Source organism: Acanthochromis polyacanthus, chromosome 4 (genome assembly GCF_021347895.1).
Source record: "Acanthochromis polyacanthus isolate Apoly-LR-REF ecotype Palm Island chromosome 4, KAUST_Apoly_ChrSc, whole genome shotgun sequence".
Taxonomy (NCBI): Eukaryota; Metazoa; Chordata; class Actinopteri; family Pomacentridae; genus Acanthochromis; species Acanthochromis polyacanthus.
In genome coordinates, this window is record NC_067116.1 from 19,363,322 (window position 1) to 19,640,366 (window position 277,045).

At 40.7% G+C, this 277,045-nt stretch overlaps 5 protein-coding genes and 1 long non-coding RNA gene across 10 annotated transcripts; 5 read left to right on the forward strand and 1 right to left on the reverse strand.

The window, feature by feature from the left end:
- Window positions 1-8,107: 8,107 nt before the first annotated feature.
- On the forward strand, window positions 8,108-10,229 carry foxd3 (forkhead box D3). Its single transcript, XM_022206634.2, has one exon. It carries the CDS (start codon window positions 8,541-8,543, stop codon window positions 9,732-9,734), a length of 1,194 nt encoding a protein of 397 aa, XP_022062326.1. The 5' UTR covers window positions 8,108-8,540; the 3' UTR covers window positions 9,735-10,229.
- Window positions 10,230-16,450: 6,221 nt separating this feature from the next.
- On the forward strand, window positions 16,451-34,765 carry alg6 (ALG6 alpha-1,3-glucosyltransferase). The gene is made up of 14 exons (XM_022206611.2): window positions 16,451-16,654; window positions 16,925-17,009; window positions 17,968-18,057; window positions 18,693-18,781; window positions 18,948-19,030; window positions 19,757-19,821; window positions 20,121-20,306; window positions 21,530-21,665; window positions 25,486-25,571; window positions 26,927-27,011; window positions 27,236-27,306; window positions 28,474-28,542; window positions 30,484-30,676; window positions 33,786-34,765. Exons 1-14 carry the CDS (start codon window positions 16,573-16,575, stop codon window positions 33,981-33,983), a joined length of 1,518 nt encoding a protein of 505 aa, XP_022062303.2. The 5' UTR covers window positions 16,451-16,572; the 3' UTR covers window positions 33,984-34,765.
- On the reverse strand, window positions 22,693-64,059 carry LOC110959669 (uncharacterized). Of its 2 annotated transcripts, none has more exons than XR_002596243.2 (5): window positions 63,952-64,059; window positions 44,721-44,789; window positions 42,145-42,229; window positions 36,943-37,117; window positions 22,693-22,822 (listed from the first exon to the last, which is right to left on the reverse strand). It is a non-coding gene; the product is annotated as an uncharacterized LOC110959669 (long non-coding RNA). The 2 variants fall into 2 exon arrangements; XR_007941307.1 differs by lacking the exon at window positions 63,952-64,059 and adding an exon at window positions 47,471-47,533.
- efcab7 (EF-hand calcium binding domain 7) lies at window positions 47,698-58,950 on the forward strand. 4 transcript variants are annotated; one of them, XM_051946814.1, is made up of 14 exons: window positions 48,191-48,294; window positions 48,401-48,462; window positions 49,055-49,266; window positions 49,575-49,661; window positions 49,981-50,191; window positions 51,907-52,046; window positions 54,582-54,723; window positions 55,405-55,514; window positions 55,789-55,952; window positions 56,196-56,329; window positions 56,560-56,708; window positions 56,860-57,069; window positions 57,769-57,876; window positions 58,068-58,950. In XM_051946814.1, exons 3-14 carry the CDS (start codon window positions 49,189-49,191, stop codon window positions 58,146-58,148), a joined length of 1,614 nt encoding a protein of 537 aa, XP_051802774.1. In that variant the 5' UTR covers window positions 48,191-48,294; window positions 48,401-48,462; window positions 49,055-49,188; the 3' UTR covers window positions 58,149-58,950. The 4 variants fall into 4 exon arrangements, with proteins under 4 accessions (XP_051802772.1, XP_022062302.2, XP_051802773.1 ...); XM_051946812.1 differs by lacking the exons at window positions 48,191-48,294; window positions 48,401-48,462 and adding an exon at window positions 47,698-48,147; XM_022206610.2 differs by lacking the exons at window positions 48,191-48,294; window positions 48,401-48,462 and adding an exon at window positions 47,721-48,147 and having other exon boundaries at window positions 51,925-52,046.
- pgm1 (phosphoglucomutase 1) lies at window positions 64,036-74,847 on the forward strand. The gene is made up of 11 exons (XM_051946815.1): window positions 64,036-64,385; window positions 66,676-66,838; window positions 67,016-67,159; window positions 67,433-67,558; window positions 67,804-67,994; window positions 68,592-68,746; window positions 68,863-68,978; window positions 69,070-69,205; window positions 69,577-69,760; window positions 70,206-70,340; window positions 73,625-74,847. Exons 1-11 carry the CDS (start codon window positions 64,140-64,142, stop codon window positions 73,712-73,714), a joined length of 1,686 nt encoding a protein of 561 aa, XP_051802775.1. The 5' UTR covers window positions 64,036-64,139; the 3' UTR covers window positions 73,715-74,847.
- A 10,842-nt stretch (window positions 74,848-85,689) lies between these two features.
- Window positions 85,690-239,609, forward strand: ror1 (receptor tyrosine kinase-like orphan receptor 1). The gene is made up of 12 exons (XM_051947599.1): window positions 85,690-86,059; window positions 183,173-183,235; window positions 192,434-192,724; window positions 192,904-192,937; window positions 222,817-222,944; window positions 225,444-225,761; window positions 227,047-227,292; window positions 227,405-227,619; window positions 232,613-232,792; window positions 233,486-233,713; window positions 234,410-234,774; window positions 235,969-239,609. The coding sequence occupies exons 1-12, from the start codon at window positions 85,951-85,953 to the stop codon at window positions 236,669-236,671; spliced, it is 2,880 nt and encodes a 959-aa protein (XP_051803559.1). The 5' UTR covers window positions 85,690-85,950; the 3' UTR covers window positions 236,672-239,609.
- The last annotated feature ends 37,436 nt before the right edge of the window (window positions 239,610-277,045 follow it).

Sequence of the window (277,045 nt, forward strand, 5' to 3'; positions counted from 1 at the left end):
GAGGATTCTTGAGGGATTGTAAAATATTGATGCTTGTGTGGCTGACTTTGGACTCTGTGAGGGTGGTAACTTTGTTTGGGTGTTCACACTGTTTAGCTGTTCACTTTATCATTCAGAGATGTTTGATCCTACAGTTAACAGCAAAAATAATACACACAAAAACAGTCAGAGTTAAAAAATTGACTATTCTAAATGCACCCGGTTGCTAAAGGCGGTTTAGAGCCTGTTACTGCTGGTAACCAAGAACATTTACTGAAGAACTATAATACTGAGGAGCATGAATATTTACATTTAATGCTGCTTTATATTTCTACTTCTTTACACTCCAGGGGGACATATTCTACTTTTTGCTAGACTACATTTACTGACTGATTTTCAAATTCAGATTTTCACTGCATAACACAGGAGGAGGTTATAAATTATGATGCATTATTATAAATTAAAATTGCCAACACAATTGAAAATCTTGGCTGAAATGACAAGTTGACTAAATAATTAGTCGACCAACAGAAAAAGTAAAAATTTTAAAGTCGTTTTTGATGCAAAATGTCAAACGTTGATGAGGATTTGCTGTTTTTCTTTGTTGTAAATGACGGAATGATATAACAGCAACCTTTTTTCTGCCCTCAGCACTTCTAATTTAAAACCTTTTCCTGATTATACTTAAGACTTTCCATGGAAAACATCTACTTGTAAATTCATACTTTACAGTGTCATTCAGAGTGGAGGGTGACTAAGTGCATGTACATAAGTATAATGTTTATGCTCTTTACTTAAATATGTCTGTGTTATGAAGGCAAATACTGTGGTTATTTTGCAGACTCTCATTCTCAAATATATAATATAAATCAGCTGATAAATCATGATATACTATTATTATTATTGTAGCACTATATAAAGTAATTAAAGTCAGCTACAGCATTAAAGTGTTGCACAACTTAGCAAATAATAATCCAATAATTTAATATATATAAATCTATATATATACATATATGAAATAGTACAGGTACATATAGATTCATCTGCAAAATGATAACTTCTATTATAGGTAATATAAGCATATAGCTACTGCTTTTGTGCTTTCACTTCAGTAAAGGATCTTGAATGTGTTTTGTAACAGTGTATTTTAACACTGTTATTTTTACTTATGAAAAGCTTCCAGATACTTCTTCCACTATTTTTTAATGGGGCCGGGTGTTAGAGAAATGTCCAAGCTGAGGCATGAAAAATGTATGAAAATGACACCAGTTCAAAACAAGTACTGACGTGTACATTTTAAAACGATAACCAACAAGCCAATGAATTTCTGACAGCTTTGAGGTTAAACTTGTATCTGCAACAACAGATCCAAAATAATATGTTCGTTTGGGGAAATAACTGAAAGGAAATATTAGGAAATGGCACTAACAGGAGGTCAAAACAAGCTGCTGGCTAAAGCTAATTGTGTTTATTCAAATGAGGTCATTTTTATGTCAGTGTGTAAGAGAATTGAAGCAGATCATTCAAAATATAGAGGTCATCCAAAGCAGTCTACTGATGTCTTAAAAATGACTGTTTTTCAGCCAACACGAATTACCAAGCTTTTATTTTCTTTGTTTGGAAAAAGAAAAGAAAAGGAGAAGTGCTCCATTGTCTGGACACTGGGGCCAAACTGAAATGAAGTCAGATAGCAATGTGCAGTAAATTGTAACACCTGATTTGACTCATTGGGTCCATTCAGTCCACTTAACCTCTGAGTAATTGACAATTTAAAGGTGCAGCTCTTAATTTGAAGAGACAGTAGCACGACTTTGATTAGGATGTGTGATGAGCACTCCCCCACTGGAATAACAGACAAGGACACTTTTTATAAAGCAAATAAGGCAAAGAGGGAGAACCATGTACTTTAGAGAAGAACTATTGTGTTTGAAGATGGATTCAATAATTGGCCTCAAGGTAAAAAAAAAAAAAAAAAAGCACATTATAGAGTGATGCTAATTCAATCATGTAGACTTTTTAAAAAAAAACAAAAAAAAACAAAAAAAAACAAAACATAAACACACATTTCAGTCCATCCTAAAACCCAAACATAATTCCTCTCCTAGTCTAAAGCTTCTGTCTCTTCTTCCTCTTCCACCATAATTGGGTTCGAGAAGAGGTAAAGTGTCCCAGTGAAGAACTTGACAGATTATGTGGAGGAATATTATTATGGGCAGGCCAGGCGGGATGTGGGAGGTAATTTACTGTGATGTTACATATATGTATGCATCAATGGGCAAGAGGATATTGAGTTCAGGGGTCGCGCTGAATGAGAGTTCCCTTTTATGTAAATTACAAAGAAAAGATGCTCCACGTGCAAACATTAACAGTGGCGCAGGGTTTGCACTTGGACACCTCTTTGCTGAACCATGTTACGCATTATTTTACATTTTTTAAACTTGCTTTTTAGACTCAAATGTGCGTTTTTTCCAGTTGGATACAGCGCGTCACCGTTTGCGCCAAATCATCCAAAACAAGTCACATTTATGAAAACACGCACTGATGTCTTAAAATTATGTTTGTATTAATTTGTCTGCTTTATTTCAGGCCTACAAATGGGGCATTTAAGCAGAGAGGTGTGCTGAACGCTCCTGGATGCGATTTTCTGACAGTTTCCCGGATTTTTTCTTTGACATTTGCCACGTTCGGTTTATTTTACTCCTGTTATCACAGCCGTTTCACAACCTTGGCTGTTTTAGCACGTTGTTTACTGTGGTTTCACGCACCCCATGATTTGGTGCAAACCCGGGCCGCGTGTGTTTTGACGCCCGCCGCAGGGCCACTTTGCGCCGTTTACGGCCTGTTCGCTGCGCTCCAATGTGCAACTTTTCAGCCTCGATCTGAATGACAAAACGCTTACAAACTGGGTGACATTGCACTTCTTTAACAAGTCTACATTGGCATGGTAATCCGGCTGCATTTAGCTGGAGGTGTCACTTTCCCACCACCAGCCTCCCCCCGGGGCTCCTCGCTGACGGACAGCCGGGGGAGAGCAGCGGTGGGCGGGCAGAGGGGCCGAGTGGAGGCGCTCTGTGTGTTCCCGACACGGGACCGAGCAGATCAGACGTATGATGACATATCATATTGTGACGCACATTTTGCAAATATATAAAGAGACAACGAAAGAAAACCGTTTTCAAATGATGGGTTTGACTTTTTAAAAAACTCAAATGACACAATTTATGGGTGAGCTTAACTCGAAAATAGCAACCTATAATACTAATAATAAAATAGAGTTTTCAAATCCTTGAACCAATGTAGACCCATATCTTAAGTTTCTTTAATTAAATTAACCTCTTCTTGTAAATGACTGACAAGATATAAACGACATCTTTCAGCCTGAATCTTTGTAATCACATAAATATGTTGCAATAACCCTAAAACTACATTTTAAAATCATTTGCATCTAAAGATTGTATTCCTCCTACTTAACAGATACATTTGATTATTATTATTTTTACTCTTCTACACGCTGCGTTTCAAAAATCATTCGAACTAGGAAAATCCAGATGATTTCTTTCTTTCTGTTTTTAAAAATTAAAATTGAGGGATCAGTGTTTCATCTATCAAATATTTCTAAAACAATGGAGCCAAAACCTATATGGGGAAAACTCAGCATTTACACTGATACATATATGAAAGATGTGTATTATTGGGCCATAAAAATCCACATTTATACCCGTGTTCCCTCCACCATTAACCCGAATGATGTCCATTTATTCCGCAAACCTAAACACATCAACAGCAAATACATACATAAAATAGATAAATTATTTTCTCAATTTAAATGTGTATGTATATATGCATCTAGCAAAATATGGGGATTATTGACTAAGAAGAGGAAGCAAACCTGTGATTTCCAAATCAGTATGAAGACATGTGCTATGTTCCTTTAAACGTGCTATTATTAAATCTAATAACTAATTACACAACACCAGGAACTATCCTCGTCCAAAAATATGACCGAGCTGGAAACGAAAAGCGAGTAAAGACACGAAGTGTTTCATGCATCAGCTGCTGCAGCTGTGCAGTCTGACCTGTTGAAATGTGTCTTTATACAGACACGTCAAATGGATGGGACGTCCAACACGCACGCACGCACGCACGCACGCACGCACGCACGCACGCACGCACGCACGCACGCACATTGGTGTGGATTAGTGTCTTCTATTTTGGGCCCTTTGTGCTTTGATGTGACGGAGAGATGTGGCTGCGGCTGATCCAGCAGGAGGGAGCCTTAAAAATGAGCTCCATCATATTGTTTGACAGAAACTCGCAGGTTGATAGAGTGGATTCTTTGGCTGGAAAATGGTGATTTCCACAAAAGAACGAGGAACAAGGCAACTCAAACAGCGGAGAGCTCACATGCCATGTCTGCAGAATCCACACTGTCCACCGTGAGAAATCCAGTTTGTGCGTAAAGAGCATAGATCTGTTTTTGTTGTTGTTTATGTTGTGCATGACAGTGTCGTGCAGCTTTTCCCTGATAAATCCAGATTCCTCTCGTTTTTATTAAATCTGACAAGGTGAAGATTTGGCCACTGGTGTAAAAATAATTAACATAATGGTCGTAATTACAGGCGCGCTAACAGTGCATTAATTTATCATATCGTTGTAATAGCTGCTGCCCCCGACTGCTCCCTCACCTAATTAATGAAACGAGTTGCCTTTCAAAAAATCTGCTTTTACAAACAGAATGGGAGTAAAGTGCCACTGAGATGTTTCCGTTTTTTTCTCTTATTATTTATATGATGTCAAATAGAATGGACAAAGGGCTTCTGGCACATATTTACGCGTCTTTTGAAGAACTCAGAAGGTTAAATGAGGGAGAGAAAGAGGAGCCACTGTTGATTCGCTGGTATGTTAAAAAAAAATCTGTAAGGTGTTGCTCCCTCCTCCAAAAACGGATGCAATTAAATATGCTTGTGCTTTTCTAAATTGCTCCCCGTTGTTTAGGCCTCATTACGCGCATTCTTCCCTTTTCCACTGAGACCCAGTGACCTTTTACGCACACAGGTGCAAAGTGCATTCAAAAATAAATGAATAAATAAATCATAAAACCCTTAAATTGTGTTCAGATCTTTGCACAAATCAGATATAGTTACAATTTTGCATATTCAGTCTTAATTTTCTACAGATCTGTGGGAAAAAAAACCGCCCACTTTCGTCAGTTTTACGTTTTTCTTAAATTATTTATTGCTGAAATAATATCAGAGGGAAGAAAACGTATCGAAATAGTTGACTTAAAGTGAAAACAGGTGAAATCCCACCAATATTTCCGCCTTTTATCCCGCCCAAATTGCAGTTTTTGAAAAATTTTATTTACAGATTAGCTATATTCAGCCTCTGTCACCTTCATAGAGGAGTCCCAGTGTGAGTCCCTGCTGAAGTGTCTTTTTGGAGCAAATACTGACCCTGACCTCTGACCCCACAGAGAGAGAGAGAGAGAGAGAGAGAGAGAGAGAGAGGGGGGGGGGGGGGGGGGGGTGCAACCTACACATGGGATACAAGGGGGAAAAAAGAATGGAGCTCTCCAAAACCAGCAGAGCATCACATTATTATGATCACAATTATTTGTTGGGTGACCTTGCTGGTAGTTTGCGGTGATCACATGTTCTGGCTGCTCCCTCTCCATCACCTGAGCTGCTGCTGCTGCCGCCTCTCTTCCAGTGTGTGTCCCCTAATGGTTTCATGCAGAAGCGAGATAGCTTATCATACTAAAAGGTTTTGTCGCGCTAAGCCGTGCATGTGTGCTTAAAACGTACATTTCATTAACAAACTGCGGAGGTATAAAAGCGGATTTATGAGGCTTCAAAAGATCACAGGAAGGACGGGTTTGAAACCCCCTCTCGGTGCTGTTGCAGTCAGGTTATATCAGCAGTTACGCCGCCTTTCACACAACACTGCAACTCTGGGATTTTTTTTCTTAAATGGAGTCTGGTTGCACCTGTCTCTACACACACGCGCACACAAGGGGGAGAGAGAGAGGCCTGGTTAAGTAAGGCAGCTGACCAATTGATTTCTTAGAAAATCCCTAAAAGCAAGAAAAGTGGTTAAAAAAAAAACAACAAAAGACAAAGCAACCAAGTGTCATAAAGCTGGCTCAGTTTGCTTTAAAAAATAGTATAGTTTTGACAAGACGCCAAAAATAGTTTGCTCGGGTAAGAAACTGCATAATAAAGCTTTTTTCTCTGGAGAAAAAAAAAAAGAAGCATTTATTGATAAAAGAAGTCTCTAATATAAAAAGTAGTTCAATGGACTCTTGTTCCAAAGCGCATGTGTGCCAAATCCACAAGGATAAAAAAAGTTCACTTCAAATAAGAAAAAAAAGAAAAGTGTGGGAGAGTACATTTTTTTTGATTCAATGCATGATGGGGAATAAAAACGAAAAGGCAAAGAAAACGTGCATTTCTTCGGCGCACGTGCACGCCGCGGATGAGCAGGATAAAAGTTGATGCAGACTCTGGTTTCATCTGCTAAGTAGTCCGTATTGACGAGCCTCCAGATCACACAGGTCACCGAGAGATTAACACCAGGCGAGTGTAATCGGAAGGCATGTCTCCGTCCTTTGACCCAAACGCGCATTATTAATGATAGCGTTTGATTAATCCCTCTTTTAACCCGGCAGCAGAGGTGTCGGAGAAGCAGCGCCTCTGCGCACCGCTGAAGCCAATTAAAGGATCAAATTCAGCCCCCAAAAAGAGAAAATATAAACAGAATGCTGAAATTAGAAAAAACTGTGCTTTTTTTGTTGCGATGCAATCCGATTTTGTCTGTGAATTAAGTAATTAGGGCTAATTATCTAATTAATGTGATTATAATTATAATATCACAATAATATTAGAAATAGGAATGACAACCTTAAATTAGACTGCCTTCTGCCGCACAGTTTTATAAGTAGTTTTAAAAAAAATAGGAGTTTAGGAGACAAACTGTCCTTTAGCTGTATTACATCTTCATTTTTAATGTTTTCATTTATTTAAATAAAGCGCTGACACAAATAACTGACTGTTGCTGATTATGGATGTTCTCATTAAGCTCCTTCAATAAAATCAATTGCACCTTTAAACCGTTTGTGGCACACAGAAAAATAAATCGGTTCAACTATTTTCCTTCAATATAAAAACACAGTAATATCAGTAGCTTTTTTAAAAAAAATAAGAAATTAAACACAAAAGCCTCTTCTTTCAGCAGTCTTCCCAAATTTTCCTCACACGACGCAGGAAACCTCCTGCCCTGGATCCGACATCCTCTCCAGCCTCCACCGCTCACCTTCATGCTTGTGAATAAATGCTCTCTTTGCATTCACCCGCTGCCTGCATTTCCTACTTTTTTCAAATGCAAAAACTGCCATGATTGGGGTCCTTAGCACCTCTTCCAAACTGTTAAGGAAATTCTTTTTTTTCGCTCCATTCATCGCCGCGGCCGCTGCTGCTCAATATTCTTCCCACCTTCGGCTAATCCTGCGGGAATAAATAGACTTGAATTCATGCTTTGCATTCGCAGCTTGGATTTACACGACGGGCTGTAAAGCTGGGAATATCAAGGCATGCATATCAGATACCAAATAAACAAACGCAAGAAAAAAAAGTTGGATCTTTACGCACCGATACATGCACGGACACCGGTTTGAAATAAAACTACACGGAAATAAAACAAAACAAATCCCACACATGCACAGATTCACAGTTCAAAACAGAACTTAGAGGAAGATTCCGTTAACTTAGCTGTCGTCGTTTTCATTCTGCAGCTGTCAGCAGAGTTCGCATTAGCAAAGTTAAAGGTTTGGATTGTTTTTACGCAGCCACATTATTGCGCATCAGATCTTTCAATCACGGAGGCCAATTTTCTCTCCCCCTCCTCCTCCTCCTCCTCCCTCTGCCACCGTTAAATGGTCTATGACGGACGAACACAGAAATCAGCGGAAAGCAGCACTGCTGATGTCCCATTGTTGACAAATCCATGAAACAACTCCAGTTTGCATGGTTTAACAGAGAGCAAGAGGAGGGTGGAGAGGGAGGAGAGGGGGCGTCTGTCGTCACCAAACCACGTGTCCAGCGCTGATAGTATATCTTATACTGAGAAAAGTAATCTATCAGACAGTCCTGTTAAAAGCTCCGGCCTTTAAAAGCAGCATGTGTCATCTCGACTTGGTTCTCCAAATATCACTCGCCTAGGAAATATACGCGCCGAGAAGGGACGTCGGAGCGCAAAAAGTCGCGCTTATCTCCGAACAACTTCGAGGCAAGACGCGCCGCTTTTCCAGGCCTGCTCACTTACCGAGCGGGGAAATATTTGCAGAAGTTGAAGTTCCTCGTCGGTTGGACTGGCTGGCTGCCGGTTCGATCACATTTAGATTTTGGGAGACATCTGATCTCTTGACAAGCACGTCCAGACGCCCAGCAGACCCTTGCCGTGTGCGCTCTGACCGCGCCGCTCTCTCCTCCGCCACAAACACCCGGCTGCTCGGTGGTTTTTGGCTCCGCTAGACTTTTTCTAAAAAAGTGTGAGGAAGCCGTGAGATGACCCTGTCTGGAGGCAGCGAACGAGCCAGCGACATGTCCGGCCAAACTGTGCTCACAGCGGAGGACGTGGATATCGACGTGGTGGGTGAGGGAGACGAGGAGGGCATGGAGAGGGACAGCGACTGCGACAGCCCGGGGGTGGGCATCCTGCACGACCTCCGAGGAGAAACGGGCGACGATGAGGTGGAAGACGAGATCGAGGTGGAGAAGGAGGAGATGAGGTCCGGCGGAGGGAGCCCGTGCTGTGAGAGCTCCGGGGAGGGAGAGACGGGCACCGGGAAGGGAGAGGGTCACGACCAGAGCGCAGCGTCGGGAGGCTCGATCCAGAAGCCCAAAAGCAGCCTGGTAAAGCCGCCTTACTCCTACATCGCCCTCATCACCATGGCCATCCTCCAGAGCCCGCAGAAAAAGCTCACCCTCAGCGGGATCTGTGAGTTCATCAGCAGCCGGTTCCCCTATTACCGGGAGAAGTTCCCGGCGTGGCAAAACTCCATCCGCCACAACTTGTCGCTCAACGACTGCTTCGTAAAAATCCCCCGGGAGCCTGGCAACCCCGGCAAGGGCAACTACTGGACCCTGGACCCCGCGTCGGAGGACATGTTCGACAACGGCAGCTTCCTGAGGAGGAGGAAAAGGTTCAAGAGGGTTCAGCCGGACATGCTCAGGGACCAGACTGCGCTCATGATGCAAAGTTTCGGGGCGTACAGCCTCGGGGGTCCCTACGGGAGACACTATGGGATCCACCCGGCTGCGTATTCCCATCCGGCGGCTTTGCAGTACCCGTACATCCCCCCTGTAGGTCCCATGCTGCCCCCGGGCGTCCCGCTGCTGCCTTCGGCAGAGCTGAACAGAAAAGCGTTCAACTCTCAGCTCAGTCCGAGCCTCCAACTGCAGCTCAACAGTCTGAGCACGGCGTCCATGATCAAATCCGAGCCTTCAAACAGACCGTCTTTCAGTATAGAGAACATCATCGGGGTCTCCAGCGCCTCCTCGTCCTCACCGGGCGCCGCTCAGGCTTTTCTGCGGCCTCCGGTGACCGTTCAGTCGGCCCTGCTGAGCGCACAGTCCCTGTCTCTGACCCGGACCTCAGCCGCCATCGCTCCCATCCTCAGCGTTCCTTCAAATATTATTTCTGGACACGTTTTACCCTCAGCGACAGTGTCAGCGGTGTCCAAATGGCCTTCACAGTGACTCCAAGCCCAGAGAAAACACTGTTATTTTTCTATAGAGACATTATTACCGGGAAGTGTGACGAGCACAAATCAATAGGCAGCACTGGACTGTAAAGCCACGTAAAGACTGTTGAAACAGAGACAAAAAAGAGAGAAAAAGAAGATATTTCTGTACAGGTAACATTTGTAAATATTTGTAAAAAGAGAATGATTTTACCTGTTTGACTTTTATCTGTCTTTCTTTCTTTGTTTTTCATTTGTTCCTGTTTGAAATCTGTGAGAATTATTTTACATTTTCTTTTTTGTATTGGAAGCTCAACTGGACACAATTTCAGCTTCCTTTTCATACAAGACACGAAAAGCTCTGAAAAATAGACTGTTTATAATAAAAATAAACAATAACAGCAACAAATATATGTAATTCTATGTAGCTATATTGTGTTGTAAGCTGAATTTATTTGTAAATAAATCTAAGAAATAATTAAAATCACTTTTTCATTATGAACTTTTTAAATGGTTTGATACTGTATTTAATGGAAGTCTTATAAATGTGATTTCTTACGCTGGACAGAAAAAACAAAGAAGGGGACATTTTATTATGACAATTTGGACATAAGAATCTCTGTATAAAATCAAAGGTGTCTTATTGTGATAATATGATCTCTTTTCAGGTTTAAAAATCTAATTATTGCCATTCAATTGTATGCAACGTTAGAAAAAATAGACTATTATTTTTAAACTCCCTCTTTATGTTTCATTTAATTTATTATAACACGAGTTTTGATAATTTTAATTCAGGAGGTGCAACACAGGGAAATGTGTTTAGAATTTCACGGCAACAACAAACCATAACACATTTCTATTTTACCTGTATTGCAGTTTAAAATCTATTTAAAATTACCTTTGAATTAGATATCATCTATTGCCGAAGACTGGCAATAGAAATCAATATATTTGAACTTTTAAAAACACTTTGGTAAAATGGATGCGTCTATTATACGAAAGGTGGCACAAGTTAAACCCTGGAATTCAGTGCAAATACAGAATATTTACACAGTTTTCAGCGAGACATGAAGGGACTGACGTTATATATGACATTTTTAAGACAAAAATGTGCAAAATAAATGAGCAAAAAGGGATAAATCAGGCGTAATTGTATTTTTAACCACAATTTTTATTTCATGATAACGATCAATGACAGGAGGTGACAGCGTGGACACCTTTTAATTCGCCCTTCTGTCACTGCTGGATCGTTTTACAGAATATTCTGCAGCTTGCTTACTATAAAGGTAACAGTTTCGCAGTTGTGTCTGGCTAATCACTTTTACACAAACAGCAAATGGCGTGTGTGTGTGAGAGAGGAGTGTGTGAGTGTGTGTGTGTGTGGACGCTATATTTATCTGATCCCCATGGGAAAGAGAAAGGAGGCTCTCTCTCCGCCTCAATTCACTTCCAGACACCGAAGAAGGTGCTGATGATGCAAAAGGCTTCTCCAATGTCACCGTGGCATTTCTACTGACTGAATTCATTATTATTATGGAGCTATTATTACCGCACTATTCATATTATTATTCAGATCAGCCGCAGTGTGTAACCGATATTGGTGTATATTGTGACATTAGCTTCTATTGCCAAATTATTATTACCGTTTTTGATTATTTTTCTATTTGAAGCATGCAGGGGAAATTATTATTATTTTTTAAAAAAGGTGATAGAAATGTACAAAGTGCATAATTTTCAATAGATTGTTGATAATTTCTGTCGCTGTATTTTCTTATAATTTAAAAAAAGAAACAGGGGTAATATTAAAAATGCATCACAAGCTGTAAGAAAATACAGAGAGGTCAGCTATGGGATGTTGCAGCTCTGTGAGAGTGTCTTTGGGGCTGCACGGATTCCTAAAGAAAGCACAAACAAGCGGTTGGTTAACACGCTTGCAGCTTCGGTTATTTTCACCTCTGATTTATAGATTTCTAGGACAGGTTCACATCCGGACCCACAAAGGGACCGTGAGGCTCTCATGCATGTCGGACAGGATCACAGTCTTCAGTGTCCTCGGTGTGTGATGTTCCAGCGGTGATGCTGCAGCCCGGAGACACCTCACAGGAGCCCGCGGCCGCTAGGGGGCGTTCACTGACACGTCGGGATTCTCATTAGCGAGAGTAGAAATCAAAGAAAGATTCAGTGCAATGCTGGAGGCTTAACCTTTGCCAAACAGCCCCTGAATCCTCTTAATTTTTTTAACACACTTTTCAGGTTGTGTATGATCCCAGAGTTAATCTGAATGCATATGTAGATTTTTTTGGTTAAAAAGGCAGAAGTAATTGAATGTCAAATTTACTTTATTTTTTGAGAGCCAAAAGGAATCAGCAATCACAGTGTACCCACAGCTTTATGCATTTGCAGCATGGTCAGATATGCTCAATATTTATGAGGGAAACTAACATTTCAGATTTTTATTTGGGTTCTAATTAAGGTTTCAGCTGCAGAAGGTGAGAAAATAGAAAGCCAAGATCCCCCCTGACATTAACTGGACAAAAACACTGAATTATTGTAAATTCCAGGCGTGATAAACTAAAACATGAACATACATATCTGATTTAGTGGAAGATCTAAAATCATATCATCACCGCAATTTGTTTAAATACACCAAAGCAGCCTGCATTGCGTGTTTTTAACTCATCTTTCTTTCTAGTATCGAAACCCAGCGCAGTTCGTAGCTGCTGTTGTGTGTGATTATGTCTCTAATAGAATTTCCTGACCGGAAGGAGACGCTCATTGAAGGGACCAACGGCCGCGCGCGCCCACACACAGACAGACGCACGCGATAACGAGCAGTGCAGCTGCACGTGCTTGTGCACAGGTGGACCAGAGTGTGAGTGCTGGTTCCCACAGCTCCTCCATGCATCCCATAATAGTCCCAACAACAGTCTGTGACACTAGAAATAAAGTTCACACTGTGTCTGACTTTGAAATAAAGCTTCAGTATGCAAACTGACCTACGTTAAATTAACATAACTGTCACTGCTGTGTGCCTATTTATGTGTAGGGTAGCTACTACCGTTCAAAAGATTGGGGTCACTTAGGAATGTCGCTATTTTTTGAAAGAAAAGCTTTTTTCAGTTAAGATTAAATTAATCAGGAATACAGTGTAGACATTGTTAATGTGGTAAATGACTATTCTAGCTGGAAATGTCTGATCTTTATTGGAATATCTCCATAGGAGTACAGAGGAACATTTCCAGCAACCATCACTCATGTGTTCTAATGCTGCATTGTGCTAGCTAATGGTGTTGAAAGGCTAATTGATGATTGGAAAACCCTTGTGCAATTATGCTAGCACACGAATAAAAGTGTGAGTGACCCCTAACTTTTCAACGGTAGATATAGTAGTTAACTAGTAGTTACATTGTTCCTTTGAATATGGAAATGTAAACCTTCAATTTACCCATATTTTTATTTTAATCAGCTGTATTTCCACTGCATGAAGCTGTGTTTATGTTGGATGGCCACAGTTGACCTCTTTTGGAAACCCAACTTGACAATTTGAGGGAGATCAATTTCATAATCATTTCCATTTCTTTTCTGTCCCTCCTTTATTCTAGCTTTATAATATTGTCTTTGTCATTTTGACTTCCGTGTATCAAACACAAATGGTGTGCTGTTCTCTGAGAATATTGTGAAATTTTTTTTAAAAAGCTAAAGAAAAAGGGTGTCAAGCATCACATTATCGCCCCCTGAATGCACAACAAAGAGTTCCTAAGTTAACAAAAGGCAAACATGTCACTGTCCAACCAGAAAAAGGGATGCTAACTTGATTAAGATGGAATATTAATAAGAGAAATGTAATCAATTAACCTTTTTTTTTAATTGGACCGGTATAGCCCCCAAAAGAAATGCACTGAACGGAGAGGAGGTGGAATTTTGCTTCACATTTTACAGGTTTACTTACTGCATTAAGTTTGGACACAGTCACACTCTGCATGGAGCTAAAATGGATGAAAAATAGAAGCGCATTTCAGCTGTTCTCACATAAACAACTCCACTGAATTAATGTAATCCATCAGGGCTCATAACGATTGCAACTCCAAGTGTTTAAACTCAAGCCCCTAATTGGTTTATGTGTCCAACTTAAAACACATTTAAATCAAAGCAGATGAAGAGTTTACATTCTGCAGTGTTTATGTGCAGCTGCTTAGAGTGCATGATAAATAGTAGCTGTCTGGACAGTGAAGTAGGAGTTGTAGCTTAAAAAATGTGAATAAAACGCATGCACAGACTGGGACCTTATATCAAATAACCAGTATAAAGATAGCTGGTTGGGATTGGTTTGTAAATCAACACATATAATAATGCATGAAGGACATCTCAGTTTGCCCACACGCTAAACACAAGCATCAATTTTACTACTGCAGGGTTTTAACTTCAAATTTAAATTAGTGACATTAGCTTGCAACTTTAATCCTTATCTCTATTAGAAAGCACTTTGGGTCAATGTTCTATATAAATAACAGTGATTTGACTCCACTGACCGGATAAAAATTCTCCTGGTTTGACCATCTGCAGTGAGGATTATCAGTGAATCTCATTAATTAATTTACGTTTTGGTCACCAAAAACCATCTAATGACTTTTGTATCACAAGAGTGGTTCAGTTGTCATGGAAAGGAAAATCTGTTAAGCCAAGACTTTGTCTAATCCTATTTCCAAAGTCAAGAATAACCTTCAAATTTTAAATACATTTAGTTTATATCTTCTCATTTTTTAAGTGTATTTCAGAGTTTTGTAAATCTATATGAGAAGGAATTGCTTGATGATGTAAAGTCAAACGTCTAGCCTCCACATTTTGCATATGAAGATAGATACACTTGCGGTAATATAGCAGTTGAGTCTCTGTTGGCTTGTCCAGTTTAAGATTTTACACATTTCGGTATAATATTTTCAAAAATAAGGAGTGAATTGTGATATTTGAACCAGAGAGCATGGTGAGTGCCGTTGAAGCACAATGGATCAGAACCGCATTCTACTTTGACACCAGATGCCTCCAAAATAGATTACCGTTTGGCTTTTCAGAGCCTCGGGCAGACCTGCGTGCATATGAACATTTACAATTAACTGAGATGCAATTAAGAATCGTCTTCTTCGTCTTCACAATTAATAACTCATACAAACTGCAGATTTTCAAAGTCATTCAAGGAGGAGAAAGCATATGTATTTAACAAAAGAGTTTGGAATTATAGATCTTGTTTCTCCTTATGTTAAGCATCAAACATGGCAGAAAACAGAAGAAAAGATGGAGTTGCCGTAGCAAACTTGACTGTAGCTATGATAGACTACAGTGACATTGGCAAGCAAGGCCCAGGCCTTCATAATAACTAGGTCATCCTCCACCACAAGCTATAGCCTTCTCCTGGGCGGAGATTACAGACAGTAAATGTAGGTACAGCAGTTACTGAATATTTAAAAAGGCATAGAGATGAAGCAATAAATGACAAAGTAAAGCTGGCGTGGCCGGGCATTAATAACTAATGGGTAGCAGTGAGTTATAGGCTGCTGCTGTTGTAATGAAAGTGTCATTGCAAATCAGCAGTTGTCCGAGGTTATTATTATTTATGCATAATTGATGCCAGAACCACAAGGAACACGTCTCACCCAACAAATCCCAACACCTTGGGAACAAAGATGATGGTGTCAACAGAAGAAAAGGTCACAGAGGAGAAAATGCCCCTAGGCTGAGATTTACATTGTGAGGGGAAGACAAGGGCGGACTTTTACAACCATACCCACATCTGTATACAGAAGGTTACAGCAAACTAGTTACACACGAGACTGCTGCCTGGACACTGATTAGTACATGCAGTGCTAGTAATGGCAAGTTGCTATAAGACGTACAGCTAAAATGACTGCAAACATTTCTGATTACTGGAACTGGCGGGAAGTTTCACTCTGTCATCAAACTCATGTGTCTGATTTGATCAGCTTTATCTGTCATTCATTTGGGCATCTCAGAAATGTTTCTCAGTTATATTTGCCCCTCTAACTGTTCAAGAGATGTTTATAACATACATAGATCTACAAGTAGAAATATAATGCTGTAGAAATTATAAGTCAAGTTTTTAATTGACTGATTCATAATCCTGACATGATAACAGAAGAAACAAAAAATTGGGAAAATTTACTAGTAACAATAAAGGAGGATAACTGTCTTGACAATGATTCTGTTTTGTTCCAGTCTGTATCAAGCCTGCAGCCAATTTTGCTATATAAAGTATATTTAGCAATGTTCATGTCAGCAGACAAAGTCAAAAAAAAAAAAATTTAAAAAAAAATTCTTACCACTAAATTCAATATTAAGTGTAAGAAAATGGGAAATGCGACAATACTGAAGCAATAGGGCTTTAATAATAGAAAATATCCATCAGTTCATCATAAATCTTAGCCCAATCAACGATGCGTTCATAGTAACAGGGAATTATGGAGAACCTCATCGTTCCACTTGATAATAGTTGCCACTCTAGATAGATAACAAATCAGATTACGGTGATAAACAGACATCTCTGACGTGATTCTTAAACTATCTCCTGGTCTATCCGCCACACAACAGCTTGATAACGTTTTTCTCGCTTTATCAATCGGACGATTGTTTGATTAACGCAAGAAGTTCCTTTTCTTCTCAGCCGTCGCAAACGCCTCATTCCTTCTCTGCGGCAACGTCAGACTCCAGTAACCAATGAGCAGTTGAAACGAAGCCTTGTGAATGACGTATACAGGAAATGTAAACAGATTTCAAAAGTGTTTGAATGAACCCATTTTTTCGGTTATTTTTCTGCCAAGATACATTTTTTACCGGTTAGAGTTATGCAGACGTGGAGTCTCGTATCGATTTGCGTTTTACTTGGCGTTGTAGTGAGATGGGGAGTGTCGTTAAATTCGTATTCAGGTAGGAAGTGTGGAGAGCTCAACGTTTACATGCTACACTGACCGTCTGCTGTGCTGCTGATTTTAGTGGAGTTCATTAGATTTACTATAAACTGGTGACAGAAAGTTGTTTTACACGTATCAGGGTGTTACGCTTTGCCGTTGGCATCCACTCACAGGTTTGAGAAGTTCTCTACGCGGCTCTCTTGCTGTGCTTGGGCTTCTTGGTGTCATTCTCTGATGTAGCTAGCTTCACATTCTTCAGACTGACAGCTGAATGTTTTTCCTCCAGGGGCGGGGAAACCTCCCATGTTTGGCGACTATGAAGCCCAAAGGCACTGGCAAGAAGTGACCTACAACCTCCCTCTTCAGGAATGGTCAGTCTGGAACGGTTCTTATTGTAGATCCCTGATCTGAGAAAACCACATAACTGAAAAGAATAGTAGTGCCTAATTCTACCCTCAAGTTCTCTGGCCCACATATTTAATCCTCATCAGTACACGTGACAAAGCCTACTTCATCCGTACACGATATAATCAATAATATATCAATAAAAGCAAAATGAGCAATAGAAGCTGTAGCATTTTGTGTGTACAAATGGGTAACAGATTAAAGGAAAAACCTGATCCGTACAGTGAGGGAATCTGGTGGCTCTGTTTTGTTTAGCAGTAATGCTTTGGATCCACTTACCACTTTTAGGGAAGCTTCACTGTAAAATAATACAAAGTAGTTCTGAGTGACCATTTGGGATGAATTGAAATATTATAAGAATAGCACTAAAGTCAAGTGCAATATCCAAATAGAAGGAGCTGCAATTTTTTTTCAATAAAGCTGAAATATGTCACATTATTACGTTGCGTTTTTATTCTCTAGACACAAGAAGCATACTTGTTTGGTTGAGACTGCAGCAAAAGTTACATCTCCATTATGATATATATATATATATATATATATATATATATATATATATATTAGTTGAAAAAAAAATACAAAAAAACACCAGTCCCTCTAAAATTGCTAATGATATTACAATATCTATCAAAATAATCCCAGTTTAGCATTAGTTATCACCTTCATTCTAGAATGAAACATTTCTAGCCTCATGAGGATGACAAGGTGACGATGCTGGGGTCACTGAATAGTTTGACAAAAAAAAAAAAATGCTACGGCCTTTTCAACCACCAGATATCAAACTAATTGATCACTAATGGGAGATTTTGGATTTTGATTCTTCACCATGATCAAAACACCAAGTGATAGCGTATCTTTTGTATGAATTTATCAGACACCACCACTGTTTTATAGTAAATATATGTAATATTTGTACTTCTCTAGGTACTTCAACACCACTGACAATGACTTGAACTACTGGGGTCTTGACTACCCTCCTCTCACTGCCTACCACAGCTGGATCTGTGCTTATGTGTGAGTTGTTTGATTATTTAGAGAAGATATTTTACATGGTGTGTCAGTATTTATGGGAAAGAGAAAGAGAGAGAACAAGAGCATAACCCAAAAGAAATGTTGTGGTTAGTTGTAGGGACCAATATGGTTTCTAATGAATGATACTGATCCCTTTTATTAGTAAGCAAGGAGACCGATAACTGATATTCTAAACCGATAAAGTGGTCTTGGGGTCAAAATTTAACACGCTCCTTCACAAAACTTTGTTCAAAATGCTTGTTAGTTGTTGTTTGTTTTCCATATATTTCATTGGAAGAGAACTTTAAAACACTTATCCTTCAGTGTTGATTGGCTATTTATCGTGATGTGCCAATGTTTTTAAAAAAGGATTTTATCAGGAGTTGGTTTTGAAAAATCAACAATACTAATAATTGGAAAAATACTGAAAATTGAATTTGATAAATGGCCAGGCCACTTGCGATTCAACCCCTAGATAGATCAGTATAAAAAGAGAGAGACGAGCAATAATAAGTCACTTTTAAAAATCAAGAGATTTTCCATGTTGTCATGTCAGTGTAAATATTGCATTACTATGCTGGTGTTTGATGTGAAAAAATGTATGTAAAAAATTGTAAATCACACGTGGTTCTCTGCAGAGCAAAGATAATAAACCCGGACTGGGTAGAGCTCCACAAGTCCAGAGGTTATGAAAGTCTGACGCACAAACTCTTCATGAGAACTACAGGTACAGTAACTGAGAGGAAAGTGAAAAACATCTACTTCAACCTTAAAATAACTAATTCACCTTTATAAAAATTACAGCAAGTCATTACTGCTGCTCCTTCTACTGCTGTGTATCATTAATTATAATACAAGTCACATGATTTGTTTCTTTTTTTTTCCTGTTTCAGTCTTGGTGGCAGATTTGTTGATATACATCCCTGCAGTGGTTTTCTACTGCTTATATCTAACTGATGGTTCCTCGAAGAAAAAGGTTAGAGACACGCTGAGCAGGACATCTAATAGTTTTCCACTAAAGACCCAGATCAGCTCTTTTTCTCTCAGTCTGAGAACCCACCCTTATTAAAACAGATTACAGCACTGGTCCACCAAATTGGAGAATTATGGAGTCATTATTGCAATATAATACGATAATATGATGTTATTACATTTCCAAGAAGTTATTACCTTTCAATGGGTCTACATACATTTACAGTGGAATCAATTTAGAGGGATCATTTCTAATGTTTTGACTGTGTCTTACATCATCAAGTAGTAAAACAAGATTTGCCTTTGAGAGGAAGAACCAGAACAGGGTATCCCAGCATGCAACGCCCTTTGTCATCTCATGAGTGATGAATTTTTAAAAATCTTTTTCTTCTCATCTCCTTTGATTATTTCAGTAATGTTTTTTTTTTTTTTTAAAATTTAATAAGCTATGCAAATATTTTGTGTTCTGGTATAGTTCTATATACAAACCATAACAGACCCTTTTCATAGCACTGGTTTTGACAGATCAAAGCAGGAAAAGCTTAGGTATAAATACAATTTTTAATAATAATGGCTATATTCCATTTACGTGGTCCAGTTTCAGGGTTTAATATTACACGCACTGGCACTTACTGAAACATAGATGACATTCGTACTCCATATTTGCTATTCATGCTGTGACAAGTTCAAATTTCTGCTGTGGCAAAGTTTTTTCCTTTTTCCCCTCCAGGTGTCCACTCTGTTGTGCTTTCTACTTTACCCAGGACTAATTCTCATTGACTATGGCCATTTCCAGTATCCTTTACATGAAGGTACATTTCATCTTTTATGGTATTGTATTTATGCATTATCTAATACTTGCCTACAAAGTTGCAGGCTGATTTTAGAGGGTTTTCAAAACTGTTGTTTTTCAGACACTATTGAACTCAACAATGAAAGAAGTGAAGCTGTATACACTAAGCACGTGAACTGAACTGACCCTGATCAGCTGATGTTTGCTAGATTGCTTGTCCTATATCAGCAGCATGGCGCTGTTTATGTACACAAAAACAAACCTGACCTCTCTAGTGCGGTATTAACCTTAACAGTATCAGGTACAATGGAGTGAGCCTGGGATTTGCGCTGTGGGGGGTTCTGGCTCTGGGTCTGGGCTGGGATGTCTCAGGCTCCATGGCCTTCTCGCTGGCACTCAACTACAAACAGATGGAGCTGTACCACGCTCTGCCCTTCTTCTGTTACCTGCTGGGAAAGTGCATCAAAGCCGGCCCGATGGGTCGAGGGTGAGTTTGATTGCTTTTGTTTTTTTTGCATTGTCTCTCTCTTCCTACCATGTGTTTGATTGTTTGCCATGAAACGTAGCCCAGACATTCCTGTCGCTCTCTGGATGGATTGTTATAACTTTGGTGGTTTCTCTTTAATCTGGTCTCATGATTCGGCCAAAGGTTATAAGAGTTCACTTCATCTGTACTTAGCGTTTAGATCTAATGATTAAATATTGGAAGGGAATATGCAAAACTGAGATGGTGTAAATAATGAACGTTACTTACAAAACATCAGTGAGGATATTAGCCCGCTCAAAGCACAGCCTCACAGAGCTACTAGCACAGCTGCAGACCCTCGTCCTTAAATCCTTAGGAGCATGCAGTTATGTAGATGGACAGTGCTCTGCTTCAGTTCCTAGATCTCTGAAACAATCAGCAAACCGACAGCATAAAAGTCCATGATTTAGCCACAGATGAAACAGTGTGTCCAAAGAACGAATAATCCAGGAGATGTCAAAACACAAGAGGAGAGCAATTGAAGGGATTTCTTTCAGTCACTAGAGTTTAATACTAAATGTACCAAACCAAGCACCAGCTAAGAAACTCCAAAAATGACTGGATTTATATTAGTGTGTGTGTGTGAAATCATGATTATTTAACAGTTACACTGTTTTGTCACTGTACATAGAACTGAATGCGCCCACACTAGACAGCAGTGTGTATGAGAGTCGTGTCCTCAGGAGAGTCACAGTGTGACTGAGGTAATCAGATTGGATGCTGTTACTAGTGTGTCCAGTGTCTGTTTATCTAGTAACAATGTACCAAGGGCATTTAGTAGCAAATGGAGAGCTGGATTAGAAGGCCCGGGGGGAAGATATGTCCAGATGACACTCTCGCCATGCCCAAACTCCTCAGCTATGCCTGTGTGTGCAACTTAACCAGCAGCTTCACAGTTACAGCTGACAAGATAGCCTGACCTACACTGAAGACTTTCAGCTGATGCATGGCTTTCACTGCATTCCTCAGCACAGGGGTCAAATCCCAAATTTAGGACTTGCAGACAGTATGTGCTAATTGTTTGAGGAATCTGAGTAGACACAGACATACCCAAGCTACATGAGAATGTCAATGTTTTTATTTTGGGAAGGCGTGCAAAATAGTTCTGTGAGAAACTGCTAATTTATTCTATTCTTTATGGTGTGTCTTTGCCTCAGATATTATGCTTGTCTCTCCCGATGTAGGCTTTTCCTGCTAGTGAGAATTGCTGCAACAGTGTTGGCGACTTTTGCCCTCTGCTGGTTGCCCTTCCTGTCTGACCCCAGCCAGGCCTTGCAGGTGGTCAGGAGGATCTTTCCCGTGGCTCGTGGTCTGTTTGAGGTACTGTGCAGCTTGTTAAATCAAAACTCAGCCTTAAAACCACATCTGAGAAGCTTAATCTCCCCCTGAGACCAACTCTTCATCTACACAGGTCACATGCACATGTCCTGTTTTCAGTGAAGTCTTTGTTGCCCTTGCAGCGCTGCAGATGGCTTCACCCTTAAGAATGTGTAGCTTAAGGAAATTAGAGAAATTTATGAATAAATGTGACTGTCATCAGAGTAATCTGTTATAGTGGCACCCAAACAAACAACCACTATCACAGAAATGAAAATAATTTTGACACTAAAACTAAGTGATCTTTGAATGGCTTCTTAGAGAAATAATATTCATATTATTCTATTTTTGTTATGATACCAGCTAAAAAAGAGTTGCTGTTACATGTCTGGTAACCCCAAAGCAAGTTGGGCATCAGCATCATCAGATCTTCTTGACATTGCTTTGTAGCTGCCCTTTTGGCATGGAAGACTATGAGACACTGAAAAAATAAATTGAACAAACAACTGATCCTGAAAATCTGCTTTCTACTTATCTATCAAAATTAGGGAATATTAGAGGAAGGAGCAAAAATGGTAAGGGTGATGTGCTTTTCTTTTGGCATTCTGAGAGGGCTGGGGAAAGTGTTGAATTTTACTGAAGTTAAAGTACAAAAGCATCACCTTTTAAAGCTAAAGTTCTCATTGTGCAGAAATGTCATGTATGTGTCAAGGTAACACCCATATGAATTATAAGAGAGACCTTTATTAATACCATGGTGGGGAAATTTGCAGTGTTAGAGTAGCAAAGAGAATCCAAGTGACATGGGCAAAAACTAAAAATAAATTAAGTTACATGAAGGACCCAAGGTTTCCCAGCAGAGCACTGACCTCACCTGTCAGTGGTTTTAACTGTCTAAGTGGAGATGGGATGTATTTCCACCAGTCTATCATGTTTATCAAAAATATATTAATTTGAGATAATATAAAATAATATTACAGCTTGTTCCTGGATTAAAGTGAAGGTTCAAACAAGATATTAGTAATATTGGGTGATCAGTGCTTCTATAAACGTCATACAGAGCCTGTGTGGACTCCTCGTCCCCTCCACACTGTTCCATACCCTCAGCATGGTGAATACCCTTCCACCCTCCAGTGCTTAGCCGGTTGGAAACGGATACCCTGCAGGATCAAAGAAAACAGTGGAATAAAATGGTCAAAGGTCAGGAGATCGGTTTCACTCTATCTCTGGGAGGTGTCGGGGTTCAGGATGTACAGGAGGAGGATATAGATAAATCTCACTAATTTATGGCTGAGTTGTTTTCAGCACTTCAGTGTTCAGCCGTGTTCTAGACTCATAGACTGATGAGTGGGGCCAACCCTACACCTACAGGCGTATCAGAGCACATCCGACAACTGCTGCGGACTGCATCTTTGGAAAACAGACACATCAGTGTATGTTTGACTGTTGTACAAGAACACACACACACACACACACACATACATATTTGTGTTCTGTGGTCAGTCAGTTATAGCATGATCATTGGAATATGATATTAATTAAAAAAAGAAAGTGATGATAGCGAACAAGAGTACTTGAAACACTTACGCCGTCGCAGTGTTGAAAGCTGTCATGGAAGAAGCAGAGATAAAGTAACTGTGTGTTTTCGTGCTCGCATGTGTGACTGACAGCTCCGAGGCCAAGCTTTGCAGCTCTCGTTTCTGAAACCCCCATAACCCCCCTCTCGTCCCGGTCCCCGAGGTGGCACCCACCACAAGGATGTGAGAAGTAATTGAAAATTCTGCCAGGGGAGCAGGCGGCAGCGTCCACCGCGGCAGTATTTGTTCAACGAAATGATTCAAACATAATACACAGGGTGTGAGAGACACTATACTCCCGTGAGACGACAGCATGAGAGGCCAGCGGGCCGAGTCGTCCTGAACTAATTGTGAAATTGTGCACGTAAGCAGACACTTCGGACAAGGAGACAGGGGTGAGAAGGGGTGGTGGGGAAGACGAGGCCCGGTGACTGGTGGTCCTGGCGGCTACTGGGAGGGAGCAGTTGTAAGTTTACCCACTGAGCTGCATTCTGGCGTCTCACGTTCCTGCCTGCTCACAAAAATGGCACCAAATGCTTCTCACTGTGAAATTCCATGCTAGCTTATAGGTGAAGGAGCCGCGCTGCTCCCACCCCCTTACATTTGCCGATGGGGACCTCTCTCCCCTCCCCAGTGTGTTCATGTGTTGCCTTCAGGCGGCGTCCAGGAACATTCCCGTAGTGGTTATTTGGAGCAAGGGAAGCAGAGAGGAAAGCGAGGGATGGGGCTGAGATAAGACAACGCTGGACGGCCTGGTGCTGCTGACTAGGCTGCCGTTAAGATCCACACAGCTGTGCACTGAGCAGCTGTAGCATAGAGAAAGAGAGTCGGCCAGAAATAGATTTTCTAGATAGGGTCACACTAAAACCATCCAGAGTGGAATCATAAAGCTGATCTAGACGTGCCGTCTGTGGTTGTGTGATATCATGATGCATGCTGGTGGCTTTGGCTTCAAAGACAGTGATCCCTACGCCACTGCTTCAGCACTCAAATCAGCTGAATCACTAACAAAGCCCTCCACAACTGATCTCAGCTTACTTTTCAGTTGGTGTTAAGTTTGAAACATCTTATATACACTACAGTTCAAGGGTTTGGGGTCACACAGACAATTTTATGTTTTCCATGAAAACTCACTTTTATTTATATGCTAGCATAATTGCACAAGGGTTATCTATTCACCTGTTAGCCTTTCAACACCATCAGCTAACACAATGTAGCATTAGAACACAGGAGTGTTGGTTGCTGGAAATGTTCCTCTGTACCCCTTTGGAGATATTCTATTAAAAATCAGCAGTTTCCAGCTAGAATAGTCATTTACCACATTAACAATGTCTAGACTGTGTTTATGATTCATTTAATGTTATCCTTAAAAAACACTTTTCTTTCAAAACATAAGGACATTTCTAAGTGACCCCAAACTTTTGAACTGTACCGTATATCATATATACATTTCATGTAATCTACAAACATTAAAAACTAGTTTTTGCAGGTTATTTTCTTAACTATATAGAACTGACAGACATAAAAAAGCTGCTTTATTGAACAGTAAATTTAAATGATCACCATTTTCATAATTGATTATGATTACTTATTTTTGTCATTTTAGTCAAGCAAAAATACCAAACATTCTGTGTATTTAGCTTCTCAAATTTAAAACTTTACATCTACATTTTTCACTGCAATTTACAAGTAATTTGAAGATGGGAAATTGTCATTTTTCCCTTAACAATTTCTAACATTTTTATAAACAGCTAATCGGGAAAGAAGAGATAGATTATTTAACTAACTAATGTTAGTCACAGTCCCAGCTTTCAGAAAATGTAATTTAAATAAAATGTTTTTGTGCAACAGCCCAATAAATCTAATTATAAAGATAAATTTTTCAGCATATTGACATTATGTATTGTTGTGAGTCGGTTTACCGGTGCTCTGTGGTTGGTCTGTATCTGCTGGTTATGCAGAAACGTCTCTGGTTTGACACTTAACCTTTTGTCTCCAAGTTTACCAATAAGTCTCATGCTTTTTCTGACATGAGAGTAAATTTATGATGGAGGGTTACGTTGAAATGTCAATCTGGAATCCCTTGAAGGAATTTTTATTGCACTTTCAGAAAATAAGCACTTACAGCAATGCCACCTATTTACTTTCTCTTCAAACTGGGATTCAAGGCATATGTTGAATTAGAGTTTTGTGTTTTATTCTGATGTCATTTCTCATTTAAACAAGTGGTGTGTGTTGCTCTGTAGGATAAGGTGGCCAACACATGGTGCAGCCTCAACACCCTGATAAAGATCAGATCCATAATGTCGGGTGACTCTCAGCTCTACCTCAGGTAATCCCTCTGTCTGTTTAACAAGTTTCCTTTTATTCCCCTCTACCTTTCATTCATTTGCTGTGTCATCCTATCTTTTTTGCACTCCGTCCCTCTGGACTCTTTTTACACTTTTCATTTCCTGGGAAAGCCGAGCTTGCCCTTGGGCATAAAGATTGTGATCCAGTTAGTTAAAATCAGATCATCCCCGAAGGAAACATCTCATGAGGAACTTCTGAACATGAAATGCGTTGTTTTTAGAAAAAGTGGTGACAAGACAATTGCCTGAGGAATACTAAAGGCTGTGGTACACGCAGAGATGAAAGCAGCCTAAATCACTTTGACAGCAATATTTCCTTTTCCAAAATGTTGTGGATCATGTGCTTTATAAGATAATGTAATACTACAAAGTGGGTGAGAGAGAGACAAATTTCAGATTCTCCACAGAGATCCCCATGGATTAAAAGTTATTTTGACCAGAAGCTGAGGTCCTGGGCACACGCAGTCAGAAAACCTTGATGCAACAGTTGTATCATGGTGGAGCCCGCTTAAATAACCCAGCACGCTAAATTTAGGAGTCCTGTGTTCGCAGCATGGACACGTTTCTGCCAGACTGCTAAGTCCGGGGATCAAGTTGGACTTCTTTTACTGTAGTGCATTTCAAACAAATGAAAAACACTCTTGTCTTTTTGGCGCAGGGAGTGGATTGCTAAATGCTCTGGTGTGGGTGTACTGTGTACATAAAATGAATCAGCTGTGAAAAGTGATCCATGTCCTTCCGGACCGCAAAACCCTGCCCTGCACATAACACAGGCATGGCACGCTCGCTTTCATACACACTAAGTACCCACTTACTGGCCCTTCATTACTACTATCTATCTTTCTGCCTCTTTATCCGGCTATCTGTCTTTATCTACTTGCATTCACTGCTCTCTGTCATTTCTATGATTTGTAGCACAGAGACATTGTTGTCCTCACACCTCCAACCGACTCGCTGCCCGACCTCTCGGTACATTTAGACACATTCACTCTAACACATAGTCGGTCTCTTCCGGAGCCTCCAACACCAGCAGGTGACAATTGAAAGGTTAAACTAATGCCTGGTAACCCTAAGAAGGGTCTATTATTTAGTCAGTACCCATACAGCTGACGTCTTAATTGCAGATCAGTGGGTGTCTAAAAAGAGCGACACAGTTGAATCCAGATTTAGTATATTGATTGTCTCCACTTGACATCAAAATCAATTAGTTCCACTGCAATCATGTGCAAATGGAATTAATGTATACTGCCTCCAATGTACAGCTGGTGTTGTCCACTATGTTTTCTACTGTTAATATTTTTCCTGCATTGATATAATCTCCCATTTTGTTTTTTAGTTTAGCCTGCACTCTCCTGGCAGTTCTACCTTCCTGTTTCCGACTGCTGACAAAACCTACTTTCTGGCACTTCAAACTGGCTCTGGTGAGTGTTTTTGGAATCTGATATGAAAAATACTGAGCCAAATGTACTGGCACTCCTGCCAGACCTGAGATTCAACCAGACATGATTGCTTAAAAATATAATATAAAAAAACTGAGAACATAATGTGTAGTGATGTGACCACGTATGATGTTTCCATTCATGCACTAACTCCCTTCCTTCCCCTTTTTAAAAGAGAAAGCTCATAACCTCAATATCATTTTTAGGTCAATTCATCTCTGGCATTTTTCCTCTTCTCTTATCAAGTCCACGAGAAGTCCATTCTGTTGGCTGCCTTGTAAGTACAGAGAAGATAATTGTAACTTCTTGAGGTTTGTCTCGCTGGATGACAAATGTAAATGGTGCTTTCGCTGTCTTGTAGTGATATGTGAAATATTCATGAGTATAGATTTAATTTCTACTCACAGAGGAGCCATTCGCCTCATCCGCACTACAAATCTGAGGGTATGTCTCGCAGATTATTAATGATTTGAACACATATGCACTTTGTAAAACTGACGTCATCCTCCCGCTGCACTCCCAGAGGTGCAAAAGTGTCTAAGTGTGGACTTGCTAACAGAGAGGTTTTTCACCTCTGTCATCACACTCACAGACACAAAGACAGCTTCCATTGTCCTGGTATGTTCTGCGGTTGGGTGACATTTAACTGTGTAAATACAACACTCGTACAAGCGCACATGAAAATGCATGTGTGTGGCTCATTATCGCTTACCCCCATATGTATAAAGCTGTAGGTAAGGAGTGAAGCCTGGGATAGATTTGACAGCGAGGGATTTGGTTCCTAGATCTGGGCTCATCTATTAATCTAGATTAGGGTAGATTGTTGCTTTATTAACTATTGAGTTATATCTCCCACCTGTCCCCCTGAATCAATCAGTAATGCATGTCCAGGGATTAGGAAAGAATGGCAGGCGGCAGCTCGGGGTGTTGTTTGCGCAGGATCAATTATTGGGCTGTAACAGGATCGCCAAAGAGCACTGACTGTAATTATGGGCTCAGGGACCGATGGAAAGTGCCCCCCTCGGAGCAGAGTGTACGACCAGCACCAGTGCAGAAAACCAGGTTCAATTAACAATAAGGCCTTCTATGCACAGATGCACGCAGACGCATACATATTAGAACAAGTTATGAGTCATAAACTTACAACTTGTCCTTGGCAAAACATTTGCAGGATTTCATTACTGAAATTGACAAGTATAATTTGTAAGATTAACAGTTTCATACATGTATGTGTACACTAATATAAAATGCTGACTGCCTTGTGAGCAACTGTCAATAATGGATTTATGTGGATGTCCCATCAGATGAGTAGCTTTAATATTTTACACGCATGATATCAGTTCACATCCATCTCTGACCAAATATAGCTTGACTTCCTCTCTTAATGTAAAATCACTGCAGAGTGTGTTTAACAGTGATTAAATACAACTTTGTTCTTTTCTAGGCCCGTCTGCCTCCTGCTGAACGACCTCCCCTTGATAGCCATTTGGTTCCTGCAGGCCTCCACATTTAGGTAAGAAGGAAAGACTAGATACAGCCATTAACCAAACATGATAGGTAGAGAAATAAAAGCTGCATATCTGTTTTTACTGTTGTTTTTGCCAGAGGCCCCATTCACTTTTCAGTGCTGAATCAAATTTTTGTGCGTTTGGGATTCATTCACATGAAAACTTTTTGTACTGTTGCCATGCAAGGAAGCAATGCACAGTCATTCTGGGTCCTAACTGTTCATAAAAGGAATTAGTGGTGATGCTTTTAGACCTAACTGTAGTTCAAGCATTATTTCAGTTGTAAAGCGAGGAATGTTCTTTAAGAATAGAGCTGGTAGTTTAAAAGTGAAGGGAAAACAAACAAAAACTGTCCCTAGTGTATCCAAGGTACTCTGATTTTAAATATAAAGATCTTTAATGATAACATGCACTCTTTGGACCGCTTACTATAACTAAGGAGTGCCAAAAATGTTCAAGTTGACGTCATTCTCAGGTCAGTTTTAGCATTTTGTTTCAATTAAAAAAAATCTCTTTCTGCCTTAAAATAGCTTGAATGTAACTCCACACTGTTCGATGTTTCCTTCGAATGTGCGGATCAACAAAGTCCCCGCCTCTCTCTACATCCAACCATGATGCATTCATAGACAATCAAATGCATCGTTTGTCATTTCAGAACACAGCTTTTACCACTGTTGGCTTACATGTTCGTGTATGAGCAGTCACTTATGGCAGTTAATGCTAACAAAATAACTACATAATGGCTTTATAGCTGACAGTACTGAGTCAGTTTGCTCACTGTATGGCTTTTCTCTACGGGTCCCTTGTGGCCACAGTCTTCTGCGTAAGTTGTGAAGTCTCACTTTAAGATAATGATAGATGTGTGGGATGTCCTGGTGGCTAAGCTGGCAAATACATAAAGCATTCCACTGTCACATGTCGCCTCACTTTATTTCGCATTTTATTCCTCTCGCTACAGTCGACTGTTAAATGAGAGCTAAATGATATGCGCTGTGTTTTGAGCTGACTACCATGAATGGAAAAGACAAGTAGTGCTGCAAATGCTCCATCTAACTTTCACCAGCTGTTGTTAAATTCTTCCGGCAGCACTAATTGTTGTGCGTGTGGTTTAGTATAAGGATATCTGGGGATTACGAGGCATAGTCCGCATGCCTGCTGTCTAAGTGTGTTGTGTAGGGACAGGAGGTCATTCTGTAGCTGCTTCCCAGTACAGTCTGCCGTGGACTTTCACATTATCTGCATCCTCGGCAGGCTCTGTCATTTTAAAAAAATACATCTTTTGTTAGCATAATTGGCTGAATGAATGCTCAAGCACGGCCATTTTAAGAGGACTGAATGCAGCCAGTCTGTTTAAATCGAGGAAGTATGTATTTCGAAAATGTTGAACATTCATCTGCTGAATGGGTCTTTTTTTGTGGGAGTAAAAATCTGAATGAGCAGTTTGTTGGGAGTGGATAGGTTTTTATAAGCTGGGGTGACGCGCGATTTACTATGAGTCAACTGTTGTTCTTGCCCCTCTGCTAAACTAAGACGAGCTCTGCATGAATGTCACAGCCATCTCTCCCCAGGGGACAAAATGCTGTTACAGGCCTGCAGGATAAAAGCAGTGTGGTTTACCATTGCCCTTCTCTACAAACACGACACTGAACTTAATGATCTGCTGTTAGACATGTATCAGCATGTATTATGTGCGTACTGTCCATCACAGGTGGGATTTCTTGACACTATATGGCCTCAATATGCACAAACATGTCTATTAATAACAGTGTGTGTTAAACCTCTAGCTGGATATTGTATGAAAAAGTATGCAGAATACTACATCTTTATTTGATTATAACTCAGTTTGGAGCTATTCTACATCACTCCAGACAAAAGATCTCAGCTAAACAGGCCTGAATTCTTAACTGTAAATGCCCCATTGTTTTTGCCCTTGTCCGTCTGTGCAGCATGCTGCCTCTGTTTCTGAAGGACGGCCTGCTGGTGCCCTACGTTGTGACCTCCTTGGCCTTCCTCTTCTTTAGCCTCTATCTATTGTCTGCACTGGATCACTGCTCAGAGGACGAGCTGAGAATGGGAGCCTACAACAAGCTGCTTGTCTTTCTACCCAAACTGGACCTGGCCTGTATAGTGAGATGGAAGGTCGGTGTGCCGGTAATAACTAACAGTGTAGTATGAACTGATTTACTGATTTGCAGGTTTAAAAAGCAAAATCCATGCATGCAGTGTTGAAACCAGAATTAGTTTGGTTGTTAAGTCGCTTCACTATTACACACTTTTGACTACAAACTAAATTTAAAATGTCCCAGTGACCTGTTGCTGTATATACAGTAAAGAAATATAAAAATATATTAATTATATACAAAAATACTCAGCTCTGCCACAACGTTGAAACCATATGACCAATACTATGTACCTCTCTTTTCAGTATTTCCACTTTTTCATGCTAATTGATACTTTGATTCTACTATATATATTTCACAGGACTGAACAGTTTTTTATCCTAGTCACTACTTGCTTTGATGCATGATTTGCGTAAAATATGATGCATTGTCATAAATTTAAACATAAAAAGCAATATAAAGAATTAATCCCATATATTTTTTTTATTCTAAAGTGGCAATGAGTTTGTAAATATGACTGTGATTTCACAGTTGGTGCTGTTCCAGAAAAATGTATCTACATGCAGGTGACGTCTATCATTATGCTTGTAGTTGGGTGCCAATAAAAGTTAGTGATAGCAGGTCATAACCATTACCTTCGACCTTTACCACAAATAGTAATTGCAATACTGTACATAGAGCTGATAAAAATAGTTTAAAAACCCTCTGTGCATCTTGTTTTGGTTAAGTTTAAAGTATGGTTTATCTTATGATTAGCTAAGAAATATGCTTCGGGGATAAAAAATAAACCAAACAAAAGGTATTTTTGCGTGATTGAATAAAGTTCATGTCTGCTCTTGTACATGGGGGTTGAGGGAGGAGGATGTACAGCTGATGCACTTGTAATAAGAAGGGTGCTGATTTCACGATCCCAGGTGGCCTGTATTTTGAAAGTGGCACTAGACCTAAATTGCAAGCGTGTGAGAAGATATACCCAACTGTATAAATAAATATCATGTGCTGCTGTAAGCTGTGTAAGCTGTCCGGGGATGAACGCCGCTGCCAGCCAAAGAATTATTTATCACTTATTTAAGTTTCCACAGCGTCTGAAGTGGCTTCACCGCCAGCCCCTTAGCGACAGGGGCACCGGTAGGGTGTCAGAGATTAAGAGAAGGTGTCTTTTTATAGCGCATGTCATTAACACAGGTTTGCCTAGATATATTTATTTACACAAGCAGCATAAATAGCGAGCCCCGATGATGGCGATAAGGTTTCATGGGTTTTGGGTGGAGGGGCGGGTGTGGGCATGAGGTGTTTCCTCCATCTTACTCACACTTTTCTGTCTGGGTCATAAAGCCCGAATAGACACATGAGTGATCTTCGTCTCCTCATCACGTCTGTTTATAAGTCTGCAACTAGATAAAACGTGTTTACACAGGCCTCACAATTAAAATCAGCTGTAATATAATGATAAAAGCCTTGGTCTTTTCTTTATAGCACCATTCAAATAAGCAATTTGATGTCCATCATTCAGTGATAAGTGATAAATACTCAAAGTGATTCGATTTTAAATTACAGTGTTCATTAGTTTGATATTATGGTTACAATAAAATTAAGCAAAAAGCCAACAGTTTGTTCACAGCCTGAGGTGCCCAGCCTTGTCACTGTTTCACTAGAAGACGTTTGTGATACAAAATATGAATTTAAAATCATTTTGGCAAAGGGTTGTTGACATAAAGAGCTGTCGTTGTCTTTTGTTGAGAGCAGTGAGCGGTTTTTCAGTCATGCGCTATCAGGGCACTTTTTGAACTTGAATAATAGGAAGGCATCCAACTATATAGACCTCTTTGCTTTATCTTGGAAAAAAAGATAATACAGAATGTTTTGAAAAATAATCTTAACCAAGGGTCCACTGACTTTTTCCAGAGGTTTCAGTCACACATCAAAGTTTGTATGAACCCTCATGGAGATGTAATCTTTCACCAGAGGGAGGACGATTAAGATCTTTCTCCTACTTGTGAGAGACCCTCCAGTGAAAATCAAGTGTTAAACCTTGTTAGCATGTCCATGGTGAATTTAATATGGTAGTAGAAAACATCATGAGTGAAATATGTGGTCAACATGATGGCTTAGCATTTCTACTTTGAAACTACAGTGGAGGGGCTGCACAGTGGCTTGGTGGTTAGTACTTTCACCTTGTCCTGGTTCATGTCCCGGCATTCCCAGAATCTTCCTGCATGGAGTTGCATGGAGTATATGTTCTCTCTCCTTTTGCATGCGTGGGTTTTCTCCGGGTTCTCCGGCTTCCTCCCACAATCCAAAAGCATGCTGAGGTTAACTGGTAACTCTAAATTGTCCGTAGGTGTGAATGCGAGTGTGATTGTTTTTCTATATGTGTAGCCCTGTGATGGACTGGTGACCTGTCCAGGGTGTCTCCTGCCTTCGTCCTAAGTCAGCTGGCATAGACTGAAGCCCCTGCGACCTTAATGAAGATTAAGCAGTGTATAGATGATTGATGGATGGATGGATGGATGGATGGAACTACAGTGGACTGATAATAAAATCTCAGATTTATACTTCCATGGTTTCAAACATAAAGCTGTGGAATCAGTTCTGTCAACTTGCAGGGTGTCACTTTCTGTATCATTGTTCTTTTTGAGAATCGGGTTTCTGGCTGAATTATTTAAATATTACAACTTACATTGTGTAGCATTGGGCAGTTTTACAGTGTCTAAGCAGAATTGTAGGTGAGCTGGTCTGCTGAGCTGCAGTGAGTGTGCCACTTTAAGGATGATCGTCATGAAAAAACTTCTAAATATGTCCTTTTGATACACTGAGATAGGTTATTAGGGTTTAATAAATAAAAATCAAAGGTCATTTGATGACAACTAAGCAGTCTAACAAACATTGGCCAACAAAGACTATGAGATGTAGCTGAAAGTTCTGGCTACTAAGCAGACCTTGAGTTGAGCTAATTTCATTTCACCAACATGAGATTCTTCATCTGTTTTTTACGTAGCTCTAAAGCAGCACCTGACCTTGGCTATTTTTCCACAACTCAGTCCCTTATATTAAGAATTCTGCATTTTACGTGATGGCTTGTCTCTTTTAGAATTAACTGACAACCTCACTGTCTTTATCTATTCCAGTTCTACGTCAGTGTTGCAGTCATGGCTGTCTTGAGCATCGTCAGCGTCGCTCTGGTCCCTCCACCACATCTACCTGACTTGTTCCCCGTCTTGGTGTCTACCACTGCCTTCCTTCACTTCTTTGGAACATTTGTGTATTTCAACGTTGTTCAGTTCAGCGAGCCACCCAGCAGAAAGAGCCAGAAGAAGAGCAACTAATTGATGCCAAAGGTGGAGGATTTGAGCTAAGTTTATTCTGCTCAAGTCAGTGTTACACACTGGGATATATGTGTTCTGAATGTGCATGAGGCCTTTCACCCATGCTATTATATACCAAATGCAAAATAGCAGAAATGCTTATGAAGGTATGTTGTTGGTTAGAAAATGACTGTACCTCGCAGTGCCCTTTTAGAGGAATTCTGATATCAAATGAAAGGAAACGGTTCGTGTATTTTTTACAGTTTAACTACTCTTGTGCAGTTCCAAGATGAATCTTCTCTGTTATCAAAGTTCAGTCATTCAGTCTGTTTTCACTAAATGTGCCTCAAATCATTCATAATGAACTCGTCTTTTTGTATTGTATTTGCTTGGACCATTGATACTTAAACAGCACTATTGCGGGCTAATCGTCCAGGTACACATAGATGAGGATAAGAATTTGAATAGAATTTGGATAGCTCTGTATCTGCATGCTCAAACTACAGGAGGTGGCCACAATAATAAGAACACCCTGTGTAATGTTGAGTTACTGTAGGGACCAGATGAATTGAATTAATTTGGTAGTAACTGTTAAAAGTCATGTCGGTGTTGGGTTTAATCATATTCTGAGGTGTTTGTCTTATTTTGTCCACCCCCTGCGTATCCTCAGGGGATTCTGACTAAACACACAGCTGATGTACTTAACTCAGGCCTAGCAGTGTTGATCAATATGTATTCATGTTCACTGTTTTTGTTCTACTGTACATTTCTACCCATCATTAAAGTTATTTTGTACAAACTTATTTTTTTGTGAAAGTAAATCAAATTTCTGAGTGTCCTAAAGTGAACATCCGTTTTATTGCCACATTGTTCAATGATCTGATTCAAAGCAGCTTCATATAAACTGTCTACATTAACCAAGCAGTTTGCTAAATCACCCCTAAAGGTCTGGCAGAGACAGAGCCAATAATTGGACAGAAATTATATCTTTCCAAGCTTTTACTCAACATCATTAAATATTCATTACAAGTCCTTGATACTACAAGGGTCCAGCACAAAAGACCTGTACATTTAAAACAAAGCCAGTGACGTGAGAGGCCTTAAAAATAGATGATGGAAGGTGACATATCTGAACATAATGCTATAAAGTTGAAATACCACAGAAAAAGGTACAAGCAATTTCTTTCTCCAATCTCTCTGCGAGTTAATGACAGGCATAAAAAAATCCATTACAACTATAAATGTTATCAGGTCAGCGAGGGTTTCCTGTGCATCTGAGGCTCAGGGCCGGCAGCCAGTAATGGGCTGAAGGGAAAAATAGGAGCCCAAGATCTGAGTTAACTCTTAATGCAGTGGACATGAACACAAGGGGCCAATTAGAGGTTGTGTGAAAGGCGTTGGCTTGCTCTTCTATTATACATGTTTATTACACATCACGACAGTTCATCTGAAAAGATGTGAAGGAACGTAACAATTCACTTTTCCAATGGGATAAGAAATATAATACAAGTAAACAAATCAGCACATTGAAAACTATCATTTCTGGTATAATTTATAAGTAGGAAGATTATCTAAATAATCAAAGACTGCAGATCAGCCACTGAACTGAACTTGTGTGAAAGGATTGTTTTGCAGGCACAAGACTTTCAATCTAATAAAAATTCTTTGGTTTGAGCCCCTCAGATGTGAGAATCTTCTGCTTCTTTGTGATTTATTTTATTGACATACCAATATTGTTTGTTTTTTTGTCTCTTAGTGAGACAAAACATGTGATTTGAGGACTGGATTGCCTTAAGTTATCATAGACATTTACAGTATTTTAAGAAAAGATCAACTGATTCATACAAAAAAAGGTCAAAACATTAACTCATCATGCAAATTAGTGTTGGATGCAGTTTTAAAATGAAATATATCATACATCCCCTCAAAAACTATACATAAAACCAGACAAACAAAACACTGCATTGTGTGGATTCATATTCCCAATCACAGACGGTAATAATGTAATACAATCCTCAATGCAGCAACAAACAGTCTTGCGTGCCTGTGTTTACACCGCTCTGTTGTACAGAGACAGATCTGGTTTTATAGCTGTCAAGTCGTGTATAAATATCACATTTAATAAGTTTAGTCTGTGGAAGAGCGTCAACTTCACGTGCTCTTAACAATTAAAAAAGTCAAAGAAGTGCACAACAGATTGTATTATTCAGTTTTAAGCCACAGTAAAAATAAAGCCTCTGCCACCACCTAGCTGCTGCATCGCTATCCAGGATGCTTTATCTCATGTTATGCTGAGTCTGATTTTAGGGCTACTGAAAGACATAGAATGTGTAAATATTGTATCCTCTAAGCTAAAAGTTTGTGCTATTGGGAGAATTTGTCTTTCGGTTACCAAAACTCTTGTATATATCAGAAGAGCGCACAGTTTTAGACAACAACCTTCCATGAAAACAAGTTGTAGAGGTTTGAGATTATTTATATTGGTCAGGAGTGGTAGGGGAGCATTCAAAGCACCACGGTTCCTTCTATCAGTCTCCAAAGTGGTCTGTATCAAAACATTAGTTTTGTTTATGGGTGTGCTGGCTTTGTCCTTCACATGGCCTCTAAGGGTGATAAAGTGAGAGTTACACGATCCACCTTCGGCAGAAATAGGAAATGTTGCTGTGAACACCAGCTGTTGCTTAGGTCGACTCGGGCAGTGAGAGGCCTCGGCCTTCCCAGGCGCTGCCAAATAAAGAGACTACTGTGTTGTGTAAGACAGTTTGCCCCCCCACATTTACTTTTCAAAAGGTGTTAAACTGCACAGGTGGGGAGGATTGCATAGTTTTCGTCATAAAGGGGATGAGGGTTGCCATCTGAAAGAACATTATTTGCACAGCGTTGCAGCATTGTGGTTAATGTAGAATCAACATTTGTCAGCTGCCAGACAGAGGCTCCAGCACAGAGACGGGGTCTGACATGTCAGAGGATTCGCTCTTACCGTTTCAGACGCTTCCTCCACAAATGAATGACGTCTTCCAGGACAGCTCGGCCTCACAACTGACAGCACAGATTCCACATTCATCTCCTGCCTTATCTCCGCGGGATCATACGCACAAGAGGTGAAGAGCAATTCCATTAGCTGTCAACAGCCGAGATGCCTCGCTAACAAAAACCTGGGGAATATGGGAGAGGAAAACATGATTGTAACCCCTCTGGCATACAGTGATATTACACACACTGCAGTCACTGTCAAGATTGAATGTTCACGAAGAAGAGAGTTAACAGGAGGCAGATTTTGCATAAACCAATGCCATCTGTTAACAGACTACAATGTACATAGAGCAGTGGGTTTCTGTCACTTTTATGCATTCCAACCAATGATAAAATCTTAGGTCAAACATATATAGATCAGTTAAAAATGAGACACTCGCTTTGCAATAATCGAGGCAACACAAGTGGCAGAAAAATGTGCAAAAAAACACACAAAGACAAGTAATCTCAAGAAATACACGCCGTCCTTTGAAAATTGTACCCTTTAATGATGCCAGTTACGCTTTAAATCCAACAGTCCACTGTATTATTTCATGAAAATTACTTATTTGCTTGCAATACTAATATTTCTAAGACACATGCATGTATATTTTTTGCTGCCTAAGATGAAATACGATGACATTTACTAAATCAGAAATTACATCTAAAAAGACTGCATACTCTGCAATGTAAGGTGTCGATCGAAGGCCACCGGCTTCAGTTGGACCAAAACTATCTAATATACAACTCTCCGCTTTAATTGCAACCATGTGTCCAAACAGAAAGCATAAAACTCCCGGTGGGTAGGTGGCATCTGTCCATGAGGCTTCCTACGATTGATGTGCCAGAGCCTAGCAGCTGCCTGGGCCGGCAGCCCACGACCTGCGACACCGTCCCATCACTTTTATGACATCTTAAGGAATCTTTTTAATACAGCCCATTACTGCTGACATACAAATCTTCCCCAACGTGGCCCCATCTATGTCCTGATCAATTTTTACACTGCTGAGCTGTACCCTTTCCCCTCATTTTGTCATCTCAAAATTCATATTATATAGGATTTCCTTATGGGAGAAAGTGCAATAAAAATATGTTACCACTCTGAAGATGTGCACAAGTCAGTACCTGGCTGTTTCTAAAAATCTTCAGAGAAAATAAAATTTGTTTCTGTAGTAAGCAGAACTGTTTAAATGTTATTTATTTTTATGTTCCTAAGAAAATATATTGTGAAGTGCAGCATTGATTTAGAACATAACCATGTCTCGATACGGGTTGGAGGGGCTGAATTTATGAATCCTTTGCACAACTCCTTTAATTGAATTTTCCAAATCTCTCACCACACACAAATAATCAATACACACTGCTGAGGGAAACTTGCCTCAGAATTATTAGGGCCTTTCTTTTTCAATTTTGTAGTCATCAGCACATACAGGCGCTGCGGGTATTTGTAATGCTGCGACTATACCCAGAGGATTTATGCTCGCCCCAAGCCTGATTGCTCACTGAAAGTGACTTCTTTAGAATGCTTACTGAAACTTTTGTTAACCTTAAAGGACAGTCGTAAGCGCTTCTTAATGCTGCACTCTCACTCTGAGGAAAGTAGTTTTAACTATCACAGTGTACGGTGGAAAAGGGGGATGGCGAGACGGGGAAGAAAGGGTGAGAGAAGGAAGCTGGAAATAAGAAGACAAAGAAGGAGGAAGAGCCTTTAAGGCTTAAATGTCCATGTGGATTCAGTCATCAGATTTGCCAAGAGGGAGATGCTTGAGGCTCGTCTTTGTACCTCAAAAAGTGCGATCATCTAAAAAGATCCATTTGTTTCTTTTATCATACTTCTGCATACAGACAATGTATAGTCCAGAAGATTCCAGAAGATTTCATCTAAAGTGAATATGCTTTTGAGGAATATGCTTTTTTGGTTACAGCATAACCTTGCTATAAAAGATAACGTCATAAACAATGATCAGCCACGGCATTAAAACCACTGGCTTAATATTGCACAGGTGCCCCTTGTGTCAGGAAAATAACTCTAACTCATCAGAGGATGCTCGAGGGAACTTTGGCAGTGTCCTGTGGTGTCAAGCTAAGTGATACTGGCAGCTAATCCTTTGGGTCCTGTGGGTTGTGGTGTGAGGTAGACTGGGCTGGTTTTGGGGCATTGCGTGGTTTCGGGGCATTGCGTGGATGGTCGATCATATCTGGGAATTTGGAGGTTGGGTCAGCAGCTTGAACTCTTGGTCGTGTTCCTCGAGCCGTTTCTGTGATATGGTGGGGTGTGCTTAGTCTGCAACAATGTTCAGGCGGGTGGTATGCATCAAAGTAGCATCTACACTATTTAAGAAAAGTGCATAGTAACAAGATGATCAACATCATTCACCCAACCTGTTTTTAATGCTGTGGCTATTGTTGTACTATCCTCCCACATCCCAAAGGAAACAGGGCCAGATAATAAAAGATAATAGATAATAAGATAATAAAAGTTAAACTTATGGTCTTCTTTTAGGGAGGCATGCAGGAGGCAGAACTAAGGTGCAATTCTTACACCAGGAAGATTAGTATGGGCATTTTCTGGTTTGAATGTGTCTCTATGCTTTAAACACTTTGACCTAAACTAATGGCGTATTAGTGTTGCTCAGGTACTGGGGTACGTGGCTGGTCATCTGAATTCAAGTTGCAAGATGTCCCATAGCAGTTCTGTAAAGACTTTTGTAAATCCTGCTCACACACACACAAGCTTTGCTGTTAGGTTAAATAAATGAACTAATGATCCCTCTCTTTAAGTTGGAAGTCCTCCATCACCGATTTTCCAGTGAATGTAAGACAATCCAATTTAAAATTTGACTCTGGATCCATTGAGTATTGAGTCTATGAGTGGAAAATAGTCCATTACAATGATCTGCGAATCAATCTTTATCTTGAACCTCAAGACAACCTCTGTTGCAGCAGGAAAATCAGTCAAATCCATATTCCCAGTGTATATATTAGTTCTTCACTGCAGTGTATATGCCCATAAATACTGTTTAAATGCACGTACTGTTAATGAGAATGTATCTCCACTGGTGAGGTTAAGACAGAAAAACAAGAACTATCAACCTGCATTCTCCTAGAGCATTCAGCCTTTTCGAAAGGGTTTCTTTCACTTTGCACCCTTGCATTCAGTACTTGGAACAGAGGCGTAAAGGCCATATCAGGAAATCTGAACAAACATTTGACACTGGAGCAGAAACATGCTTGTAGATACCATCAACATCATCTGTCTGATTTCAGGCTCCCAGCAGATATAGGCCAAAGCTCTCCAGTAGCTTTCAATAACAGTTTGTTTACTTAAAATGTGTGTCTCAGTGCACACAGAGAGTCAATTCTCTCCCACAGCTATCTGCCTTGGCATTATGAAGTCTGTTGTTGTAAGCAGGTTTATGCAAAACTGATAAATTTCACAGAGCTGCCATGTGACAAGAATGTGACATTCCTGGGGTGTGGATTCACAATGTATCGTGTATGTTTGGCTCCCTCACTGGAACTAATTAAAATGATTTCTAACAACCTTATCGGAAAACAAGCTTGCTTCCTGACAATACCCCCTATTCATTTTCCACAAGTCCCCATTGTATGACTGAATCACAAGAACTGCTCTGCTGAAGGCAAAATATATGCCTAAAATAATTAAATTAATCCTCTCCTTTGGAAATCTACTCATTGACTTGTTTGTGCAACCATAACAAAATGTTGTTTTTCCTCCAAAGGTCGCAGAGCACACATTTGTTTGAACAACACAAACAAGCATTCATTTTGTTGACGCTAAATAACAAAGAAGATGCAGGATGAAGCAAATCAAACAGTGAAGGAGTATGCGGATGTTGTCGGTTATCAGACAGCCTCGTGACTGCATTTGTTTTCCCTTTTCTCCCAAAGTCAGCCAAACAATTGGGGCATTTTTTTTTTCTTCTTTTGGTTCTTTAAAGACATAATGATACATTGATGTGACAGAACAGACTAAATGAAGCCAGCTGGTGAAGCCTGTCAATAAAAAATGGTGTCACCAAAAACATTCTAGATTCTAAACAGTGAATTAGTTCCTTGGTTAGCAGTCTCAAAAAAGTACAAACCTGCGCAAAATTTTAAGTGAGAATCAATTATTGAATTTCAAAAGTAATGAAACACATAGCAGTCCAAAACCAATATACCGGTAGCCTATAAGAATATACAGTAGGTGCTGTTTCTATATTCATCTTTAAATACGTGGCAGATTTAACCTTTGGGACATCCTGAGATATTATTCAACCTCCAAGTAATTTAACTCTACTTAATGTCAGAAAACTCCAGGAATGTGAAGTGGCTGATGGCATAAAAGAATAATAGCATGCGAATGTTAAAAAAACAATTTCTTATTTCCTCTAATACTTTGTGGCAGAGTTTTAACTGCTGCTTCATCGTCTGCATTTGTTTGCCTAAAAGCAAGACAAAAAATTCAAGGCTGAATTCCTGAAACTTAGTGGAGATTCAGTGGTGGACCAAAAAAGAAAGAAAAAAACGACTAAATGTTTATACAGATCCGAATCACGAAAAATGCGAGAAAGGAATTAGTGGAAGACGTCGCTCTCTCAATGGTCTTCTAGTAAATTTTATTTTATCTTGACTGTGATTCTTGATGTCTCTTTTTCCTTTAAAAGATGACTGTACTCTGGATGCTCAAAAGACAAAAATGTAATTAAAATTATTTCTACAAGTCCGTGCAAATATAGAGTAAGTTTCACCTTGATTTAAAAAAAAAATAATGTTTTGTCATTTTTTTAGACATAACATTTCACTCTGGTTCAACATCAACTCCGTACTCTATACTATATAATTTTTTCTACATACCCAACAATCTGTGCAATATCATCAGTACTTCTGTCTATTTCTTATTTCATTTTCTTTTTTCATCAACATACCCACATTTTGCACTTTCCCCTTTGCTGCTGCAGCACTGCAAATTTCTCCACAACAAAAATAATAAAAATGATTATCTTATCTCTGCAACAAACAGCTTATACATCGCAACCAGTGTCATGTATTTCACCTTTAGTTAGTTCATTAAAAAATGGAACAAATAACTTTCACTCAACCTCGGTTTTGAACCGACTTTCTGACACAGACATATTTACCGGTGAAAGACACTTAGTGTACTTACTCAGCTCTGTGGATCTCTGAAGCTGGGTCTTCAAATCTGCACATCCAGAGAAGAAACGTCCTTGTTCGCTGCTGCCCTCTGCTGACTAATTAAAATACAGAGGAAAAAAAGCAGAAACGCAAGTCAAATAGCAGGTAAGGGAGAAAGGTAGCACTGGGAATGAATGCACTGAGAAATAACACACAGCCCTGCAAGCAGCCATTCTGAAAGGAAAAGTCATGTCAGAAGTGAAAATTCAGTTTGTAATAAAAACCATCATCTCTCAATCTGAAGACATGATGGAGACAGAGACATTTCCGCCTATTCTAAAGATTTAGGACCAAAGAAAAAGGCCTCCTCCCGAATATTTCCTCCAGCTCTTTCCTGTTCCTGATGAATCCATCGTTCCAGTTTAGATCACAGAGTCCAGTCTGGTCAAAGCACAAGAGTCTCCACTGGCTGACATATTAAAACCTAAAAAATGCTAAACATCTAAGCAAAACTGCTAATATTGTCTTGTTTTACATATTTCCTAATATACTGTATACTGATTTGTGAAGATCAACATATGGTTTGTTACAACAAAAGATACAATACAAGAATTATACATCACATACACAGCAAAAAAAAAAAAAAGAATTTGTACGACTTTTTGTCTATGACTAAAGGACTGATTGTATAAAAAATTCATTACTAGTTTGAATGCTTACTTTGCATTTATTTATTCATCTCCCTTTTTTGCTGTACCTTTCTACTTTATTGGTTTAGACATGCATCTGCTTCCCTCCAGGACTGTAGGTTTCCACTCCCCCCCCCAAAATAAAATGACATTTGGCGTAAAATTTAAAAGTTAAATAACCGGTGTGAACCAAATGACCTTATTATGACATAATCAAGTGACTGTTATGAATGTACTGTAAACCCAGCTCATGTGACACATTAGTGGCGGCACTATAAAATTAAAAACTAATGCTTGTCTTGATGGATGTCCCAGATACCAAATGTCTGTCTTGGCTAAGGAAATGGTTCTTGTCTTAAGTGACTCTTATACAACTATTTTTAGTGCTATGTAAATCACTGATAATTTGGCCAGTGATGGATCTCCGTCATTCCGTGTCTCCTGTCATTAAATTCTGATATGTCATTATGACCATCAGGAGTGTGGCAACTGAAATATAGCAACTCATAAAAGGGAGTTCTCAGTAACTCTCAGCTTCGTACAGACTTTGGCCCTTAATATGTTGACAGTTGGCAGTGAAAAAAAAAAATTTGCAGCCTACAATTTAAAAGATTGATGCAAAATAATCTTCTAAAATATGGGAAATGCAAAAGCTGTCACTTGGGTGCTCACTTTACCAACTGTGGAAATTCTTGTTAATATGCTGTGACTTCACTCTCGTCTGCTGAGTAAAGACCACATCCTCAAAAACACAATCTAGACGACAGAAGCATAAGCAGTATACGCTATATGTGTGTGATTGTTGCTTTGTGAACTGACAAGAGGACTGCATACAGACCACTAAAGGATTACATTGCACATAGTAGGGTTTGAATTTACAGTCCCCAGTCAAAATAGTCTCCAAAAATTCAGAACAACCCAGGTGCTATTTCAAAATGTAGTTGCAGAAAATGCATAGATGCCATTCTAAGGATGGCCAGAGAATGGCGCTCATGAATTTAGGTAATCCATCTGATACTGAGCAGTGTACAATTATCCATCGTCTTAAAAAGTTCTTCAGAGAAAAACTAAGGGAAAAGACCTCATTTTTAGTCATGGTCATTTATGCAGAACAAAGTCCTTGAGGACAAATGCACTTTCTCAGGAACGCTCTGGCTCACAGTCACACGTGTACAGTTCCTAGTAGTGGGGGGATTTTCAAGAGTTCAGTCATTTCATGCCCAGATTATGATGTCCTGCCCACAAGAACACGTTGTTGACTTTTAGCAAATTTCAATCACTGTCTCTGTGTAAACGGGACTTTTTCCTCTTGCTTAAGGAGGCATAGTTGGGTTCCTTGGCTGCACAGTGACTTCGTGGTTAACACTGTCACCTTGCAGCTAGAAGCCCGAGATCTTTCTGCATGGAGTTTGCATGTTCTCCCTGTGGCTGTGTAGATTTTATCCAGCTTCGTCCCACAGTCCAAAAACATGCTGAGGTTAATTGATAGTTCTAAATTGTCCATAGGTGTGAACGTGATCTCTGTGTTAGCCCTCTGATAGACTGGGGACCTTTCCAGGGTGTTCCCTGCCCTCGTCCCAAGACAGCTGGGACAGACTCCAGCTCCAAGCCCAGCCCAAAGTTGTGGTTGATCAGTGTAAATTGTGGTGTGGTGCCTAATTAATAAAACCAAACTGAGCTGAACTGGAGAACTGTTCATGCTTCATACAAGGCCAGACAATCAAATATATCTGTGCAAAATCAGGGATGTTTTTTTTTTTTTAGCTTGTCTGGACAGAAAATAAAAGGACGTAGGGTAATATGTTGATGAAAAAAATCCTGATTCTACATGTAAGTAATGCTTCAGGGGTTTTGGATACCTTACTGGCATGGTACAGGTAATATCTTCAGAATTCTGCAATGAGATTTGTCAACACACCTGCTTCAGAACTAGTAGTTCCAGTCAAAAATGGTTTCCTGCAGGGGCTGGCATTGTAGATGATAGATGCTATTCAGGAAAGAAAGAAAAATAATTTTAAAAAGCAGATTAAATGAGGAAATAACAAACAAGACAAATTACTTCTAAAGTTTAAGCATACAAGTTAAACTCAGTCATTTACACACACGCACTATGCTGGCTATGAATGATCACAAAATTGGTGCAAAATCATTAAACTTGCTTTAAAAACAAACTAACAACAACATCAACAACAACAGCTTGCTCGCAGGAGTCAATGCATTGCTTTATTCATTATTTTAAATGCATGTGTATTAATCGTATTCCAGTACAATAAATGATTTCATCCATCCATCCATCCTCTATACACCGCTTTATCCTCACTAGGGTCGCGGGGGGTGCTGGAGCTTATCCCAGCTGACTCGGGCGAAGGCAGGGGACACCCTGGACAGGTCACCAGTCTGTCACAGGGCTACATATACAGACAAACAATCGCACTCATATTCACACCTACGGACAATTTAGAGTAACCAATTAACCTCAGCATATTTTTGGACTGTGGGAGGAAGCCGGAGTACCCGGAGAAAACCCACGCATGCACAGGGAGAACATGTAAACTCCATGCAGAAAGATCCCAGGCTCAGGCCGGGATTTGAACCGGGGATCTTCTTGCTGCAAGGCAAAAGTGCTAACTATTACCCCACTGTGCAGCCCTAAATGATTTCATGAATCCTAAAATTCAAATTCTGAAGTTCAGCACAGGAAAACTACGCATGAACCTACAGTAATATGCATCAAACACGCAGCAAAATGCCTTTTCTCCTGCTCCACATTGTGTCCCTTGTGAATAATCATGGTAACAATTCAGAGACACAAACTACTGCTGACGCTGCGACCTCAACTATATTTTTACTTTACAACAAAACAGCAAAATATGGCAATTTTAGAGCAAGTATAACAGTGTTATTGAAGTCTGACACAACTATATAGCAAACATACACTGCTCAAAAAAATTAAAGGAACGCTTTGAAAATACATCATATTTCAATACGGGGAAAAACAAACAGGATATTTACATTGATAAGGACTGGATAATGTGTTAGGAATGAAAAGTGCCACATTGTTTGATGGGAATGAAAATTATCAAACCCCCAGGAGGGCTAAATTCAAGACACCCCAAAATCAAAGTGAAAAACTGATGTGGCAGGCTGGTCCATCTTGCTGAAATTCCTTGGCAGCAACTCAAAATGGTATTCAGTAGTTTGTATGGCCTCTATGTGCTTGTATGCATGACTGACGATGCCGGGACAAGCTCTGAATGAGACGACAGATGGTGTCCTGGGGTATCTCCTCCCAGATCTGGACCAGGGCATCACTGAGCTCCTGGTCAGTCTGAGGAGCAACCTGATGGTTCTAAAAAGTGTTCTATTGGATCCAGGTCAGGTGAGCATGGGGGCCAGCTAATGGTATCAGTTCCTTCATCCTCCACGAACTGCATGAGTTGTCTTACCACATAAGACTGGGCATTGTCGTGCACCAGAAGGAATCCAGGACCACTGCACCAATGTAGGGTCTGACAATGGGTCAAAGGATTTCATCCGATACCTAATGGCAGTCAGAATGCCGTTGTCCAGCCTGTAGAGGTCTGTGCGTCCCTCCATGGATATGCCTCCCCACACCATCACTGACCCACCACCAAACCGGTCATGCTGAACAATGTTACAGGCAGCATAACGTTCTCCGCGGCTTCTCCAGACCCTTTCATGCCTGTCACATGCGCTCAGGGTGAACCTGCTCTCATCTGTGAAAAGCACAGGGCACCAGTGGTGGACTTGCAAATTCCTGTGTTCTATGGCAAATGCCAGCCGAGCTCCACGGTGCCAGTCAGCGAGCACAGCGGGCACTAGAGGACGCTGGGCCCTCAGACCACTCTCATTAAATCTCTTTCTGATTGTTTGATCAGAGACATTCACACCAGTGGTCTGCTGGAGGTCATTTTGTAGAGCTTTTGCAGTGCTCGTCCTGGTCCTCCTTGCACAAAGGAGCAGATACCTGTCCTGCTGATCGGCCGAGGACCTTCGACAGCCCTGTCCAGCTCTCCCAGACTAACTGCCTGTCTCCTGGAATCTCCTCCATGTGCTTGAGAATGTGCTGGGAGACACAGCAAACCTTCTGGCAATGGCACGCATTGATGTGCCATCCTGGAGGAGTTGGACTGTGTGGAACTTCTGTAGGGTCCAGGTATCACCTCATGCTACCAGAAGTGACACTTACCCTAGCCAAATGCAAAACTAGTGAAAAACAGTCACACAATATTAAGAAGGAAAAAAATGTCAGTGGCCTTCACCTGTAAACTCATTCCTGTTTTGGGGGTTGTCTCATTGTTACCCCTCTAGTGCATCTGTTGTTAATTTTATGAACACCAAAGCAGCTGAAACTGACTAAAAAGCCCCTCAGTTACTTACTTGACCAGATCAGTATCCCACATGTTTCACTGATTTGATGCAATACTTAGATTAAAAAGTGTTCCTTTAATTTTTTTGAGCAGTGCATAATGCTAACAGTTAATGGAGATTAGTATGTTGTGTTGGGTTATACTGCTCCATCCTGCAGAATACGTATTATTTGCTCGTATTTTTTTAGTAAGTTAGATTCAGGTCCTATTAAACACGATATATTTTAATAGAGGAATAAATATTATATCTTTAAAAGAACAAATGAACAATACTCACGACATTCTTGAGTTTGAAGTTGACAGAAAAGTTTGCTACCAGTTTCATAAACTCGCGCTTTTGTTACAGTCAAAACAGTTCGTGTCAAACATGACTTGTCAAATACAAGTTCCGGATATGCCTTTATTGAAAATATGACTCAGACAACGCACCAAACCCTTTTTAATCCGTATTTACATTTTCAATTACGGTACTTATTTTTTAAACACAGAGATGTACTTTATAGCTTCACTTTAGTTTTAATAGTAACGGGAACCTTTTGATGTTTGTTTCTTCCGTGTCGTTTTTAATGCACAGCACTGAAATGTTGTTTACCTAGCAACAGGGAGGAGATAGCAGTGGTGTGTGACAAATGTTTCACATGCGAATCTGATTGTATAAACTGGACTTAACATGTTTCCAGACAATCGTTACGGTGTGGCAGTGGATTTAAACTAGGAGAATTTAGCTCATCGCTCGCTGCCATATTAGTCTGCCGTCTGTTTCTCTTGTTCTTTAGCTGGAGAGACGTAGCTAACGGTAACCAGGTGGATCTCTTCCTCCAGAGATGTCTTTTCAGGAGTCACCTCGTCCTTCCGACGAGAAGGAGGCTTTCTACATGCAATGTCGAGCTGCGTACCTCGCTGTGTTTAGATCTAGTTTGACAAATATCACTTCAAAACAGCAGTTATGTCGTGGTAAGCTATACTGACAATGTTAAATAGCTTGCTAATATGTTAGCTAGCTAGCTGCCTTTGTCAAGTTAAAACAAAGATAGAGTTTGAATGGGATTTATTTTCACCCTTTTGTAACATACAGCTCACATACTAGGTGTTGGGATAATGGTGAGTTGAAACAAATATTTTCATGCAGAGTATCAAGTGTTCAGCTCCAGGCCCACTGTCAGTCATGGCTAATGTACAGGGATATGGGACATTTTCTGATTTACAGGTGAAAGCCCTGTAGCTGTACAAGGTTTAAGTTAACTGGAAGCAATATATCAAAGAGAAAAGGTATGAATTCACAGACTCAGCTGGTCATAAGTACAAAAATAAGTATTTATATTAAAATTGAATGTTTAGTGACCTAGTTGTTTGTATGTGTACATACTGCTTTCATGTTCAAAAGTAAGTAAAAGCAGAAAATATATTTTTTAGAATGCATTCCTGTAACATGGAACTTTAACATTAACTAAAGCCATATTAAAAAAAAGTCAAGCTGAATCTTGAGGATGGAATATAAAATCATGCACGTCATCAACTATAATCTTAATGGATGTTACTGTGCACCCATTATAAACATGGAGTATTTCAATAAAATACACAACTTTCTTCTAAAGTTGATATTGGAACTTTTTATTCATGGTAAAGTTGGGGAATCCTATAATAAAACTCTACATAAAACCTTGAACTCTAGGGATTAAGGGGTTTGCTGTTTGAGTTTAGTAGTATAGATTTTACAGTTTGCTATAAAGCATCTCTTTGTAGTGTATTCTTAGTTCTTTAATAATTCACGTTTCATTTACAGTTCTTGTCCCACTGTTGTTAGTTGCCATCTTACTTCACTACTATTATATGCCCCCCCCCCCCAATTTATCCCATTCAGTTCTCCAGCAGGCTGGAAGAAATCCATCTCATGCCACTCTCAATAAATACTGGACTACTAGAACATATAAACTGAACTTTGACGACTTCTGTGAGATTCTCAAGTGCGAGAAGAAAAATGAGGAAACTGAGCTGATGAGAGCTTTTAAAAAGATGGATGTGAACGGTGATGGCTACATCACACACAGTGAACTGGAGAAGGCCCTAACCACTGTGAGTAGCCAAAAACATCTAGTATTAAAAAGATTTGGAATACTATTTGCTTTTTGTTTTGAAGTTAATTAGACTTTTTTGTATTCCAATTTATTTTTAAAATACATGTTATGTTTGAGTAAACTGATCACTTTAGTAGCATTTTCAGCCAACATATTTTTTAAGCATTGGCTAATTTACATTATTACAGATGTGGATTGCCTACAGATTAAGTAACTAAAAGAAGTCCGTTGTCCATGTTCGGACAAGGTAGTCCTTTTTGTCCTGATATTTTCTTTAAACTAATGGTAATATGCTTAATCTTTCAGAGAGGAGAGAAAATGACAACTGAAGAAGTGAATGCTATTTTCTCATTAGCTGACATTAACAAGGATGGCAAATTGGACTACGCAGAAGTAAGTTTAGATATTCATAAAGTCACATGTCCTTATTCTGCTGCTGTCACATTTGTTGTGTACACAGGTAGTCTAGTCTGCTGTCCCCTGCACTGAATAGAATTACTTTTGGAAAGATCTTTTCTCGTGTCTGATTTGTTTAGAACATGAATGAAAAACATCTGTTTCACAGTTTGCTCCATATCTGTCTTTATTCAGTGTCATATTCTTGTTCTTAACAGTCTCTGCATCCAAAATAGAAGCATTCATGCTCTTCTTTGCGGCCCTAAAACATTGCTCATGTATCATCCTCTTACTACCGATCTCCTGTTGCCTTCAGTTCTGCAGATTGCTTGTGTCTACAGTAGAGCAGTGTCAAACGGCTGCTTTGGAAAGGCTTGAGGCTGATGCCAAGCTGAAGAGACAGAACTTTGGCAGTCAATCATACAGCCCTCCGAAGAGCTCCGTGTCATCATCATCATCATCAGGGGCAACAGCAGCTCAAGTGGAGGCAACTCACCGGACAGAATCAGACACAACACTCAAGAAAGGTAAGTGATGTGGTCTTCTAGAATGATCTAACAGAAGGGAGACCATCTGAATTTTGTATCTGTTTAATGTAACTACAGGTCCAGCACATATAATCTAGATTCCATATTTGGATGCACATCCACACACTGTTTTCCCCAATATGGCTCACCGATTAGTTTTGATGAATAAATAATAGCTCTGTTATTGATCGATTTTTCACTCCCTCTGTGACAAATCACCTCATTAAGACAGTCCATACATCATAATAGCCACACAATTAGGGCAGCTTGTTTGGAGGGAGGAGACTGTAAAGTGTTTTGATTTGGGTAATCATTTCTGCCATTAAGAGATTGACAAAAGCTCTGTCTCCTCTGAAGAAAATATCGTCTTCGAGTTAGCGTTCCATATGATATGTTTTTGTTGCTATAGCTTGGAGCCACTCAGATTTCTGTTTGTAAAACAGATGTGATGCATATGTATCTCTTCAGCCTGTTATCTTTTATAAAATTGGATGTAAAACTCTACTTTTTCACTTTAGAGCCACAGTGTTGAAGAAAGGCAGAGAAGCACTGAGATCCAGGGTGAGCGAGCCAGGGACAGGCCCACAGTGGGAAGATAGATGGGGTTGATTTAAGTGGTCAGTCCATGTTCATGTTATTGATTTGGAGGATTCCACCACTTCTCACTGGGGAGATGATAAGGGATTAGAGAGGAGGCCCAGTCGACCACCACTGCAAAAACAAATGAGCTCCCAGATAGTAGTCGGGATTATCACATTATTGTGCCTCTCCCATGTATTGATTTATACCCGTTACATTTTAACAAGGCTCTGACACGACATGCTACGTGATCGCACATGTTGAATGGGTTATTCTTGGAGCTCAAAAACAGTTTTGACTGCTCATTTGGTCTTACATTTGTCAGTACAAACCAGTGCTGCTTTCAGAAATGCATTTCAACCGTATTGTACATGGGCAGCTTTTGCTGATTTTGCACGAATGGTAGATGGCATTGATTATGTATTTAGAGTTTGTGTCAGTGTGCTTCATTGATAAACCAGCACCAGAAAACCACTAGTGCTGAAACACTCCTCCAGTGTTCAAGATATATATTTTGTTAGGTCACATTTCAGTGCATCTTTGTCCATATTCACGCAAGAGTTGCAATTTGATTCTCTGGATTAAAAAGTTGGCATCAGTACAAAATAGATCCATGACAAATACCATGTCAGTGGGTCTTTTTATTTCTATGCTACAGTAAATTGCCTATAAGCCTATCACATTACTTTGCATCTTGATTTCCCAGGCTTAGAAACAATCAGACTCCTCATTAGTGAATTGATATTTTCTGGCCTCAATTAGTGTTTCAAGGAAAAAGTTGTGCGAGATAATGGATTTGAACGGCCGCTTTTATGTCATTTGTGATTTACGCTGCTTCCGTAATTAATTAAAGGGAGCTTGAACTTGGGATCACAAGTTTCTCAGAGCCCAAATGCAAGGTAGCCATCTTCACTTGAACTTGGGAATGGACTTATGAGAAGACAGATTGCTGTGTCAATTATGCTGTGCTCCTCATCTCTCTTTTGAAAGCGTGTTTACTGTTTGGAAGGAGGATAGACCTGTACTTCATCAGTTAGTTGTAAAGCAAGCTTTTTCATAAATTGTGTTATAGGTACTTTGGTTTTTTGGGGGTTGACATTACTATCTGTCAAACGGAATTTTCCCGTTTGTGACAGTGGGTGTGTGTCTCTTAGACAGCCGATCATCCTCCCGTCCTCCTTCCGCTCGCAGCAGACGCTCGTCGCTGTCGAACTCAACCGCAGTGACATCTAGCAGCACGAAGGCCAGCAAAATCCCAGAGCCTCCAGGTTTACAGGTAACCCCCATCAGTCATTTTTACTTTACAGCTGATGATTAACTTCAATATTAATTAATCTGTCAGTTGTATTTCCAATGAGTCATTCAGTATTTTAAATTGTCTAAAACGTGCCCATCAAAGGTTGGTGACATCTTTAAATAGCTTCTCTTTTTTTGGAAACAGAACAATTGAACAACTAAAATAATTACTTAATTATCAAAATCATTTCAAAATCAATTAATTTTCTATCAGTTGATTAATTGAATAATTGTTCCCCGACTCCAAACTCAAATCTCCCAGACTGCTGTGTGAACATGGGCCTTTTTTAGGAACCCATGAAAAACAGTTTGTCAACCACTTTCAAATGCTAATTTAACCTCAGCGCAGTCTTAAAATCCTAATAATTCATGTCTGGTAATGTTTTTGATGACTTTTGTTATTCAATGAGATGCTTTAAATTAATGATCCATTCCATGATTTACAGTGCATGCTTATTATCCTCTGCTCTACAAGGATCATGCTGTATCGTAAAGATCTTAAAGTGCTGTTTGTACCATCGCTGCATCATTTACCAAAGTGGAAAGCTTGTGTGAGGGCACTCTGTTATATGAAGAACCTCGCAGCCCTACAGTTCACCCAGTGTGACTGTCACACTGTGTTTTTGATGGGCGAATTTAGCCCGGGGTGGATAGATATACACAGTATTGATCCCATGCTCTTTGTTTTCACTCTTTTTGGGCTTAACCTCAGCTGGTTTGCTTTACAGCAAGGGAAAAAAAAAGTAAATAAATAAATATATAAAAATAACAGCCCTTTGCTCCATCTCTCAGGTGCTAGCACCGTGTTGAGATTGGAAAGGGCCAGACATCACCGACATAAAAAAAAAGAAAAAGAATGTGTGTCGAGAGATTACTTCTGAGGGAAGTTCTGCTCGCTATATTGGCTCCTATATTGCCACAGGCTGATAATTGGGAGGTGGTGGGTGGAGGGTAGAATGTGTTTTTGTAACGGTGTGAGTGTGTATGTGTATAGGCATCCGTGCATGTATGTCTGGTGGGATACAACTATGTCGTCATGAATAGAAGCCTATGCAATGATGTTTATTCTTATGTATTCTTAGCATTTGTCTTTATGGTTAGGTTAAAACTGTAAATAAAATAGAATAGCTGTAGCGGAAATGTGTTGGTGTGTGACTGTGTGTGTGTGTGTGTGTGTGTGTGTGTGTGTGTGTGTGTGTGTGTGTGTGTGTGTGTGTGTGTGGTTGTGTTTGCAGCTGGTTTGGTGTCCTGTGACCCTCGGTGAAGCCGTAAATCAGACCTGTGGCCGGAGCAGATGACAGCGCCTGTATTAGTCTGCAGGCTGACCCTCTCTCTATGGGGGCATTAATTCTGATGTCTTTAAGCAGTGGATGGGCGCCCATGGCATTTTCCCTCATTTAATATTGTCTGGACAAACCACTGAAGTGTTATGGTTTGATCTTTTATGCCTCGCACAGCCCAAGACAAATACTTTGAGAAAATGGCTTTTCTCTAAAGGAGTGACATGCTCCGTCTTTATGGTTCTTTCTTTGTTTAACTTGGTGATTTATTTGTCCACTAAAAGGATATATAGCCTATTCCAGACGCGCTTGGCCCTCAATGCCCTCTTACTGTGTGTCCACACCAACCGTGTTTTCGTTTAATGTGTCTCCAATGAGCGGAATGAAAACTTCCTTGTGTTGATGTTCCTGTTCAATTTCAAATTACTACCTCATTTCAGTTGGGCTGCCAGACAAAGGAACAACAAGATTTCAAAATGAGAGAAATATTAGGATTCATAAATATTGCCAAAGTAGCCTCTTGATATTTTTGAATGACCACTGGCCCAAGATTGAAAAGGCTGTATTTATCAAAGTTAAATGGAGTCCAATTTGCCATATCAGGTCCTAGAGTGAGATTTACTGCAGCCTTCAGCAGGAACACAGTGTGACAATTCTGCCCTCCGCTGGATCAGCATGTGTATAACGTGTTCTCATGCTCATTCGCAGCGTGTTAATTAAGAGAGCTGCTCCACTGTTATGACTGGCAGCTTAATTCATTTTATCATGGCAAAGCACAGTTCCCCCGTCACAAGACAAATCCCACTTTTAATAGAAATTGCAAATTAGTTTTGGTTTCTGTTGAATGAATAAATGCATTTTGTTGTCAAACAGCAAAATTATTGGCTGTGATGGTTTTAGTGTCCAAACAAAGGCCACACACAACAAAACATACTGTTGAGGACATTCATTTCTTCATTGGACAGTAGCCAGACATGTGGGGGGAGAGAGCATGAGTAATCTGCAGCAAATGATCTGGCCAGCTGGGATTCAAACTGGGACTCACTACTCAAGGCATTTGTTCCCAAGGTGCACGCGCTCTATCCACTTTGCTTTCGAGTCGCTACTGAGGTAAACTGTACTATAAGTATTTTAAAGTCAAAGTCAGCTCCACCGTTGTTGTCGGCTACATTTTATGAGCTTGTATGAATGTAAGGGGTCTGTTAGTTAAGCAGTGATATTTTCCATTCTTCTAGGAGTGGCATCACAGTTACATGAAAGGGTGCTTCTTTTTAGAGGATGATGGAAGTATCAGCTCTCTGCAGTACCAGCTCCATGTACCTGAGACAACCAGCGTCTACCTGACCATCCAACCACTCAGCCTGAGTCACAGAACCGGTTGGTACTTGCTCTGTTACGCATTGATCAGCCACGACATTAAAACCACTGACAGGTGAGGTGAATGACATTGATCAAGTCACGGCAATGCAACGTTCCACTGGGATGGGTTCTGGAATTCATGTGGTTGACATGCACCACCAACCCAGTCATCGTTGCAGACCAATACTTTGGCAGCACAAGGGAGGCTTACAGAATATTAGGCAAATGTTTTCAGTGTTGTAGCTGATTATTTAATATCTCGCTTGACTGCTGGCTGCACTAAAGCTTCACCACTCTTTTAGTTGTATGGCTGTGTAGGCTTTTAGTGACAGTGGAACAATGGGTATTTTACTAAGAGTTTGTAGAACACGAATCAGGAGATAAAAGACCACAAAGAGGTCTGATTTAGTTTTGTTTTACCTTTTTATATTTTTTACATCATGTGAAATCAAGTCTGATTGTGTGTCAGCTCAATGGAAGATAACTTAAAATATATACATACATAAAAGTACAGCAAGCAGTAGCAGTGAGTGGACTGATGTATGCTGTAGGCAGCCTTTCAGTTCTGATTAAGTCTCGTTTTTGCAGTCAGGAAAAAGATAACACAAGCTTGCAAATGTTTAGCTAGTTAGATGTGAAATATATGGTAGTATGTAGTAGTAAAATGTCAGAATCTTGCGATTTTGCTCTATTTTTCAGACAAGACTCTATCATGGATGACAGTGGACACGGCTCTTTTTGTCATGTCAGCTGGTGAATCCAAAGAAGACTCAACCTTAGTGTGTTTTACTGAGTCAAAAGACAAAGAAGTAGGTTTGTGTGTGTGTGAAGAGATTTACATTTACGAATACATTAATGTATATTCTAAATAAGTTCCTATGGTACTTAATTCAGGACTTAAATATGTTGATATAAAAGTCTGAATGCCACCTGAAAATGTTCGTATGCTTGCAATCTTCCATGAGACCATGAATGTAAAAGTTGAAACCATTTCCAATACAGTGAAGCTGACCCTTGATTGTACTGTATTCCAGAATATACGTTGTTCTTTTCATTTACTTTGCCACTCCTTTGTCCCTACAGAAGTATGTGTGGAAAGGAGAACTGAATGCCGGGACATACAACCTGCTTCCCTTCACCAGTGGCTGCAGATTAAAGAAACGGAGCAAAAAGAGCCTCTCCAATAAACTTGTGGAACTGGTCTACAAGACTGACACTGGAGAACTAGACCTCACTCGGGAGCTTAGGTGAGTGTGCCTCAGTCCATCATGACAAGAACAAAAACACAGAGCAGAGTGTGATTTACCAGCTTTAGGTTCAGGCCTGGATAGAAATCTGCCCTGCTTTCAGCTCCTGTTACCACAAGAGCATCAAGGGAAAAGGAATTTGGAATGGATTGATACATGGGTGGAAACGGGACGGATGAGGAACTGAAGCCGCCCTGCATGAGGTCGCTGTGACATTTCTGTGTTGCTTTGTTTCTGCCACAGGGAGGTGCTGTCTGACATCTTTGAGGTGATAGATCTGGATGGTAATGGCTTGCTCAGCCTGGAGGAGTACAACTTCTTTGAGCTAAGGACCAGTGGAGAGAAGTGCGATAAAGATGCCTGGGCAGTTTGTAAAGGTAATCTCCACATGAAAATTGTTTTCACAGAAAGAATATGAAATGTAAAATGAAATGGAAGGACTGGCGACCTGTCCAGGGTGTCCCCTGCCTTTGCCCGAGTCAGCTGAGATAGGCTCCAGCACCCCCCACGACCCTAGTGAGGATAAAGCGGTGTATAGAGGATGGATGGATGGAAATGGAAGGAATGGGTCCATAATGGCTGTCATTGCTTTTTTTTCTGTGGGCAGAAAACTTTGATATGAGAAAGAACCAGCTGACTCGACAGGGGTTCATGGAGCTGAACCTGATGGAGGCCACAGAGAAAGATGGAGATCCGGCAGATTTGTGGGTCACCCTGGAAGCTATGGGATACAACCGCATGCTGGAGCTTGTAGAGGTCGGTTTGTACATCTGATTTTCCACTCAACACGGAATAATATAGCTTGTACTTGACTATTGACTTGAACATACGGCACATACACACCAAGAGAAACACCGTGAGACTCAATCCTAACTCACTCAATAAATCCTCATTCCCACTTTGTCAGGCTTGTCCATTCCAGATTGACGTGCACTGTGAAGGCACTCAGCCGTCCATTCAGCCAATCAGTATGGACTCAGGGCCCAAGCTTCTCAACCAGGCCCTCCAGAAGTCCATCACAGCAAGGACAGGAGCCAAAGCGCTGAGGGGACATGACAATGTCTTCATCTACACCTACAGAGGAGAGCACAGGATCTCCTCCCTCATAGCCAACAAGGTAGACAACAGACTCAACACGGTTGCTGTGATTATCTGATTGTGCATGTAGAAATTCGAAATATGACACAAGCACTTACAGAATCATAATATGAAGCCGCATACTCAGTTTAGCTGTATTGCAAAGAAGACGTAAGTAATAATTCAGGTTAAGTATGATTGTTAATTTACCTATTTTTGTACTCGCACTGCATGATATTACCACAAACAAGTTAAAAAAAACTGAAAGAAAAAACAATTGTCATCATTTGCTAAATATTTAGTGCCATTTTTTTTAGAGCACAGAGCATCAAACTGTTTGTTACTTGTATTGTATATGTCTGTATACCTGATAAGCATATCATTTCCCAAGTGTTTGTTGATCTGTTGTAATACAGTTAACAGCCTATAGTTGCTGGGGACATTCAGTCTATTTGCAATTGATATGCAGTGGTGGTATCCATTCTCATAGCAACAAGAGCTGCTATGAAAGAATGACCTGGTGGTACAAAGAACTACTGAACAAGAGAAACGGTGTACCTGGTTAGCATGAGAGTGTCTGGGTTGATTTGTTTTATTGCATGTTTTCTGGGGGTAAAACTGCAGATTACCTTTTATGTTTTAAAAAAGACACTTTTTATGATATGGGGCTCTGTGTATCATTTTAAATTCTGTATATTCACTGATTGGAAGTAAAGAAAATGAAGTATTTGCTTTGCAGAATAACCAGAAAGTGACTGTCCATGTAAACAATGAGCAGAGCAGGAACTGCTGCAGCAGCAGAGGCATGACTGTGTTTGCTGTAGAAGTACCAGCCCGGACTAAGATGGTAAGAAGTCTTCATAAGAATGATGCTCAATTATTAATATTGTTATTAATACTACAAGTATAATATAGGTTTTTTTCTACATTTCAATTTAGTGTTAAATTGCTCCCATTGAATAAGAAGTATTAAGATCCTCAATAATTACATGTTGTCTTGGATGCTAAAACAAAACACATATGTGTGTCTTCCATTAGGTATGCCAGCATGTGCTACCCATTATTGAGAAACAGGACTGGACCTACAACTGTGTGGAGACCATACTGCCCAGCATGTAGAGCCATCCTTCCAGAATAAACTCCTGTTGTATTCTAGTTGTAATAGAAGTAGATGGACTGAAATGTATTCATCTGGACTTAAAGGTCATACTTGTTCTCTATCTACTGGCATTATATTATGGATGTAAACTAGAGCACTTGTTATACATCAGTTGTAATGATTGTAACATATATTTTCACTGTAGCTTACAAGTTTGAAATGGACCATTGCATAATCAGTTCAACTTGTCAAACTGTTATTGGTCTGTAGTTGTCAGAACTGAGACCTTCTGCTTGATGGGAGCAGCTTCATTAAACCTGTCTGCACAAACTGGAGAGGCTTGTACAACCACACAAGGAATGGTTATAGTGGAGATGGTTGCTGTTTCTTTGTTATTGTTGAAACAATTTATTTTCCTTCTATTATTACCGTTTCTTTCAGTTTACTCTTCCTTGACTGTGCCTTTGTCACTTTAATAGATTTTAGATGAATGTAAAAATTGCAAATATTTCTGTATCAATAACTAACAACTCAAAGTTTGTTTTTTTTTTATATTCCTGTCACAACATGTAAGGATAAAACTAACTTTTTATGTTTTCTTGTGCTTTTCATATTTCTCAGCTGTGGAAAGAATTTATTTTTAATACTCACTTTATGTAACAATAGTTGTAAATCCAAAAACTTTAACCAACGTTGCTGTCCGACTTTAGTCAGTGGATAGCAAAATAATGTAGACTCTGGAATGTATCTCTGAATTCATGCCACACATCAACATGTTGTTACAACAGAGAATGCATAAAATAAAGGAAGATGTCTTTAAAAGTGCTGTCTCCTTCTGCCCTTTAGTCCCTGTGATCATGCAGGTTTTCATGCAGGTGCTTGAATTACCTTCCATGGAAAGTCACCACAGGGGTTCTATCTGTTGGTAGAAGGAAAACCGGATTTCTAGCTATACAGCGGCTGCACAGTGGAGTAGTGGTTAGCACTTTCGCCTTGCAGCAAGAAGATCCCTGGTTCGAATCCCGGGGTGGGCCTGGGATCTTTCTGCATGGAGTTTGCATGTTCTCCCTGTGCATGCGTGGGTTTTCTCCGGGCACTCCGGCTTCCTCCCACAGTCCAAAAACATGCTGAGGTTAATTGGATACCCTGAAATTACCCGTAGGTGTGAGTGTGATTGTTTGTCTGTATATGTAGCCCTGTGACAGACTGGCGACCTGTCCAGGGTGTCCCCTGCCTTCGCCCGAGTCGGCTGGGATAGGCTTCAGCACCCCCCGCGACCCTAGTGAGGATAAAGCGGTGTATAGAGAATGGATGGATGGATGGATGGATAGCTATACAGCAAATGAATCAGATAACAAAAACAATGGTGAATCGTGGACGTTATTTTCAACAAGGACGTCTCAGAATCAAACATTTTTAGACATTTATGCGGCACATAACAAATAGTAGTTCAACTTTCCTGTTTGTTGTGTGATGAAGCCAAAAGCTGCTTTTCACGGAGATTACACTTGATTCTTATTGAAATAAAACAATTTTCTGTTCAAAGGTTTGGCATCGCTGATAAATGTTTTTATTTTTGAAAGAAAAGGGTTTTTTTTTCAATGAGGATAACATTAAATTAATCATAAATCCAGTCTAGACATTGTTAATGTGGTAAATGACTATTCTAGCTGGAAACGACTGATTTTTAATGGAATATCTCCATAGGGGTACAGAGGAACATTTCCAGCAACCATCACTCCTGTGTTCTAATGCTACATTGTGTTAGCTAATGGTGTTGAAAGGCTAATTGATGATTAGAAAACCCTTGTGGAATTATGTTAACACATGAATAAAAGTGTGAGTTTTCATGGAAAACATGAAATTGTCTGGGTGACCCCAAACATTTGAACACTGGTGTAAATACTAAAAGAAGGTTTTTAAAAAGTAGCCTAATTTAAACGAAAGGAACTTTGGCCTGTAAACACACTACATCAATGCTGACTGGGTTTGATTTTCACAGTGACATGAAAGGCCTAATGTACTTCAAGCCTGTGCTAGCCCTGCATGAAATCTATGTGTCACTGCTGGTCTCCGGATTCTGTCTGTGGATGTGGGGCTTTTAGATTGGCAGTGAAATGCATTCCTTTGCATTGCGCTCAGGTCTAAACTTTATTTGCCCTTGGCCTTTCTACTTGAGTACAGTTTTGACCTACTATTTATAACTCTCAGGCCACTGTTTGCCCTTTGACTTTCTCTGGTGAAACAGTAGAGCCAGCTAAACTAAATGTCACATGGCATGCGAGTTGTACTTAATGTCCTGAGCCCATGTCTGCTCTTCTTTTCCCCACACAGAGGTTTAGTATCACTCGACTGCTCGGGACAGCTGGGCTTTAGTGCTGTGAGCCAACAGCTCACTTGTGAGACTTATTCTTTTGTGTTGTAGTTCACCTTACTTTTAATTATATGATTTTCAAAAAATAAAAAAGTTAAATTTTAATATAGGAACAGGTAAAGAAATTGCTGCTCTGACAAATGCTATAAACTAAAGGAACTGAGAATAGGTTGACTCTGCTCTGAGTATGTTTTTGTAGAGATATAACTTTCTGCATATACATACAACATATACATATGCATATTGTTGTTGAAGAAGGATTTCCACACCCATACACATGCCCTGATGTTGTGAGGACACTTAACTTTGTTCTGCTTAAGATGATCAAACACACTGTGATGCAACAAGCAAACAGCAGTGGCCTAGAGTGACCTGTTTCCCAATTTTCTCCCTGCTAAACCTAATGACTGTTGCAGTATTGCACCGTGTTTCACTTAGGGGATTTTAGGGGCAACTTCACTGAATTTAAACCTTTCTCATTTAATAGAGAATTCTAAATGTTGTTGCCTCTGTTCACATTGAAATGTTTGGACAACAAGCCTTGCAGTCACTGTGCCCATTACTTGACCTTATATTTATGAAGGTCTTCTGATATGTGAATCAAATGTTAAGCTTCATCTACACTTCATTAGGAAACTGGTGCTTCTGTATTTCTGTACACAAGTTAAGGAGAAAATATTGCATACTGCAGGATGTTGTTTAGCTGCACTTAAGTGGGATGGCTGTATGCTTACAAAACTTAAAGCTGGGTCAGTACTTTACACTGTCATTTTTCTTTCTTTTTTTAAATAAGTAATCTTACAAAAAAACTTTTTTCTTATTTTACTATTTATTCTGTATTTATGAAATACACAAAAATATCAATAAAATCTCAAAATGTCTTATGCAAAACAACATGAAAAATCTATAATTGTTTTCCAAAGAAAATTGGTTTTGTTTTACATAACAAGACCATCCATTAAAGGTCCATTAAAAAAATGTAGGAATTAAACAAATATTGTTTGTTAAATTCAAGCATAACACTGTCTGTAAAGCTCTAAATTTAGATACAATTAGTGATAACTAATAGGAAAATGAGGGCAGTTTTGAAATTTAACTTAGATTTGTTTGTTCAGTAAGAGATAATTGTATTAATTGTATAATTATAATTGTATAATTACGGTCATTCTGTATTTTATGAGATAGTTATTTTCTGTTATTATACAGTATTTTGGCACCCTAGTTGCCAGCAGTTAGTTAGTTAGTTTGTTTGCTTTTACAGCATAACAAGCTTTACTACTGGTTGTGTGGGATAACCAAAGGTGGCCACCATGGGCCATCTCTTAGCTTTGCTCCTGTATCTGATGAATGGTAGCAATATCAAAATTAACACTGTTACTCCACCAAGGAATGTGGTGGAGTTATGTGACCATCAGTGTATGTTTGTCTGTTTGTCTGTGTGCGGGTCATTCCTACTATTCGGTGCCATTTGAGTCCCCATGACAGAGTATTGCATATTTTTGGTAAAAATGTCCTAATACTAATTTTCAAAAGCCTGGCTTATATGGTTAACAGTTCTCTACCATAATATACAATGATATGTATGCAGGAATATTTCAATTTTAAACAATTACCCTTATTTTTGGATAAGTAGGTCAAATTCCCATGTCCCAAATCATGTTTGCTCAATTAAAAATACATACAAAAGTAATAGTAATAAAATAAACCCAACACTTTTCATTACTGTTGCACAGCTTCGTTTATAATCTACCTCCCCAAATGTTATTTTTTTGCTATTTATACATTTTTACTGCTTTTTACTGCTGTTCAAATTGTGTTGTGCCTTACAATAGAGCACATTTTTTGTACATATACTTCTTTGTTAATATTTCTCAAAATAGATATTTCAAGGGTAAATTAAGGGACATTTTAGCTCTTACTAAATGTAATTATTATAGCAAGAGTGGTTTGGAAACATAGTGTAACAGATGTGAGAATGTCCCGTAACAGGGTGGACATTTGCCGTCTGTCATATGCAAAGAATTTGGTAAAAATATTAGATTATTGATATCCTGAGCTGGACCAATATAGTTTTCTTATAGTTTGATAAGTAATCCTTCAGTTAAAAGACCAAAAAAATTGGAAATTTTAACATTTTTTTAATAGATTAAACAAGGCCGAAATGGCACCAAATAGTGGGAATGACCCGTGCAGCATTACTCAAAAACAGACAAACAGATTAGGATGAAATTTTCAGGGAAGGTCAGAAATGAGACAAGGACCACTTGATTAGATTTTGGCAGTGATGCAGCTTATAATTTGGATCCACGGATTCCTTAAAGATTTCTAAATCATTGTAAGATGGTGGCAAGGCATCACTGTAACTATGACAAGTGAACACTATGTCAGCTGCCTGCTGACGATCACATGATTGTGATCCTACTACAAATCCATCACTGCATCACTTATCGGGACATATCTGTCGGAAATTATACAACAACTAAGCAGCCTTGTTGGAGTACTTCACTCTCTGAGTGCTTTTCTTGTTCTAACTTAAAGGCATCAGAGGAGATTTAATTTCCTACGACTTTGAACGTAGCATGCGCATGCGCACATACAACCTCTCTCTCACCCCCCCTCTAACCTCCCCCCTTACGAAGAAACACCCCCCTCCAGAAACTTGCGTAGGACTCGTGAAGTTGTCTTTTACGGCTGGGTCCCCCTGGATCTTTATCTGCCATTATGTAAATAAAGATGAGCAAAACAAGTCGCCAGCTAACTACGAAGCTATACCAAAGCAACACATACAGAAAACACGTAAGTCCAAGGCGTACGTAATCTATGTAACTAGGCCTGGGCCGGAAGATTTTTGATTGACAGGAAAGGGAGCAAACCAAACGCCTCGGTCCGAGCGCGTTGATTGGCTGATGTTTTTCAGGTCCTGCCATGTGAACAGTGTTTTTTTTTTGTTTGTTTGTTTTTTTAGAAACCATACATACAAGTCCACTAAAGGTCAGTATATTCATTTTATGTGAATCAGACAAATTTAAAAAAAAAAAACATCCTCCATAATGCCTTTAAGATGAAGACATGATTAAAGAATTGTGTGAGGGTTGAAAATCCTGTGCATTGAAAACACAACACTGAATCTTCCATATTTCTGTTCAATAACACTGAACAACCTACACAAGACATGACTAAAAGTTTAAATTTACTATAAAGTTATAAAAGACTTTTCAGAAAATCCATTCCTGACTTGTGTTTATGTCATTTCTAGTAGGAAAGTTTGAAAAAAAAGGTGACTGGGGGTTGTTGGGTTACAGGAGGCTGCTGTAACCTCAGTGTTTGAAAATCCTGCCTATGGCCCTGTACAATATATCACCACAGAGCAATATCATTAATTCATTCATTTATATGCTGTTTTGATACTAAGAGTGGACCTAAGGTGTTTAGATATTGCACTTACCCACCTATGCAGCTGCTGAATGTGAAGGCATCCTCCGTGCTCCCTACTTGCCCTTTAAACCAGGAAGGCGGGTCTATGAGGGGGGAGTTGTCCCGTGTGTACGTGCGGCTGCTCCGCCGCTGCAGTCGCCTCCTCATCGGACCAGACTGCGGATCACACGGGGTGACCAGAGGTGCCCACTGGGGGTCAAAAATGGTGAAAATCACAACAGTGAAGACCAAGCCGTACACGGACCAGAAGCCCGGGACGAGCGGTCTGAGGAAGAGGGTGACGGTGTTCCAGCAGAACCAGCACTATGCGGAGAACTTCATCCAGAGCATTATCTCTGTCATCGAGCCCGCCGAGCGCCAGGCGGCCACTCTGGTGGTGGGAGGAGACGGCAGGTTTTTCATGAAAGACGCCATTCAGCTTATCGTTCAGATCGCTGCTGCCAACGGGGTCAGTAGGAGAAGGAAATGTTGTGCACCTTTCCCTTCCTCCCTCTCTGAATGTGCAGCTAGCTGAGAAACACACTGCTGCTCTGTAGCACTCAGCTAGCTAGTTCAGGTCAAGCTAGCTGTCAAGTTTGTCAACTTTATTCCTCAGTAACTACTTTGTTGTGTTGTGTATGATAGTTTGTAGGTTAACAACTTTCATTAGCTACCAAGAGAAGTCGAGTGACTTTTCTAGCTTATGCTAACTTTACCATTTTTAACGACAGCATTCAGAATATAAACTCAATCCTCAACAAGCTAATGCTCTCACTCATTCTGAAATGTGGCTATCCTTGTTAAAATTTTGTTCTGGCTCTAAACGTTACAGGTTAATGCTAGTGATGTGAAGCTACAAGTGAATGACTAAGTTAATGTTAGCTAACTGACTCTACATGACTATTCAATCTTCCTTCATTCCTGTCATACGACATTGTTGGAACAAACATGGCATTCTTGCCTGAACATGTACTTAGATTTGGCCTGGATTTCATTAAGATTGTGTTCATGGAAAACCACTTGAAGGTCCAGAGCAGTCAGTGAAGCCCTGACAGGTGCCATCAACATCCGTCTGGGTTTCCCTGCTCTGTCTCCGATGGCCTGCATGACCGCAGTGATCTTTTGGTTAAAGTGCACGAAGGAGGCCACTGGCATATCCAACGACTACCACCTTTGACATTTACACACCGACACGACGCCTTGGCTTTATTGCAAAAGCCTGATGAATAATTATTTTATGACTTTCACAAACAGTCTCAGGTTTCGGTGTTTCACGGTGCTATTAATGACAAAGAATAGGTTTTAGTGTTGCAAAGGGACGCATTAATTGCATCACTGTGTTGTTTCATAATGAGCTGGGCTGAATGTCACTGGCTCCCTCCACTGTGATGCTGCTCAAACGCTTTTAGGCGAGCAGGGGGCGTGACAGCAACGTGCAGCTGGTCACGTTTTCCAGCATATGTCTGCACAATGGATGGGAACTACACAAGTACAGAATGCATGAGTAGGACATCCTGTGCATTTGCCCTTTTTTGGAATTCCAGTCATTTAAGCAACCAATGCTACCTTGTTAATCATGACACGGACAATTGCAAGCATAAGACAGCCTCATCACATTTTGACAGGAGGTACTGGTTGCTGTCTCTTTTGAGATGGCTCCTCTGTCTGTTTTAGCTGCTGCAAGGCACCATTGCTAAATTCCTCAGTAATGCCAGTATGTTTCAGTTGCACAAAGATGTCTGATTTAGGGTGCAATTTTTGGTCTATGTTAGGAAATAGGTCGGTGGAGAAATGCTACAATTGACTAAGTCATGGAGACAGAGGCGCTGCTGTTCACATGTTTACACAAAGTAAACCATTGCCCCAGTAGCACGATTTCAAAACTAAAAAAGGAGTCAAAGTACACATGCTATTTATGTATAGCTTCTTCTGCAGAAACCTGCTTCAAGAAGAAGCAGCAAGAAGCTATACATAATTGAAGAAAACAACAATTTCTATCTGCCTAGTACATTTATGAAGATAAATGTACTAGGCAGATAGAAATTGTTGATAATGAAACTGATAATGAAATTATGTCTAAAGGTAACTATGACACTGTGTTAGTGGTTCAGTCACAGCTTGCACTCTGATCTACATGTTATTGATTCTTAGTAGGGTTACACTGATATGGTTTAACAGGGTTGATACTGATGTGATTATTACTAATCAGGAAGACCGATAAGCGATATTAGGAGCAGATATGCATTTGCAGTAAAAATGTAACCTTGTTAAAATGTATTTTTATGTGTTTTGAAAGGATTTGTTTCAAACATAGCGTTCAGACATTTATTCTTCAGTATTAATAAGCTTTTCCTCTTGATGTGTAACCAATCATATAGTGCTGTGGGCGGGACATTGTTCAAATCTACAAAATAGTGGCTACAGCCAAAGCAGTACATTTTTAAATTAATTTATTTTATCAGGAATTGGTTAAGAAAAAAATAATCCAATAATACACATAATGGCAAAAGATAGCTAATTGACTCAATGGAGTCATTCAAACCAGTGAATCGGAAGAAAAATCTTGGTTCTGGTTTTGCAAAGCAAAGCCCTTCCTTTGCATTACAGTCTCCATACATTTAGCAAGCAACTTCCTGCCCCTAAAATGTTCAAATTAATTTCATTACCCCATTGTATTATCCCCCTCTCTGTCCTTATGTCTGTGATTTTATGCTCGAGTACATTAATCTGTACATGTGCACATGTGGTCCTTGTTGCAGATTAATCATCTGGTGATTGGTCAGAATGGCATCATGTCCACCCCAGCAGTCTCCTGTGTGATCCGCAAGATCAAGGCAGTGGGTGGAATCATCCTCACAGCCAGCCACAACCCAGGTGGCCCCAATGGAGATTTTGGCATAAAGTACAACATTTCCAGTGGAGGTGAGAGGACGAGGTTCCTCTGATCACTGTAGTCCAAAGAGTGATCAGAAATGTGCACAGAGCCTTTTCAAAAAACACTGTTACACTATTGAGGATGTCTTCTGTTTCTGATAAAGTATTCGATTCAGTGTATCTGTTTGCACAGAACTCCTAAACACCCTTTGCGTTTTTTCCCAGGACCTGCTCCAGAGGGCATTACAAATAAAATCTTCGAGATCAGCAAAGGCCTGCAGGAGTATCACATCTGCCCAGAGCTCAAAGTGGATCTGTCCAAGATCGGCAAGCAGACCTTTGAAGTGGACACCTTCAAGCCCTTCACAGGTATGCAGCATGGAGGGCAGAATTCAGGAATGAATTGGTTCAGAGTTAAATATTAATGTTGACCACATTAAATGTAGTGTCCAACTTGGAGTTTCTGTGCTGCTTTTAAACATGAACTGATTAGATTGGATAATAAATGAATCTGGTTGCTGTCTTGGGAAATATTTAAACTAGTATGACCAGTGTGTCATGACAATTAATTTTGTACCTGTAGTCTTTGTCTTGACATCAACCACCATGTTAATTGTGCTCTTTTTTTTTTTTTTATCCCAGTGGAAATTGTGGACTCCGTTGAGGCCTATGCTGAGATGCTAAGGGGAATCTTTGACTTTGCTGCACTGAAAGAGCTTCTCTCTGGAGCCAATCACATTAATGTCCGACTGGATGCTATGCATGGAGGTATGGAACCGCACGTCCCGACTTTAAACCTTGTGATAGAGAAATATGTTGCAAAGACCATATTTGGACCTAAAGTTCAAAAACTGGAAATCAGGCTTTTGAGTCAGGATAAATTGGCAACAGAAGGCACAAATAAAAAAACACAAATTTTTAGCACATCACAGTGTAACAGAGTAGAAGAGTGTTTCTGTAATTGTCCCTGGCAACATGTATCGCCCCTCTAATGGAACTTGCCCTCCCTCTAGTGGTTGGTCCCTATGTGAAGAAGATAGTGTGTGAAGAACTGGGTTCTCCTGCCAACTCAGCAGTCAACTGCGTCCCCCAGGAGGACTTTGGTGGTCACCACCCAGACCCCAACTTGACCTATGCTGCCGACCTGGTCAACACCATGAAAGGTGGAGAGTATGACTTCGGAGCCGCCTTTGATGGTGATGGTGTAAGTGGTGTAACTTTTGTAAGAGGATGATTTTTACAGCTATTAAATCGGACAGCTTATTGGGGAAGAGGTGAGAGCGGAGTTGTGAAGTCTGTAAGCTAGATTTGAATCGATGATGTCAGCTCACATAAAATAAATTTAATAAACTCCGGTCTGTTAACTGTTTAATTTAGAGTTTTCTCTCTAATAGGCCAGAGCCAGTAATCAAAATACTGGGACTGGTTCCCAGGGTGAGACAGAATTGATCTCATTTTGACTTTGGCCCGGCATGTAATGAGGACAGTGAATGTTTTTAGTTAGCAGTTTTCCTTTAGCTCTGACACTTATCTCATGTTTCGTGAAAGGAGTAGATTAAATGTATGACAATATTGATAAAATAATTTAAAAAAAAATACCATATCATTAAGACATACTTACACGATTTGTCATACTTCTGCTGCCTTTTGAACAAGTAATGAGATGCAAGAAATGTTTTTACATAAAAGTTTTTCTTCTAAATTTTGAAAATCTGTAGAAAAACAAATCAAATGTAAATCTGTCTGTAGAGACTTTGTAAGTTTTTTCACTTTTCAAAAAAAATTTTAACCAACTTTTCAGGACCGCAACATGGTGCTGGGTAAACATGGTTTCTTTGTGAACCCCTCTGACTCCGTGGCTGTCATTGCTGCTAACATTACCAGCATCCCTTACTTCAAGAAGACTGGTGTCAAAGGACTGGCTCGCAGTATGCCCACCAGTGGAGCCTTGGACAAGTAAAAATGACACAACAATACAGCTAATATAAAGTTTTCCTTCTTGGGTAAATTGAAACATTGCTCCCACTAGTCGCAGATCAATTGTTTCTTACGTGGCTTATTATGCGTTTCAGTGTGGCTAAAGCTCTGCAGATGCAGCTGTACGAGACTCCGACTGGTTGGAAGTTCTTTGGGAATCTGATGGATGCTGGAAAACTCTCACTGTGTGGAGAGGAGAGCTTCGGCACCGGTGAGAACAAGTCATCAGATTTATGTCGCTCAGACTGCAGGCAGAGAAATCAGTCACTCATCACTTCTCCCCTCTTTTGCTACCCTACCAGGCTCAGATCATATCCGTGAGAAGGACGGCTTGTGGGCAGTGTTGGCGTGGTTGTCTATCTTAGCCACCAGGAAACGGAGCGTGGAGGAGATCATGAAGGATCACTGGCAGAAGTTTGGCAGGAACTTTTTCACCAGGTCAGAAATGATTCCCGTACAACAGTTCATGTAACATTAGCAAAGTCTTAATAGAGAAATGTTTCAGGTTGCCAGTGGTAAGAAATTTATGTCGATCATTGTTGGTCCCAACACTTAACTTGGTGGAAGCTTTTTAAGAAACACCACCTGGGTAGATGCAGGAATGTAGGGTGCTCAAATGGAGCTGTGGCGCCTTCCAGTGGCAACTAAAAGAAGTGCAGCACTTAAAGCAATTTACACATTCACACTCTTCATAGCTGTTTTTCCTGCATGACAGTTAAATCAATAATGTTATCACCAAAAATGAACAGCTGTCTAAAGCCAGTTACAGATTATAGTTTTACATTGACTTTGTCCTACTTTACATTCAGGTACGACTATGAGGAGGTTGACTCAGACGCTGCCAACAAGATGATCAAGGATCTGGAGACGGCAATGCTCGAGCCTTCCTTTGTAGGAAAGAAGTTCTCTTCAGGAGATAAGACCTATGAAGTGGCTATCGCTGACAACTTCGCCTACACAGACCCTGTCGATGGAAGTGTATCCAAAAACCAGGTAAGAAGCCTGAGAGACAAAGTTTCTCCTGTGATCTCTCAGTTTTCTTCTTATCATCAGATGCAGTCCATTGCTTAGACCATATCACACAACAATCTTATGTGCTCACACTTAGTTCAAGTGGTGTTTGATCTGTCCATTTTCACTGCAAGTCCTACTAAGAGTCTGTCTCCAATTAAACACTCCAAAGAATTTCCTCCTTACAGTCAAACCTTAATATGTTGATGTGATCCCACACTGTTTTAAAGTGATATATTAACAGTAATGACACAATTCAAATATTGGCTGAATACCTGATGAAGTCATATCCCAAACTATCAGCATGCAACAGTGTGAGTTATTGTACTTCATATATTATACCTCCACATGTTTTTTTCCTCTTGCTGTACAATTTCATTTATCATCATCCCGTCTGTCTTTCTCTGTTTGTCTCTCGCTCTCTCAGGGCCTCCGGATCATTTTCTCTGACGGATCTAGGATAATTTTCCGTCTCAGCGGCACAGGCAGCGCAGGAGCAACCATCAGGCTCTACATTGACAGCTATGAGAAGGACCCCCTGAAAATTGACCAGGATCCACAGGTCAGGACAGTGACAAGTATTTCCATCTGGTTTGATCCAGTGAGAAAGAGATGAGACAATGAAGTCCCCATACAGGAAAATAAACATCCATGGGACTAATATATGGGATTAATACAGTTTGTCACACCGTCACCCGCCTTAGTTACAGCTGTCAAAGGCTTGCTTACATGGGCGCCAAAGTCACTCTGGCTGGAATGATCTCTAATATGCAGGATGGCCAGCTTGCATGGGGTGGAGCCCCCCCACCTAAAAAAAAAAACAAGTTCCAGAGATTTTATTCAACACAGGAGATGATGGCGATGTTTGGCCAAGTTGTAAGTTATGGCAGCTTATCAAGAGCAGTATGAAGAGAGGGAAAGTTAGCTCAAGGGGAAAATAAAAGAGTGTGAGCTCCAACTAGACACTTCATAAAGTCGTTTTGACTGGTGTGGACAGGGAGGTGATGTAGTACAAGAAAGCAAGACAAGAGAGAAAAAAGTGAATAAAAGTTCCTCTCAAGCCCTTTATCCTCCTCGGTGCTTGGACGCTTTGAATGAACAGATAAGCAGAAACATATTGCTTCAAAATCTTAGCTCGACAGATAAATGGCCACTGGGTTAATGGTTCACTTGGCTGACTTTGGGTAGGTTTGATTTATGCACCCAGAGTGTTATGTCTTCATATGAACAGATTTAGAGTAGAAAAAAGAGCACTTCATAAAAACCACTTTTTTTTTACCTAACACTTGTTTTATGAATCTGTTCTGTTTATTCCTGATTAATCACATGTTGCTATGCAAAATATAACCATCATACGATATATATTCTTGTAGCCTTAGATGACAGTTTTAAGAAGTTAATTTTATTTCAGCTGATCTCTGGTTGGACCGTAATAGTTCATCTTTTATGCTCATACATCTGAAACACAGATTAGCCGCCAGTGAAAGGCAAATGCATGGTAAACATCTACAAAATACTGCGTCATTTAGATTAACAATTTTCCTCATCCTGGAATGTAGAGTGATTCAGACCTACAGTTGCAGATTTACTCTACTCTGTTTGACTTGACTACACAGTATAAAGCAGATAAAATAAAATATTGAAAATAAAAATATTTTCAAGAAAAAAGTTATAAAACCAAGCAAAAATTGACATTAAAATACTAAGAAAAAGGAATGCTCTTCCAAAGCAAGTGATAGTCAAAAGCCTTAAAAATAATTGATTCATGTAAACAACACTTCTGAGGAATAATGTGACATTTTTAGGAGATAAACATATTTCATTTTTAGGAGTTGTAGCATGATAAGATACGTCTCTCATATTCATCTGTCACATACACACGTGGACAAAATTGTTGGTATCCCTCAGTTAAAGAAGGAAAAACCCACAATTCTCACTGAAATCACTTGAAACTCACAAAAGTAACAATAAATAAAAATTTATTGAAAATTAAATAATCAAAAACAGCCATTACTTTTGAATTGTTGATTAACATAATTATTTTTTAAAAAAAACTAATGAAACAGGCCTGGACAAAAATGATGGTACCTCTATAAAAGATTGAAAACTATTTGACCAGAGTGACATGATTAACTCAGGTGTGTCATTTAATTGACATCACAGGTGTTTCCAAACTCATAATCAGTCAGTCTGCCTATTTAAAGGGAGACAAGTAGTCACCCTGCTGTTTGGTGAAAAGGTGTGTACCACACTGAACATGGACAACAGAAAGCGAAGGAGAGAATTGTCCCAGGACATCCAAAAGAAAATTATAGACAAACATCTTAAAGGTAAAGGCTATAAGACCATCTCTAAACAGCTTGAAGTTCCTGTGACAACAGTGGCTCATATTATTCAGAAGTTCAAGACCCACGGGACAGTAGCCAACCTCTCTGGACATGGCCGCAAGAGGAAAATTGATGACAAATTGAAGAGACGGATCGTTGGAATTGTATCCAAAGAGCCCAGAGCAACCTCCAAAGAAATTAAAGGTGAACTCCAAGGCCAAGGTACATCAGTGTCAGATCGCACCATTCGTCGTTGTTTGAGCCAAAGTGGACTTCATGGGAGACGACCAAGGAGGACACCACTGCTGAAAAAAACTCATAAAAAAGCCAGACTGGAATTTGCAAAAATGCATGTTGACAAGCCACAAAGCTTCTGGGAGAATGTCCTTTGGACAGATGAGACCAAACTGGAGCTTTTTGGTAAGGCACATCAACTCTATGTTCATAGACTCAAAAAGCAAGCATACGAAGAAAAGAACACTGTCCCTACGGTGAAACATGGAGGAGGCTCAGTAATGTTTTGGGGCTGCTTTGCTGCATCTGGCACAGGGTGTCTTGAAAGTGTGCAAGGTACGATGAAATCTGAAGACTATCAAGGCATTCTGGAGAGAAATGTGCTGCCTAGTGTCAGAAAGCTTGGTCTCAGTCGCAGGTCATGGGTCTTCCAACAGGACAACGATCCAAAACACACAGCCAAAAACACCCAAGAATGGCTGAGAGAAAAGCGTTGGACTATTCTAAAGTGGCCTTCTATGAGCCCAGATCTGAATCCCATTGAACATATGTGGAAGGAGCTGAAACATGCCATTTGGAGAAGACACCCATCAAACCTGAGACAACTGGAGCTGTTTGCTCATGAGGAGTGGGCCAAAATACCTGTTGACAGCTGCAGAACGCTCATTGACAAATACAGAAATCGTTTAATTGCAGTGATTGCCTCAAAAGGTTGTGCAACAAAATATTAAGTTATGGTTACCATCATTTTTGTCCAGCCCTATTTCATTAGTTTGTTTTTTTAAATAATTATATTAATCAACAATTCAAAAGTGATGGCTGATTTTGATTATTTAATTTTCAATAAATTTTTATTTATTGTTACTTTTGTGAGTTTCAAGTGATTTCAGTGAGAATTGTGGGTTTTTCCTTCTTTAACTGAGGGGTACCAACAATTTTGTCCACGTGTGTATGATACTAAAGCCGGGAGATGGTTGTCATAACTTAGCATAAGCACAGAACATAGATTGAAACTGCTGGCTTTCTTTTTATACACATTAACCAAATGAGATAACTTCATAATCAGTGACTTTTTTAGGGGTGTTGTTTGACTTTCATAGTTTTCACTATTTATACCAAGCTCAGCTTGTTTAATTCCACCTGTTTTCAGGAAACACTGCAATTCTTGTTGCTCTATATTAGCTTGTCACTTCTACTACTTGCATGAGAAGCTACATATATTGCAAGATTTGTGTAAATGGCACAGAAAGTCAGAAGTTCTCTTGTTCTTTGTGTCATTGTGCAGGTGATGCTGGCGCCCCTGGTCGACATTGCCCTCAAAGTCTCTCAGCTCCACGAGAGCACTGGACGCACCGGCCCGACTGTGATCACATGATTCCTCTGCCACACTGCCTCCACTCACACTCAGCAACGGGATACCTCCGCTCTCTCGGGGATGAAGCTGCCCCTGAATGCTGTTTTGGCTTCGGTTCCTGGCCCTCTTGAAAACAGAGCAGGGTGAAGAACTGAAACTCAGCGTGCAGGTTGAACACAAGAAAATACATGAGGAGCTACTGATTTAGCTGAAAGTTATCCACTGCCATCTTGTAGTTCCAGACTGCTGTACATTGAGCTGACGTGTTGTTCTCTTTGTTCTTGAAATACTGGGAAAATCTGCAGGAGCGATCAATAATTTAGCTTGACACCTTTTAAGTAGCTTGCATGACAAAGACACTGAGTGTGTTCCTATATCCAAACTGCCATACATGTAGTATATCAGAAAAATGATTTAGTATGTGTCAGTACACGGTATGCTAAATGTTATATACAAAAAATACAAGGAGGTCTTACTACATGTGGTTGCATTTTGCTGTATTCATTCCAGCATACTTTTCTAGCTATTCTGGCCCACAAGCCTCTGAACAGTGGAAAATATGTCACATATGTCAGTACATATAGGTGTGTAAACAAGCTGGAGCTGCCGAGAGCGCACCACCAGATTTTGTACTACAGATTTTAATGGATATAAGAGCAAAGTGATCAGTGCTTAAGGTGCAATATTCTGACTATGAGTAGTATGTCCCAATTGTATGTGTACTGCATCCATCTGTGTGTATTTTATGAGGACAGCTGCATTATGTAGACAAAAAATAAGTATGTGATTTTGGAGCACAGTCAGTGTCACATGTTCTGTAGCACATGCTCGTACTGTGATTTAAGGAAAACAAACTTTATCGACTCAAAAGTGGACTTAAGACTTAAATTGAGTGTGCCTCATGTAATTTCTGGAACCACGTTCAACTATGTTATTGTCCAACTGTCTCCCTGCTCTATCATTAAATGGAGAAACTGCCAAACTGGTCATAAATCAGCAATCTGGGGCAACCTCACCTCTTTCCCCACTACTGACCTGGTGCCTTTCCTCCCTCTTTGCTCTAAAACCACCAAAACAGCCTCTCAACTTGAGCCACAGTGAAATTCTTGAGAACTAACACATCCACCATTAATAAAAGAACCTTACATAAATGATTGTGGTCATGTTTGAAGTGTTTTCCTTTAATTTTCTGGGTACATGATAAATGCTTTTTATTCATAAGCATATGTCTGTCATATACTCACAAGTATTAATGGATGTTGTACGTTTCCTTCAAGAAACCAGCTGGTGTTGGGAGCAGCAATAATTCCCTGAACAGACCAGGATTAAGAAAACTGAGCATTCACAGGAGAAACCTGACGCAAGTGTGTGTGTGTGTGTGTGTGTGTGTGTGGTGGTACTGTTCAGTCGGGAAATTATTGTAGATAAATGCAGAGATCCTGTCCAGCAGTGAGGGAGCCAAATCGTAGGACGGGCCTCCAGGAGGATAAAGTGCTACGAAAAAAGTCAATGCCTCTCCAAAGACATTCCTGTAGCAAGCAGACGAGTAAAACTGATGAATTCTCTCTCCCTCACAAGTCTTTTGTAATGAGAGAGTCACTGTAATCCTGATTAACAAGTGAGAGTTAGAAAGTGTCAGGAGGTCGGAGAATCCTTCACGCTATGTCAAAAGGAAAAACAGATGAGCTGAAACACATTTTTGCACATAGTGTAGGTTTTTTACAAGGGGGGTTAGTGAATATTCTTCAAAGCAGCTTAAGACTATTTCAGACTACGGGTACTGGACTGGTGTCAACGTTTTTATACCACAAGTCAAATATTTGGATGTAAAATGGCAGCAATTTAGTTAATTGGAATGAGGGTGGAAAATCAGGTGCGCACAAAACAGCACAGGGAAATACACAGAATGTCTCTGAACATGAGAGGGAAAATTGGCCTCTATCACAGATGGCACATTTTACACCAGTTTCTGTCGTGTATGCCGGTATCACTTAATCTAACCAACACCATCAGCCCTACTTGTTTGCATTAATCTCTCCTAAATACTTACCAAACAGTTAAAGTTCCTCAGCTGGAACTAATAGGCCAATCCAGTTGTATTTTCTTGCACATATCTTAAGAGTTTGATGTATGATGACATTATGTTACAGGTGACTATTACTGCTAATTTGCATTTCCTGCTATTTTCCTGACACGAGCTTTGAGACGCACATTTCACATGGCATTGTTAACTTCTAAGAGCTACATCTGAATGAATGTTTCCAATCTTTAATCTTTGTTTACTTTCAGATTGCTGATAGGGCTTTGAAAGCCAATTGCAAAGCCTTCAAAGGTGCATTCTGCCCTGAGCAGTTCCTCTCGCTTCCCCAAGGAGTCACAATAATAGGGTAGAAATTTTTTCACGTTGCATTGTTCAGACCCTGTCAGTCTGACATAGTGCAATGCATAATGTGTTCCTCTTGTTTGGCTCCTAATGGCTTACAGGCTGTATTTGGATTGGCTGTCATTACATCAGGTAATCACAATACGGCTTACATTAAGCTGGCCTGGTCCACAGCTATTAGATGTCCAAATGGCTTTCTCTGGGGCTGGCGTGGAGCCGTGTGTTTTTAGAGTGGCCTGTTCATTGCTCTCATGCAAGAGGAGGGCAACGCGGCACACAAAGACATCATTCTCAAAGTCCTCAAATAAGGACTAAGGAAAGCAATGAGGTTTTTCTCCTCCGGTTCTTGTGGTTCTGCCTGTGTGAGACTTTTCCTCTGCTCATGCCCAAGTGATAAAGTGTTACGAGTTAGGGAAAAGGAATGTATTTTTTGTTTAAATAACTGACTGTATCCCAGCCTGGTTGTCACAGAGCTAATTATTAAATTACCATTTAACATTGTCACTCAAGTACTTTAGTGGCCATCATTTGTTTTGGTAGTTTTATCATGGGATGGTCATGAGAACCGTGTCAAATGTTTATAGAATTACATGGTTGAAGTAATAGTGCAACATGAGTTACTGGGCTCTTGCTCTGCTCCCATTCTGTGGCCTGCAATAAAACACAAATTTAATTGTAGTATCTACTAAAACAATAAGAGTTATAAATGATGCGGTTTTGCCTCATGGAGCTTATTTTCAATAGGACCCACTTGAAAGTCGAATTAGCCAGAACATCAAACCCACTGACAGGTAAAGTGTTTAACATTCATCATGTCAATGCAATGCATTGTTTTGGTGGAAAAATTTGGGTCATGTGAATGTTACCTTACTATGCCACATCTGACCCACTTAAACAGTGTTGCATACTGAGCACATCCCCCTTATGGAAACTGCAGTCCCAGAGAGCAAAAACCAGATCCATGTCCTAATGAGTCAGAGCTGTTTTGTGTGGGGGACCTACACGATAAAAGGTAGGTGTTTTCATTGTTCCATCTCCAAACAAAGATGCAGTCGATTTTAAAAGTGGTCAGGTTGTCATAGTAACCGCACACAGCAGCAAAGTCAAGTTAACAAAGTAAAGACTTGGCTGATCCTCAAGCATGAAGTTTGAACAAAACCCAAGAAATTCTAAACTTACCGGAGGATATCTGGCCAGCTGAGAAAAGCTGACTTGTAAATAAGACAACTTTGCATTTACCAGAAGTCCTATTTCTCCTCTTTCCTGCCACCATTCTAACAGACCAGTTCAAGATGAAAGTGATTGTGGTCCACTCAACTCAGCACTCCTGGTTAGAGCATAGCCTGGCTATACAAAGATGCATTTGGAAGTGTAAGGTATTTAAAATTGCCGTCTCTCACATCTTCTCTAATTCTAGGACAGTAATGTGCTTTATGTCGACAGCAACCCAGCCTCTGCCTAACACTAACTGGACACCTTCATAGTACCATTGAAAAGTCTATAGTTTCTACAGCAACCAGCCACAACATTGTAACTTCTGACAGATGGAGAAAATAACACTGATCATTTTGTTATAATGCAATGTTCTGTTAAGAAACTTTGGGTCCTGACATTCATCTAGATACTTTGACATGCACCACCCACTTAAGCATTGTTACAGTCCAAGCTCAGCACCATAAGACAAGAGTATTCCCTGATGGCAGCAACCTCTCTGGTAAGACAACACACTTGACCAGACTTGCAAAACCCCTTAGGAATGGTGTGAGGAACACATCCAAGAGCCCAAGGCATTGACTTGACCTCCAAACTCTACCATATCCCAAACCGAGCAAGTTTTCAAGGAATGGCACAGGCAACACTGGAACAATTCTGATTCATGAAGGATCCACCCCATAACCCTCAAGAATCAAAGGATCTGCTGCCAATGCACTGGTGGAGAAGCAGAAAGTGGACCTAGACAATGTTAGGCAGGTATTTCTATTGTTGTTACTGATAATTGTATGTATCCCAGCACAATATATGCCAGACTTGCCTGTGATTTATTTTGTCCACCTTAAACGAGACTGTACATTCTTAAAACCTATGGTCCCACTTTTTTGTCTTCCCATGAAAAGTTCCATTTGATGTCCCATGGAGCGACTTTTGTGTACTATTTGTAATCCTGATCGATCCATCCATCCATCCTATATCTACACTGCTTTATCCTCATTAGGGCTGCGGGGGGGCTGGAGTCTATCCCAGCTGACTTAGGGCGAAGGCAGGGGACACCCTCGACAGTCTATCACAGAGCTACATGTAGAGACAAGCAATCACACTCACAGTCACACCTACGGACTACTTACAAACATCAGCAAACCTCTGCATGTTTTTGGACTATGGAGGAAGCCAGAGAACAGTGAGAAAACCCACACATGCAAACCCCATGTAGAAAGATCCTAGTCCCAGTATGGGACACGAACGGGGGATCTTCGAGTTGCAAGGCGAGCTGATAGATGCTAAGCTGAAAGCAAAGTAAGAGGAATCTAAACTACTTTATTTTGTCAAAGCATGATATCACCTCTTACATGTCTGCTAGAAGTGAACAAGCTTCGACAGGGTGTGTGAGGCTAACAAAGTCTCAGACAATCCCCAAAAACCTGGCACCAATAGATGCAGAGGAACAGCATGAGTCATCACCGTCTTTACACTCTCAGTTTTCCCATTATGGAGCCGAAGTGTGCAGGATGATGTGTGAGGCTATAAAAGCTGCTCAGCAACAGGATGAGATGAGTTGGAACATTTCTGACCACACAGCTGAAGCGAGCAGTGTGGAATGGAGACTGAATTGTGTCTTCGTCTGGCTTTCAGGCAGCAAGAACACAAATACTCTTGGAGACACCACACTTAAATGGCCCATTGTCCTGAGGAGTGTTTGTTTGATGGAGAGACTATCCGGACCATTTCTTGAATTTAAGATGAAAGAAAATGTGGATGTTGCAGCCTTTACACTGCACCACAAATAAACATGTTAAACTGATTGTTTGCTGTAGGCAGATAAAAGCACAATGTGTGTTTTCCCCTTTTAGCCTGATTTGTCCAACAAAAAAGCCACATGATTTATCCCCACCCCATATGCCCTGCACTAAAAGTACAAACCAAAGAAGGAGAATGTAGTCAAACCGAGTAATGTATTGTGTTACATGTATTCAGTGTTAGGGAAGCCATGATTGTCCTGCTGACTAAAATTTCACATAATTTAAGACCCTGCAGAGAAGAACTGGACAATGTAAAGTGGCCTTGGCACCAGTGCCCATTTTCTTGAGTTTCTGGGGATTTTTTTTTTTAAATAAATTGCAGGGAATTGAATGTTTTTGAGGTTCTCAGTGTTTCTTCCCTAATTATATGTGCTCCCTGTTTGTAGGGAAGATTTCCTTTTCTTTTAATGTAGGGAGATCAGCTTAGATAGGTTCAGTCCAGCGTTTGTTGTATATTAGCTCTTATTGTACCATGTTCAACACCAAGGTGCTCTCTGGTTTTGGCTGAGATGGCATTTGGGCAGGACAGGAGTGGGTGAGGGGGGGATACACAAGATGCAGTGAGACTGATGTGGTCTGTCAGCCATTTAGGGATGTCAAACTGTGACAGAAACTTATTGAATAATCTGCTGATTGAACAATGTGCAAAGTGCTAACACATTTTCAAGAGAAAATCAGATAAAAGCACAAATTATTAGTGTCAGTGATAAAGAGAGAAAGTTTAGGAGAAACAAAACACAGAGAAGATGTAGTAGATATATTTTTTAAAAGGCTATCATGACCCTCATCCTTTCAGTCTCCTTTATTGACTGAGACATCATTGCCAACTTTGCAACATGGAGCCTCCCTGTCCATGTGCTGTGGCCACAGCAGAAAGCCTCAGGGATCTGCTCTTCAAAGAGACCTTCAGAACCCTAATCCACTGCAACATGAAAGTTAGATGACTTTCACTATGCATGGTTGCAATTTTAATAATCTTATCCTACTTTAGGCAAAATGAAGTCGATAGACATCAAGGAGGAAAAATAGGCCAATGTCAGAAATAATCTCACTACTTGATCGGCCCAGCGGTGAGGTCTTCCCCCTATGAATCCCCTTCCACTCTGCAGAGGCTCCTTATTACAGACAAAACCACCTAAACACAGCGCTGGTTAAATTCATCCGGCTGCTTGAACTGAAAATCTAAAAGGGTGCTTCAGAGGGAAACACAGCATACATATGATGGACATCACCTCACACGTTCCTCCACACTGTAATCAGTCATGCCCAATTTCTCCTGGTTTGACAGTTATTTAGAGTTATTCTGTTTGAATTTGCTCTCCATGTGATATCACTGGAGAACAAAAGCCCTTTGTTGTCTTAATTGAAATGTTATGTGAAATCGAGCACATGTGCACACATCTGGGGACTACATACGCACGCTTTCTTTCTGTGGTCCCCAAAAAGCTCAGCGTCACCAGAGGTACCCTCAGAAAAAAAGGTTCTGCAGAAGGGTTTCCAGTTCTTCAAAGCTCCATCACCATTTGAAAAAAATCTCTTTATCTAAGGTATGATTCTTTATGTGTGTAATTCTTCAAAGGGCTTTTTTGAGTCATTTGGTGGTAGATAATAGCATGAAATTAAAACTACAACTGACCGTTTTCATTATCAGTTAATCTGCAAATTATTTCCTCAATTAATTGATAAATCATATGAAAACACTGAGAACTGCACATCAAAGTTCCCTATCACTGGATAGGCTCTGACATCTTGAAATATGTAATTCTGTCTGACTGGGAACGTAAAAAAAATAATAATATCACAACAGAAGACCTGAAACTACTGCAAATTCTAACATTTATGATGCATACATAAAACTTCTTACAGCTGATGTGTCTATGTCAAAAGCATTCAGTGTTTCCTAATATTAGTTGAATCCACAAGTAATTTTAAGGTTTTTAGGGGTCAATGTCATTCCTCACAGTGACTGATTTTATTCATGTGCTACTTTTTGTGTCTCTGAAACAAACGTTTTTAACGCCTTGCTCGCCTCTAATGAAAAGAAGTAAAAAGAAATCGTAATTCATCTGTCCATCTGTTTGTTTGTCAACCTGCACCGAATGAGCTGGTTGATAAATGCCTAAACAACCATTTGTTTTTGAAAAATTACTTTCCAGAACGGGCCTGGGATTTTTCTGCATGGAGTTAGCATGTTCTCCCTGTGCATGAGTGGGTTTTCTCCTGGTACTCCGGCTTCCTCCCACAGTCCAAAAATATGCTGAGGTTAATTGGTTATTCTAAATTGTCCCTAGGTGTGAATGTGAGTGTGATTGTTTGTATATGTATGTAGCCCTGCCACAGATTGGCGACCTGTCCAGGGTGTCCCCTGCCTTCGCCTGAGTCAGCTGGGATAGACTCCAGCACCCCCTGCGACCCTAGTGAGGATAAAGCGGTGTATAGAGGATGGATGGATGGACTTTGCAGAACAGAGTGAATGCACAAAAAGCTCTAAAAATGGTTCCTGAACGAATTAATTTTTGCTAACATTCTTTAAAGCACTCTTTATGGTACTAAAAGGAACCATTTTTATGGTTCTTTGAGACACCTTTTAGTGCTCTTTAAAGAACTGTTTACAGAAACGAATCTTTAAAGAACAACAACAAACACTTTGGCATCACTGAAAAGAGTCTTGGTTCCAGTTAGCACCTTTGCTGATCTTAGTGTACACATTCAAACCAGTTAAAATCAAAATGTTGCTCACTGGAGTTTTAAGAAGTTTGAGGTAAGTCTGTACATATTGCAACATTGGGCAAATTTCACTTACAATTAAATATAATGAATTACATCCTTAAAATTCTACTTTTTCATGACATCTAGCAAGAACGACTTGTTATGCTCAACGTGTTAAAGTGAGACTGAATGGTCACTCATTAGCAAATGAACTGCAGTCTCTATTTACATGTTGAATTGACCACGGACCTGGTTTTGATCAGAGCTTTTGGCAGCTCTAACAGTCTGCTGTTTTGTATCCCTCAACCCTCATAATCACCATTTTCCTAATTTCTCCAGCCTCTAAAATAATGATGGACCAGACACTGCAAAGACGTGTTGACATACAGTCTACAGTGTCACAGGAACTCAACGTGGAAGACCAGTCACCAGAAATGTGCACACCCTCACGCTATCTCAAGGTTCACAGGAAGCTGAGGCTGTGTTATCTCTAAACTCTGGTTAGCAGCATCTCCCCAGGGACGGCGTTTAGTGTATAAGGAGAAAAGGAAGGGAAAAGGACACCATGAGGTTTGCATGGACCATGTCCTGGCCTCCTGGGCCTGACAAAGAGCAGGAATATCAGAGGTGAAGTTCTGACGCTTGTAAGCAACTCACTTCACCCTCTCCTGGGTCTGCTATCGAGAATAATTCACTTTGGAGCATTATTCATGCATGCTAGTCCTTTACTCTGTAACAGCTAAATCAAAACATACTCCAGAGAGGACGATGTTTCTCTCTAATGAGCAGAGGTAGGTCACAGTATGGGAGAACCGGAGATGCTAAATTGTTACCATTCTTTTCCAGCAACCCCTCAAAAATGGCGGTATTAGTCTTTCAGAGTGCTCCGTGTGCGCAGACACACATGCAGAGACAGAGTACGTGTCAAAATCCAGAAGTGCGTGGAGGGAAAATGAAGCAAGGCGTGGAGTTACAGAGGAGAAGTAACAATACTGTAAAGCTCTGGAATTAATAACTGCGGTAAGGTGTGTGTAGCTGTTTAACATGTCTGCAGGCGTGATCGTTCCAGGCACAAGAGACCTTTGTCTTTTCTCTTTCCAGTTCCTCTTTCCTCTTTCCATCACTCCCTGTCTTTGAGTTAAACATTTGGATATGGTTTTAATACTGCAGGTGATTCATCGAGCTACTATAAAAACCTATCCCATGCAGCACCAGATGGATCTTTATCGGATAATCCAGAAGAATCAATTCAACTCTGCTAACTTTTTATTTATTCATGTCATTTTTTTCTTTATTTTAGTCAAATGAAAATATGTGCTGTTTACATCACCTCAAATGTACAGTAAAAACAGTGCAGTTTTTTTCTGTCACAAACTGAGGATACTCACACATGCAGCTACTGCAGAAACACTGAGCTTATGTAGGAAAATTCTCAGAAATATCCTGAGTGCTGTAAAGTACATACATAAAGCCATGCTGAATACACTATTCACACTCCTTTGATTTATTAGTGGTATGTTTTTTCGTGTATTTTTTGTTTTTTATTAGAGAATACTTTCCTTCTTGTAAACACTGGACCTTGTAAATCATATGTACCAGAGACCCTCTGAACAAAATGTCTGCTTAGTGCCCCTCAGCCAGCAAGGACTGAGAAGCTTTCTTTAGGTTCTGTAATTTATTTTTGGTTATAAGTGAGCTATTTAAGCATATATTCTGTAATTTTGCTTCAGTGTCAAATCCGTGTAAGCACTTATAAACACTGAGTGAAAATGAGGAGGAAGAAACACTGGTGGAAAGTAACTAAGTACATTTGCTGAAGGACTGTACTTCAGTATGGATACCACAGTAGGTACTATAACAAGTGTTTCAAATACAACACACTGCTGAAGATTGAAGCCTTTTTATTTTTTTGCAACATGTTTGTCTTCTGACGTCTCACTTGAAGCAGCGTGTAGTCAGGGTTACACTTCTGATGTCTATGAGTTGCTGACAGCTCCACCAAACAGTGATTTCACTTCTCATGTGGTTTCATTTCAACAAATGCTCGAATGATCCAGTATCTCACAAAAAATCAAAGACCGAAGAAAAAAATACTGATTTGTGAATTAGAACTTTTTTTTTTTTGCCTTCCTCCTCAGTCAATCACATGATGAGCCCTTGGATTTATCTGCTGCCTTCGTATATAAAACTGGATATGCAGTAATTCAAACCTGCAGCAGCTACAACAGTAACAACCTGCTGACACAGTGATGATTCACTATAAATAATCAATACTAATGATGCCATGTATAGTAATATATCAGTCAGAGGGACTGAAGCAGACTTTTTACTTTAAAACGTGAACTACTTTTTACTGCTAATACTTAAGTACTTTTACTTGACTTGTGTTCGTCATGCAGTATTTTGACTTGAAAAGGATCTGAATGTGTTTTCCACCACTGATTTTAAAAGGAAAATAACTCGTGGTTTGACTCATGGTGTTTTTCAAAACGTATTTCTACATATGCACTTATGCCATACCCCTAAATTCCACAGTGATTTTTGTCTTTGAGTAATGTTAATTGTAAGTTGGTTAATTGTCGTTACGCACAGATCTTAATGGCAGTAGACATTTTGATTATGAGAGAAGGAAGCACAGTAGCAATTAATGATGTCTCAGTTCCTTTAAATGTTCTGCTAAGACATCACAGTGAGTATACCAGGGGTGGAGCCAAGGGTAGGCCACTTACACCACAGGCCAAAGTCTGGCCATCCAATACAACCAAAGTTGAAGCCCATTAGAAGACTACACATGTAATAATAGATGAGGAGTTACATGCAGCAACTACCATTTTCCTTGCAGAACTTTTTTGCGGAACCATTTTTCTATGACCAGTGTTCCCATACAGATGCATTTTAACAACACAACCCCCATTTAACCACATACAACCAAGTCGAATCTAACCAACCTGAAGCTGTTTACACTGATTTTGTATCCATCCATCCATCATCCATCCATCCATCTGATAAAACGCAGTGTTTAAAAACAAACAAATAATCTGTTTGTACATGTTTTTATTGGTTAAAGTGTGTGTGATTTAGGTTTTGCTGTTGATTTATTTAAAGCTTTTGAACAAACTCCAAAAGACTGTAGAATGAAACGAACTTTGAATAACTGCTAAGCAATGCAGGCCGACCCAGAACTTTCAGCCAAAATCAAGAAAATGCAGAATAAATGGGTGGACAAAGTGTGATGTCTCAAAAAGGTTGGCGCCCCGAGAAGAACAAGGGCACTTTTACCATGAGAATTTTATATGCACTAATCATATTTATTTGAATTGAAATGATCTTATGAGCTTTAATAACAGTTTTAAAAAAGCACTTCTTAAGCAATTGATTCAGATTTTTAATGAATTCATGGTTGCATAAATTAGTCACCCCTATAAAAGCCATCAAGCTTCTTAAGTAGTTCCTCTCAGGGATCAATAAAGTATTTCTGATACTGATTCTTCAGTACAATACACCTACATTTCCCCTACTGTGACATCTTAACATGTTTGCCCTGAAATTAGGTCAGTTGATCCATAGATTAAACTGAAATGTGGCTTGAAGAATGATTTATATTGACCCTTAAAGAAACAATTGACACCATCTCAGTACAAGAATCATGCATTAGTTGCTCCAGAACTTTAAACAAACAAGCTTTAATATGGCCCTAAGTTGTCACAAGGTGTGCTCTTGAAGTTTGGCAAAACAAATATAGCCAAATTGTATCACAAATTGCAAAACCAGTCAGAATCCTGACCACTCATTGAAGTTCAGCCTGTAGTGAACACACGGTGGCGACACTGGGCTAATCAGAGCCATGTGGCTGCTGTGGGCACAAGTCTCCAATGAAGTTAGCTGGAAGGATTGCGCTCAGTTGGAGAGAGAGACAGAGAGGGGCCAAAGTGAGCTGGGCTCTAGCGAGGAGGAAAGAGACAGAAAGCGAGGAGAGACGCTTTCTTCAACACATTTTTTTGAACCGACAGAGTTTTTGGTGCGCCCCGGAAAACAGCGCGCAAATTCATCAAACATTTGCAGGTTTTTTTTTGGAGGGGCTTTGACTTCAATCTAGTGTGTAGTGGATGTGAAAAGCGGGCAGAGGTTTTTCTGAACACAGAGCCGGAGGAATGTATCCAACTCGGGCAGCGGCGGGCCAGCAGCGTCTCTGGAGATGTCCAGCCTGCGCTCTCTGGGTCGCCCTGCTGCTCCAAAGCGTCCTGGACCTGAGCGCGTCTGGTGAGTCTCCAAAGCTTCTCCTTCCTCACTGAAGCCCTTCCCGTGGTTCCTCTTTGCTCCTCTGTTTGCTTCTCTCTCTCCTGGTTCATATCCGTATGCGTGAATTGAACTGTGCAATGTGTCAGCCTTGGTGTACAATCAATGTGTGGACTCGCAGCGTGCCCTCGATGTGCGCAGCGGCAGCTTTGTTTGACTTTTTAGACACTTCGCATCATGTTTAAACTGAGTAGCAGCGTGTTATATTTGTTTTTACTCCTGACATCATCTCTCTGCTACATTTGCTCAAACTGCTGTCCCATTCGTACCACTGAGCCTCCATTCAGCGTCTCCTCTCATGCAAATGATCTTTGGTTTTTAGATTATCGTCCTATTGTCAGTGTGAAGCCTCGGCACGGGGAAATACTTGACTCCGTTGGCAGACAATAGGTTGGCTCTTAACTGATCAGCTGGATACCCATTGTGGCCCCCAGAGATCCCCTCAAAATGTAGATCCATTTAAAGATAAGGGACGCAGCCTGTAAAGGTTTATTTAAAAGGCAAACAATCAAGTGCATTTAGCATTTAGGTCTGACTGATTCCAGTAGGGCGGAGGCTGGTTAAGACAAGAAGATGAGAATGAATGGCTGTGACCTCAAGGAATGCACAAGTAATTGCATTTTTAGAAAACAAAGATATCATTTGTTTATACTAGAGAGTTTATTTTTTGTTTCCACCCTCTTAACTGTGTGTGTGGTATTCACATCTTCCAGAAGCGTTGGACTGATGGTATGTGTAACTGCGTTTTGGTTGACTAATTCAAGTATGATTGAGCACAGTTTGAATTCTTTCTGATTTGTTTATGAAGCAGCTCGTGGAAAGCGTTTTCATTTTTTTTTCCTGAGTGTATAGTAACCATAAAACAATCCTCCCCCTGCCCAGATGGGTGGTGATGAATTATCTCCGGAAGTTTTTTCGGGGTCTGTTTGGATTATCTCTGTCCTCCTTAAATGCTTTTGGCTGTTATTTACAGCGGAGGTATACTGCATGTGCTGCAGTGAGCGTAAAGCTTTCTGCTGCAGACCTCCTTTTTCACGTCTCTTTCTCTGTCTTCTCTGTATCTTTGGGCCTCTCTTTCTTGCTCTGAGACAGGCAGGAATGTTAATCCACATTACTTAACTGGATGAGCCGGGTAGGACTTCTTCAAATGTTGAGTTTAATGGTCGAATATGGAGTGGAGGAGAGCCAAGCCGATGCTTATGCGGCTACTTCATATCTAGAAATAGTCAAGTGGAAATGTCTGCATCTTTTTCCGTGTTAGTCGCGCGGTTTAGAGAGGTAAAATCTACCCAGAAAATTACATTTCTAATGCGAACACTGTTATTCATGAAGCAAAACTGATTCGCTTTGCACTCCCTCACTCCCACTGGTGGAAACTATAAAACTGCTGATGAATAGCTCCAATCTCTGTCTCCCAGAGATGATTTGCAGCTGCTGTGTGTAATGATTTTGATACAGACTCTCTCTATATGGAGCTTTACTGTTAAATGAATCATTATGGACAAGAAAATGACACCTCATTAAGATGCCTTGACCTCATATCCACTGACTATGTAGCGGTTCCAGGGTAATGTGTGTAGATGATAGCAGTGGGAGTCTTGTCTCCACTCTGGCCCGCTGTAACGGGAACAGTCAGAGAGGAACAACAGTGGTTCATCAGTAGTGAAGAAGACGGAGTAACGGCCTGTGATCAGCGGCTGAAGCAACTGAGCAAACGCGACAAAGAAGGAGCTAAAAAGCAGGCTTGTCTTGTCTGTCTCTTTATTTGCTGCTGTCTGGTTTGCTGGCCAGTCTGCGAGCTTCCACTCAGAGGTCAGAGGTCACTGCTCTGCCACCTTAGTGCAAATGCCAGCATTTCCAGAAACAATCAGGGTTTCCCCTGGCCACAGCAAGGGAATGCTGTTTACATGGCAGACATGGGAAATAATGCGTAAATTAGCAAGGAAAACATGAATGGTGTATGTATTTTAGGGAACTACATGTGCTCCCAGAAAACCTTTTAAACCTAGTGAAGTAGTTTTTCTACATTTCCGTGTCTCCATAAATGTGATTAATGCTAGTGATCAGGTCAGGACAGGACACAGGATAATGGGTTGCGTTCATGATTGCTGTAAAGCCAGAGTTTTCCAACTTTTTTTCCAGCCTTTAGATTCTTCTTTCTCTTTGCCAAAAACCGTTTAGGCATCACTATCAGCCTTCTAGGTGCTAATCAAAGCAAGGATGGAATTATGTGGAACAGATCGTGAGATGTTTTCATCTAAGCATTGCATCACTTCTCAACTGTCTCCTCGGGAGGCTTATTTCAAGCAGAAAGACCCACATGAAGCTTGGCATGGCCTCATATTTTATTCCCAGCCTGAGTGTGGCTGCACCAACTGGGTCAAACTGATGCTGAACCTGGTTTTTGCAACATGGAAATCAGCAGAGAAAAATCAGCTCCTTTTAATTTCTAACGTCACATATGTGCAGCACATTTTCAAACTGCTCGCTCCGTCTATCTAGCTCGCTCCTTTAGCTACGTAATAATCTGTGACACATGCATAAAAATAAAATGACGACAATGTTTTCCTTCTACATAAACTGTGCAAATGTTTCTGAACGTGGGACATTCACCTCTGGACATAAAAGGTCCTGTGCAGGGCAGCAACTCTGGGAAATCTGTCTAGAGTTGCATTTAGCCTTTTAATAACACTCAGGAAGGCTATAAATCATGTTGGGTGGAACTGCCTCGGCACGGTTTTCAGCAGGACGCACTGTTGACAATAAAGGCACTTCACCCCTGGAAAAAGCTCTTGGTCTTGTAGGCTTGCGTGTGCAGCAGCTTGTCCTGCTCTCCCTGCTACTGAGATGCCTATCAGGACTGGTTTATATCTTCTGGTATTTTCTTAGACTCATATTTAGGGAGCAGTTTATAAGAAGTGAAAGATGTCAAAATGTGTAGTTGCGTTTCCTTTGCACATTCCTGTTAAATTCATGCAGAACAGCCACTGCTTCTGGTGTTTCTTAGTTTGCTCGCTGCTTTTCGTCATCGCAGTGCCGCCGCAGTTTCTCCTTGATTCGTAGCTGTATTCACATTACCAACAATTTAGCCAGATGCTCTGGGAAATGTAGGTCTCCGTCACGGTCTGAGTGGTACATCTCTTTCAGATCGATGGCTCTGCTGTGTTTAAATCTCGACTCCTGCTCTGCCCACTTCACACTACACTAACTCAGGCATCAAGTTCTGTGCATCCCTAAAAGCTTTTGGCAGACGCAGAAGAATGTGGCAGGAACTGTATGTGTGAAACAGATGTATGGTCTTTTTCTAAGAAGAGAGCGTTGATTTATTTTTTTTTAACATTTTTTTGAGACACTTTGACTCCATTTTGAGTCTGTGAAGGAAAATCATGGACGTTAATGTAATCAGCACGTAGCCATAAATCACAAGGCCAGACTCTGTTTTATGTCACTGATTTAAAATATTGGTGTGTAAACTGCGTCGTGCACTGGCAATTACCCACTTCCTCGCTCCTTATTAAGCACATGTGTTTGCCAAGGCTCCGTGTGCAGCGGTGTTGCCACGGGGCAAACAGTTTGGAGAATATTGCGTGCTAATTGTCTAACTGATGTACAGCCAGAGGGGCAATTTGCTCTAAATGATATAAAAAGTGTCAAGATATCATATGACTGCTTGAAGAGTTTCTTTCCCCCTGACTTGACTACTTTTTTTCATCACTCTTTTAATGTGGGTGTTGTTTCCTAAGTAAGACTCCTTCATTCATTACTACAGAATTCACACATTAGAGGATTCGGAAGAAGTTTCCTAACGTTGTGTGATTGATTTGCTGGCTGGAATGTCCTGATAATATGTCGTCAGTGCCTGGTTGACTGAGGAATTTTCAAACAAGCGCCAGATTTTCCTTCTTTGGAGATGTACTCTCTGCCAAGTGAGGCAAAAACCTTTTCTGCGAGTGGTGAGAAGTGTAAATTTCCCGCATTTGCGTAATACTGGCAGGAGAACGCTCTTATTTCCACAAATCGGGCTCTGCGGAGCGCGCTTGTTTTTTAGTGGTCAGAGTTCCTTGGAGAGGCAGCGTTTAATCAAAGGCTAAGCCCAGTTCACTCAGATCCTCGCTGGAGACGTTTGATAAAGTTTCTACCACTACAAACTGTAGCCAAGCGTGAAAACCTTTTTCCTGCAATTTGGTGTCTGCACAGGAGGTCAGCCTGTTAGAGAGAGAAAAAAACCTCTGCAGGGTTCAGGGAAATGCAGCGCTGGATTAAGAAAAGGGAACAAAAAACATTGGTTCAGGTTTTAGTGCTGCAGCTGAGAAGCCAGTGTGTGGATGACAGTGTGGCACCTCAATGATTTTACCAGAGGGAGAGTCTGGGCTCTGAGCGGGGAAGTCGGCTGCTGCAGAACCGTACGGCTGCATTAACGGGCTAAAAATTGTTTGTCCGTTCCATCGATTGACCTGTGCTGCACATGTCCAACCACAAATTAAAAGGCTTTCTATACCTCCTATTCAATACTTTCTGTGTTGATGTGTTTCGACGGCTGCCTGGAAGACAAATTACGCCTGCCACATAAAAAATGTTCTCTGCTGTACTTTATACACACGACACAATGAGTCCTTTGCTGCAGTTGTAAGGCAAGCTGTAAGTGCGAGAGTGTGCTGATGACAAAGTGACACTTTAATGAGTCTAATGGAATAAGCCACACATACTGCATATCAATTTCCCATACGGACTTGGCACGGTTTAAAGTTAAGGGCTGTGGGGAATAGCACCGGCTTAAGGAGCTCTGAAATTCATTGAGACCACTCTTCGTTGGAGTTTTATCAAATTACTGCTTTGCTAGCGTCCTCCACAGCTAGCTCTGCTTCAGCTTAATATGTGGAGATCATGCTACATTTCATTTAATAGGGGGTAGGATGAAACATGGCTTTTTAAATTCCCCTATATGTGTCAGAGTAAATCTTTTAAACCCTGTTTGCATAGCATTAAGGACTTCAGAAAGTCCCACTGCAAGCAGACGGGCAGATCTCTGTTCAGCCACAATTAGGTCTTTGTACAAGGCCACACTCCCTCCAAGGTATTAAATAACTTTATTGGGTTCTCTGCCAAAAATATTAGTATTTTTTTTTTAAAAAAGAAGAAGATATTTTCACTTTATCGGCATGAATTCCTAAAAGATATGCCAGTGCCAAATTTATAACTATATAAAAATGACAATATGCTTGTACTTTTTGTTAAATTTATTTGGTAGAGGGCGGCAACCAATGATGGTTTTCATTATTAGCAAATCTGCTGGTTATATTCTCGATTCCTGACGAAACGATTAGTCCATAAAATGTACAAACACCCATCCCAACCCAAGATAAATTCTTCAAATGTCGTGTTTTGTCTGATCAACAGTCCAAACCCCAAAGACATAAGATACTTTTTTCACCACTTTGATCCAAAACAGAGAGAAGCAGAAAAATCTTCAGACATAAGGGGCTGGAAACAAGAAATTTGCTGCATTTTTGCAATAAATTGACTGAAAAAGTCAACAGACTACTTCATGCTAGACCTCGCCAGTTACTCAGAGGAGGTACAGTGCAATTTTCACTCACACACTGAATAAAATTATCTGCACACTATGTGAGTCTGAAAGCATAAAGACAGAATATGCTTATTTCTTTCTAAATTGGAACCCAACTCTAAAAAGTCAGAACTGTCTGAATGGTCAGAAGCTCTACTTCTACTCTGTGTGGATACAAATGATCTACGTTTCTTGACGAAACTTGCACACATCATGGCATATTTTCAGTGGATTTACTTTCTGCTCATTGGAGATCAGAACGTAGTCAACCCTTCTGTCACCCCACCAGCACCAGCATGACATCAAAACTCCTTGGCACTCGTCTTATCTGGCTGGCAAACAAACACTGAGACAAATGTTGGCTCTGTCTCACAGCTTTCTTTTTTTGCCCTCTCTTTCTCACTTTCTTGGCTCTATTCTATCTCTCTCTCTCTCTCACACACACACACTCTGCCTCGTTCCCTGTGTGTCTCTGCAGTTCATTTTGGCCGCTGAGTGGCTCCTCCACTTGGCCCTTCTTGCCTGGCTGACTGACATGCTGCTCTTGGCTGAGCCGGGTGTGTTTACTCAACAATAACTAAGAGCGGGGTGGCTCCACAACCGCTCCTGCGCTCTTCGGGGACACAAAGATAACGAGTCATGCAGGCCTCTGGCAGATGTTTGTCAGTCTTCAGCATCTTTAGCTCGAGCAAGAGGCTTTTTGTGCTGTCAGCTGATGCAGAAACACTCCATCCCTTTTAGTTTATTCATTCCAATCATGGGGCAGCTATGAGGAGGATTGTGAGACAAATTTTGGCCTTTTTTCAGTATCTTTTAGGCTCCATGTCTGCTCTTTAGCAAATGTGGTGCTGCGGTTACGCTGCGAAAGCATTGGACCATCAGCTCCACAGAGACATTTATACAAACTTATCACTCTGCAGTTATTAATAGAACATTATCACGTGTATTTTTTTCACAGTTGTGTGCGTCCAGAATTATTCTTGGCACTTCCATCACTCAAATCTTTATTTTCCTTTCTTCCCCGTCTTTCTTTTTTTCGCCCCCTCCAACACACAAACACAAGTGTAATACTGTGTAATGTGGAAAGCATACAAACTTCAGTCTTCTGGTGGAATTGTTAAACCAGAGACGTTGGGGCTCCAGGAAATTGAATTTTACGGGGCATCTAATGATTTGTGTCCACCGTGAATAAACTCTTTGCTTTCTTTCTGAATGTGTCTGTCTGAGCCCAGGATTAGTTTGTTGTATTGTGTTGTCAGATCTCTCATATATCCATCCAGGAAAATTGTTATATTTGTCTAGCACGCAGAGAGAGAAGTGTGTTTGGCTGTCTTTGGTCTTTTATTGCTTTGTAATTACAATTAGTAGCTACGGAAATCGTAATCCTGTTGTAGTCTGAAGTTGAGGAATTTTTGCCTTTTGAAGATTAGTTCCTCTAAATAGGTTTTATTTTAAAGCTGCCAGTTTAACAAGTCTGCTCACCAAATAGATTTAGAGATCTGCTAAAATAATAACACAAAGATTGGGAATGTCTAAGCCCTCTTTCTCTTTCTTTGCTTTCAGTGGGGGATTCAAAGATGTTTCATGAGCACTTTTTGAACTCACAAACGAAGTGATATGGCCATTTTTTTTTTCACGAGACAACATAATCTGGAAAGATTATATTGTCTCATCAAAAAGGCTGTTTGATTCTTTGGCGATCCAGCTCTGGAATTTGTTTCTTTCATTGTTTCAGCTGCCAATTTGAGCTCTGGTTCCCAGACAGTGAGAGTATATTTGAGGATGTCTGCTCTCAGTTTTGCAACAGGTCCTTAATTTATTGCTGCCTTCACAGACAAAAGATGAAACTCAACCACTGTTCTCATTGTCCTTTTCCCATCAGAGCAGTTGGTTTGCTGTGGGTATTGACTTTGTTGTGCAATATGTTTTTCTGCTCTATTGAAAAAGTCTGGCAGGCTTGTATTGTATGTGTGTTTCAACAATGAAATTTGCTACTAAAATGCCCTCTAGGTCAACAGAACAAGCCAGGATTGTCAATACTCTCAACTGAAATACGCACTTGTAATTGGTGTTGATCAAATATGGTATCTTAATTTTATTAAATCAGGCTCTAATCTATTTCACAGTTTACTTTAACCTGAATTTCTGGGTGTAGTCAACAAGGAAATCGACAGAAATCGTACCTACTCTTCAACCAATCAATTAGTCATGAGTGGTAAAGTTGCACATTATTGGTAGATTAACCAAGCCCTCCACAGTGCACCAAGTTTACTCTACCAGCTGGTCTTATTAGCTTAATTAAAATATGAATAAATATAAAAAACAAATATTTGTAGCCTTTAAAATCATTTTAATGTATTTATCCTACAGTCAAATGATAACTACGAGAACGGTGTGCATCTGACCGTACTCACATGATTTCTGAAAAAAGAATTATTTCAACTGGTGATTCCAGCACAAGAACTACTGAGCACTCTAACGCAGACACACAGGCTCCTCTATTGAGATGATTGGCAAAGTTGGTTGTTGAGCTGTGATATCCAAATTACTGTCTGCAAACTTTACAGTTGATTGTTTGACTATCTGAACAAAATGAACCTCACCGATGGCTTCTTTGGCAAGTTGTCAATTACTTTGGATGCGACAAACTTTCAATAAACAAGTTAGACTTAGCAATCTCCATTAGGTTTGACCAGTTCAGAGTTCTAAAAACATTAGAATGTTCACCGTTAATCTGTTCCTCCGCTCTCTAGAATAGTGGATTATTTCTGGAAGGCTCCTAACGTAGTGTTTTTCTCCTTGTGAAAACAACACCAGTAATTGTTCAGTCAACGAGAATTTTTTTTTTAATATAAGCATATCGACCAACCAGTGACCAGTCGCCCTGGAGACCAGAGCCTTGCTTATTTATGACTTAAATACAGGTCCATGGAAACAGGAATGCAAATTGAACACAAGTGCGGGACACTTGTTGTTTTTAAGAAGGTCCCTTTCGAGGTGTAAAAACCATATATGGACAGGGCAGCCAGGAATGGAGGGGAAATTACTCATGCTTTTTTAAGTTGCCACTTTAGCGTAGACGTGTTCTTAAACAGTGTCTTTAAATTGATCAGCATTAGCGCACACATGGCTTTAGGGTGAGTTTGTTTAACCAAAGCCTTTGCAGCATTGTTCTCTATGCAAGCACCCTATTACCCAGCAGCTAGTGTTTACCCAGCCACTTGATCCACACAAAAGACTGGAGAGGGGCTGCCTCTCACTGCTGGAGCAGTCCTGTTGTCTGGAAGGGGGGGAACTCAAACTTTCACATTGGCCTGAAAAGTGCTGCCTTTAATCCTGCTGACAGAACTAGCGTGTGCAGAAATGACATTGCTCTGAAGGACTGCGGAAAACAAGGTCTATTTGAATGTCCAGCATGCCTGTAAATTGTGACAATAAAGTTCAGGGGCAAAATTTTTGACGGGAACATGCAACCATAAATTTAGCAGTGACTTAGCATGAATGGAAAAAGACACAGAAGACCATAAGAAATTTGACTTAAATGGAAATTCCCTTTCTATCCATTCTAATCCTGTGTTGACCACACTGACCGAGGAATCTGGAGTTAAAGGTCTCACTGGATGTAATTCTGAAGCACTGTTAGTTAAATGCCCATCTGGCAAACCACTGCTGGCAAGGCACCCGGCTAATTCAGCACCAACCGGGAAATCGCTATCCCTGTGTGGCATTAGATGTGGTGAAGTCGCCTCTCATCAATCGGATTTAGTGATGGAGCACGATGTGGTCAGGCATTATTAGAACTTGCTTGTTCCGTCTGAATTTTTCAAAATTCGAGCTTAAGATATCATCCACTAAGTGCTTTGTTGAAGCAACCATTGCTGGTACGATGAGTCTCTGCAGAATTTGACAAGCTCAACACTGAAAGTGTTGGCAAACCTTCAAAGCTTTCTTCCTAGTCTTGGGGAAAAACTGTTACCATACTTACACTTTCTCTTAAAACCATTCCGACTTGATGGCCTCACCATAAGGCAGCTTCTTTCAAGACAAAGTTATTGATTTCTTTGTAGCCTAACTATCCAGCTCGTGCGCCTGCTTTTATCGGAAACAAGCGAGTGAAAAGACTCGCAGGGTGCAAGGATGCAGTCAGTCTTTCTGCGCTACTGACTGTCCAGATGCGTTAACCAGAGGCTTGGAGAATCAATAAGGGAGTGCTGTGTTTGATGTCTGAGTGGCTGTGGGTTTCTGTGGTGAAATCTGCTGGAATGGTAATGGAAGGGTATGGAATAGCCATAGAGCAGGAATCTGTCTTTGTGTTACTGTGACAGAATTTATGCAATCTTCCCCACTTTCTCTCTCTTATTCACTCAGAGTTTAACTCCTGTAGAGGAGCTATGCATTAAACCGAGTGGAGAGGAATCTCATCAGCCGGGACGTTCCCCACCAGGAATTCATACATTTATCCTGTGGGAATACCGAATGCTTCTCCTGCGCTCCCCGAAATCTGTCCAGCTTTGAGGCGAATAAAAAATGATGGGGAGTGTTGAGGGGAAAATTGAGTTTACCCATTGAAGCAGCCCTCCTGTTTTTCATATTTCTACTTTGAACAGTTAATTTATTTCCCCGTAGATGTTTATCAAAGCTGACACTGACTTGGAACCGGCCCGAATTTTGTTTTACGTGCTGGTATGGTCGCGTCCTGCATGCCAACAGTCCTCTCACACCCAACTCATGTTTTCCTGTCTCTCTGTATATCTGTCTCTGCCTCCCCCGTCCCTCCCCTCCTTCTCTCAGAAAGCATTGATTTCAGCAGGGCAGGAAATGAAACTACAATCCCCTGCGACTCCCAGCAGGAGCAGGGGGGACCTGGGGAAGGGAAAGAGGAAGAGGCTCGTGGAGTTAAAGAAGTCCACTACTAGTTTTTGAGAAAGGGATGAAAAGATTGATAGTCTGAGGGGTTGAGTGAGGATTGGGATGGACCTGGCTCGGTGCACAGAAAGCTGAGAATGTTATTGAGACGAGAAAATGTTTTCATACAGGCATTTGAGTGACGGCGGGCTTAAATTAACTCTCGGCCAGTCATATCAGACTGAAAGATCTGACTCATTGAAAACAACACATGCTAGAAAACTAAACAGAAATAAACAGCCTGTAAGCAATAACGTGAAAGAGGGCTCTCACCGGCCCCTCCATTTTTGACAACTCCTGACCTTCATCCCTCTATCAGAAGTCAATGATCTTCTCTTCAGAGGGGCCTGAATAAGAGGCTTAAGCCCGCGTGATCCCGCTGCCTGTTTGTTTAACCTCTGCGTGGCTGCCTCAACAGCGCTAAGCTTCGTCCACAAGAGCTCATTACCTCTCATCCCTCCATCCTTTACCATTCCAGCCATTGTAGCAACTCAGAAATGGGTTTAAGAGCCTCTGATTAGCGTCATTTTCAAACCCTGCACACTATGGATTATCTGTTTAAAGCGTGCATGCTCTTAAATTTAAGTAAAACTCATGACATGTTAACACTTTTTCCTGCAAAATTGCAGCATTTACAGGATTAAATTTGGAATTGTTGAGCAGGGCACGCAGGCAGCATTATTTCCTAACAGAGGAACACGGATTTCCAGCATTTCAATGTCCCACAGCAATCTTTAATGGAACATAAAACCTGTCATATCATTACAGCCGTAATTGGAGCAAAGGAGGGATGGCACAGCTTCAGCATCTTTCCAGACGTTTAGCCACAATCCCAGTGCACTTAAATAGAATATTTATTGAGCTTTTCATTGAGTTGTACAACTGTTTATACTATTGCATGCATTGTGTAATGATGTTTTGCAACAAGGCTGCGGCCTGTAGATCTACGCAGCCGGCTGTAGGGCAAAAAAAACAAAAAACAAAAAGAGGAGAAACATCCATGGTATGGGCGTTGTGGCTTATTATTTCTGACATGCTCGGCTGGCATACTGATTCGAAATGGGCCGGTGCTGATAATTTGGAGCGAGACGGATTGCCATCGCTGTGATTCATGGCTGTTTGAGTGGGAGTTTCAACAATTGTACAGTCGGTATGAGCATTCTCACGCTGGTACCGCTCTGCAGCTTGGACTACTGTCAGCTCACGGCAGGGCCTTGTGGTCGAGTTTGGCAGAGCAGGAGTTTGTCTGAACTTTCCTTCCTTCTCTCCCACTTTTTCACCTTCTTTCTCTGCATCTCTTCTTCTTCCACCTCATCCTTGGAAACCATTCCAAAGCAGAGAGTTTGCTATGAAAACTGTTTATATTCCAGTTATATCCTGGAGCGTGTTCTGTTCTGACTCAGTGTTGTTGTTATTTCTTGAGTTGTCTGAGACCTGAACCAGACAGCAGTGACCCTCTGTCCCCCCGCTGCCCTCGCTCTGCTCCCTCGGCTCTGTTAGTTCATTTACTCTTTAATTTAAACCTGATTTCCATTTGCCAGTAGCTTAACCTCGACTCATGACGGCACCGAGCAGGAGCGGACATTGTCCTTTTGTCCTAATATTTATTTCTGTGTGTATACCAGCGCACACACTTGCCTCTCCAAACATTTATAGCTCACTAACGTTCACACATTCCCAGTGAATAGCAGCTACAAACAACTGACTCTCCTCTATTCAGCTCGATGTCATGCTGGCAGTGTTCCTTTGATGGTCAAGTGACTGCTGTGTGATCAGAGGAGCCGACCATAAAAAATGAGTTTTGACAGACCAAAGATTTAGAAGCTCAGGCTGCTTAATACAGCACTATTATTAAATTTGTGAGGAAAAAATAGACATTTAGCAACATAAAACCCCCCAAAAACATTTGATAATGAAATGGAACTGGAAGAAACGGGCTCTTTTGATTTCTGTTTCATAGTTTTAGCAGACCAGATAAGATGGAAACATTTTTCGGTGCATCCCTGTGAGATAAGCAGAGCTGGGTGATATATTTAGAAGCTGCCCGTGTTTGCTGTGTACACTTGTGAGACTATTTAGGAAGGAGCAATTTTCCTGCCCACTGCCCTCCATGTTTAATTGGCACAAATAACCCATTGCTAATGAGTGTACTGTAAGCTTGTAGATGTGTTTAGGAAGTCCCAGCGCTTCGGTTCTTGCTGAATGAGTTGCATCACTCTACACACATCATGTCCAGGAAACGTGCAGTGAAGACCCCTTACTCTTAATGTGACAACTATGCATTTTGAGGCTTTTCTGACTCGAGTGTAATAAAAACAGAAGTTAAGAGTTTCCCAGACAATAGCAGAAAAGTGTTTCACTGCCGGTTACAAAGCAGATAGCTGCCTGCGTGTTTGCCCTCGGCCTGAGCTTCCACAGTAATGTAGCCACACTGTGATTGGTGGTATGCATTTGCAAATGTGCACACCCCATGTCCCAGTGTTGGTGGTCTTGGAAAGCCACCAAGATCACCCGGCTGCTCTGTAATGTGAAAGCAATTAGCAGGCAGCGGTTTTACACAGCGGCGATATGTGTGGAATAACAAAGGGGAATGTAGGTCAGCAGCGAGCCATAGGTACACGGTGTGGCCATCACGTTCCTTGTAGATACCTCGAAGTATTTAAAGTTGTGTAGTTACAACAGATGCACATTTGAACTTATTTTAGCATGAATTTGAGGTTTTCCTCAGTGGGCCATAACAATTACCAATAAAGTCCTGAAAGAGAGAAAATAGATCATACATTAAAATACTAAATGGGAAGCATACCTCAACATGCACGCAATGAAAGGGTGTGTTTTAACCTTTTCAACTTTCAAGATAAAGGATTTTTGGATTCTTGTAAAGATTCATAGTGAAATTCCTGACGTAAATGGGTTTGTTGTGACTTTAAACCCAGATTTATTCAGCTCCCTGCAGACCTCTTTGATGTCTTCACCCTCCGTTTACTTCATCTGACATTCATTTTAATGAGACGGACTTACCCTCGATAGAGATCTGCCTCGGACTTTATGTAGGGATACAGTAACTCAGTGCCACACACATATTCACTTTGGGATAGACTTGTGTTTCTACTGAGTGGATTTTTAGTTTTGTGTGTGTGTTTACTGTGTGTGAGCAGGGTGCGTGCCCTCTGTCACATCTGGCAGCTTGTGGTTTTTTTTCATGAACTGCTAAATGAGGGGAAAAATACTCCCAGCTGCCCTCAGGAAAACTCACCTGGTGTTGCCGTTCTTGTTTTCTCTCTCACACTTTCTGTTGTGCACATTGTTCTCTACAACTCAGGCAGATATTCACACACACACACACACACACACACACACACACACACACACACACACACACACACACACACACACACACACACACACACACACACACACACACACACACACACACACACACACTCATGGAAACACTTTAAGCAGCCCGCCGTGTTTTTCTCCTTTTCTTTTACAGCCCATATCAGGACATGCCTGCCTTTCTTAACCCCAGCTTTAAATACGCAGAGCATGAGAAACCTGCCCCGAAACCTCAATGTGCTCTTAAGTAAGATCTCCTGCTCTTACGTCCTAACATAACCTCAGAAGACAGATTAAGACAAGACAAGAAGGACAGTTTGGCAGGGTTATACGCATAGCAGGGAGCGACCACAGTCTCTTCACATGGAAAAGTAATTTTCACCTTGGCCACTGTGGGAAGAGGAGGCCAAGAGCAGCATCCACCCCTCCCACACCTCACCTCAAACCCCCAGCCGGCATATTTCGGCTATCTGAAGGGAGCAGAGCTGGGAGATATCAGCCCTGAGAGCTGAAAAGCAGCTTTTGTCTCCAGCGACCCTCCAAGACCTCTGTCTACCCGCTCTATCAGCAAATCATAAACTATACAGCACAACTAGAAACACAGGAGAGCACGACGAGAAAGGGGGGGGGGGAGACGCGGAGGGGAAAAATCTCCAAGATGAAAGGCTTGAAATGAAAAGTAAACAAAGCAGAATTGTTGCCAGCTATAGATCAAATTCTGACAGTGAAATAAATTTGCGCACTTTTTATGCTGAACGTTATGAGTGACCTTGGCTGATGAGATGAATCAGGAATAACTGGAACAAGAGTTGAATTTAACATCTTAGTCACGCTGTATCTAAATCAAGTCTGTCTGCAAGTTTTATGTACTGAGAGGAGACCTCAGAAGTTACTTGCATGTATTCTCACAAACAGAGATATGCTTACACTTTTTTTTGTCTTCAATTTGGACTATTTAGCATCAAGATTAAGAAATGAAAGTCTATTTGCAGCTTTCAGTCTCTCAGCCTGATTACTACAAGTTGCCACGCCATCCTTCTTCCATCTACCTAAAACAATATATCGACCCTTTTCGTGCTTTAATTTCATATTCTTTTATTACTTCTCTGTTCAGTGTCATGTTTTTCCTCCTGGCACTGGATTATCTGTTTGCCACAGCTTCTTTGTCGTTTCCTTTCACATCCACTCCTCCTCTTTTTCTTGCCCAGGCAGGAAAAAAAAAGCTCCTTTAGCCTGGGAGTAAATGTAGGCACCATGTCTATCAAAGCAAGGCTCACAACTGAGATTTAGAAGGCTTACCGCCTTTCACTCTTAACCCGTCATTTCAGGATTTCCAGGTTTCAGAGTAGTTGGACGCTGGATAAACAAGGAAACACTGCAGCAGCAGACGTTACAGCTGCGAGGAGAGCAAGACGAGATTTAGACGACACTAATCCTAATGACTGTGTTTACATGTACACTAATATCTTACTTCCAGTATGTAGCTGTTTTATTCACGTTTCCTAGGCAACTATCGCATACAGGTCGCCAAACAGGCATCTAACTGGGCCAAAACAGGACATGACAGTGATTCTGATTCTGATGACTGATTGAGACTAAAGGTCATATTGTGTTCTACTGGTAATATTCCTTTTACTGAAGTGCACAAATATTTATATGATGCATAGATACTCAAGACCTGCTCTTTTATAATTGCATATAAAACATATGGATTATTATCATTATTGTTTAGATCTAAATGCCAAAGCTGAGTTTACCCTCTTTACTCTTTTTATTTTAGCTGAACCATTGCATAATAATGCAATTTCTTCTATTCTGGTCCACCTTTAGTCTGAAACAAGATGTTTTTTTTAGCTGTATTATTAAGAAAAAAATAACTCAAGGAACCTTTTTTCACCATCTAGTAAATGCATGGCTGCAAGGTGATAAATCTGATTTACTTTATTTAGATAAGAATTGACTTGGATAAATTGTTTAAGTTGCAAACTTGTTTTGTTGGCTTGAGTTGACATGATAATGTTGGTAATTGAATCAGCTTAACATTGTGGGTAATTTAAAGTTAGACATCCGCATTAGTTGAATTCAAGCTAAATTCAAGTTGCGATACCTTAATGAAATTGACTTCTTAACTATTTGTTTCTCATTGAGGTCAGGTTTGAAATCCACTTCCCTTGAAGCAGCTTGATTTTTAAATTTTCTTTTAAAATGTTGTGTTCATAATGATTGTAAATAAATACATAATGAATATACAATATATAAATTTTAGAACTTACATTTTTTAAGTAATCAGCTTAAAATGTGTATTAATGCTACTAATCACTAAGTAAATGTTAACTAATAATGCCTTTTACTGCAGATTAAAAACCAATTCCCTCAACTTGATGTCATTTGTCGATTGAACATAATTTCAGCAGAAGTTGTCACAACTCAAAAAGACTGATATAAACTGTTAATTGAGTTTTTCTTGAGCCCAAACATTATTTTTTTAGAGTGTTCTGTAAATGTTGCTAACATTTGACCCTCACCCCTGTGTTGGTATGTCGTGATTGTACCCTTTACCCAAAGGCCACAAATCTGCTCATTTTTGTCTCCAAATGATATGTTTTGCCTTTAGCCTGCTTGTTAGGACTTTAAACAGAATAATCTACAAGTGGCATAGCTCAGAAGTCATCAGGGTGGTGTACTGTAGTGAGCAGGAAAGCCTCTGTTTTACCACAGGGCCCGAGTTCAGGAACCTGTGCTGGTGAACACCCGCGCCCTTCAAGAGTCCTTAAACAAGACAGTGAACGCCCACCGGGGATTGGAGAGCTCTTCATTAACTGACCCTGCACTCTGATGTGTCTGTACAGTGGAGAAAATGAAAAGAAAACGTCCCAACTGGGATCTGTAAAGTAGCCCATGCAAGTCGGTACACTTCCTCAAAATCGGACTCGGCCTAGTCCCATAAGTGCCAGCGGACCACCAAGATTCCAGTCAGACCTGCCCCTGGACTGGTCTCAATAAAACAGAGCAGTGCAGAGGCGGTCTCTCTGCAGGGGAATTTCTGAGACAGGACAGTTCCCCACTGGTCTGCTCGGTGCTAAAGGCAGTTGCATTACAAGCTACATTATTCACTTCAAAGTCCTACGTTATTATTAGCATCTTTTATCTTCCGCACATTAGTATAATTTCAGTTACGTACATAGTTCATAATTGATTCTCCACATTTATTCATGTGTAAGCATCACTTTGACTTAAGTTTGATCTATTTTAGTAAATTCTGTTAAATCTAATTAACTTGTTACCTCAGTTTGAGTAAAGCCTTGCAAGGGTCAAAAGGCCAAGAAAAGAGACAATTGTTGTTATTTTACTCTAAGTTACACTAATTTTACACTAATCGTCTAAAATGCCTGCACTGTTCTGACCCGTTGTCCGTCTTTCTGTCACATGGCCACTGCTGTTACACGAGCCCATTCACTGTATTTACACCTAAAAATGTCCTCATGGCATGTGACTTGGACGATATAGTTTGAGCAGTTATTTACAGCTCCCCAGCTCCCACTAACTCTCGTCTACCCGGCTGCTGGTTTGTCTGTGTTTTCGTGAATTTGCTGCTGAGAAGTTTACAGGACATTAAAAGCTGCTGGAGCATCAGTCAGGCAATGATGCATTTAAGCAGCATAAAACAGACTGGCTGCATCTTTGGGCTTCTGTTTTGAAAACTGTTTGGAATATCTCTGGGAGATGGAGTGTATAACACACTGTTGAAGGCTAGTGACCCCTCCGGCTCATTTAGAGTGTGTATGTATATATGTGTATATATATACAGTGCCTTGTGAAAGTATTCGGCCCCCTTGAACTTTTCAACCTTTCGCCACATTTCAGGCTTCAAACATAAAGATATAAAATTTTAATTTTTTGTCAAGAATCAACAACAATTGGGACACAGTCGTGAAGTGGAACGAAATTTATTGGATATTTTAAACTTTTTATAACAAATAAAAAACTGAAAAGTGGGGTGTGCAATATTATTCGGCCCCTTTACTTTCAGTGCAGCAAACTCACTCCAGAAGTTCAGTGAGGATCTCTGAATGATCCAATGTTGTCCTAAATGACTGATGATGATAAATAGAATCCACCTGTGTGTAATCAAGTCTCCGTATAAATGCACCTGCTCTGTGATAGTCTCAGGGTTCTGTTTAAAGTGCAGAGAGCATCATGAAGACCAAGGAACACACCAGGCAGGTCCCAGATACTGTTGTGGAGAAGTTTAAAGCCGGATTTGGATACAAAAAGATTTCCCAAGCTTTAAACATCTCAAGGAGCACTGTGCAAGCAATCATATTGAAATGGAAGGAGTATCAGACCACTGCAAATCTACCAAGACCCGGCCGTCCCTCTAAACTTTCACCTCGAACAAGGAGAAGACTGATCAGAGATGCAGCCAAGAGGCCCATGATCACTCTGGATGAACTGCAGAGATCTACAGCTGAGGTGGGAGAGCCTGTCCATAGGACAACAATCAGTCGTAAACTGCACAAATCTGGCCTTTATGGAAGAGTGGCAAGAAGAAAGCCATTTCTCAAAGATATCCATAAAAAGTCTGGTTTGAAGTTTGCCACAAGCCACCTGGGAGACACACCAAACATGTGGAAGAAGGTGCTCTGGTCAGATGAAACCAAAATCAAACTTTTTGGCCACAATGCAAAACGATATGTTTGGCGTAAAAGCAACACAGCTCATCACCCTGAACACACCATCCCCACTGTCAAACACGGTGGTGGCAGCCTCATGGTTTGGGCCTGCTTTTCTTCAGCAGGGACAGGGAAAATGGTTAAAATTGATGGGAAGATGAATGGAGCCAAATACAGGACCATTCTGGAAGAAAACCTGTTGGAGTCTGCAAAAGACCTGAGACTGGGACGGAGATTTATCTTCTAACAGGACAATGATCTAAAACATAAAGCCAAATCTACAATGGAATGGTTCACAAATAAACGTATCCAGGTGTTAGAATGGCCAAGTCAAAGTCCAGACCTGAATCCAATGGAGAATCTGTGGGCAGAGCTGAAGACTGCTGTTCACAAACGCTCTCCATCCAACCTCACTGAGCTCGAGCTGTTTTGCAAGGAAGAATGGGCAAGAATTTCAGTCTCTCGATGTGCAAAACTGATAGAGACATACCCCAAGCGACTTGCAGCTGTAATTGCAGCAAAAGGTGGCGCTACAAAGTATTAATGCAAGGGGGCCGAATAATATTGCACACCCCACTTTTCAGGTTTTTATTTGTTAAAAAAGTTTAAAATATCCAATAAATTTCGTTCCACTTCACGATTGTGTCCCACTTGTTGTTGATTCTTGACAAAAAATTAAAATTTTATATCTTTATGTTTGAAGCCTGAAATGTGGCGAAAGGTTGAAAAGTTCAAGGGGGCCGAATACTTTCACAAGGCACTGTATATATATATATATATATATATATATATATATATCCATCCATTCATTCTCTATACACCGCCGCTTTATCCTCAATAGGGTCACGGGGGTGCTGGAGCCTATCCCAGTTGACTCGGGCGAAGGCAGGGGACACCCTGGACAGGTCACCAGTCTGTCACAGGGTTACATATACAGACGAACAATCACACTCACATTCACACCTACAGGCAATTTAGAGTAATCAATTAACCTCAGCATATTTTTGGACTGTGGGAGGAAGCTGGAGTACCTGGAGAAAACCCACGCATGCACAGGGAGAACATGCAAACTCCATATATATATATATATATATATATATATATACAGTACTATATGTGTGTGTGTCTTGGAAAAAATCTAATGCACATTTCCACTAGTTAAATAGTTGTATTGGACTTGTAAACTGTGCAGATTTGGCTTGATTGCAGTATTCCAGAATAAAAAGATAAAAATCGAAGCCTGCAGAGGGGTCAAGTGCGAAAAAGGGAAAGCAGGCTTACATGAAAGGGAAAGGTAGTGGTTATTGATAAGAATTTAGACGTTATTATTGTAACATCTGGATGCGTTTATAATTGATATTCTAGTGGTGACTGTAAGTTCCAGTGAACAGCAGCAGACGAGGGAAGGGGGCTCATGAGAGGTACTTAATTGAAGAGCTGAGGAGAATGAGTGAGAGGAAAAGAATGAATGAGTGAAGGAGGGAGACTGAGTAAACAAGAGAGTGAAAGAGAGAGGGGGCAGATCTTTTATGAGGCATGGAAAGCGGGGTGAAAGGACGAGACAGGGGGAGACGGTGCCTGTGGTGGGTCTGAATAGCGGGACCCCATGTCCTCTTTAATGCTAACTGAATAACTCCTGACCCGACACAGGCTTTTAATTGGGCTAACCAGCAGTTGGATGTGTTGTGAGAAAATGCACAAGTGTCATCATCACTGTATTATTTCAATGTGTACATCATCTGTCTATGTGTAGAAGTTTTTGGAATGTTAGATTTTAAGATTTTTATCCTTCATACTGTAAAATCAGGGATCTTGGATTTATTCTATAGTGTGACAGCAAGCCCAAATGTGCAACCAGAATCAAAAAGTACGATCACAAGGGCATTAGAACATACTTCCGTTTGGTTTATACAAGCTAAAGTGTTGAATGTGTCTGATTCAGGCTTTAGTAAACTGAACATATTTGGATGTAATTATAGGCTTTGGGAAAATTCTGACTATTTTTTAATTTTTTTGCAGTTTCATAGACTAAAGTACTAATGGATGAAATAATCAGCTGATTAACAAATAATGAAAATAATTGTTAATTGTAGCCCTGCATGAGTTGCTGGCATTTGGTAAAACTGTGTTCATATGAAGTGAAAGAGAATGCATCCATATTGGACTAACTAGTCAGCTGTTTAGCCACTGGCTCCAGATAGCTACATTTAGCTTTTTAAGCATACTCAATATACTTTGGAAATGCTTGTTAAAACTGCTAAAATATCAGTTTTGGGCTGAAGTAATGGCTGAAGTTAGATACTTGTGAGCCATTCTGAAGTCTAAGGATCAGAAAAACTAACCACTTTAAAGCAGTCCTGTCCTCACAGATTACAATCCTATATATTTAAATGGCATTCTTAAATGTATTTTCTGTGAACGTACTTTATTTAATTCATTTCACTACTTTTCTGTTGCCAATTCTCTGCCAACAAGTCATGCATTTATTAGATGGGAGAGTAGTCATGGTATCCCAGGAGATGGAGAAGAAGCTGTTGTGAGATGGTTGTATTTTAACTCAAATGGGGCTATTTTCCTATATGAAGTGCCTTTGTTGGCTAAACCTCACCAAGCTTCGAACATGTAGTTACTGTTGTCAAAGTGTCACTCAAAATATGATATTTTCCTGACGCTAACCGCATAGTTTTGGTGCCCAAACCAAACCAAACTAAGCCAATACAAGCTAGACCAGTGAGTGAAAACCAAAAGTAAACAAGTAAAAATGAAACTGAAGTCTAAGAATAATGGTTCCATGAAGCTCGGTCTCATGGGACATTAAACCTCTTACTGCTGACTTGTGCCACCATTGGCTCCCCTCCACCTCTTTTACGTTGCCGTCTTATCTTTTGGAGAGACAACGCATTTCTTTCAAAACTAAATATGTTTTTTCAAAGTGTAAACGAGAATGCAGTTTGTTTTTGTGACATGGGGTTGTTCACTGCACTACCATATTGTTTTTTAAGCTGTGTGTTAGGTACACATCCAATGCAATTCTACAGTTTCACTGAACAGACACTTCTATCCAAAGCAATGTACATCTGAGAGTAGATACAACACAGGCAAGTATCTAGTCAAGAGAAAACCTCGATAAGAGCTATGAAGCAAGTACAATACTGACATATCCAACATAATATCAACTGAAATCCAGCATTTTCTGTGGTTTTGACCCTATTTTTATCTTCCAAACTCCTTATAACAACACCGGTGTCTTTTCAATACCTTGATGTTCCTTTTATTCCAAAACAAATGTGTTTTCACTGCAGAGGTTGACTGCACATCTTCTGTTTGAGTTTGCTCCTGCTGCGGACACCACTGGGAGGAAACCATACAGACCCATGACCCAAAACAATGAGCCTAAACCTGCTTTAGGTTGCAAGAATTCACAAAGACGTGTTGACCCCCAGTGGGATTGGTGCTAATAATAATTGTGACACGATTTTATTCAAATCAGCGTCGTATCAATACTGCTTATGAGAGATTTAACAAATCTCTGCTCACTGGCTGACTGGGTGGTGGACTTTTAAGACTCACAGCTCAGGCTATGAGGCCCTCCCATGTTTGGAAAAAGAAGGAGCCCATAGGATACCCTGTACATGAATGACGGGGCAGAAGGGGGTGCTGGGAAGGTGGACAGGAGATGGCTGAAAGAGGCAGCTCAAGCAGAAAGAGAGGGAGAGGGGTTAAGTGGAGGCAGGTGTTCCATGACAAACCTTACAACCCCCCACCTCTCCTTTACTCCGCTCCACTCCACCAGCACTGGTCCACTGAGAGTTCAGAAAACCAGCCCGAGAAGACAATTGTTAGTCACTTCTCTCTTTCTCCTCTACCTTTTCTGCGGGCCCTTATCCAGATCAGATCTAATCTATCCAACCAAATTGCACTCCTTTCCTTTCATCCCAGGTTTTTCTCCCCTGTGTGCGTTCCCCATTGCTGCAGGACCACCTGGCTTTGTGGTTTAAAATCGTATAAAACTCCTGTTGCTTTAAGCAGATGAACAGCCTTCCACACCGCCTGACCCAGCTGGCAAATTAATTTAGATTGGATTGACTTAAAAAATCGTGTTCTCTCATCATGTTCCAGAGGTTATTAAAACCTAGTTCAAGACAGAACAGTACACAAATCCAGTTCTGCCTGCTGGAAAAACAGGGCGCGCATGATTGATGTCATTTTGTAATTTTGTTAAGTAAAATTCAATCAGTCCATGATTATACATTTTGCCCTTTTAAATGTAATGCATTGAGCATCTCTTCCAGGGGATTTTGTTTTTTGGCATATCACTATCACGTTTTCTTTGCTCGGTTACGCCGTTTCTGAGTAGCGATTCCTGATTAAGATGCCCTTTTCTGGTCCTCCTAAAGCAGCACAACTCATCATCGTTCACACAGAATATCTCAGACTTCGGGGAGGGGATTTTGAGGAAATATTGTTGCATGATGTGTGCTGATTTCAAAACTCTAACTCTTGGCCTGAGGGACTGTGAGTAAGTTTACATCAGGTAATAGCTGGAAATCTCACGACATATTCTGAAGTTTATGTAGAAAATTTTCTCAGCATAAGATTGAATACACTCCAGCGGTGGTTTATGACATGGAAATGTTGGATTGCACTAAAGTATAGACATGTGTAGTACTACTGTTTTATTACTTGCCTGCTGTAAGAACTGCAGTATTATTACTGGAAAGTGTCTCTCCACAGATGAGTCAAGTGGGATTCTTAATAGCAGACACCATCGCTTTCATTTGACCCCTTTACTTTAAGCCTGACTCACAGAGCCTCTATTGTGTCAGTGAGGTGTGGGCACACTTTGTGTAACTGGAACTCTTGGTAGTTGTTATGACTGACAAGTGTGTGTCTTCTGGTCTGCCAAACATAAAGTGTGTGTGTCTGTGCAGACGGAGAGGATGAGGTCTTTGAAATACTGTTGGTTCTGTTCCCACAGCGACTGCTTCTTGTTGTGGTGTCCTTGAGCAGCTTCAGACGGCTTCAGTAAAACATCTGGAAGAAAAAAAAATGCAGCTGTTTTTTTGGTCTGAATGTCTGAATCACCACTTGTCATCGCGCACACACACGTTCATGCGCACACACATCACACTTTCCTTGCTTGGATGAATGAATCTGAGGATCCTTTTGTGTGTCACTGCCTCCTCTCTGGCTCTGTTAGATGGTTCTTTGTTCAAGTGTTTTTCTGTCGGTTAGAATTCCATTTTTTTCAATTTGTACAAGAATATAAACAGTGAAATGCATGTTAAACTCAATGAGCAGCCACTCAGTGATCCAGAGGCTCCAGTCCCCTCCAGAAGAGAGTAGTACTGGCAGACACAGAGAGATAAGAGGCAGACTCAGAATAGAAACAACCACAACAATTCACTGCACTGGTACTGATTAAAGACTTAAAAAAGAATGCAGCATTTCCCCCAGTCAACAAGCACCATCCACTACTTTAACAGCATTTGATTCACATGACAGATCAGCTGTTCCCGATTCTTTCGTTGTCTTTGCCGTTGAACGCCATGAAACATGGCTGCAGACATGAAAGAATAATCACAACTTCTCAGATTGAAAACAATTCCTAAGGAAGTCGTACCATTTCTCTCTCATACATGGCCAAAGTTTTGTTTGTTTCTTCTTCTTGTTTGAGGTTTTCTAGCGGTTATGAGACAATTGGGTTTGTTTCTGTCTTCTTCTACTCTGTTTATTCCAGCCATGTGTAACGTAGCATACTCCACCACCTCATGACAAAACTACACAGCCTAGTTTTCCACTCTGGAGCAGTTAATGGAAGCAAGCCTATTTCTTGCGGCAATTATATGAAAACATAGCTTTTGATGAACCCAGCATCTTGTGAATACTCTGAAAACATTTTCTGTTGTGTATCAGAGAGGTGCAGCTTCCCAGGATGCTGTGTGTTTTGGCTGAACTTTCTTTGTCTCCCTCCCTCACATACAGACATACAGACATGCTACTTAAACACAAATCAGACAGTGATAACAAGGTCGCCACTTTATGGCTGCCGCACTGCCTTAACTGGTGTCCATTAGTGATAAAGAGCCAGACCTTATCAACACGTTATCACCCACAGGAAGAGAGGCAACATGCCACACAGCAGTAGTTGTAACAGAGAGGGAGGGGTAAAAACCCTGCAGTCATTCAGTCATCTGCTGTATTCCATCATCATTGCACTCTGTGGGACCTCTAGTGCCCTAAAGCTTATTGCAGTCGCTTTCCTCAATGACTTGGTTCAATTTAAAAGCCATCAATTCTGAAGTGTTTTTGGCAAAGTGAGCAACAGCACATTGTGTTCTTATTTCTGTTCCCAGTGGCTGTTGTGTAGCTCTTCATCAAATCTAATTAAGACCTCCGTTATCGACGAAAGTCCCGGCTTAAGACAAAGAACCGATTCCATTTGAATTCCCTTTGGCCCCTATATATGGCCAGGTGCCAGGGTGTATTAGACTGTTTAACTACAGAAATATATCTAAATATTATACAATAGAGTTGGTTTAATATGTTTTTTCTCCACTTGTAGTATTGGCTTAATTCCAATGCTCCAAAATGATCAGTGAATGCGTCTGGTTTTCATATACACACAATACTAATATTTTTCCTAATCTAATTGTTGTAGTTGTAATGATTTCATTGAAAACAACAATTGTGCCTTCAGTATTGTCGCTTTGTATTATTAAACAGTCACAATGACAATAAGAGTGGCAGATGGAGATAAAGAGGCCAGCAGTGACACTTCACCCACCAAACATACATCGGGACATATTTGTTATTGTAACCCTGATAAGGTTTTCTGAGAAATTGTCGCTTTAAAGTCTGACATTTTCTTCCATTCGTGGCTGAATTTCTAGATGTGTGTGTGTGTTATCACTGATGTAGTTTCTCCAAGTCATGCATGTGTGTAAATGCTCACATGGTGTTTTATTTCTGTACATTTGTGTAAATTTGACCCCACGCTCTTGCGGGCCGGTCGGTAAGCTTCATAAGAATAATGTTACATGAAACTTGGGAATAAAGGAAAGTAAGACGGAGAGGGAAAGTCATGAGAATGAAGGCTAGCACCCGAGGTGATTGTGATACGGAGTTTGCAGGGAGAGAAAGCTGAGCAGGAGGACAGGAGGTTATTGGACTGCTCCGGTCACCTCCGCAAATGACTTTTCCATGACTCCAGGTATGTGATCCTGGCTGAGCCCGGGGATATCCTCTGTTTATGCTCAGGCAAAGACCCACAGATTTGGCAGCCTGGTATTCACCTGATTAAAATGACCTTCTTATGTAAACTAAGCTGGCAGCTTGAGAGCAGTGATCACACACGGGACCTTTGGGGACCTGTACATTGTATGAACAATTCTGCCTGTGTAATTAACACACACACACACACACTCTGAAGGGAATGTGTGTTCATACTACAAGCAAGTCCTATCACTATGGAAGAGTTAGTAGTTCTAATAAAACTATCATCTGTCTTTGTAGTATGCAAACACTGCAAGGCACTGTGGTATTTTTATGAGCGACCTGTCTGCATTATAGATGTTTGTGTGTTTTTCTATAGCGTGTGTGTGTACACAGTTGTTAAGGCCAGGTGAAAAGGATTAAACAGTAAGGCCCAAGGCAGCATATACTCCTTTTTTGGGTGGATGCTCCATCAATCATCTGTCTCCTTGTCATCTCTGCTTGTTCTCAGGTTGCCTTTTGCCTTCACTACTCTCCAACATTCCCATTTTGCTACAGTATGTCTGTCTTTTCCGTGGTATCTCATGTCACTACAATTGTTATTTTCCCTCTTATTCCCCGCAGTCTCTTTTTTTATGCCTCTTTTATGTGTTGGGGTCAAGTAGCGTGGATGCAGTGATTTCAACCTCAATTAGAATGTAAAACTAAAACCCACCTTTTCCGTGCTTTCCAATGCAACATGTGCTTTTCAGGTTTGCATATGTGCATGCAGAACCTGACTGCATCCTGTGGTTGGTATATCATCGCTGACAGCTGTCATATTGTTATAATGCAGCATCTTCCTTCAGAGCAGCTGGTTCTTATACCTTATCCCCCTTGCTGCTGTAAATCTTTGCTCGTCTGAACTCCGCTAGCTGTTAGAATCTGCTGGTAGCAGGACATTTGTTCCACACTTACTGTCACCCCATAGTGTATGACTATTAATCCAAAAAATACTTCTGGGTTAATAGGCTAAATTGACTTAATTAAGGATCTTTGAATTTTTCCTAATACAATGAACTTATTATGGCGTTCTGGTAATCTCTGTGTTAAATGGAACAGTGTAAAACAGTTAGCAATTAAAATATAAGTCAAGAGAGGTTACTTAATGGTTACAGTAGCTCAATCATGCAGAAATTCGCTGGAAAGTATCACTAAATAATGCATGTGGAAAACCAGATGGCCCCGATAAACAGTTTTCCTGCTCTCAACTCTGTCTTTGACTTACAAAGACCTTAAGCATTACACAGTTTGGCTAAATCAGACAGTGCTTTTGCCAAGGGGGGAAAAAAGAGAGCATTTGAAATTTAGATTGGAGCCAAAAGGCAGAAAGGTCTAAATGTAAGATGAAAACTAAATCTTTGACTTCACAAGGATACCTTCTGGCTCTCACAGGAGTTTTTTTTGTTTAAGGTGTGGTTATGTTTGAGGTCGCAGAAAATAGGTCAGGAAGACGGAATCATGAAACTTCTTGAATTGATTGTGTCTTAAAAATCTGTAGATGCATTTCACTGCGTTCGATTTGTGGGCATTAGAGGCAATGGTGAGCTGAAACTTCACAAAGGAATGACCATGTTGCCTAAACTTTGATTTCAGGTTCAATATAAACACAGAAATTGGAGTAATAGGATTAGCACATGTCTGTAACAATATGCTGACCTTCGTTGAAGGGGCACACCAGTGTGGAGCACAGCCACCCCCATCTCTGACTGTATCAGTTGTCTCACCCTCGTACAAAACCTCACAACAGGTAGTCGACAGTGCAAAACTGACTCCAGATCAAAGTCACTGTGAGAGCACCCCCAACCCCGAGTGTGAATTGAATTGAATTGCAGCTCTGTAGGCATGACCCTGTCCAAATGTTAGTACAGGACATTTGGCAGTAAGGATCTATCCACCACTTTGACCTGTGGCCTGCCAGGGTTTCAAACTTCATACGGAATCAGTTTTCCTTTATTTCTTGTATTGAAACCATAGCCGACATCGGTTACGTTCTGGGGGGAAAAAACTGATATAAAACCTGTTGCCAGTATATTGAACAGTTGGTTTCTTTGGTTGGGCGCAGGGCTGCAGAGGACACGGGGAGGAGTGGGAATGTCAAGACAAAGACTACCAGTAGAGAAGGAATGCCGGTGTCCTGCTGAGCTAATCCTAGCTGGAAGAAAGGAGAAAATGTGGAAAGCGAGGGAGAGAGGGAGGAGACGAAAAGATGGCAAAGGAAGGTCCCAGGGTTTGGGCAGAAATGGAAAGGGTTGCTTGAGAAAAAAACTCCTCTTCCCATTCACTAGTTTCTCTCTAACTTTCACCTGCTTTCTCTCTATGGCTCTAGGGTGTTCTCTTTTTCGCTGGTGGTCCAACTGGTCTCTGTTCGGTTATCGAGGCATTTGGAGTTAATGAGACAGCTGTACCATTTGAGAGGTGAAGTCCTTTAGATCAGCTCTGCTCAGTCTGCACGGCCCAGCGCTCGCTTGTCTTTTTAGTCCCGAGGGGAGTGAGTAATGCCACTTTCACCCTCAAGGGCCATTTATATTGAAACAAATGCCCACCTCAGCCTGCTTTGTTTGGGAGTAGACGGATGATTTTAGATTAGATCGGGCTCTTTTTAGCAAATTAAACCAATAAGGATCCTTGTGCATATTTTAGTAGAGTGTGCGGGGAATTTTAAATTCTATCCAGGTCTCAGAGGCATCTGTTGCTTGAACATTTGCCCCGATGAGAAGCATCTTTCTTTCCCTAGAATATTTTTGCACAAGGGCATGTAAAGATTTTGCAGACATTTAGACTGCTGTATTAGTGAGTGTGCACAGACAGTTATGTTTTCAATCCAAGCATGAGAAAAGACAGGGAGAGTCTGAGCCTTTTGATTTAAAGCAGAAAGCCTATGAATGAATGTTGGAGAGAGCTGCAGCTTCAGGCTGACCCCACCAGATAGGAACCAGACCACTGGGAGCTTAGGTAACATGGACTTAGACTTAAAATGACTTTAAAACCAATAGCACGCAAACAGTGAAGAGGATGTGGACTTTGAAGGTTGTGTCTCTCAAACAAATATGAGCACCAGGTCAGAGATAAAAGGTGACAACGTCATGATACATCTACCCACTTCACTGCTTGGGAGAAGCCAGCGTGTTGCCTCAGTGGCTGAATCCAAACCATTTCCTGGACTCCTGGTTGTGTCCTGTCTGGTCCAAGCTTGAAGTAATTACAAGCGGCTCGAGGGAAATCACCTCCCTTTACTATGTGCTCTGGCTCATTTTTCACAACACCAGGAACTCCTTTAAAGTGTTGACAGAGACATTAAACACGAAGGCCTCCATCACTGACGAGCTGTTTTGGGATGAAGGCGAGTTCATATCAGCTGAAACCAATCAGGAGGATTCTTTAACGAGGAAAATATTCAATTTAGGGGAGAGTGACATGTGAGAATATAGCTGTTGTCATCAGAAGTAGAGGCGGAGGCTTTGGAAAAACATCTAGCTGTTGGTTTTGGCCCGTGCTTATCGATATCATCAACAATAATGGCATTAGCTTTTTATTATAAGGCATCAGCTTTTATTTTGGCTGAATTTTTTATGTACTTGTAGTTGCAAAATATGCGCACACGGCTTAGTATGCGGGATTTTCTATTGGAAAAATGTTTTTCGGACTTTCCCCAACTATCCCCTGATTTATCTCTCACTTTGGACTGCAAGTGGAGATGTTTTAAGGGATAATCTGAGAGGAGAAAGTCGAGAGATGTGATTCATGAACAGTTCGGTGTTTGTTGTGGTGACTGGCCCAGATGGATTTCCACAGCGGATGGAAGCTGAAGACAGTATTTTTATGATCCCACCACTTTTCACTCCTCACAGCCCATCGCGCACAAAACAGAGGTCAGTGTTTCCTTTATCGCTGTTGCCTCTGCTTTTCTTCCTTCTCATTTCTGCCTGTCGTTTTTGATTTCTGCCTTTCTTGCAGCTCCTCTCTCTGCTCTTTGGCTCAGGAAATTTGTCTTGCTCAAATCCAGAAGGTAAGATGATTTAAAGCCCCTCTCCCCACTTTCAGCCAAAAGCATGCTTAATGTCTTCTTCTTGATTACCTGTAGGCCGAAGAGATGGATAGTGTGCATTATTCATTTTTTGTAGGATCTGAAAAGTAAGTGCAGTCTGCCGTGAGCAACAACTCGCTGTCTGTCTGGTTTGCTGCTTTAGTGTGAAGAGTCCAGGGTAAAGCTCTAGATCTTATGTTTCCAGGAATCAATGAATTCCTTGACGAAGCCGAAATCTCAACAGAAGGAAATATCAGTGGGAAGAAAAGAAGGGAGTGGAGGGGGGCTGTTTGGGGTTGGGAATGGCTGGTGAGACATGGATTTCATTAGAGGTCCCTGTGTGAGCGGGCCTCGTCCAGGAGAGAGGGCATTGTTCTGCTCTCTGCCCCCAGCTCAGAGCTCCTGCCATGGGCAAAGCTTGTTAGAGAGACAGCCTCCTGTAGAGGCGACTGGACAAGGGTTATCAAAGGACAAAGGAGCCTTTTGGTGTGCTGACAGGCGGACAGGTCAGACGCTGTGGTGTGTGTGTCAGTCAGAGAGGGGGTTTGTGTAGTGTGTGATGATGTGTGGGTCCGTGCTTTGGCACAAGAATCCTCCTCTTGTGTGTTTTTAAAAGTTTGTTCACAGCGGTTGGGTCAGTGTGAATAGAAGACTGTTGATGGGTAGCGGGCTGACTGGCCCCCAGCAGATACATGTGCTGCGAGTTTGTCGTGACGGAGCACTGATCAGAGCCGAGGCGATAAAGGTGGCAGGAGAAAATGTTGAAGCAGCCCATTGTCTGCTCCGCTAGCGGCTGGAATAACCATACAAATCTGCTCTAATAAAAAAGTTCAATCCAATCTGTTGCAATGTTTACTGTAGGATTTGATTCTGTACACAGTTGTCGGACTATTTTCCTGTTTGAGAGAAAACAGAAGAGCAGCTGTAGCCTTTCAGAGTCAGAGTTGTGTTGAGTAACAAAAGATGATTATAATGAATAAAATGTTCCCTCTTGTTGGATCAGTGCACCAAATACGATACTCCAAAGGAGACCTACATTTTGTTGTGTCTATCCTGAGTGGGGTGTTAAAAATGGCTTCAACTCACAAGTTGGATTAAATCAAATAAACCATTTTTATTCTTGAGTAGTACAAGTTGGTTTGCATCAGATGTGAGGCTTGATCGAAAAGTTCACAGACTGTCTTTGAAAGTAAAAAACTGCACCTGATTAAAATTTGGCCGCCATTACTGTCAAAGTGTTCCCCATGTGAAGCAATATTGTGCTCCAAGGCTTTCTGGAATGCCTGTAAGCAGAAAATAAGTAAGAAGTCCTGTGATGTAAGCACCATCTGTGATGAGCGCTGACGTGTCAAACTGGCTAGCCTATAACTTGAATTTAATTTCGGGGAAAAGAGAGAAGTCTCGGTGCTCGAAAACCCCCATAATCACATCATTATGACCCGGTGCACAGCACATTGGAGTATCTACATGCCATCAAATCACAGTCCAGGATATTTGTTCTCCCTCAGACACCTCAGGATGTTGCAGTAGAGGCCTAAAGGATTTATTCCTGTTGCTGAACCACATGAATGTTGAACAAAACAACGAGCAAACTCTTGGTGCTCCTGATCTGATGTCTCTTCTCCAGTTTTGGAAACTGCAGCTCTTCCACTGTGAATACTGCTGTTTCTTCTCTCGGTTGTAGCCGCAGACTCACCTCTCATCAACACTGATGATCCTCAACATGAAGTTAGGCTCATTCAGGCTGCTCACTTGCCCAGAATGTGATGTTTTCTTCTCTGCTTCATGAACAAATGGAAATTGCTGTAGTTTACATGTGTTTTACATGCGTTACTGTCTTGGACTTCATGCACGTGCCCCATGAACAGTCTCAGAACTTCTGAAGATTTCTAATTTTCTGAAGCTTGTCTTTTATTTTTCTCTGTTGCTTGTGTTCAGATAGCTTCTACCACAAGACACATTTGGTTTGCAAAAATTAACTTCCATTTGCATTGAAGCGACAAACTATAAACTATTATCACACTTTTTACAAATATGGCAAGTCCGTATGCAAGCACTTACCTCTTTATACGTTCATATACGTTCTCTTGTTTGGAGTCCCGTGTCCTCTTTATTTCGCCAATAAAGTCAAATATTGACTCTTTGGTAACTCAGTTTTGTTGTCTACAAATCTTTAGCTTCCAAATGCTGCACTATGTTCACCAGCTAGTCATTAACTTACTAGTTTGGTGTTAGTCAGGTGGTATACGGTGGGATATACGGTGGCCTAAAACAGCTGCTTATGCCAATTAGGAGATTAAAAATAACATGAAATTGAGCCAAGTATTAAATACTTTTCCTCATCATACGGAATGAGCAGAACAATTTCACTTTTTAACATAGCCTTCCAGTGCCATCGATCAGTTTGATTATTAGGGCTAAGCATGCAGATTTCACTTCATATTTTTAGCATGAACACCTTGATTCACAGCTTATCTTCTCTGAGATGGAATTTGAGTCTCAGTGGAAACCTTATCAACTGAGGAAACACTGAAGTAGCGTGTCTTTATCATCATCATTCATCTCTCTGCCATCCACAGGGTGTTTGGAGGAACTTGGCTTGTAATATAAAGGCTTCAGTCTTGTTCGATTAGTGATTAAAAGCAGCAGGGAGCGTTTCACCCTCATGGTCTTCTCTTTCTATCTCCTCCTCTTCTGCCAGCACACAGTCCTTCACCTTCTCCCAAAATCTTCTCTTAGCTTCACATTTCCTGTATTTTGTCTAAATTCCATTCATGTGTGGTTGAGACTCAGCAGGTTTACCGTCATCCAACGACTTTCACATGTGCAAATGTCCTTCTCTCTTCTTGCCATCCTCCCCGTCCCACTGCTGTTTGGTTCTCAGTCCAGTGTCCTGACCCTGCAGAGCTCAGCCACATTCCAGGAAGTGAACTGACTTTTAGTAATCTCATTTGTTTTTAATTATGAGTGCATTATTCTTGTAATTGATTTGTGGGTTACATAAACAATGACATGTTCTGTCTTGTTTGTGTGTGGCTCATTTTGCATTGCTGCTGTAGAGCATGTGCTGGAGAATGGAACGAGGATTCATGCAAAGTCGTACATTTTTATGCAGTTTAAGATGTTTTTAGGAAAGATAAGTCAACATGGTTTCTGGAGAAGACGGTTCAAATTATTGCCAGACTCTTTATCTTTGGTATATCTTTGATGTATGTATTTCCGTGTTTTCTTCTCATGTGTTTTGCATTTATAGCCCCTCGCCGCCCCTTTGTTTCACTGTTTTTGGAAGTTACACAATGGAGTTGTGTAGGATTTTTAGTAGCTGTAACAGTCTCGCCACAGCTTGACGATTCCTAGACAGATTTTTTGCATTATCGAGCCAAGAATTTTACAGTTTTTGAAGACATTCTGAGGTCGTCTCTCATAAAACTTTAAATGTTCCTATTTTGAACACATGTATGTTATTTGTCAGAAAGGTTGGCATGCGTACTAAATGTCTGAACTAAAGAGTGTGTGACAGTAATGGGATTATATATGATAATCACGGGTCAAAGCCATGATGTGGCGAACACACTATATGTGCCTTAATCCACAAAGTCTTCATTTGCCCCGGTGCTGTTTTATTAAACCCTCTGTGTCTCCAGCGGTGGCAGCCTTCAGTGCTGCATGTTGGGGCACTTTGATGGATTTGGTATGTTATTGGGGGAGACATGGGGTGTTACACCTCTACCCCTCCCACCTCTGCGTGTGTGTGTGTTTGGCTGAGCGCTCATGTATGTGTATGAAAGGGAATGAGTTCTGTCTATTACATGTTCAGTGCTGAGAAAAGGAGCCATTGCTTCAAGTCTATCTAAAAAGATCCAAGCTCTGAGGAATTTTGATGTGATGTTACAATGCGCTGGCTTTCGTACCGCTAGTTTAGTTTTTAAATATATATCTTGTCTCATACGGTCACTTTGATCCTTCACAAGCTACTTTAATGTGTCACAGCATAATTTAACAGCACAATGTTTGTCAGTGGTTTTCTTCCATAACAGACACATTATCATTATTTACGTTCTAAATTATGCATGCAGGAGTTAATGAATGGTCGTCTTGGAAAAAAGGTATCCAGACTTCTGTGGCCATCTGGTACTGCACCGATTGCTGTATAGCAAACTGTGTTTTATATTCAGCTATTAGCAGCTTTAACCTTCCTGAAGACTTGAAATGAGCTCAAACTATAATTTGTTTTACTGCAAAATTTTCTTAATCAATATTGCTTTTTCGTGTTTTGGCTGATGCCCTGTTGGTGGTACTGAGATGTTTACAGGCCTCATGGTCGCTGCTTGACTCCTTAAACGGTTTTATTTTTCCAATAGTAGAATTAAAAAAAAAATCAAAGCCAGCCACGGGTGTATTTGGAGGTTGCGGGTTTGGTTAAGAGTGCTCAGTGCTGTATGTTTGCAGATGTTTAGTTCGAGGGTGAACGCCTGTCATGATGTGTGCTGAACTTGAAGCAGAGGTTAAAGTCCTTCCTATAGTGTGTGTACTGTATGTTGTTTTTCCAGCCCTGTTATAAATAACGCACACATCAGGAACATCAGTGACCTGTGGAGTACAGGGAAGTTTTCTTTTCTTGTACCAGAAATAAATATGGGGGACACAATGGTTGAGTGCTTGGATATCACAAGTCTTTAGTTCGCTTCCCGTAGGCCACACCGACCGCTGCATGTCATTCCCTGCTCTTCTTCCTGCCGTATTTCCTGTCTTTCTCCACTGCCACTATCAAGTAAAGGCTTAAAATGCCCCCCCAAAAAATAATTCAGGAAAGAAATATAAACTTCTGATGACAGTTTGATGTCTGGGACATCATAAGATTTTCCCCGTGGGCTAAAAGGTACAGAGAGAAGCTTTTTTTCCTGAGAGTTTATGAAACGAAAAGGACCACCCATAGTGTAAACTACACTCGGTCTATCTGAGTCACTCTTATGAAGCCATGTGAAGGATTTTCTCTTTTGGCACGAATATACACACACACCTTCAGCATGGCATTAATTTAGACAAGCATACATGCTCTGATAAGGAACGTAGTGTCTTGTGTGTACACACAGACACATGCAGTATGTCTCTTCACACATACACGATATGCGAAACCCAAATACAACATCGTAAACTCAAACATACAATCCCATATAAACACTTTGTTCCATATTCGTCAGTCCGCTGACTGCTGGTTTCTAGTGACTGCTTGGCTCACCTACTGTTGGCAGGATAAGTGCACACTGTTGCAGCATGACCCTACATGCAGCCTTTGTGGTTTCATTGTGTATTTCAGCTACAAAGCATTCAACCATCACAACATGTGACCAGAACCTCAGAATAGTAAAAACCTGTTTTGCTATAAAGTGAGAAGAGATTCTCTAATGATGTCACTTCAAAAAAAGAAAGGAAAAAAAACTGTTTCCTTAACTTTACAGAGCAGTGCTGTACTGATGCCAAGTGTGTGTTTTAATTAGAATCAATAAAGATTGACTTTTGCTCACTTGGTCTTTACTGGAGCATTTTCAATCATTTATTCATCTGCCACTTATTATTATTTTTTTCAATTATTTGATTGTTTAATTTTTCTTTAAAATTCCAGAAAAAAAAAGGTGTTGAATATATTTTATTTTCAGCTGATGACCTCAGATGGCTTGTTTTGTTCAGTCCCAGTCAAAAATATACTCCCACTTCGCTATCATGTATGAAAAAAAGCAACAAGTCTTCATACTTTACAATCTCAAACCACAGAGTGATTTGCATTTTTTTACTTGACAAATGATGGAAATGATTGATCAGTTATTGTTGATATTGGAACTGCATGTGCCTTTGCCACAGATAACTGCATGTAGGATGGACTTAAACTTAAATAATATCAGTTATCTAAGAACCATAACATTCATAAAGATTTACAACTTTTGATTTTCATTCCATAGTGGCTTCTAGCTGTTCACCATTTGCCCTTTAATGTCTTGTGGAAGAATGGAAATAAGACGTTGTTGCATTATTATCTTTCTTCCACCCACAAACATTCATTTGACCCCGAATAAAAATGCCAAATGAACCGCAGTCAGATTCCAGTGGAAATAAAGTCAAGGAAAGGGAGAAGTAGTGAAAGACAACATCCTCTTCTGTCCATTCAGTTTATTGTACCCCATTAATAAACTACAGTGCCTTATACTCTACACTCTCCTAGTCATCCATCATTCTTCTTTCTTGTTTTCCCTCTTTTTTTGCTCCGCTTTGTTCTTTCTGTCTCCTCCTGTTTCCATGGCTATAGTCACTGGAGATTTGTAATTTTAGCAGTCAAGTGTAGCTGTCATATCATCACGCTGATGGGCAAACAAACACATCGCAGCAACATGTGGAGTGCACATGAAGGCATAAAACCTTATTATCTTTCTTCTTGCCTTCAAATCTCCCTCTTTCGGTCTCCCCGTCAACCAATTGCCCTCTTCTTCATCTTTGTTCCGTGGCCCTTTGAGGGTGTTTTTCAAAACAGGCGTTATTGACATTGAAGGCCTAATCAAATGCAGGCATCTCTGGCTAAACTTAAACCATGAGGGGAGGGAAGGATGGGGAGGAAAAGACGCAGGCTTGGCTTCGGCATTAAAGGGAATAAAAGATTGTCAGCACAAGCCGGTCAAGTGTATTCCAACTACATGGCTGTTTCCAATTGAGGAGGCGTCATATTCGTGTTTCAGAAGGAAGTTATTCTCTCCATCATGCTGAACATTTGCTGAGACCTGTGGGAGAGAAATGGCAAACTATCGCAGTAGAAAAACAGCGACCAAAGATTTATTTTCACTTTACAGAATATTTTGTTAATTTACAGGTGTATCACACATGGCTAAATGGTTTCTAATGCTTTTCTTTTTCTGATTGAAAGAAATAATTGACCCTGACTTTACTGTATGACTTCAGTCCCTGGCCTACATTTCCCCCCATTCTTTTCTAAATGCTTTTACCATTTTGGGAGCTTCTTTAAAGTGGTGCAATTAGTCAGTGTTAAACTGTATTCAGCATGTTACACAGGCCTCATTTATCCTCATCCAGTGTACAATGAATTTCTTCTTATTTTTTTTAGGTTGGCTCCAGCATTCCATACAAGTTGCTGTTTGATCCTGTGCTCAAGTGGTGATTTGATTTCACAGTGTTGCACAAGAATTTACAGAAATGTCTTGAGACTGAGCTTAGCATTCAGTCTCAGTGGAAACATGCTAAAAATGGCAATAAAGCAGAAAAATATACATGTTGAAAGAACGCAAGCCATCGACAGAAAAAGCTGTCCACGTGGAAGTATGTCGAAGAGCCGTTTGACCCTTTGATGCACAAAATGGGTCAAAAGTGACCAAAATCCAGTGGAATATGGGTATCTCCTGACCCACACTGTGCATTAAAGGGTTAAAGATGGCTCAAGTCAGCTTTGTTTCTGAATTTGGAAGAACATGTGGGCATGTTGATTGTGTTACTGTCAGCTGTGTATGTACACACGTGGACAAAATTGTTGGTACCCCTCAGTTAAAGAAGGAAAAACCCACAATTCTCACTGAAATCACTTGAAACTCACAAAAGTAACAATAAATAAAAATTTATTGAAAATTAAATAATCAAAATCAGCCATCACTTTTGAATTGTTGATTAACATAATTATTTTAAAAAACAAACTAATGAAATAGGGCTGGACAAAAATGATGGTACCCATAACTTCATATTTTGTTGCACAACCTTTTGAGGCAATCACTGCAATTAAACAATTTCTGTATTTGTCAATGAGCGTTCTGCAGCTGTCAACAGGTATTTTGGCCCACTCCTCATGAGCAAACAGCTCCAGTTGTCTCAGGTTTGATGGGTGTCTTCTCCAAATGGCATGTTTCAGCTCCTTCCACATATGTTCAATGGGATTCAGATCTGGGCTCATAGAAGGCCACTTTAGAATAGTCCAACGCTTTTCTCTCAGCCATTCTTGGGTGTTTTTGGCTGTGTGTTTTGGATCGTTGTCCTGTTGGAAGACCCATGACCTGCGACTGAGACCAAGCTTTCTGACACTAGGCAGCACATTTCTCTCCAGAATGCCTTGATAGTCTTCAGATTTCATCGTACCTTGCACACTTTCAAGACACCCTGTGCCAGATGCAGCAAAGCAGCCCCAAAACATTACTGAGCCTCCTCCATGTTTCACCGTAGGGACAGTGTTCTTTTCTTCGTATGCTTGGTTTTTGAGTCTATGAACATAGAGTTGATGTGCCTTACCAAAAAGCTCCAGTTTGGTCTCATCTGTCCAAAGGACATTCTCCCAGAAGCTTTGTGGCTTGTCAACATGCATTTTTGCAAATTCCAGTCTCGCTTTTTATGAGTTTTTTTCAGCAGTGGTGTCCTCCTTGGTCGTCTCCCATGAAGTCCACTTTGGCTCAAACAACGACGAATGGTGCGATCTGACACTGATGTACCTTGGCCTTGGAGTTCACCTTTAATTTCTTTGGAGGTTACTCTGGGCTCTTTGGATACAATTCCAACGATCCGTCTCTTCAATTTGTCATCAATTTTCCTCTTGCGGCCACGTCCTGGGAGGTTGGCTACTGTCCCGTGGGTCTTGAACTTCTGAATAATATGAGCCACTGTTGTCACAGGAACTTCAAGCTGTTTCGAGATGGTCTTATAGCCTTTACCTTTAAGATGTTTGTCTATAATTTTTTTTCGGATGTCCTGGGACAATTCTCTCCTTCGCTTTCTGTTGTCCATGTTCAGTGTGGTACACACCTTTTCACCAAACAGCAGGGTGACTACTTGTCTCCCTTTAAATAGGCAGACTGACTGATTATGAGTTTGGAAACACCTGTGATGTCAATTAAATGACACACCTGAGTTAATCATGTCACTCTGGTCAAATAGTTTTCAATCTTTTATAGAGGTACCATCATTTTTGTCCAGGCCTGTTTCATTAGTTTGTTTTTTTAAATAATTATGTTAATCAACAATTCAAAAGTAATGGCTGTTTTTGATTATTTAATTTTCAATAAATTTTTATTTATTGTTACTTTTGTGAGTTTCAAGTGATTTCAGTGAGAATTGTGGGTTTTTCCTTCTTTAACTGAGGGGTACCAACAATTTTGTCCACGTGTGTATGGCTGACACGTGTTGCTGATTGGTATCTAGCTTTTTAAGCCCTTTGACGCCCAAGTAGTTTCTGGCCTTTTTTTTTTTTTTTTTTTTTTTTTTGCTTCCGTTACAGTTTTACCCACAGTGGGCTAATTTCAAATTTTTTCTCCTAAAATATGAAGTCCTGCACCTCCACAGAAACATCCCAACCATGGCTAGTGTCGTGAGAAATTTAAACATTGTCTTTTGTGCAATATGACACAGTTACAATATCCAGTAGCCAGCCAGCCACCCAACCAGCCAGGTCACCAGTCTGTTACAGGAGTCACAGTACCATAAGTCTTAAGTAAGAAAATTTGCTTCTTTTTCAAAATGTCAACAGGTGTTATGGTACTTTAAAAATGGTGACTCTGCAAACTATTGATATATAACTTCTTACTTTGTCTGATTTGTTTCCATTCTTGTCTCCTATCTCCTTTATGGATGTAAACACTGCCTCCAGTTCAACCCAGTTCAGCTGAAAAGTCCCTGAATTTTTGTCACAAGATTGTTGGTCATTGTTGAGTCATTAGTATCTTCCCAGTTGCACAAAAGACTGGAGAATTTTCACTTTGTTACAGAATCTAATTTGTGCAAGTGGTCAGTGTAAACTTGGCATGTATAATAAAATGATTTTGATGAAATATCCTGATTTAAAGCTTTGGTTACGGGTCCTGACAGACCTGTGCTTCACAGATGTGTAGTTGAAAGACCATCCAAAAGCTGAAAACCCAACTTCTTGGTCTGTTTTTGCTGGCTCTGATAAATGGTGTCCTTCTGTTTTTAAAGATGAAATGCCTTTTAAACCCGCCAGCGGGTTTCGCTGTTCAGAAGATAAAATTTTATTAGTAAGCCTGTTTACATTAAAACCAAACAAAGTTAGGTTGAACTCTCTGCCTACTTTCTTCCTCATGAATGGCTAGTTTCAGCTAGAAAACTTATGGGCAACCTTTGATTTATGTGTTGGGTGAGACGGAGAGAGGCAGGCCTCAGCCAAAACATACACGAAGTAAGCATTTTCACAAACACTGCATCATGTAAAGCGTGTCGACTCTTCCACGGTTCTTCCTACTGTTCTGGCCTCAAAGTACAAACTATGTTACATTTACGGCATAGCTTGAGTCACAAAGTGCGATAGTGGCCGTCTGGTCTGAGAGCTGACACGGTGAGGAAGCCCAGTCCTGAGACGTTTCTTTGAGGGCAGTAGACGCACCAAACTTTAGATTCAATCTAAGCTCTCGCTGTTTGGTTTCGCATCGTCTCAGTTTATTGACATTGCTGTGCATGCCTTTCACAGTGTAATGTGCCACACACACACACACACACACACACACACACACACACACACACACACACACACACACACACACACACACACACACACACACACACACACACACACACACACACACACACACACACTGCTGTTTTTGTTGGACTGTGGAGTCTGAGACCTGCAGTGTGTCACTGCGACCGTGGGGAGAGAGACCAGGTGCATTGTGTCCTCTATGTTTCTGTGGGAGAGAGAGAGAGATATACCCTTGACCTTGTGTTTGTGTATATCTGTATGTGTGTGTGTGTGATTTCCCTTATTCCCAGTCCTGTCTCGGTCAGAGAGCACACTGAGGTCTGCCATACAGACCGGTCATTCTTTAACTCACTTATTGGTCAGAGCTGGAGAAAATAAGACCAACATTAATTCACCATCTCGGCATTCTGTTTTATTTCACTCATAGTTTCGTCACTGAGGCCTGTGCAGGGCGAAGTGTACTGCAGGGCATTAGCAAGAGTGTGTTTTTATTGTGTTGATGATGATGGAGATGAGACAGGACTGCAGCACTGATCAAATAAGACGTCAGAATTAAACACGGAGCATCCAGTCTGCTCAACTTAAACAAAGCCTCAACCTTTGCAGGGGAAAGCTGCCTCACTCACATAAACCACACATGACCACATTTACAAGCCACTTCAAAATGGTCCACATTCTCCGTGAATTAGACGTTGTGCTGTTTTACTACTGCTTACAAGCAGTTGTTTTTAAACAATCCGTTTCTTCCTCTTTTCGGTTAAAGAATGGCCCCCAGCATTGAGATTATTGCCGTGAGGGCATGTACTGCAAGTGAAAGTATGTTTTAGAAACCACACGTACACAAATTCCACATGAATACGTTCACAAGCTGTGATTTAAAAAAACACAAGCCCTGTCCAAAAATGCACTTTCGTTTTTCAGACTTCGGCGAGGAGAGTAATGAGCGTCAGCGTGTTGTGTCGCTCTGCAGTGAGTTAAATGACAGGGTGGCAGCGCAGGATGACAGCAGGCCGCTAGATAAATGGGTTGTTAATGAGAGGAGAGCAGGACTAATGCTGGGGAGCAAACCTCTAATGCCAGACTCGCATGAGAGAACAGAACTTGGAGAGCGCTCGACTGCTTATGGGAACTACAGCACAACACAGGAGCGAGGCGCACTTCCATAAAGGAGGTGGAACATCATGGATCTGCTCTAAATGAACTTATAAATTTGGGCTGAACATACAAAATGTTGCTTTTACTGCTGTCCTCCTGATGTAAACTGATAGGGTTAATGTTAATAAAACCATTAATTGACTTCCTCTGTTGAATGTTGGGGGGAACACTGGTAATTATGGTAAAATGTTAAACTAATAGATAGAAACATGGCTGTCAGTTACTCACATTAAAAGATTGTTTTTTGCATGACAAGTTTTCGAAATTGTATATTTAAGTATGCAAACAAAGTAGTATCCATCTAAAAATGCCCTCGTTTGCACTAATATCCAGAAGAGAAATGTTAATATTAGATATAGTCCGCTTCGACATTCTGTTAAAATGTTGCTACATTAGAATGATTTTAAATATCTCTTTTTACGAGTCCATAAATCAGAAAATACTCTCAAAATCCAGAAAAATACCATATTCGTAATGTTTTCATGAATAAATTTCATATAAATCAGGCTACGAATGATATATGAAAAAATACAGAGAGGAATAAAAGTGCTGCTGAAGTGGCGTTTCCTGACACCACACGTGTGTACAGCTGCACACGTGGAACGTTCCACTAGCAGGTGGCCAGAGGAGGACTGTGTGCTGAGTATAGGAAAATAAATTAAATATATATGCAAAAAAAATCCACATATTTCAGTTAGAAACAACTATTTTGACCAAGCCTTATCTCTATAAGGTCTTTGCTTTTAATTGCTTGAATTAAGACGATTATATGTTTTAATTGCTATTTTGTTTCTGAAAATGTTTGTTCAAATGTGAGGTGAGATATCTCTTTTATTATCTCTTTTATTATGTGCTAATAAACACCTCAGTGTATATTTAGGATGTCCAAGAAGACACAATATGAAGGTAAATTAGCCCAAAGCTGCAAAATTGATCTGTGTATATAAAAAAGCTTTTAATATCTCAACATAAATATAAATTCACAAATGAAGAGATGCATATAATCAGATGTAAGTATATTTTTAGCTGTTCAGACAGCTTATGCAGCTTGTGTAAAAAATAAAATAAAATAAATAAATAAAATTCCAGCGTACAGTAATACGGCAGCAAAATGTCCCTAATATGTGTTGGGTTTCGCTGTACTGTAATTTAAAGCTCATGTATTTTCAGTGTAGCCATTTTTAAACCTCATGTGCTTTACAACAATTCAGATGGAATTACTTCCTTTCTTCCTGTTGTTTGCAGGAATGGTGGGTGTGACGCAGTTAAAGTGTACCGATGTGTTCATATTGCACTTTTATACCGAGGAAGAGACATTGGTTCAGTGAGTTTCTCCCCAGATTCTTGTTCAGGAGACCCGAACACTGTGTTCAAAGATTGCACTTCATTCATTGCTGAGAAAGTTTCTCATCGGTGCTTGCTTTAAAAAATGTCTGACATGTTTCTGTGGGCTTCTGTTTTTTTGATCCATACAATATGTACATTAGCTTAGTTCTCTGGTAGACCTGGATCAGAACATGCGCTTCTGATTTTCTTTTGGCCATGCACTCATGAATGGGATGAAATAGAATAATCAATCTTCTAGATTTTCCAAATGCCGTTGGACTGAAGGGATCAATTTGTAATTATCAAAGGAGTCTCTGATGCTCAGAAAAATGCATTCATCCTTCTGCAACTGCTTCTTTTTCCAACGATGGTGTAGGGAAAAATGCTTTTAGGGCCAGTGTGCATCACGTGATAAATGCATAAGTTGTAGGTTTGGCCACTGTACCAGAGTTTCTGCACAGCCGGCTGTGTTTCCGGGGTTTGAGTTTGCATTTTATCATCAAGCAAAGCAGGGATAATAAATATTTTGGCCACATTTGGTAATCTTAAAAAGTTAAGTGCCTTAACAGTCTCTGTCTTTATAAGCTCTCTTTTCCCCTCCCTATAGATGAGGGATTGTATTAAATGTTGTTGTCTGGAATTATGGGTTAGGGAGCTGCACTTGGCCACAGGCCTACCTGTTTTGGGTCCCTGTTCTCACATGACGCATACAGAAAAATGCTTTCATGGTTCTGGGTTGGAGGCAAGAGACTAAGTGTCTCGTCTTGGTCTCAGACTAAAAAAAATGAACAGGCCCCATATTAAAGGATAAAAACTGTGTTTTAACATGGTGAGAAGCTGGCTGGGACTCAACACTACGAACCACATTTTGATAGAAGTGCTCTTTCTTGAATTCAGCAGTTCAGTTGACAGTGCTATATTAAAAGCTCTATTGTTGGAATAGATTGACTCGTGTTGTATTATTTCAGAGTAGAACTTATTAATAAGTTTAAATTTCAAATCAGATTTCAGAATAATCAAACTTAAGAGGTCTAACCACCAAATAGCTCAACAAGAAAAGCATTCAGAGAGTGCAGTGCATTGTCATCATTGTATCATTTCTGACAAATGAAATCTTGAAAAAATTGTCGAATCATGTGACCTAAATATGTAGCTGTCGGTGGGAATTGGCGGGACTCAGAAAATGTCTCCGTAATTTAAACAATTGTTCCTTGTATCATTTTGGATGGATAGGCCCCAATAAGTCTTCATTGGTTGATTTTTAGTAGGATCGCAATCATGTGATCGTCAGACAGCTGATGTAGCATTCACTTGTTGTCATAGTTACAGCCATGCCTTTATCTTGCAATGATACAGAAATCTTAAACCGATCCATGGATCCAGACTATAATAGCCAAAATCTAATCAGTTGGCCCTTGTGTCATTTCTGATCTTCCCTGAAAATTTCATCCAAATCCATTAGTCCGTTTTGGGGGTAATGTTCCTCACGGACAGACAAACCAACGCTGATTGTCACATAGCTCCACCACATTCCTTTTTCTAATCACTATTTGTCAGCACTTTTCTTAATATTCCTTTTGCAACTCAGTTACAAAAGTAGACAAATATGTTCCTATTATTCTGACTTACCTGTGCTCCTACGTGTCTCTTATTGAGTGTAACCACAGAGGCCCTTGGTTGCCTTCATAGCACACTACTTCACCCTTTGTCTCACTTTTCCAACTCCCCAATAAACAGCATGAAAAAGACCTTTTGGCGACGGTTTCTGGACCCAGTTCTTGCTGTATAATATGAAATCGTTAAATGTAGAGCTGTGATATGTTTTGTGTTTTTCATCTTTGCAGTGGAAAATAATACAGTCCCAAGATGCAGCTTCGACGGTCTTAATAGCTTCCATATCTGCTTTTTATGGGGGTTGCTCAGTGTGGCACAGAAGAACACAGATGTTGAACAGAGAACAGTGGAAGTCTGTGGGAGGACGGGACGCTCGTCTGTATGTTTTCATGGTGTTTGTGGTGGTGGCGCTGACAGGAGTGTCATCTGCCCTCCCGCCCTTTTGAGAGGCCTCCTGACTGTTGGTCACAAACGTGTTCGTTGTCCAACAGAAGCCCCATTAAAAAAGTGTGCGACCGCTATCTGTCAGCAAAAATGTCTATTAAAGCAAATGCAAATTGTTAGTCTGTGGCAGAAATCTTCCGTATAGGAAAATACAGGTTTGGGCTGCAGAAATGAGAGTTCTGTGTCCGATCGATCATTTCCTGGAAGGAATTCATGGAAAGACAGAGTGGAGCAATTGAAAAATTCAAAACTAAAACATGGGTGGACTGAGGTTCACTTTTGAAAAAAGCCAAGAGAAAGCCCATTCATATTACAACCCATTACTTAAGTACATGTTAAGATCCTAGAATAAGCAGGAAAATAAATGTAATCCTGTTTGATACTGTTTTTTAAATGTCAGATCAAGCACTACATAGATCAACAGTGGCATTTTACCTGCCTTCCGACGCCTCCAGTGATAGATTAAAGGAGCAGGACAAACCTGCATTGACAGACAGCTAAAGTGGGGGCAGAGCAAATGGAGGATATTTGTCCTCTCATTTTGCGGCCTGGACCTTGTATTTGCATGTCATTACTAACCCTGCTCTCCACAAAGTGTTCATTCATGCTTGCCGTCCCTCTCGGCTCTGCACTGTTACTTCCCTACACCACTGCCTTCCTTTAAGCCCCGGCTCCTAAAACCGCCAGGCCCAGAGGCAATTAGCTTTTTAACTTATCCGCTTGTTTTCCATAGGAATAGATTATGAGAATTTCCTGCCATAAAGCTACGGCGGCACATTATTAAATTGGATTTTAGAAAATTTAGAAGGATATTTCTAATGTGCAAAAGGCAGAACAGACGGACTCTGGACAGGGTTCATATTTAACACTTGTGTGCAATTTTGACAGACAATAGATTAAGTTGTCTTGGTTTTTTTTTTTTGCTCTAAATGCTTTGCCATCAGTCCCGAGAAGGCCTCTGAACCATGCACCCATCCGTACATCTTTTTGTCAACTCTGCTTCAATTTCTTCCTCTAACTTTGTGTCCTTCGTTGACTCCCATCCGTCCTTCTCTCAGCTGATGGTGTATGTAACAGCTGTCCTTAATGAGGCTAAATCTGGCAACAGGCTGCCCTTTTCAGCAACTGCCTGCTGGCAGTGAGAGTAAAAGTATCTAGTTAGCATGTCAGATTTTAAGTGCTGAAAACAAGATGGCATAGAAATAGCAAAGTCAATGACACTTGAGCCTCTTCATACAAATACAACTAGGCTCAACACACACACATGCATATCAAATGGTGGGTAGCACTTGTTGATGGAGTTTGTTTGTGGGTTAGCGAAAAGAGTGTGTGTTGTGTGCGCGCGCGCTCAGGCCTGCATTCTGACTTGCTCTATGTGTGACCCACATTCCTCAGTGGCTGACTCATTCACACGCATTGCCATTTAGCAGCGTTAGGGTTAGCGCAGATGCAATACTTCAGCGCTTAATGATTCACACAAGTCATGGCAGTATCTGAAGAGCTGTATAAGTATATTAAAATGCCGAGATTGGCGTCTGTCCAGTGCTGCATGTGCGGAGGGTGCACCCACGGGACGCCAGTGGCTCAGCACATGGGTTACAGACGCTGCAAGAAAGAAGGAAATAGGGGAATTAGTGTCCTGGTTGTTTAGCATGACGCCGATGAGTTATGTGTGCTGAGTGATGAGATGGAAAGTGAACTTGACCAGTCTTAGGTGAAATGTTAATTATTTTAAATATTTATAATGTATTATATTAAATGTTTGTTTTCTGTCAAAAGTAGACTTAGAATTGAAATCCAGTCCTTATTGAAACTGAAACAGCTTACAAAGTAAATCCTAAACTCCCATTCAGGTCAGTGAATAAACCCCTAACTTTAACCTCTGTGTGTCAGAGTTGAATATTTATTTTTATTTACACTGTTGCTTCCTGTAGAATATGCAGATCTATAAAATCTTTGAATCTTTTTCCATCCATCCCACCCCACTTGCTGCAGCTCAGCACACCAGCTCATCTACAACTCTGCTCCAACACTGTTCAACTACTCTACACTATAAGTTGTAATTTGTAGTAAATAGTAGTAATTCAGCCATTCACGTTCAAACTGGAAACTGATTCTGAAGAGGGAGATTCGTCATACAAGCTGACATGATTGGTTCCTATGGTTTGTTATGTATAAAACCCCTCAAAGTTAGAAACCTTATTTTAGAAGCTGACTTTGGTGCGCCACAGTTTCAAGGTGGAAATGCTCAGCTACAGCATTTAACTACTTACTTGACTCATCATTTTTGCTCCAGCATATGAAAACCATTTTTTAACCAGTAATATTAATACTGAGCCCAATTCTGAGAGCTGAGTTTGATAGCTTTATGAAATGCCTTTTTAAGCCTTTGTTGAAATATTCTTATATTAAAAAAACTAAAAGAAAACAAGAAAAGATTAGCAAAGAGCTCAATCTTTTCAGATAAATTCCATTGTCTAGTTTGGATTTAGTTATCAGAACCCATTTACTGTGGTTACTGTAAAGTAAGATGTTTGATTCTGAATGCCTTTGCCAAATTTTGTACACCACCATAAATTTTAAGCAGAATTACACAACTTTGCCACCCACTGTGATGCCTTCACAAGACCTCACAAGAAATGAAAAGAGGGACAGAGAGATCCAAAACCAAGTGAAATACAGTCAGACTGTATTCAGCACAGAATTAAGTGGAATAAATGATTCATTCAGTTTTTCACTCTTGCAGCTAATTCCCTTCTCCTTCCTTTTCTGTCATTAGAGCCTCAGTGGTTCCAGCAGGCTGATGCCGCTGCTCGACCTGCAAGGTCATGGAGCAGCAGCGCTCAGGGGATAATGAGCTTCCAGTCACCCAACACTGAGTCAGAACAGCAATCAATTAGAGTCCTCATCAAACCAACCTGTGCTGCTGCTGCTGCTGGCCAATTGGAGAGCTTCTTGCATGTACAGCTGCACACGTGGAACGTTCCACTAGCAGGTGGCCAGAGGAGGACTGTGTGCTGAACTTGTCTCGGTCAAGGCCAGCTGGGACTGGTGGGAGTGGTTGTGTGGGTGTATCAGGGCTCAGTGTTAAGTGGGAAGAGTGGGTGCATGAACACGGAGCCTCACCTTTCTTGGGTCATTTCCATGTGAGCTCCTTCTGAAACTCACTGAAGATGTTTTTAGCTGCTGTGTGAAATATACTGGGTTCCACAATTCTACAGTTTCTTTAAGCTTTTATCCAAAGCGACGTACATCTGTGAATAGATACAACACAAGCAAGGATCTAGCCATGTTAAAGCGCTATTGTTGTCCTACATGAGCTCGCTGAGTCGGGGCTGCAGGGCAACATTTTTTTGTTGTCTTTAGAGGACTCCGGTATTTTCGTACTTTGGGAATAATTCCAAACTAATCTTGTGGTTTGTCAGATAACATGACTTGTTGGAATGCATCAACCTATAAGCCTGTGTTTATATTCGGCTTATAAACGAATTGACCTAAAGGGTTTTGCTAACATAATGGAGCAACGTAGCAAGTAGTTTGCAAATTATTTTTTAAAAAATTATGGATTTTCTGTTCTGATTTTGGGTACATCTGTTATCTTGTTCTTTTTTGAATATGACAATTCAAAGATACCAACTGTTGGCTGACTGGTTGGGTGAACCTTGTAGTAGCTTTCGCCAGTTACAGACATTTATTTAAAATTGTGAAATGACTTAATGTAGGAAATTATCCTGTAATTTAAGCCTATTTGGTGTGTAATTGGAGCTGCCTCTAGAAGCAGCTAGTTTAGTGTTGGCAGAGTTGAAGATATGCAAATAACCATCTGAAATGTTTGTTAAAGTGCCTTTAATCACTCGCAATTATACAACGTGACAGCCTAATGCGCTCAGAAATGCCTAAGGTCTGATACTGCAATTTAATTTTTGCTATATTGCCTTTTTTATTGGTTAGCTAGAATAATATGACCATACTTATTTATTACTTTGCTGGAAAGTCAATTGTGACTGTTTAAAACATGGCTTTATTGAAGGTGCAGCTCAACACTTTTTCCAGGTTCATATCTTTGAAACCTGAGCTCGTACAGGCGGAGACGGTGAATCGTAAATGTTTATTAAAGATGTGGGATCGTGTAATATTGGTGTGATGTAATACATTGTAAAACCGAAGACGTCAGCGCTCAGTCGAGCCAAAAAAATCCCAGTGGAAAGAAGCCCAGGTAGATTATTCAGCCATAGTCAAAGAGAGGTGTCTGGAAAAATAGACAGCAATTGTGGAATAAATAGAACACAGGAGAGATAAATGAAGTGAAACCTGCAAAATCCACCCAGCACACCCACACCCACATATTGCAGAACCTCCAGGCCTGTGCTGTCATCCAAGAGCTTTCCATGACAGTCAGGCGGGTTTGAGTCGAGCATGCTACACCTCCCTTGGCATCTTTTCCTCTGCTTATCTTGATATGATGTCAAATCACCATTCGTCAACATGAACTTAAGACAGCGCCGGGCTGAACGCAGCCCACACATCATCCGCGGGGTGGAGGGGACAGGATGGATTATGGGTAATCAGAGCGGGCCTCAAGACAGGAGACGGAGGATGCACGGGAAAGGAATGCAGGAGGGAGGGATGAAAAGAAAAAAAGCAGGAGAAAGGGCTGTCAGGGATAATGGAGTAGCGGCATTTATCAGCCTCTGGATCTGCATGAGGGAAGGAGGGAGGCAGAGGGAGAGAGATGGATACAGGGAGGCAAGAGAGGGAGGGTAAGATGGGTGAGTGAGCAAGGCAACACAGAGGTCAGGGTTCGCTGCAGTGAGCCAAAGAAAACTGTGCGGGATCTCCTGGAGATGTTCCCGTGAAGGTGCTGTCAATGTTAACAGCTTCAGCAAAAGATTCGTAACATTATTAATTAACCTCTTAATTCTTGTATTTAATTGATCATTTGGTTTGTTTCGTTTGGCCTTTTAAAGCTTAAAAAAATGTCTTTTCTGCAATCGACAGTCTGAAATTGAAAGATTTTTCAGCGGTGAAAGTAAAATTGCTACTCGAAAGAGGCTGAAACTATTGGATCCACAGTATTTTTTTTCTAAAACGGGGACTTGACTTATAAATTGAGTAATTATCAGATATATTTGCCCCCAAAAAATGTCTTTGAGCATGAAATCAATCATTCATTTCTGCTTCTTTTTAAATCATTAGACTAAATTAGGCATCAACTATTTATGTCATGTCTTGTTTTCATTATTGATTTGTCAGTCATGCTCTGGTGATGATGTCTGAATGTGGTGAAAAATGTACACCCCTATTCCTTCGAGCACGTGGTGTTCAACCCCACGTTGTTTTGTCTAGCTTACAGGACTAAATATTTCTAATTAGACAAGTGAGCCAAAAGCTGCCAATTTTCACATCTGAGATGCTGCAATTAGCAAATGTTTGGCATTTTAGCCCGTTCAAGGTTCAGTTGCCAGTGATAGTTTAAAAACGGCTTTTAATTTGATAATTATAATCTGGCATCTGGGCAGTTGTGTTGTAATGGGCGTCAGCTGTGCAGAAAGAGCAGATGGTGAATTTCCATTTAAGATAAAAAAGAATGAAATCTGCCTGGAAGCATTAAATCTAAGTGGCCATAAAGGAAACACTAATATGGCTTCTGGCACTGTGAGACAAAAGGAATGAGTATTGATGAGGACAATGAAGGTTTGGGAGCAGAGGGATGAGATGATGACAGATGTGGTGGTTGGAGAAAAGAGAGACAGCCACACTGAAAGACAGCGTAGGAATGTGGACGGATGAATACGGGAGAGGAGAAGGGAGTGAGGGATGCTGAGTGTGCCGGGGTGTGTTTTCCCAGACCTTTCACTGTCCCCTCTGTTTGACCCCGTTTTATGGCTCTTTTACAGCCCTTTGCATACTGTAGCCGTCCAGATTCTCTTCTCCAGGGCTCTGCTCACCTCGTCAACCCCAGCTCCAAGCCTCAGGCGGGGTCAGCTGGCCTCTAACACCGTGCCCCCTCCCACCTTCCCGATTCCTCTCTTAATTCACTCCAGATCAAATATGAGCCCCTTTTGCTTTTCCTCCATCATTTTAAGCAAGCATCTGCGACACACTTTTTCACACAGTCATTCATCTCGTCTCGCGTCATTAAAGGAGAGAGCAGGTGTTTCTCATATTTTGCGTTTTGGATAAATGAACTGTTCGGTTTGTACTTTTGCAATTAGAGGCATTTTATTGTTAACCTCTTTTGTTCGGTTGGATTTACATCCTCATCCATTATTCAAGACGTTTTGGCTTACAGAGCTGCAGTGTTGGAAAGGAGCTAAGCAGATTTATTCAAGTACTAGACTTTAGTAGAAAGGAGGGGTTCTTGTACTTTACTGTATTTAAGAGGGGCATATTTAACTTCTTCTCCAGTAGACATTTATGTGTTGACTATACTTTGAAGATGTGAAATGTATGTTCATCTTGTATAAATGCAATGCACTGTTACAAATTATAGTCCCCAAGGTGTGTAAAGCAGTCAAAATTGGACAAGCTACAGTGTTAAAATGCTGACAGCACATTCGCATATTCAACAATTGATGTAACGTATATTATATAATGATTGAATAACACTGAAATGGGCTATTTTGCAGACATTAGTATATGCATGAGCTAATAGTGCTTGTAATTGATCTGAAATTTAGCTCTTCTAATGTCTTTATCCTGTATTGTGTGATGCTGCTCCTTTTATTGGAGTAAGTGATCTTTGCTCTTTTTTCTACACTTACAGTTAATCTAACCCTATTGGCATTTTTCTAGTGTTCCTCTTTTCTACATATATAGTGATAAAAGTAGAGATATTTTAGTGCATTTAGGAGCCGTGTGTCAGTAGCCAATGTGAAACACGTCTCTTTCTTCCCTCCAGTTGACTGTTCTGTAGTTTTTCCAGCCTTAAACTCTGCATTCACTCACTCACTGAAGATGATTTATGGTCTTCTTCCTTCACTTAAAACTCCTCAGCTCACGGCTGGACCGAACGGCCCCGGATCTGGAACAGTTGATGAACATACCTCGTAGAGTTTTCTTTCAAACGTCCTAGGATTCATACATTGATAAATGTGAGCGCTCAAAGTCTAATGTGATCCAGCACAGACCAATGCACCGTCCAGCCCTGTATGCTTGTGTATGTGGGTCTCTGTGTCAGAATCCACTCATATTTATCCCTACCATTTTTCAGACTGAACACAGAATTCCCTTAGCACAGCTTTTAAGTTATAGCCTGCTCAGTTTTGGCCTCACCGAGTCTGCTAAGGTCACTGATCCAGCCACTCTCACAGCGGAGGATTACTAAACCAAAGTGAGCTGACCAGTGCCTGAAACTTAATCATTTCAAAGTTTAATGCAAGGTCCAGATAGAGGGTGGAGAAGGAGGGTGTTCTAAGAAATCTTTGTACGCTGCGTAGTAAAATGCAAACGTTGCTGCAAATCCCCCCACAAGTCTGTAACTGCTCCCAAACAACACCCAAAACCAGGCTGCTCTGCTCTCACATTTAATAAGGTGAAAAGTGGTAGGGAGGAAAAACTTTTTTTTTCTCTCTCTAAAATTAGTTTCAGGAAAAATGGAGAGCGTATAGTAAATTATACTAACAAGGGGACGCCATCCTCTTATCCTGCCTTAAATCACTGCAGGCTGTGTGAGTACATCCTCAGTCCTGCTCTGCGAGTTGTGTGCAGAATTTCACCTCTGCAAACAGGAACTCTGGGAATGAACCAACAAATAAATACACCTCAGCAGGGAGATAACTCATAGCAAAGCAGGGAGAGGAGGGAGAGGCACAAGGGCCCTCTTAGCCACACTGTGTGAGTAAGTGTGTGCAGAGAACTGCATAATTGAAACATGAAGTAAATAAAATGTGGCCCGCTACAGTGTACATTTATGTACATACATACATGTGCATTAATACTTGTAGGAATGCTACCCACACACAGTACAGAAATTAAATTTAGGATGTTAGGAAAAGCAGATGGGAAGCAAATGAACAAGCTAAAAGAAGAGGATAAGATGCACAAGACTTGATGGTAGTGTTCACAGTTTATGTCCACTTATTTCATTAGTGGTGAGTAATTTGACTTCTTAGAAGTAAAAATTCAGTTCAGGCTCCTTGCCTCGTCATGTTAATACTGTTATTTTCTGTATTAAGCTTTGACTTTGCTTCTCTTTCGGCCGCACTCAAACCCTAATCCGCTCTGTCTCATGCTCCCACTCTACCTCTGTCTTTATCTCCACTCCTTCCCTCTGCCTTAATCTTCTCTAACCGGTGAACTGCTGCTGACCTCCAGGCTCATGTCAGTGATTAATGTTACCCTCCTGTACAACTCCTCATCCCATTCAGAAAAAAAGCTCATTCTTAATGGAGATGGGGATCATAGTCTGATATTTTGCTCCACTCCTGCTGAGCGAGATGTGAAGGATGAAAGGTGAGATTAGCTTTTTTTTTTTAAACAGCTTTCATTGCTGTCTTTTCAAATTTTGAATATACACCTATCAAGCGAACTCGATGCTTTTTCCCCAGATGCAGCAATGTGGTTACTTAATTATTTGTTAGAATTTTGTGATTTTTCCTCATGAGAATGAAGACAACAACTTCTTTTGACAAGTACAAACCATACTTGCATCAGTTTCATATCAAGTTGGTCTAAGCATACTTATTTCATCTTAGGGAGCCCTTCACTTGCTCTGATCTGGTAGAATTCACTGTTTTTTTTTTCTCTGTTCATACTTGAAGTTAGAGAATACCCAACCACCTGTTGGCTCAACTTCACACATGGAGACACATGCTGCCAACAGGTAGACATGCTCACATGCACATAAATACAGACAAACAGATGGAATATCAGTGTGTTTACCATGATCCTGTTACCTCAAAACCTGAGAAGGTTAAAGTGGGATCCATTTCTTCAGCGTCTGTCTCCAAAAAGAAAAAATATACTTTCAGTTCTGTTCAATTTATGTGTGAGCTACTTTGGAAAAAAGTCTTCTCGGTTTCCACTACCAATGTTATTTAGCACCATCTATTCCCTTTTATGATACTTGTGTGTAATAAATGAAGTGTGAAGGCAAGCACACTCTCTTGGTCATGGTGTCTGTTTCAGAAACACAGCGCTTATATTGAGCGAGACATTTCTATAGAGCAGATGTGGCACTGGTCTCACCAGTAATCCCAACCTTTAGCATTGGTCTTCTCAAATTTACATGGTTCTTGACTATGTCAATTTATTTGACTAGATCTGTGAACTAACCAATACTGCTAAGTCTTTTTGGGTCACCATTTTTTACATCAAGGTCCGGAAACCACGACGGATCAGGTGTTGGAAGGCCTTTTTGCTGTATGTGTCCCTGTGGTTCTTTTCACCCAACCACACATATAGCTAATACAGCTGATGGTAGCATTCAGCAACAGTCTTATCTCAATATTATTCTTAAGATCCTAATAATATTATTTTTCCTTCTTACATAAATATATTACAACTTTCCAAAAGTGTCCAAAAGGTAACCATCAACTACACTATCTGCTCATGTTTCTTGAGCCAATCCTGAGGAAGTCGAGGGAAACCTTTTGACTCTGATGCATTGTTCTTGCTCAGACAAGATCCTCAGTTCTCACTGGAGGGACGAGCTGCCTCAGGCCCCAAACGGTAGACACCAAAAAGCAGGAAGTCTTTGACATTTTGTCCCCCTGACCCCAGCTAACCTGCTCCGATCTTTCCCCCTGTCCAGGTGGTTGCATTTCCCTTCCCCCTGAGACTCCAGGTCACATCACATGAAGAGGAGGCTGCTGAGTTTGCAGTTTGCTGAGTTTGTGAATAAAGACTGTGTGTTGTGAAGGATTGACATTTCCTGAGGGAAAGGGCAGAGATAGACACAATAGACTGGAGCAGATCTTAAGGAGATTTGAGAAGGAAAGCGATCGAGATAAAGACAAATTGAGCTCTTGGTTGTGGTACCAGGACTCAGCAACTGGTTGAAATTCTAATGGCTGGAATATTTTGTCAAGTGAAAGTAATTACATAAATAGCATCTTGAAAATGATTTACCTTTGCTGAGCTCAGCTTGTTAGAGTGCATACTCAATATAAAATTATTCCAAGAAATTAACATCATAGTATCATCATTTTAGTTCATGTTCTTGGCACAAGGACAAAACGTTTCCAGTGCATGTTGGAGCCCCAGGTTTCCCCTTGTCCCTCATCCTGTCGGAGTGAGCAATGTGTTAGATTTGGAAACCTCCAAGTCATGTCTTGCTTTTTGCAGATGACGTAGTTCTGTGGTGGTTTCATCAGGCCGTAACCGTAAGTGTGCACTGGGACGGTTTGCAGCCGAGTGTGAAGAAGCCAGGATCAGAGTCAGCACCTCCAGGTCTGAGGCCATAGCTTTCTGCTGGAAACCAGTAGATTGCTCCCCATGGGTTGGAGGTGATTTGCTGCCCCAAGCTGAAGAGTTCAAGTAACTGAGGATCTTGTTCCTGAGTGATGGGAAAATGAAGCGTGAGATGGACAGACAGATTGGTGCTGTGTCAGCAGTTGTATCGGACTGTTGTGGTGAAGAGGGAGCTGGGCCACAAGGCTAAGCTCTCAATTTACCAGTCCATGTATGCTTCAGTCCACATCTATGGTCACAAACTCAGGGTAATTACCAAAAGAATGAGGCTGTGGATACAAGTGGCCATAACAAATTTCCTCTGTAGATTGGCTTAGCTTAACCTTTGAGAGTGAGGAACTCTGGCACTTGGATCTTTGAGTACAGTACAGTTGCTGCTCCTTCACTTCCAAAGGAGCCAATTAGGATAGTTTGGGCATCTGATTAGAATTTCTCCTGGGTGCTTCTGTTGAAGGTTTTCCAGACATGTTCAACTTAGATGAGACCCTAAGCTACAGCTATGGCCATAAGTTTGGACACAAGTACCATGATGCTTGTGCATCTTAGAAAATACCACAAAATTGTCACTTACAATACAGTACACAACTCCTGAGAACTAAATTAAGTTTCATATTTAAAAAAACATCAAAAGAGTTTGGTGTCATTTTGTTATTCTTACCAAATTCGGTTGTGAAAGCACTGCATTTTTTTGTTATTTTCCTCTAATACACACGTGGACAAAATTGTTGGTACCCCTCAGTTAAAGAAGGAAAAACCCACAATTCTCACTGAAATCACTTGAAACTCACAAAAGTAACAATAAATAAAAATTTATTGAAAATTAAATAATCAAAAACAGCCATTACTTTTGAATTGTTGATTAACATAATTATTTAAAAAAACAAACTAATGAAACAGGCCTGGACAAAAATGATGGTACCTCTATAAAAGATTGAAAACTATTTGACCAGAGTGACATGATTAACTCAGGTGTGTCATTTAATTGACATCACAGGTGTTTCCAAACTCATAATCAGTCAGTCTGCCTATTTAAAGGGAGACAAGTAGTCACCCTGCTGTTTGGTGAAAAGGTGTGTACCACACTGAACATGGACAACAGAAAGCCAAGGAGAGAATTGTCCCAGGACATCCGAAAAAAAATTATAGACAAACATCTTAAAGGTAAAGGCTATAAGACCATCTCTAAACAGCTTGAAGTTCCTGTGACAACAGTGGCTCATATTATTCAGAAGTTCAAGACCCACGGGACAGTAGCCAACCTCCCTGGACGTGGCCGCAAGAGGAAAATTGATGACAAATTGAAGAGACGGATCGTTGGAATTGTATCCAAAGAGCCCAGAGCAACCTCCAAAGAAATTAAAGGTGAACTCCAAGGCCAAGGTACATCAGTGTCAGATCGCACCATTCGTCGTCGTTTGAGCCAAAGTGGACTTCATGGGAGACGACCAAGGAGGACACCACTGCTGAAAAAAACTCATAAAAAAGCCAGACTGGAATTTGCAAAAATGCATGTTGACAAGCCACAAAGCTTCTGGGAGAATGTCCTTTGGACAGATGAGACCAAACTGGAGCTTTTTGGTAAGGCACATCAACTCTATGTTCATAGACTCAAAAACCAAGCATACGAAGAAAAGAACACTGTCCCTACGGTGAAACATGGAGGAGGCTCAGTAATGTTTTGGGGCTGCTTTGCTGCATCTGGCACAGGGTGTCTTGAAAGTGTGCAAGGTACGATGAAATCTGAAGACTATCAAGGCATTCTGGAGAGAAATGTGCTGCCTAGTGTCAGAAAGCTTGGTCTCAGTCGCAGGTCATGGGTCTTCCAACAGGACAACGATCCAAAACACACAGCCAAAAACACCCAAGAATGGCTGAGAGAAAAGCGTTGGACTATTCTAAAGTGGCCTTCTATGAGCCCAGATCTGAATCCCATTGAACATATGTGGAAGGAGCTGAAACATGCCATTTGGAGAAGACACCCATCAAACCTGAGACAACTGGAGCTGTTTGCTCATGAGGAGTGGGCCAAAATACCTGTTGACAGCTGCAGAACGCTCATTGACAAATACAGAAATCGTTTAATTGCAGTGATTGCCTCAAAAGGTTGTGCAACAAAATATTAAGTTATGGGTACCATCATTTTTGTCCAGCCCTATTTCATTAGTTTGTTTTTTTAAATAATTATGTTAATCAACAATTCAAAAGTGATGGCTGATTTTGATTATTTAATTTTCAATAAATTTTTATTTATTGTTACTTTTGTGAGTTTCAAGTGATTTCAGTGAGAATTGTGGGTTTTTCCTTCTTTAACTGAGGGGTACCAACAATTTTGTCCACGTGTGTATTATGTTTTGGGAACAAAGTTGTTCCAATTGTTGGAATTTATTGATAATATTATATCCTTTGTTGATTTGTTGACTAATTAAACTGGTGCTGTCAAAAATATTAGTTATTATGTTCTGTCATAGACATCAAAACAGACATAGTAAGTCATGCTGTATCCAAACTTATGGCCATGGCTGTAGATCCAGAAGTTGCTGGATAGATTACATATCTCATCTGGCCTGGAAACACCTTGGGTTCCCCAAGGAAGAACTGCAAATGCTGCTGTAGAATACCCTGCTTAGCCTGCTGCTGCCACTGACCAACTTTGGATAACCAGAAGAAGCAGGAGGGGTTTAGTATCATCATCATCACATTAATCATGCTTCCATTCAAATGGCTAGTGATGCATTGTTTTTGTTTCCATAGCACTTACTCACATTTTGTTTTCTTTAATGCATCAACTTTTTTACACTGCAAATTTTCTGTGTTTCTACACCAAAAAGTTACAATTAACAGTCTTAGACCTTTTTCTTTCTATATTGCCACACCAATCAAGTCATGATATCCTCAGGTGTTCTAACTCCAAAAACCACTTAATCAGCTTATAGTCACAAGTGATTTAAATTGAGTATTTGTACAGCTGCACAACTTGAAGGTGACCCAGAAGGTTTTACAGTGCAAAGTGAGTGTAAATGGGTTTTACAGTGTAATGACGGAGAGAGAGCAGGACTCTGAAGATGAACAAGACTAATTTGCTCTCAGTGGGGTAGAGATGGCTTGTCAAATCATGCATGCGTACACACACGCACAGTGTATCGACATGCAGAAGGTACATGGTGACAAATGAATGTTACTGAAAGCATGTGGACTCACACACATGCAGCCTGACTCAGACATGTAACCTCCACCTCCGTCCCTCACTCCCTCCGTCTTTCTGTGTCTGTCACCACCAAAGGATTATACAGCGGGATACCTTACACCGCTGTTGCAAGAGGAGGAAAAAAAAAGAAAGTTGCCTGGAAAAGCTTTACTCTAAGCGAAAATACAACAATTTATCTTCCTCCGTCTTTCTGCTCCCTGGTTGAGCTCTCACTCTTCCCTTTCCACCTTCTGTTTGTTTCCCTACACTCTTTTCCTGTCCCAGATTGCCTCTGGGGCAACGTAGCTGGAACGCCACAGTGGAAACCCCTGTCCTTTTGGACATCTCTATTCAGATACATGGACATTTGAGAATTCTGAAGGTTGGATTATTGAAATTTAATTGTGCTAATAATGGTGGTGATGATACAAGAGGGGTTTGTACTGACAAGAACCACTTTAGCAGATTTCGGTAACAGTGTTTTCATGTAACAAGGAACAAGTTTTAAAAGCCCAAAAGAAAAAAAAATCCTGCTGACTTTAATTAACATTTATTAGAATAAAGTCACAGTACTTTTTCAGGAGGTTTGCAAAATAGGAAGTTGCTGTTGGACAGTAGTAGGTAAAGTAACTCCTAACTTTACTTCATCACTTGTTAAATAATGAATTGAAATATTTTTTCCTAGGTGAGCTTTCAAGTCTTGATATTCATGGACTGTTTAGGAAGACTTGACTCTTAAGGGAAGGGAAAACAATACAAAATGTAGCATGGAAAATACCACAGATCACTGGTGTCCTATAATGCAAAAGGAAGATATGAAATTACCAGATGCTCAGGCTTCCCAATGAAGATGATTCTTTGAAGCATCATTCAACTTTCCCCGATGTGACTCAGATTCTTTAAGTCGAGCATTTGTTTACCCACAAGGCTACATGCGTTGTGCTCATGTTTGGCTGATGAGAGAAGCTGAAACCTGAGGTGGAGTGATATTCTTGCAGGGTTTTTCCTGCATAGCAAAATTTTTGGCACCTCTCAAAGTGGTTTTAGCCAACCCCGAAGGAAAATAACCAGCAGTGAAATGATGAGAAAGAAGAAAAAAAATGGCAATTCAGCTTTTTATCCAGTATTGTTAGTTGGGGACTCATGTATTCAAGTATAGTAGACATTTTTGCTGGTCAAATATTAAAAAACAATAGGAACAGGATAGATTACTTTCAAATAGGGCAACACAGACTTATTGCCTGTACTGTACATGGACCAATTATGCCCTTAAAAGGAAAGAAAAAGAACGAATATTCAAGTTGCTAAAGCGCAGAGCCAAAATCCAATGAATCTGACAATAATCTGAGCCAGGTACAGACCTTCCAGTTATTATAAAAAAGTACTCTATACCTACTTACTCCATAAGCCCAAAGTGACTGTTCTGCTAAGCTCAGAGGACATTTTTACCTTCTAACTACCTAAAAACATCTGTAAGTTCTAAACCTCTCAAACAGCATGGAGGATAACTGGCATGTGTTCCTGGCCCAGGGCGTCTGAGGAGCTTCCAGTTTCGTTATGTTTGCTTATGAGTGCTGTGACATTATCTTCACCTCCCACTCTCTGAATGATGCTTTTTTTTAAATCCTCAGGGGAAAACCTGTATATTGCCCGTGTAATCTGTGAAATCTGTCTCAGAGCAGTAAATCAAAGGTGTGTTAGTGAGAAATCATATCCAACCCTGAGGTGCCATCTTAGAGGCACAACAGACAAGTCGCTGCGCATATCTCTTTGTCTTTCACACAAATATAAACACACACAGCTGTCTTACACATCTTCCTCATGACTGTCTGTTTTCTTCCTTACGTGTGTATAATTTTTATCATGAAAATATCCTGAAATTATACAGAATATCCACCATAAGTCCCATTTGAATGCTTTTCTTTGTTTTCTGTGTTTGTACATTTAATGCTTTTGGATTTGACCTGGTAGTCGGACAAACTAAGCGACTGCACCTCTCTGATCCACCTGTCTCCAGACCTGGCATCTCACCTCAACACACACACTCACACACAGGAATGCCAGGTATGCCGTGTCCATGCAGGACAGAGAGGAAGAGCTCTGTGTCTGTGATTGAAGCTGTCCTGCTGCTCAGGGTTGTGGTATGATGAGCAGATAACAGCACCACCAGATGAAAGCTTTGAAATGTCTTTATCTCTTCTGCTTGTTCTTAGCCTACACGTCTTTGTTCCTGCTTTCCACTCCAGCAGTGTGATGAAAATTGTTGTGTCCTGACTTTGATGCGAGTCTCACGATGTTGTTTTATTGCATTGTGTTTTTTTTTATTGTGTATCAGGAAGAGTAATACTTGGCTTGGCCCCTTTTGTTGCATTTTATTCTTCAGTTGCTCACCAAATGTTACTTTTTCAAGTATCTTGAATGACTCAAAGCACAAAACAGTTTGTCTTCGTGTAATATGATGGTATTTGGTTTGTAACTAAATAAGGATCTGCATCATCCTTTTTCAAGTAGCTTAAGCGACACGAGGTCTTTAAAGGAAACATTTGACCTCTGCTTTAAAGCCATGACCCACACTGAAGCAGCCTGACATAAGAGAGAAGTCCTGCCACGGCTGTTGGCTCTGGACTTAAAAGGAAACTCACGCATACATTGTTTAGGTATTTTCGTTCATACACCCATTCGACCGAAGGTATTCTTCACCGAATAGGATACTGGGATATCTCAGTTTTTGAGAAATGTTATGACAAAAATTTACTTGTCAGAGAGCAGGCAGTTTTTTTTTCTGTTCTTGTCAGTTTTCATCTGTCTTTTATTTCTGTGTGTTCACCTTGTCATAGATCCTTGGGCTGTTGCTGTCTTGGTTTTCCTCAAGCCTCACAACTTGGCCAGGAAGAGAGATCCAGTGATGATTCACCTTTAATTAATTGAACATCATTTCTGGACTTAAATTCTCTGAGGGACTGTTTTTCTGCCTCCTTGCAACCAGATGCTTGTTGACCATAGCCAGCTGCAGAGAAAAGACCTCATTTCCTCATCTGCTTTGTCCAGCCAAATGAAGCTATAAGTGGCCCATGTGTGAACCCATGACATGCTTTGCATAGACTCTGACATTATGCGTCCATTTGTGCTTCTTCTTTTCTGTAGTTTCAGGTGCTGGAGACTGAAAGGTGTGGTGATGTGGTAGTTTATTATCAATCAGGACATGTTAGTGGGTTGGACTTTTGTACAGTCGAAGTGACTCAGTTAAAGTTTCAGTGTCAGCGATGGTATTTCATTCACAGTGCATCTTTTTTTTAATGTTCAAGAAAATAGTGTCTTAAAATACATGGCACTGACAATGCATACTCATATCTTGCTTGACATATCTGACCCTGCGTATTGCGACGAAAGGCCTGGACTCTGTTGGTGTGCTTTCTTATCTGGTCCCTTAAAATCTCTCCAGACTGACCTCCCAGGTATTCAGACTGTGTGCTGTTGGACTAGACAAGCCTCTGCAGCAACAGGGGCTGAAGCACATGTGATAATCTTCATAGATATCTTTGTTCACAATGACTCTGCAGACATTTATTATAGCCAGCTGGAATTATGCAACCCTGGTTATTTTTTTTTAAATGTGGAAGCTGACCGGAGGAAACGTCGTAATGGTCAGAATCAGGAGTGGAAGAAATGGAAGTTAGTGTGCAAGGTAAGGTTCTGTCAAAAGGTGAAAACATCCTTAAGATGTTAAGAATGTAATTGTTACAAGTGGACAAAATGACATCAGTCTACAACAGATTAGGTCTTGTCTGGTATTATTCACATTCAGCAGAGAGAAAGAACTCAGAAGGAAGTAGTAGGTGTCCATACCCACTGCAATTTCAATATTTCCCATTCACTGACTGTGTAAGCAACCATGCAATGCAATCTGGCCGTGGTACAATGCATTTTGAGAGATTGGACATCTTGTTGGTCGGCCCTTACTTGCATAATGGTTACCTAATGCAAATAAGATTGTGTGTAACTTTAAGACTTATCATTGTCGAACACAGACCCAACAGCTGCCCGTTTTTTTTTTTTTCTCATTTCAAATGTTTTCAGAAACACCTTTTTATAAACAATTTTTGTAATATGATAGCGTTTCCAAACAAGCTGCCTATGAGGTGCAGCCACTGTTTGCATGGTTGTATGAGGGGGTGACCGTTATTGATTTCCTGTTGGAGATCACATCTCAATCATCTACTGTGCCACCTAGTTGCAATGGTCGCAAAGTGTCCAAGGCAGGGAGGCGGCACAATCTGCCATGTCCAGAAATGCCCCTATAGACACGTACCAAAAGATGTGTCTGTATAGCATGATGTTGATTTTGTTAACAGGTACCCTAAGGTGTTTTTTTTTTATCAAGCAAAATAGACCAGTTAATTGTATGTCCATATGTAGGTCTTGTTTGTCTTTATCCTATAAAAGTATTTCCCCTTGAAATGAGCTAATGATAGAGCAGATTTACCGAGCGCTGCCTCTCTCTCTCTCTCCGTGTCGCTCTGTCACTCTGTCTTCACTCTACTCTCCTCCCTCTGTCTTTGTGTTTACCCCTCTCTCACCCACTCACATCTGCCCAGTTTCTCTAGATATGTAATTTGCCGCAGATCTCCTCACTCAAGCCAAGTGCTTCACCTGAACCGAGACTTGCTATAAACTCCCCTGTGCTTCCACCAGGGCATTTTTCATTCATGCTTCAGTAAAATGAAGAATAGACGTGTGAGGGAATGATGATAAGAGGGTACCCTGTAGAGTGGCGAGCCAAAGCAAATAACATGAATCATGTGAGTTTGAATTTGGCCCTCGAGCCTTGTTGCATGATAACTTTAGTCCTCCACCTGTTACTCTGTAGTCTGCTTAGTCCTTGTCAGGCAAAACTGTGAGTAAGTCTGAGATCCATGTGTATTATATAGCCCAAAAAGTGAACCTTCTTTCTCCTATTAGGATCTTCTCCGTTGGTATACACATGTAAAAGAAATGACATGCTTTTGAGTGTAAATTATGCATGTCTTAAAGCAGAAGGAGATGAAGCATTCAGGACTTCTCCTCCAGCAAAGTATGTGATTCTTGGATCAAAGCAACGTCTCTTCTCATTTCGCAGAGAAAGTCCAGGAGTAGTCCATGGATGGATCGCATGAACATTCATGTAGACTTAATAGATATATATCTCCTGTCAGAACTTGGCAAAGAGATGCGGATGAGTATAACACACCATCTCCAAACATACTATGCTTTATATCGGGTGGTGTTTATGTGTGTGTGTTAACTGATCTCAAATCTGGGAGTAATTTTACAGAGCTGCAGCAAACGGGAGCAGTGCCGAAAAAAGATGAACGCAGCATGGCACAAAATTACCACCTCACACACACATGCAGTACATATTCATACACAGCTCTGAGCCGCTTTCCATTTGCAAGACATCAGTATGCAACCATGCAGTCGATTGGTTCTTCTATCAGTGAAGCTGAGGAGCTCTCTGGGAATAAATTCACTAACGCACACCACTCGCTCTGTCCATGCCCATCTGTCCGAGGTTGACCTATTAGGATTGACCTTTCGACTGGCTGGACGCATGGATGCAGTCGGCTGTTTTATTAGAAGGTATCAATGTCACAATCTCACGCAAACAGCCTCACAAGCAGCTATCATATGTCCGGTTTCATGAAGACTTTGGACCTGGCTCTGTGCTTTCTCTTTCAGTCTGCTCCGGCTTGCCTTTATTATGAAGGGCTGTTACCCTACTGCATTCAATAGGCCCTTTGTCGTGTGTGTGTGTGTGTGTGTGTGTGTGTGTGTGTGTGTGTGTGTGTGTGTGTGTGTGTGTGTGTGTGTGTGTGTGTGTGTGTGTGTGTGTGTGTGTGTGTGTGTGTGTGTGTGTGTGTGTGTGTGTGTGTGTGTGTGTGTGTGTGTGTGTGTGTGTGTGTGTGTGCGTGTGCGTGCGCATTAGTGTGTTTTAATAGAATGAAACATTGTCATTTACACTGCAGTATTCTTGTGACACTCAAAATACAAAATCTCTTAACCAGCTGTCTGAACACATGATATAAATGTGATTTTAACAGTTGTGTAGGCGAAAATTGCTGTCGTTATTTTGTATGTTGCGCAAATTAAAGACAGGGTGGAACTGTCCAAAGTTTGATTAGGTTTTTCACACGGACATCAGAGACTGTTTATGAAACTAGTCCCATAGGAGGTGGAGGGGTAAAGTCCTCATCCAAAACTCAGGGCTTGTTAGTTTTCCGTCGTTGCACAAATTATTTTCACTTAGTTCGCCAATTATTGTCATGTTTTTTTGCCTGATGATTAGTTTTTGTTAAATAAAATCCTACAGAATATATATATATATATATATATATATATATATATATATATATATATATATAATGCCCTAGTGCCAAAGATAACTTCCTTAAATGTCTTGTATTTAATTATTGGTCTTGAACCCAAAGGTTCAGACATATGGATTCTGTAAAGCATTTTGAGATAATTTGAATAGTAACTGGCGCTATATAAATAAAATGTATTGAACTGAAAGGTGCTGACATGCAAAATATCCTCGCATTTGGCACCCACAAATGTTTGGCATTTTTGCTTTACAAGTAAATGAAATGATCTGCTGATTGATTTTCCCTTAGTCAATCAGTGAATCATTAAGTCAGTAAATCAGTTGTCCAAGTCCTTGTATGTTCCAGCCATGAGTGAATCAGTAGAACTTCAAATCATGTGTCAGTGCAGGCGTTAATTCAATGAAAGTTGCACAGCAGAGACAACTTTCCAAACTTTTTCCAAATAAATTTCTTCAGGCTTCTGTAGTTGTAGACCCATAGCACATGCGCAGGAGTCTTTCCACAAACATGAGTGGCAAAAAAATACTACAGTGTTATGAGTCTGGGACAACTTATGTCACATGACCTGACGTTTTGACTGAGGTCACTGTTCTCAAATCCCCTCAGTGTGTCTGGGGTTAGTTTAGATACTTCAGCTTAATTGTCTGTGTCTGTGTTTGTGGGTTATTCGGTTTGTCACTGCTCAAAAGACTCTCACTGGTGGGGAAAAAATGACGAAGGACGTCCAGTATTATGAGGGTAATAAACGGCTGTTTACACCCGATTAAGAAAAAAAGGAATGTGGCATTCCAGATTTGATGAAAACTATGGTATCGACATTGTGGCATTGGCAGTTTTAGTTGTGTAAAGTGTCCTCCATTAATTTTCCATTTGTTTCATATGAACTGGAGACACATCTGTGTTCTAATTGTTCTGAGAGGGTGAGACTGTAGGCTGAGGCAGTTGGAATCTGATGATCCATTAGCTGGACATCAGCTTAACTTAATTAGATTGGAGCTGATGTCACAAAACCTGCATTCAGCATCAGTTTCCAGTCCTGCTGTCACCAGTCTGTGTCCATGTACTGCTAAAGAAGGCCGATTGTTTTCTTTCATTATGAATTACCCTCTACCTCCCAGATGTGAAACACCATCTTGTTTTGGTACATTCTTCCTGTGTCTACAAGAAACAGAAACCCCTGATAGACAATTAATAATAAGCTGCTTCGCCAAGAAAAAGATGGGAAAAGGATGAACAGACAGCTAATGCAGGGTTGTGTAATTCATCTTGCGTTTGCACTGTGCATGGTTATGTGTGTGTGCAATTGAAGGCAGCAGCAGGCGGAGTGAAAATGACAGAGGCTTTATTTGAAGGCAGCTGGATACCGAGCTATTAGCAAAGAGAAGGCTGTAAAACAGGCAGGAATTTTGCTGCTGGGTCCTATGGAGTTTTCATCAGGGTGGGAGGCGTAATGACAGTGACAGGGTTCCCCTAAAGGAAAACATGGAGGCAGGAGGGAGCACAACAATGGCTCAATGTGTACAGAATGAGCAGAGATTAGATGTAATGAATGGAAATTATCATATTAGTGCAAGGTCACAGGATTGAACTTGTGCAGAAGTAGATGTTCCACTGAGAGTGAATGGATCCTGATAAGATATCTGTGATCTAAACTCTTTAACAAGATAAGAACAGATTGAAAACAGAAGTGGAGGCCAGAGACTTGCCCTATCGTTTGTAAAGACGGCGAGATGGACACAAGATAGAGAAGATAAAAGAGGAACCCGGTGATACCTGCTTAAGTACACTTATCAAAGTAGCAGCAGGGAGGGGTTCTGAGCAGCCCAACAAGGCAGTAAATAACTGTCTGATTGACCCTCATTTGACAGGCTTCTTGTTCACCAAAAGGACACTGGAGATGTCTAGACATTGGTTGGATGAGTGGAACAGTAACAGCCTTATTTAAAGACCGACAAGATGTTTGAAATTTTATTGCTCGCGTTTGGTTTCATCATACACAAATCAAATAAAGCAGTTCATGAGGTGACCAACATTTTTGGTGTCTTGTGTCATCCTGGTTCTATTTCCCTGTAGCTCTCAGAGAGGCGGGGGGGGAGCCCGAGCCCGAGCAAGAGTAACACATGGAGGTAATAGAGTTCCACAGTTAACTCATGTAGAAGACGTAATTATCTTGTTAATCATGTCTGACCTGACTGAATGCACAGTAAGAAAAACTGTGGTTCTTGGACCGGAGCCTGGTGACAGTATACAGCTGCCAACTCATAAAAACTTCAATTTGAAGTTGATTGTAATTCTGATTGTTAAGGGAAAATGTGCATTGATCTGCCCGAAAAGGTTTTGTTTGAACCAAGGAACAGAGATAATGCAATAAAAATACACAGATAAACACACACGTGTGCAGCGTGCATTCCCTGAAAAGCAGACAGACGGTAGAACTTAGCCAAATTAGCCACATGCCAACCAGAACAACTGCCTGAGGGGTAGAAGGTTCAGAGGGAGAGAGAGCGTGCAGAGGGCGGAGGTAAAGTGAACTTTCCAGCTGTTACCGTATCAAGTTTGACATCAGTGTCTTGTCCTTCACTCACCAAAGAGCCCTCACATTGACACACACCACCAACAGACAAACACTGATTTGTTAGCTGTAAATTGTCCTTAGGCTTCTTTTTTAAAGTAGCTCTTATCGCGTGCGCACAAAAAAAGGTTATCGCGTGCGCACAAAAAAAGGTTGTCGCGCACGTGTAGCCGTGTAAAAGCACAGCTCTGTGAATTTCTGCCAGTCATTTTCTTTTTATCGTGCACACTCCACATCCATCCAGTAACGTTCTTCCTACTTTGATCTCTATTTAGGATCATGAAGTTATGCTCTAGTCAGGGGAAAGAACTTCTGAGTCAACACTTATTTAAACTGAAAATCAACTCGACATACTAGAGACACACACACACACACACACACACACACACACACACACACACACACACACACACACACACACACACACTTCTAAATACTGCTACACATCAAATACTGCCGCCAAGCCCCACTGAGCTCACACATCCCCTCGTTAAGTACCACACAGCTCGCCAGACCCCACTCACCAATACACACACGCAGCTACAGGCATCAGCACACAATGCCTAAAGTGTGTCCTGTTTGAATTAATGGCAGATTATGCAGAGTATTCATAAAATGAGTCAGATTTTCACGTGCACCATTCAATTTGTTGTTCTTGACACCAGCTTGTGTGTCGACGTGTTGTCACCAAACACCCTTTTGGCAGAAGTGTTAAAAACGACACATAGTTTTTACGCAGTGCTGCTTTTGGATGGTTTCAGCTCAGGAATGGACCTGCCCCACCTGTGATCACATCATAGCCGGGGTGCCTGGGGCCTCGCTCCTGCCCGGTTTACTCACCCGCTTCCCAGGTCTGCCACAGCAGCTTGTAAAAGTCACGGCGAGTGTGAAAATTAAAGAGATTCATGCTGCTTTTATGAGCTTTTCGTTAACGTTTTCCTCCCTCTTTTGAGTCCCCCTCCCACCCCCCTCACTCTCTCCTTAGCTTTCTCCATCTCCCGCTGTGATGCTGAAAGTATTTTGTGACACATAGTTTGGTTTGATTAGTCATTACAATTCTCTCGTTGCTTTTTCTTTGTTTCTCTCTTTTACTTTCTCCCATCTCCCATCCTGTAACTCCTCCCCTGGTCCCTCTCTCAGATAGGGTTTATAGTTTAGAGACCTCTCTGTTGCAATTCTCTGATCCCATTTTCAACGGGCCATTAAACCAAGATGATTCACTGTGCAGTGCTCAACCGGAGCTAAAACTGACCTTGTGACAAGCTCCCCCAAATGACGTGAAAAGCCACCATCAAAGAGCTACACCAAGTTTGATTTGACCCCAGAGAATGTGCAAGATATAGATATCTGGCGTGCTGATCAGCCAAAGAAATAGAGTCATAAATATGGATATACAATCACCCTCAGATGGCACGAACTGTCAGCCACCATTCATAAATCACCGTAGGAATGACCAGCCGTTCTCAGTTATTCCTGCTTATTATTTGCAGTTATTCCAGGGCACGGCTTTTCTAAAGTCCTCCAGGGATAATGACAATGTTAGTAACATGCGTAAACCCTGCAATCGGATCCGGCTCCATGCTGCCTGGCATTGCCAGGCTGTACGGCAGAGCAGACATTTGGAGAGTAATGCCAAATCTGTCAGACTGCAGCTTGAAAGACAGTCCTTTTCCATAAGTTAGGCACCTCAGACTGTGATCATGCTTCTGCTTTTTATAGCAGTTTTACTAGAGTGACACTTTTTCAATCATTGCTACCACTCAGCAGGAGCTAAAGTGTAAAGTAGCCTCTAGTGGAACTGCATATAAAGTAATATGTATGGTGTTTTATGTGCGTTACAGTTGAACTCCAGTAGATGCCACACGAGTCTGGTTTCACTTAATGCTTTGTTTATGCTAATTTCACACTTTGTACAACGTTATGAAATAAATTCTCCACTGGGCCTAAGAAATAAAACAATATTGATATGTGCCTGTGACAGACACTTTGTCAGTGGGAAGGGGAAAATAGTTTCATCGAATTTTTGATAGTTCATGCAGAGTTGCACGAACAACTCTAGGCGTGCTCCTTCCTGGCTTGTATACCACCTATCATATCCTTTCATAATGCAGTATGCTACACATCATTGCTCTCCTGTGGTCTCTGTGCAGGTCTCCCAAGGTGCACTAGTCTGTGACTTTTTGGGCCTCTTCTTCTTCGTCCGCACCTGCAGATCTTTACTGGTGGAGGCCTTAGCTTAGTGACTGGTGGTCCCATTTGAACTGCACTGTGTGATCTAAATACAGCTTCAGCCCTGTCCCCCACCATCTCCACCTAAGGGGCACAGCTCTGGAAGCCTCTGTTCAGAGGGCTCAGGGGTCACATGGAGGCTGGTGTGGCACCCCGCTCAGTGACAGGCCAGTCACTGGGAACCTTAACCACCGCCTGATGCAGCAGCCTGAAAAGACTGTTGGTTACAATGTCGTCTTAATGAGCTGTTTCAGCCACTATTTCATACTTGTTCCATTGTTTGATTACAGAATCATAAAATATAAATAAGGACAGCTTGTTTGGGAATAACCTGTATTAAAATGCAGTACATGTGAGCACATAGAGCAGGAGAGAAGTAAACAGATGTAAACAGTGGCTGAAGTTGAAGCATAACAGGCAACTTGAGGATAAACACACCTTTAATTATTGGTTTCAAATTGATCATAAAGCTTCCACCACCTTTTTAATTTTCCACAGAAATTGAATTTTGTGGTAACATAAGCCACTTTAGTCGCACATGTGCTACACTAAAGATTTTCCTTTTGTTATGGTGACACTGGCATCGAAAATTAAAATAATCTAGTGTATCAAGATTAAAGTGTTTACTCTTGCAGCCAAAGACAGAACATTTGCTGTATTTTGTTCACGGCTGAGACATGTTGGAGTTAGCAAAAGCAGCTCTAGAGAGTAAGTGAACATGACAGAGTGCGAGACAGCTGACCTCTCGGGATGGCTCACCTTCTAGCAGCAGGCAGTGAGGTGGCAGGATTATATAGAATTTGAGCTAGACCACTATTGGTTTGTCATCTGGTACGTAGCTGCTCAGTCTTTCACACAATTTAGTTTATAACAACTGTAAAACACACTAAAAATTGCTTTAAGCTGAAGCGGTGTAATTTGTTTAATTTTTTTTTTTTTACCGATATTGCTTAGCCCTGTTATTGACATAGTATCACTCAGTTTGCTAAGCGCCGTCAGCTATCATCATCAAGCTTGTTCCATGCCACATGTGCCAGGAAAGTGACCTTTTCATTTACATGATTTGTCCTGAACTTACATTCTCTTTTCCAGCAGCATCCTGCTTCAGCCTCACTGTACATTGCTGGGATGCTGTGGCATGCTTTGGGTAAAGGAAGTACGGTGGCTGCTGTTCTTCAGTGCTATCAGACCTTATGGTCAAGTTACTACTGAAACTGTGGTACAGAAATGACGGGAACCATTTGGATTGGTAGTGGAAGCCAGACTGTTGTCAGCCTGTAAAAGTTTAGTAGACCTCTCTTTATGGGACTTTACTGAGGACTGGGACTGTCCTCACTGCGAGCGGCAGTCAGAGCTCGTTGTTGTCACACCTCTCTACATGAGGGAAAATCAGAAAGTTACTATGCTCCAAATCTTGGAACAGTTTTATGATGTTTATGGACACTTATTGTAAAGACTGCAGTGTACGATGTTATAACTCAAAATGACATACACTCCCACACGTACAGACAAATATGTATGAATTTTAATATGTCTGCCAGCAACACCCGAAAATATCCAGGGCACACTCAGGAGGTAGCGGGAGGGTAAAGGTCCTCTGAGCAACATTAACAGACCACAATATGCTCTGCAGCTCCAGACTCTGCAAGTGTGTGGACTATTTTTATGGCCTAACTACCTGTGTTTGCCTGCCACAAATCTATATTACCCAAGATCATATAGGGAGTCGAAGCATTTTTTAGGACCTTGTAACATCTGGCACTGGCAAAGATACATAAATAGTGAGATCAGTGCTTAGCTTTTAAATGGCCCAGGTCTTCTAATGTTACTGGATGAAGAGTTATGGGCGGGCGAACAATTGGGTGTAGATTACAGCAGCACCCTCATTATGTGTAACTATGGTTTCTACTGCCCACATTGCTGTACATGCAGAGGGAGGCACGGCTGGAGCTTCTCTCTGAAGTCTTTAACTCGGTCTTGTGCCTGTTATGACTTTGCTACTGCCGAATATTTGTTCTTCAGACGTGTTCCAACCCCTGCTTTTAATGATGTTTTTTCAGCAGTTCGTTTATCATAGGCAAACACGCAAACTTCTTTTGGATCAAATTTCGCTGTTTCTTGACATTACATAGCCCAAATGATTTACAAGAGAAAATAACAAACATTATTGGCAGTCTCAAGTTCAGTTCCTGAAGAAAAGATTCTTGTAGCAAAATGGTGTATAATTTGTAATGTAATGGACACCAGTAAGGCAGTTGCATGGACAAAAGAAATCTTATGAAAATTTCGCACACAGTGTAGCACAAAATGAACCAAGAAGCTCTGTTTTGGTCTTTTTCTGCACAGGATAAGTGGGCACAGATAATAGAGGGATGGATGTTTTGGTTACAGAGCTTCATGAAGCATTTAGCTACTTAATGTCACCGAGAAAACAGACTGAAGTATTAAGTAGATGGTTAATGGAGGATTCATTTAGCACAAATACCTGATGTGGAACAGTGACTATCACTGTAATATAAAAACAATCGGGCTCTGCGGTCAGGCACGGCGTATTGAATAAATACTTTGGAGTACAGAGGGTCACCAGGGCAGAGGACAAGCTTCACTACCTTCTAATAACCCTGGCTCAACTCCACCACAGGTTTGCTTTATTGGTCACGCCATCATTTTGTACTTGATAGCTCTTAATGGTGCGAGTCCAACACTGTTAGTCTTATGGCTGATGTTCTCAGCGCTGGTCAGTGGCCCAGTTTGGCCCCTGGGTGGGTATGATGGGGATTTTTTGGGGTTTTTGAGATTCCAAGGTGGCTAGCATTCCAGGAACAGCAAGTTTTCTATGGAGTTTACAGACGGAAGACTAAAAGAAAACATGAGGCTTAAGAACATCAGAGCAAACGCAACGCCTATTCAGAGGCCTTCATGAAAATCCCTTATCATATGAAATAGGCATGTCAGATTTTCCATTTGGGGTCAGCAAGAGTATTTAGGTTTGGCTGCCTTGTACTTTTATTGGCAGGGAAGCTCCTACTCCTATTTCAGCTGGGCATTAACTGCAAAGACTGGGTCATTTTATCCATGTGAAATACTTGAAAGATGATGGGCAATGGAAGTCATATCCCCAGTTTGTCACACAATGTCATGATTCTCGTTAATCCATGTTGCTAATAAATTTCACATAGTTTGCGGTTAGCTCCCATTAAACCTTCTTTCAGCAGTGGAACTATTTAACAATGCTCCTGCTAGTGGTAAATTAAGAATGAAAACAGGCTCTCCTTGTAAGCATAATGTTGGCTTGTATCAGTCGACATAAACATTCAGTTTAAATTGAAACAAAAGCTGAAGTATAAACTGAATCGCTGGAGAATTGTCTTTCAAGACATTGGATTAGCGTTGTGCTGCACAGCCAGAAGAACAACATAGAAGTGGATTTGGCAGCACAGATAGCCATCAAAGATAATGAAAAGTAATAAAGGGTGTGTGTGCAATGGAAAGCTCAGGCTGAATGTTTGAGATATTTTATGTCTGCCTGTGTGAAGAAGATGAAATTCATTTTGTGAGCCTCAGCTGTTGTGTTTAGTCTTTCACTACCCTGAAGAATTCATAGCCATGGCTCCTGTCTTTATGTTGGACCGCCATCACAAATGACCACTTTGCATCTCTAGAATTTCAACTAAGATGATGATTTTCATAAGTGCAGAGTGAAATGTCAAATGTAATGATGGAATATTAATCAAAAAGAGAGGACTTTTTCCGGAGTGGATTACTTCGTTGCAAAGGGAGGAAGCATATCAGACACACAAATAAAATGTGAAATAAGGCATGAAAGGTGTTTGGAGGAAACCTGTAAGACAATCTAGTTATAAATTCATTCTAGCAGCGGTGCTGCTGGCCTTTAACTGCAGTATTTCAGACTCATTTTACACTCCAGCACTGCATGGTTTTGCTCACTCGTTGTATTTTTAGAAAATATACATTACACGTGGAGCATTTTCACCGTGGCCTTCAGCAGCTGTTTGCTGTTTGCTGTTTGCACACCCACAAAAAAACTGTACAATAGTTTGCTTTTGGGAGTTACCTCAACTATGCTTGTGGACCCCAAAACCGATCAACAGGTTCTAAAGTCTTGTTGTCTATAAAGAAACTGCACATTTTTTAAAGCTTTTTTCAACTTTCTGATGACCTTTTAGCCAATCGTGTAAAATGTGCGATTCCCTCAAGAAAATCAACAAAATCAAAGATTAAATTGGGGCATTTTATTGATATTTATTCTACCTATTTCATTTAACATTTTTCCTAAATTAAACCATTTGCAGTTGTTCACTCTTCTTCATGCAACTGAGAAGCCATGACCGATTCAACTGTGACCAATAGTCATGTGACCAAAGTTCAGGGACTTTTCGGCTGAACTTCAGGCTGTGTTTACACAGCGCAGATAGGAATCAAGTATGGAATGAAAATAAAAAAATACAAATATCTGAACTATGTAGGGCCGCCATCTTGTTTCGAGTACTGATAGCACCTGTTGCCACTTTGCCAAATGTTGCTACATGTTGATTCTAGATGTTTCTGCATTTATTTTTTTTGCAAAATAAATAAAGAAATATTTTTTCATAAACTTTTTAGTATTTATTTATGGCATAATACCTGTGTCATACAGTACAAAACACATTTTTGAGTTCTGCCTGCTTTTAGCCATGGTTGTGGTGTTTCCACAAGGTGGAGTACTTTAAATTGCACTTAAAAATGTGCACACAGAGAGTAAAGAAGTGACAGAAGCAAAAAAAAACAAACAAAAAAACCCAGAGACTACTTGAGGTTCTGAGGGTGAACTAAACTGTCAGGTTTAAAAACACATCAGAGCTAATTTGGACACGTCTTCCCTTGTGCAGCCGCAAAGATGTCAGATTTACCACTCCAGCTGAAGACAATACAAAATAAATATTATGCTTCTTCTGGAGTGTTTCACCTCAAATTAATTCACTTAAAAAAGAAATAAACAGAACAATACTTCATCATTTTGTGTAATGAAGGAAAACACTGAAAAAGAGGAAAAATTGGCCTTAAGAACAAATTCTAGTCAAGTATGTTGAAAGCTGTGGCATTAGTATGAAACAAAATGTCCCACAAACACAACAATATCACAAGTGTTGAAATAAAGTAAAAGTCTGAAAAATGAACTTGATGATGATGTTACTGCTTCGCTTTGCTTATTATTGTTTTTGCAGTGTTTTCTTTGGGATAAGTGCGAGTAGAGCGAGCCAAGCGGGAATATAAAGGAATTCTATGTCGCAGAGGGAAAGAGATCTCCTGGGGTGGACTGGATTTATAGTTTGTTGTGTTTAACCACTGCACAGGGATTATTACCAGATTTAATGCAGATGAGTTTATTATTTAAAGAAGTGTGTAATGGAGAGTTGGTTTTATGTTACATACTCACCTGCATATTGCACTACAAAGAGTATGGATCATACATTGGACAGTGGCACAGTGTGATAAATCGGGGTAAGATGCAGCATGTGGAGACGTTCAGTGGTCAAGGTGATGTTGGTATGGTCTATAGGGCCTATAGGGACACTTTAAAGCTCCTGATCAAAGATCGTCTCAGTCCAGGGAGCACAGATGGATCCATAAACAAAGCTGATCTCATGTCCTATTTCCCCCAATTTCTCATCGTCTTTCCCTCATTGTCTCAGTGCACAATCCTTTCCTTGTTTGGTCTGTTTTGTTGTCTGTTCTCGCTGTCCGCCTGCTTTGGTTGTCTTCTCACTCCACTCCAACTGTTGGAAAGCTTCAAAGACGGAGAGGGCATCAAAGGCTTTGGCCCCGAGTGGCCTCCTCCCTCCTCTCATCCCAGTGCTTCCCTTCTTCTTCTGTCTTTTCGTCTCTGCTGTTCCAGCTTTGTTGTTTCTCTCCTCATGTGTAAGTGATTAGAGTACAGGGCCAAAGGAAAACACAAGCTTTGTTTTCCAGGCATCGGGCACGCTCAGAATTCCAGTGGACTTAAAGCAGCGAGGATCCCTCAGATCGTAACTGGTTAAACGTTACTCTGGAGAGGTTTCTTGCTGTCTGCTAACACCACCCAGGTCGCTCCCCATCCTCTGTTGGCCTTCCCTCTTGTCTACACTTTTCTGTTTTCTCTCTCCTTTTATCTCCTCCACTCTAATTTTTTCCTCCTTCAGTTTTTTTTTCCAGTCATCGTCGTCCTAATTTTCCTCTCTACTCTCTGCAAGACAGAGAAGATGACACAAAGCTCTATTCATAGCCAGAGTGACTGCTCATTTTCTCATTTCAGCCCAGCTGTCTTGTCTCACTGTCACTCTGGTTCTAATGAAAGGTCAGAGAGTCATGGATGGTACAGTTGCTTCTATTGTGCTTTTATAGGCAACGGCTATGTCTTCTGTTATGTCATCTGCTCTGAAAGCAAAAACAGATTATCGAGGGTCTTAATATTTAACGGCTTGTCCTTGCTGTGACCTTGACAGAGAGTGGGTTCTCAGTGCAGCAGGGCATCATAAATGTTGTAGGGCCTCGTGGAGTCCACCAGCTAAATGGAGGAGAGTTTAATGCTCTTATGAAACACATGCTTAATATTAGTGCAGTGACAGAACTGAGAATCAATATGCTTTGATCTTCAAATCCTATCAGAAACATGTGTCTATGCACATGGGTGCAGAAAAACTGACAAATGGAGAAATCGAGAATACAGTTCAATCAGGAAGAGACTTTTGATCAATTATAGATTCATATTCAAGACAGATTCAATCATAGATCAATTATGAGACTTATTAACTATTTTCTTTAAAAGAACCAAACGAACTCATAAATACACCTTTTTGATAAAGCATAGAGTCTTATTAGAAATGAATTTGACTGTTGTGGTTAAGAAATTTACTGTGCAGGATGGAATGACGACAATATTTCAAATCGTACCTTTATTTAGTTTTCTCTTATAAGCATAGTATCATACCAATATATCTGTACAGAGCAAATATTTGTTGATTTGTTTGCCAGGCTGATTTATGCGTCAGCCTCCTTTAGATGCTCTATTGCCGAAATCTGACCCATGTCCTGAACATAGTTGGTATTCAAAATGTATTGATTTCTGTGTGTTTTGCAGCAATTCTGTGCCATGGTGGACGTGACAAAATTAGTGCTGGTGCTAACTTTGTTAACAGGACTTTTTCAGTCTTTACACATAAATGTAGTTCTCTTTCACTATATGGAGTAACTAAAGCATCGGAATCAGTCCACATGTATGATTCTGGGACTGGTAATAGCTTTCTTCAGGCCTCTGATTGGCCAACATGGCTTTAGGGTCAGAGTTATATCATCATCCATTGGTCTGGCAAGTTCTGTGTTTTTGCCTTTTTGTCCTGTTTTTGCCTTTCCATTTTAATGGGGATTTAGTTTTTTTTGAGAACAAGGGAAGAATAACATTTAAAAAATACCTTTGTACATGTGGACTAGGCCTAAGATTCTACTGGCAACTGCATGAAGTACAAACATCAGCTCTAAACACAAAGTAAGATTGGTTTGGTCTTAACCCAAGTGGACAAATTTCAGTCTTGGCACTAAATAGAAAGGTATCAGACCACCAAGGTTAAAGAGGACATCAGGACACATTTTATAGCAATTCATTTGGTATGTGGAATATGCACCACTGTAAAACTGAAACATGTAATGTTCATACAGAATTCCATGGCAATTCACAGGCAATAAGTCACTGATAATAATCTGGGCCGGAGCAGTGGACCAACCGAACAAACAGCAAATGAACGCTTCCATTGTTTTACTGTGGTTAAAAATGCACATTATATTTCAATTTTTTATGTTAATAACCCCAAAGATTGTTGAATTTATGGCCATTAGAGCAGTGTGGCATTCTCAAGTTTAAGTTCAAACACTGAAAAAATCCAAAACTCTGGAGGTTTTCATCAAGCATCATTGATATGTTTTGGAAAAGACCACCACATGCACCGACACCCCCCACTTCCACACTCCAGGCATGCTAAACCAATAGGAGAATGCCCTCCAGAATAGTAATTTCTACCAAAAACAATCAAAGTGAAGTGTAGATCATAGAGTCGCTCTGGCATGCTTGTGTGTTGACTGGAAAGTAATGAAAGAATGTAAGAGGGCTTGAGCTCAAATCACGTTCCCGTCAAACAAAGGAGGAGCATTTGGAGGAAACTCTGAGCCTGCAAGTGATTTAAATCAGGGGGCTGCAGCACAGGGTGGTGTGGTTTAGCGTGCATATGTTGCCTAATCTCAGTTATGTATGTGTATGCAGTGTGACTGGGGGAATAAAGGATCTGTTTTCCGAAAGAAATTTGTCCGACTGAGCTGGTGTGTTTGTGTCTCTGCATGTGCTTGTTTCACAGTCATTTCACTGGATTATATGGTTTCTTAGACCTGGTTGGGTGGTTGTGTGTGAATACAGTCATGCAAAAACAAACACATGCATACACATGCTGCCCTGCAACGACCTGTGTAAAACTGCAGCTGGAGCAGTTGGCTGGTGATGTGTGACGAGTAAACAGTTTACAGATTTCAGTTTAATTCTGTTCAGCGTCATCGTCCACATGTGGAAATAATACCAGTTTATTCCAAACATCTTATTTTGTAGATGGGACTTCATGCGCTGTGATGTGTACAAGATGGGAAATTGATTGACTTCGCTCATTATCTTTTCAGGTTTCACTTGAAATATATCAAATTTTACAGTACAAGGCGGTACTGTTTCCCAGTGTTTTTGTTAGAGCTCAGAAAATAGAGAATATGAGGGCTGTGTTTGCTGACTTTGTCTGAAGGTTAATTTTTCAGTCTACAGAAATGTTAATTTCCATGTGTTTTTGTGAAGGCAATTACAGTGAAACACTGAATCTAAGCCTATTTTCCATAGTATATTATAGAACAGATTAATCCCACTGACTGTATATGAAAATGGCTGAACAGTCCGTGATGTCACCCATAGGCTTCCTTAAGGGTGGTTTTGAACTCTTTCTTACTTTCAGCTAAATTCAAAATGAGCAAAGAGATGGGGAGTGGAGCTGAGGTGGGCAATGGACAGTCCTGTGTCGGCACCCACCTGTCATTCAAAGTGGGAATTCCCTTAATTATGCACAACTCTATACCTTAATACAGTTCAAATGGATGAGCTAGTTGTCATGAATGGGGAGTATATCTCTATAGACCAAAACTGCTTTTTGCACTTGGCTGTAAACCTGTTTGTTTCTGCTGTGAAGTTCGGCATTTTAACATGAGGGTCTGTAGAGATCAACTTGCTTCTGGAAACGGCCTCAACTGGTCATTTGAAGAACTGCAGTTTTTGGTACTTCTGCATTAGCTGTGTTTTTTTTTTTGCCCCAGATGTTGCTTCATCATTAGTCCACACATATACCAGAACATGAGCGTAACTGTAACAGACAAGTGTAAAAGTTACATTTTGCAGTCTTTTGTTTGATAAGTCAAATCCTCATTTTGTTATTGTGTGTGTCTTCTTTAGACTGAGAAAGGTTAGTTTGATTTAGCTTCACCGATACCAACAAGTCCTCAAATTCATACGACCGCATCGGTCGTATGCACCGTGCACCGGAATACGACCCGTGAGAGCGTATTTACGTTAGTGCCCCTACGGGGAAAAGGAACGCATTACGGGATTTAATTCACGAAACGGCTTTTACGTCACAAAACGGCTTTTTCCTTACTTTCCCAACACGGGTTTAGGGTTATGGTTAAGGTTAGGGTTAGGGATAGGGATAGTGTTGGATAAAAGTGTGTTCATGGTGACGTTTCACCTGCGACTCCAGAGTGTCGATATTTAGTCAACCGCTAGAGGTCGCATACGTCAAAACTTAACACTGGGTCGTAATACGGGCGTGTTCAGACGACCTATGTGGTCGTTTTTTGTTTGAGGACAGGCTGACCGATACACCTGATGTAAGATCAGGGTGCACTGAGTAGCTAAATGAAGACTATTTGTATTGTTTCTTGTCTCAGAGCTCTGTTTCCTACTTAACTTTCTGCCTGTGAAAAGTTCCGTTCGATTCTGTTAAACCACACTTACTGTTACAAAACAGTCAATAACCATCTTTATCTTTAATGATAATTCAGCTTAGTTACAAACTGCCTTTCAAGATTTATAGCTACCAAAATACTTTAATTTACTTCTAAAATGTATCTAATTGGATCTGCTCAGTAGTAGTGTGCAACGTTATTGCAGTGATGAGGTTTTTGTTTGAATCTGTATAGGTGATTTGATTGTAATCTGTCAACTTTAATTAATCACCTCAATTAAAACTTTATTAGCTCACTGTCAGGCATAGCCGCGGGGTTGTATGACACGTCATCTATTTCACATTGCTGTTCCTGGTAAACCCAAAGTAAACATGCTGAGCAGTGTACATACACACAGATGCACAGGCTGAACTTTATGGAGGGCTGTTGTGTTGGGTAGTTTCTGTCTAACAAAAAGGCTGAGTGGGGCTGTAAATGCCATTCTCACTGGTCTGTTGTTTCTCTGCTATTCTGCATGTGCTTCAGCTCATCAAGAGGGAGGCAGTGAATCACATGGAGAGCCTTGACCCTCACATTCTGAAAAGTCCATTTGTGACCAGACAGAAACAAGCCCTGGATATTTCATATGAATTCTTGGCTATATATATTTATGTAGCCATGAACGATAAAACACTATGGATACCAACCAGGGACAGGACTTTATAGTTTCACAGAAACACCCGCAACAAATATGCCAAGTTCAGTTGCATGAAAAAACCCAAATCATGTGTCCATCCTGGTCCATAAACATCGTATCATACCTTAATATTGCAGCCCTTTCACTCTGCGTCGACTGTGCAGGTCTTCTGATCCGTCTAAGCTTCTCATCACCTGCATAATCTAAAGGCCACCATCTCCACCTATAGCAACACATCCTGCTCCAAGGGTTGATGGACTTGGCGTTCAGTGTGTACAGGCTGATTTTGGGGTCTATGTCTACGTATGCGCAGTCCAGGTCAGCCACAATACCAGTTACACCACTCAGCCTTGTTGAAAACACAAGTAATATTTTTATTTAATCAATGACTTACGGTATTGGGATTCAGCATGTTTCTAAAGTTTCACCATTGAGGCATCAAGGTCAGCACACTTAAATATTCTGTGTTTTGTGAGGCGCTCTTAAACGTAACTTCTCAAATTCTTCCAAGAAACGATTCTTTGTAATGTTATTGGTGGGTTTTAAATTCCTTTGTCTAAACTGTCTCTGGGGACAACTGAAGAAAGTGGACTCACTCATAGCAGTGACAGCATGAAGAGCAGAACGCCTTCATACTTTTCAACATGTTGCCAGCTACTTGGAACCACCCAGTAATAACTTACTTTCCCATTGTGAAAGACTTGTGAGGGTCTTGTGTATATCAAAATGTTTTTAAGCACTTCATCAATATATCAAGGCCATTCCATACAAAGTGATGACAGGTGCACATTAAGAAGTAGTTGTTAGGTCCAGATGGGCTGCACGTTTTTGTGAAGCAAAGCAGCGACTTTCTCATTGCTTCTAAAGCACGCATCACCCATTGGAAACAACTTTAATTTCACATTGTGGTGTATTTTAATTCAAGGATAAGGAAACATAGCTCATCCCTCCAACACTTCAATCATGGGTTGCCTTAATCAATGCAACATTAGAGAAATATTTATGTGAACCAAGCACATGCTTCTGCAAGTTTTCTGTCTTCTGCTCTCGCTGCACCTGGCTGTCACATGGTGTGAGGAAAATGAACATACGGTATCGTCTCTCCCAGCATGAAAACACTTTGAGGCAAATTCGTTTTTTTTTTTTCTTTTTTCTCAGGATCAGGAACTGACCTGGTGTGTTAGAGTCTGGTGATTGTCAGCAGGGGCTGCTCAGTTCAAAGGCTTCATCCTATATAATGATAGACAGACAGACAGAGCTAACAGAGCCCATCCAGCAGATGTGGAGTATGACACACTCCAGCGTCTGTGCTTTCTGTCTGCAGCCTGCAGCTATACAACACACACGCCGACAATCCTGCTACATGTATATACACACACCGACATGAAACTGCAGAATTAATAGTGCATCTCTCCGCTTCATCATAGGGAGCTTAAAGCTTCATTGCTCATCTTCCTCTGTCTCCATTTCTAAGTGTTTTCTCCTTCACCTGCTCCAACTCGCCATCAGAGTGCCTAATATAGAAGACCTTGGCTCGGTTTATCCCCCTAAATAGTTTCCTCCACCTTACACATCAGTTTCACGCCTCTCATAAAACGGCTAAGAAGCCAGTGAAATCATTCTGACATTGCAGGACTGTGTGCGTCACTCCAACTGTATCATCAAAGACTTGGATAGAGCTGGAGAAATTCCTTCATCTTTGTCCTAAACTGATGATAAACTGTTTTGTACTTTTAAAAACTATGCAGCTGCTTTGATCCAAACTATTCTTGTGTCCACATTTGTCACTGTGGATCTCAAATGAATGGCCTTTCAGTAGCCTAGCAGCCCATTTCTCAACCTCTGTTTCTCTCTGGCTTTTGGAAAGGAGGGAAGGTTGTTTATTTTAGCATGAACCAGACCTGAGCCCATCATGGCTTCAGTGCTTTGAAAAGGACCCATGTGTATAGAAGAGAGACACTGTGTACAGTGTGCTGAACGCTGGTAGGACGGAATTGGAAAATGGAGATTCCCGCAAAGGTATTGAAGCAAAACTTGCATGGGTATGTTTCTACTGAATAAAGAAAAGTGAAAAACACAAAAAAGAACAGACAGATGATACTGCAGTTTGATGATCCACCAAATGAAGCGCCACGATAACATCAGGGCCCAGCGACATTGCTGTAAACATGTTCCATATGCTCTCATTGTCTCCACATTTGTCTCCTCCTTTCCCCCTTTCCGCCTGTCTCACTCCATCTTTTTTGATTTCCTTTCTTACTCCTTTTCTTTCTCCCCCTCCACCTCTCTCCTGCTCGCTTGTTGTTTTATTGAGGAATGCTCCGCCTTGGAGAGCATTTGATCTTGCTGCTGCTTTGACCTAAAGATGGAGGGAGTGATGGCGGACGGGTTTAAGGCTGCATGTGTCCCCAATTACACCGCCGAGATGGCAGCGTAATTCACCGCTTCACTCAGCGACTGGTGGACGGGAAAGAGACGCCTAATCAAGGCCAGAATACCCGAACCCGCTGCCAATTCTAACACATAGACACTGCACATGCATGGACTGTCCCAGATGCACATGGGCCTGCACATGACAAGAGCCTTTACACAGCTCACCACATTTGAGGGCTTATATTGCACACATTTCCTCACTCCACCCTTTGTCCTTCCCTCCACAGTAGGATCATAAAAATCCGTGGTAAATAGCTCACATGACTTGGATGCCGGTGAAATACAAACTGGACATTCTTATCAGCAGGGAACCATCCTGGCTTTTGAAATAACTTCTCTCCTTTTTCTAAATAAATAATCACGAATGAATAATAAACAATCTTTCAGTATTTTTTCAGTGTGCCAGAGTCTTAAGTCTGCTTTCTGTGGTGATATTCCCACTGTGGGGCCCTGGTAATACAGTTTTTACCTAACTTAGCCATGACTAGTTTGCCAGAGCTGAAGAGGAGAGACGCTGCAGCGAGTAGGTGGAAGCAAGCAGTATTGTGATGTCAGTGGCAGAAATGTCAGAAAAGTTTCTGATGGCCCAGATAAAAATGAAACATGACATGAAAGGAACAATTACAGTCAAGAAAAGGAAGTGATGGACAGGAAGGCGCACTTTTCAATGAAATGTATCAGTTGAAAGATGGAGTTAAAGCTCACAAACCTTAGTTAAACAATAAAAATCTTTTTCTTTTTTTTACCTTGTTAACATGTCTGTATGTTTCTTTATATGTATGAGAATATGTTATGAACAAATATGCATTTAACACCACAAGTGAGTGTTTCCTCCTTGAAACTGCAGCGTAATAATCACCGTCTCAAAAACACGACTTCAGACTATTTGAGGTTTCACACACAAATACCCTGAGGAATTAATCCTGTCAGCTTGAGGATGGGGCTTTTTTTAATCGTTATGTGTGTTGATGTTTCTTGTTTGGACGTACAAGACTGAATTAGTCCAAAAATACACCTTGCTGTCTTGTAGCATAGAGGAGTTTTAGCAAAGGGAGAGTCATGGATGGAGATACATCTGTCCATTTAGAGTAAGCAATAGTGTAGAGTTCCATTAAGGCCAATTTTAAGTCGGAAATTAATATTTTCACGTTAAAAAAAATCTGTATTTGTAACTTTGATATACAGAGATGGATTTCGAGGAGCTCAGTTTATGACCAGAGAGGAACTTGAAGTCACCACTTGGATCATCTCTTGTAAACTGTGCACTCACTTCCCTGGCTGCTTTTCATTAAATGGCACATTTCTTCAGAGTTCTTAGCAAAGAATCATGGGGTACGATGATTCATCCTAATTATAAGCTGGCAGGGTTCAATTAGCTGCTCCACACTGCACTTTCCCATCCACACTGCAGAAGTCAGACAACAGTTAATGCTGTTTTTAATCAAAGCCACAAGTCCAGGTTCAAACGACCGTTCTGGTCAGACAGAATGAGCTCCACTTTCACTCAGACGATCTTCATCCGTCAGAGGATGCGATTGCCAGCCGTGATCTGCTTTCACGATTAGTATGAATCCGTTCAGTACCACTCTGCCACTGCTGAGAGCATGGCATGCACAATTCCACCACCCTATTCATCAGAAAGTATCACTGAATGTAGAATATGTCTTGCATGTCAAATGCCAGCCTATCCAGAATGTAAGAAGACAAGACAAGTAATGAGTGTGCTGTAAACTTGTAAATCGAGGAAGTGAAAACTAAGCAAAACGGGAAAGTGTCAGGTTCAAAGGTTTGGCAAACGGATGGGGAGTAAGGAGCAGGAATAAGGTGCATAGTAAGCCGTGGGATCCTACACTCAGAGGGATCTAACAGATTTCATCTCTGCAACCTGGGAGATCTGAGCAGGAAATGTGGTAATACAATAGACATCTTTGTGCCTGTAGTGCTCCTTTAACACCTCTTTCCTCTCTGCGCCGCCATCTGCCTATCCTCCTTCCCATCGTCTGGGCTGGAGGTGGATCAGCTATGAGGGTGTGTGTTTGAGAGAACAGGGTTTATAGGAGGTGAGGTGAGACTGTGTTTGGAGAAGCGACCTGGGATGCTTTACAAGGTGTGCTTAGTCAGCCAACGCGCCAGGCCTTTGGTGAAACGAGATGGAAATTACAACAAGCTCTGTGCTGGCAGCGGGAGAGTAACCGATCGTCTTTGTCTGCTGTGGCAGATTTTGTCTCTCTCTGGGATTCTGGCTGTCTCCTCTGAATTTGGCCCACTTAAATAAAATCCAGGCTTTGCAAATCCCTCGGCCGTCCCTGCTCCCTCTGCTTTTTTAAGGTTTTCTGCGTTCAATTCCTCTTTGGGTGGAAGTGTTTTTCTAATCAGCACACAGTTGCAGCCAATAGAAAGCTGCATCAAGGTTCCACCCAGTATCGCTGTTTGTTTTGAATTGCTCCTTTTAGGCCTTGTACATCAGGAATTATGATGCTCATAAATTGTTCTTAATTCAAATTCCAACTTAATAGAAAAGCTTCATTTTGTTCTTAGAGAAATTAACTACTAAAATATCTTCATACATCTCAACCAGTTAGCATTAATTCTACACTGTATCCACTTTTATGCTTTTTAAGGGTCTTGTAAGTGAAACTGCAAAACGAAGAACCCCCCACTTATTCCCTCACATCTGAGTATTTTGTCTGTTATTCCCCTCTCAGCTGGCCTGTTGTCTTTTTCCATGCTGCGTTTGCCATCGGTCATCCCTCAGTTCTTTCATCACTCCCTACAAAACCTGTCTGTCTTTTCCTCCTTTAGCTGCTTTTCAGGATTTTTCTCTTGTTTTTCTTCTCCTTCTCACGCATCGATGATTCCCAACATACAGTTGAGAAATCTTCCACGCTATGTTTCCATTCCGTGAGTTTCCCCACATTGTCACGTTTACCTTATATCATCCCCACAGTTTTCATCACTAATCTTTCCCCTGTGCTTTTTCCTACTTTCTCTCCATTTTCACATTTTGTTGTCCCCTTCTTTTTCCAAACGAGCAGATCTAGAGCAGGTGTCTCCCCATGCGTCCTTCTCCGCCCTCTGTCTGACATTAGGGATGAGCCGAAGGGGAACTACAAACCGTCATACCGACATACTGTCTGCATCCATCTGGTTCTTAGCTTAATAGACCAGAAGAGTGCATTTCATCAAACAAGAGTCCCTCTTGACAAATCCTTCCTATTAAAGTAGCCTTATGGAGTCCTGAAGTCTTCCTATATCTATTAAAAATCACCTTTTGTGTTTTTTTTTCCCACTGAACACATGTTGATTTAGCTATCTTAGTTTTGTGTCTTTTACGAAGTTACATTTTGATATCAGAAAAGTGCATATTGGATTTAAAAAGGGAGATGGAGTCCAACATTTCCTGTATAGAAGTGAAAACATATTGAGGATTATTCACAAATTTTTGCAGCCTTTTAAGACATTAATGCAAAATGTCGGAGCAGGAAATGCACATTTACAAAAATACCTTCAGCGTCCCTTTTATCGCCAAAGACTGTGGCAAGATCATGCCTGAAATTTCAACATCTAGGACAAACAGCACTGTCTTAGAGACTGTACACAACTTTCTGTTTCCCGAAATTACCTTTTGCTTAACAGTTTTACAACCGGTCTGATATAATTGCATGAGCAGAACTAAATTGTAACAACGCGCAACTCGGCATCAAGCTTTATTTAGCAGCATTTTATACAAATTAGATGAATTGCAGCTGCGCAAATTTCCGTCTCTAGAGGCAGGTCAATGTAAGAGTAAAGATGTACAGTTAATCATGCATTAAATTTATGAAAGCCAGTGGTGTAATTATATTACGTAGGTTGGACGGTTGAGGCTTTTGTTTTCCATTCACAGATGTATATGAAATCTGTTTTTGTGGTCTGGTATGTGGAGATGTAGTTTGGTTTTCTGGCTCTAGATATTTGTTCTGCAGTAGCGGAAAGTGTTTTGGACTCTGGGTTTGTGTCTCTGGCTTGTTTTCACTTCTCTCAGATCTCTCTCATCTCTTCCCACCATTCATCTCTCCCATCATTTTAATTTTTTCCGCTCTTCCCTCCTCCTGCCCTCCTCATTAGCCGGCTACCTTATCGTCTAAACCTGTGGAAGAATGCTGGTGCTTATTTTCGTAACCTGCGACAAGGAGAGGGTTCCTGTAGCGCATCTGTGTGATTGACAGGAAAGCGTGCTGGAAGCACTCAGAGGTTCTCTGCTTGCCTCAGACTCTCGCTGTCAGCGTCCAAGACTCGGTCTCCGATACAGGGCTGGAAAACCCAAGAATAAGAATAACACAGGACATTTTTACTGGAATGAATATTTCTTGCATGCTGGACGTTTTTCTCTCACTTTCATCTCTCTCCGTCTTCATCTTCGCAGTCAGACTTCCTGTGTTCTGCTTGTTCTTTTCATATCTCTGTTTCAGTTTCTCCCTCTGTCCCTGTCGTACTCTGCTCTGGCCTGGAGTCAGATTTCTTGTGGCTGAGTCTGTCCTAAAGCGTCAGCCACTGGAAGCTGACTCAGTCCTCAGTTGATGGAGACATGATGTCTCACACCCAGTTTCCCAGAAGCATCCCAGAATTATTCAGCACAGTTTATCTGTGCAGCCAGAAACCAGCAAACAGTGGCCAGCGTAACTCATTGGGTCAGTCAGTTCAGTTCAGCACAGTAACAGTGAAGAGAAAATTCAAAAACCGCAGTTAAATGAACAAACTTCTAGATGGAAAACTTTGGATACAGAACTTCAGAGTTTTTTCACAAATTTTAGCACTGCAGTGTAATATTGTTGGACTTACGATGGCTGGTTTAAAACTCACACACACAATTAAAATCAATGCTGCATAAGCACAAATGTCTTATTTGTCAAAATCTGGCCTCTTTATTACCCATAATGCAACACTCTCGCAGACAGTTTGGACAGAGATTCAGAATGCAAAGTCTTGAGTCACTCACTGAGCTCACTTTTTTTTTTTTTTACCTCATAGCCAATTTTTGTTCTTCAAAACTTGTACACATCCCTGAAAACAATTTATCAGAATTTCTGCAGCTCCCTGTCGAGCCACAAAAGGTTTTATGTACACAACCTTTTCCACAAATGGTGTAGACTTGTAAACAGAAGATTGTATGGGAGATTAGTGGAGTTCCGCTTTGAAAAACAGATAATATGATGTCTATTTAGTGTTAAGTATATATTAAATATACAAACTGAGAAACACACACGTGTATTGAATTTCCTGTTTTGATGTGAAGGTATTTTTCTGTGCAGTATGTTTGAATTAATTTGTGCTTCAGAGTGAAACAGCAGCGACCGTGTCCTGATAGAAGACAGACCGGCAGCAACATTCTGGCTAATACTGCTAATGTTTTCCAAATGACACCACTACTGTGTGACGTTCAATTTAAATCAAACACTCTTAGCTTTAAATGGTCACGCTCTGCAGTTTATTATTTGTAGTGTCTGGCCGTCTCTCTTTGATTTAAACTGTCCTGCCAACACTATTCGGTTACTATACATCCGAGAGACAAGAAGAAACTCAGTCTGGTGAGTGAGGAAATGCCAACAGACATAAAGAATAGTTTTGGAAAGGCTCCCAGCTCCACTGTAGTCACATGATGTCTAAATCGGAGTCACATTCGAAATCCAGCAGCATTATCCTGGCGTTCCCAGATTCCATCTGCTGGAGCCTCTCCTTAAGAATTTGTCATCCTCAAGGAATCTGGGAATGCCGGCAATGAGCTCATGGAGTGTGTACGTTTCCCTGGCTGCACCTGAGCCTTCACACACAGGTCTGTGCAACACATACACAAGCAGGCATGTACCATGGCATGTTTCTTATTCACACTGTTGGCACACATGATACACTAGTTACAGAAAAGTCATGTACAAAATGCCAAGCAAGACGACTATATTCATGTCCAACAATGACAGCCTGACTGGCTTTGGCTTTAAATCTTTCATTCCACTCCTGACCCATAAGACACCCCTCAACGTGGACATAAAACATTAATCTGCAGCGTTTTCTAATCATTAACAGCAGGACTCTCTCTGCACATTGCACTGAGTTGCACATAGTGACACACTAACATGCAGGTGTGATGACTCCATTCACATTCCACAGACAGACGAACAGACAGACGGCTACTCCTGCAGATTACGTCAAGGTCTCAGGGCTCAGTCTATCTGCTTGGAAGCGATCATGTTTTCCGGAAAGCTGAGTGCACACACGCACACGCTTGTGCCGGACCTGTCAGGTGAAAACAGATGAGCCGCACAGTAGGTGGTAACATGCTTGTGCACATTCCTCACTCGTCTGCTTACACCGCTGGTAACCGGAGCCGAGGGGAACCTCACCCAAAATGGACTAACCAGGCCTTATAGATCAGCGTGGTTTCCACTGCAGAGCCTCATGGGGACAGCAGGGGCTTCATCAGCCTGTTTAACCCGGCAGGCAAATAGAGTCCTCTGCGCCAAACAGGGGGAATGCAAAGCTTCTGCAGAGCCATCAACACAGCAGGACGTTACTCAAGAGCAAAGTTTCTGTCACGACCAAACAGACAAATGTGTTAGATGGACTGCAGATTAATATAGAGATTCAAAGTACAGTTAACTTTTCCGTGTGCTGAAGAAGGAGACAAACCCAACAGACTTTTCCGATCCCAGGCTGCAGCTCTTTCTGTGTCAAGTTTACATGATGTGTGTTTGCAGGGTTTCCTCAGTGTTTTCAGCTTTCCAACCATATTTCAAGAACTGGTAGTAGCCTGGTGGTTTGGAAACTCCATGCATGGAGCAGGGTGATCTTGCTGAAATGAATTATAATATACGTATAATGTTATTCTGCACACTATCAAAAAAAAATGCCAACTGCATGCAAAATGAGCATATAAAATCATGTTGATGACAGAAAATTTTACACATTTAAAACAAGGACATCCACTGCTCCATGACTATATCATGATTCAAACCAAATCATGTAAAATAAACAGATACATTTAAACTAAAACAATTTGCTCTTATTGTACACCTTTCCCTATTTTCTGATAAATTGCAGATAACTAGTAAAATCACAGAAAAAAACATAAAATTCCACATTAACTGTGAAAAGCAGGCCCAAACTGTAACTAGTATCCACATCAAAAGTCTGTATTTTTTTAAATAGTAATTTATTCTTTGACTGTACAGTTGCTCTACGTTTTGCTCTCAAAAACCTTATTTCATAAATGTTTCTGTGAAAGACAAATTATATATAAAGATTGGAAAATGGTAAATCTATTTTTAACTGCTTTACAAATGTATTGAGTTTTGTCAAGTGACACAGTTTTACTGCTGAATATATAATTATTTTAGATATATTTGCCATTATTTTCACCTTTTTTAAGTTTATTTTTTAAATATAGGATTATTTCACCATTTTTTTTTCAGGAACAAGTGCTGCCGGATTTTTACAGGTTTTTTGCGGGGGTTTTGTTAATGCGGCAAGTTATAAAAAGCAACAAGAACAGCAGACTGAATCACTGATTCTGGTTGTGATTGGTGTCAGATTGTGTATTTTCAAGTTACCCTGGTAGCCTAACAAGCAACCATGCTACAGCTTCCTCAGCTTTCTGATGTCCATCTACAATATTACTAAGAAATGATAATACTAAAATTGTATCTGGATCTCGAGCCGTCTGCATGTCATAGTTATAATTTTGTAGAGGTGACTCAATTGTTGAGTGGTAATGGTGCATATCACATGGACTGAAATGTCCTCGGATTGACTCCCAGTTGGATGAACCTTTTCCTGCATGCCAGTTCCTCTCTCTACAAATATCCCTTTCTGTCTTTACTGTCCACTGTCTAATAATGATATTCATGTGATAATTTTATGGTTCTGTGGCCTTTACTGTGCAACAGAAGCCACAATGGGCATAGTTTATGTTGCGTGATTTGTCAAAATGCTGCTTGAAATGTAAACCATAACAAGAAAATTTCCATTGATCCTCAGAGAGGTCAGAGTTCAGGATCTCCGGCAGGTTGTGAGGATTCAGTGTCCTTCTTAATGATGTCACATTGCCTCCCTTTCAGCTATACTTACTGCACCGAGGACTGAGGAATGCTGCATAGTGACAGTGGTCAGCATGGGTCTTGCGCCCTTTAGAGGATTCTTCTCAGCACTTGATCTTCAGCTTCTTTGTGGCAAGCTCAGGTTTCCTCTGAAGTCGCTTGGCAAGACTTGAACAAGCCTCTGAGGTGGTTGGGAGTCCAGATTTGATGTTTTGTTTACATTCAAATGAGTGTTGATCACTGTTTGGTGTGAAAAGCTACGGCCTGGAGACAAAATGAACACATCAATCCAAATTTTTTGAACGGGGGAGATATGAGTCTTGTTATTTTCATCAAAACATTCGGTGAAGAAATGTTTCACTATAGTATAAAATCAATCACTTAGGACAACTTCATATTGATTTGCGGTCACAATTCATTTTAAGAGGACAAATGGATCCAAAATATGTCATGTTTCTTAAAGTTAAAGATACAGTTTTCCAACGTTTTGACTGGACAAGTCTCACTGTCTTCTCTGGCTTTACTTTCTGCTTCAAAATGCTGAAATATGTGAATAATCTAAGTCAGAGTTTTGAGTTCTGTGCAATTGTCTCCTTCATAATTAGTCTTTATGTATTGTTGTCAGGTCAGGTAGTAAGTTGCAGGGCACATTTCCAAAGCATGTAGCATGTGTTCACTTATTTTCCCTGCTCGGTTTTGTGTGATTCTTGGGGAAGCAATTGTGTTTTTTGTTTTACATGTTAGAGCCAATGTCTCTTGTAACCTGAGCTCTTTCTTTCTCTTGTTTTCTGTTGTTCTGATCCAAAAAAGGTCGTGTCATGCAGCCTCCTGTCATCTACCGTACTCACTCCACTCTCTCACCGTCTCACCCATAGCCCTCCAGCCCCCCCTCCTCTCTCTCTCTCTCTCTCTCTCTCTCTCTCTCTCCCTCTCTTCCTCTCTCACCCATTTGTGGGCTTATAAGGTTACAAAGCAGGAGTGTGTGTGAGTTAGTATGTGTTCTTTGGTCCACGATGTCCTGAACTGGGCCTGCTCTTATTCCTCTGTACGCATCGGTTGATCCTGGGAACAAACACCTGCACACAAGCATGCAGGTGCACACACACAGGTTCGCACAAGTGTTGTTTTTCTAGGTCTACTGCCTTTTCACCCTCGTCTTCCTTCAAATTCAACTCAGGTTTATTGCAGTTATGGTAATAATTAAGGCATTATTTCCATTTGTAGTAACAATATCGTGTATTTATTGAGTTGAGAAGACAAAAGAAGACAATAAAATGATTCTACCAGCTGTCAAATATTATGTGCATCCCCCGTTGAGGTCCTGGTCCAGGTTTTTTTCGACTGTACAGTGTGTAGCTCTGCCTGTAGATGGGCAGTGAAGATGATTTTCAGTTGCATTGCACGTATGCTCTTCTTCCATTGCTCACATCTCAGTAAAGATCGTCTTAGAAAATGTGGCTTGTTTACATCATTTGAGATCATCCAACTGTTTGCATGTCTTTGACTGCTGGAATTTATTATAGTGACGTTGCCATGCAAGGGCTCTGGTGAATATAAACTTATGTAATATAAACTTAGCAGTCAAAAGGATGGCCAAAACTACAAAAATAAACGATAATTTGAGATAAAACCAGGATTTATCTGTAACCTGCTTATTTTCTGTCTCTTCATTCTTTCTGATTAGCATCTTTAAAGATGTGCATGTCTGACCATCTTAACATTTTCTTCCATCTGACACCGTGATGTTTTATAAGGTCTCCAGCCAACATAAACCTGCACTCTGCTCGGTGGGACAGAAGCCCACTTCTTAAGCAGTTTTTACGAGTGCCTTCACTGAGAGTTTATTTAGAAGTTTCTCTTTTTTATTTTCTCCCTTGCTGTCATCTCTTTTTTTGCACTCACATTTTCCAAGTCGTCCTCCCTCCATTTATCTCTAATTCCTCTGTAGTCCTCCCCAACTTTTCCTCTTTTCCTCACTCTTTACCACTCTTATTTTCTCTTCCTCGTGGCATAAAAAACTATTTATTTTCTCAGATCCCCATCCTTTCGCCATGACTGTAAATTTCCACTCGTTTTCCAATCCGAGCATAATTGCACTAATAATTCATTAAGGCAGCTTGAGCCCTATATGGTTCTTAAACTGGTTTTATATGCAGGCAACACAGGGACATTATCTTCTTGATTCACTCGTGTCGTTGTCTGCACAGTTGAGGGGAGTAGATGTTAGGATAAAAGTTTTAACTACTTCCTTTAGGTAAGTATACAGGAGGGAGATGAGGCGGAATGGTTGCCTGTTGGGGAATTCAGAGCATTTTCTCAGTAGAAGCATCTCCTTTTATCAGATGAAGAAAGAAAGTAAGTGAGCACTCAGAAGAACAATGATAGAAATGTGTTGGATGGAAAAGACAAATTGGAGAAACAAATGATTATCATTCCTCAATTTTCCACATTTACGCATGTGTGTCTTTTATCTCTTTAAGGCAGAAATATGACAACTGCGCTGTGAAAATGGTGGGTTTGCTGTTCTTCCAGATAACCTCCGAGTTAGGTCAGTTTTCCAGCTAATGGGGATGGAAGAGGACCTTGGGAGAGACACTAATAGCAGAGTGGGAGCGCTCATACATCAGTCTCACTCACCACACCAACCACCCTGGCTCCAAACACAGCCCCCCAGACCATATAGCAGCATATTAGCTGATACGCACAACCGCTCAAATTGAACATTTCTGATCTGGTTCAGCATCACCCCCTGAGATTCCCTCTGTCTCGCTTTTTTCTTTGCCTTTTCTTTCCTTTTCCTCATTCCCAAGCCTTCAAGTTTGAAGCCGTGCACTAATTCCCATATGCTGCTGTCACAGTAAAGTCACACCAAATTCTGAGGGCTTTATAGGGGTTAAGCTCGTGTCCCTGCGTGATTTTTATCATCGTAAGCCAAATACAGCTGGATGGGGATCAGAGGCAGCTCTCATGGAACTTTCTGTGTGGAGATTTGCTGTCTGGACTTCTCACAGGCAACTTAATTTTAACCGTTTACTGTAAATTTTGCTGCTAGCCAGGGCACTGAGCTGCGAATGAAAGAAAAGGTTCCAAATCTTTCAGTCTTATTATAAACGATTCCATGCCAGCCAAGAAGGTAAAGTGATACTATAATCAAGGTTGTGAGGCTTCCAGATTTCTGATGGGTGTTCACTGCCATGCCAAAATGGCCTCTGAAGTTTCAGCGTATCGCCGCTGACATGGTATGGAAATATGTTCACAGTATTTTCCAGGTTATACTGCTCGCCTTTGAAGGTATTTAAAGGGATTTTACAGTAAAATTCTGATTTAACAGTTAAGGGAATCGTCATTGTAATAAAAATTAATGGGCAGAGATGGTATCAAATAGATCTTGAAAGCTGGTTTTTAAAGGTATAAGAAATCATTTGAAGTATATTACTGCCATAATTTCTGTGGAGGTGAAGAGCATAGGCGATAGATGGCCCTGAATGCTTGGTGAACTCACAAACCCACATTAAATTAATGCGAATTTATAGAGGTTTTTTTGTTTGTTTCTGTCAGTTTCTGAGATATCTTCTGCTCCTGTCACATTTTTACTCCCTGTGTGCTTGTTTTTTTACTGCAATATTAAGTCCTGCACCCCTGAGAAACGGCACAACTTTAAATGTAGACAGAACTTAAAAATATGTGGTTTTTGCAGTGTAACAAAGTTATTTTGCTATGAATTAAAAAAAAAAAAAATCTCTTATTTATTTTAGAAAAATTGAAAACATATGGAATCAACATGCATACCGCTTTTTTCAAATACCTTCAGGTGTTATCAGTACTGGGGTAAAATAGTGACCGAATATCGCCAACTGACTCATTCACTTGAAAATTACAGTCTTACTAATTTCTGATCTGTCATCTAAATAGTTAAAACCTTTGGAAACTTAAACTTATGGGGAAAGCTAAAGGGAAACAGTCTGGTCAGTTTTTCACTGTGGAAAGACTTCGTCTGACTAGGAGTTTTCCAAAACTAAGGAATACATATCATTCCTTCCTTCATTTTTCAAGGTTTAAGCTCAGCATTTGTATCTTTCCTTTATTCATAACAACACACAAGGACTCCTGTAATACAGAAATCCAGTTAATATCAGAATCGGGATCATGATCTACTCTTCAACCAGACCCAAAACTGCAACAACTACTGATCCAAACAGATACCAGTTCTGTGAATGTACCTATTTTTAGGCTCTCATTAACAAATTTTGCTTAATACAGTCACTTCCCTCTGCTGCTGAGAAACATTAGAAAGCTAATCTCAAAATTACCGTGCAATTCATCCCAGATATTTCAGATGATTGTCTCAATGAAAGAGAACAGATGTGACCTAAATAGAGGAGAGACGCAGTGGACGAGTGGGGGAGGAAAAGAACAAAATGAGTGGGCAACAGTTGTCTTATCTGCAAATGTAATGTCAGTAAAATCACTGCGTGCCATTATTTGTTCTTCAGCAATGTTACAAACTTGAACTTTTCCTGAAATTAACATTATTTTCTCATAAATACGTGATTGCACCTTATCCATATTGTTTGTATAAACTTCATTGTGGTACAGCTTCCATTCTTTCCTCTACTTACTATTCCCATGTCCAGCCTCCTCTATTGAACTCTCACCTGGCTGCACTTGGTTGGCGTTGTGTTAGAGAAGCAAGTGAGCTGCAACGTCGCCTCTCCTCTGTCCATTGTGAAGCTCAGAGCTCCGGGTTTCTTAGAGTCTATCAGCGTAGAACACAAAGTAAATTTAGACTCACCTTGGGGCCCAGACTCGCTATAATACACTATCATGTTAGGAGCTTCCTAGAACAAACCAGCATGTCCTTTTGTGAGGGGTAGAAGCATGTGAAACTGCAGAACAACTCACTTTATTAAGAGGACAAAATAATGAACACACACTTGCAGTATCTTTATTCTATATCCTCCCTCTGGGTTTGCTACATATCTGTTACCATAACTCATAAAACTGCCAGCCTGTAGTTGTGAGCCTGTTGCCAAGCCTCCAGACCCCCTCACCAACAGGTGCAGAGGCCCAAAGCGCTGCTCATTAACACAGTTCATTTCACAAGCACCGCCATGTAGTCGTTACCATCCTGACGCCGCACGTGTGAAGCAACACATTATCACCCAATTAGTATGACCCTGTGTCAGGCTCCTGGTCCTGTTTGACTGCACACTTTCTCTCTCCTCGCGCTGCCTGACTGTCACCCTGCACACCACACACACACACACACACACACACACACACACACACACACACACACACACACACACACAACAAAAAGGTTCCCAAGTTGTCAGTTCGAGAATATTTGTCCAGTTTGTGAAGCTATATTCATTTTAGTGTGCGAAACAAGTAGAAACACACGATGCGTACAATGAGGTTTGCAGGCTAATCTCCGTGTACAGCTGTGTCAGTGCACATGCTCGCATTTTTGCATGTATTTGTGATTGCAGAGTTCTTGCCCTTTGTTGGCAGGCAGCCATTTGCTCATTCATCACGTTAAACTATCCCAGCCTGCAACAAAACACACATACACACACAGTGTTGTAGCTTCTTGTAGCTGTGGGACAATGTGTGTGACTTGCGTGTTGGTCAGCTCACTGGTACCTTGAGAATCAGTGAAGATAAAACTGTTCCTGAGGTTCCTTGTCAGTCCTGCATGTTTGTTTGTTTTTTTATTTTTTTTTGGGAATCCCCTACATCCTGCAGCAGTGCACACACTGAAGCCCATTTTTTGTCTGCTCTCTCCTGTAATGAAAAGCAGAAGGCAGCTCTGTCGTCAGCTGGTAATAACAGAGTATTAGGTCCACATGGCCCGTTGATAGGCTCCCTGTTATACATTCAAACCTTTGATCTGCACTGCTGATTGTACAGGTCTGTCTCCACTATTGTTTGGCATCTGAGAATGTGCATATGTGTTTGTATGCACTATTCTACATGTCTGCAACATTAGCTGTTTACCTTGTTGTTTGACTTTATTGTGAAGGTGTAACCTTTCTGATGTTGTCGGTTCATATAGAGGGGCATCCCATTGGTCCAGAAGTTCTGTGTTGCTGTTTTAAGTGACCCCCTGTTCACATTTAACTAATCAGCTTTGACTGGATGGCTATTTTCTTGTGTTGTCACTCCAACACCACTACTTGACAAAGTATCTCATTTCCCAAAGGATGTTTCCCCACACTGTTTTTCTCATTAAAGTCCCCCAAAACAGTGGAACTAATGAAAGTTCACTTCACCTGCTGACCTTCACCTGTTTTTATGCCCAGCAGTCAGAGCCATGCTAATAGTCTCCTCCATTTCCTCTGTTCACAGGGTCTGAGTTTCCCCAAGACCCCAGCGTGCTCGCGGCCACTTCATGGAACAGCTCTAGTGACGGTAAATGCACACACGTAAACACAAACGCACCAAAAGCTGGTATCAGCACCACATCCTTTACAAACCTCCATCCAGCAAAACTGCTCTGAACATCTGTTACAGGCAACGTAATGAGGATGTGTTCAGAGTGCAAATTAACACATGCAGTGCTGAACTGTAACTCCACAGGAGTTGTTGAAGTTACATTCAATGAACTGTTAAGAATTTCCCATCCTCTGAGCAGTCACCTTCAGCATCCCAGACAACACCCATTCTCCCAGCGTAGGCCACTACCGAGGATAGCTGATGGAACGAATTACACATTGATCTGCTCGGCATGTGGGAATATAGCCACAGGTGCATTGCGTTTCTTTAATTTCCACTGACCTACTTTCACTTCTTTCAATAAGCAAAAGTTACAAGAGGAGCCTCGGGATGTGCTGCAGCTTTTTGCTACGTCTTTTCTTACTCTTTGCATTATTTTCGTCAAAGTGTCTGTGTGTCGACTTCTGGGGTGACACCCAGATTCCATCATCTTGTTCAGTTTTTCTTACTTAGCTAGATATCCCCATTCTATTTTTAGAAGCATACGGAAGTATGAATTGTGGAGTGGTTGTTTTCAGATGTGATGCAGGGGCAAATCACAGGACAGAGATTGTTGGAGAGCTCTGATTGCAGAAATTTCCCAGGATAGAAACTGTAAGACACTCTTCCATTCAAGGTGTCCTGTCTTCTGTTTCAGGTCAAAATTTCCTTCATTACCCATAGGACCTTCTGAAAGAGCCAGTAGAACTTCTTACTATTATTTTATCGAACTTTATCCAGCTGTTTGTTATGCAGGAAGTGATTTTTGCAAACGTTTCTGTGAGTGCTGGTAGTTCATTAGTGAAATTCAGCCACATTTTACTTATATACAGCCAAACAGCACCCTTAAGGTAAAGATTTACACAGATCAGCCACAATATTGAGAGCATTGACGGGTGAGGTAAATTAAATTGATCCTCTCATTACAATGCAATATTCTGTTGGGAAACCTTGGATTCTGGCATTCTGATGGATGTTACTTTGACATATTGTTTATGACCAAGCACACACCTCGCCACCGCAAAGACACACTCTAATGGCAGCAGCCTCCCCCAAAAGGACACTGCCAAACTGCCTAGGAACTGCTCAAGGAACACAATCAAGAGGCCTCCAAATTTCCCAAAACCCAATTTGATCGAGCACCCATTAGATGATCCCACGACGAGCCTGATCAACAAACGCCACTTTGCAGCCTACAGAACTCAAAGGATCCATTGCCAATGTCCTGGTGCCAGACACTACAGGACACCAGCAGAGCTCTAACGTCCATGCCCCAACATTACCAGCACACAGGTGACCTACACAATATTAGGCAGGTGGTTCTAAAGTTGTGGCTGATTGGTGTACTCGATTTTGACCAACACTTACATATAGACACATACTTTCTCACTTTTAAAATCTATCTTAACTTCAGTCATTCAGCCCGATGTCATGCACATGGTTGCCAGTTTGTGTTTCAGACTGGGTTGGCCATTTGTTTATTTATTCCCAACCTGTCAGCAGCAGCGTCCTCACTGCCAGTGTTATTTTCAGTCAACCCAGAAACGACAGGAAGCTCTTTATTGCACAATCATTAAGTTGTTTATTGCTATCCCTGCATGTCTGCTTACAAAAACCTGTACAGCGGCAACCATCTCATCCACTATTTCACCATTTTGTCTGGGTGGGATTCCTCTGCTCCGCTTTTATTAATGTTATGTCTCCAGTAATGAGAACTCTCAGCAGAAATACTGTTAGTGCTCAGATTGACACCCACCATTACCCACAACTCTGTCCAGACACAGGGCTTTTCAAATGAAATAGACTGCAGTTATTTCCGTCTCCCACCAGAGTTGGCTGAAACGTCTTGTGAAGTGTTGCAGTGTGTGTTGGTTGGCGAGCGTCTTTGTTAGTGCTGGAGTTTTATCTCGCAAAACTAATTATGAAGTTAATAAATCAAGACTGTGTCAAAATGTTTCTAAGTAGAACTACACTATAGCTCTTGTGCATGCTCTGGGTGCTGCACTGTGTACTCATGGCTGAAATATGCGTTGTTTTTCCCCCCTTCAAGATTATTAATGATATACCGATATATAGATTTTTGGAATCGGCGAAAAAATATCCTGAGTAATGGATGATTAAAAGTGAGATTGTTTTGTCCCTGGAATCATCCATCACAGATAGGAAGCCAGGCTACACTAGATTGTCTTCCATGGTCACTTTGATTTTGCAGTAAGACCGTAATTAATTATCAGGATATTATATTGTTGATATTAGGATGATGGCAAATTAAAGGCCTTTGTATTATGTTTAGACCTATTTAGAACTTTTCTTGTTTGAGTTAACTGTATCCTTCATCTCCTATAAAACCAAACCCTTTCAGATTCCTAGCATGACTTTCTAACAATATGCTTGGCCCACACTGCTAGTTATAAAGCCTACAAAGGTCCCTGCTGGAGTTTGACCATCCGATAGCTTCTACATTTGACAGCAGAAAAAAAGCTATCAACAAATCCAGTTAACATTCCTTCCATCCGGTCTAAAATTCCCTGAAAATTGACTGTGTGGGATGCAATATGGAAATGAAAATGCCTTAAAGCCTGCTTAGTCCCTCCACAAAGATTTGGTCAGTTTATTTCTACCCTTCCTTGATCCATAGGAATTTTTGCAAGTTTATTACAATAATTTATTTTGTGGTTCGAATGGTCACGTCTCCTGGAGCTACCCAGGCTTAGATCAGCAGATGCTGACAGAGGAAGCAGTTGAAACTGCTGTTCTCCTGTCAGCACTGCAGGAACAACACAGTCAGATCCATAAAGTTTGCTGGATATTTTCTAAACACTGTTGCACAGAGTTATCAGTCAAATCTTGCCCCCTCTTGTCAATTTCCCCTCGGGTTGAAGAACCAACATCCGCCTAAACCCCCACGAAGATACCCTGCCTTGGACGATCCTCAAAATAAGCCTTTATTGAACTTGACCTTGATTTTTGCTCTCTCATTTTGTCTGGTTTGCTTAATTCATCTCTTGCAAAGCCAACTCTCCCACAACATCCTTCCCACAGCAGATTGTGTGTACACAAAAACAGACATTGTTAAACACACAGGACAGGATGAAGACAGTAGTCTCTGGACATGATTGAGCAGTTTAGTGAAGATAATGATTATGGTGACCAATCAAGGATGTTTAAAAAAATCATGAATACAATGAGGAGGAGATCCAAACAAATCATCGAGACAGCTTTGTTTTTCCACAACATAAAATATGAAAGCCTATAAACTTAGAGCATCTGTGTGTGTGTGTGTGTGCGTGTGTGTGTGTGCGTGTGTGTGTGTGTGTGTGTCATTTTGAGCTCAGCCCCTGAATAACATCTGTTTCTTATCTGATGGATGGATGGTGATTGCACCACTTGTTTTGTCTGCAGGCAGGGAATGGTTTCGTTTGACCAAACAGACAGCATTCAGGTAGCGTGGCTCTATCAGTATGCATCAGTAGCAGGAAGTTATCACACTGAAAGAGCCTCATTATTGGGCTGAAATCAGGGGTGATGATAGTTTACTAAACTCATTTTCCCTCGGGCTTTCTTTCATTCTTCCTCTCTGTTTCTTTGTTTTACACAGTTTTTTTCCCTCCTTTCCTTACTTCCTTTCCTCACTCTCGGTTGGAGAGTGACCCAGCTTTAATAAAATTCACCTTTAGTCATAACTGGAAGTGCTACAGTCCAGAGTCCTCAGTGTTTCTGCTGTGTATGTTTAGTTAGCTGTGCATCCACTCAGGTTTCCACGTCTTGCTGAGAGAAGCCCGCCTATATGTATGCGTGCACGTATGTTGCTGGTGAAATGAAAAGGTATTGTGTAACGCGTCTAGTTTTGAGCATGTATAGTTTGTGTGTGTTGCGGTTGTGTGGGTGTGCGTGTGTTTACATTTGTATGCCTGCATGTGAGCGTTTGATTGTACAAAACTACTGCGAGAAAATGCAGGCTGATGACAGGGCACCATTGAGTCGCCTGCCACATTAAAGGGACAGTCCGCAGCAAGGGTTTGAGTTTCAACATGCTCCGAGTGCCAAATACCACAACACTCACCACGAGACAATTACATACAGAGTGGCTTTGTTACACAGACATTGGCAGGACATCTTTCTCCTCTTTCTCTCTCTCCTCTTCACCTCTCTTCTGTCGTCTTTGCCTCGTGTCTCTTTCTTTCCCCCGTCATTCTGCTCCCCACTGCTTTATTGTCAGTTATTATAACAGCTAATGAAGTGTGCAGACACACAGCTCCAAAAACCATTTTCTTTTCCATCAACTCAACTAATGAGACGGCGATAAAGTGACTCACTGTGTTTGACCTTCCTGCCTTTGGCAAAACACTTGTGTCTTATACGAGTGAGTTTGTTTTTTGTTTTTGGATACTATAGTCGGATTCAACGGGCACATAAAGGCGGTGAAGTGTTGTATCAGCATGTAGGCAGGATTTGGTCCGCTAAATTCATAATAGTGTGGAGGCACAGATTTCCAGCAGACCCACATGATGTGTTGATAGTTTGGGAGTCAAATCAGAATGAAATATACACCCACACACAGACACACTCACCCTGCACGGACAAAGTGCCGTGTACCCTCATGAAGATAAATGTGTCATCAGATGGAATTAACCTTTATTTGCACCCTTCTGTGATTGGTGTCAGCACGGCGTATTGGGTAAGGTATGTTTGTGTGTGTGGTTTTCATTGGTCTGGGTCTATGGGGACTGTTGCAACCATTTTTCTGTTACAGCTTGCCTCAACAGAGTCACACATGTAAAACCTGCTTAAAATTGTGTACTTCAAAGGTGTATTCCACTTTTACATGGGAATTTTAAAAAAGGAAATTCCACCTTTGCTTTTTAAAAGCAAATCTGTCCACATAAAAATGCAAACAACAACAACAAAACAATGAAGTGCTGTCAAAAAGCCAAACCAGTAGGCAGCGATATACCCATAACCATGAAGCCAGAAGCTTGAAAAAGTTTCTCCGCTGACTGTGACACCTCAGTTCTTCAAAACAGTGAAAGATGAACTATACAGTTTTTGTGAAAATCTGTATAAAGTACTGTTTGAACGGTTTGTCCTTGCACAAAATTGCCCCATGTAAATATAGTAGGTTATGATGCGCAATTTGACTCCCACACCAAATGTGTTTCTTCCTGTCGACATATCAACACTGCAAATTGAGGAAGGAGTTTTCCAAATGATGCATTTTCAGTGAGCCAAAACTGCATTTGCATGTGGACGAAAAGGCAAAACAGTGTCTACACATGTGTACACGGCCTACGTTTGGTGATTTTTACCTTTCAGTGAAATCTTTAGGAGTAATTAAGGTAGGTGTGCAGTGGTTTGCCCGAGATCTTCAACGTGTGGATAGGAGGAGAGAAATTAAACCATCAAACATCCTAGAAACATAGCTGAGCTTGTGGTGTGTTATCAAAGTTCTTGTTTGCTTTTCCTTTAAAGAAAAAGAGGACTAAAACAATTAGAGTGTAACCAAAATGAAGGCACCATCTACCTAAACAGTTGACATCCGTAACCACAGCAGACTAGTGGAGTGGTCAGATAACGGATACAAATACAAAGAGCGGCAAAAAAGTTCAGAGACTGTGCCTATGTACAATCAACAACAATACTTAATTCATATTCGGACACAATTCCCATGGAAACAGTCTTGTTGTGCAGTGAAACAGTGCTCCTACTGCTCTTCCAACACCTGCAACACTCCCTGGAAATCTTGCTGTGTAAGCATGTCAGGCACCATCTGTGATGGACGCTGACCTTTTGACTTGAATTTCATTTTGGGGAAGAAGAAAAAGTCACACGGAGTTACAACGTAATGGAGCACTCATATGCCCATTGGAGTACAGTTCAGGTCAGGACATCACAGTAGAACTTTGATATCCGACCCTTGAGGATGAATTTTCAATGGTCAGCCACATGATTGTTGAAGAAAACAACAAGGAAGCTCATCGTATGCTACTGACCTGATGTACTTTGCCAGTATTTTTAATCTGTAGGCTCCTCCACTTTGAAACTGGCATTTTTTCTGTCGGTAGAAGCTGCACACTCATCTGTTGTCACCAGTGATGATCCAACACGAAGGCTGGCTGATTAGCAAAGCAGCAAAATAATAATGGAGAGAAACAAACCTGCACCTAACCACGCATGCAAGTTGGAAGGATGTTTAAGCTGTTCTAATGAATGCTTCCTAAACTGATGATAACCTACGGAAAAAAACAATCTTTCCAAAATACAATTTTTTTAAGCTCAGGGTATTTTTCTGGGTTCTGGACAATCAGTGTTTTTTTCATTGAACAGTATTGATTGACCAATTCATACTTGATGTCATTTTTACTTTTTTCTGGAGATGTTAGATTTCTAATTCAGTACAGCGAACTAAAGTTGAATGAAAAGTACTTTTACTTGTTGTGCATGAAACCTTATAGAGGACAAATGTAATTACTTTCCCCATTTTGGTGTTCTAATGGTTTTCTCATGACTTTTAAAGTCATTATAAAAGACCAAAAACATTCCATCTGATCAATGACGTGATCATGTTTGACTGATTTAATTGGAAAGAATCAAAAAACAAGTGTTGCAGAAGAGGTTGGTAAACAACTTTTGAAAACAAGTGACCTGCAGAAACTGCTGCACTCAGCATTTTGTTTCATCCCATCTCTCTAATGTCAAAGTTATCTAAAGTGTGTCTGTGTTGCTGCTAGGAGAGAAGAACATCAGGTTCATAATTTTCTGCAAGTCCTGTGGAATCGTCTCCCACGCACTCACCTAAGTGAGACGTAGGTTTCATATCTTGTAGTGAACTGCACACATGGAGGGAAGGAGTAAATATAGGAAACAGGAAAAGAGGAAGATGGGAATGAATGTTTTTTCTGTAGCAATAAATAAATCACATTGTTAGTTGTAGTTATAGCCAAAAAAAAACATGGTTCCAGATGACTTTAACATTGTGTTGCTGGAGGTTTTGGTCTGGCTGCAGTGCTGCACTGTGGAGAGACAGGATTGTACAAATAAGAGAGACAGCTGTGTACAGTATGTAGAGAAAGGAGGACAGATAAAAAGTGGGTGAGAAGGAAGAGAGGAGAGGGGAGAGCGGTGGTGGTGCTGTGGTCGATGGTGGGACTCTCACCATATTGTCACACACTTGTTAGTACCACATTGCTGTGTTAAGCCTGAGGCTTCATGGAGGACCGTGTGAGTGTGTGTTCTACAGTCTGCCAACAACTCAGCCGCTCACAAGGAGACAGTCTTTCACAAACATGGAGGCTGTTATTTCACACACTTTAACTTTAAGATAATATGTTGGTTACTTGGATGCAGATGAGCTACATAAAACCACAAAGGTTGCTATGGTGACAGAGTAAAGGGACTGGCAGCCTCCAGCTCATTCAACTATATCTGAAACCCTCTCTTTACTGAACTTTGTTTTGTTTAGAAGACTGTATCTGTCAGTTTCTGTCACTTTATAAAACTGAAAATCTGATTTTCAGACCTGCTCTGTGCAGTGATTGGTCAGGTTTGTGATGCGAGTGAATATTTACAAATTTTCAAGCAAAAAAGAAACATTTTTGTCTAGTTTCAGCTTTTCTAATATGAGGGTTTCCAGCTTTTTTTTTTTTTTTTTTTGTCAAATGTGATAATAAACTGACTTTCAGTTTTGGATTGTTGCTTGAACAAAAAAGACAAACCAAAGGAGTCAGTGTGGGCTTAGAGAAGCAAAAATTGTTGTTGTTTTGCATTATGTTTAACATTAGATGAACTAAAGGACAAAGTAAGAAAATATTCTGCAGATTAGTCAATAATAAAAGTAAAGGTTAGCTGCAGAAATACCAGAGTTGTACGTACGTAAGAATTAAAAGGTTTCCCTGCTGTTTTACAGTAATTGTCTGCATTGCCCTTAACTGTTCTGTAGTTACACTACAAGAAGCAGCAGTGACTAAACTCATATATGAGGGGAGAACAAGACAGAACAGTGTTGAAGGTCGCTGCTAAGAAGCAAAGCCTGGCTGCTTTTAAATGCTTTTGGTAGTTCCATGTCAGACTCTCGAACTCTGCTGCAACTTTCCTCTGCAATCCTTGCAAATAATTTGCATGGGACACATTAGCAGAGATTTAAATGTGTGTGTGTGTGTGCCAGCACAAGGAAGTGTGTGCCTCTATTTTTACTCATCAACTTCTCCATTCACACTTATTCAAGTTTCATCTGACTTGTATTTGAGATTCCCCTCTATGTGCTTTTCCTCCTTTGTTTGTTTTGGCCGGTTTGTGTAACCAGGAGCATTTCTGCATACCTAAGATGGGTTTTGGGGTTGAGGGAACTTTCCAGAGGTTTTTCATGACATTAACACCAATGTTTTTCCTCCACATTAAACTCTTAGGTGGCCCTCCAGATTGCTTTTTTTTCTGACCACCTTGAGGCAGAATATGGTCCTGGATAATAATGAAAAAATGTTTTTCTTTGTCTTTTCCAATATTTGAACTTTTCAATACAGCACGGTGACATATTTGGATGTTAGCATTATCCCTCATAAGTAGCTTCACAGTTTAGAAGTCAGTCTTACTTGCTACTTACACTTTCTATGCCAGTTTTGTCTGTTGTGAGACACACAGGAAAGACTGTGAATCTGTCTTATAAGGTTGTGTATTCATTTCTCCTTAAAAGACAACACAGGTGATGCTGCCGCACAAGTTCATACACAAGCCTGGAAAATCCCTCTGGCATCATACAGTGACGATGAAATGTTAAATTAGGTGTCACGACAGTGGCAACCACAAAATAACTTGCAAAACCAGGCTCTAAATATGTGTGTCTGAAAACACTGAGTTGTTCTACCACATTTTTTCATACAGCAGCACGTTTTGTTTAATATCTGGCTCTGATATAGTGCAGTAAGTGTTGTTTGATTTATGTCTTTGTTCTTGGCTTTGTGGAGTATAATGTCTTTCCTCTTTTTTTTGTCTTTTTCTCTTGTTTCTCACTCCCGGTTTCCTTCTCAACTTGGCCTCCTTCTAAATTCTAAAATTTCCTTTTCCGTATTTTCTTTTCTCTCTCTTTCGTGTCCTCTTCTCCTCTGTCTTTTCTTCTTTCATCTTACCCTGACTGCCGTCCAGGACCCTTCTTCATCCGTCTTGAAGCTCCCATGAACAACATCACCACGTCTCTGGGACAGACAGCCGAGCTTTTCTGTCGCGTGGCCGGCAACCCGCCTCCGACTGTGCGCTGGCTGAAGAACGACGCCCCCGTAGTGCAGGAGCCTCGGCGGATCTCCTACCGGTCAACGCCGTACGGATCACGCCTCCGCATCCGCAACCTGGACACTACTGACACGGGCTACTTCCAGTGTGTGGCCACCAACACCCAGGGGACCGTTTCCACGACAGGAGTGCTGTTCGTCAAATTTGGTAAGAAGCCTAAGACGACTCAATTCCTTCCTCTTTGTCTTTTCCTCCTCGAGATCCGCCTCCTCCCAGCAACATTCATCTCAGCTGATTCTTCTTGTAGCTGGCAGCTCGCACTGAGAAAAATCTGGTAGCAATATTGTTTATCCTGTAGTAAAAAATCCCCCTGTCTTCTTTTCCAGATCCACTCCCTACACCTCTGCCAGGAAGGCCGACGTAAGTTGCTTTTCCTCAATCCATTTTTCTCTGTCAGCTTGTTCATACTGTACTTACAGGGGGGGCGACTTCAGAGGCGTGATTTGTGATTGAATCTCTTATACAGACTGCAAATGATGGCGGCGGCGTCACGTTTCATGGATGATTGTAGCTTGAAAATTGCTGAAAGATCTGTGAGGTCTACACAGCGCGGATGTACATGTGCACGGGTTACTAGTTTAAAATGAAGAAATGAAATAGATTTGATTATGCCATCTGCTCTGATTTTCATTGGTGGGCATGTTCTAATTGTGTCCATAATAGAAACACATCATAGTAGAGAAAATAAATACCGTAACATCACAAATAAACTGGAGAAATATGCAGCTCAGTAAGTGGATTTGACAGCATTATTACAATATGCTGACATTCTGTTTGTAATTAGATGATACAGTCAGGAAACTGGAAAAGGATTCGTTGTTTCAAATAAAGCATATTTACTGAGTCATAACTCACATTATAACAAGGTCTGGTCTGTAATTTTTAATGTTACTGCTGCAGGTCTCCGTGTGGCTACATCAATATTTATGATGCGTCTTTAAATCCCAAATCTCTGATGTTCTCCTGTGTAGCTCCTACATACATGTCCATGTGGACTACTGGGCAGGAACCAGACTTTACACTAGTCACATATCAGGGCCTAAAGCAGACATCGATGCACACACATACTGTCTGTATAGCACCCTGATCTGCATAGTGTTTGGGAAATCGAGTTAATTAACTTGCAGCCAACCTTAATCACAAAATGGGATACGACTCAGAATGTTACCAAATTCAAAGCCTGTGCTATTCATTTAATTTCATGGCAATAAAGAGACGTTCATCTGATTCCAGGGATGTAATGAAATTATTACAATTAAGAGTAAATCTGCTCGGTCTGCTAGTGAGCCTAACTAAGTAACCTGGCCTCCCTAATGTATTACTGACTGAAATGAGCAGCGTAAAAAACATGTCTGTGGTTTCTGTTATAGAACCTTTTATAGTCGCCCAATTAGCGGCCAGCTGTAGGAATGTACGGCAAGCCCAACCACAGCACTGATCTCTGAACATGCCTATCAAATTAAGGAGGGTCTTGACAGCACATAGCGAATAAAATCCAGCGATATGAAACGTTTGAAGAAAGTATGAAAACTGCATTCCACTTCATGTTCTTGGCAGTAGCAGAACTGCTGCCCAAGTCGAAATTTAGTTTAAATCTGGCCAGCTTCCTTTGCTGTGTTTTGACGTCTCCGCAGTGTTATTGGATAAAACATTAAGAACTTTCTCAGTTCGTTTGATTCTCGCAGGATCAAAAGGAGCTAAGCTGGATGGTTTTCCCCAATGACATTATGGCGAGGCTCACTGCCATGTTCCGTGCGGCGTTCTGTGGATCCAAACTGCTGGCATAGGGTGGATATCAGACACTTAGTAAATCCACTCACACGCTGGGACGAGTACGTGCGCTGCCGTACACTAACACACGCTCTAGTGTGCATGCTTCCTCTCAGACATCTGTTTGTGCCATTCCTTTGTTTACATGTTTTTTGATTTTTCCTGTGCAACCAAATTACAGCTCGTTTCATAGATGAGACAGCTGGCTCACAGAGGAATTACTATGCACGTTCTCGAGGGAAATATCAATAAAAAGGAAAATCAAACAAACTTTGACTTCACAGTCAGTGAAGATATTGGAAATAAACTAAGATGGAAAAGTCAACGAGCATTAAAATAGGAGGATGTGATTTTAGTTTTATGTTACATGTGTACATAGCTGATTATCAGGATGACTTTGGCAGCCGAACATGGTTGATGACCATGAGAGTTTCGTAATTTAATTTCTCACAGGAGACGAATGTTTCTTAAGCAGTTTTGGGCAGTTACTCTAGTTAAGATATTTCTCAGAATTATGCATTAACTTCTAGACTTCTTGTAACAACCCACATGTCTGTACAATTTTAAGTTTCTATGTGCATGTGTACTTTCATTTACATGCACAAATTGAATTTTTTTTGCACATTGTTTACGGTGAAGACTTTAGATTATCTTTTATATTCAAATGAAATATGTATATATCCAAATGATTTAAAAAAAACAACAAAAGCTGATCTATGTTGTAGCCTCATAGTCATAATGCAGTTTATGGTCAATTTTCATAAAATCATGTTGATAAAAGTTAAAAAATTGCTTCAAAGACTTAACTGGAAATGAAATAGCTCAAGCTAAATTCACACTAATATCAAACTCAGTCGATATCACTTATCACTGATCAGGCTGACATTATGTATTGAAACCCATCTGACACTTATCTTAGTCAACAGATTGATGCATTTATTTCACCATGTAGATATTTTTTTCGATGTCTTTGTATAGACCTTAGAATTGCTTAAAGCAGTTTCACTGGGTTCAGATCATTTTCCACTTTTGAAATAGTTTCTGGTTCCATGTATCCACTTGGACATATAAGCTTGTTACATGTTATCTGTTTTCGATGCATTACCTTAATTTGCTTCTTGTTACAGCGTGCATGTTACAGCATCAAAAGCGGAAATGAGCACACTGTGCAGCAGAAATCAGTAGTATAGTACAGGGGTATTGTACACTATAGTACAGGGGCATTGTACATATATACTATAGTACAGGGGTATTCAACTAAAACTAAAACCGTGGGAACCCCGCGTGTATTTAGTTTTGTGACACAGAAATCGCATAAATGTGTGTTTGTGTTTGGTACGTTTAAACTGCTACTACTGCAGCAATTGATTGACTATCGGTCCAAGTCCATATAGGATGAAGTCTGGGTCTGGACTCAGACCTCGGTCCGCCAGTTACTGACGTGGGGTCTAGTTACACTGTAGTTAATTTTCGCCTGAAATTTCTACTGAAGATGTACAGAAAGTAAATTGAATGCTGTTCTTGAACTGTTTGGAGTACAGGCATGGTTGGGGTCTCCTTTGAAAGCTGACAACCTGAATTTTCACCCAGTGCAGTCAGAATTACTCTAGGTGCTACTGGCACAGAGTATCTTATGTTGGAACACACTGAATTAGGATGCATTTTATTTTCGCCTAAATTTTTCCCTAATAAAACACCTGAAAATTAGTGTGGCAGCACTGTCACAGCTTGAAAACACAAAAAGGCAACAGCCTGGGGTCTTACATAGCTCAGGTCAAAATTTCAGAGCAATAGTACAAGAAATGAGTGTTTCACACATGTATTTGTACTGCTATGGCCAGGTGCTGTCAATTTTGGACACCCTCTGTACACCCTCTGCACACCCTGGGCAAAAATGGTATATGTTCGTTTTTTCAGCCCGTTTTCACATTATTTTCACTCCAAAAACTCATAAAGAACTCAAAAAGACACTTCAGAGCAGCTCCAGTGTGGATCAGACAGAGAGACTGGGAGGGAGACAGAGAGGCTCCTGCTGCAGCCGGAGCCGAGGTGTGAAAAATCACACAACCCCACTGTTAGAGGCTCTATTTATATCCTGCTATTCAGCAGGCTCATTGGCTATCAGCCCTGTCAGTCAAACGTTTCCTCCGACGTGATTTGCTCAGAATTTACTGACGAAATGAGGTAGGTCCCGATCGGTCAGTCTCGGCTACGGTTGGCCGTTTAGGCCTGGGAGGCAGGCCAGAGTCACTTGATTGGTTGAAATGCAGTGTAAACATAAAGGAAAGACTTCAGTCGCCATTTTGAGTGCAAGACCTCGTGGATTTGTGAAAGCTGAATAAAAATATGGACAGAAATACAGTGAATATGAAACGCGCAGCTCCACCATGCGCCGCGTGTGCGCCCACGGAGCCAAGCTATTTGTGGATTATTTACTTATTTCAAGACATGTTTTAGACAAAATATTATATGTGGTAGTTTTGTCTGGATGCCGAAGCTTGGATTCTGGCCAGTTTTTGTGGATTATTTTCATCTTTGACCAGTAAAAAAGCATCCAAAGGTGAGTTGTGCCCTTTAAATGTTTTGTTGTTTGTTGGAGAAATGTGTTTATATTACCCGCTGTGGTAATCACATCTGAAAGTGGTTTATACCAGCGGATTCATGAGAATCTAAGCTTTCCATGGGTGTATAGTATTTGTATAATTGCGTTTGCAGCTTCAGACATTAAGTGAAATGCTTATGCAGATCTCAAAGTGTCCCGAGGGTGGAACACTGAAGCGCAAAGCAAAGCCTCGATTCAGAGAATTTTGCCCCAAGGAATTACTGCAATAACTCGAGGGATCCTTCCAGTCCTAAACAACGCTACGGTTGTGTTATAGTTGGGACAGGAAGAACCATTTCTTTAAGAAACAGTGACACAGGCTGCCAAAGTTGTTTTCTGAATGGGTCTTCTCAACAATATATATATCCTTCCCTTATTCATCATGCCTCTGTCAGTACTAGGTTTTCGTTTAAAATAACTCCTAATCTGTAGCTCCCACTCTCCTATCCACTACCACGACAACCATATGCTTCTGTTGCTTTCAGTTACAGATTTGTCGTCACTGTAAGCAAAGAAGTCCTCTGGTCTTACTTTTCACCATTGCTGTTCTACTTCCTTAGCATTTTCTACATCCAAACAACAGACTTCTGCTTCATGTTCACAGTACCAACCACATGTCCAGTGTACACAAACAAGTCATGCTTTACACATTGTCAGGCATGCTAATAGGCATAGTATAATTTCTGAAACATCCTAAAACCGTCATTTGCATTCAGATCATTTTAAAAAGATTTTAAATGAAATTGTTTTCATGTGGATGTACCTTAGCCTAGCCGCGCTAGACAACCCACGGCAACGAATTTAATTCTCTGCCAGGGTGGGTCTAGTTACCCTCCATAAGGCTCAAGGTTGGATTCTCCTAAAACTGGCCGGACGAATCACCATGAAGTGTAGAGTCAGAAGGCGGGCGTAACTAAGTGACGACAGAGGCGCGACGATTCTGACAGAAACAACCGGCGCACAATAAACAGTTATCTTTCAACTTGGCTTTGGCCACAGCCCTTAAAGAATTGAAGCTAAAATTCAACTTGAAAGATAAACAAAGGACGTTTCATTGAGAAGAAAGACGTATTTGGACTTATGCCGACGGGATATGGCAAATCCTTAATATACCAGTTGGCTCTGCTGGTTGGGAAGCTAATGAGACTTAGCCACAATCCGGTGCTCTAGGAACTACGTCAGCCTATTTGTTGCGCTGATTGGTTGTATACCTACCCAATTGCTGCAGAGTGATTTGAAAGACAACCTTTTAGCCCGCCTCCCTCCCTGTTGAGCATTCCTCGACCCTTGTGTCTTAAGAGCTAGGTCTAGCGTGGCTAGGCTAGATGTACCTTCGTTTCAGCACACAAATGCCGTTTGTTCTATTGAAGGCAAAACCATGAAGGTCACTCTGAGGATGATATTCATGAATACTGGAGCAAGAAAAATGTTAAATCTGACATGTTTAGAACTGTTTTATCCTCAGCTTTGGAAGATTCTAAGTCACTAAGGTTCAGGTTCAACCTGCCAGACACCATAATGCACTAACCAAGCTTGAATAAATTACCCTCTCTTTTTTTTCCGGCCCACTTTTAGAGGAAAGTGTTGCAGTCAAGCGGAGAGCAGCATGCGCTCTAGAGTCATTACAGTCATTACAGACTTCATTTAAAAAGACAGGGGCCTCCTTTGACAGTGGCGGAGCTGCGGTGGTGGTGGGCTGATCGTCACTGCTGCTCATCATTAGTGTCACGGCCAAGTTATTAGCTGTAAAGTTAGCGTGGCAGTCGTCAAGAAGACAAGGTCACCTAATGATGGCACGTGATGACCTGCGCCCGCTTACCTCATACTGCAGCTGTTCAAGCATCAAAACCTGCGCTCAAGTTTTCGGAAAGACATCTGGTGCAGGAGCTTGTCAGTTTATGTAAATTATCTTGAATTCCCTTGCACTTCTTTTCTTTTGCCTCTCACTCCCAAGCTAGCAAACCGAGTGACTTCCGTATTCTTGGGATAAGTTATCCACAAATATTTATCACAAATTTTGAGGAAAATTTCTTGCCACCCACCTTGTTGAACCCGAACACAAGATGAACTTCAGGTCCTCTGTGTTGTCTTTGCTTCGGTCTGTGCTCTCATTTCCATCCCCTCCACAGTGAGCTAAAGTATACAGTCTGTGGTGTGCAAAACTTCACAGTGTGTGTGTGTTCATATATATCCCGAGGGTTGGGTTTTTAGAGAGTAACCACAGGCCGACTAAAAGCTAACAGCCTGGATGTTTCAGCTCATAATCCAGAATGCTTGTGTTGAGTGTAGCTGTCTTAGACTTGAGGAGGAAAGATCTGAAATAAAGGAAGGAGAAGGTACAAGAATGATTGGGATAGACACAAAGAGGGAAACTATTGTGGTAAGTTTAAAGTATGAATTTTACATCAAGCACAGACATTTTTTAAATTTCAGGACTGTTTCAAGTATTTTACAACATGCCCATCAAGTCATTCAAGACTTATATTTTAGGGCCTAAGTCAAAGGAAGTCCAAGTCAACTCACAAGTTTTCACAAGCATATTTCAAGTGAAGATGAAAGTCTTTCAGGTCTCTGAATGCTCACTGTTAAAATGACAGTGGTTTAATAGACCAAGTTCCTCCGAATAGAGGCCTTATAATTAAATGTGGAAGGTATGTGGCTGTGTGAGGCCTGTCTATTTCTGCTGTTGCTTTATTTTTTGTTATTCCAGGTCACAGCTTGAAGGCTTAAGACTTTAAAGCAAAAACATTCCAAGTCTTTTTCAGGGGAAAAGCTTTGCATTTTCAGAAATATATCCATTTGGCTTCTTGTGAGAGTTACATGAGGAGATTGCTACTAGTCTCATGTCTGACACGGGAAACCTACTAGCATGGGTCACTCCAAAGGTAGCAAAGTTCACTCATCTAAAGTAAACTAATTAACACCTCGTGTATCCTGTTATGTCACTGTGAGGCTGTAGTGAGGCTGCAGGAATCCTACACTGCAGTCTGGCTCATAACCCCCAATGTGTTGTTTCTATACTGTTTTCTTTTACTGATTTACCTCACAACAAAGTGTTCATTGTTCATTACAAACCTGTGTTCTAAATCTAAATCTTGTTTGGTTTCTGTCAGCGTAATCATGAAGAGTTAGAACAAGCTGATCCTGTCAACTAGTGGGGAATAAGATGATTTTGCAACCTTTGCACGTTACCTCGGAGAAAATAAAAGGAAAGTGTTAAGGAGCTAAACAAATGTTATAGATAGGCTTAAATTAAAGGACAGTCTGAGCCCACAACCCCTACAGTGAGGGGTTGCGGTGGCTCTCTTATATTGTGGGTGGCATTTTGCAGACATGGTTTGGTTCCATTTGTCCCCATAGAGGGAAGGGTCACCGCAAATCAATACAAAGTGATTCTGATGAAACACTGCTATCCTGATGGCAGTGATCTCTTCCAGGATGACACTGCATCCACCTATGGGACACAAAGCGTCTCTCGATGGTTTGATAATAATGATGTGGTTCATATGCCATGGCCTTCAGAGTCACCAGATTACAATCCAGTTAAAGATCTATGAGAGAAATTTGGACAGCATTCTCTACCACTGTTATCAAATACCAAGACAGAATAGCTTTTAGAAGAATGGTGTCCATCCCTCCAATTGTGTTACAACTTAGAGAATCTATCTGAAACTTTCCACTGCAGGAACTCAGAGCAGGCGTGAGGTGGTATAAGTATTTACAGGAATAGCCCTGTAAATGGTCCTTTCAGCCTATCTGTGTCAATGTGGTGTGTCTTCGACAGCAAGGTTAACTCAGAGTGAGACAAAACGATTATAAATAGTAGTTTCCGGACCTAACCCCTTAAAAGACCTGAATAAGTTCTGCAGTGACGGTTCTTGAGGTCAGCACACGCACAAAGGTTCGGGTCGCCCAAGTACCTGCACTGGACAACAGCCTAATGTACTAAAGGTGCACTAAAGGTGTTCTGGCAGCAGGGTTTAGCCCAACACCCTACAGAGACACTTTATGTGTTTTCTATAATGTCTCACCTTTCTGTGTATAGCATAAATCATTTTTGCTGAGGCACTGGTAAGGTGATTTTTCTTACCTTTGGAAACAGTCAGGCTTCCTCTGTTGCACTGTTTGCAGTCTTTAGGCACATCTAAGCTTGTCAGCTTGTTTATAAAGGGGTAAGATTGTCTCGATTATGCCAAAAATTGAGCAAGTCAAGCCTCAAATCCTAGTTTTTGTGACTTAAATAGAACTCACATCCAAACCTAAAGCCCCACATACAGAGCTCTGCTTTACTTTAACTTCCAGTGCAAACCTCATCATTATATCTGTAGTTATTACTAATTATGAAGCAGATTAGTGTGTCGCTGCTCCTCCTCTATGTTCTCCTATTTAGCCTTCCCTCCCTCCCTCCCTTTAGATGTTTTCATAGAGCCAGAACAAACACAGGGTGAGGGGAAAAAGTCTCGCCTGCCAAAAGTAGACCCCCAACTTTCTCTCTGTCTCTCTCTGTGCGCTGCCATACTTCCTTCATTTGCGGGAAAAAAACGAGCAGGATGGAGACGGCGGGAGGGTGAAAGGAGTGAAAGAAAAACAGTGTTAGCAGAGTAGGAGGAGGATGGTACCATTAACACTCGGGGTTGCATGTTTTTCTTTGATTCCTGGGTCCTGCGTGGTCGGCGGCGCTCAGGTGGAATTAGCTGTGTGAGCCGACGGGAGGTTTAGCTGTAAGCTAAGATCAGAGGCAGTTAATAACTCCTAACAGAGGCGGCCATGCAAACTGCCCCCACTCTGACAGAGCAGACTCAAACTGTCCATAACGCAATTATATGCTATCTTTTTATGTCTTTTTCTTTCTCTCTGTATTCTTATTCAATTAATCTGTTGGATTAATTAGATTTGCGTCAGCCGCATGCTAGGCAGGCATACGGGACTGAACATGAACTTTAAATGAACTTTGCTAGATGAAATAACTTTATTGTAACGCTTGAACGAGGGGGGTTGATAAATCGTTACTCATGGACGGTACGTTGGACTTTATGAGTTGGACTTTTGCATCATGTGAATTGCTAAAACAGCTGCAAAGTGTATGATGTGAAAGGTGTTGCATGTTGTGCCAAACCCACAGAGAATTATCACCCAATGCTGCATTTCCACTCAGCTAGACACAGCGTTGGCCCACAACTTAGTGTTTTGTTTCTCTCTCTGTTTTCATAGGCACAGAAGTCAACTCGCTACGACCCACAATAAATAATAGAAAGATGAAGTTATTGACTAGCTGGCAAACATGATGCAGCATTTAGCAGCCAGAGATTTTACCCAGAATTTAGAGATCAAAACAGAGTGAATATTGCACTTACCAGTTGACCAGAAACACAAATCAACACAATTAATGCGTATGTTGCTTTACGTGTGTTGGGTGTGTAAATGGGCAAAATCAAATTCAAGTTGAGGCTTGGCAATATTTTGTGGCACAATTGGGCAAAAGTACTACATAAACTTTCAGTATATTGTATTCAAGTGGACAACATGACATTACAATGTCTAGCCTTTAAAAAAAGACTTTAATCAATTTCAGAGCATTTCGGCAAGGTCCGTTGAAAGAGAAAGAAAACCTACAAAGCTTGTGGTAGGCAAAGAATGTGACGGCCATGTGATAAACAGGGGATATACACTAAGGGAGATAGATTTGAATCCCATCGAAGTTGGAAGTGACTTGTAAATTGACTGTCTTGGGCCATGTTTTTCTTTAGGGCACAGAGAGAGAAGAGCTATAGGAGATGGGCCGTATTGCCTTATTTTTCTTAGCTTTTTCCAGATTTCTGCCTACTGCAGCTTTAAAAGGTGATGAAATGTCAAAGTTGTGTTTACACTTTTGTTTCTTTTGCTCCCAAATGTGCAAACTTATGTCGTAATTCCTTTCATATCTCCAAAAAAATGTTGACTTACTCGATGTAGAAGTTTTTAATCTGACAGCAATGATAAACAGACTTTGCGCAACACAGACGCTGATCCCGGAGTCTGTGTCTGTGTTTATAATAGAGGGGTTTTCTCCCTGTTTGAAAAGATTAATATCACTGCACCCTGGCTGTCGAGGCTGTTTAAAGTTCCCAAAACTTTCCCCACCACTTTTCTCTCAGCGCCGGCAAAAAAAAAAAAAAAAAAGCAATTACAAAAATAGCAGCTTTTTTCTTTCTTTCTTTTCCCTCCACTGTGCCTCTACTCTCTCCTCTGTCCACTCTCTTCTGGAGAATAAGGGAAAGACAGGTTTAACAAAAAACAGATTCTCACTGCCCTCAGTTTCTTCTGGCTTTTATTTTTATGTCTGTGTTCTACCCTTTTTGCTCCTTTTTTCTCCTCAATCACTTTCTTTTACATATCCCCCTTTTTGAAGAAGTGGACGGTTGACAGTGTTGACTGGAAGATGCTAGTCTTCTCTTCATTACAGTTCTTCAAACACCAGAAGACTTTATTAGATCGATATTTTTACTGTTATGTGTTAATTCAAACCACCTCCAACTGTGCTGGCTTGTTATTAAATAGATTTATATGTGTTTACGTGTGTATGCAGAGCCACATCTACGTAATACAGGAAGACTTTCATTTACTTTCTGTAGGTTTGCCATTAATTTGCCAGTTGAGATTTTGTTTGAGCGTAACTTGACACTCAGAATGATTACTCTAATCAGGTGTGTTTAACTGTAATATAGTATAAACACACATTCAGGACAACTTTTCCTACAACTGGTACGTCTGTGTGCCTGTATGTCTGTGTCTATGTGGTGTGAAACCAACCAACACACTGCAGATGACTCTTTAATTAGGCAGCTGTCAACACAATGGATTAAGTTGACCTTGGAGCTGACGTGACAACGGCCATGAGGCCTGCGCTGCCTTTAGCCTGCTGGCAATCCAATTATACAGCTGAAGCATCAAAGAGTTAAAACCAAAAGAAGTAATTGGAACTCGCATCGACAGGGCGTGTAGCGTGTGTGTCTCACCTCCTGGTTGATTGACAAATTAGTTTAAGGAAGTAGTTTCCAAAATGTGTAATGACTTGAAGATGTCACACTAAGTTGATTTTGAAGCTTGCGCAGGCTTGCTCAAAGGTATTAGGCACTCAAATGCGTGTGTACAGTAACCATAACATTTTGATTGATACCCTCAAAGCTCTTTTCTCTTGCCTATGTACAGCCGCTGTTGTGAAAGGTTTGTACTTACAATGTCTGTGTAATTAGCATATGATTTATTGTGACGGCTGGTAATTACAGAATCAGTGTATGGGACTGCCTTCTAGGTGTGTTCTGCTTTTTAGGAGTTTTAGGAGGATGAAAAGATGCCGTCAAGGAGTTTTATCTGACGGAGATCAGCAAAGCACCCAAAATGAAGCTACAATTAAATGTTAAGAAAATGATTTAGGGAATCTATTACATACTTTTTGCTCTCAGCTATATCTAGCTGATTGATCTTCCAGCTGACTTGGCCAAAAACAAGTCACCACAATCGCACTGTTTAATCAGTATGGTGTAATTGCTGTAGCATATTAGCTAATCTGTGAACATTCCTTTCAAGTTTAATGAGCATACAAACTCACTCTCACGGTGTGTGGCTGTTGTCACATGTTGTCTTCTTACTTACTGGCTTAATTTGAGTTTCCTGCAGCAGTATTTTCTTGTGGTACCTTCACATTTAATCTGTGGTCTCCCCATAAAATACAAGATAATTACATTTTCACAGCCGTCCCATTAGACCTGCATCTGGAGATTTGTTTTAAGAGACCTGACAATTTTCCACACATAACTGACTCCTGCAGTTGCAAACTTATGAAGGTACTTTAGTGTGTTCTTGCCAAAAGCAAGATGAGAAAAAGTATGCCAGACTCAAATCTGTTTGCTGAATATGAATTTACACGGGTTCGCTTAGCTTTGCATCAAGACTGAAAACAGAGAAAGAGCAAGCAGCAAACTTTGGACTAAAATTTGAAGCCAAGGTAGAAGGGCCAAAAAGATGAAGCTCCAAAAATGAGACATTCCTCATTGACCTCTATGTTTAAATACGCAAATGTACACATTTACAGCCAGGTACTAAAAACAATTTTGGTCTGTAGAGTTAACTTTCTAAGTCATGACAGCTGTATGGAGGGTAGATTTTAATTAGCTGGTTCTGTCCAAAAGTGAAAAATCCCCCTAAAAGCCTCTTTAAGCTTTACTAGTTAAATAGTTACATCATGTTTCTTTATTTCTTATGAAACTTATTTTCCTAGATGATAGACCTTTAAGTACTTAATTATTAAAATCAATCCAATGAATATGCTTGACAACTGAATTTCTGTCTCCAAGCTGTTCCCTTATGTTTTGTAGATGGTCACAAACCTTTCTGTAAAGCTCCAGTAGAGCAGTGTTTGAACAGTAGTGTCAAGAGACTAGGGTGTACTGTGGCTCCACAAGCTCCGAAAGACATTAAAAACCGTATTTTCTACGTTCATGTCAAAAAATGTGTGGCAGATTATCTGTGGCACCTGGTTGCACCACCAGGTGGAGCTTCTCACTGTTTGATACAGTACAGTCACAAGGATGCTACGGTCACTTGAACTTCAAATGGTTCCTGGTTGGCAGGCAGAGAACATTGCAGGGATTTAGATAACAAAAGACATCATGACAGAGACTTCTGTGACGTTTAATGTTCTCTGACCTGAGCTCCTGTGTTAAAGACAAGTCAAGACTGGCAAGGACGGTGTTTCTCTATTCGAGTGGTATCTGCAGCTGAGTTGTCTTTGCAGTCCAAATGAGCAGTCCACCATGCTGAATTTATATAATCAATTAACTGATTATTTATTAAGAAAATGATTCAAGGAATGATCCCGCCACAACTTGTACTCTTCCTTTACAACACCTAGAGTGGACATAAAGGAAGAATCAGGCTTACAATAGCATCGTTTCCAATCCGTTAAAAATGATCGGCCCTAATCAGAATATTTCTAAATATTTTTCCTTGAGATAGAGCCAGGGTTGCAGTTTCACCCTTATAGTGCTGCCTTTGTGCCCATTTATGCTAACAGAGCAGTTTTCTCGACTAATATTCAATACGAGGACGACTAGTGTAATCCCCAAAAGTGCATGGTGCTGGCGTGCTTTTTTGATACATAGCAGAATAAATAAATAGCACCATCTAAAATGAGGTACAGAAGTGTCCTGCACAAGGGGTCGGAGAGATATACAATTTCAGCCTGGTGTCATGAAAAGACATGAACAGCACACCAAGTCACTTTGTGTGTTATCAGAACCCATTTTTTGCGTGTTGCATGTCATTGAATGCCATGTAGTAGCAACAAATGACCCCTGACCTTAACCCTAACCTTAACCATTTACATGTTGTTTTAACGCCATAGAATGACATGCAAAAAGCCTCAAATGTGTAGGTATGACAAGTGAAAAGTGCCTCACATGTCTTTGTATTTATACAAAATCCCATGATATATTAGCAGTTTAAATACGGGTCCACCATTGAGTCTCTCTACTCACCCAACAACTTCGCAGCCCGCAGCATAAAGTCTGTGCTGTTTTTGGTCACAATAGGCTCTTAGCTCAGACTGTGAACTTGTGTGTGCAGCATTGAGAAACTCTGGATTTTAGTTTCATTTCAGCTCACCTTGGTGCCAGTGTCAACAATGCTGTGGTTCTCAGAGGCTGGCCAGGGCTGATGATGATTTGCTCCACACCACAAGCATCACACCCATTCAGACTGAGGGGATGACAGGCCCACTCAATTTTTGGATGTCGTTCTTCTCTGCCACATGCTGATCTACTTTAGCACTCCACATCAGAATATTGCAGGGGGTTCTGCAAAACCTATTTCATTTTTGGGATCTGGTTCAGAAAATATGTCTCATTGTGAAACTCTTACTGTCTGAACCTGCCAAGCACAGGCTCTCAACCAGTGAGTTTTCTCAACCCATAGTTTGACTAAGAGTAAAAGAAATAGCTATTACAGTATCCCCAAATTGCTTAGTACCAAACTGCCAAACACTGAAAATGAAGTGATGAAACTTTATTGGCCAAGGGCATAAAGTGGTGTTCTGTCCGTGCCTGCATTCTCTTTTGGATGGAGTATTGATTGTTAAATGTGTTTATACTATACCACTTTGGGAAAAAAAAGACATCCTTTTGGGACTTTTTTCACCTCTGTCCTTTATTTTGCATGTCCGGAGTAGACTGCTGCTTTAACCCACAAGCAGGCAGGCACTCAGGCTTCTACATAAAACACTGAGTCAAAGAACTGCACACACAGTTACTCTTACAAACTCTGTCTCTCACACATGTTTAGTTAGGTCCTCGGTGGGGCTTAATTGCCATCTTGTTGTGGATTCTTTTTAGCGCGGTGTTGATTGATTGGGGATCAGGGCCCTAATATGGCTCATTGGGGACAGGCCCTTTGACATGGCCTGGTCCCAGGGCACCGGCTCTGTTTGAAACCAGAGATCCCACTGCAGCCCCCTCCCACAAGCCTGCTTGGCTCTCTGCTAAATGCTACCCATGTCAGGCGATTTCACAAGCATATATTCCGACACATGCCAACACGCACACTTGGGCACTGTCACGATGTGTAGACGGCTTTAACCATTAAGGCAATTTGCATTATTTGAGGCTAGTAAGGGCATAAGTCTGTCTTTGCACACTTTGCCACACACCATGGCTTTCATGCACAACTCATTATGAACAGAGCTTTCACAGTCAGCTTGGACAAGGCCCACTTCCTGCTTCCTGTTTCCCAGGTTCCCTTGTGTCTGTCTGTTGGTGATCCTGTTGGCAGGTCTGGTCAAGGTCAGGTCTGGTAAAGTCTGAGGTTTAAGAGAGAGAATGCGTGCGTGCGTGCGTGCGTGCGTGCGTGCGTGCGTGCGTGCGTGCGTGCGTGCGTGCGTGCGTGCGTGCGTGTTTCTCCCTGAGGGTAAAAGGCCTAGATGGGGTATGTGGGGTTTCCCTGAACTCTGCCCTAAACCTCCCATGAACACACACACACACACACACACACACTCCTACATAGAAAAAAGAGGCAAAGAAAGTGTTTTTTTCTTTTGTCCTTGGTGGTGGTGTTAGTGTGTGAGAGGAACAGAGGTAGACACAGTGTATTGTGAGTATTTGTAAGTATAAATAGAGGCTTTTGTTTGCTCTTTGGAACTTTATCCCACGATCTAGAGGCAAAGGGATATTTAACGATTTGTCAAGCTTAACAAGATCAATGCAGTTTGATGTTGAGGCTGCTGATAAAGGATGTCCTATTCTTTTAGCAGTTAAGGTCAATTAATCAATCAGTTTTGTATTTGGCAGCCTTGGTGCCAGCCAAATTGCATGCATATGACAAGAGGTCACTTTGGGGTGAAATAAAATCACATTTGCTGAATTTAGTGCTAACGTCCAAAAACTTGACCTATAGAGGATAATCATCTCTGCCTACAGGACACATTAACTAGTCAACTTCTGACTTTCTTCTTTTTAAAATACTGTAATAGCAGAAAAATCCTAACAACACAGTGTCAGTTTATCTGTTAGGTACAATGGCATCCTGGGCCTTAGTGAACCATACTTACAGTGTTATTACTGTCAACAGGCTGACAGGCCACGCTGCTTTGCATGTTTTCTGTTTTGACGAATCAAATTGTGTCTGAGAAATGATGTCAAACTAGTTTTACAGTGGACAGAGAGTCCATCTATCATCTGTACACCGCTTTATCCTCATTAGGGTTGCAAGGGGCTGGGGTCTATCCCAGCTGACTTAGGGTGAAGGCTGGGGACACCTACAGTGCCTTGTGAAAGTATTCGGCCCCCTTGAACTTTTCAACCTTTCGCCACATTTCAGGCTTCAAACATAAAGATTTAAATTTTTAATTTTTTGTCAAGAATCAACAACAATTGGGACACAATCGTAAAGTGGAATGAAATTTATTGGATATTTTATACTTTTTCAACAAATAAAAAACTGAAAAGTGGGGTGTGCAATATTATTCGGCCCCTTTACTTTCAGTGCAGCAAACTCACTCCAGAAGTTCAGTGAGGATCTCTGAATGATCCAATGTTGTCCTAAATGACTGATGATGATAAATAGAATCCACCTGTGTGTAATCAAGTCTCCGTATAAATGCACCTGCTCTGTGATAGTCTCAGGGTTCTGTTTAAAGTGCAGAGAGCATCATGAAGATCAAGGAACACACCAGGCAGGTCCCAGATACTGTTGTGGAGAAGTTTAAAGCCGGATTTGGATACAAAAAGATTTCCCAAGCTTTAAACATCTCAAGGAGCACTGTGCAAGCAATCATATTGAAATGGAAGGAGTATCAGACCACTGCAGATCTACCAAGACGCGGCCGTCCCTCTAAACTTTGACCTGGAACAAGGAGAAGACTGATCAGAGATGCAGCCAAGAGGCCCATGATCACTCTGGATGAACTGCAGAGGTCTACAGCTGAGGTGGGAGAGTCTGTCCATAGGACAACAATCAGTCGTACACTGCACAAATCTGGCCTTTATGGAAGAGTGGCAAGAAGAAAGCCATTTCTCAAAGATATCCATAAAAAGTCTGGTTTGAAGTTTGCCACAAGCCACCTGGGAGACACACCAAACATGTGGAAGAAGGTGCTCTGGTCAGATGAAACCAAAATCAAACTTTTTGGCCACAATGCAAAACGATATGTTTGGCGTAAAAGCAACACAGCTCATCACCCTGAACACACCATCCCCACTGTCAAACACGGTGGTGGCAGCCTCATGGTTTGGGCCTGCTTTTCTTCAGCAGGGACAGGGAAGATGGTTCAAATTGATGGGAAGATGAATGGAGCCAAATACAGGAGCATTCTGGAAGAAAACCTGTTGGAGTCTGCAAAAGACCTGAGACTGGGACGGAGATTTATCTTCCAACAGGACAATGATCCAAAACATAAAGCCAAATCTACAATGGAATGGCTCACAAATAAATGTATCCAGGTGTTAGAATGGCCAAGTCAAAGTCCAGACCTGAATCCAATCGAGAATCTGTGGGCAGAGCCGAAGACTGCTGTTCACAAACGCTCTCCATCCAACCTCACTGAGCTCAAGCTGTTTTGCAAGGAAGAATGGGCAAGAATTTCAGTCTCTCGATGTGCAAAACTGATAGACATACCCCAAGCGACTTGCAGCTGTAATTGCAGCAAAAGGTGGCGCTACAAAGTATTAATGCGAATAATATTGAATAATAATCTGAATAATATTGCACGCCCCACTTTTCAGGTTTTTATTTGTTAAAAAAGTTTAAAATATCCAATAAATTTCATTCCACTTCACGATTGTGTCCCACTTGTTGTTGATTCTTGACAAAAAATTAAAATTTTATATCTTTATGTTTGAAGCCTGAAATGTGGCGAAAGGTTGAAAAGTTCAAGGGTGCTGAATACTTTCACAAGGCACTGTATATATGAAGAGTTCATTTGCAAAAACATAACTCCTTTTTGATAAATTTTCAGAAAACTTTTTTTATTGTTGAGATAATATCAAACTGAAGTTGAGTGGATTTGATTCAGTAGAAAATACATGACAAAAGAGAGAAAAAATAAATTATTAGTGTTATTATTATTATCTCAATTCAACAATAAAAATTTAGTTTTCTGATAATTTATAAAACGGAGTAACCTGTTTTTGCAAATGAACTCTTCATATATAGAGACACAAACAAGCACACTCACATTCACACTTACGAGCACTTTAGAGTTATCTATCCTCAGTATGTTTTTGGACCATGGGAGGAAGCCGGAGTACCCAGAGAAAAACAGCGAGAACATGCAAACTCCATGCAGAAAGATCCCAGGCCCAGACAGGGACATGAACTGAGGATTTTCTAGCTGCAAGGCAAAAGTATTTACCACTGAGCCAGTGTACAGCCCTGGAAAGAAAGTGAACAGCATAAATGAAGTGAGGTTCAATATGTGCAACATCAGGCTGTTAGAACAGCAGACCATAAAAATGTATAAACAGATATAGGCTGTATATATATACTGGCAGTATATCTACTATATACTGTATGGTTTATACACACACACACACACACACACACACACACACACACACACACACACACACACACACACACACACACACACACACACACACACACACACACACACACACACGTATACAGTCTGTATCTAGAGCCCTGTAACAAACATATGTAGTTTCTATCTCTATGAGCAATTCTTACTCCTTACGTGTTTTTGTAAAGTTAAAACAATCTTCATATGCAAAAATATCTATGTGACATTTTCTATCATGATAACCCAAACCTGCCATCCGTAGGTCATGTGTTGACCTGTGAATCACAAGTATAAACTATTTTCCCAAGCAAGTTGTGGCTAAAGAGGGTAAAATGTCAAACCTTTATTTCCAGTCACTGTCGCCCGTTAAGCCTGATTTATACTTTTGTGTTGAATGTACACCACAGGTACTGCATAGTTACATACCCTGAACCTCCCCAGAAATGTAAATACAGACGATCAGACCACAACAAATCCGAGTTTTATTTTCTGTTGTGACAAACCGTTTAGTGTTGTAGGTCACAGATAAGTGCCCAATAAAACAGTGGAGAAGATTTATTTCTGTATTTAGTCTCCTAGTTTTTTCTCTTCCTGCCATCAAACCGGTTCCTATGAACATATACAACATACACAAGCACACACATATATCGACCACATTGTAAATATGGATGACAACTGTGAGAGTGTTCATCTGGCCCCTGTACCAAGTGAATAACGTGCTGCTTAGTGTCGTTTGTTTTTAAAGAGTGCAGGGGCCTGTAAATTACGTTTTATTGGAAGATGCTGGAGCCACGTCTGCTTCAGACTGTTTTGAACAGAACAGTTCCCTCAGCAAGAAGAGTGTGTGTGTGTGTGTGTGTGTGTGTGTGTGTGTGTGTGTGTGTGTGTGTGTGTGTGTGTGTGTGTGTGTGTGTGTGTGTGTGTGTGTGTGTGTGTGTGTGTGTGTGTGTGTGTGTGTGTGTGTGTGTGTGTGTGTGTGTGTGTGTGTGTGTGTGTGTGTGTGTCTGTGTGTGTGTGTCTGTGTCTGTGTCTGTGTGTGTGTCTGTGTGTGTCTGTGTCTGTGTGTACAAGTCTACTTTAAATTCTGTATGTTCTTATATCCATGTCAGAGTTTGTGTTTGTAGCTACCCCGTAATCATGTCTTTGAGCAATGCATTAATGTCACTAATGCCTGACTGAAATCTTTGGTTTAGTCCAAGTTATTTTTTGATGAAGTGTTGTGATTTACCTCCCGTTGTGCCCACATTCCTTCAGTTTGTGGATTGTCTGCTGGTGTTTCGTCAAGGGATGTTCTTGCTGCTTGCCCACAATCCCCAGAAACTTCAGACAACATGCCTGAGCTCACTGGATGTGGTTTCTGTGTGTAGGCAGAAAAATGATCAGAATTCTCAGGATGCATATAGCAGAGAAGGAAAAGTCATCAGTAATTCTTGTTGTTGTGTTTCATTCTGATATGAAAAGGATGCTGTGAGTGGGGGAAAAAAAGTAGATTTGTTGAGACTGTCAGCCAAATCAGATAATGTTTGTGATGTTTTCCATCTGTACACACAACAGAAAATTGATCCATTGGACAACGGCATATAACACATATTGTCAACAGCAGCTTTGTTCTACTCTGATTGTGTTTTAAGGTGGGTATCCTTTAACTAAACGTAAGCCGTCTGTGTTTGTTTTTCTGTGTCCCACCGACACCTTTGACAGCAGATTGTGTAAAGAGGGATTATTTACGAGCGCCACAGTGCAACAGTGTTTTCCTTCCCCACAGTACGTGTATTTAGAGACTCTTAATCACTCTCATCAAGGATTATTCCACTTTCCTCAGGAAGCCGTGCGTGTGTTTAAACGTGTGCAGCCTTGTTCCTGAAGCACTGTCAGTATCCAGTCAGCCAAAACATGTGTCCTCCTGTCTTCTTTAAGTGTCTGCCTTGTATGTGTTCAGATTGGGATCTGTGATCGAGGCAACGTGCCGTCGTAAATCACGCAGGAAAGTGTGTGAGTGTGGAGGGGTGCATGCTGTCGAAATCACAGAAGTAGCTCTGCTCTCGGCAGTTTCATTCTTTCATTTCTGCTTTCTTTGCTCTTCCTGTTATTATTATTTCCACACAGATGTTTTTAGCCAGCCTGGAGTCAATGTATGGAATACTATTAAGAAAAAAAACACACTAAAGACAGGAATTTTTACAGCAACAAAAACGTAACACAAGAATCATATCTGTAATTCTCAACCATTGTATTTATTGTACTCTATTGTCAATCCTGAAAATGTGTTTTTCATATAAAGGTAGTCCTTCCTGGGCGATTGATGAACGGTATAATATAAATTTACTTTTTCAGACATCACAGTTGTCTGGTTCTACTTATTGTTGTCCAGTTTCCAACTTTTCCCCAATTATCTCTCATTCTTTCTTCCAGTTTTCCTCTCCGGCTTTCCTATTCCTCTTCTCTCTACGACTTTTTAACTTTCCCTTTCTTGTGTTTATACTTTCCTACATTGTTAAAGTGATTAGTCAAACAAAAGCTTCCCACCCTCCTCCTTTAATTCACCTCTCTCGTGGTATGACCTCTGCACTCCAGTTGTTTGTGTGTGTATGTGTCTGACGAAACACCACTGGGTTTATGTTGGGTTTTAGCAGGCATATTGCCTCCTATCCTCCTAATTGACAGGCTGATTGACACCCTCCCTCCCTCCTCCCACCTGAAGCTCTGATTTCCCTTCCAGTCCTCCGGGGAAGTGATGTCACCAGGCTGGGAGTTTTGTGAGGAGTGACAGGATTGATGTAGGGTCCTTTCCTGCATGTTGAATTACCATGTATGTGTCGACCCTGTTATTAAAACTCTTTAGCTTCATCCACACTGGCGACTCCCAGCCTGTGTGGGCAGAGTCTGGGCCTAACAACAAATTCTTGTCCAAGACATCAAACAGCAGCATCTAGAATATCTGGGAGGGGTTTTGCACATTGTTTTCAGATGCGACCACCATGTTACATTCAGTAAGATGTTGACATAAATACATGTTTACTTTTTTTATTAACTGGAAAATAATTCAACCTCACAGAAGCTTAAGCATTTACTATTTACACCCACAAGTACCTGCTATGTCTCTTCTAGGACAATAACTATGACACATTTCATATTTGTAGCGTCATAAACGTTTGCTTGTTTGACATAAATAGAACAACTGTATATTTAGCCTGAGCAGAGATAGCCACAGTTACTGCGGGCCACGTTCAAACAGACTACAGATATACATGTAAAACTGAAGCCTCTGCATTAAAGGTCCCATATTGTGCAGTCTCACATTTTCCTAGAATGTATCTTTCAATTTTCACCATCATTTAGCTCTGTTCTACCACAATAAAAATATTTTTTACCGTATGGGACATTTAATTTTAATAATGCAAGTTTGAGCAGAAGTAGAAAAAAAAAAAAGAAGTAGCGTAATTAGATGATAAAGTTAATCCTCGTTCAACTTTGTACGGACATGAAGGTTTCATTTATACCATTTGCATGTTCACTGTTTATGTAATATTTTATACTGTGATAACTTTCCAGGGAAGTAAAAATCCTTTTTACTTTCCGTAATTCCTTATAAACCTTTGTTCCCGGGTTTGGCACCTGCAGCCCTTCAGATTCGTGGATGTATCACTCAGACTGGACATTTTGACCATATTACCAAAGACGTGCTTATACACAGGCATTCAGTTTGGATTTGTGAGGAGGAGTTAACCTCCAGGCTGATCTGTGAGGCCAGGGCTCAGGGATCACTGTATCATAGGAGAAATAGGAGCTATTTCTTCAGTAAAAAGTGGTTCTAGTTGAAAGTGTTCACACTGCGATGTGGACTGTCCAGAAAAACAAAGACTGTTTCTGGAAAGAAGTGTTCCAGCTCAATTTTTCTATCTGTAACGTTGTACCAGAAACTAAATTCCATTTACTTGCACTGAATTGGTGGCATTTCATAGTTAGGTCTCTGGTAGATTCCCGTTTCTGTTGTATTTTGACTGTGTACTTCTTGTACCTGGAAACATGTTTTCAGTGAATTTAAAGAAAAAAGTTCACCTGAAGCCTTGTGAACCTGTGAATACACCTTAATCATAGCGCCAGGAGCACGCAAATTATACTGGCCTGTACTCAGAAACACTGCAGTGGCAGACCTGTATTGTTTTTATTATTGTAATTTGCATTTAATTGATGGGTCAGAAAACATAATTATTGAAGTCACCTGCTGTGCAGAAGTTGCGCTCAGCCTCTCTCTCGGTTTGGAGACGGTATTGCTCCTTCTGCTGTGTGATGCTGCTGCTGTTTGTTAAAGTCAAAGAAAAGAAGGCAATATTCTACAACTGCTAGTTCAGCGCGACAGTGTCTGAAAGCAAATTTCCAGAGTTTTTACGAGCAAGTTATGCCGTGATACAGAGGGAAGTAGACGTAGCTGAGCTCTGCTGGGCTCCAGCCTAATTTAACGACTGCCTGTACATGAAAAAAGGCTGATTTAAAGGATTTCCTCCTCAGAGCTGTTTATCAGAGGTGACCATTTTTTTAAATATTTGAACTGAAAAGAAAACCCACTACCTTAAATCCATCCCTTATGTCTCTTCTTGCTTCCTTCCTCCCTCAGTATGCCCTAAAAATCCTTCTCTCTGACAGAAGCCTCTATTGTTGCAGTCAGTGAGCAGTAGTAACATGAGGACCCAGAGGGCCGTCTCTTTCTCCATTGTATCCTAATGCAGGGCCTCGGTTGCCCTCGCTCGCTGTTCATTCCCAGTGTGGTCACGGGCCACTGGCAGCCACAGATCCCAGTCAGCCTCGGCCTCTGGTGGCCATTTTGGCTCCCTGTCAGTGAGAGATCATTGCACACTGCAGCCACGCATGCAGCTCTGCGTCGATAATGTAATGGTGCTGTCAGTGAGTGTATGCCAGTTTGAAGGGACAAACACATGAATTGTTGCCCTGCAGTTATTGTTGTGAGTTGCCAAATGTAGTCGTATATCCCAGTATTGCACAGATGGAACTAAACAAGTCAGACTTTAACAACAGCCTCAATAACATTTTTTAGCTGAGAACCAATTCTGTGGTACCTGACAGAATAATGCTGAGCAGATTTAGTTTCCTCATTTAGTTCCTCTATTGTCTTTGTTAGACTCACTTTCCAGGAGGAAACAGTCTCTTGAGGACAGCAATTGTCTATTGTTTTCTTCCTCTCATCTTTTCCTACATCTGTTCCTCTCCCAGACTCACAAGTGTGTTTGATTTGTTGTTGGACACTTTCTCTCTAATGCAAGCACACCATGTGACACACATACACAAGCATTCACGAATACTGTCCTCAGGATTTAATGAGTTCAAGGTAGGGCTCAACAATTTCAAATTGAAATCGCAGTTTGAAACAATCATAATTAGCAAACTTCAAAGGATGCAAGTTAGGGTTTATGTAATGCAGTAAGACTGGCCAAGCATTTAAACTATTGTGTCAGTGGTTTTGCAAATTCATGCCGCTCTCCCAGTGTGACAGTCACGCTTTTGATGGGATCACATGTGGTCATGCTCCTTCACATGTAATATATAAATCTACTGCCCAGTGAATATTGAACTGAACATGAAAAATTACAACTAAAATCAAATCGCAATATCTGTCAGAAAAATCGCAGATGTTCCCCCAAACGGTTCAGCTCTTGCTCAAGAACTTATTTAAATTCGACTCATGAAATGTGTTGGCTGTCATTCCTTCAATATGTCAACTTCTTCACTGAATCTTAAAGATAGAATCAGCGTACAAATGAATACTTCAAGTAAATCTTTAGATCAAAATGCGAATGTAATTCTGAGAGGTTTGATACACTGATGAGACAAAATTAAAACCACTGAGAGGTGAAATGTAGCATTGATTGTCTTGTTACAATGCAGTGTTGAACCATTAAATCCTGGGTCGAAGTGTAAATATGGATGCTACTTTGACAAATCCCAAACTACACATTGGTCCAGACCAAGTCCCCCCCAATAGCAACAGCAGTCCCCAGTTTCAGTGGACTCCCCCAACAGTTCACCCTGCCAGCTGCAAAAACTAGTCAGGAACAGCCTGAGGATCCCGACAATGAGCCCATCGCATTGACCTGGCCTCAGACTCACCATATCCAAATACAATCAAGCTTCCATGGGATGTGCCAGAACAAGCCCAAACCATGGAGGCCCAAAGGGTACTCTGCCAACACCCCAGTGCCAAACACCACAGGGCACCCTCAGAGGTCCTTTGTCCATGCCCTAGCGGGTCAGAATTAAATTGGCTATGCAGTGTTATACAGCTGGTTTCAATGTTGTGGCTGACTGGCGTATGTCTAAACCCATTTGCTTCCAATCATACATACATCCACTGATTTCCAATTACTTTTTATATGACAGATTATGGAAAAATCATCTGGAAGGCTCATTTCATTTTAGCCAGAGATGTGTAATTTCTGCATGGTAAAGCAGTTTAAAGACAAATTGATTGCTGTTCTAACCTTTAAGATCCTTTAAAAGTATGAACTGTTCATCATGCATCTTTCAAGATTCTATTTATTTTCCACAATGGGTACAATTGGAGAAAAAAAAACAGCAAAATATATTTCATGAACTAAGTATATATTATAGTGTATTGGATATAGTGGGATAGTTTGTACAAGGCGCATAACCCAATAAATATGTGGCTTAGGAAAGGAAGTATATTGGTCAAGATACACTTCCTGACTGTGTTGAAGCTTTTAAACAGCCCTGTCAAAGTTTATTATTGTTTCAGATGCCACCACAGTTCACAGTTGAGTTCTCCGAGAACATGGTGCTGATGTGCGCTGCAACAAAACCAGAGAGGAAGTCTTTAAAGCAACAAAACACTTGTATAGCCTGAGCTGAGGGGCATCCCCAGTCAGGATACAGCAGCTGTGACCTCATGCTGCCGGCAGCTCATCTCCTCCTCACTCAGCACACACAGCAAAAGCCTGAAATCTGAAATGTCATCAGGATCCACCCCTCGCGTCCTCGCCTTTAAATCTTTCTATATTCCTTCCATCAAAGAGCGTTGAGTTTTGCATCCCTTTAAACCCAAAACTGGGCACAAATCTGTCATCGCAGCCCACAGATTGTTGATGTATCCAAATTAACATCCTCATGACCTAAAGATTTCTGCCATAATTAAAACCTACTCCAAAGACAAACAAAGAAAAGGAGGCATTTGCTCATTCTGGAATAAATTCATGAGCGTGTGCTGCACTAACATTTTCATGGATATTCAAAGAATGTTTCACAATGTCAGATTCGCGTAACGCAATTCCTTTTTTCATGATCATAGAGCTAGCTTTGTCAAATGGCACTTTTTGGTTGATTATAAGTTTTAAAGAATGCAGTTGTTTTGTCTTTGACCTCAAGCTGAACTTCGTCTTGATGATTAAATGTGAATCATCCATTTTTGTGGTCTTAGTATTCAACCATCTCAAAAAAAAAACTCTCCTTTTCCTGTGACAATTACATTTGTCACAAACTTCTGTCTCAGAGATCAAGGCAGTGTCTGTGTCATGCTATTGATTCGTCTGCCAAAGGATCACTCAAAAGTGAGATAAAACAGCCCACTCCATCCTGCCTCAGCGTCTGGTTTATCAGTTTGTATGTCCAAGCATGTGTGTGTGTAAATGAGAATGTGAGCAGGGTAATCTACTGTACATACCAGTATACTTACTTTTGAGCATTGTATGAAATCGAGTCCTACAATTCAATAATGACTTGGTCATGTCTGCGAGAATGTTGCTGTTATAGTCCAGATATTTGTATTTTATGTATTTAATCCACACCAGCTTGGCTCCAGGGATGGTAATGTCAGTCTGATGGTTGGTTCACCACTTTGGTCAAAACAGAAATTTCTCCACAGCTATGAGATGGATTACTGTGCAATTTAATGTAAACGTTATAGTGTTCCCCAACCACCACCATGAGGATTCACATTCATAACTTTGGCTGAAATGTCTTGACAACGTTAAGATGTACAGTACTATGAAGTGCATCACTGAATCTACAGCCATTAAGGAAAAAATGTCCCATACATCAGTTTGATGTTGTACATCTACCTAACAAGTTTAAATCCAAAGGTTAAGACTCTAGAATATTCCAAATTGTACAGATGAAAGCTGTAACTGGCAGTTGTTTTCATTCTCAGTTAATCTCAGCTATTTTATTGAGTGATCTATGAGTTGTTTGGTCTGTAAAAATGTCAGAAAATGGTGGAAAAATGGAAGCCAGTGTTTCCCAGAGCCCAAGATGACATCATCAAATGTGGGTTTTTTTTCCCCAAAACTCAAAGATACTCAGTTTACTGTCACAGAAGAGAAAAGAAACCAGAAAATAATCAGATTTAAGAAGCAACAGTCAGAAAATTTAGAATTATATTTCTTTAAAATATATTTATATTGATTAGATTTTTTAAATAGTTAGTGATTAGTCTATCAGTTTACAGCTAATTGATTAATCATTGCAGCTCCTGTAGAAACTACCATAAGTTAGATATTAAGGTTAAGACCCTACAGTATTTTGTATAATTTAAATGTACTTGACTGCTTTAATTAAGGTTAAGACTGTGCAATATTATACATAATACGAATAAACCTGATCAACTTAAACATCAAGAACCTGTAGTTTTATCAACTATAAATTAAAGTTAATACCCAATAAAATTTAACAAAAACACAAAAAAAAACCCCCAAAGATTCCCTATGAGTAAGCACCTTTGCTATTAGCTAGACTGTACACCCCATTTTCTTGTTGTCATGCTAATGGTTCTTTCCTGTTTTCGCAATGTTATATCTATCTAGTTTTATGATCGTTGGACTAATTTAGCTATTTAACAACATTCTAGCCACACTTAATGTGAGTCACAAAAAGCATTTTTAGTTCATGTACTTATCTCGATCCCTCTCAAAAAGCGAACCAAATTTGAGTTTAGCATTAAATCTTTTCTATATTTTCACACCGGCTTGCTCATTTGTATCAGTTTTATGATACAAGGAAGAACTACTGCGCTATTCCGCACAGCCGAACTTCCAAACTGAACAGCTCACACTTACTGTACTGACACCCAGGTGTGAATGTATGGACCCATGTGCATGTGACTCAGGGTGGCGCTGCAAAAAGAAGCATGGTTGCTTAGTGAGCGCGTCCCTGAATAAATAATAAGGTTGGAAAAAATGTAATTGGACAATGTATCAATGTCCTCCATACCTTGTTTAGGTTCTGTGGTGAGGCTCGGCTTTCTGTTTATATCTGGATTATAGATTGAGTCTCGGAGGGAAAAGCCTTCCCTTGTAATTAACTGTTATAAAACATTATACAGAGGGCTCATGGCGTTGGTGTGTTAAATAAAAGGCCTGAACTGCTATCCACTGTTTACACAAATAGCAACCACACTTGGCTCTGCCTGCCTGGGATAGCTTACACACACACACACACACACACACACACACACACACACACACACACACACACACACACACACACACACACACACACACACACACACACACACACACACACACACACACAGAGGAATAAATGGATACAAAACTCAAGAAACATTTTCGGAAAACCTCAGATGTCTCACAGCGATTAGGTTTTTATAGATGTGTCTTTCCTAACCGTTTCTCTTTTTAGACATGCTGTAAGTTATGTTGCACTGGACAAGATAGAGACACTTTAATAGGCCTCTCCGATGTGGCTTCGAGTCCAAATTGATACGGAAAAGAATGACCAAAATTGAAATATAGAAAACAGTGAGGGGCGATTTTGCGATTTGGGCTGAGCTGGCTCGACTGAGAGGATTTGGACTGGCCAGAGTTGTAATTTGCCCACGGGGATCTGGCTGCGTTGTGGTGGATCGTCTCCTCTCCCTTGTCATTTTCTTGTCTGTGTGTGGCTTCATGTTAGTGTGGATGCTGTGCTCACCATCCTCTGTGACGCACAACCAAACTAACCTCTGGTCTGCCTGCACACAGTCCAGCCCTCACTCTTTATCCCATGTGTGTGTTTTCTCATGCTTTCTAGTTGCCTTCTCATATTCTGCTGCATTACATTCAAAACGCTAACGACCTAATCAATCAACAGTCCCTTCAACCGTTTTTCTTTTTTACCGTGGTAGCTTTCCCTTTGCAGCCTTAATGCTAGGCATGATTTTCACTTAAAGACATGAAGGAGAGGGGAAAAAAGCATCTGAAGACGAAGCAGTTTGTGAGTTTGTGGCTTGTTGAAGGGGTGCTAAGGCTTCTGCAGACGCACCGCAACATGAACTCATCATTACTGATATCCATATTTTTGTAGGTAATTATATATTCTAAGGATAAGATCTGCTTAAACCTGTATTAAGCTGTAAACGTTCCCATATCTCTATAGAATCGGCAGTATGCAGACCACTGCTGTGTGTGTGTGTCCACGTCTGGAAAGTCCATTTAGCTCAGTAGAGAGGGAACTGACCTTGGCCCTTCAGTCACTTAACACTCCTCAGAGAGAGGGAACCTTATGACCCCACACTCACACCAAAGCTACACATCCATGGTGATATTGGGGCCCTGTGTGTGTGTTTTGTGTGACTGTGAACATCCATTTATTTGTGCTTGCCTTCATGCATCATTGTCACTTTGTTTTCAGTTGCATCTTTAAAGCGTTTAAGTGCAGTTTTACAGTTTGTGGGCTAATTAGTGTAATTTGCACACAGTTACGTCCCTTGTAAACTACCTGAGTCATGTCAACAAAGGCGGCAGATGTGCTTGGATGATAATAAAGCATTAAGCTGCAAGAAAAACAATGCAATATGAGACGAAAGTGGCTTTTTTCAATGACAAAAATGCAACGGTGCATTTTAGAAGTAGAATGTTGTTAAATTTAAATGAGGTTCTAGGTTTGACTCAGTTTTTTTCATTCTCATTAGTCATAATTGGAGACGAAGACCTCACGTATCCGCTTTATAATTTAATGTATTAACTGTTTTCCTAAATTTCACAGTCTGGTCAGTTTCAAAGGGAGGGCTTCTGTTTGCCATTACTCAAGCATGAGGATATACCTTACGTCAGCCAATAATATTTATGTCTATGTGCAGCGGTATCGGGTACACCCCTTCGCTGTATGTTGTGGTTGTGCCTGGTCTTAAAGTCCCCATATGGCCCGACTTAAAGCACATGACAGGGTGATCTCACACTGAGCGAATGGCTTGCTAGTGAGCATGTGGTTAGGATGTGTGCGCATATACGGAATGGGAGAGGTGAGAGATCAAGGCACAACGAGAAACAATCAGGGATGTAAGTGGGTTAAAAAAAGGACAGGAGTCGCTACATGAACAAGGAAAATTAGAAAAGAGCCCAAACGTAACGGAATGACGTAAAAGCTGCATAGCTGTGAAAACATGATGGCTCTCTCTGTCTGCATATGTTTCACATTGTGGCTCATGGTGACATCTCTTTGCCATAACAGGAATAAAGTGAAACATCAGTCAGTTATTAATCCTTAATGCAGTTTACATCTATGCTGTGGACTGAGATCTGTCTCTGTGTGTGTTTTAGATCCCTGCCTATGACATGACAGTGACTTATCATTAGCCAAGCAAAGGCAGCAATAAGAAACAGCTTTTTCCTCAGCCGTTCAACGAGTTGCTTCAGTGTGATGTTCTAACACATGCTGACCTCTAGTGGTGGTTCTGTGCATTGCAGCATGGATTTTTAACTCCCACCTTCCTCTCTGTCCTTGCAAATCTGAAATATATGTTGTGATTGTTCAGATAACTTTACATTTTCCTTCTTTCTCCTTTCTGTGTCCTCTCAGGGCAGAAATTGATGATGATGGATTCTGCCAGCCGTACAGAGGAATAGCCTGCGCCCGCTTCATCGGAAACCGCAGCATCTTCGTTGACTCACTGCAGATGCAGGGTGAAATTGAAACACAGATCACAGGTGGGAAAAATCCATTGAAGTGGGTTTAATCCTCTTTCTGGCTAAAATATTTATTTTCTTTATGTTTCAGAATTGTTCAAATGCGTTTCTATGGGTACTATAGGTGGTATTTCCTAACATAGCATTTTCTTTTTTTACACAGTGTTGTCTTTTTGAAGTTTTCTGTACATTTTATGCTTTTTCAGTCTTATATCTGGGTCCATCTAGTAATAATTCAGCATGGACATAGTTTTTGCAATATGCGTAATGCAATTAAAAGTACATAGGCATAAGGGAAACACTTAATATCATCATGAGGACAGCAGGATAGCAAGTGGAGAACAGACAAACAAGACACAAGAGAACAAGACACATTTGCATTCATGCAATCAATCACCAGACTTGATACCTGGAGTAGGTGAAAAAAAATACTGAAATAACAGAACAAGGTCAATATTGGTCGGAAATCCACTATTTTCATTAGCAGGTATAAGCTTCAGTTGCACAGTCAGTGAAAAGCTGAAGTTCGTTATATGATGTTGAGGCCTGGGCTATCCTCAGCTGAACTGATGCAGTCACCTGACACACTTGTGATTTATTATTACCTCCGCCAAGGAGGTTATGTGACACCCGGCGTTTGTGTGTCTGTCTGTCTGTTAGCAAGATAATTCAAAAACGCCTGGGCAGATTCAGATGAAATTTTGAGGGGATGTAGACTATGGTAAGAGGAAGAGCTGATTTAATTTTGGTGGCAATCCGGAAAGGATCCTGGATTCTGGATCACTTTGATTTTTTTAGTATGTTTTTTTATGTGGTCCAAAATATGACAAAAACATCATAGGTTAGTATGTCGTCCAACAAATTGGAGCAAGGTGTTCAGATAGCTCAACTGGTTAAGAAGGTGATTCGTAAACAGAACTGTGTCAGAGACGCAGGTTTGATTCCAGCTCATGATCCTTTACTGCATGGGTTTCCTGTTTTCCTCTCTATCCTTGGCGGAGGTCTGCACTCTCTGAGTGCTTTTCTAGTTTGTTATCTGTTTCCCGACACCTCTACTCGCTCCTGATGATGGTATAGCTTGAAACTGTACCTCTGTCATTTTGAGGGTAAATACAGTCTTGCATGTTTTAAATATTAGTAGTTTATCTCTGTGTATATGTATCCATCCTGTCAGGTCAACAAAGCTTTCAATGCATTTAAGAACAAGCTATTTTCTCCCTCTCTGATGTTTTATGTCTGAAAGTCAAATTTCATCGGGTGAGTTCAACAGTTCAACCATCACTGCTCTCATACACAGATCAGCCATAACATTAAAACCACCTGGATAATATTGCATAGGTTCCCCTCATGCCACCAACATGAGTCTGCATCTCTGTTTTTTGTTTTTTGGGTGAAACGTGTCAAAGTAACATCCACAAAGCTAGAACTCAAGGTTTCCCACCTGAACCTTGCTCAATAATGAGATCATCATTGCTGTAACATTTACATGTGAGTGGTTTTAATGCTGTGGCTGATCAGTGTGTCTCTAGAGAAACTTGTTCTTATGCAGATTAAGCATCTTTGTAAAGGAGCCTTCTCAGCATCTCCTTGATCAGTGCAATCCTGCATATGAGAACTTTTCGGAAGGTGAACCTTCATTAATATGTACCAGAAGGGAATCAGGGGATGACTTTTTTTTTTTAATCAGGGGATGACTTCCAGAGTTCACAGGAAGTTCAGCCGGGTCACTCCTCTGCATGGAGCACACATGGCCCACATACAGTTTAATACTGCTCCACATGTCTGCGTCTCAGCTTCTGTGTTTGTGTTTTGCGTGTTTCTGTGCTCATGTCCTCGAAGGTCAGTTTTAATATGTGTGTTATTGATTACATCCGTGCAGCTGTCAGCTTTTCCCCTGAACAGGGACAAAGGAGGCCCATGAGCCTGGACTCTAATCTGAAACATCAAGGACGAGTGATGATTAAGATTTATGTTGCCACCATAAGCCTACAGTAGAACTGTAAATCATAAATGTTCCAGCCAAAGCATCCACACTCAGCTTCTTAAATTTAGTGACACCTTTATTGATCTTTATGATCAGTTCATTCAAACAACATGGGAAGATTTGGCCAACTTTACTTATCCACTTTTTAGCAGCTTGTGTTCTTCTCCAACACGCATAAAGCTGCCTAAATCATGCTACATAGTAATGACAAGCACAGACATTTGCAATAACATGTAAAGCACAGTATTATTAAGAGACATGCATTCATTTTAAGTCTTCCTCCTTAATCTGTTTTGTACAGACACCTAAGAACTCAGTGGAAAGAGTGTGTATTCCTGGTTAATCTCAAAAACTGAAACAAAGAGCGAAGAAGATTGATTTGTACGCCCTCCATGTCTTTTTTCCAGTCAAAGAATGTGGAAGATATTCTGTTTTTATTCTGTGTCTTAACATATAGATGAATTCCGATGTCTGACCACATGCAAAAATAAATGATTCTTTCTTTATATTAAAACCTTTTCCGCCCTTGTTTCCAGCCGCCTTCACCATGATCGGTACATCCAATCATTTGTCCGATCGGTGCTCCCAGTTTGCCATCCCGTCCCTCTGCCACTTTGCCTTCCCGACATGTGATCGCAGCACGGGGACCGACAAACCTCGGGACCTCTGTAAGGACGAATGTGAGATCCTGGAGAACGACTTGTGTAAGACGGAGTACATCATCGCCCGCTCCAACCCAATTATACTGAAGAGGCTGAAGCTACCAAACTGTGAGGACCTGGCTGCCTCTGACAGCCCTGAGGCTGCAAACTGTCTGCGGATCGGGATCCCCATGGCAGAGCCCATTAACAAGAGTAAGACATGTTCTCCTGCTGATTGTATAACTGACAATACTGATAATCTGACATTATTACTGTCTGAGGAGAGCTGTTCTGATAGCTCCCTGTTCACTAAAATTCTCATTATCCCTCTCCTGTCGTGCATGGTAGCTTCTCATTTTCATCTGTGAAGTTTTTTTTTTTAAGAAGCCATCTCAGATCTCAATTTTTTTTTCAAATTTTTGTAACCACCTTAGGCCAGCAGAAACAAGCTGTAGCCACAACACTGAATCATTTTCAATTTATAAATTAAATATTGCAAATTAAACATTTAGTAAATACTAAGTAAGATTAGCATTTTTTTAATTTGGAATCATTTCTTACTAGAATAACTTTTTTTGTATTTTAGGCTTTTTGAAAGTTTGTTATTGTTTCACTAAATATGCACTATTTTGTTCAATTTTGATCAAATAATGCATAGTAAAATAAGCACCTAAAAATGTTCTTTCTGCTAAAAAGAAAGAGAAGTTGTGGAATAAAATAACCCACATCTCAAAATTGACCAGTGCATGAAGAAACAATGTTTTCGCCTGAAGTGCATCGCCTTAACTGCTGAGGAAAAACTCAGATTTCTAAACTGGTAAATGATCTAAGTAGCTATGAACCCTTGTGTTGTCCTGCGGGTCAAAGTTGATCTGTTTTAAAGTTTGAAAATATGGGGGGAAAAAATCTTTTCTCATTGAAACTTCTGATGTCCACATTTGCAACATTTTTGGGAAATCTTTGAACATTTTTTGGTGGAAAAAACAAAATGTTAAAAATGTTTCTTAAGATCATTCACCAAAAAATCAACCAAAATCCAGTGAATTTCCCTGGATTTTGGTTGATTTTTTTGTGAATATTCTTAAATACAATATTTTTTATTTGGTTTTTTAGAAGTTTTTATTTATTTATAGTTTTATATTTCATTTAGAAGTTTACTGATATATATGTAATCACTTTAGATATTTTTAGTATTTTTTGGAAGATTTTTACTCATTTTTTGAAAATATTTACAAGATTTTTTTTTGCCAAATTCGGTGGATTTTTTAAAAATAAAACTTTTAAGGGAAACTTGTAAGGAATTGTTGGAATTTTCTTCCTGAAGGTTTTGCAAATTTTCAGAAATTTGGGGAATTTTTTTGCAGAATTTTTGGATTTTTCAGAGAAGGAAACAACATTTTTTTGATGCCTGTAAATGAGGACAACAGGAGGATTCATATAGTCTCTGTGATGTTTGGTGCTGAACAGATAGTGTTCACTTCACCTTTCTGTCCTCCAGATCACAAATGTTACAACAACAGCGGGGCCGACTACAGAGGGACAGTCAGTATGACCAAGTCGGGGCGTCAGTGTCAGCCGTGGAACTCCCAGTATCCTCACAGCCACACCTACCTGGCCGTCCGCTACCCAGAGCTGAATGGGGGACACTCGTACTGCAGGAACCCGGGGAACAAACATGAGGCCCCTTGGTGCTTCACGCTGGACGAGGGGGTCCGCATGGAGCTCTGTGACATACCAATCTGTGGTGAGACACTAGAATATGTTGAAAAGTTTGCAGTGTTGTATGTTATGATCAGGATTATTGCAGTAATCTGAAATACTCATTTGATATAATTGTTCTGTCTCCGTCTCTGTAGACCACAAGGACAAGTCAGGTGGCAGCAACATGGAGATCCTGTACATCCTGGTTCCCAGTGTGGCGATCCCTTTAGCCATCGCTTTGCTCTTCTTCTTCATTTGCGTGTGTCGCAACAACCAGAAGTCCTCCAGGCCTCCTGCGCCGCGACAGCCCAAACCGGTCCGAGGACAAAACGTTGAGATGTCCATGCTCACAACTGCATACAAGCCAAAGGTAGAGAGCAGCAAAATCGCAGCACATTACACTGTTGGTGGGGAAAATAATGATGGAGGAGCTTTTTGCCTTCTGAACATACCGTCATTTATATCAGCAAGATCACAAAATAATTTAAAAACCTCTAGATCACTGTTTTACAAGCCAGAAACTAAACAGTAAAACCTTTTGAAAAAGTAAGATTTATAGCTGTACTGCATTAGTTAAAGCTAGATCCACCTGATCTCTCCTGCAGTGACTCCAAATAAGTCCTCTTTTGCAGTGTTTGTCTTTCAAAGTTGAGAGCAGCCCGCAGAAAGAGTCAAAACACTAGCGCAGCACTCTGTGTGTCAACTGGGATACGTCGCAGCGTGCTGGCCTTACTGGGCTGTGTGTGGAAATGACCCGTCAGCTTCAGATCTCTATCATCAGATCTCAGCAGGTCCAGGAATGTTCAACTGTAGCGCTTTTCCTCTCTGTTTATTTCTCTCCCGCTGTCTCTTTTTCCATACCTCTCCCTCCTGCTCTCACTTTATTCGTCTCTTTTTGTTGCTCTTCTTCTGTCTCTCCTTCCATCCATCCCTTTACCTCGGGACCTCTTTTTCTCCCTCTCCTCACCCCTCCCTCTTTCACCGTTCCTCTTTGTAATGTAGATCACCGAGCTCCTGCTCTCCCAGCCAGCACATAGCTCACACTAGGATCTGTATCATGTTCCTTTCAAGGTTGCACACTCAGTCATATCACGTCTGTTTATCTTTTTCCACATAATTTCGGTGGTTGGGTGTGGGGTTATCTAGACAGCGTGTCTGCCTGGGCAAACTTGAGCTGATGCTCAAGGTAATGTGTATAATATTACCATCAGCAGCTGTAGAGAGAACCGCAAAATGTCACAGGAGCGTCAAAAGCCGTTAATATCTCAGGTTTGCTCTGTTTTTTTTGGATTGGAACAAATGTTTCCCTGACCTAAAAAGGGAGTCTCTCCTTGCTGTGTTTAGATGACGACCTTGTGTCTGCAAAGAGTCCAGCTTACAGAGGATCAAGGAAATTTTTTCTGTGACAACCGTGCAGTTATGGAATTATACAGTTGATTTTGAACGGTCCTTTGTAGACTTGAAATGTGGTCCTCACATATCAGAGCGCATGAACATCAGTTGCTAGACTGAAAACGCTTCTACAGGAATGCAGTTCTCACCTGTTTACCAATACATGTCTTTAATTTTGTAGCTAAATGCTAACATACAGGATTTCTATGTGATTTGAGTGGCAGATCAACATATATTATTGTAGGTCAAGTGTCTTTGTTTCCTGTTCTCATTATGGACAAGTTTGTCTTTGGTTGGGCTCCTACCCAGCAGGCTTTGCTGCAGGGTCACCCAGGGGCCATTGGCTCGTTGGCTGTGACAATCCATTCAGACACACACAAACATGCACACGCACAAACCTGTGGTGGTGTGAAGAGGATCTGAGGGTTTGGGTGTGGGGAGGAAAGAACGGCTGTAACGAACTCATAACTGAAAACATCTGTGTCTCTCAAAACGTACAGCACACACACACAGCACCCCCCTCAGAGAGAGAGAGAGTGTGTGTGTGTGTGTGTGTGTGTGTGTGTGTGTGTGTGTGTGTGTGTGTGTGTGTGTGTGTGTGTGTGTGTGTGTGTGTGTGTGTGTGTGTGTGTGTGTGTGTGTGTGTGTGTGTGTGTGTGTGTTGCTCACAGAGGAATTTCATTATTCATCTCGGAGTTCCTGGAATCTGAAAATCTCTGCCAACCTCCCCTCACCTTTTATCTTCTCCCAAGTATCAGCATACTCACACTCACTGCAGCTCCCTTTCATTCACACAATCACACACACACACACACACACACACAAGGCGAGTTCTACACCAATCACGTCACAGTGCGTGATAGAGTGAAAAATGAACGTTTATTAATTTGAATACTTACTGTGGCTTTGAGGGGCTGGACAGTGGCTCGGTGGTTTGCACTGACACTTTGCAGCTTGAAGATCCCCAGTACATGCCCCGGCCTGGACCTGGGATCTTTCTGCATGGAGTTTGCACGTTCTTCCTGTACTAAACTATGAGTGTGATTGCTTGTCTCTATGTGTAGCCCTGTAATAGACTGGTGACCTGTCCAGGGTGTCTCCTGCCTTCAGCCTCAGTCAGCTGGGATAGACTCCAGCCCCTCCATGACCCTAGTGAGCATTGAGCGGTGTATAGATGATGGATGGATGGACTACGGTTTTGCCTCGGATGCTGCGGATGTTAAAAAGTCTGGGCTGATGCGCACTACTACCTTTAAATTTAAATGATTTGCTAATTATGTTATATTAAACACCATTTCCAGACTTACAAAGAGAGGAGGGGCCAATAGCAAGCTAATCTGACTCACTGAATGAAAGCTGTGGGTAAAAGCTTGGCATTCATTGGCTGTTCTTGTCAGCCGGCCTTCTGAGGATTTGGTTCTGGTAGTAAAGCAGCTGTGCCAGTATTTTTTTTTGTGGATTCTCTGTTTTGAAGTCAGTGCTTGTCTGCCTGCATGCGAATGTTCCACCTCAACAATTCCACCCAGCATTTTTTTGAACACTAAATCCGCGTTCTTTGCTTAGCGCCGCATACATCGACTGCGATTGATGTAAAGAAAAATAGACAAGCCAAAGCATTTTTCCCCTCCTATAGCAGACTGACATTGAAGGAGCAGCCAGAGAATTATGTTGTACAGAATGCTTTGGCTCAGCAAGTTGTCTGAGGAGCCCACCTGTGTGACAGAGAGTCCTGAACGTTACGCACCCAACAAGATGAAAAGCTCAATGCCTTCCAAACGCACGGCCTTCAGTGCATCCAGATCTTCACCTGGCTGGATAAAGTGCCAAACATCAGCATCCAAGACAGAGATGAAATCAACAACATGTAGCTGTGTAGAGACATTTGTACTGGTTGGTCAATAGAGTACGACTGGATACCTTTTTACCGAGAATCAGTGCAGAGGAAACACCCCAGAGTCAAACACCAACTGTGCTACAAAGATGCCCATTAAGCCTTTTTCAAACATGGGATCCTCAGCAATAGTGGCTACTTTGGTCCATTAAAGTGACAACACACTACTTTAATATATGCCTGTCTGTTAATGGGTGCAGGTCAGACTTAATAACAATGGATTAGATTTATATAGCGCTTTTCTATTCAGGCGTGCAACGGATCCATTATTCATTCACTCACACATTCTCACTCTGGTGGTGGTAAGCTACATCCCGAGAGCGGGAATCGAACCGCCGACCCTTCAATCATTGGACAACCCGCTCTACCACCTGAGCCACAGCCGCCCCCCAACTTGTGCCACATTAACCCTCCTGTCGTCAAATTGACCCATTTTAAAGTTTTAAAAATGTGGGAAAAATGTATATATTTTCACAGTGAAAACTTCCACATTTTCAAAAAATTTTTAGGAAATTTTCGAACATTTTTTGGAGAAAAAAACAAATTTTAAAAAATGTTTAATAACATTCAGAAAAAAATCACCCAAAATCCAGTGAATTTCGCTGTCAAATTTGGGGATTTTTTTATTTAAAAAAATAAAACTTTTGAGAGAAACTTTTCAGGAATTTTCTTCCTGAAGATTTTGCACATTTTTTATAAATTTGGGGAAATCTTTTCTGCATTTTTGGTCTTTTTTCAGACAAGGCAACAACATTTTTTGGTAAGGACAACATGAGGGTTAAAAGTGACACGGAAATGCTACTGGGTCTGATCTGGGAAGATTGCTGATGTAACTTTTACAGGAAAGTAAAAGGATTTTAGACATGAAGCTGACACATTCAAAAGGGTCTTAAGAGAGATCTGAAGGCCTTGAACACCAGTGAAGCTGTAGCCTCAGAATGGCTGGCTAGGAACTGCCTCCAGTACCACCATCCAGAGAGCAACTACATTGTCTGAAAAAAACTGACTGATGCCTAGATTTCTAATTTTGTTCCTATTTGGTATCATTTTTATGTCGTTATATAACAGCAAAGCACTTTTTCACAATAATTTTACACTTGTAAGGTAGCAAAATGTATATAGCGTCACTTTATTACACTCCACTGCTCTGTAGTGTCCTTTCTAACAGACAGTGCATCATAATCTTGTGCTTAACAGTCTGTTTTTGTGAACCGCTGCATGTAGTTCAGACTTCATATAAAAAGTGATATGTAAATGTGAGCAAATCTGATGCGGTAAAATTGCTGTAGCAACGATTTAGTGCTTGTTGAGACGTGAAGCTGACGCATTCAGATGTCATCAGATGAATAGAAAGAAGGTCATGTCTGAAAGAGGCCGACAGAATTCAGCGGTCTGGGTTTGAATGCATTTTCTGGCTTTGTTGAAAGGGGATACTTTAAGACTGAAACTGAGTTGCTCTTATCTTTAATTAAGCTTGATAATCACCAGCTGAATTGTAAATCATTTGCAACCCTCCCACACTTCAACCCAGTCTCTTTGGATTTAGATGTACAAACCAAGCTCCACAGTAGACATGAGAGACTGCAGAGGTCAAGTCATCCCTCACAAAGAGCGCTGCAGCATTTTCTGGTATTCCTGCAGCTGCTTCTACAGTTTACTGGCAAGAGAACTGATTTCTAAACGCAGCTTAACCCGTCAGCTGAATGACATTTTTAGGTTGTAGACGTGTCGCCAGATTTCATGATTTTCCCACTTCATTTTCCCAAAGTGTAAAGGCGGTTATTAAGAGCTGATGTCATGGATTGAGTCTGATTATAATGATTATCAACTCTCTGGGCTGTAGTTTCACTGTTTTTGCAACTTAAACATTACAGCATTTAGCGTTATATCAGGCAGTTTGCCTGAGGTGAATTAGAAGCCGCAATGTAAACTGCATGTCATCATTTCACTTTTCCATTCAGGGATAATGGTGAGGAAACGGTGCTGAGCTGCCCAAAAACAAATCAAATTTTTCTGTCACATCTCTTTTGACCCATTAACAGTTTTTCTTCTTTTCCCCCTTCTCTTCTTCTCTCTGCAGAGTAAAGCCAAAGAGCTTCCTCTGTCAGCTGTGCGTTTCATGGAGGAGCTTGGAGAATGTATGTTAGGGAAAATCTACAAGGGTCACCTGTACCTGCCAGGCATGGACCAGGCACAGCTCGTGGCCATAAAGACTCTGAAGGACATCTCCAACGCTCAGCAGTGGGGCGACTTCCAACAGGTACACTTTAAATCACTGCCTGAAAAGATGTAGGTTTAGTGCTGCTTTTCAATTTATTTTAAATTCAAAACTTTTGTTTTTTGAAGATACAAAAAAATACCAACCTGAAGAGTAGCTACAATGTTAAACAGTCATTTAAAAGCCACACTTCTGTTAGTTCCACGTGGATTAGTGAAATGGAAATAAAATAATCTCCTGTTATAAACTACATTAGTGGAAAGAGGTCTCTTCCCACAAGATTTGAAGCATGTCTTGTTATATTTCCACAGAAGATAAATGCAGTGTGCAAGTGATGACTGTATATGGATAGAAATTACTGAACTGTGGATGAACTCACAGGAAATAGTTCCAAAAATAAACTGTAACTACTGGCACATTGACCAGACAGATTCAGATATTAAGGAGGATTCAAACAGGTGGCATGAGTAAAATATAATCCTTACTTTCTATTTACAGAAAATGAGGCATTCTTGAACTGCCTGCTTTAAAAGTGACACCACCCACCCAACAGCTTTTTGTAGTGTTTCTTTTTCGGAAAACTAATGAAGAGCTGTTATACACTAACTTAGACTGTGCATCACTTCAAGTTTTGAGGCTTTTGTAAATATCTATAATTTTCCATTTGTAATTTAATGAAGCTTCTGTTGTTTTTCTGCTTGAAATTCACCATTATCTATCTGAATCCCATCAAAGGAGGCTGCAGTGCTGACTGAGCTGCAGCACCCCAACGTGGTGTGTCTGCTGGGTGTGGTCACTCAGGAGCAGCCGGTCTGCATGCTGTTTGAGTTTCTGCCACAAGGGGATCTCCACGAGTTCCTCATCATGCGTTCGCCGCACTCTGACGTTGGCTGTAGCAGTGATGAGGATGGTACGGTGAAATCCAGTCTGGATCATGGCGACTTTCTGCATATGTCCATACAGGTAGGAGTACACACCCTTTAAACTCTGTTCTTGGTGTAGATGAAAAAGGAGTCTGTTCAGCACATCTAAATCTTGTGAATTATGTGCATTTTCCCAATTCCCATTTCTCATTTTCTGCCAAGAGTATGACAGGTGATGATGCATCCAAAAATGAATTGTGCCTCAGACTCCTTGTTAAGTCATCAGCAGGGAACATGAGCGCCTGTGTCAGAAAGCATTGAAACACTAACACTACAGCTCCAGAGATCGACCTCTACAATTCCAAACATCTGGACGCTGAACTTGGCTGAGCCTCTAATTGCAAATGACAACTCAAATTTATGATATGTAGAAAACAGGAAAAACAGTCAGTAGTTTTAATTTTTTTGGGTTGCTGTTGGATAAATTCAGCAACTATGTTGATTCCCGTTGTAACGATGATTCACCTCTGCCTTTACTTAACTACAGTTGTGGTTAACAAATACATTAATATTCCACCAAATTAGAGTAATGGGCAGAAAGTTGGAAAAATCATCAACAAGACTCTCACTTTGCAAACGACCTGCCAAGACTATTATACATACTTCTGTATTAACAACTAGGAAATGTTGATGTAAGGAGGTTTGCTAATTCAATTTAGGTCACTGTTTAATTAATCATGTCTTTTTCTGCTAAGATTGTATGTAATTAATCTCAGAACAATCTCTTCTGCATCAGGTGGCTGCTGGAATGGAGTACTTGTCCAGTCACTTCTACATCCATAAAGACCTTGCAGCTCGGAACATCTTAGTAGGTGAGCAGCTCCACATCAAGATTTCCGACCTGGGCCTCTCCAGAGAGATCTACTCCTCAGACTACTACTGCCTCCAGCCGAAGACCCTGCTGCCTATCCGCTGGATGCCCCCCGAGGCCATCGCCTATGGCAAGTTCACCACAGACTCAGACATCTGGTCATTTGGAGTTGTGCTGTGGGAGGTCTTCAGCTACGGTCTGCAGCCCTACTATGGCTTCTCCAACCAGGAAGTGATGGAGATGGTGAGAAAGAGGCAGCTGCTGCCCTGCCCTGAGGACTGTCCACCAAGGTATGCTGTGTTTATTTTTGCAGTAGATTATAATATGAGGAGGGACTCCTCAAATCCACTGCTGTTTTTAATACTGAAGACTTAACTCTGTCTCAACCTAAAAAGGTGTCATCTAACAGGTCATTAAAATCTTGAAGTGCATTAAGTTGCTGATAAGATGCCACATTCAATATTAAGACCTAGGAATAAACTTATTTGCTAAATGATAATAAATTCAAAGAAAAAAAACAGCCAGACACAAGAGAAAGAGAGCTGGGTTGCGTAAAATACCTTCCGCAGAGTGTAATAATGCTTCAGTTTCAACCTTCAGCTCCTTTTTGGAGGACTCGACCATGAAAATAAATGACGGTTGTGCAACAATAAAGTAAAAACAGAAACATCTGCTCATTTTTCCCCATGCTAAATTTTACCATTGAAATCTGAGGGAAATCCAGACAGTTCATTATCTTAATTTCTTTTCTTTGTCATCAGGATTTAGGCATTTTTATGAAAGAATTTAAACCACAGATGTGCATGTGTGCTTCCTAAGGTAATGTAGGAAAGGCAAACAACTATTTTATATCATTCTGATCACATGCAGAGATATAGAACATGTGTGAGGTTTTCATAGGTGTCAATTTAACATATCACAGAAATGGCAATGATCATAGAGAGCGATCAGCCACAATTTTAAGACCACCCGTCCTCCTTGTACAAAAACATCTCTGACCAACCACATGAACCTCTTGGGTGTCCCTTGGTTTTTGGCACTGGGACAATGGCCATTTACTGTGGGTTGCAAGATGGGACCTTTGTGAATCGGTTCCTTTCTGGCAGACACTGCAGCTGCTATATCGGATTGGGATCTGGGGAGTTTAGGGGGCAGGTCGATGTCTGGGGCCTCAACTTTGAGCCGTTCCTGAGCAGTTGCTGTGTTGTGGTGGACTGCTTTGTTCTGCTGGGAGAAGATGCTGGTGTGGTAGAGTGTCATTGCCTTTGGAGGTTGTTGTGGGTCCAACACAATGTTTAGATATGTAGTATGTGTCAAAATAACATCCACATTAGCCTCACCTGTCAGTAGTTTTACTGCAACAAGAAAGTGATTTCATGTCTATTTAATATTTTAGATATTCAGACTAATTTGTTAAAATTTGCTTTCAGAAAAGATCTGAACATTGCTGTTAAAGATAACAAAGCATCTCCGTTGTCTTCCAGGTTTTATGGTTTGATGACTGAGTGCTGGCAGGAGGGACCGGCACGCCGACCGCGTTTCAAGGACATCCACTCCCGCCTGCGAGCCTGGGAGGGCCTGTCATCCCACGCCAGCTCCAGCACGCCGTCTGGTGGAGGAGGCAACGCCACAACTCAGACCACCTCGCTGAGCGCCAGCCCTGTCAGCAACCTCAGCAACCCTCGCTATGCCGCCGCCGCTGCCGCTGCAGGGTACCTCTACCCGGCCCAGGCTATCCCTGCGCCAGGGCAGATGGCTCCGATCCCAGCATGGACACCCATGGCTGTGCCCCAAACCCACCAACGTTTCATCCCTGTCAACGGATACCCCATCCCTCCTGGATACGCAGCCTTCCCAGCTCACTTCGCGCCCCCAGCTCCACCTACCAGGGTAATCCAGCACCACCTGCCACCTCCTAAAAGCCGCTCACCCAGCAGCGCCAGCGGCTCCACCAGCACGGGCCACGTCAGCGGCGTTCCCTCCACCACAGGCTCCAACCATGACGCCAACACGCCGCTGCTCTCCCACTGCATCATGCCGGGGAGCGGAGGATCGGCTCAGATGTACGGACAAGTTTCCCAGAAGGGGGTGGGACAACTGGAGCACGTTTCTCAAACATCAGCGCTGCTCGCTCCTGACTCTGACGTGCTGATGTACAACGACTCGGTCATCACAGCAGACCTGTAGATACAGAGAGGCAAGCTCGCTCTCTTTCTGCTTGGGACCCACATCTGAGAAGTTTAGCCTCTCACACAGGGACCCAGTGTCACAGTTCTACTCTGGTCATGTGAGACCCAATAGAAACAGGCCTCTGTGCACATCGGTGTGTGCAAGAAACACTGCCGCAGCTACACAAGTATATAAGCAGCTGTCTGACTTTGTAATGCCTTACTGTTTAAAGCAAGTGTACTTACTATTACGGTTTAAAAATGTTGTGTTGTTATTTTAACCTCTCTGTAAATACAGTACACAAGTCCTGAATGAATGAATGAATGAAATGCAAAGATATATATTCAAAAAGAACTTTTTATTGAGAAAAACACTTTAAAGGTGAAAACGTAGCAAGTCCATCCTGTGTCCTTATGAAATGGTTTTTGTATTACAGTCACACAAAAAGCTCCTGTGCTGACGACCCGGCCGATGGACTGTTTCATACAGGATATCGAGGAGATGCAAACATTCATGTGATGACCTTTAGCTGCCTTTCACCAGTGCTGTGACTTGCTTGTCAGTGGACGTTCTATAAAAACTACAATAGCAAAGCGAGCAAAAATGGGAACAGCAGACCAACACTGAGCTGCACAAATACAACCAAGCATACAGGTGACATGCTCTGCCCACTGGACCCTGAAACTAAACTTGCATTCATCCAGACATCCAGCTGCTGTGTGACTTCTGCCCAGTGAAGCAGCTGGAGTTTTTGTAAATGCACTTGAGGCGCAGGTGACGAATTGGCTAAAATATTCCTCCAGGTGCTGAAAATCGGCATTCACACTAAACCCTTTCGAAAGTGACATCTGAATGTTTTTTTTCCTGCAATTTTACCATGACTATGTGAGACCTCTGCAACACAGACACCTGTTCTTGATGCTCTGACTGTCTTCAAAGCTGCCCAGGTTGAGAAACAAGAAGGCTGGAAGTTTGTCTGATCATACAACAAACCCTTCATCCATCTTCCAATCTCACTTCAATCGTAATTTCCTTCAAGGTAAATTCCTTTACTCCTTTCTCAAGACATACAGCAGCTAACTTCAAAGCTGCACACTCTGGACCCCCTGCAGATCTACAAATGAAATCACACAACGCTCACATCCTCCACGGTCTGAGGGCAAATGCCTCATTCACCGTGCAAGAGCTGGGGTCGGTTTTCACAAACTTTTTAAAAATCTTAATGATTGAATATGGTGTATTTAATTTTCAGTTGAGTTTTTACAGTGTTCGATTTTGAAGGAAGAATTTAAAGATCTGTGGAGGGCTCCTCTTTGTGTGCCTTTGTCCGTTCCTATCCTGTTTTTTGCATCTGCATCGTGCAAAAAATACAACTCAAGACATGGAGGAAAGATTTTATTAAAAGGGTTAAAACAGACTTTTTAAAGTAGACAGTGTCACTGTTTTTACTTTGTAAGGTCTCAGCCATGTACCAGCAAAAAAAAATCCTGCTTGATGTCCTTATAAGTGTCGGTGCCTGAACAGAAGAATGTCTTACCTAAATAAGGATTCGCTGTGTGTAACGTGAGAGTTTCATGTATGTTCTTTTATTCAGTTCTGCATCAGCAAATGATCTTTATAAAACCTGGAGCCGACTGCATCGACGTGCCGGTGATCCCAACAAGTCGCTCAGCAGGTTTTAAACATTCAGAGCAAAACTAATAGCTGTATTTATATTTTAACACACTCGGTGTCAAGCAGCATCACGTAATGTGTATGGGTTCGATGCATTTGCTCCGATATCCTTTTGTGATATGAAGAAGTGTGTGTTTGGTAAATGATTAACTCTCTGTCCTGTAATTACACAAATGATGCCTCCGCTATCTGAGCTCCTGTTTGATGATGATGATGATGGTTGATTAGAGGCTAAATATGAAGCTTGTATTAGTAAAAAAAAAAAGGGGGGGGGGGGGGTCACAGAACTCACAGTAAAGTTTTTGATCTAAATTTCACTATCGGTACCTGTGTAGTCGACAATCATCAGTTGTTAATCGGTTGTATAAGTGTTCCTGGCGCTACGCCGTATGTTTACAGACTATCATGTTATCGATCAGCTGTTTTTGCTCACCAAGCACACATTTAGCATGACACATCAGCTTTTTACTGTGGACATGCAGTACAAAGAGCACCATGACGACGCCTCATTGCCTAAAGTACTTTTTTTTAATATGGTAAAGTTTTAATCTGACATTTGTGGAATGTAGATAGTAGGAGCTGTAATCTGTTCACTCCACCTCTTAAAAAGTCCCTCCTATCTGGTGTCACTATGAGATAACAGCAGCTGCTTGAGTTACCACAAAATTGAAACAAATCCTTTTTAGAGATCAGGTTATTCTATACTTTGCCCCAGAAAAAAATGCATTCACACCAGATATGGTCAACAGAGAAGCTGATTGTTATGTGTAATATGAAGGGGGTGCTCTTGTTTTCATCTTTGGATTTGTTCCTCATGTGAAATCCAGTTATTTTAATAATTTGAAGTCATTTTTCCCGTTGATTTTTTTATTTCACGGCTGTCTTTTGTCATTGCTTCAAGTGTTTCTGTGAAGCAGACTGAGCTACCTAGGCATCTGAGTTTGTACATGTGACCTCCAGCATGTAAATGATGTATGAGTACTAACATAGCAGTGCAAAAACCACTTGTACACAAGACTGTGAAACTTAATCAAGTCTAGGTATTTTTGTATTTGGCAAAAAGAGCAAAATCATTATTGTGCCTTTTTTGTTTTTTATCCTAGATTTTTTTTTAAAGAAACAACATACAATTAATTTTATATTTCAATAACAGTGTACCCTTTACTGAAGGTTCACATGCATATTGACCAAGAGAGGCCTTGTCTTTGTATTTTGTCTGAATATTTTTGCACAGATGTTTTGTATTGCAAAATCATTTATTAAAATGATGTTGTTTGATTAATCTTGCTGTCGATGATACAGTTGTTGTTTTTTAAGAGTCCACAGATTTGTAATGGTAACATGAATCCACTGGGAACCACCAAATCACTGTTTCTGTGGATTGTTTTGTTTGCCTTGTAATCGCAGTGACCACTGCTGTCCAGGTGGTGGTGCCCTTTAGCTGTGTGATTATTTGTGCAACTATTAGCTTCAACACAGCTGGAAATAATATTAGTCCAACTAGAATTTGGCCAAAGATGGAAAAGTCACTCTGGGATAATGTTCCTCTGTGTCTTACTTGTGCGTATTAGTGTGTTGCTGTGAGGCTTCTCTTTCATTTCCTGCTCAAACTCACACTTTGCACACTGAATGAGCCAAAGCAGCTTAGAAATGAACCAGGATGTCTGTGCATATGAATGCCAGCAAATGATGTAATGCGGTACATATACAGACGGATGACAAAGGAAAGAAAAAGCCTGAATGCTTGACCTTTACACTGAATGATATGGGGCTTCTGTTGTACTGTGGTGGGCATTTGGATGACGTAGTTCACGTCCACTGGTCTCCTTAGAGAGAAGAGTCTCTGCAAATCAATACAAAGTAGTTCTGAGTGATCACCTTTATCCTGTGATGACACATTTCTGTCCTGATGGGAGTGGCGTCTTCTGGGATCACAACGCCTCCGTCCATTGGAGTACAAGGTGTAACCTGATAGGGACAAAAATGAAGCAGTCACCAGATCTCAACTCAACTGAACAACTATAGGAGAGTTTGGATTAATGTCATCAGCAGACAGATGACAATTTTTAAAAAAAAAAGCTCCTGAGTTTGTCTTAGTAAGACGTTAGGCCACCATGTGTCACCAGAATAGCGTTATTGAGAATTAACTTTAATTCTTTAAATCTCTGGGACTCTACTGGAGGCATGAACACAATTCTTCCAAAAGATATTCAGTCATTTGGTGTTTTGATGATGATGGTGCTAGTGAGCAGCGTCTAACATATTGGTCCAAAATCTCCCATCGCTGTTCAATTGGATGTAGAGCTTCAGATGGTTAACACTGCGTAAGCAATATAATTTTCAAACTCATCAAATCATTTAGTGCCCTATGGATGGTGGTACTGTCATCCTGGAAGAGACTCCTCCAATCAAGGTAGAAATGTTTCATCATAGTTTAAAGATGCTCACTCAGAACAACTTTGTACTGATTTACACAAACCATTCAATCCAAGGAAACAAGGAAACATTCTAGCAAAATGCCCTCCACAGCCTTACAGAGCAATCACATGCACTCTCTGTAGAGGTCACACAGTGTGTTCATCTTCTGCACTGACGTTCTCAGCCATCTGAAAAGTTGCTCCTCTGTTTTTGTCTTTACATGTTGCACTAATGGGCAAGCATCGTGGTCATCAATAGTCATAAAAGAATCTACTAAAACACTAGCCGATGAGGCTGTCTATGTGACTGTAGTCCTGCCATCTAGTTTCCAAAAATGAGCCCACTTTCAAAGTCATGTTGATCTTTTCCTCTTTCCATATATCTAAATCAGAATGAGTATTTTCATGCTTGCCACAGTGCAAGACTGGATGGTTTAGTTATAGCATGCAGTACATGTGTTTAGAAGCATCTGTATTTTTAAGGTTTCTTCATTTATTTATGCAAGTATTCCGTTAATGCGTCTGCCGTCTCATGAATCATGTATGGATACGTTGTGATAAAATAGGAGAACCAATCGTGTGGAAAATGAAGCTCCTCCTTGCAGTGCAGCTGTAGGAGCCCTTCATCCCTCCTAACCTCTTATGAATCTACACTACGTTTGTGTGTATTCAAAATCAGTGATATAGACTCAACTCCTCAATACATTTTCTGCTGCAGGCCTGAAACAGTTTGTTTTCTGAACATGTGTGAGCGGCAGTGGCAGAGTAAACCGTCCTGACTGCCTCATCAGAGACTCAGCACTCTGAAGTTATTGGATGTAATTTCTCCTCAGGCAAGAGCTAAAATTATTTGCTATGCTTACAAGTGCTGCCACAGAATCTGTGAGAGGAGGAGGGCAACAGAGACAGAGGAGAAGAAAGGAGGCATCTGTAGTTGATAGAAACCAACATCTGTGATCTGTGATGAGATGCCAGGATCCTGTCAGACACAGTCACTGACATCCTGGAAGGCAGTCTGGACTTTGACGTTCATTACTGATGTGTGTGTGCAGCTGCCAAGTTGTCGTGTCAAACCAGTTTTTGTTGGTTAGAAACTTTTTAGGATATGGAACACATCTTCCTTATAAGCATTTTTGCAACTTTACAGATATCTAGGGTAAAAAATGGCTCATGTAGTTGAAACTAAAGCTGTTTTCAGAGATCTCGTTGTTAAATTGCTGTTTAACTGCAGCTTTTCAATGACTATGTCAGGGGTGCAACTCATGATTATTTTTATTGTTAAATAATCTATATGTTATTTTTAGTTTGTTTCAACTATACATGTCAGAAAACTGCTTTTAAAAATGCCAATCATTGTTTAATAAAGTGTAAGATAGCATCTTTATTGCTTGTTTTGTGTAAACAACTGTCTATAGCCAAAGAAAAGTTTATGAAACATGAATTAAACAACTATTCATTTAAACCTTAGGTTGTATTATAGCATATTGTTACTGCCGGTACTCTAAATTAATGCATTAATCATATAGTATGTCATATATCTATGTAAAAATCTGCCAACTTCCATCCATAACTGATAATATTTTCAACCAAATGTGAATTTACAGTATACAGAAGAAGTGAGTGCACCATTATCATTTACATATCGAATGGTTCAAATTTGTATCACATTTTAATAACTGCACTGTTTCTAAGTTGGCAAGTAAACTATTTCCTCTTACAAAGAATCAAAATCAAATATTTTCTGACTATACTAGAAAACCAGGCCCCACAAAACAAACTCAGTGGAACAAAAGTGAAAGAAAAAAAACTGACCACAGACACACAAGATACAAACTTGTGATTTCCAGTCAGCCTAACTGCATTAGCATGGTTATAAAATGACCTGTGAACACCAGCTCTTTTCAGTTTTGGACCAGTGGGCTGCATGTCTGCACCATGGCTCCACACACAAAAGAAGTGCCAGTTTAAGAGGAAAAATCTGATTGTGAGACCTCACACATTTGGAAAAGGACATAGAAGGATCTGTGACCATCTACAAATCAGTTAAACGTGGTTGCAGCAGAAAACAGGAGGTATAGAACCAGACACTAATCAGTAGCTCAGTAACCATCCTTCTAAAATGACACCACAGACAGTGCACTTATTATACAATCTTGTTGCAAAAACAGATGGGATAGACTTGGCATGGGAGTTATGAGTGGAAATTGAAGTTTCTGTGATGTCTCAGATGGAGTGAAGGACATTTAATTATGATACCCTCTATTGACAGCATTCAAGAAAAAAATATCTTGCTTGTTGTTGGGCTGGAGGTCCAGCATGTTTGGTGTGAACCTGGCTAAGACTATGACAGTGAATGCATCCTCCTGACGGTGAAGCACAGCAGTGAGACTGTGCTGATATGAGGTGGCATGAAAACAAAAGGTGTTATTGAGATGACATTTATAGATGGCAGTATGAATGTCTGTGGATACACCAAACTAGTGGCTCACGAGATGACTTCCTGGGTGCAGGTGCTTGGCAGAAGAGGAATATTCCAGCATGATGACAATCCAACGCTCACTACCGAGAGTTTCTGAAGAGAAAAAGGTGAAAACTATGACATGACCAAGTATGTTGTCTGAATTCTTTTGGGTATTTTAACTGTTTCGCTGTTAAAAAAAAAAAATTAATCTCTTCAGAAATGTGTGCAATCTTGGGATCTTCTATGCAAAATAGGTCTTTAATCAAAAATAAAAGTGGACATACTATTAAAAAATAGAAAGATTTCAATTTCACTAATGAAGCGCTGATTTTTCAGACTGTTACTGCATTGCATTCCCGCTATAGGACTTGTATTTTTTAATACAATAAATCTAAACTGTTCATCTTCATTTACACATAAAAACAAATAATCTGCTGTTCAGGGTAGAAGTCCTGCAATTACTTGAATGTGAGGCAATTTTGAATCATTTGACAGTTAAAGTAATTCACATTGTTTCATGCTGTATTGGTTTATTCTGAAGCTTTTAGCTGCATCTCATAGACTTTCTCAGCTCATTCTCAGGAACAAAACCCAGATCAGTTAACTCTGAGTTTGAATATTTTATTACAAACATGTATCTCCATGACTAGAAATGAACCACCATCCTCAAATTTAGTCCAGTTTGAACCCAAATGTATCGAGAACTTCTGACTTGCAATCACCATGGCTACTGAGGTGAACATAAATATCAGAGCAGAAAAGAAGAACAGTGATGAGGATAAACGTTGTATGATTGGTTATTGGTGATTTGGTAAAAGAGCAGCTCATTGTCACAGTAAAGATCAGACACTTGGCAAGAAACCTGCAGAAAATGGTTTAACTGGAATTTTATCAACTGTAGTAAAGTGACTCCTTTCTGTGAAGCTGGTGATACATCAAGAACAAAAAAAAAAAAGCAAACTAAATGGCTGCGTTGCCACAAGTCTTCAGATCCTGCAATGACTGATTTTTTGGCCACGTGTGGGCAGCCGAAACAACATATTATATGTTTGGAATCGTGTTTTTGGCCATCTGGGGAATTGTAGTCACTCTCTTCTAACTCTGTTATTGTTCTTGAGGAAAACATCTGGCTCTGTAGCTGTTTACTAGTTTAACTGTGTCTGTCTGCTGTTTGGTGCTGAGCAGATAGTGTACACGGAGTTTTGGGAGGTTTTTCACTGAAAACAGATGCACACTATGACAAAAACAAGCCAAAAAAGTAAAATGAGCAGCAGACAGCTACACACGAGCTGAAACTCACTCTGAAGCTCTTCAAAGCTGAAGGGAGCTGTGTAGTCAGGTGGTAATTCTCAGTGGGTTCATTATGAGTGACCCCTCACGCAACATTTTTTTTGCTGCAGTCTATAATAAAATATTCATTATTGCAGCCTGAAGTAAAAGTTGGAAAAGCTACATCAGCAGAATGTATTTAAAGCAACAAAGTAAAACTACTTAAAGTGCAGTAAATGATCCCAGTGAGTGTCTAACCATGAAGTCACGGTAATACGTAATAGGTAAAAGTGGGTAAGCAAATTTTGACTGTTGTTGCTGGTTAAATTTGGCGCTAGTGTAAAACACTTCATATATATAATTATGTTCCCCAACACAGCCTTTACAAAGGGCCTAATATAAATGTGAGGGTCATGACATGATCAGTGCTTGAGAGAATGCTTGTTTGTACCTTGTGAAGTTTTAGCTGATTTTACTAAACTGTTATTTAAATGGATACGTAAGATGTTTGGACAGGAAACGTCTCTTTGGTGCAACTGCTAGACACTGTCTCTATAGAAGAGCTCACAAACCAGTTCATTTGGAAATTTTTAGTATTTTATAAGCTCAGATCGTAATCTCAAAAGCAACTACTAACTACAGTGGTCAGATGAATGCTCAATGTGACAAATGAAGTAGATGTACCTGAAACTCTGCATGCACAGGTGATATATTTGCATTTAGACTTAATTGCCACCACTTATACACGGACATTAACAAGCCAGGCTCAGGGTCTGAATAATAGGTGGAGTAGGGATGGGTGTGTCCTGTCTCAGTGCTAAAATCCCTCTGGTTCAAAGCCAGAGCAGTAACGTCCTGCGGCCGAACCGTGAAACTGAGGACGACCACTTCCTCCTCACCAATGACAGACGAGCCCTGAGGGCGCTCTCTGCTAAAGGAGCCTCATTTAGTCCTGTGAGTTCAGGATGTAATGGGCTCTAATGGGCTTTGAAGGCAAAAGAGAGGCTGGAGAACAGAATGGATGTGCATTTGTCTTTGAAAGAAAGACAGGTGAATGAGAGAGAAAAGACAGGGAGACAGGTAAAGTGCAGTGAATAGCTGAAAGGGGTTTATGGGTGACTTAAACACTGAGTACACAGAAGAGGGATCGCCAGGGTGAAACGTCTATCTTTACATTTTCTCATAGTCTTTATGGAGACAACATGTAAACAGCGAGTCAGAGGACTTGATTGTTTCCAGTTGTGGGATCTGGCTCCATCTGAGAACACTGGGAGGATCAGAAGGAGAGTGGAGGAATGGACGTTAAATGCTCTGATTTTTAGGGGGAAGACATTAAAGTCAATATGTTGGTGTGTGAGAGCTGGTTATTTCACAAAGTGCATGCAATTTAGGCATTCATGACGGGTAATTACTGGGCATCGTATTCAGGAATGTAGAGAACAAGCATTGATGTCAAAGGTACATTTCTCATTGGAAGTGTCTTCAAGGTCAATAAAATGTCCTGAGTGCATTTTCTTCTTCATTAATGAAACAAAAATGATTTGTTATACATGTCGGGCCTGTATTCTTCATAACCAAATTCTTCACTCTAAACCTTTTCTTCATTTGCTTTACTTTTTACATACTTCTATGTGTCTTGGCGTGTTACTCCCAGAGACTAGCAATTCAAGGAGAAGCAAAGCTAAGACAAAAAAATGTGGCATCCCACTGCACATGCGAGGACTCTAAAAAATTACATTCTGCATGTTTTCATGAGATTTTTTTCTTTAACCTCAGTAGAAAATGTCACAATGTCAAGAAAAGACATGGAGGAGAATTCATGAGGACTTCAAATCCAATTCCACCAGTTTTAGGCTCCATTAGCATGCAGTAGTGGGTGTTGTGAATGTGAGTCTGCCTTGGAAGATTCATCCCTTTAAATGTTGCTGCCACAAGGAATTTTGGGATGCCATCATCTCCCTTCCTCCTTTAAAGGAGAAACAAATGCATCTCAGCTATAAGGGGTGGAAAAAAGGAAATACTGAGGCAACTTTTATCAGCATGTAGAGAATTCCACCAGCTCGAAACATGACTCTTGCTTCCATGTCATTTAATTTAGTTAGGAACCTTCCTCAGCAAAAAAGTCTATTGGAACAGACTAAAAGAGCAACTTTTCCTGCCCTCTAGTGGTGACAACATGCTTTTACCTCAATGTGGTGTTACATCACAGCCAGGTGATGCTGGAACAGCCACACCCGGTTGTCGTATTTGTTTTTACTGTTTCCTGACTTTTTACAGATAAAATTATTAATGGATTAACCAAGAATATAACTAACAGATTCATCTACAATGAAAATAATCATGAATTGATTAAAGTTGATTAAAAACACACATCGACAAACATTACTGCATTAACTTTCACATCATCAGCACACCACATCAGCTGGGAGAGTTTACTGTCACGCAGGAAAGTTAAAGATCTCACATCATCAAGAGGGTCCTGGTTTTAACAAATGAAGGCTTCTGCTTTGGCAGTACGATGACTGAGAGGACGGGACGCAGAAATCTGGGTGAGAGCGGCAGAAGGATACAGTTTCATCGTCCTCCCGCTCTGTCATGGCAGCGCCGGAAGCCTCTAACAAGCCCCTAATTGTTTGGGAACATGAGCTGTATTTGTTGAAGGGCTGACAGGCGCTTGACCTCTGCTGTCCGTCCTGCCACACACTGACCTTGGAGAGGGGAAGTGAAGTGAAGCCTTTGAACGCTGTCAAGTGAACTATCAGTGCCCGCTTTAATTTCCCCAGAGGCCTTGACAAAGCAGGGATTGATCAGAAAGCCGGCGTGTTTATCTGCCTGGTTTGTGCTAATTATTTTCTATAGACACACAAAGCATTTGTTTTCCTTACTACTTCAAATTGTTGGTTTGTTCTAAGTTTATTCACACAATACTAACCTGAAATACTTCATTTGAAACAGAAAAGCAGAACTTGAATAAAGTGTGATTTACTGTCTGACACACAGAAATATTTTTTGCGATGAAAATTAATGTTCATCATTTTATTGGAATTAAACAAACAAACCTAGCAATACTTTGAGCTCAATGCTAATGTCAAGGTGATAACATGGTCATAAGGTTGTTTGGGAGGTATACTGTTTATCATCACAATCTTAGCTTAGCACACTGAGACTGATGCATAGATTGCCACTTGATTTAGCTGTTGGGGAAAATGAATGAATGTTTTTCAGATGTTTGAATCAGGATGGGTTGGACAGACCAACAAACTGAAGTGATCCAGGCAGTCATTAAACAACATAGCTGAAAACCAGTTATGCATGACTGGTTTTATTTCATCTCTGACTTTGTGTTAGAAACACCTGACAGAATCCACAACTGTAATTTTATTTCAGGACTCGGTTATTAAATGTCAAAACAATCCATGTGACTCTAAAAACTCAACAGCTTTACAAACTCTAAGACTAAACTCTCCACAAGGATCCAAAATAAGTTGGACTTCTACATGAGAGCTTTAATTATTCTTCATCTACTTCCTGAAAACTTTGGTCCATAAAAAAGACAAAAACTAATATTTTCAGCTAAACTAAAGACAGAATTTGTGATTTTTCTGCTCACATGTTGTGTTGTAAACTTACTCTTTCAAATAAATGTCCACCTAACCCCCTGGAAACCAGCCTTTGTCCTGTTATTTGTGTCGCCCCTCAGTGACCCTGGACAGCCAGGTCTTAATGTTTTTTGAGCAACACACCATACTATGACGTTTTTACAGTGAAGGTTCTACTATGAAACCAGTTTGACATGTTCAGGCGTTCTACACACGTGGACAAAATTGTTGGTACCCCTCAGTTAAAGAAGGAAAAACCCACAATTCTCACTGAAATCACTTGAAACTCACAAAAGTAACAATAAATAAAAATTTATTGAAAATTAAATAATCAAAATCAGCCATCACTTTTGAATTGTTGATTAACATAATTATTTTAAAAAACAAACTAATGAAATAGGGCTGGACAAAAATGATGGTACCCATAACTTAATATTTTGTTGCACAACCTTTTGAGGCAATCACTGCAATTAAACGGTTTCTGTATTTGTCAATGAGCGTTCTGCAGCTGTCAACAGGTATTTTGGCCCACTCCTCATGAGCAAACAGCTCCAGTTGTCTCAGGTTTGATGGGTGTCTTCTCCAAATGGCATGTTTCAGCTCCTTCCACATATGTTCAATGGGATTCAGATCTGGGCTCATAGAAGGCCACTTTAGAATAGTCCAACGCTTTTCTCTCAGCCATTCTTGGGTGTTTTTGGCTGTGTGTTTTGGATCGTTGTCCTGTTGGAAGACCCATGACCTGCGACTGAAACACCTGTGATGTCAATTAAATGACACACCTGAGTTAATCATGTCACTCTGGTCAAATAGTTTTCAATCTTTTATAGAGGTACCATCATTTTTGTCCAGGCCTGTTTCATTAGTTTGTTTTTTTTAAATAATTATGTTAATCAACAATTCAAAAGTAATGGCTGTTTTTGATTATTTAATTTTCAATAAATTTTTATTTATTGTTACTTTTGTGAGTTTCAAGTGATTTCAGTGAGAATTGTGGGTTTTTCCTTCTTTAACTGAGGGGTACCAACAATTTTGTCCACGTGTGTATGTGTGAAAACTCAGATTTCAGGTATCAGAAGGTGGTTTTTAACTTTCATTGTTCACTTCCTGCTTCAACTTTAAACTAAATTTACTTCACTAAGCCAGCCCTCTGGACTTCCAGTAAGCTGTGTTCCTATTGGCTGTCCAGGTGGCTGCTTGGTGTCATCAGGAACATCTGAGCAGCTCAGTGTCTTCCTGTCTTATTTGGCAGCAGTCGAACATTTCCTCTGCTTCTCTTCACTGAACTGGCTTTGGCTCCATTGCTTTAGTCTGTTCTTTAGGCATTGGCTTGCAGCTTCCAGTAGTAAAATTGTCTTTAATGTGTTTCTTGGTGTGTTTTAGGGCTTTGTACTGGATAGTTCTCTTGGTAAATGTGGTTCTTTAGCCACAGTTAGCACATTGTGCTAATGTGTGCAGTGATTAGTGGGTTTGGTGCAGCTGAGCTGTGTCTTTATCTTGGCTGTAGTGAGTCTTTAGAGGTTTTTGGTCAGACACATTCTGTATTCTTGTTTGTGAACCAACGTTGGTTGTCCAGAAGGTAAGAGTTCCTGTCCTGATTCTCTGTTTAAAGAGCTTCTCTGGTAGGCTGCAGGAGACTTTAGCGTTTGGGTTGTGCTAGTTTGGTTTTTGTACAGTTTCATTTGGACGACTATCTTGAGGCCCCTCCATGTGGTTTAGTGAGGTTTTCTGTAAGAGTTCTACAAAACAACCTGCAGCAGAAGAGACTTTGAGAGTTTTTAGGAAGTTTAGGAAGACTTTGGAGCAGCAGAAACATTTGTCAGCAGGAGAAGGTGAGCTTCCGAGTAGAAATGAGAAGGAAACCTTCTTGACCTGTGTGGTGAGGTCCTGTACCAAGAGCTTAAGCAGGTTGTGAAGAGTCTGTTATTCTTTGGTCTGAAAGCACAAGAAGAGTCGACTCATTAAAGGAGAAAACGGGAGAGGTTGTTGGTTCTTCTGTCGCTCTGTAGTCTCCACTTTCCTGAGACTGAATATCAGGTTTCTGTTTTAAATGATTTATCATGTGAGCCCAAGAAGACTTAAATAAACTCCCTCCATCCCCTGGATGCAACATATTTTATTACCATGTTAAATCTTTTTTTTTTTTTTAATGTTTTTGAGTTTTAATCATAGTTTTTTTTTTCTCTTTGCTTGTTTAGTTTTGTCATCTGTGTGAAAGGTGCTAAACAAATAAAGTTGAATTGATAAACTGAGTAACTGACTAACTCATGATTGTGACAACAGAAGTATTTTCATTGTGATTTAAGGGTTTGTTTCATTTTTAAGGTTGGGCTTAAAATCTTGTCAGAAAAGATGAAAGAAATAAACTACATTTAAAAAAGCAATTAAATCAAAGGAAAAAAATTATTACAATAAAACTTTGAAAAAAGAAAATTAAATACAATAAAATTAGATTAAACAGACAAAATATTTAATTATATAATTAAACAGAAGATACAAAACATAATTATGAAATCAAACAATATTTTTTCAATAAAAATATTAAACATTCAAGATGCAATATTATAGAAAATTTAACATTTAAAAAATACAATTAAACAAGAAGAATACTAAACATTTAAAAACATACAAAGCATTTAATTAGATTATTAAACCTTTAAAAAGACAAAACATTTCTTTAAACTAAATGTTGAATTAGAAAATTAAATCTGAAAGACAATCTTCTTCTTTTCCTTTCAGCTTTTCCCTTCAGGGGTCGCCACAGCGAATCAATTGCCTCCATCTAACCCTGTCTGCTGCATCTTCTTCTCTCACACCAACTACCTTCATGTCCTCTTTAACCACATCCATAAACCTCCTCTTTGGTCTTCCTCTAGGCCTCCTGCCTGGCAGTGGGAAACTCAGCGTCCTTCTACCAATATATTCACTCTCTCTCCTCTGGACATGTCCGAACCATCTCAGTCTGGCCTCTCTGACTTTATCTCCAAAGCCTCTAACATGTGCTGTCCCTCTGATGTACTCGTTCCTGATCCTATCCATCCTGGTCACTCCCAAAGAGAACCTCAGCATCTTCAGTTCTGCTACCTCCAGCTCTGCCTCCTGTCTTTTCCTCAGGGACACTGTCTCCAGACCAAACAACATGGCTGGTCTCACCACAGTTTTGTAAACCTTTCCTTTCATTTTAGCTGAAACTCTTCTATCACACATCACACCTGACACTTTTCTCCAGCCATTCCAGCCTGCCTGTACACGCTTCTTCACCTCTTTTCCACACTCTCCATTGCTCTGTACTGTTGACCCTAAGTACTTAAAATCTTCCACCATCTCTTCTCCCTGTAACCTCACTCTTCCACTTGGGTCCCTCTCATTCACACACAGATACTCCATCTTGCTGCAGCTAACCTTCATTCCTCTCCTTTCCAGGGCAAACCTCCACACCTCTAGCTTCTCCTCCACCTGTTCCCTGCTCTCACTACAGATCACAATGTCATCTGCAAACATCATAGTCCATGGAGACTCCTGTCTACACTCGTCTGTCATCCTGTCCATCACCATAGCAAACAAGAAGGGGCTCAGAGCTGATCCCTGATGTAGTCCCACCTCCACCTTGAACTCCTCTGTTACACCTACAGCACACCTCACCACTGTCTTACAGTCCTCATACATGTCCTGCACCACTCTAACATACTTCTCTGCCACTCCAGACTTCCTCATACAAAACCACAGTTCCTCTCTGGGCACCCTGTCATAAGCTTTCTCCAGATCTACAAAGACACAATGCAGCTCTTTCTGACCTTCTCTGTACTTCTCTACCAACATCTTCAAAGCAAATATTCCATCTGTTGTACTCTTTCTTGACATGAAACCATACTGCTGCTCACAGATGTTCACCTCTGCCCTTAGTCTAGCTTCAACTACTCTCTCCCATAGCTTCATCGTGTGGCTCATCAGCTTTATTCCTCTGTAGTTGCCACAACTCTGCACATCTCCCTTGTTCTTAAAGATGGGTACCAGCACACTTCTCCTCCATTCCTCGGGCATCTTCTCACTATCTAAGATCCTGTTGAACAACCCAGTCAAAAACTCTAAAGCTACCTCTCCGAGACACTTCCATACCTCCACAGGTATATCATCAGGACCAAGTGCCTTTTCACTCTTCAACCTCTTCAGTGCCCTCCTCACTTTATCCTTACTAATCTTTGCTACTTCCTGGTCCACAACACTCACCTCTTCTACTCTTCGTTCGCTCTCATTTTCCTCATTCATCAACTCTTCAAAATACTCTTTCCATCTTCCCATCACACTATTGGCACCTGTCAACACACTTCCATCCTTATCCTTTATCACCCTAACCTGCTGCATGTCCTTCCCATCTCTGTCTCTCTGCCTTGCCAACCTATACAGGTCAGTCTCTCCCTCCTTACTGTCCAACCTAGCATACAAGTCATCGTAAGCCCCTTGTTTGGCCTTTGCCACCTCTACTTTCACCTTACGCTGCATCTCCCTGTACTCCTGTCTACTCTCTTCAGTCCTCTCAGTGTCCCACTTCTTCTTAGCTAACTTCTTTCTCTGGATCCACTCCTGCACCTCCTCATTCCACCACCAAGTCTCCTTATCTCCTTTCCTTCCAGATGACACACCAAGTACTCTCCGACCTGTCTCCCTGATCACATTTGCTGCAGTTGTCCAGTCATCTGGAAGCACCTACTGACCATCTAAAGCCTGTCTCAACTCTTTCCTGAAAGTCATACAACACTCTTCCTTTTTCAGCCTCCACCATTTGGTCCTCTGCTCTGCCTTTGCCCTCTTCATCTTCTTCACTACCAGGGTCATCCTACACACCACCATCCTATGCTGTCTGGCTACACTCTCATCTACCACTACTTTGCAGTCACTGATCTCCTTCAGATTACACCGTCTACACAAGATGTAGTCTACCTGTGTGCTGTGTCCTACCTCCACTCTTATAGGTCACCCTATGTTTCGCCTTTTCTGGAAGAAAGTATTCACTACAGCCATTTCCATCCTTTTTGCAAAGTCAACCACCATCTGTCCTTCTGCGTTCCTCTCCTGGATACCAAACCTGCCCATGACCTCCTCATCATCTCTGTTTCCTGCACCAACATGTCCATTGAAGTCTGCACCAATGACAACTCTCTCACTTCTCGGGATACTCTGCATCACTTCATCAAGGTCCAACCAGAATTTCTGCTTCTCCTCCCACTCACATCCTACCTGTGGAGCATACCCACTAACAACATTGAACATCACACCTTTGATTTCTAGCTTCAGGCTCATCACTCGATCTGACACTCTTTTTACCTCCAGGACATTCCTAACAAACTCCTCCTTCAAGATAACTCCTACTCCATTTCTCTTCCTATCTACACCATGATAGAACAACTCGAACCCTGTTCCTAAACCTCTAGCTTTACTACCTTTCCACCTGGTCTCCTGGACACACAGTATGTCCACCTTCCTCCTCTGCATCATGTCAACCAGCTCTCTACCTTTTCCTGTCATAGTTCCAACATTCAAAGTCCCTACTCTCAGTCCTAGACTCTTGGTGTTCCTCTTCTCTCTCTTCCTACGAACACACCTTCCTCCCCTCCTTCTTCGACCAACAGTCGTCCATTTTCCACCGGCACCCTGTAGGTCGACAGCACCAATGGTGGTCGTTGTTAACCCAGGCATTGAATGATCCGGTATGAAAGTCATACATTTGATTCGCTTGTTTGATTTGGCCAAAGTTTTACATCAGATGCCCTTCCTGACACAACCCTCTGTATTTATCCGGGCTTGGGACCGGCACAATAAGACACTGGCTTGTGTCCCATTGCGGCTACATTAAAATGAAAATCAAATAGCCACTCCTTCTTTGTTTTTCAATACCCGTTTCAGAACGGAAAATCCAGTTGCCAAAATATACACAGGCCACGCACCGAAATGCTTTCAGAAATACTTTTCACTGAAATGTTTTCAACATAAAAGAGAAGGTTTGCAGCCGAGCCTGTGTTTATCCAACGCATCTTCCGGACTGTCGAGCTGAAAGCTCGGTCACGTGACCATGTAGTTTTTTTTTTTCAATTGGCTGTTTTATTACTCGTGACTTTTGCTACACTTCTGTCATGAGTGAGATTCTTATCTGAAAAATGTCCAGGCCCCAGCTCCCCGAGCCCAGTCCCACAGGCTCGTCCACGGTGGCTGCCCCCCGCCCAGCTGACAATGTTGTGATCCGCTGTGGCCGCACACCATGCATGCGATTTTCAGATGCTTCGCGTTTACATGCTGGAATCTCACATCTAGTGGTACCTTAAGTAACAAACCAACACTGTCATTACTTTGAACAAGTGCTACACATCAGGTCAAGGGTCAGCTTTTTATTATTATTTTTATTAATATTATTATTCATTCATTCAAACATTCTGTCACATCATGGTAATAATTTCTCCGTTAATTTTTCTTTAAACTGTAAACTTTTTGAGTAAGTGTGATTATTTGTCAAAGCCAAATAGAGAGCAGAGCGACCTTTTGCTGATTAACAGCTTGAAAACACAGCACAAGCTGATGACATTTAAATGACTGGAGAGAATTGTTAAAAGTGTGTTAAAAGTGTGTGTGTGTGTGTGTGTGTGTGTGTGTGTGTGTGTGTGTGTGTGTGTGTGTGCACGTGCGTGCGTGCGTGCGTGCGTTCATGTATGTGTAGATTCAGTGAGCAAACTGTTAGAGGTTCAAAGATGGATATCTTAAGACACGGTGCATTTGATAGTAAAGCAATTGTGTGTGTGTGTGTGTGTGTGTGTGTGTGTGTGTGTGTGTGTGTGTGTGTGTGTGTGTGTGTGTGTGCTCAGGTGCTGGCTATACTTGTGGGGACCAAATGTCCCCACAACTGTAGGAAAACCGAAAACAATGTCACTTGTGGGGACCTCATTTCGGTCCCCACAAGTTTAAACAGTGTTTTCTTGGCCATGTTGGTGGTTACCGAAAAAGTAAAAGTGCAAAAACGTTTCTTTAGGGTTAGGCATTGTTTTGGTCTGGGTTAAGGTTAGGGGTTAGATATGAATGGGAGTCAATGGTATGTCCCCACAATGATAGAAAACATAGTGTGTGTGTGTGTGTGTGTGTGTGTGTGTGTGTGTGTGTGTGTGTGTGTGTGTGTGTGTGTGTGTGTGTGTGTGTGTGTGCGCGTGTATGGCGTCAGAATCGTGTCAAAAAGCGTGCGCAGCTATCAACTGAACGTGTCACACGCACGCATACTTTGACGCCTGTGCGCCTGACGCGTAATGCAGTTTCCCCATTGACTTATAATGGCCTCCCGTTCACGTGTGCGTTCACGTGTGACCACTGCTGCGCACCGGCAATCACACTACGCGGAGCGGTCACGCGTAAAATTCATGCGTTTATTTACAAACGCACGCATTAACGCTCACATGAAGATAATAGAACATTTCAGTCACGCGCTCACACGTACGCGGAAATGACGTGCGCGAACTCTGTCACGCGTAACAAGAAGCTGCGTGCGTATGAAGCAGCATGTACACGCCTGTCTGTCACTGTTTGACAAATACTTTTACGCGCTCACACACGCGTGCGGTCGCAATTTCTGATTGTACACAATAGTTGTTGATCTGCACTGTGCGCAGCATAACGCGTAACATGAGCGCGTCGTGTAGTTGTTCGGTTCCAGCTGATGGCGCTATTGTTCCAAAACACGGGGATAAACTTACCCAGTTTTTATTATTATTTAAATTAGGTTCTCAGGCTTCACAGCCCCGAGCCACTAGGCTGCAGTTCTTCTGACGTTTATGATTCCATAATTCATTTAGCTTAGCTACTTGGCCTCAAATACGTTTGCACCCATTACATAGCGGTTAAACTTTTTTTCCTTTCAGCTTTTCCCTTCAGGGGTCGCCACAGCGAATCAATTGCCTCCATCTAACCCTGTCTGCTGCATCCTCTTCTCTCACACCAACTACCTTCATGTCCTCTTTAACCACATCCATAAACCTCCTCTTTGGTTTTCCTCTAGGTCTCCTGCCTGGCAGTGGGAAACTCAGCATCCTTCTACCAATATATTCACTCTCTCTCCTCTGGACATGTCCAAACCATCTCAGTCTGGCCTCTCTGACTTTATCTCCAAAGCCTCTAACATGTGCTGTCCCTCTGATGTACTCATTCCTGATCCTATCCATCCTGGTCACTCCCAAAGAAAACCTCAGCATCTTCAGTTCTGCTACCTCCAGCTCTGCCTCCTGTCTTTTCCTCAGGGACACTGTCTCCAGACCAGACAACATGGAAAATACACATGCAAACTGGGAAATATGCAAAGTAGGCGATGACGTCATTTAGCGACTTCTGGCGACTTTTAGGACAGCCAATAGCGACTTTCCTTACTGAGGAGTTGGCAACAGTGCCCCTGTTGACGGTCGGACTGTAACCCCAGCCCCTGACGTACTGGGCTCTCACCTCGGCCCACCTCTGGCCCAGCAACGAGTTGGGGCCGGTGCGAGTCCCAGTTTTTGGAGCCCGGAGGCGGCCCACCGCCTGTCGAAAAACAAAAAAACCGGAGCCGAATCGGCCACCAACTCTAACCTCGAACCGGAACTGCCTCGATCGAAAAGGGGAGACTCTTCTTCGTCTTCTTCTTTTCCGCCAGTATGGCTCACTGCTGCCTCCCCTGGCTGACTAAAATGAAAAGGCCAACTACACGACACGCTCATGTGAGGCGGACTGGTACGCACGGTGCAGAAACGTTCTATTGTGTATGGCGACCGCACGCGTGTGTGAACGCGTAATAGTATTTGTCAAACAGTGACAGACAGGCGTGTACGCGCTGCTTCATACGCACGCAGCTTCTTGTTACGCGTGAAATACAATCTGCACACGACAACGCACGCACGCACGCACGCGTAAGAAAATAATCATGCGTGTACAGACACGTTGCTGCGAGTTGCTTTGATTGTTTTGACACGATTCTGACGCCATAGTGCGTGCGTGCGTGTGTGTGTGTGTACAGAGAAGTAGTGTATAAATAGCTCTGGGATTAAGGACATAAATAGCCTTTAGCAAGTACCTCACCTATAAATGGTGCGTGTACACAAAGGCAGATGTGTGCATGTATTTCAACACAATTTATTTTATTTGTTTAAAAAAAGCAAACATCACTGCATGCTCTCAACAATGTGCACCCACTGTACCTACGACCAGGATCTTGCTGTGTGCTTCAGTTCTTGATGATAAGGGCTGAGTGATAATTGATGAAGCATTTAAAACAGGATAAGATCGTTTTTGGAAACATAAATCATTGTCATTTGTGGGCCATTGAGTACAAATTTGTGATGGTTCAGAAAGAAATTAATTTTAATGCACTGATGCTCCCATCTGATGTTGATTTGCGTTGCCGTATACAAATAAGTTTGAATATGTCACTCAGTGGTCATCATTTAACTTTAATGAAGACATGAAACAAGATGACACAGATTATATACTGTAGGAGACACTGTCATATCTGCTGAAATAAAACTGGTTCATTTTATTTTTTTAAGGGAATTTGAGGTGAAAATAGCAAAATTTGAATATATTATCGGTGTAATAGATGCTGGTGTGATAACTGAATAATCTAATTATCCTGTATAATGCCTCATATATGTCTATTCAACATGAATGTAAAGCCATCTGCTTTGATTAACCACAAAGCTCTTAAAATAAAGACAGCAGGTCTCTACATGGCCCTCCTCTCTCAAATGCATTGCACTGTTTACATATTCTCATGCAAAGTACATGAATTTTAGTTGTTAAAATGTGAAAACACAGCTTTTCTTCCTCCCCCTCTTCACTCATCAGCTTCTCTCTCATCTCCTTCCCCTTTCTCTCTTTCTCCGTCCCTCTCCTCCCACTCCACTCAGACTCTCTATCTAATAATCCAGCCATCTTTGTGCTGGAATGGAGGTCTAATGCTTTCCATCTGTGTGTATCAGTGGTGGGGCTGCGAGGGCAAAGCCTGCCACTCTTTATTCACTCCCCTCCCCTCTCTCCACTTCAACTCCTTTCCAAAAAAACCCAGAGTCTGCTTCCACTCAGCCCTAAAGTCTAAGATCTCACTCCACGCTGGGGCCTCTCCTGGCCTGAGGCAGCAGGGGGAGGTTGGTCAGGCCCCTGGATCCTGACGGTTCTGGGTCACTCTGGACCAAATGAATGAGTCAATTAATCGCATTCCCAACCAAGATATAACTTACGAGACTAAGTGTTCTGAAAAGAAGCAACACAATTATCCATCTGCAGTGAGTTAATGCTGCACTTAATCAGCCCATGAGTAGAGAGGTGTCCCTTTCTTACAGCCTATGAGCAGCTCTCATGTTTCTTCTGACAGGAAAACATTTGCATAAGAAGTAAGCAAAGGGATTAATTTGGGGAACTGGCTAGAAATCTATTTACTTGCAACTCCAAATTGAAATAAAAAGTTGAATCGGAGTCTTAGAGAGACAATGACATTTTGTCAAACATAACATAAAAAACAGAAACATTTTCTAAATAGCTGATGAATGTATATCAGACAAGAACCAGACCTCATATTATAAACCAGAGACTGTTTCAACTCTATTAAATAATTTAATGCCAGTATACTGTATGTGACCTGTGTATCAAGTGTAGAAACCACATCTGTGCAGCTTTTATATACACTACTGTTAAAAAGTTTGGGATCACTTAGATCCTTAATTTTGAAAGGAAAGCATTTTTTTTAAAAATGAAAATAACATTAAATTAGTGAGAAATCCAGTCTAGACATTGTTAATGTTGTGAACGGCTGGAAATGGCTGATTTTTAATGGAATATCTACATAGGGGTGCAGAGGAACATTTCCAGCAACCATCACTCCTGTCTTCTAATGCTACATTGTGTTAGTTAATGGTGTTGAAAGGCTAACTGATGATTAGAAGACCCTTGTGCAGTTATGTTAGCACATGAATAAAAGTGTGAGTTTTCATGGAAATCATGAAATTGTCTGGATGACCCCAAACTTTTGAACGGTAGTGTATTTTGTAAGATAAAAAAACAACAAGTATGGCTCAACGTCTACAAGAGGACTCTTTCTTTACTCTGCCATCTATGACCTGACATGAATAAAATGAAGACATAATGATCCAATTACAGTATTTTGATTCAGATCACACATTTTCTGTTTGATTCTGTGACTCTACCAGATGTTATTTTTAGCGCAGATTAATCTCTGGTTATATTGAGGGTCTAGAACATTGTGTTCTGGATGTGTTTATATTCTCTGTTTGAAGTGTTCCCATTTATTTGAAAGAACACAACACAAAAGAATTGAAAGATTATATCATTAGACCCTTGTTTATGAATTCTGATGGGATTGTCAGGGATTTATTAATCATTTAATTGTTTCAATTTTATAATTCTCCTTTAAAAACAACTTTTACAGAATGGCTTTTCTTTATCTTTGGCTTTATTGTGCTCATTGTTAATTTTGTGTAGCCTAGCCGTGCTAGACCCAGGTCTGAAGACACAAGGGTCTAGGAACTCTCGACAGGGAGGGAGGCGGGCTAAAAGGTTGTCTTTCAAATCACTCTGCAGCAATTGGGTAGGTATACAACCAATCAGCACAACGAATAGGCTGGCGTAGTTCCTAGAGCGCCAGAAATCAGAGGATGCGGGAGTTCAGTGAAGCCTTATTTATACAGTCAATGGGTGAAGCTCAAGTATATTACAGACATGTTAACAGAAAGATTATTCAGAGTCGGTGCTAATGGAGCTCAACGACTGTTGTCCTTTTTGTTGTACCCTGGCAGAGAATTAAATTCGTTGCCGTGGGTTGTCTAGCGTGGCTAGGCTAGTTGTTTCCGGTTGTTTCTGTCAGAATCGTCGCACCTCTGTTGTCACTTAGTTACGCCCGCCTTCTGACTCTACACTTCATGGTGATTCGTCAGCCAGTTTTAGGAGAATCCAACCTCGAGCCTTATGGAGGGTAACTAGACCCACCCTGGCAGAGAATTAAATTCGTTGCTGTGGGTTGTCTAGTGCGGCTAGGCTAAATTTTGTGCAGATATTTGCTGCTTTTCTCGCACACAGCCTCCTTACATACTGCTTTTGTTGTAACTTTGCATCATAAAGTAAAAATGTCAAACATTCTCTTTGCCAATCTTTTCTAATGTGATGATTTACTGCGATTTTACATTCAAATAAATCAAACATTAGTGGGTTTAGGCTGTTGATCAGACAAAAAAAGTAATTTAAAGATGTCCACTGGGACCTGTGGTGATAATTTGTCTTTTATTAGATTAATTAGTGATAAAAAAAAAAACACTAGCTGTTTCATCCCGAATCTGAAAAATGTACGGACAGTATAGCTTTAAGTGAGTTGCCTCAGAAAAAAAACACTTTTACCATTTTAAATTGGATGTAATTGTATGCTACAACCTTCACTAATCTTCACAAATTATGCAAGAAATAATTTGAGTGTGATAGAGACCACCCAGTAAGATTACACATGGCATGTGGACAATGATGTTTAAAGACAGCCTAATTGTACAGCGGGCAGCCCAGTCTCTGCAGGAGATTTTACAGTGTAATGACACATTGTCATGGTGGAGGAAGTGCCATCAAAGGGAACGTCCACCCTAAAACTGAATTGTTCCTCTGGTCTATGACTGCTTAGTGAAACTTTAATCACAGTTTGTGAACATGAAGTAGCTCAAAGTATCAGACATGACAAGTAAAGATGAAATTATATATATGGAACAGAACAACAGAATTTTTCATTTTAAAACACAGCCTACTGAACAGGAGTTCTTGTTTCTGGTGAAATCCTGCAGTAATTCTGTGGTAGCAAAAGTAATTTGTTTTAGTAAATTGATGGAATAAATGGTTTGAGGGAGATTTTGCTTTGCTTAGCTGGCAGTGAGACATACAGCTCTGTGTTCTGAGAAATGCTCCTCCTTTTATCTTCCCTCTTGCACTGTGACCAACGTAATATCTGCAGTCTCAACAAAACCGCCTTTGTGGAAAAGTCCTGATTTGGATAAAAAGTGGTATGTTGTGCACATTAGGCTCAAGGTCTCTTTCAACTCCTGTGTGCAGAATCACTGTTGAGTTCAGATTTCTGATAATGATCACCCTCCCTTTTCCTGGTGATAAAGGTGTGAATGGATATTTGTACTGTGCTGTATTCTAAAAGAAATAGTCCAGAATTTTTGGAAATCACTGCCATGTTCAATCTTTTGTGTGTACCATCAGTATGAGAAACTGCAGCCAGCAAGAAGTGAGCATAAAAACAGTTTTCAGGGGAAAAAAAAGATTAATTTGATGGTTTAAATTGTTTAACAAAAGGCTTACTAATGCAGAGCTAAATGAGAATATCAATATCACCATTTCTCTACACTGAATATGAAGCTAACAGCTGCAAGGTTAGCCTAACTTAGCACAAGAATTGAACAAAGAGATGGCATGGCTTCTTCCAAACCTGAAAGAATCTGCCTAACACTCAGTTGTATGTTTATTCTACACTAATCTTTGAGGGTTCCATAGTAAATCAGCTAAAACATAATCCATATTTTTTTTAAATGATCAAAGCAAGCCAACAAACTGCAAAATTGTCTGTGGAAATGAGAAGACAAAAAACAATAATAATTGTGTCACAGCAGCATCAAAACAACAAGGATACGACTGAAGTTCAGCAGTGAATGAACCTCCTGACTGTTTCTTCCAAACCATCGGTTGATTACTCCAAACCAGACATGTCAATGAGGCCAGCCCCACCCCTCATGTACCTCTTTATGAGGCCTTATTTCCATGTAATTATGAAATTACTTTCAGATGGGCCACCAGAACACTGACCCCATGAGGGATTTCAGCAAAAAATAATCATAATGACATGAAAAAACTCCTGAAGTTGATATTTTTTAAATGGGAATGTATTGGAGCCAGAGTTAGCTGGAGTCAGCCCCTGTTGTCCGTCTGTGGTATTGCAGTTTCAGGCATTTCAGTTTAGTTTTGTCATATCAATCTTTATATACAGCCAGTATTTGTTTCCAGCATTTTGCTTTACTAATTAAGCTAATAAGCTACCAGTAGTAGCTTTATGGAGATATTTGCTGCACAAACATTTCAGCGTTTTGTGTAGATCCATGCATTTAAGGTCTGGTTTGATTCTGAAAGAAGTTCAGTTTGTATATCAAACGGGCTAATTTGTATTTGAAGTCAACAATTACTACAATTTGCAGTTTAGGTAGATATTTTCACATGTGTGCCTATGATGCTAAAACTAGCAACAGTCAGTTTGTAAGACTGGAAACGGCAGGAGGCAGGAGGCAGCTCTCGCCAAAGGTGAAAAATCATGCAGCGCTTTGCCTTCCACACAACCACAACTTATTCTTTTCATGCTTCACTTTTTGTATGAGTGTCATGGCGTGCATTTTGTGGCCTTGAAATTTAGAAACTTTAACACTCCACAGTAGCAGTTTGACATAAAATTGTGTGGTTGGGGGTTAGAGTTCAACCAGGAAGATGGTGTAGTTTGCAAGAATTTCTCCATGCAGTCAGGCAGAAAAGTCTTGTCCCTTTATTCTTTAGGCTAATTCAGGCTTTGTCGTCCGTGTTCACAAGGGTGTATGTGACATAAATTTCGTCAACGACACAAATCTGCTAAGATCTGCGTAGACTGTTCACATGCAGTCCAAAATTTGTGGCCTGTCCTAAATTCTCCAGAAATCTTGTGCTGTGTCTGCCCACTGAGCTCAGCACACCTCAAGAAAAATCATCATGGTACAGCACAATGTCTTAACAGCTGTTATACTCCAGTGTGTTCTTCTGCATTTGATTTGAGAGGAAATGCATTGTTCTGTGTACCGAGTCTGAACACATCCACTTAGCCTGTACACATGGACATGGAAAACATAAACTGGCCCTTAGTGTTTGTGTCTCACAGAGCCATTGCTCAGAAGTTTTGTTTCCTTTTCAATGTTTTGAGCAAATGTACCGATAAATCATTTTAAATTTATATATTTGGGTTGAATAATAACGAACTCCAATAATTTCATTTGTTTAAGTTGAAAAATTAGTTAAATATAGCTTTTTGCACTTCTTCTTGCCCGAGTATGACATATTTGTCTGATTTTTTTGTCTGTTTTTCTTTCTTTTAATTTTATTCTTATATTACTTGCTTTACATTTGTATATGTATATTTATCTCTATGTCTTTATTACGTCACTGTTGCACTGCCTGCTCTACACGCCTCTTTAATTGTCCCCTGGGGACAAATAAAATTTTCTGAATCGGAATTCTTGTCATAGAATCTGCTTAGAGGCCATTTGTAAGCAATCAAAAATCTATATGTTTTGTATTTTTTGAATAGTTTCTAACCAAAGTATTGTGATTTCGTCTGCGTTTCCCTTCTACAAAAAGCCTGTTAGCTGTTGTCAGTGTGTGCATGGATGTAACAGGCATCAGGCACAGAATGAAATAAACCCAGAAGATGTAACATGGAAATGAATCAGATTAAGTTGTGCAGGGAGGCAGGTCCAGTTAACTTTGGAAAGACTCAGCCTGCCTAGCTGTTTTCTCCGTTTTACAGTGTTTGCTAACTGGATTTATATTCAGAGAGTGGTAATTGATCTCCAGATATCTCTCTGCAAGAGAGAAAATTTCCCCAAATATTCAAGAAATTCCTTTAAACCATGGAACCATCTGGGTTTCATTTTTTTGCATTCAAGCACACCAAACTGCTTTCATTATGAGACTGGTCTGTGATTGACACCTGGTTTTGAAAACCACTCATCATCTGTGTGAGCAGTAAGTGGAAGTTCTAATTAATGTTTCACCTTTACCCGATGTGAGATACAGAATTGGAGACATAATGACACAACATGCCATGTTTTTAATTTGCCTCCTCCTATCTTCCTCTTCCTGTCCTCCTTTCATCTTCTCCTCTTCCTGTGCTCCCACCATCCTTCTCCTTTCATTCACTCCTCTCTCCCCTCCTTTTCTTTTGATATCTTTTTTAAGATCTGTGTCTGCACTTGCACACACTCTTACACACACACATTCAAACACGTCTCATTATCGGTCCCGACCAGCAGGCAGCTTTGTAATCATACTGTCTGTTTGTGTTTGTTGTGCTGCACACATATGTATACCTATCTCTTTAGCTTTTCCACACACATGTTTCATACACAAGCGCACTGAGTCATATTTGTTCCATCATACACACAGATGTCAAACACAGCACTGCACAAAGCCACAGGCTCAGTCTTAGAATAGAGCCAGAAATAGCATTGGGTTTGACTTGGAATCGGCTTAAGTCTTCAAAGAGAAAATTTTTTGATGCAGCGAAAGGAGTGAGAGGGAGATGGTGGGAGAGGGGTGAGAGAGGGGGCTAGAAAGCTGAGAGGAGAACAGAGCAGATCTGGTTGTTATATCCAGCTGTAAAAAGGGGGCAAAAAAACTTCAAAGACTCACGTTGCCATGGTAACTGTATGGTGCCTGCTTTAAAGCCCCACCCCAGCCACCCAACCCCCTGCTCAAACACACATACATGTAAGAAATGTATTCATAAAAATTGATGGCAGCAGAGGAGTAGAGTACGTGGTGGGTGCAGACATACTCACTAATCACTTCTTTTTCCATCTCTGTCTCTCTCCTGTCTTTCATGGATACTGCTGCTCTCTATATCCAGCAGAGATCATATTGATGTGTTTAGTGATGGGTAGCCTACTGCTGCAGCTAATTAAAACCCAATAGGGTTAGCAGCTAATGCTTCAGTCTCCCTGTGTGAAATCATTGGTTCTGTCTTATCTGGCTGCACTGGAGTTGCTTTTTCATGTTTCTCTGTATTGATGTTTGGGACTAGTTCCCTGTAATTATGACATGCTATCATTTCATAGCCAGTGGAACTAAATTCCATTTGTAATCAGATCCATCTTTCAGCCGTTTCTCTTTTTCATGTTTGTGCAAACTTTTGCTGCTGCTCTTTCACTGAGTGTTGAATGGATTTTTAAGCACTAGCTAAATATTTACCCTTTCAAAGCTATACTGCTAAGAGACAGAACATGCTATGTAGACAGGTCACATTTCATCTTAACTTACTCAATCTGGTTTGTTAAATAGTTTTCATGTTCTAGATGGAGCCTTATGGAAGGCAATGTGTGTCTGTTTGTTGGGCTGTGAATTAATCAGTTCCTCCTTAGATCCAGATACCTCAGCAACTGTTGGATAGAATTCATATTGTTCATTCACAAGTCACACCTGCACTTGCTGCCACCATTTCACGTGTAGTTATTCTCCAGTAACTCCCACATTTGTAGCATCTACAGTACCTACAGGGTCACAGAAAAACAGGTTTTCAGAAATATGACAACAACTTGCTATCAGTGTATCACTTTTCATGACATACTTAAGGGCTTTTGTTGACTCAACCTAATCACAAATAAGACTTTGTCAAAAATGTGCATTTTGTTTGCCCATCCTTAACCCCAACCACCTCACTGCAACTGTGACCCAGTAAATGCAAGCAATGATTTTGTAAATCACGAAAGACTGGTGACAAATTTGCAATTTTGCTTGACAGCACAACATAATTGGGAGTCTTGTAATGTATAAACTGAATTTTTATAACACTACCCACAATGCCTTTTCTCCTGAGAAAGTAACATTGTGAAGTATTACAAAGTGAAGAAAGCAGGTTCACTTTTAACCAACCATAGAGTCCATGTTAGAATGATGGAAGAGTGATGAGGTCTGGGGTTTGTGCCTCATGCAGACGAGTTTGTTTTTACTTGCTGTTTGGTTGTGTTAAATCTCCTAATCTCTGTGGTTGTACGTTCAAGCCCCAAAACTAGCTTGGAAAAAGCTTGCCATTGTATTGTTTAAAATAAGTCCCTTTGCAACATAATTGAAGAATCTCCGTTCAGTGACAAATTCCACTCCATCCAATATATTAACAATTTCCTGAAATGTATTGACAGTTGGAAAACAATAGAATAAATGAAAAATATATTGATTAGAAACATTTATGCTATGTCACAAACAAACATAATGTGAAAATTAGTTTCCCTCAAAATGTAACTTATACTCCAGTTTAGTTTCATAGGAACTTATTGTTATTAGACAAGGTTGTAGCTTGTATGCAGTTAGTTATATACACCACTTTGTGCTATTTAATGCGAATTAACAAATGGAAATGTAAAGTCGTCTTCCAGAAATAAATAATTCCTTTTTGAAAAACAAGTGACAAGCTTTGTTTACCCGTGTAGCATAGAAGAAGTGATATTTGCCATGGTGACGCACGTGCTTCTCAGTTCTTTGCTTCCACAAACAATACAGACAATCCATTTATTTTGTTCAAAAAACAATAATCAAATGTCCAAAATCCAACTCAAAGAACACGCTAGCCTGCGCCAGTCTGCGGTAGCCTGCATTCAAAAACAATGCATCTCTTGTGAGCCACACCTGGACTAATCAGTGGCTCCTTATATGGGCACTCTGCCTCACAGCTGGACTAATCAGTGGCTCCTTATATGGGCACTCTGCCTTACACCTGGACTAATCAGTGGCTCCTTATATGGGCACTCTGCCTCACAGCTGGACTAATCAGTGGCTCCTTATATGGGCACTCTGCCTTACACCTGGACTAATCAGTGGCTCCTTATATGGGCACTCTGCCTTACACCTGGACTAATCAGTGGCTCCTTATATGGGCACTCTGCCTTACACCTGGACTAATCAGTGGCTCCTTATATGGGCACTCTGCATCACACCTGGACTAATTAGTGGCTCCTTAAAATCACTCTACTCTCCCTGCAGCACCCCTCTGGTCACCCTTAAAATGGCTCCACCATTTGCTTTTCATTACATTGAGATTATTGTTGATTTGCTATGAAAAACACTGCCCTTATACAGATACAAAAGCTATAATTACCTTTTTCAAATTTAATTTAACTGTTTGCATGTCTTGCTTCATGGCATTTGTCCACCTTATTAGTTTTCTTCCTGTCTTGAATTCTTGTCCAGATGTGGCAGTGCAACACGTTCTCACTCAAACCTTTTTGGTCACAACCCCTTTCATCAATTTTTAACATGGTGGGAAACCCTTTAGCGTCACTTTTCAACATGCACTGGTCCTGACCAAGTGTCTGCATGTGTAAAGTTAGGAGTGAGATCGTGTTGGCAGATTTTGTAAGCTGTTTTGAAAGTTTTGTTTTAAAAGCAGAGGTTGATGCGGTCAGGACAGTCTGATTAATCATGGCTCTAAACGTATGGAGAGTGCTCAAAACGATTGAAAAATGTGTTCTTATATGCCAATTTAAAGCTTTATCACATATTGGCATCATGAGTTTATTATTATTCATGTGTCCAAAACAGATCAGGCACTTAGTTTTCCTTCTTCAGACCACAAAAAGAGGTTTAAACATCTTGCTAAGAAAACTTGTAGAAGAAGAAAAGCACTCAGTCATGATATGATTTCTGATGGATAAGTCCCAATAAGTCTGCAGCTGTCCATTTGAAGTAGCATCACAATTATGTGATTGTCAGCAGGCAGCTGACGTAGCGTTCACTTGTTGTCATAGTTACAGTGATGCCATGCCACTATCTCGCAATGATACAGAAATCCTCAACAAATCCGTGGATCCAGACGACAAGCCGAATCACTGCCAAAAAATCTATTTTTTGCTATTATTCAAAAAGGTCACTGGTTATAATTCGCTGAGGTTTCAAGGCTTCCCAGACATAATGTCTTCATGTCTGTCTGTAACCCCAGAACAATGCCATCCTCTCTGCTTAGTTGATCCATTTCACTCCGTTGTGTTCTGGCCTCGGCCCTCTTTTCATGGCCTTGTGGAGTGCAGTGGTCTGTCATGCATTAAGAAGAACCGGGTCTAGCTAGTTTGTCCCCGGAGCCTTTCCTGTCTGCAGATGGAAAGCTGCCCAGAGACTCTGAAGCTCCGGAGCTGCCAGTGAGTTCACGTCAGCTGGGAAACTGCGAGCTTGTTGACATATGAAATGATTTGTGTTTTTATCACAGGGTGATCACTGAGGCGCCATGTTCCTGAAGTTAGAAAATCTGGTTAGCTGGTCAGGATGACTTCTTTGTACTTGTGTGTTATTTAATGTAATCGGTGTTCAGAGCTTTTAAGAGGGTCATTTCAAGTCAAATATTTTTCACAATGGTCCTATTGTACTTACTGTTTACCAAGTCAAACACTATTTACCAGAGAAGTCACAGTCTGGTGCTGAAGCATCAATACTAAAACTTTTTTTACATTTTAGATCTCAAAGCTTGTTGTGTTGTGTTTTATGCTGGGACACACAGAGCGGATGAATGACGATTCTATTTTACATGATGATGTTGTTGTCTGAAACAGGGAGGAGTTTTAGGACCAGCTGTACCCAAAACATTTCCTTCCAAGTGGTTTGAGGTCGACCCAGGAGCGGTGGGAAGAAAGCGCTGTGGTGAGGACGCCCGGCAATGTAACATAACCAGTGTCATGCTGCTTCATACCTCCAGTCAGTCACCTTACCATAATTAATGAAAGTGGATATTTAATGCTAAGAGGGAGCCACAATCTGTCATTTTTATAGCAGATTCTGGAAGTGTGGCCTCTGTTATTAATCTTTCCCAACATGAAAAGTAACCAGACTAACTTCATCAAAGGAATCATTTGTGGAGCTGTAATCCACTGTTGCATGCAAGACACAGAACTTGTAAGATCTACTTCGTAGAAAAACAAAAGGCAGCTGTTTAAAGGAAATAAAATGCCCAGCGATTGAAGATTAAAATTTTTAGTTATGTGGTTTGTTTAATGGGACAGATCAGGAAAGTTTGATATTATTCTGTAATATTACATCACAATTTATTTGTTGATTCAGTTTTTATTTTCATCATTTTTTATTACCATCAAGTTGATTTATCACATAAATGTACATTACTTGCCTCTGATTTGTATTGAAGTATAAATATAAAGTAGCAGAAAATGGAAATACTAAAGTAAACAACAACTAACTCCAAAATGTACTTCACTTCAGTATTTGTGTAAATGTACTTAGTTACTTTCCGCTGCTGGCTTGGCATAAAGGCTGAAAACAGGATGGGAAAAATTCAGCTTAAAATTACCTCTCAAGCTTCAAATTAACAAATTATACATAATTAGTCTCATTTGTGTAAAAAAAGGAAATGCAAAAATCATCATTTGCGTTTTTATGGAGTTACACGCCTGATTTGCCAGGCAGCAATCATGGAAGAAACCACCGGTCTGTGTGATCTTCTTGTCGAACTCAAGCCAAGAGCGAGAATAAGCAGATTTCCAAAAGCGTCCAAAAATGTTTTTATTCATAGTATGGTTTTAATCACATCACCTTTTCAGATCCTGTGTGCATAAATTTGTGTCTCTGATGCATCACAACCCACAACTTGCAACAACCTTGTCCTTTTTTTTTTTTTACAGCCTGTCTGTGTGAAAAATGTGGCCAAACAATTTAGTTTCATTTGTCTGCATGTCTGATTTGTAAAGAAGTATTGATTTAAATTCTACTGCTTCCTATGTTGCACTTTTTTCTTCTTACAGGAGTAGAAAAGCATATTTACTATATTTGGACACTCTGTGCGGCTTTTATCTGTGTTTACTTCCACCTGTCATCTCTTCCTTGTGCATGGTGCCTCCGATGTTATGTAAAGCTCTTGCTCTCTTTCAGGGTGTGTGTGACGGTAAAAGTCTAACAAGCCTCCATGTGTCACTGTCAGCCCCTGTGTTTAGTGATTACTGCAGTGGGGAATTGTCATGCTCAGTCAGTTGCATTTGGCTTTGGTTTTATTTACACAGCATGAGAAAATGCAATTGTCTGCTTCCCCCACACACAGAGTCACATACCGTTAGAGAACACTATTTTTATTTTAAGAGCTGTGTGAGCTCACAGGATCTGGCTTTAAATGTGATTTTGGTTCACCACTTCCACAGGTAACAGGTACTATTAAATCTTGAGCCATTTCTTTTTCTCCTTGTTTCTATGTCAAAAGATATCTCAGTCCTAGTCTTTGATGCCAGGTGTGAAAGCCCAGAGTCTTCCTGTTGTGCTTTGATTAGGACCTCGCTGCATCTCATTGCAAACGTCATTTAATATATTCACAAACCCTGAATCCTGGACTAATCAGCCTCAGTTTCTTCTCTTCTCCCCTTTATCAACCCAAACCAGGTGGCTTTGTGGCTCTGTGCCGTAATTAAAAAAATGCAAATGGGGTAATCCTGTAAAACAAATCCTTCTGTCTCTGTTAATGAAGACCCCTAACTGCTTTCTTGTGTAATGAAATATTTGTCTCTGAATAAGCCGAGGTCGCTCTCTCCGCAGAGATATGCCAGTCAGACAGCCAGTCAGGATTAGCACTTTTACAGACAGACTCGGTTCTTTGGCTGAGCTGCAGTCTGAAAGTGATCCAAGAGATAAAGTTAAACAAAACAATGAGAGCAAATCAGGCTGCGGTTGCGGTTGTGGTTGCTGTTTCCTGCAAGGGATCATAAATATTGCCACATTTTTCTGCATCACGAACAAAAAAAATCCCCTGTAAAGAGATACTTTTGAAAACACTGCATTCATTTTTACCTGTTGATGCTTCAAACATCATTTAGTGATCCCAAAGAACGCATAATATTGACACCACAGCAACCATAGTCAAAAGAAGCATGTCCTTTTTTGTTGTATTGCTGCATTATAATGTACAAAATCCTGTTTAAATTTAAGCTGTATTTTATTGGTTCTCATTATTGTGGCTAACATACGTATGTACACTACCGTTCAAAAGTTTGGGGTCACTTAGAAATGTCTTTATTTTGAAAAAAACAAACATTTTTTTTCAATGAAGACAACATTAAATGAATCAGAAATACAGACTAGACATTGTTAATGTGGTAAATGACTATTCTAGCACAGACACTCCTGTGTTCTAATGCTACACTGTGTTAGCTAATGGTGTAGAAAGGCTAATTTATGATTATAAAACCCCTGTGCAGTTATGTTAGCACATGAATAAAAGTGTGAGATTTCATGGAAAACATGAAATTGTCTGTATGACCGCAAACTTTTGAACGCTGGTGTAGAAGTATAGACTACAACCAGATGTTCCCTCTCTGTCTTTTCCTTTTGTATTGTGATTTCCCTTTATTACGTAGCCGTACTTCAAGTCAGTGAAATCTGATATAACAGCTCTGCAATACTCTTAAATGTAGCTTATACTCTGGCTCTGTTGAGGCTGTGCCAGGGACTGTTTGACTGATCTCTGTTATTTTGCTGTGATTAAAAAAAATATTATTTATTATAGGTAAGGTAGCTGAGAGTGGCGTTGCCATCATTAACTGAACAGGACAGTTGTGTGCTTTTACTGTCACACAAAATCGATAAGAAATTAAGTATTTCCGCGACTGGTCCTACCTGCACTTCACACTTGGTCAACAGTCTTTACACTGCAGTGACATCTCATAAATAAAAGTCAGTTGTCAATTCTCTGGGAAAAAAATTACAAATATTAAACCTTCATGTATTAAATTGCATAACTGAGTAAGGAACAAATGTATATGCAGGTTGAAGTCCTCTGTGAATTGCTTGAAATATTTCTTTTTTTTTATACTGGCAGTATTTGAGGAAAATGATTTTGGGCTTCAGGTAGTCTTGCTTTTCCAGAACATTCTGTAGTATAGAATGGTCTGGTTGCACCTCACTATCATTCTGCTGTAGGGTAACAAAATGCTCTTGCTTTTTTGAATTTGTTTTATCCAATCACGCACCCAGTGGAAACGCTTACTCCATGATGCAAATTCTTGGCAAAACTTATATTTTTCAGTGTGGTAGTTTGGTAGCCATTAAGTGGTTAGCAGAAGTGGAGTAGAATGAGGCTGAGATGACTGGCCAGTGGCAGGCTTCTGAGATACCCACAACTTACATGTGGTGAGTCAGACTAGGCTGCAGGTGATTTGCTGTTGTTGTTGAAATTCCATTAGAGAACACTGGAAAAATTCACAGCCATATCCATATGTCATAACCAGCTACCCTGAAACATTCAAGTTGGTGCAGGGGCAAACTGCTGCCCCTCACAGTGGTACCTCCTGCTGGATTCTTTGTACAGAACCAACCTGTTGCCAGTGGGAAGCTGTTGAGGGATTGTGCACCTGTAACTGCACTAGCTCTAGTAAGTCACACCCACTTGAACAGCCTACTGGTTTTCTAGTGTATGTATAATATGATTATTTTCTTGGTATTGCCACATCACACTTTCTTCTGTCTTAACAGTTTGCCTATTACCCTAACCCAACCTCTACAAGAGGCAAATTCAAGCATTCATTTCCTTGCTCCTCTTACTCCATATGTGGACTCACAGGTCAGAGTTACACTTTGTTCTACTTTAACAGATCAGATGTGCATGATCCCTGAAGCACCAGTGCACTGTGCTTGAAAGTGTAGCCATCACAGTGTGGTTTATCAATTTAGTACATCCATTATCACGCTACCAAACTACAAACTGTAGCGTTCTTCTCACACAGTGAAACCTGTTGTTGTTGTTGCTGCCGAGTGGAAAATTAAAGCTCTGCATTTACATCACATCACCAACCAAGTTCCTGAACGGCCCACACCCTGACCATGACCCTTCTCTGCGTCACTGCACCTGCTCCAGCAGCGCACATGTACAACAACACACGCATGCACACACACATACGCACACATAACAGGTGTGGAGCAGAGAGAATTGAGTCTGCTTTAAAATCCTCGGAACTCATAAACACCTCTCTCACCACTGCCACGGCTTTGATGAGGTCAGCCCTGCCTGTGGCTGAAAGGAGAGTTGAGGAGAGACCGACCATTTTAAAAAGCTGCGGCATTTAAAACATTTTTCTGAGTTATTTAAGTCCGCTTCAAGTTATGTTAATTTATACATTCTTTCCAACATTTGCACAAGGAGCTTTATGTATTTTTCCCAATGCAAATATTGCAGCTGATTCAGGAAATTAATTCCCTTTTTTTAAAAAAAAGCTGTTATTTGCCCCCTTATAAATGCTGGATTCTAGCACAATTTGCAAATGAACTACACTTTTGGCTGTTGTCGTTGAAACAACACAGTCCCAAGAAAACAGAGATTTCCCGTTGAGCTGATAATCTATGCGGTGCACGCACTACGTCTAACCTCTCAACAAACATCCTTGTGTTTGTGAGTGTCAAAAGCATCTTAGGCCATGCAAACATCTGTTGGAGTCTGCAGCCAGAGACACAGACAGACGAGCCATTCAGGGGCACGGCAAAGTCTGTAGTCAGGAACTCTTCTGCTGCAGACCGTGGCCTACAAAGCTGGGTGTTCACCCACTGCAGCAGTCACACTTGGTAGTTTACACACAGAGCAATCCATATGAATTAAGTCATTACAGCATAAACAGAAGCAAATGAAGTGAAGTTAAGGAAAGAAAGTGACCTTTATTATGTGATGCATGGGTCAAAAATGACTCAGTTAGTTTGTTTTCTTCTTTGTAATGAAAAGCTTGTATCATTTTGTATTCCACCTATTCCTCAAAAAACATGTTTTGGATATCATTCCATTTAAATTTTTAAGTCATCTTTTATACTTTTAAGGAAATTGTGATATTTGTGTTACTACCCCAAGCTCTTTCTCACTGACAATGTCATACAGAAGTGATGCAGTGCAGAAACTTGGAGGGACTGAGAGTAGCAACAACTGTAGGAAAAGAGCAGAAAAATGTCAACAAAATGGATGTGGACATTCTTTTGTTGCTGTTCTGTGTAATATTCTTCTTTTTCAATCATCAAAATATTCAAAACGTGTTAGAAAGAGAAAAATAAACATATTTCAAACATGTAATCTTTCTTGTGTGGACAAAAATGCCATACAAATAATAATACAAATGATTGTTTTTTACTAAAATGACAAAAAGGGCATGAAAACACATTGATGGTTATACAGCTCATTTTTGACTTACTTATAGAAGAGTGTAGGGTCCAATAAATCGTGCATCTAAGGGTTAAAATTGTCCACAGCATCGACACTTTTGGTTTTAAATATTCTGTAAAATGGCTTGTTTCACTGCAACCCCTCATTGCCTGTCATGTAACAATGGGAGATAGTTATGGTTGATTTTTCCTTCTGTAAATACCACAAACTAAAAATGTTTCCCCATCTGACAGAGTCTGAAAAGCTCTGAAGTTATTTTGGCTCCACTGTGAAATTACCATAGCGGGCACGCTTGTCTATCCCCACTATGATCAAAACCGTGACTAAACACGGCTGACTGACTGACTCAAGCATAAAATGCATATATGTTTGAATATGTCAGCTCTCCCACAAGTGACACATCATGGAAAACATGGAAATTAAAAATAATCCTGAGACAGTTGAACTTAAATGGCCTTACAGTTCATCTAACTTATCACACCAAAAACAGCTTTTGCAGATGAAAAAAAAAAAAAAACGTATCAAATTGTTTTGTGTAACAGAGCTGACATGATTGGTCTTTACCGCAAGATTGTTCTAGTTGTAACTGACCGTTGCCTGTGATGATGATTTTACAGGAGTCTGTGGGATCAAGACTGGAAAGGAATAGTTAATTCTTGTGTGAATGAGATATAAAGCCACGAAATGCCACCGGGGGCCTCATTACATGACCAACAGAGCTGGACAGAAGGTATGTTTTTATGCCATCCCATCTGTCTCTGCAGGCTAAAAGTTATGGATTGATTTGGCAGACAAAGCTTAATTACTCCTGGTGGAAATCTAAAATGTGAAACGACACATCTAGACACTGAATTGTACCATGGTATGTAGTTCAGACTTTTAAAATATATTGTTAAGGTTTGTAAATCCTCTGTAAATAATTCCCCTTTAAAGAAAAATCCCCATCTCTCCCACCCACAAACTCTCTGATTCAGATGTATAAAAGTGAAACTAGTTTTTTATGGCTTTTAAATTAATTTAATCTTAGAGTCACAACAAACAGACACAACCCTGAACTGACATGGTTTTACAGCAGGTCTAAATTCATTTTGATGGTGTGTAAAGACATGCTTAATAAGAATACCAAGCCAAATTCAACAAAGTTGTCCAATTGAGAGGTTACACAGCTGATAGCAAATACTTCCTTTAGTGAAATAGATCACTAACTACAGGCAGAATGCTTGTAAGCCATTAAAAAGAAAATACAAAGGCTGGCCTTTCAAACGCACCTATTTCAAAAGTATTGATTTTTTTCCCCAGTCAGTCAGCCATGAAACAGCCCTCTTGTGCCAGAATGCGTTGACGTTTAGCCAGAAAATCTCCATAAAAGTTGTAAGAAGCAGTCAGATGGCTGGGAAGAGGCCAGTTGTGCAGCTGCAAATCAAATACATTCTGCAATCCAATGAAGTGGAGAGAGAGCACTGATTAGAGGTCAGCTGTTGAATGGGCTGAAGAGCTGTTATGCTTCAAACACTCACATCCTCAGCCTCGACTATCAGATTCTTTAATGAACCAACTATCTTTCCTATTTCTTTATTTTGCAATGAGCAATCAAAATGTGAATTGCCCAAGTACATCAAGCCTCTGCTCTTTCTCAAAGCAGCTCAGCCTAAGTCAAATGGAAGGTGTAGTGAAAACAAGAACTGGATTCAGACAGGAGTGGAGGCTCTGCTGGTTAATACACCCAGCACTGCTTCCATTCATGCTCATAGTGCTGCGGTTTACTGTACATACCAGCAATTATACCTGCGGAAGAAGTTAATGATCTTCACAGAGATGCGAGAGCACAATGGCGCTTACATCACCAGGTTATAGTTTCATGCAGTTTCAAGCGTCTCTCTGTCTGCCTGGGGAATTTAACTTCCAATACCCTCCTGGTAACCAAAGAAAATAAATTTTTTTCAACTTAAACCTGCAAAGATCTTTACTGGGGTTCTTTGGGCCAGCATAAAGAAACTGTCCATACAACATAAACATATATTTTAAACTGAAATGGCAAACAACAGCATGCAACCCTTATGGAGCAACATTATCATTCAGTTAGAATAATACTTCTGGTAGCCTGTTTCATACTGATCATCCACAACATTAAAACCAATGACAGATGAAGTCCATAACACTGGTCATCTCTTTACAATACAATGTTCTGCTGGGAAACCTCGGGTCTTGACATTTATGTGGCTGTCTTTGTGGCAGTCTTTGAGGGCAGCAGCCTACCCCGAAAGGACAAAACTGCTCAGGAACGGCTCGAGGAACACAACAAACAACTGGCCTCCAAACTCCCCCTCTCGCAATCCAATTAAACATCTATGGAAGATGCCACAACAAGCCGATGCACAGAGGCCTCACCCTACAATCCACAGAATCCAAAGGTTCCACTGGCAGCCAAACCATAGGACACCCCTCGTAAGTACTGTGTCCACGGCCCAATGGGTCAGAGCTGTTTTGTGCAGCATGAGGGTGATCTAGACAATAAAAAGGTAGTAGTTTTACTGCTGTAGCTAGTTGGTGTATTGTAAAGTGAAGCATTCAATTTCTTTTAGCTCTGATTTTGTTCTCCACTGACTCCTTGGGGAAATGTCAAACTCTTTAAAAGCTAAAAACTCTGCTATGTTCACCGGCTAGTCGCTTTGCTGCTATGGTGACTTTTTAAAGGCTTTTTTTTGTGTGAAAAGCTCTGCCTGGTTTAGCTAAAAACAACACTATGATACCAGTAACAGTGAACACTAACAGTATATTTTGCTGGCTAAAGTACTGATAAAAAATGCAGAAACTTGCATTACTTTGTTGTCATCTATACCGTGCTTTTAAACAAACAATCCCATATACTAACAATGTTACATGCAGAAAAATCTATCTATCCTTAACCAAACACCTTGTCCAGATAATGCTACTTCAAGAACAGGAGAATTATTTGAATACTTTAGGGCACTTTGGCTGCCAAAGTTCAAAACAAATGTCAGTAAAGTGTGCAGCTGGAGAGTT

What these genes read in the sequence shown, in the direction of transcription:
- foxd3 (XM_022206634.2), top strand. Translation starts at nt 8,541, where the DNA reads ATGACCCTGTCTGGAGGCAGCGAACGAGCCAGCGACATGTCCGGCCAA.
- alg6 (XM_022206611.2), top strand. Translation starts at nt 16,573, where the DNA reads ATGCAGACGTGGAGTCTCGTATCGATTTGCGTTTTACTTGGCGTTGTA. An exon ending in ATTGACTATGGCCATTTCCA is followed by an intron (nt 19,822 to 20,120) that starts GTATCCTTTACA and finishes TAACAGTATCAG; the next exon opens with GTACAATGGAGTGAGCCTGG. An exon ending in GACTCTCAGCTCTACCTCAG is followed by an intron (nt 25,572 to 26,926) that starts GTAATCCCTCTG and finishes TTTGTTTTTTAG; the next exon opens with TTTAGCCTGCACTCTCCTGG.
- efcab7 (XM_051946812.1), top strand. Translation starts at nt 48,018, where the DNA reads ATGTCTTTTCAGGAGTCACCTCGTCCTTCCGACGAGAAGGAGGCTTTC. An exon ending in GCATGCTGGAGCTTGTAGAG is followed by an intron (nt 56,709 to 56,859) that starts GTCGGTTTGTAC and finishes CCACTTTGTCAG; the next exon opens with GCTTGTCCATTCCAGATTGA. An exon ending in TACCAGCCCGGACTAAGATG is followed by an intron (nt 57,877 to 58,067) that starts GTAAGAAGTCTT and finishes GTCTTCCATTAG; the next exon opens with GTATGCCAGCATGTGCTACC.
- pgm1 (XM_051946815.1), top strand. Translation starts at nt 64,140, where the DNA reads ATGGTGAAAATCACAACAGTGAAGACCAAGCCGTACACGGACCAGAAG. An exon ending in AGATCGCTGCTGCCAACGGG is followed by an intron (nt 64,386 to 66,675) that starts GTCAGTAGGAGA and finishes TCCTTGTTGCAG; the next exon opens with ATTAATCATCTGGTGATTGG. An exon ending in CACCTTCAAGCCCTTCACAG is followed by an intron (nt 67,160 to 67,432) that starts GTATGCAGCATG and finishes TTTTTATCCCAG; the next exon opens with TGGAAATTGTGGACTCCGTT.
- ror1 (XM_051947599.1), top strand. Translation starts at nt 85,951, where the DNA reads ATGTATCCAACTCGGGCAGCGGCGGGCCAGCAGCGTCTCTGGAGATGT. An exon ending in CCTGGACCTGAGCGCGTCTG is followed by an intron (nt 86,060 to 183,172) that starts GTGAGTCTCCAA and finishes CTCTGTTCACAG; the next exon opens with GGTCTGAGTTTCCCCAAGAC. An exon ending in GGCAGAGCCCATTAACAAGA is followed by an intron (nt 225,762 to 227,046) that starts GTAAGACATGTT and finishes TCTGTCCTCCAG; the next exon opens with ATCACAAATGTTACAACAAC.